The 276,431-nt window shown below is 49.7% G+C and overlaps 17 protein-coding genes and 1 long non-coding RNA gene across 47 annotated transcripts; 9 read left to right on the top strand and 9 right to left on the bottom strand.

Annotated features, from left to right (window-relative positions):
- The first annotated feature begins 8,984 nt into the window (after positions 1-8,984).
- Positions 8,985-18,257, top strand: PRSS36 (serine protease 36). The gene is made up of 14 exons (XM_053213823.1): positions 8,985-9,021; positions 9,316-9,351; positions 10,114-10,276; positions 10,719-10,999; positions 12,347-12,513; positions 13,950-14,199; positions 14,308-14,437; positions 14,763-15,016; positions 15,099-15,262; positions 15,656-15,893; positions 16,010-16,151; positions 16,440-16,705; positions 16,785-16,906; positions 17,175-18,257. The coding sequence occupies exons 1-14, from the start codon at positions 8,985-8,987 to the stop codon at positions 17,454-17,456; spliced, it is 2,532 nt and encodes an 843-aa protein (XP_053069798.1). The 3' UTR covers positions 17,457-18,257.
- Positions 18,258-19,464: 1,207 nt separating this feature from the next.
- On the top strand, positions 19,465-23,926 carry PRSS8 (serine protease 8). Its single transcript, XM_015076885.3, has 5 exons — positions 19,465-20,149; positions 21,886-22,048; positions 22,310-22,581; positions 22,668-22,834; positions 22,958-23,926. The coding sequence occupies exons 1-5, from the start codon at positions 20,065-20,067 to the stop codon at positions 23,264-23,266; spliced, it is 996 nt and encodes a 331-aa protein (XP_014932371.1). The 5' UTR covers positions 19,465-20,064; the 3' UTR covers positions 23,267-23,926.
- Positions 23,927-23,999: 73 nt separating this feature from the next.
- Positions 24,000-34,814, bottom strand: KAT8 (lysine acetyltransferase 8). 3 transcript variants are annotated; one of them, XR_008294701.1, is made up of 11 exons: positions 34,574-34,814; positions 33,170-33,244; positions 32,916-33,091; positions 28,457-28,510; positions 28,192-28,356; positions 27,249-27,338; positions 25,163-25,303; positions 24,972-25,065; positions 24,726-24,876; positions 24,424-24,627; positions 24,000-24,170 (listed from the first exon to the last, which is right to left on the bottom strand). XR_008294701.1 is itself a non-coding variant. In XM_015076884.3 (11 exons), exons 1-11 carry the CDS (start codon positions 34,782-34,784, stop codon positions 24,106-24,108), a joined length of 1,377 nt encoding a protein of 458 aa, XP_014932370.1. In that variant the 5' UTR covers positions 34,785-34,814; the 3' UTR covers positions 24,000-24,105. The 3 variants fall into 3 exon arrangements, 2 of the variants coding, with proteins under 2 accessions (XP_014932370.1, XP_053069557.1); XM_015076884.3 differs by having other exon boundaries at positions 24,424-24,578; XM_053213582.1 differs by lacking the exon at positions 24,424-24,627.
- Positions 34,815-37,524: 2,710 nt separating this feature from the next.
- BCKDK (branched chain keto acid dehydrogenase kinase) lies at positions 37,525-41,690 on the bottom strand. 2 transcript variants are annotated; one of them, XM_027051550.2, is made up of 12 exons: positions 41,660-41,690; positions 40,721-41,104; positions 40,536-40,604; positions 40,334-40,444; positions 39,971-40,018; positions 39,771-39,890; positions 39,590-39,688; positions 39,324-39,397; positions 38,877-39,005; positions 38,696-38,785; positions 38,072-38,230; positions 37,525-37,981 (listed from the first exon to the last, which is right to left on the bottom strand). In XM_027051550.2, exons 2-12 carry the CDS (start codon positions 40,913-40,915, stop codon positions 37,837-37,839), a joined length of 1,239 nt encoding a protein of 412 aa, XP_026907351.1. In that variant the 5' UTR covers positions 40,916-41,104; positions 41,660-41,690; the 3' UTR covers positions 37,525-37,836. The 2 variants fall into 2 exon arrangements, with proteins under 2 accessions (XP_026907351.1, XP_026907352.1); XM_027051551.2 differs by lacking the exon at positions 38,072-38,230.
- Positions 41,691-48,915: 7,225 nt separating this feature from the next.
- Positions 48,916-51,090, top strand: VKORC1 (vitamin K epoxide reductase complex subunit 1). 2 transcript variants are annotated; one of them, XM_015076913.3, is made up of 3 exons: positions 48,988-49,242; positions 50,016-50,125; positions 50,627-51,090. In XM_015076913.3, exons 1-3 carry the CDS (start codon positions 49,070-49,072, stop codon positions 50,833-50,835), a joined length of 492 nt encoding a protein of 163 aa, XP_014932399.1. In that variant the 5' UTR covers positions 48,988-49,069; the 3' UTR covers positions 50,836-51,090. The 2 variants fall into 2 exon arrangements, with proteins under 2 accessions (XP_026907366.1, XP_014932399.1); XM_027051565.2 differs by lacking the exon at positions 50,016-50,125 and having other exon boundaries at positions 48,916-49,242.
- Positions 51,091-51,234: 144 nt separating this feature from the next.
- Positions 51,235-58,331, top strand: PRSS53 (serine protease 53). Of its 8 annotated transcripts, XM_015076880.3 has the most exons (11): positions 51,235-53,015; positions 53,939-53,959; positions 54,065-54,227; positions 54,554-54,819; positions 54,957-55,111; positions 55,269-55,488; positions 56,469-56,619; positions 56,706-56,950; positions 57,033-57,178; positions 57,427-57,643; positions 57,931-58,331. In XM_015076880.3, the coding sequence occupies exons 1-11, from the start codon at positions 52,958-52,960 to the stop codon at positions 57,948-57,950; spliced, it is 1,662 nt and encodes a 553-aa protein (XP_014932366.3). In that variant the 5' UTR covers positions 51,235-52,957; the 3' UTR covers positions 57,951-58,331. The 8 variants fall into 8 exon arrangements, with proteins under 8 accessions (XP_014932366.3, XP_053069553.1, XP_053069552.1 ...); XM_053213578.1 differs by having other exon boundaries at positions 51,235-52,502; positions 57,427-58,331; XM_053213577.1 differs by having other exon boundaries at positions 57,427-58,331.
- Positions 58,241-65,484, bottom strand: ZNF646 (zinc finger protein 646). The gene is made up of 2 exons (XM_027051632.2): positions 60,144-65,484; positions 58,241-58,843 (listed from the first exon to the last, which is right to left on the bottom strand). The coding sequence occupies exons 1-2, from the start codon at positions 65,482-65,484 to the stop codon at positions 58,722-58,724; spliced, it is 5,463 nt and encodes a 1,820-aa protein (XP_026907433.1). The 3' UTR covers positions 58,241-58,721.
- Positions 65,485-67,462: 1,978 nt separating this feature from the next.
- Positions 67,463-78,763, top strand: ZNF668 (zinc finger protein 668). Of its 5 annotated transcripts, XM_027051634.2 has the most exons (4): positions 67,748-67,789; positions 69,637-69,687; positions 73,754-74,425; positions 74,948-78,763. In XM_027051634.2, exons 3-4 carry the CDS (start codon positions 73,776-73,778, stop codon positions 76,158-76,160), a joined length of 1,863 nt encoding a protein of 620 aa, XP_026907435.1. In that variant the 5' UTR covers positions 67,748-67,789; positions 69,637-69,687; positions 73,754-73,775; the 3' UTR covers positions 76,161-78,763. The 5 variants fall into 5 exon arrangements, with proteins under 5 accessions (XP_026907436.1, XP_026907437.1, XP_026907434.1 ...); XM_027051635.2 differs by lacking the exons at positions 67,748-67,789; positions 69,637-69,687 and adding an exon at positions 67,463-67,600; XM_027051636.2 differs by lacking the exon at positions 69,637-69,687 and having other exon boundaries at positions 67,648-67,789.
- An 11,353-nt stretch (positions 78,764-90,116) lies between these two features.
- STX4 (syntaxin 4) lies at positions 90,117-97,134 on the bottom strand. 3 transcript variants are annotated; one of them, XM_015076877.3, is made up of 11 exons: positions 96,712-96,963; positions 96,421-96,522; positions 96,209-96,308; positions 95,999-96,073; positions 95,416-95,486; positions 93,795-93,903; positions 93,646-93,722; positions 93,273-93,410; positions 91,708-91,818; positions 91,523-91,621; positions 90,117-90,301 (listed from the first exon to the last, which is right to left on the bottom strand). In XM_015076877.3, exons 1-10 carry the CDS (start codon positions 96,739-96,741, stop codon positions 91,541-91,543), a joined length of 894 nt encoding a protein of 297 aa, XP_014932363.1. In that variant the 5' UTR covers positions 96,742-96,963; the 3' UTR covers positions 90,117-90,301; positions 91,523-91,540. The 3 variants fall into 3 exon arrangements, with proteins under 3 accessions (XP_014932363.1, XP_026907439.1, XP_014932362.1); XM_027051638.2 differs by lacking the exon at positions 90,117-90,301 and adding an exon at positions 90,315-91,427 and having other exon boundaries at positions 96,905-97,027; XM_015076876.3 differs by lacking the exon at positions 90,117-90,301 and adding an exon at positions 90,317-91,427 and having other exon boundaries at positions 96,712-97,134.
- LOC128313683 (uncharacterized) lies at positions 97,127-104,927 on the top strand. Its single transcript, XR_008294700.1, has 2 exons — positions 97,127-97,473; positions 98,445-104,927. It is a non-coding gene; the product is annotated as an uncharacterized LOC128313683 (long non-coding RNA).
- A 4,733-nt stretch (positions 104,928-109,660) lies between these two features.
- Positions 109,661-128,108, top strand: STX1B (syntaxin 1B). Its single transcript, XM_027051649.2, has 10 exons — positions 109,661-109,940; positions 117,919-117,993; positions 118,195-118,294; positions 118,409-118,483; positions 121,003-121,076; positions 121,441-121,549; positions 121,731-121,804; positions 124,003-124,140; positions 124,241-124,351; positions 124,608-128,108. Exons 1-10 carry the CDS (start codon positions 109,911-109,913, stop codon positions 124,686-124,688), a joined length of 867 nt encoding a protein of 288 aa, XP_026907450.1. The 5' UTR covers positions 109,661-109,910; the 3' UTR covers positions 124,689-128,108.
- An 83-nt stretch (positions 128,109-128,191) lies between these two features.
- HSD3B7 (hydroxy-delta-5-steroid dehydrogenase, 3 beta- and steroid delta-isomerase 7) lies at positions 128,192-131,847 on the bottom strand. Of its 3 annotated transcripts, none has more exons than XM_015076873.3 (7): positions 131,702-131,847; positions 131,181-131,348; positions 130,815-130,970; positions 130,460-130,568; positions 130,055-130,154; positions 129,732-129,894; positions 128,192-129,237 (listed from the first exon to the last, which is right to left on the bottom strand). In XM_015076873.3, the coding sequence occupies exons 1-7, from the start codon at positions 131,820-131,822 to the stop codon at positions 128,822-128,824; spliced, it is 1,233 nt and encodes a 410-aa protein (XP_014932359.2). In that variant the 5' UTR covers positions 131,823-131,847; the 3' UTR covers positions 128,192-128,821. The 3 variants fall into 3 exon arrangements, with proteins under 3 accessions (XP_014932359.2, XP_026907444.1, XP_053069676.1); XM_027051643.2 differs by having other exon boundaries at positions 131,181-131,352; positions 131,702-131,846; XM_053213701.1 differs by lacking the exon at positions 129,732-129,894 and having other exon boundaries at positions 129,071-129,237; positions 131,692-131,710.
- Positions 131,848-132,316: 469 nt separating this feature from the next.
- SETD1A (SET domain containing 1A, histone lysine methyltransferase) lies at positions 132,317-155,322 on the bottom strand. Of its 5 annotated transcripts, none has more exons than XM_027051640.2 (19): positions 155,183-155,322; positions 154,228-154,392; positions 153,919-154,014; positions 151,887-152,157; positions 150,621-150,742; positions 150,167-150,396; positions 149,026-149,884; positions 148,083-148,868; positions 147,208-147,384; positions 146,991-147,078; positions 146,091-146,248; positions 145,854-145,941; positions 143,487-143,828; positions 136,000-137,052; positions 135,413-135,585; positions 135,213-135,323; positions 134,909-135,028; positions 133,233-133,370; positions 132,317-133,151 (listed from the first exon to the last, which is right to left on the bottom strand). In XM_027051640.2, the coding sequence occupies exons 2-19, from the start codon at positions 154,375-154,377 to the stop codon at positions 132,978-132,980; spliced, it is 5,136 nt and encodes a 1,711-aa protein (XP_026907441.1). In that variant the 5' UTR covers positions 154,378-154,392; positions 155,183-155,322; the 3' UTR covers positions 132,317-132,977. The 5 variants fall into 5 exon arrangements, with proteins under 5 accessions (XP_026907441.1, XP_026907440.1, XP_026907443.1 ...); XM_027051639.2 differs by having other exon boundaries at positions 155,144-155,283; XM_027051642.2 differs by having other exon boundaries at positions 143,487-143,774; positions 155,144-155,283.
- Positions 155,323-157,532: 2,210 nt separating this feature from the next.
- Positions 157,533-163,021, bottom strand: ORAI3 (ORAI calcium release-activated calcium modulator 3). Its single transcript, XM_027051655.2, has 2 exons — positions 162,377-163,021; positions 157,533-159,019 (listed from the first exon to the last, which is right to left on the bottom strand). The coding sequence occupies exons 1-2, from the start codon at positions 162,602-162,604 to the stop codon at positions 158,360-158,362; spliced, it is 888 nt and encodes a 295-aa protein (XP_026907456.1). The 5' UTR covers positions 162,605-163,021; the 3' UTR covers positions 157,533-158,359.
- A 1,776-nt stretch (positions 163,022-164,797) lies between these two features.
- FBXL19 (F-box and leucine rich repeat protein 19) lies at positions 164,798-185,163 on the bottom strand. Of its 3 annotated transcripts, none has more exons than XM_053213700.1 (11): positions 184,912-185,163; positions 182,101-182,301; positions 180,556-180,699; positions 180,366-180,452; positions 180,054-180,272; positions 179,515-179,547; positions 177,764-178,275; positions 170,967-171,130; positions 170,714-170,875; positions 165,112-165,330; positions 164,798-165,008 (listed from the first exon to the last, which is right to left on the bottom strand). In XM_053213700.1, the coding sequence occupies exons 1-11, from the start codon at positions 184,951-184,953 to the stop codon at positions 164,830-164,832; spliced, it is 1,962 nt and encodes a 653-aa protein (XP_053069675.1). In that variant the 5' UTR covers positions 184,954-185,163; the 3' UTR covers positions 164,798-164,829. The 3 variants fall into 3 exon arrangements, with proteins under 3 accessions (XP_053069675.1, XP_053069673.1, XP_026907452.1); XM_053213698.1 differs by having other exon boundaries at positions 179,386-179,547; positions 184,912-185,162; XM_027051651.2 differs by lacking the exon at positions 184,912-185,163 and adding an exon at positions 183,621-183,973 and having other exon boundaries at positions 179,386-179,547.
- LOC106979108 (cardiotrophin-2) lies at positions 184,512-206,551 on the top strand. Its single transcript, XM_027051611.2, has 4 exons — positions 184,512-185,053; positions 200,217-200,305; positions 203,930-204,066; positions 205,534-206,551. Exons 3-4 carry the CDS (start codon positions 204,031-204,033, stop codon positions 205,990-205,992), a joined length of 495 nt encoding a protein of 164 aa, XP_026907412.2. The 5' UTR covers positions 184,512-185,053; positions 200,217-200,305; positions 203,930-204,030; the 3' UTR covers positions 205,993-206,551.
- Positions 206,552-206,700: 149 nt separating this feature from the next.
- CTF1 (cardiotrophin 1) lies at positions 206,701-210,771 on the bottom strand. The gene is made up of 3 exons (XM_027051656.2): positions 210,649-210,771; positions 209,354-209,472; positions 206,701-207,839 (listed from the first exon to the last, which is right to left on the bottom strand). Exons 1-3 carry the CDS (start codon positions 210,671-210,673, stop codon positions 207,366-207,368), a joined length of 618 nt encoding a protein of 205 aa, XP_026907457.2. The 5' UTR covers positions 210,674-210,771; the 3' UTR covers positions 206,701-207,365.
- Positions 210,772-213,021: 2,250 nt separating this feature from the next.
- Positions 213,022-260,174, top strand: BCL7C (BAF chromatin remodeling complex subunit BCL7C). Of its 5 annotated transcripts, none has more exons than XM_053213067.1 (7): positions 213,026-213,375; positions 213,890-213,968; positions 214,294-214,402; positions 214,503-214,664; positions 216,068-216,153; positions 251,441-251,637; positions 252,165-260,174. In XM_053213067.1, the coding sequence occupies exons 1-7, from the start codon at positions 213,284-213,286 to the stop codon at positions 252,412-252,414; spliced, it is 975 nt and encodes a 324-aa protein (XP_053069042.1). In that variant the 5' UTR covers positions 213,026-213,283; the 3' UTR covers positions 252,415-260,174. The 5 variants fall into 5 exon arrangements, with proteins under 5 accessions (XP_053069044.1, XP_053069042.1, XP_053069043.1 ...); XM_053213068.1 differs by having other exon boundaries at positions 213,028-213,375; positions 258,480-260,174; XM_053213069.1 differs by lacking the exon at positions 213,890-213,968 and having other exon boundaries at positions 213,022-213,375.
- The last annotated feature ends 16,257 nt before the right edge of the window (positions 260,175-276,431 follow it).

Below are 276,431 nucleotides of genomic sequence, written 5' to 3'. Positions count from 1 at the left end.
TTCCGATTCTGTGTCTCCCTCTCTCTCTGCCCCTCCCCCGTTCATGCTCTGTCTCTCTCTGTCCCAAAAAAATAAATAAACGTTGAAAAAAAAAAGTTCAGCTTAGTGAAATTTTGCATTTGTGTTCACCTGTGTAGCCACTACCCAGATTAAGATATAGAACTTTCCCGCACTCCAGCAAGTTTCTCTGTGTCCCTTCCTAGTCAAAACTTCCACCAGAGGTAACCATTGTTCTGACTTCCATCAATGGCAATTAGTTGTTATTTTTTTTAATGTTAATTTATTTTTTGAGAGAGCGAGAGTGAGAGCATGCATGGGCGGGGGAGGGGCAGAGAGCGAGGGAGACAGAAGACCTGAAGCAGGCTCTGCACTGAGCAGAGAGCCTGATTCAGGGCTCAAACCCATGAACCATGAGATCAGCATAGAGCCTGACATGGGGCTTGAACTCATGACCCTGGGAACAGGGGTCCAAGCTAAAATCAAGAGTTGGCAAGCTCAGTCGACTAAGCTACCCAGGCACCACCTTAGTGCTTCTTGATTAAGGATTCTTTAAAATGAGAATCTTCCCATTGCAAATAAATAAGGTTAACTGTGCTTTTAATCATAAAAACAATACAGCTTCCCACATATGAGCCTTAGCTATTCCATAAACCACTCTCCTGACCCTCACAATGCCTAAATTGAACCAATATGTATTCACAGCCAGCATGGCCAAGAAATACCAGTGCAGGGGCATCCAGATAGTTCAGTAAGTTAGGAGTCCTACCCAGGGCACCAGAGTGGCTCAGTCAGTTAAGCATCCAACTTCACCTCAGGTCATGATCTCACTGTTCATAGGTTCGAGCCCCGCATGGGGCTCTGTGCTGACAGCTCAGAGCCTGGAGCCTGCTTCGGATTCTGTGTCTCCCTCTCTCTCTGTCCCTCCCTTGCTCATGCTCTGTCTCTCTCTCTCTCTCTTAAAATTAAAAAAAAAAAGGTAAAAAGAAAAAAAAGAGTCTGACTCTTGATATCGACTTGGGTCATAATCTCACGGTTCATGAGATTGAGCCCCACAATGTGCTCTGTGCTGACAGCAGAGGGAGCCTGCTTTCTCTCTCCCTCTCTCTCTCTCTCTCTCTCTCTCTCTCTCTCTCTCTCTCTCAAAATAAATTAAATAAACATTAAAAAATTAAAAAGAAAATATGCAGTAATATTACTGCAGTGCAGTAATATGCCAACATTGGCACCATTTGAACCCCAATTTCCTCATCTGAATTTTTTTTTTGAAAGATAGAGAGAGAGAGGGCACAAGTGAGCAAGGGCAGAGAGACAGAGAGAGAGAGAGACAGAGAGAGAGAAAATCCCACAAGGGAGAGAGAGAAGCAGGCTCACCCAAAGCAGGGCTGGAACTCACAAACTGTGAGATCATGACATGAGACAAAGTCAGATGCTTAACCAACTGAGCCACCCAGGGGCCCGCTCCTCATCTGAATTTAAAGGACTTCCAGGGGTGCCTGGGTGGCTCAGTCAGTTAAGGGCCCAACTTCAACTCAGGTCACGATTTCATGGCTCGTGAGTTCAAGCCCCACATTGGGCTCTGTGCTGACAGCTCGGAGCCTGGAGCCTGCTTCAGATTCTGTGTCTCCCTTTCTCTCTGTCCCTCCACCCCTCATGCTCTGTCTCTTTCTTCTTAAAAAATAAATAAACATTAAAAAATACTAAAAATAAAAAATAAAGGCCTTTCGAAAATTTGATCTCAGAACACACTGGGAAGACAGGGGACAGTAGTCAGTACTTTCTGGCTGTGGCAGGCCGATAAACCCCAAAGATGTCCACAGCTAATCCCCAGAAACTGTGAATATTTTACCTTACATGGCAAAAAGAACTTTGCAGATGTGATTGAAAGTATGGAATTTTGGATAGAGAGAGTATCACGGATCACCCAGGTGGGCCCATTAATCGCGTGAATCCTTAAACTCAGAGAACTTTTCCTGGTTTGGTCAGAGAGAAAGATGTGAAAACAGAAGGTCAGAGAGATGTAACCTTGCTGGCTCTGAAGATGGAGGAAGGGAGCCATGAGCCAACAAATGAAAGCAGCCTCTAGAAGCTGAAAAGGCAAGGAAATGGATTCTTCCTTAGTGCCTCCAGGAAGGAACTCAGCCCCTTGATACCCAGGGCGATATTAGCCCAGCAAGACCCACATCAGACCTTTTCTTTTATGTTTATTTATTTATTTTAAGAGAACAAGCACGTGCAGAGGGGAGGATCAGAAAAAGAGGGAGAGAGAGAATCCCAAGTAAACTCCACATTGTCAGCACAGAGCCTGACGTGGGGTTTGATCTCATGACTCTGATATCATGACCCTGAGATCATGACCTGAGCTGAAATCAAGAGTTGGATGCTTAGCCAACTGAGCCACCGAGGAGCCCTGACCCATGTCAGACTTTAAATCCTCAGAATTAGGAGATAACAAGTTTCAGGGCACCTAGGTGGCTCAGTTAAGCATCTGACTCTTGGTTTCTGCTCTGGTCATGATCTCATGGTTTCGTGAGTTCAAGCCCCACATTGGGCTCTGCACTGACAGTGTGGAGTCTGCTTGGATTCTCTCTCTCCCCCTCTCTCTGCCCCTCCCCCACTGGCACTATCTCTGTCACTCTCAAAACAAATAAGTAAAAACTTTAAAAAAGAAAAAAAAATAGAAGAAGGTAACAAGTTTGTGTAGTTTTAAGCCACTAAGTGTATGGTAATTTGTTACATCAACCATAGAAAACGAATACATTAGCTGATCTGTAATTTCCCCTTCCATGAATCAGACCAGCAGAGAACTGTGTGTCTATGTACTGCCTCTCTTACCCAGAGGCAACCATCATATAATTATTTTATTGACTTGTGGTTTGATTATGGGGTTATTGGCTGACATTAAGCAGCACTATAAACATCAACCTTATGAAACTCTTTGTTGCTTTTACCATAATGGTGTGGTTGAGGAAGATTTCATTACACCAAAGTTTCCTCTCCATCAGAACCTGCAGAAAATTATTTTCTGTCCTAGTACTTGGAAGAGAGACTCCTGGTTGGGTTTCCCTCTTTGTTGGCTGCTAGGAAGCTTAGAGCAGTGATTCTCATGCAAGCACACCTTGGGCTGGAAGAACTACCAGAATCACCAGGGCAGTTTTTGCAAACTGTATTTGCATCCCCCAGGAATTTCAATCTGTCTCCTTAGAGGAAACTGTTCCCCCTTCCTCCCACAAGATCCATCGCTTTGCCAAGCCACTGTGCTATTTGATGACAGACAAAATTTTCTAAAGGCCTGATACATAAGGGAAGCCATTTTAGATTTCTAAGTCAGCATGACTACATAAACTTTGTTTAAACCAAAAGCCAGGGTGAGGGGGTGGCCCTTGGCTAGCTCAGTCCATGGAGCATGCAACACTTAATCTCAGGGTTGTGAGTTCAAGCCCTGTGTTGGGTAGGGAGATTATTTAAAAAACAAAATCTTAAAAAAAAAAATCCTTAAAAAACAAAACAAGGGACGCCTGGGTGGCTCAGTCAGTTAAGCATCCAACTTCAGCTCGGGTCATGATCTCAAGGTTTGTGAGTTTGAGCCCTGCGTTGGGCTCTATGCTGACAACTCAGAGCCTAGAGCCTGCTTTGGATTTTGTCTCCCTCTCTCACTGCCCCTCTCTCCCCTGCTTGAGCTCTGTCTCTGTCTCTCAAAAATAAATAAACATTTTAAAAAATTAGAAAACAAAACAAAAGCCTGATTTATGGCACACCCAGCATACATTGTACCCTTGCTTTGTAAATGAGGAGCCTAAAAGAAAGTCATCATATCCATAAGATATGGTCAGTGCACCTACTCACTGAATTCCTTGACATTAAAACTTGTGATTCCTGCCTATATGTTAATCTATAATCTCTTGACTTTTATAACAGGTAAAAAAAAGTATATAACCCTTGGGGTGCCAGAGTGGCTCAGTCAGTTAAGCCTCCAACTCTTGATTTTGGCTCAGGTCATGATCTCTCAGTTCATGGGATTGAGCCCCACATTGGGCTCTGTGCTGTCAGCGTGGAGCCTGCTTGGGATTCTCTCTCTCCTTCTCTCTCTGCCCTTCCCCTGCTTGTGCTGTCTCTCTCTCTCAAAAATAAGTAAGTAAACATTTTTAAAAAGTGTATAACCCTGTAAAAACTCTTTATCCTCTGGAGCACCTTCTTCCTGTGAAGACCATGTCTCCCAAGCAACTGTCCTAACTTGGGCTCAAACAAAACTCCCTTCCTCACTTTTAGGGATTCTGAAAGGTTTGTTCCTTTTGCATCGACATATCTAAAGGAGCAAGTCCTATTTCTCAGGTCTGTTGATTTGGAGAAAGTGTTGAGAATTACTGTCTTAGGGACACTTGACTGGCTCAGTCGCTAGAGCATGCAACTCTTGATCTCACAGTCATGAGTTTGAGCCCCACATTGGATGTAGTTTACTTTAAAATTTTGTTTAACGCTTATTCATTTCTGAGAGACAGAGAGAGACAGAGTGTGAGGGGGGAGGAGCAGAGAGAGAGACAGACAGACAGACAGACAGGATCCGAAGCAGGCTCCAGGCTCTGAGCTGTCAACACAGAGCCCGATGCAGGGCTCGAACCCACGAATTGTTGAGACCATGACCTGAGCCGAAGTTGGACGCCCAACCGACTGAGCCACCAATGCGCCCCTGGATGTCGTTTACTTTAAAAAAAAGAGAGAGAGAGACAGAGAGACAGAGAGGGAAGGAGGGAGAGAGAGAGAGAATTATTTTAGAACAGCGGTTCTCATATATGATCCTGGAAGTCCTGGAGGGGTTCACAGACCCTTTCAAGGGGTGCCCAAGGCCAAAACTATTTTCATGATATCAAGTGTACAATACAGGTTTCCAACAGCTACTTGACCAGTGATATTCCAAAAGGCTGGATGCAAAAGCAGATATGAGAATCCAGCTGTAGCCTATTAATCCAGATACTAGCGAGGTTTGCAAAAATGTCACTCTTTTCACTTTTAAAACATCACTCTCTTCACTATTTTCTATTACATTTAAAAAAATTTTTAAGTTTAGTTATTTACCTTGAGAGATAGAGACAGTGCGAGTGAGAGAGCTGGTGTGCAGAGGAGGGGCAAAGAGAGAAAATCCCAAGCAGGCTCCGTGCTGTCAGTGCAGAGCCCTACATGGGGTTCGAACTCACGAACAATAAGATCGTGACCTGAGCTGAAACGAAGAGTCATAGGCCCAACCGACTGAGCCATCCAGGCGCCCCTTCACTATGATTTTTGAAAATATAGTTAATTTTCATTAAAAAATATGTTACTTACATGAACATGTAATGCAGTAATTCTTTAGTGAATTAATAAATAATTTTAAGTATTTCTGAGTTTTAATTTCAAAGGCAGTAAATATTGATAGATATAACCCACATAAGCAAAAATTATTTGGATTCCTCAATAATTTTTAAAAGTGTAAGGAGGTTGGGGCACCTGGGTGGCTCAGCTGGTTGAGTGTCAGATTTCGACTCAGGTCATGATCTCGCATTAATGGGTTCAAGCCCTGCATCGGGCTCTGTGCTGACAGCTCAGAGCCTGGAGCCTGCTTTGGATTCTGTGTCTCCCTCTCTCTCTGCCCCTCCCCTGCTCATGATCTGTCTCTGTCTCTCAAAAAATAAAATAAAACATTGAAAAAAAATTTTTAATAAAAAAATAAAAATAAAGGTGTAAGGAGGTCCTGAAACCAAAATGTTTGAGAACTACTGAATTGCAGCAAATACTTTGTAGGCGAGAGTGCTCCTGGTATGCATGTTTTGCTTTAACCATCCCATACACTCTCTTTTTTCTACTTTTATTTGCCAATTGCCTGTTTTTTCTGTTTGTTGTCTGAATAACTAGTTCTTTATCCTTGGAGGGGCAAATGCCCGAAAATGAGCGCCCCAGGAGACTTAGAAACTCCAGGAATGTGATTCTTGATGTTGGAGTCCTGAGTTCAAGCCTGAGGTTGGACACAGAGCTTACTTAAAAAGTAAATAAATAGGGGAACCTGGGTGGCTCAGTCGGTTGACAGCTCAGAGCCTGGAGCCTGCTTTGGATTCTGTGTCTCCCTCTCTTTCTGCCCCTCCCCCACTCACACTCTGTCTATGTCTCTCTTTATTTCTCTCTCTCTCTCTCAAAAATACATAAACGTTAAAAAAAAATTGGGAGGGGGGTGCACCTGGGTGGCTCAGTTGGTTAAGCGGCCAACTTCAGCTCAGGTCATGATCTCATGGTTTGTGGACTGGAGCTCCATCCACATCGGGCTCTGTGCTGACAGCTTGGAGCCTAGAGCCTGCTTTCAGATTCTGTGTCTCCCTCTCTCTCTGTGCCCCTCCCCAACTCGTTCTCTGTCTCTCTCTGTGTGTGTCTCTCTCTCTCAAAAATAAATAAACGTTAAAAAAAATTTTTTTTTAGGGTACCTGGGTGGCTCAGTTGGTTAAGAGGCCAACTCTTCATTTTGGCTCAGGTCATAATCTCTCTGTTTCATGAGTCCAAGCTCCAGGCTGGCAGTGAGGAGCCTGCTTGGGATTCTCTCTCTTCCCCTCTCTCTGCCCCTCCCCCACTTGCACTATCTCTGTCCCTCTCAAAATAAATAAACTTAAAAAATGTTTTTAATAATAAACAAATAAACTTATTATGAAGCTATTGCCACCAAGTTTACCTTCATTGTGTCCGCAGACTAGCTAAGGTTAGCAAGGTTATCAATTAACTCCACTCAATTGTTGGGTCCCGATATTTGCATTTTCTCTCTCCCTGGTCACCTGATCTTATTTTCCCCTGCTCTTGTTGCGCTGGGATTGTACCTCCCAATAAAGCACAAGCATGTAGGGTTTGCCCAGACCTCTATTTACTAGGGAAACTGGACTAATAGAGTCATCATTAGCTTATATTCTTGGTAACAAAATAGATATACAGGTATCCCCTGCTTTTCAAAAGTTTACGTTATGACACTTTGCTTTTTTTCCTAATGTTTATTAAATTTATTTGAGAGAGAGAGAGAGCACGCACGCACAAGAGAGAGAGAAAGTGCAAGCCGGGGAGGGGCAGAGAGAGAGAGGGGTCAGAGGATCCCAAGTGGGCTTTGTGCTGACGCAGCAAGCCCAATGCAGGGCTCCAACTCATGACCCGTGAGATCATGAACGCTCAAACGACTGAGCCACCCAGGCGCCCCACCACTTTGCTTTTAGGAAAGACCTACGTTAGTACCTGTTTTCACTAACAAAAAAAAAATCCAGAAGGGATTTTCACTTTTTCAAAAAAAAGGCGAAAAGTGACAATGGTGCTCAGAGTTTGTTTGTTTTGCAGTCAACTGTCATGGAGATCTCCTTCCCTGGGAACTAGACTCAGCATCCCAGCATCAAGCCATCATAGCTTTGGACTATGTGAGCGTCTGTGCTTGATCTCAATTTATATTGTGCATTTGTTAGCAAGATATGACCTAAGGTATGAGAAAAGCCTAAAAGATGAGTCCCCAGCCAGGGGAGCATGTGACTCTTGGTCTCAGGGCTGTGGGTTCAAGCCCCACATTTGGGTGTAGAGATTACCTAAAAATAAATTTTTCAAAAAAAGGAAGAAAGGAAGGAAGGGAGGGAGGGAGGAAGGAAAAGAGGTTGATTTTTGGATCTGGGAATGCTAAAAAATTTTTTTTCATATAAATTAATAGTAACTGCTTCTTTGCTTTATGCCTTTTCTGCTTCCAAAAGTTTTCATAGAAATGCTCTACTTCCGGATAGCAGGGAAAACCTGTGTGTGGCTATTCAACTCTTCATTTCCATTCTCCTCCACCCTTCTCCATTCTGATCTGTTCCCCCAGAGTGACCTTTATGGGCCACATCATGGCCTCCCTGTCACTCTGGCTTCTGGGAGGTTTCAGAGATGGGAGGAGCTGGCAGGTGATGGGAGGGTAGGAGGAAAGCGAGATGGTGACTTTTATCTCCCAGCTCCCTCCCTGCATGAGCCACAGGTTGATAAAGGTCACATTTCTCCATTGAAGGAGCTCCCACTGAGCTCTCTCCTCCAGGCTCTCCATTTCCAGCTCCAGTATGTGTTCCTTCTCTTGGCCTCTCCAGGAAGGGCTCTCCACTCTTGCTAGCCCCAGCATGCTTCACCCATCCCTTGCTGGTTTCCCTTATCCCTGCCTAGACCTCTGTAAATAGTTCTTTAATTAAACTCTCCTTGATTCCTTTGAGGCACCATATGTTTCTTAGGCAGATTGCCATCGAAATACACTGAAGAGTTGAGTGACTTTCCTAAAGTCACACAAAGAGTAAGTGACAACACTTGAGAGCACTCTAACACAGAAAAGGGTGACGTCCTTTTGGCTGTGCCAGCCTGCCCAGGCCCCTCCCAGAATCCTTGGCCCTGCGCAACTTGACGGAATCTGTGATCCTTTTGTTGGGATGGGATTGAATTCCCTAGGGCTCCCTTCCCAGACCTGGCCAGCAACTCCAGTAACCAGAGCTGTGTGAGAAGAAAAGGCCAACCCACTGGGGTAAGCCGCACCCCGAATAGAGGTGAGGTCTCTGGTGAGTCACGCCACTGAGGGGCCACCTGCTCCATCCCAAGGGCTTGGGCTAACCTACAGCCCGCCTCACCAAGGACCCAGAACATCAGCCTCACAGCACCTAGCTGTCCTCATCTTCCACCTTTGCCCACAGGGTTCTCCACTTCTCCACCCCCCCACCCAACAGTGTCCTGGAGCTAGGACATCTGCTTCCCACCCCCACCTTGGGCCTCCAGAGATATGAGATGCTCACAGGGCTCTGGGTGGGGCCTCTAGGCTCCCTGCTTCCCCTTTCCAGCCCTAGATCCTCTCAGATTGCCGGAGATGGGCTCCAGCCAGGGAGGGTGGGGCGGCTCCTGGGACCATCAGGAGTCACAGGCTGCCTAGGCAGTGACAGAGCTGTGGCTGGGAGCAGAACTTCGCCCATCTCCGTGCCTCCAGCTGACTCAAATGTGCCATGTCCCAGCACCTGCTCCTTCCATTTGTGATCCTTGGTAACTCAGGGGATAAGAGATGGCTGCAAGGGACCTGGGCCTTAGTATCTGGGAAGCTGGAAAGCAGAACGCCTGGGTTCTGTGTGGGTAGTGGGGTGTCAGAGGAGGAAAGAGAGGAAGACATCAGGAAGAATGAGGGAGTGAGGTGTCAGAAGGGAGAAGAATAGCCTACCAGAGGGGAAAGGGGCCTGGATGCCAGGGGAGATGGCGTAGCTCTAAAGCTTGGGGGCAGGGAGGCAGGGAGGGCTCATCAAATTATAGGTCTCCAGCCTCTTCCTGCTTCCCTCTTTCCAGCCATCAGCCCCATCCCAGGAGCTCTCCAGGACTCAGGTAAGGCAGTTGGACTGGGGGGTGGGGGTGGGGGGTGTATCACATGGGAGGCAGAAAAGATGGGAGGGGTAGCATGGGTGCTCCAAGGGGATGCTGAAAGAACAGAGAACTGGGAAAAGGGAGAGAGGTAGGGGAGGGAGAACAGGAAGATGGGGACTGGGAAGTGTCAGGGACTGGAAGTCACCAGTACCTTCCTCTCTTTACCCTCCAACTCCCAGCTCTCAGTCCTACCCAAGAAGAACCTGAAGATCTAGGTAAGGAAGAGTGGGGGTTCCTCAGATCTTAAAGAAGGTTAAGCCTGGCTAGGCAGTGAGGAAGGTGGAAGTCCTGGGGCACGTGGGTGGCTCAGTCGGTTGAGGGTCCCACTTTGGCTCAGGTCATGATCTCTGGTTGGTGACTTAGAGCCCCTGAGTTAGAGCCCTGTGTCAGGCTCTGGGCTAACAGCTCAGAGCCTGGAGCCTGCTTCAGATTCTCTCTCTCTCTCTCTCTCTCTCTCTCTCTCTCTCTCTCTCTCTGCCTCTGCCCCACTCATGCTCTGTCTCTCTCTCTCTCTCTCTCTCTCTCTCTCTCTCTCTCTCTCTCCTCTCTCCCTCTCTCTGTCAAAAATAAATAAACATAAAAAAAAAAGTGCCTAACTCCTCTTTGTTCTTTGTTCAGAGGTGCAAACTGAAGCGGCGCGGGAGACAGGGCTTTGTCTTGAGTTACCTGGGCCTCGTGCCTAGGGACCAGTCAGGCTATGACCTCCATGGTACCCCATTGCAGACTGCGGCCGCCCTGAGCCCTCTACCCGAATCATGGGGGGCTCAGAAGCGCAGCCAGGCAGCTGGCCGTGGCAGGTGAGCCTGCATCAGAGGGGTGGCCACATCTGCGGGGGCTCCCTCATCGCCCCTTCCTGGGTGCTCTCCGCTGCTCACTGCTTCGTGACGTGAGTATTCGCCCACGTCCAAACCCTCTTCAAAAGTCAAGCCAGCCCCGCAGCTTGATCCCATGCACTCACCGCCAACTTGGAACCGAGCTGCGCCAGTCTCCCTGCCCAACCTCGAAGTTCTCTTCGAGGGTATCCTTGTTCTGAATACGGTGGACGCCACCTGCAGACTCGACCCACCGCTCCACCAAATATCCGGGTCTGAATTCCGTCTTTCCAATGCCCCCCAATCAATCATCCCCAAATCGCATCCACTCCTCCCCTTTTTGGGAATCTATCTCAACCTGGATCGCCCTAGCCCCTAATCTGGATCCCACTCTGCCCCTCCTGGGTTGCTCCTGATCCCACCTTCTCCCTTGCTCTGAGCGAGATCCCACCCCCACGAGAGTCTGTCCCCACCTTGGGGTCAACCTAACCTCCTCCTGCCTGGGCCTCCGCGCAGGAACGGGACCTTGGAGCCCGCGACCGAGTGGTCGGTACTGCTGGGCGTGCACTCCCAGGACGGGCCTCTGGACAGCGCGCACGCCCGCGCGGTGGCCGCCATCCTCGTGCCGGACAACTACAGCAGCGTGGAACTGGGCGCAGACCTGGCCCTCCTGCGCCTGGCCTCGCCCGCCCGGCTGGGCCCCGCCGTGCGGCCGATCTGCCTGCCGCGGGCCTCGCACCGCTTCGCTCATGGCACGGCCTGCTGGGCCACTGGCTGGGGGGACATCCAGGAAGCGGGTGAGTGAGGTGAAGGGGTCCCGGGAAGCAGGTAACCGGAGAGGTGGAGCCTACTGAGCGGTCCTTGGGGGAAGACCTCGGGGAGAGTCCTAAAAGCTGGGCCCTGGGTGGGTGGGCCCTCAGGGCGGGGGCTCAGGAGGCGGGGCCCACCGAGTGGGGCCTTGGGTGGGGTCTTGGAGCGCAGATTTCTGCCACGCCGCAGGTAAATGCTGTGCAATTGTCCATCTATCCTTCTCCCCAAGGGCTCTCAAACTAAGCCTACTGACTCATCCACCCCGATTCCCTCCTCACCTTTCCTTCCAGGTTTTTGTTGTTGTTGTTGTTGTTGTTGTTGTTTCCTTTCCTGGATATGGGATCTGAATAGGGTTCCCATCCTAGCTCGGCTATTTCAGACAAACCACTTCATCCAACCCATTTCCTCCTCTGAAAATTAAGGAAAAAATAGTGCCCAGTTCGTGGGGTTGTTGGGTTAAGGATTAAATGAGAAAATCCATGTAAAGTTTATAGCACAATGCCTAACAGCAGTTATTAATGTACTTCAGATATTTTTGCCCTAGGTGATGGTGCACTAAAGCACAGCACCTGGCATATCCTAAGCGTTCAGCAATGTCAGCTTCTGCCCTCCATTCCCCTGCCCCTCTTCCTCCCGTCCTCCCCTCCCCTCCCTTCACTCATCTCTCTACTTTCCCACCTCCTGTCTTCTCCCTACTTGCACTCATTCATTTGTTCAGTTCATCTATCCTTCATTCAACAGGTATTTCTTGAACACCTCCTTGTGGCAGGCACCAGTGAGGAGCCTGGGCCAATCATCCACGCCCAAAGTTGTACCTTCTGAACTAGGGCAGTTGCAGTGACAATTCCAAGAAGTCACAAATGAGAGGTTTTCAGGACTTGGGAACTGATTGGGGAGAGGAAGCTGGGACAGGGGTCACAGCTGACAACCCAGCTTCCATGCTTGGCAGCTTGGTACAGGACCACACCTTAGTCTACATGGCACCTTTGTTGAAAAGTGTGCCCTCTCAAGATTGACACAGCCCATGTCAGGGCTCAGATCTTAGTGATTTTAGCCCGCACATGCCTCGTTTATTGTCTGGATACTGCTCTCACTGCACAACCATCCGTGGAGGCTCTCACTAGGTGCTTGATAGGGCCATTCCTGAGATGAGGATATAGGAAGAACAGAGAGGAGCAGGAGGTGACAATAACTAGTTTTGAGTGTAGCAGGCCAGGGTGCCATGGGGTATCTAAGTAGATGTCCAGGAGGCCGCTGAAGGGCATTAAGCCGAGCTGGGGCACAGGGGACTTCCTATCTGCCTCACAGCATTTGCTCTCTGGTTGGACCTGCAGACCCCCTGCCTCTCCCGTGGGCGCTACAAGAAGTGGAGCTCAGGTTGCTGGGAGAGGCCGCCTGTCAGTGTCTCTATAGCCGGCCTGGCCCGTTCAACCTCACTTTCCAGCTATTGCCAGGGATGCTGTGTGCTGGCTACCCGGAGGGCCGCAGAGACACTTGCCAGGTGAGGGGAGGCCCCTGCATCTGCCTCACAAGGCCAGGCAGAGCCCTAACCAATAGGAAGCATGAGGAATAGACAAATATCTCTCTCAATGTCTCTGAGCCTCATCTGCAAAAAGAGGGCAAGATTGCCAACGGATAGGATTGATGAGAAGATTATAAATGGACAGAACTTGGGGCTCAACAAGAGGGCACTGTTACTTATGGTAGCACAGTGTGGAGGTTACCTGCCAAGACTCCAGAGTGAGTCAGCCCGGTTGGAAGTCCAGCACCACCACTTACTAGCTGTGTACCCTTGGCTAAGTCATTTACCTCCATATGTTCAGACTTTCTCATCTGGAAGATGGAGTTGATACTTTATAGGTGGCTTCACCCTACTTCATAGGGTGGCTATGATGATTATAGGAATTTGTATATATAAAAGCACTTAGGACAGTGCCTGGTCTTTAATAAGAGTTCAAATAAGCATTAGCTATTATTATTATCCCCCATCCCAGTCCATAGCACAGCACCTATTACTTAGTAGGTTCATTTTAAAAAATGAATTAATTCCTCACAGATGAGAATTTTCCAGATATCTTGCTGAAAACAAAACATAGTATATTTTAACCATTTCCCCCAGGAACTTTCCTCCAATGGCACACATTTTTGAGGGCACTCAAGCGTGAATGGTGGTGATGGGAATTCAAGCTAGATAGTCTTCAGCGTCCCTCCCAATTACGAGGTTCCAAGACCTAGGGACATAATCCCCTGCCTTCTTGGACAGGATTGCAAACAATTCAAATTCCTCTAAACCAAGCACTGTCCATTAGAACCTCCTACAATGTTCTATACCTGTGATGTCCAGTATGATAGCCACTAGCCACATTGGCTATTGAACATTTGAGATGTGGCTAGTGTAACTGAAAAATTGAATATTTAATTTAATTATTTTTTAATTTTTAAAAGTTTATTCTGAGAGACAGAGTGGGGGGGCGGGCAGAGAGAGAGAGGGAGAGAGAGAATCTCAAGCAGGCAGGCTCCACACTGCCAACACAGAGCCAGATGCAGGGCTCAAACTCACGAACCATGAGATCATGACCTGAGCCAAAACCAAGAGTTGGTCCCTTAACCGACTGAGTCACCCAGGCCCCTATTTGAGCCATTTATTGAACAAGAATCAGTTGGCTCTGAATGAGACCTGAAGGCCTCTCTAACGTGGCCTTTAATGCATTAGCTTGCTGCCTTTGGCTTTGGCTGCTCATCAGCCTTTCTGCCTTAGAAAGCTTTCTTCTGTTTAGAGTTGCAGGGAATGCAGAGGACAAGTACAGCCAGGGCCAGTTTCCAGAAGGTGGCTCTATGTTTGGCAACAAGAAGAGGTTTAGAATCTTTGTGAGGTGGCCTAGTATAAGCTGGTGGGTCCCTCGGCTGATCCCCTGACACTGAATTATCTACCATCAGGGAGACTCTGGGGGCCCCCTGGTCTGTGAGGAAGGCGGCCAATGGTTCCAGGCAGGAATCACCAGCTTTGGCTTTGGCTGTGGACGGAGGAACCGCCCTGGAGTCTTCACTGCTGTGGCCCCCTATGAGGCATGGATACGGGAACAGGTGATGGGCTCAGAACCTGGGCCTGCCTTTCCCACCCAGTCCTGGGAGCCCCAGCCAGGTCCCTGGGAGCCCACGGATGAGAACTGCACCATTGCCCTGCCAGGTAAGGGAGAAGGACCCCTAGATGTCACCTGGACATGGAAGATTTGAGTTGGGGTGGAAACTGCTGGTGGCCTGGGAGGCCCCCTGACCCAAGTCTCTCACCCCTCAGAGTGCGGGAAGGCACCAAGGCCAGGGACCTGGCCCTGGGAGGCGCGGGTGATGGTGCCAGGATCCAGACCCTGCCATGGGGCGCTGGTGTCTGAAAGCTGGGTCTTGGCACCTGCCAGCTGCTTTCTGGAGTGAGTGAAAACGCAGTCTTAGATTTTTTCCCCTCCCCCCCCACCACCGGCCTGAGACACTATCGACCTGTCCCCAGCCCTTCCCCTGGGTAGGGTAGGAGTAGGGGTGGAAGGGCACATCGGTCTGGAGTGCGGGGTTTCACAGGCAGGTGTAGGATCCAGCTTGCAAAGCGGGATCCTAGTCTACTGGGGGCGAGTACGGGGTAGTATAAATTCTATCAAGGATGCCGGGTTCTCTGGAAATCCAGAGTCCAAGCCAGACATGTGTGGGTTTGAGCCGAGTGCGCAGGATGTGGCCCACGTCCCAGTTTCCCCCAACCCGCAGCCCCATCAACTCAGACCTGCCCCGAGACCTAGACAACTGGCGCGTGCTACTGCCCTCGCGTCCGCGCGCAGAGCTGGTGGCACGCTTCATGCCGCACGAGAATGCCTCATGGGACGACACCTCGGATCTGGCGCTGCTGCAGCTGCAAACGCCGGTGAACCTGAGCACCGCCTCGCGGCCAGTGTGCCTACCTCACCCAGAACACTATTTCCTGCCCAGGAGCCGCTGCCGCCTGGCGCGCTGGGGCCGCGGGGGTGAGCAGGGGCCCCACGCAGGGCTGGGCGGAGCCGGGCCGGACTCCTCTGCAGCGCAGGCTCCCTTTCTTTTCTCTTCCAGAACCTGAGCCTGGACCCAGCACACTGCTTGAGGCGGAGCTGTTGGGCGGCTGGTGGTGTCACTGCCTGTATGGCCGCCAGGGGGAGTCAGTGCCGCCTCCAGGAGACCCTCCACACGCGCTCTGCCCCGCCTACCAGGAAGAGGAGGAGGCGGGCCGCTGCTGGGTGAGCGACGGGGGCGGGGCCCGCGGGTCTTAATGCGAGTGGTTGCCAGGGCAGGGTCTGAGAAGAACTAGGAATGAGGCCGAGCACTCTGCGGGCAGGGACGGGATTAAGGCGGGGCCTCTCGCTGGGGGCGGAGCCTAGCCCTGGAGGACTTTGGGGAGGGGCCTGAGACGGGCCCTGGGCGATGTCTGACCTTCTTGCTACCCCTAGATTTAAAGAGAATCTTAAAGTGAGGGCTGACTTCTTACACAGATTACTATTGGAGCCTGGCTTGGAGGAGGTGGGACTTGTTTTGTCTGAGTGAGAGAGAGAGAGAGAGAGAGAGAGAGGAGTACAGGAAAGCCCCAGGACCTTTGATAGCCTCTCATCAACTTGCACATGCTCTTGCTGCAGAACTACTCTCATTGGAGCCTTCTGTGCCAGGAAGAGGGGACCTGGTTCCTGGCTGGAATCAGCGACTTCTCCAGTGGCTGCCTACGTCCCAGAGCCTTCTACCCCCTGCAGACCCATGGCCCATGGATCAGCCATGTGACTCGGGGAGCCTACCTGGAAGACCAGCTGACTTGGGACTGGGGCCCTGAGGGGGAGGAGACTGAGACACAGGCTTGTCCCCCTCACACAGAACATGGTGGTGAGGGCTTAGGGCTTAGAGGGCTTTGGGGCTCCTGCGTGTGCTAAGATCCATGGCAGACCCTTCAGGGGTCAGCTGTGGAGCCCTCACTTAGGTGGTCACCTCCTCTTCCCTAGCCTGTGGCCTGCGGCCAGAGCCAGCTGTGATGGGTATCCTGTGGCCCTGGCTGGCAGAAGTGCATGTGGCTGGAAATCAAGTCTGCACTGGGATCCTAGTGGCCCCAGGCTGGGTCGTGGCAGCCACTCACTGTGTCCTCAGGTGGGTCTCACCCATCTCTTGGGCAAGAGGGAAGAAATGGAAAGATGGGCAAAGGAGCTTTTTTTTTTTCAAAAGCACTTTTAAAATAGTGGGATATAATCCCTTTAGGGCTCTTACAGTAAAGAGAACCACTACAAGTGTTTTGAGATAGAAGAGAAATTTGGAAAGAGGAATAATGAAGGAGCTAGTGGAATGACCTTGGAGTTCATTCTGCCCTGTCCTCTGGATTGGGCAGGACTTTATAGCAATTCGGGGAGCAGGAGGTCACATTGGGCTTTGTTCCAACAGGCCGGGCTTTACAACAGTGCCTTATATTGAAGTGTACCTGGGCCGGGCAGGGGCTAGCCCCCTCCCACAGGGCCACCAGGTATCCCGGTTGGTCATCAGCATCCGTCTGCCCCGACACCTGGGACTTAGGCCCCCCCTTGCCCTCCTGGAGCTGAGCTCCCGGGTGGAAACTTCGCCATCAGCCTTGCCCATCTGCCTTCACCCAGGGGGTATCCCCCTGGGGGCCAGCTGTTGGGTGCTGGGCTGGAAGGACCCCCGAGACCGAGGTGAGAGAGCCCAGGGTCCTGGGTGTGAGAGGTGACTGAAGGCCAGAATCCCTGTGACAACCCTCTCTCCTCTCTCTAGTTCCTGTGGCTGCAGCTGTCTCCATCTTGACGCCACGACTCTGTCACTGTCTCTATCAAGGCATTCTGCCTCCTGGGACTCTCTGTGTTCTGTATGCAGAGGGTCAAGAGGATAGGTGTGAGGTAAAGGGGCCTGGGCATCCTGGTCCAGGGAGGGGAGAGGCAGTGCTGGGCAGCTGGACCCTAGAGAGAGAGCAGGGTTGGAATTCTTGAGTGCTGGGCCCCAAATGGGAAGAAGTGTGCTTCCTAGCTGGACCTCGGAGAGAGACCAGGGGCCTGGATGCCTAAGGATGTAGAGAAGTAGTGCTTTGTGGTTGGACTCTAAGGAGAAGGTGCGGTGAATCAGAAGGAAGGGTAAGAGACCCTTTTGGGCTTGGCCCTGACACTGCAGGTGACCTCAGCACCTCCGCTCCTGTGCCAGACCGAGGGAGGCTCCTGGGTCCTCATGGGCATGGCTGTTCGAGGGAGCCGGGAGCTATTTGCTGCCATTGGCCCTGAAGAAGCCTGGATCGCCCAGACAGTAGGGGAGGCCCATTTCCTGCCTCCCAATGGCTACCCCCACTGGCCCCCTGAAGGCAGCGACCTCTGCCCCCCCGACCTGGCCAGGGCCTCAGGCTCCCCTCAGGCTGCTCTGCTCCTGCTGCTACTATTGCTCCCCCTGATCCAGGGCTGAGGGGGCCTGGGTCCCTTGGCCGCCTCTCCTTCTCCTCCTCCACCCCCTCCAGCCCTCCACTTCCCGCCCTGTAGGGCTGGAATGTGGCCTAACCGGCTTTGTTCCCTAGCCGGAACCTCCAGAGGGCCCCACCCACCCGGACTGCAGCGGCTTCGAATTATTGGGCCTCTGTGCCTGGCTATTTTGGGCATGGGAATCCTTGGGGGCAGTGGGAAGCGGCCAATAAAGGTGTAAACACAGACACGTGGCCTTGTGGCATTGCTGGGGGAAGGCTGAGGGGCTGGGGGAAGCCCAAGGGATAGGGCCCATCCCTTCTGGGTCTCTGTGAGTCAGGCCTTGGGCTCCCAGGAAATGTGTCCCTGATAACGTGGCAGCTGTCCTTCATTCCTGCCCCAGGGCGGGGGAGGTTGGGTGGCAGCTGGGTGTGTGTCACCTCCCCAGTGGAATCAGCATCCCTAGCACCGGATAGACACTTCAGCCCTAGCTCAGACCCTACTTCCCTTCTCTCTCTGCCCCCTGCCATCCTCCACCCCTCCCAGACCGAGGGTGAGCGTTAGAGGAAGAGTCCAGGAGTCTGGGAGTGCAGAGGGTCTGTCTGCCTTATCCTATGTCTACAGACAGCTACCCCTCCTAAACACACCCTGATGAATGCCCCAGAGTGTACACCTCCAGTGCCCCCGGTACACACACATGACACTTATGTGGGACCCTTCAAGAGTCCACTTTCATATCCTGCCCAGTGCCTCCAGAGTTTGGGCACCAGCATGTGTCCTTGTATGTACATCCCACTACCTCACCCACCGTTTACTAGTGCACCTCCCTGCATGAATTCAACCACATTCCCTGCTAACTACTAAGTCTGGGGTCTGATAGATAAGTCCATGAAGTCCATGAAGTGCTCCCAGTGTAGTGGGGAACACACCTGGCTGGGCATCAGGAAAAAGGTTGATGTTTGAGTACAGAAAAAGGGCAAATGGAGACCCGGGGAAGGGGAAGTGCTAGGGTGGAAGCCAGCTGATAAGGGTGGCAGAGGGGTCACCTCAGGGGCTGGAGTCACCATCTATAGGTAGAGTGGGCAGAGGATGGGGGAGGGGAAGCAGGGAGTTCCTGGGAGATTGTGGAGAGGGGCAGAGGTTCTTAAAGGGACAGGCTTATCATTAGCTGCCAGATCCCAAAGAGAATGTTCCCATGAATCTCCACAAGGACATACATCCCCACCTGTGTCCCATACTCAGTCACCCATATGCCATTCCCCATAAACATTTAATACACCCATCCTCTCCCCAAACCCACCACAGCGTCCAATGTTGCTCCCTCTTCCCTGGCTTAGACTCCCTCCGAGTTAGCCAGTTAGCTTCTAGCCCCTCACCCACTCCAGGAATTCCTTGCCCTCCAGGAGGGGCCCCAAAGTTTTGGCTGGGAGGTCCCCAGTCTTATGGAAATTAGGTGGGGAAGTGGGGTCTGTTTTTATGAGGCTTGAAGCCAACACACATGCCCAGTCCACAGACTTATACACTGATTTAGGATGAACCTGACCCCAACCCGGTCACATGCGCTTTCTTCTCCTGGACCTGTGCCACCTGCACCCTCCACCTGAGACTTTCCCTGGACCACTCTCCTCCCATATTTGCCTTAACACTCTTTCATAGCTCCTCTGGCCTCAGTTGTAACAGCACCTTCTTGAGGAACCCTTCTTTATGCCAGCCTACGTCAGGCTCCTGCGAACAGGCCCCCAGAGCACCCGTTCTTCTTTATCAGAGGGCCTAGCTTGAAATTATTCTATAATTGCTATGTGATTATTTGATTCAAAGCTGTCACCTCTAACTTCACTGTGAGCTCAGCAAAGGCAGAGATGGTGTCTGTTTTGTCTCCTGTGCCTGGAACATAGTAGGCACTCAGGAAATATTTATGAGATGATTGGCACTGCCAGTCGCGCTCACCACACCTCACCACACACAGAGGAGGCCGCAGGCTCTATAGAAGGGCCTGAAACGGCAGGTCCAGGGCAGACCCAGGTGTCCTGAGCTCAGATACCAGGCTGAAGGAGGGAAGAAAGGAGGAGCACAGTGGCCCCAGGACAACAAAGGCTGGGCCAGGCCCTGGGGGACATAACTGGTCTGGGAGACCTGAAAGACCTGGGGCAAACGGCAGTTGGGTCACACTCTAAGGAGTGCAGCTGTCAGGGGTTTCCAGTCCCTCCTGGCGCGCGCGCGCACACACACACACACACACACACACACACACACACAGGGCCTAGGGGTCTGGGAGGACTTAGGACTGTGTTGGCAACAAAAGCTGTCGGAGCTAAGTGAGGAGGGCGGGGCTAGGGGAGGGACAGGCAGGTAGTGCCTTTCTCCACGGATCCACCACTCTGGAAGGTCTCTACGTAGCCAGACCGAGCGGGAGACGTGTCCTCACTGGCAGCTGCGGAAACCCCAACGTCTCCCTTTGTGCCTTATTCTTGCCTTGGACATCTCTTCCCCCTTCCCAGCGCGTATTCTAGGATCCCTTCCCACTGGGCCCGACACCTGGATCTTGCCTTCGAAACCAACCCCAGGTCCCTTCCCTTGGGTGCCTGGTGTCTCCCCAGGGGCCCTGGTTCTGGGCCATGGCCCACAGGGCGGGCCTGGGACTTAGACAGCTGGAGGCTGTGGCCATTCTGCTTTTACTTGGATTATTCCGGTCCGGTCTTGGTGAGTATGTGTGGGTCAGAGAGTGTGGGGCTCAGGGAAGGGGTGGTGCACGTAAACTGAGGCTATAATCTTTTTCTGGGCACATCCCTTATCCTGGGCTCAAGAATCCCCCAGCTTCAGCCTCCCTAGATCTTGGCCTCTGTCTCTCCCTTCAGCTTCGGCCTCCGGGGAGTCAAGGGGGTGGGGAGGACCGTCCTCTGGAGAAGTGGTAGGTGCTAAGGGGCCTGGGAACTCTGGTCTTTCCTGTTTACCCTTTCCTCTTGCTCTCTCCCTCCAGGAGCTGATGGGGAGGAAGGTGAGCCTTGCATGGGGGAGGGGAAAGGAAGGGAACCGGGATTCAGATTCCAATGGAGTGTTTCATGAGTGCCTGACCCTCTCTGTAGGGCCATCTCACCCACTCTTATTACCTTATGTAAATCCCCCCATTAGTTCTGAAAGATGGGGATTAGAGCCCTAATTCTTCGGAGAAAGAAACTGAGGTAGAGAGTGAAGTGACTTAGCCAAGAGGACACAGCCAATAAGAGGTGTCGCTGAGATTTTACACCCAGATCTGATTCCAAAGGTGGGTCCTTTGAGGAAAATGAACCAGAGGTTTCCTTTCTTCTAAGGCTCACCACTTGACTCTGAGTCTGGTTTTCAATTCCCACTTCACCAGATACTACTGGCTATGTATCCTTGGCCAGTCCCCTCACCTCAAAAATGGAAGTTGGTTATGTTTGTCTCCTGGGGCCCAGTGAGGCGTCATGGAGATAGAAGTGAAAGCCCTCTCCCAGCCTGGCATTGCTTGAACAGTCACTAAATAGTAGCTATTGTAGTTATTATGAGGAGAGAAGGAGGAGCTTGGCTGGGCAGTTTTCCCTGCTCCGGGGAAGGTGACTTTGTGAAAGGCTGTTGGGTCCTGCTCCAAACGGCAGCCTCGGTGGGGGTGAGGCAGTCCTGGAAACCAGATGTTCAGTGTGGGAATCCTGTTGTTTGTTCAACACACATCCACCACTCTGTGTGTCCAGCCCTGTGCTTGGCACTGGGGACAAGGAGATCTGCTCCAGTCCCTGTCACTAGGGAATGCCCAGATTGCTGCAGTTGAAACAGTCATAGACCATCATGACTGTGTGATGGGGCAGTGCTGGGGAAAGTAAGGGCCCTGGGAGCTTCCAGCATTGTCTAACTCAGCCAGCAGGCTCAGGGCAGGTTAAGGAGTGCCTGACATTTGAATGGTCTCCGTAGGCAAACAGGTCTGCATAGCAGAGTAGGGATGAAGAAAGGTATTCTAGGCAGAGGGACCTGGATAAGCAAAGGTCTAGAGGCAAACAAGTGTGTGGCCCAGTGTAAATGTCCAGAGGGATGGCTGGAGTAAATGGTAGTGCCATGGAAGGTAGAGAATGTATCTTAAGGGCAATGTGGAGCCTGGGGAGGATTTAAGCTGAGGTATGACCTGATCAGATTTGTGGTTTATAAAGATCTTCTGACTTGTAAGGAGTGGACTGAATGGAAGGTAGGAGGATCTGAGAGAAAGGAAGGCGCATGAAACTTGGGTTAGGTAATGAGGGTGGTTAAGGGGGCAGAACTAACCATGCCCAGTGAGCAGTGGGGCAAGGACAAAGGGGTGGCTAGCTCCTGCGAACTCACTTCCCAAGCTCCAAACCAGATTGTCTGGGCTATATGGGGAACGGCAGGGCTGAGGACTTGGTATGGGGGCCCCAGGAGGACCTGACCCCCTCCCCTTCCTCCCTGGGCAGCCTTCTGCGGTGTGGCCTCCCAAGCACGCATCACAGGTGGTAGCAGTGCAGCCGCTGGCCAGTGGCCCTGGCAGGTCAGCATCACCTACGATGGCACCCACGCGTGTGGTGGTTCTCTCGTGTCTGAGCAGTGGGTGCTCTCAGCTGCTCACTGCTTCCCAAGGTACCAGCTGGGTGGTGGGCATGGCGGGGAAGTCAAAGGTGGATCAGTCTAGGCCAGAGGTTGGGATTCTTGGGTTGGGTCGAGGGGTATCAATAAAGTCTGAAAGGATCAGTCAGCAGTGAAGGTCAGAGGTGACAGGTCACAGGGTAAAACTAGCATGCAGTTTGGGATCAGAATCTGGGGTTGGATATAACAAGCCCACAGGGATCAGGGAACTAGGAGAGGTCTCCTGGGTCCCAGCCTTGGCCCCTCTGCCTGCAGGGAGCACATCAAGGAAGACTATGAGGTAAAGCTTGGGGCCCACCAGCTGGACTCCTACACGCCTGAGGCCGAGGTCCGCACCGTGGCACAGGTCATTTCCCACTCCAGCTACCACCAGGAGGGCTCCCAGGGTGACATTGCACTCCTCCGTCTCAGTAGCCCTGTCACCTTCTCCCGCTACATCCGGCCCATCTGCCTCCCTGCAGCCAACGCCTCCTTCCCCAATGGCCTCCAATGTACTGTCACTGGATGGGGCCACGTGGCGCCCTCAGGTGAGGTGGGCGCTGATGCCTAGAAGCATGGAGGGGTGCCTGACTTAGGGTAGGAGGCCCCAGGTAAGCATCTTTTGCTCCTACAGTGAGCCTCCTGGCCCCCCGGCAGCTTCAGCAACTTGAGGTGCCACTGATCAGCCGAGAGACATGTAACTGTCTGTACAACATTGACGCCAAACCTGAGGAGCCCCACTTTATCCAGCAGGACATGCTGTGTGCTGGCTATGTGAAGGGGGGCAAGGATGCCTGCCAGGTAAATGCAGGGGTTCCAGTGAGACGAGCGCATCTTGGGAGATGAGGGCCGGATGGGGCTGGCGTGGATGACTGGAGGCCTGGGGCCTAGTCTTGACAGTTACTGTATGACTTTTCTCTTCAGGGTGACTCTGGGGGCCCACTCTCCTGCCTTGTGGGGGGCCTCTGGTACCTGGCAGGCATTGTGAGCTGGGGCGATGCCTGTGGGGCCCCCAACAGGCCTGGCGTGTACACTCTGACCTCCAGCTATGCCTCCTGGATTCACTATCATGTGACAGAGCTCCAGCCTCGTGTGGTGCCCCAAATCCAGGAGTCTCAGCCCGATGGCCATCTTTGTGTCAACCACCAGGCCTTCAACTCTGCCCCAGCCCAGGCTGTATTGGGGCTCATCCTTCTGCTGCCACTAGGCCTGACCCTGGGCCTCCTCTGCTGAGCTAGTCATCCTGAGAGCTGACCCCGCTTCCAGGACTTCCACACTGCTCCCAAGGACAGATGCCTGGCCCAGGAATGGACCTGGCCCTTCCCTGACATCTTTTGGGTCTTGGGACTGGCTTAAGCCACTCCTTCCTCCCAGAACCCTGTGGGAGTCCAGGGCACTATCCTGACCTTTGAGCCCACTCTTCTGGGTTTGTTCTTTGCAACTATGGTCCACAGTCAGGTGTTTTACTACCTGTGGTATTGGCTAGGACCTCTAGCCACCCCCACCTACTGTTCACAACCCTACTCACTGGGCTCCTATGGAGCCCCCAAGGACCCTTAGCTGTGAAAATGAGCCACGGCTCCCTACCCTGTTTCTAGAAAACTGGGTACCTGCCCAGCTAATTGCTGCTAAAGAACTGGCTCTAGCACCCTACCAGTTCTGCCTGATGAGCCCCATCACTTCACCTTCTTCCTGTATTCTGAGCGGGGACTGCCTCTGGGCAGCATGTTTTCAAGAACAGAAAAGGCCCCAATCTTGCCCCATCGGCTGCCATGCCCTCCTCGAACCTCAACTCCTGGACTCCGGAGGACTGAGCCCCCACCGGAACTGGGCTTGGGCTTGGATCTGGGGTGAGGGGTAGAAAGAACAAGGAGTAAAATGTTTTGAGCACAATTGGCTCTGTGTGTGGCGTGCAACAAAGAACACCAGCTCTTAGCCTCTCCCTCCCACCTCCAAAGTCCAGAACCACTGGCAGAACTTACTTTATTTTAAAAAATGACGAAACAGGTCTGTACATATTTACAGGCTAGGGGACAAGGAGATAAAGGTCCAGCAGCAGGGGCACAGGCCATTCACTTCTTGGAGAGTTTCACTTGCTTGTGCTTGGGGGGGGCCCACTTGAGACAGACAGAGTCCACTGTGGGGAGACAGACATGAGAGGCAGGGCTGGGCCTCTGGGCCCAGGCCAGGTATCACCTCTAGGTGAGAACAAGGGCAGACTGAGTCCTGGGAAGGGGGCAGGGAAGCCTGGGAATGACTAGCCTGCCCCAGGCTTCAGTCCTGGGAGCTGGTCAGACTAGTTTGGGATCACGTGACAGCAAAAAGGTAGCTCTGGCTCCTCACCACCTACCCCCTACCACACACAACCTGGGCAGCCCCCGCCCCCCTACCTGTTATGGGTGGTTTCTTATACTGAGCACTTTTGAGGTGTTCTTCTACCAGCTTGGGTGTGACACAGATCACATGCTGGCCCTTCCAGTACTTGACCATATTGAGGGACTGTAGGGTGCTGATGATGTCATTCTGGGTGATGCTGGTCATCTGACTGCAGAAAGGGATTGGAGTAGTTGCTGGGGAGAGTTCCCTTGTGGGGTCTGACTGGGACAGCAAAAGGGGACAAGGAGACAGACAAGATCATGGCCAACCTTAGATTCTTCTAAGGGTTCCTCTTTAAGGGTTCCAGGGCCCTCACCTAAGATCCTTGATGGACAGTGTGCCCCGGAAGTCTCGCAGGATCTCCAGCAGGACCCAAGACCAGTAGCTGCGGTAGCTGAGCTTGCCCAGGTCAGACAGTGGCTTCTCAGGGGAGCCTACTGTGCTCTCTAGCTTGGAGAGCTCATAACCTGGCAGTGGTGGAAAGAAGGATTCTGAGGACCCAGCCCTGAGGTGGCACCCCCACCGTAGTTGCCCCTTCCTTGACAGGCCAGGAACCACTCACTGAAAGCAATGAGGAATTTTCCATAGCCACGCCGCTGGTAGGGGGGCAGAGTCAGGATGCAGGCCACATTGTTCCCATCTGGAGACTCCTTCTCCTACAGGGGTGTGTGGTCAGGACCTCTGGGGAGGCTCAGTCCTTTCTCTGGTTCATAGTCCCCACCCTCCCTCAACCCGGGCTCCCCACCCCAGCACCTTAGAGAAGTAGCCAACAATGTGGGCCCCCTGCCTGTCCACTTCAGTCAAGATGTAAAAGACGAAGGGCTCCACGTCGAAGTACAACGTCTTGTGGTCCAGGAAAAGCTTGGCCAGCAGACACAGGTTCTGACAGTAAATCTGAGGAGTGGGGAGGTGGAAGCAGGCTCAGGGAGCAGGTATAACGCTCCCACCTCGGCCTGGGCTGTGGCTGCCACCCTGCTATGCAAGTGCCAGGCATTAGAGAGCAGCCAGTGCCAGGCCAGTGAGAAGCAGGCTCCTCACAATATTTAGAATTGGATGGAGTCTTACTGTCATTTTCTGATGGACAGGAAAACTGAAAACCAGAGAGCTAGATTAATCTGTTACCACTTCTTTTTTTGTTTTTTTCTTTCCTTTTTTTTTCTTCCAAAGATTTTATTTTTAAGTAATCTCTACACCCAACATAAGGCTCAAACTCACAACCCTGAGATCAAGAGTCACGTGCTCCACCAAGAGCCAGCCAAGTGCCCCATTCAGCTACCATTTTTTTTTTTTTTTTAAATAGGTTCCATGCCCAGCTTTGGAGCCCAAAGCAGGGCTTGAACTCATAATCCTGAAATCAGAGCTGAAAGTTTAGCCGATTGAGCCACCCAGGCACCCCTCAGTTACCACTTCTAAGTGCTAAATAGGAGTTCAATCTTCAGGGACATTAAATCTTATGTTTCAGATTGGGAAACTGAGGCTCAGAGGAGCTATGGCTGGCATGAGGTCCCACAGCTGCTGAGTGCTACAGCAGGATTCAAACTGGTATATGAGTTCTGTCTTGTTCAGAGCAAGCACCAAGCTTCATGCTTAGCCTCGTGCTTGGTAAATGTTTGCTGAATGGGTGAGCTTTGAGCCTGACTCCAAAGCCTGAGCTGTCTGCCCACTTGGCCACACTCTGCTGAGGCCCAGATACCCACTCAGGCTAAGACCGACATCGGAAGGGACAATGAGACCGTGAGGGTGGCTTCATGGCACAGATCAAGAGGCCCACTGATTTAGGACACCTTTTACACCCACTCTTATTTGACCCAACAATTGTGAAGCCCAGCATTGCTACTGCACTTTGCTTAGGAAGAAACTGAGGCTCTGGGAAGGGGCAGTGCTTGCCTGAGGCTTCAAAGTTAACCAAGGGTAGAGCTAGAAAGAACATCCACACCTCCTGCTGGAGCCCTTTGTGCCACTCCCCCTGTTCATGCTCAGGCAAAGCAGGGGACTCCGGCCAGGTTAAGGGCTAATATTCCCCAAGCTATTTATCACAAGGCTGACTGAGCCCAAGAGGTCACCAATAGTAACAAAGGCCCATGTTTACTAAGCACCTACTTGATGCCAGGCACAGTGTTAACTACTTGCCATTGCTGTCTCATTTGTTCCACCAACAACCCTATTAGGTAAACATTATCATGACTCTTATCTTATAGATGAGGAAACAGGAACAAACAACGTTAAGTAACTTGTCCAAGGTCAGCTACTAAATGACAGGACAATTTGAAGCAGGAGCCACTCAGAAGCCTGCCCTCTCTTCCTCACACTCTACTGCCCTTCCATGGGAACAGGGACACTTAGTGAGACCTTCCCAGACTGACCAGGTAAAGGCCAGGTTCTCAATTGCAGCAAAGCAGACCCTAAAGGCCCCACCCTCCCCCACTGAAGTCTTTCTGCCAGAAACCAGGAACTCAGCTGTCAGAGCCACACTGGTCTCAGGCAGAAAGTCTCACACCAAGCAGTCTCTTCCCAGGAAAGAAACCTTTCCTTGAGGCAGAAAGAGAAAGCGCTTCTAAAAGCACCCTCCGACATGACAGTCTATTCTGGGTGTCAAAACTGCCCAATACTAAGCTACCCATCAGGAGAAAAGTCTTCAGGGACAGAACAGAAACTCAGTCCCCAAAACTGACACCACAGGGCCATGTGTCTACCAAGGCTAAGCATGATCCCACAGGCCTTTTCCCGGTGGGGGCTTGTCCCAAGACTGGCTTCTACCCTTTTGGTGACAACGAGGATCATCCAAGAGGTGCCAGTGCTTCTCCCCACCTCCCCACAGCACTTCGGCCATCTAACTCACCTTGTGGTCTTTGCCATCCACCTCGTACACAGAGATGTTGCTCTTGCGATAGATCTCCTTCCCTGGGGGTTGCCGCCACTGACACTGCCCCTGGGGGTGGGGATGGGGAGACAAAAGCTTGAGACCCTGAGGTTCTCTGCTAGGTACACCCATACAACCCTGTGTGGCTTCCAACAGGTCTCTGCTTCTGTTTCCCCATCTACAGACTCTGGGCTCCATACCTCACCTATGTCAAGGAATCCTCCCAACTCCCTGAGGAGACAGAGCCTATTTTATAGGCTATTTTATAGATTTTATAGATGAAGAAGCACAGAGAGGCTAAATAACTGGCTTGAATATTATACAGCTAGATGGTTTCAAGTTTAGAGCAGCCTGGCTTGGGAGGACTCTCTAGCGCTCTTATCCATGACAATGGCGATTGCTAAAATGCATACATCTGCCTCAGGTTACACCCTTTGGGAAATATCCTAGTGTTCCCTGCTGCACTAGTGATGCGAGCCCCTGGCAACACCCACCCCCACACCAACCCCACCCCCGCCACAGCTCCCCCCTCTTCCCCGCCAATGCTTCCCATCTGTCCACACCTTACAGTCCCATTGCTCAGGGGCTATGCTCGCTTCCTCTTTTGCACTGAGGAACCTGGCACTGCGCTGGCCTTGATTAACATGTGGTGTTTGGGTTGACCTGAAGAAGTGGTAAGGGCAGGGATTACTGTCCCCATTCCACAGAAGAGGAAACTGAGGTCTGGGGAAAGGCAGCAAGTTGGCCAAGGTCACTCGAGCAAAGGTAAGGCCAGGCCTAGAACCCAGGTCTCTTGACCCACGGGCAGCTCTTCCTTGTACTCAACTCCTCTGGACCCGTCTCTCTTCCCTATCGCTGCAGCCTCAGCAGCCCTCGCCTCCACGCCTGCCTCTCTCACCAGACCCAGCTGGCCCAGTCTCACCAAGTGGAAGCGGTAGCTCTTCTCGAATTTCATGTACTTAAGGCAGTACTCGCAGAGCCACAGCTTGGGCTGTTTCCCATAGTCCTCGGGGAACGGTGAGAAGTACCAGGCATCGATTTCGTAGTTCCCGATGTGGATCTTGTCCACATACTTCACCTTGGTGATCTGTGGGTAACGTGGGAGTGGAGGGCAGTGGATGGCTCAGTCAGAGCAAGGAAAGCTGGGAGAGGGGGTACCCGCAGGCAGGAGCCCTGCCCCTGCTTACCGCCTCATGTTCCTTCTCCAAGGCTGCTGTTGTGGGGTCCATCTCTGCATAGGTCTGGGCAAGGACAGAGCAGTGGACAGAGGTGAACAGAAGTGGAGGTCAAGCCGTCCCTCCCCTGAACCAGAACCCAGTGCTTCCTTCCCGTCTTCCAGACCTCATCCTCCGAATGACAACAACCACATGAACAGCTGACTTGTTTTATCTGGTTTTGAAGCTGGGTGGGCCAAGCTTCTCTCTCACTTTCCCCACCCACCCACACATCCCTGATGCCCGAGTTTAGACCTTTTGCCAGATGAACATGGCTAGGATCAGGCCTGGTTCCAGTCTCCTTGGGCTAAAACCTTCAGCTATACAATGGGATCAACCAGCTCTGCCAAAATTGTCGTGAGGCAGATGAGTAATGGATCTTGTCTTCTGTGCAAACAGGAGGAACTGGCACTAGACTCCCTGGTGTGGCTGGACCTCTTTCCTGAGCACCAGATCCAGGGAGCTGCCTGCCCCATGGGTCACTCCCATAGGTGCCTAGGTGTCTAGAAAGGAACTAAACCTGTGCTCCCTACAAACCTATTCGTCCTCCTGGGGTCCCCATCTCACTGGGCACATCCCCTCAGTCCAATTGTCCAAGACCAATAGAAGGTCTGCTCTTTTTTTTAAGTGCTTTTATTTATTTGAGAGAGAGAGAGAGAGAGAGGCAATCGGGGGAGGGGCAGAGAGAATCCCAAGCAGGTTCCACACTGCCAGTTCAGAGTCTGATGCGGGGCTCGAACTCACAAACCGTGAGATCATGACCTGAGCTGAAATGAAGAGTCGGATGCTTAACCAACTGAGCCACCCAGGTGCCCCTGGTCTGCTTTTAAGACTCCTTCTCTCAGGAAGCTGGCATTCAATTTAGGGCCGAGTCCTGTGAATTTTACCTCCTTGACATCTGTGGAATTGATCCCTCTCTGGAATTCTCTGCCCAACTCCAAATAGCCATTGCCACCATCTCAAGTCTGGACATTTACCTAAGCCCCTGCAGATTCCCAGCCTCCAGTCTTAGCCCCTTCAAATCTACATTATCAATAACTCTCTTTTTGAGGCCTCCGTGCCTTTGCACATGCAGTTTCCTCTCCTCTTTCTGCCAAAAAATGCTTACTCAACCTCAAACAGAGCGTAAGCCAGGTGAGTGTGAGATGAGGCAGTTTTATGAGCCATCATGGGTAATTGTTTTTACTGTGCTCTTTCCTGTCCTTCAAGGCCTCGCACCCTTCCTGCCCCCTCCAGGAGACCGGACTGGATTCTTCTGACACAGAATATGCCCTTTCCTTCTCAAGTTGGGAATGCAGTGGTTAACAACAATCCCCTCTAACTGCCCCCAATTGGTTTCTCCTATTTTCCAAGTCCTTAGAAAGCAGGGACTAAAAGTCATGTCACACTCACAACACATCCTATTCCTAAGCCAGACTCTGTAGAAGCAAAGCAAGCACAGCCTAACAATGAAGGGGGGATCCAAGAAGGCCCATGACCTACACTAGAGGAGACAGCAGCCTTGCCCTATAGTTGAGAAGGGAGAAAGGAGCCAGCATTTTACCCAGACCCCCTTCCACAAAGCACTATGCCTGTATGGCCCCATTTAACCTTTTCAGCCACCCTAAAACAGAGCATTCTTATTTCTAGTTTACAGGGAAGTAAACAGGCAGGGAGAGGTGAGGTCACTTGCCCTTGGGGATAGCCAGCTGCCATTTATTCCAAGTGCCAAGCACTCCATAGGCATTACTTCATTTAGTCCTCACAAAGAACCAGGGACAAGAGTGCTCATTATCCATACTGCACAAAAAGGAAACTAAGGCACAGGGAGGTGAGGCTACAGAACCGGTACTCAGCACTGTCAAGCACAGGCCCCTCGTTTGTCCAACCCTGAGCCTAACCCCTGCAAAGATGAGGGAAGAAAGATTTTCCTTATATGCCTCTTTAAAAACCCACTTCCCAGCTCTCACAAAATACAATCCTCTCCTGCAAATGCATTAAAGAACTACAAAAACACTACTTTTTCAAATGCTGCAGTTTATTTAGAATTAAATGTTAATTAAGCTGTGAAGAATCTGACTCATTAACTCGCTGATTATCCATCCTCTGAATTTATCACCACTGGCCTACTGTCATCCACCCTGCTGACTATCAGCTTTGAGGTACATTTTTGAGATTTAATTTGCTAGTGCAACCTGGTCGAGGAACTAAGAGATACTCAGACCTATGTTCTCCAACGGAAGAGCCACTGGCCACAAGTGGCTATTTAAACTCATTGTTTACATTTTTTTTTTAATGTTTATTTATTTTTGAGAGAGAGAGAGAGACAGAGTGTGAGCAGGGGAGGGGCAGAGAGAGACGGAGACATAGAACCTGAAGCAGGCTACAAGCTCTAAGCTGGCAGCACAGAGGCTGACACAGGACTCGAACTCACAAACCATGAGATCATGACCTGAGCCAAAGTCAGATGCTTAACCGACGGAGCTACCCAGGTGCCCCTAAATTCATTACATTTAAATAAAATTTAATTCTTAGCCACACCAAACACATTTCAAGTGCTCAATTGCCACATGTGGCCAGTGGCTACTCTATCAGACAACAGATATTAAACATTCCCACTTGTCACAGGAAGATCAATTGGGCAGTGCTGCCTTAGACCTTGAAGGTCTTCCTGGTTCAGGGATTTCAAAATTTTTTTTCACAACCCCCAACAGGAAGAGCCGTTAGCACTGTAAACCAGTTGACCTGCTTGTGTATACATATATGTGTATCTCTATGTGCTTCTCATAAATAATACTTACCTTTGATAAAGCACAACGTACTCTGACATTTTCTATCTTATCCTATTTCTTCCTTTCATTTTTTTATTATCTTTATTTTTTAAGCAATTTCTCCACTCAATGCGGGGCATAAACTCATGACCCTGAGATTAAGAGTTGCATGCCCTACCGACTACACCAGCCAGGCACCCCTCTTTCTCTCATTTTCAAATTTAAACGCTGGTCACAACCTACTGAACTAATTTGGCAATCTACTAAAAGCTGCACCCCACAGTTGGGAAAACATTGCCCCAAAGCACACAACAAACATGCAGAAGGATGAAATATCACTGGCTGAAAGTAATGAATGTCTAAGTGCCTTGAAATCTCAATAAGCCCTGGACTCATCTGCACTCCCCATTTTACAAAAAGAAACTGAGACTCGGAGTGGGGAAAAAGTATCCCCCAGGGGCAGGGGTGAAAAGAACCCAGACTTTGGAACAAGTGGCCCAAGTTTCTAGGACATGTCAAAGTCATGATTAAGGGCTGGTGCCCTGAAGTAGGACAATCTAGTTGGCAAATCTAATTCCTGACTGGGTTCTTTTTTTTTTTTTAATGTTCATTTTTGAGAGAGAGAGATACAGAGTGTGAGTGGGGGAGGGGGAGAGAGAGGGAGACACAGAAGCCGAAAAGGGCTCCAGGCTTTGAGTTGTCAGCACAAAGCCCGACGCGGGGCTCGAACTCACAAATGGTGAGATCATGACCTGAGCTGAAGTCAGACACTCAACTGACTGAGCCACCCAGGCGCCCCCCGACTGGGTTCTTAAACCCATCTATTCCTCCCCGGTAAACTGGAGATAATAACAATGCTTACCTCACAGGACTGCTGTGAAACTTCAGTGAGATCACGTATTAAAACACTTAGCCTATAACTTTGGCTCACAAGCCAATAAATGTTTACCATTATTATTCTAATTCCAGTCCGCCCTTTTACTAGCTGTGTAACCTTGGGCATGTTACCTAACCTCTCAGATCCTGCTTCCTCATCTACAAAAAGAAACCATTATTCCTGTGGCATTGAACTGTTAGGAAGGATGCATTAACCTTATATACATGCAGGACTCAGCACGGTGCTTGGCAACAGCAAGCACCCAATATCATATGTTCTCTTCCTTCTCTTCGGACTTCAATTCTTTGTCTACGGTGGCACAGCAAATAGGAGACAAAGGAGGCTATTGGTGCAGGAGGCCTGAGTTCCAGTCCCAGGTGTGCCATTTCCTTGCTGTGAGACTGCAGCCAAGTGCTTGCCCTCTCTGAGCCTCAGTTTTCTTATCTGTGAAGAGTATCTCACAAAACATAAGTAAAGTCCCTTACACATTATAAGAGCTTAAGAAGTGGGAGCTGATGGAACATCTGGGTGGCTCAGTCGGTTAAGCAGCTGACTTCAGCTCAGGTCATGATCTCATGGCTCAGGGGTTTGAGCCCCACATCAGGCTCGCTGCTGTCAAAGCAGAGCCTGCTTTGGATCCTCTGTCTCCCTCTCTCTCTCCCGCCAAAATACATAAACATTAAAAAAAAGGAAGAAAGAAAAAAAAAGAAACAGGAGCTGCTATGGTTTTGGCACTGGGACCCAAGGAAGTTGGCAGAGGCAGCTGAGCCTCCTGGGGCCTTGGGGAAAGGGAGGGGGTCCAGACCTTCTGCACGTGGTTGATCTCATCATGCTTGCGCTTTTGGTTGCGAGTGATCTTGCGCTCAGGCTGCTCAGCCAGCTCGCTCAGGTACTTCTCTGAGTTCTTCTGCACGGCATCTTTTACTGTTTTGGTCAGTGCCAGCCGGTTCTTGTCTACCCATTCGTCTAGTCGCCGGTTAACTGTGAGGATAGGCCATGAGGGTGCTGTACTTCCACCCCTCTCCCCCACCCAAGCCCAGAAAGCCCCAAGTCACTCACAGCCCACGTAGTGTACATAGAATTCCTCTCGGCCCTCCTGATCATTCACTCGAGACTGAATCACTTCAGCAGAATCTGTGAAAGAAAAAGGATAGGATCATCAGAAAGGCAGGGCTGGAACAAGAAGAATCCTTCACACTGAGGAGCAGTTTCCAGATTCCAGGGACATACACAAGCTAACATCACCCATCTACATCTGTCATTCCATCAATCGCTGCCTGTGAAGTGGGCCAGGTTGGAGCTGTTACTCTTACTTTACAGATGAAAAACTGAAGCTTACCCAGGCTCACATATTTGAAAAACAATAAGAAGTTAACATTTAACTGAGTTTAAGTCTGGCTCCAAATACAATGCTTGTTTTACTATACTTAGCTGCTCATTTGTTCAGCAGTCATGAAGGCTGGCTCTGGGTTTATATACAATTCTAGCTCCTCACTTCCTATATTTAAGTGCAAATTATTTTGGTTGAGCCTCAGTTTCTTCATCTACAAAACAGAACTAATAGTGCCCACCTCAGAGGGTGAGCTAATGCCTCTAAAGCATGTAGCATAGCGCCTGACAACTAGCCAACCATTCAACAAATGAGTAAGGCAACCACTGCGTGTCTGGTCCTATGCTGTGTTATTGCTGGGTAGAGAGGACACAGCAGTGAATCACAAGAGGTCCTGCCCTCCAGAAGTTCCCACTTTGATATGGGAAGACGCACACGATGACTACATAATGTCACATATACTATGGCTAACTGAGGTATGAAGAAAATGTTGTAGGCACATTCATAAGGGAAGGACTCACTTTGCCTGAAGGGAGTCAGTAATGGCATCACAAGGGATATGGTGTGTTAAAGGATGAGTAGGAGCTAGCTAGGTGAACAAGAAAGGCAAGGGCATTCAAGCATTTGGCACAGGTGGTAAAAGGCATGTGGTCTTCAGAGAGTACAGTGTGGTCTAGTCTGGCAATGGCCTTTGCTAGGGGTGTCTAAAAACCACAGGTCACAAAGATGTACGTCCTTCTAAGGAATTGGGGGTTTATTCTGAAGATGAAGTAAGACAAGAAAAGGAAAAAGGAAGTTCATTTTTGTGTTTTGGTAGGTCCCCTCTGCTGGCGGTTGTAGAAGAGGGATGGAAAAGTAAGTCGCAGAGACCAGAGAGACCAGCAAGGAACGATGGTTTTGTTTAAAAAGGGAATGAAGTCTAAGATTGGATAAGCAAGTGGAATGGGAGTTCTACATACAATTAAACGGGAGTTGCTTGTGTTCCAGGAGAGCCAGACTGGTGGGATTTGTAGGCGGTGCCCGGGAGGGGCGGAAACTCCGCGCTCTTCCCTCAAGCCCCGCCCCTACAACGTCAGCCCCCTCAGAGAACCCGCCCTCATGCCCCGCCCCCTGTCCCTGGGCCCCGCCCTCACGCCAGGTGCTATCCGGTCGTCGGCACAGGTACGTTTCTCCGATCTCCACGGTGACTTCCGGCTCGCCGCGCGCTGGAGTCGGGGGAGAGACGCGGCCCGGGGACGGGGCGGTCCCCTCGACCGCCGCATTCTCCCCGGGCCCGGGATCGCTCTCCCCCGCGACCCCTGAAGTAGCCGCCGCAACGGCCGCAGCTGCTCCCTGTGCCGCCATCGTCGTAGTGGAAATGACGCTGGAATCCGGCGCCACGCAGCGCTTTTAGTTCCGGGTCAGCGACGCGTGGCGGAGGCAGCTACCGCCCTGAAGGCGGGGCCTGTGGCGTAGCAAGAGCTCACTGGTTAGTGCGGCGTTTTAGCGGTCCCTGACAAGTTTGACCTTTCGTGTGCCAATCGCGCTGGAATTTTTTTTTTTTTCCGTATAGAAATATGGCTGAACCCTGAGTTGAAAGAGGAGACCTTCGTGATGTGTGATGACTCAGCCCGATCTTTTTAAAGGGCCTGGTGCCTGAGGAAGCCAGGAGGTGCCAATTACCAGAGGCACTGCCCCCACTTTACCCGGTACCGGGACGGAGCCAGAGCTGCCTCCCTGGCTGCAGTAGGGCTTTGAGCTTGGAATTAACACCCACTTCTGCGTTGCCCACTTCCGCCAACCTAAAGCCCCGTCACCCCTTTTGTAAAGATTGAAGAAACTGCCGTCCTTGTTCACGGTGAAGGAAACAGGACAGCTGTGTCCAGGGATAGCTAGTAAATTGCTCTCATAGAATTAAGCCTTTTTAAAGGCTTAATTTGTCCCCTAGACAAATTAGACGCAGTGGACATATTAGAGAGCGTCTTGGGCTTAGTGAGGAATCCGGGTTCTGATCCTACTCTGGGTAAATTGTACAAAGGTGTCCATTCTCAGAGGGTCGGTTATGGTTAAACTATACATAACTGTATAACCCATGTAACTATATAAAGGGTATCCCTTATGTATATAAGTGTATCGCACAGTACCAAGCAAGGTAGGTGTTCAATAAATGTTTTTTTTTTTTTTTTTTTTTTTTTGCCATTCTCTTAATTTTCTTTGACTTATAAATTAGTTATTGGGCTTAGAAGCTCAAATTGGTTATTGGGGTGGAATGCTCAAAGCCTGCGTATGGGGCCTCAGGTTGCAGATCAGTAGGAGTTCTTGGGGTGCCTGTGTGGCTCAATTGGTTAAGCCTTGAACTTCTGCTCAGGTCATGATTTCATGGCTGTTGAGTTCGAGCCCCAAATCGGGCTCTCTGCTGTGGTGTGGAGCCCACTTCAGACCTCTGCCCCCCTCTCTTTGCCGCTTCCCCTCGCTCTCTCTCAAAATAAACTTTAAAAAGAAAAGAAAAATAGGAGTTCCATATGGGAGGTGGGGAGGTTGATGGCAATGGGAAGTGCTGGTAACTCGGCTTTGGGGAAATTAAAGAATTGGAGGTGGGCAATGAATGCCAAGTGTCTGGCTGCATAAGAATCTGAAAAAACAAGTTAGGCAAGACAAGATTAAAATTGTAATGCCTTCTCCCACTCCCCATCTTCAAGATTGTCACTCTATCCACCTAAGGTTCTGGTGCCTCACTTTTGACTTCACCCAACATCTTGCAGGGATGCTCTCCTCTCTAGTTCAGGATTAACCTAGGGTTTATAAATCCCTGATCCAGGTTACTACGCCAACCTCCTCACTATTCTCCTTCTAATCCTCCTTCTACTGTGCAAATCTGTTATTTCTAGAACTATGTAGATGCTTCACCCAGATCCTCTGGAATCTCTTTGTTGCTTCTTCAGATCCAGATTACCTTTGATTGATGTGCTTTCAAAAGCCAGAGGCTCTTTGTCAAATTATCCCTTGGACTAATAGAGCTGTGTTGCCTTAAGAAGCTGAAAAGGAAAGTTTTAAGTTTGGATGTTTAAGTACCTACCCACCCCTACTTCCCAACATAGACATTAACCAATGATTGTCAAGTAAAGGAATCCATCAATGACTGTGGAACTTAGCTCTCTTGCCTCAATTCTAAGGCAAAACTTACTAGCTCTGGACTTTTGCCTGAGATGACATCCTTGTTTGGTTTCCTGCCCTTCCCTTTCCTGCTTCCCCTACTCCCTAACCAGAGCACTTTCTCAACAAATCACATGGACACAAACCCTCCTTTCAGCATCTGCTTCTACGAAATCCAAGTGGAAACATCCCTTCCTAGCTTAAAATCTGTCCATGGATCACTGCTGCCTGCAGTAAAAAGCCCATGCTTCTTGGCTGTACTCCAGCCTGACCCCCTGCACTGCAGTCAGCAGGATTTTCAGTCTGATAAGTCACTGTGGTTTCCACCACCTGGCATTTGACCTCCAGATACAATTCCTGTCTCCCCTCAATCCCCCACCTCCATCACCAGTCCCACCAAAGCAGGCTTTCAGGCCTGTCTTCCCCTCCCCTGGGTCCCACCTGCTCTCTAGAGCCCTTTCCTTTAGCCCTCCCTACCAATGCCCCACTGTCCCTTGGCACCTGCCAGGGTATAATCTTGTGTGTTCCTTTTCCTTGGCAGAAGCAGGCACAGCTGGCAGGCAGTATTTTTAACCTTACTCAGGCTCAGGAATCAGGTGGCTCAGGTTGCCCAGTCTGGTGACCTTCACTTCCAGAACCTGTGACTGCCAGGAAGGGAAGAGTCAGAACTGAGGCCTGAAGCTGGGCCAAGCTGGGCCTTCAAAACTATCTGGGACCCAGAAACATTTGTTAAGTGAAATGAATGAAAGGTCTTTGCACAAACTGCCAGAGCCATCCCAACTCCCGCCAAACCAAATGTGCAAGAGATTTGGGGGCAATTCTATACATAGCCTGCCAGGCTGTCAGGACAGTTAGAGACTAAGACATGAGCTAATTAAACCCAAGGGCCCAGGGAACCAGAATAGGGTGGAAACCAAAGCTCACCTGCGCTCCCCACACACGGGGCCCAAGAGGGCATTCAAAATGTGAACTTTAATAACAAACAGCAGTCAAGGTAGGGGTTCCCCAGGAACAAGAATAACGGAGCTGGTGCTGGAGGCCTCAAGGGTCCCCACTTCCTCTCCTCCAAGGCCTGGAGGCAGGGAGGCAACGGACCTCTGTAGAGGAGGGGCAGCACTGGGCTCCATGTAATTCCATATATTTGGGGCCCTAAGACCCCAGATGCAGCAGCATGTGGAGCAGGGTGGTACCCTGCCTCACCCAGAAGGTCCTGGCAGGGTGTGCAGCCCGGGCCAGGCAGGCAAGCAGGCCAAGGGCTGTGGGGTCAGATGCGGAAGCTTTCCTCTCGGCCATCGATGTGACGGAGCCGCAAGTAGACATCTGTGCCAATGCCCTGCAGGGACTGCAGCCGAAGGGAACCACCGAGGTACTCTGCGTAGGCCCGTGAGGTTGGCAGCCCAAAGCCGAAGCTAGAATGGATGGGGGACAGGACAGAGGCTTCAGAGGCTTGAGTCTCCCGGGGACCCCCACCCTCCCATTGTGGCCAGGTGGGGCCTCACCCGTGCATGGGCCCTGACTGGCCACCACTGTGCATGTCCAGGTGGCCAAAAAGGGGGCTGATCCGGGGGTCCTGGGTGCTGGCCTCAGCTGTAGTGAAGTGGTAGTCCATAACCCGATCCAGGTCTTTGTGAGCGATTCCCCCGCCCCGGTCTGAAATCCTGGCAGGATGTTGATAACATGGGCTTGGCTCAGCTTTGGTGGGGGCTCACTACCTCCCAAGCAAATAGTGCTAAGTCAGCCTTCCTGCCCCCTCCACCCAAAGATGGAATGTAGTCCACCTGGACCCTCGGGCATTATTTTTTATAAGTGATATCCTTCCATCCTCACTTCTGCTGAGCCACTGGTTGCTTATACCTTCTCACAGGATTTTACATTTATTCTCAAGCCAGCATCATGGACTGGTTACTCCTGACTCCTCAGTCCAGGCCTTTTAGTTGCTGACAAGCACAGAGCCCTGTAAACCAGCTGACCCCAGATCCATTCATATCCAGCTCATGGCATTCTCAGAAACAAAGTGTATCTTGTCTCAGGGCAGGGCAGGTATGGCTCAAGGTCATGAAGCAAGTCAGAAACAGTGCCTGGAACCCCCATATATCCCAGCTCAACTCCCACTCAGGGCAAACCTGATGACGAGATCGATATCATTGTTGGCGATGGTAATGACCACATCTGGGACATTGTAGGGAGTATCTAGGTGACTCTCCATCGTAGCTCTATGCAGGGAAGAAAGATCAGCAGGTAGTGGTACCCCAGCTTCACCCCTGTTCCTGTCTTGCCCCCTTCCAACATATCCAGCCAGCCCACCTCATGGCATTCTTGAGGAGCTCAGGCAGGATGTAGTCCAGTGGCATAGGGATGAAGGGGAAACGGGCAGCCACATGTCCATTGATGCGGACGCGGGGGGCATTGCCATACTTGTGCTCACACAGGCGTCTGTAGATAGGAGCAAGGGTTCAAACCTAGACCAGTGATTCTCAGATGGAGGAATTTCTGCCCCCACCACCCCTAGAGAAATTTTACAATTTCTAGAGACATTTTTGCTTGCCACAGCTAGGAGTTGTATTAAGTAAAAGCCAGGCACCCTTCTAAAGATCCTAACAAGCATGAGACACCTCCTAAGAATTATCTGACCCAAAATGTTAATTGTGCCACATTTGAGAAAGCCTGCCCTAGACCATGCCCTAGGCAAGGGCTCAGACCCAAGCCTTCTGGGCTGGAAGATATCCACCCCCTTAGCTGTTCTAGCCTCACCTGGCAAAGTCCACCCACTTTTCAATAATCTTCTTTGGCGACAGGCGAGTGCAGATGATGCCAACAAAGTCGGGCTGGCAGGAGAAAGAAGTCAAGACTAAGCAGCACCTTGACCCACACCTTGGCCACCAAATGCTTGCAATCTTTGGACCTCTGAGGCAGCCCCAAACCTCTCCCCAGGCCCTTGGCCCAGTCCCCAGCCCAAGGGGGCCCCTGGCTCAGTCCCCTCTGCCCCACCTGATAGGTCTCAAATCCCAGCACCCCACCTTGTCCTCATGCAGCGCCAGATGATGTGTGGCCAACATACGGATCCCAAGCCTTGAAGTCAGTGTCTTGTCCAAGAAGTAGCGGACAAGCTTCTCATCCTGTAAAGAGTGGAGTCTCAGAAACTCTGTACTTTTCCCAGGCCCCCCAGTAGTCTTGGGTGCCCACTGTGCTGCCCCTAACCTCTATGTGCTTCCGGCTCTCACGCAGGCCCTCAGCCAAGAGGGTCACCACATCCTTGTGGTCGTCCAGCAGCTGTCGCACCAGCTGGCAGTACCGGGCCTCATCCGCCTGGTCCTTGATCTATAGGCCACAGAGTCATAAGCATGGATGTTCCAGCCCTGACCTCTCAGCCCCTCACCTTACCCTGGCCCAGCCCTCACCGGAGGGAAGTCTGTCAGCTTCTGGAAGGCACGGATGTACAACTCGTGCTGCAAGGAAGAGGTGTGGGAATTCACAGGGATGTTGTGGGCACTGGGTAGAGAGCAGCCACCCATGCTTACCCATGGGGATTGCCATCCACCTCAATTCACTTGGTTTAAACTCCCATCATGGCCTTTTAAGCCTCCATGAATATTCAACTTTGGCCTCTGAAGGCTTGGATCTGAGTCTTCTATGGCCCTGAAACCTTTTGGCAGACAAGTCTCTGCCACTCTAGTCCCATCTCCCAATATGCCCCTTGGGCAGTGGGCACAATGATCTAAGGTCCCCTCTAGAGAAACCCATGCCCCCTGAGACCACCTTACCACGTGTAATATGGTGGGGTTGCAGCCAATGATAAAAGGAAGGCTACGAAAACCTTTGATGCGGTGAGCGATCCTCACTGGCAACTCTTGCTGCAAATACCGGGCACTTTTCTAGAAAAGAAGAGGGAAGTCAGGGCCAGGACATGAGTGGCTGGGCCAGAGCTCCAGGGACCAAGAGGGAAATAGGGTGCAGAAATCTTACCAGGAGGTGGCTGCCGTCCTGAGAGCGGCCTGAATAGAGCATCATGGTTGGAGTGAGGCGGACTGAGGGCTGGAGGGGGCAGATGGGCTTTGAGCACTGGATCTGCAACACCCCACCCCCACCACATTAGCTCCACCCCTTCCCTGGACACCCGTTCCAGCTCCGGCCTCTTGCCAGCTGCGCACCTTCTCCGCTGCCACATCGATGGCCGACTGATTGTAAAAGGAGGTGACAGTCTTGGAGCGCTCCCGTGCCATCTCCACGTGGTGCGTATCGGTGGCTGATGTGGAGCGGGCCCGGAGCGACAGTGCAGGCCCCAGTAAGGGCCGGAGTGGAGGCCCGCTCCGGGGACCACTCCCCAGCACGGACGCCAATATCATCGTTCTGCTCTGCTCCTTTGTTTCTTTGTCGGACTAGGCGGCTGCTAGGGGCAGAAGACCAGATACAAGGACACGACCCCGAAACAGGGCAGGGGGTGTGTGTGGGTCCGCAGGGTCTCTTCTCTGACTTCAGGGGCGACAGCAGGTCAAGGATGCTGACAAGCTCAGTCCCCAGGGAACAGTTCCCATCTGTCAGGGAAAGGGAAGGGGTAGTTGTAAAGATCCGAATCCAGACAATCCATCTCTCCACGTGGGCACTGGTATCATCAGACCTGGGCAATCTCTGCCCACTCATTCAACCACCTCCCAAACACAGACCGAGCCTGTAAACCTTGTTTTCCGAGGCAATTCTTCAACTTGAGGCTCTATCTGGTGTTTGGAGGGTTGGGGACCCTCAGACTCGCCCAGCTGGAAAACAACGCCCCGCTCCCTATGGTCCTGGGGACCCCCGTTCAGGGGGCGGGGTTGACCCCTACTCAGCGTCCTTTAGACCTGGGCCCCTCGAGTGTGGTCTGCGTATGTGTGGCACACAGTATGGTCCCCCCAACTGCCCCAAAGTAGCGGCCTGGGAGTCGCCGTCTGGGTTTCCCCTCCGCAGGGTCACTTGGTTCGGCCCGTATCCCCCCTATATGGTAGATGCCATCCCGGTCCACGCGCACTCCACAGCCCAGCTCAATGGCGGAGGCTACGAGCGCGCGCCGCCAAGCCCCTGCAGGCAGGGTTGGCGCGGGTTGCTCCACTTACCGCGGTGCCAGGGCCAGGGCCAGGGCCGAGGTCCGAGCGAAACGGCCCAACAGTCCACCGGCCGGGCTAGCCGAGCCGCCTGCGCCCTCTGCCGCTGTGACGTCGCGTGGGCTTTGGGGGCCCGGTGCCTCCTGGGAGTTGTAGTTTGGAGCCAGCCCATACCGGCTACACCCGTGCTCCTGGACCCCCAAATAAATTCCACGGCTCCCTCCACAGGTCTCTCGGAGTTATTTGTGGTCGCCCTGGGTCTCTCTTTCCTGCTTCATAAAATGGGGTTTCTGGGAGCGAAATGAGAGAGGGCGGGAAGATCCTTAGATGCAAAGCACACAGACCAAATTCTACCTGGGTTCTTTCCCTGCTGTCCCAACCTTCTCCTTCCATCTCTTGACTCATTTATGGAAAATCAAACTGCTGGTTCAAACCCCAGCCCAGCACTTACTAGCTGGGACAACTTACTTAAACTGCTCAATGGTCTAGTTTCCATGTTGGTATAACGAGGATGTATCAACCTTGGGGTTGTCGTGTGGATATATGAGTTTATATATGTAAATTGCCTAGAACAGTGCCAGGTGTGGGATTAGCACTATGTGGTGGGTATGTTACTATTATTCATTCACACCTGCCACACTGATTGGGTAACTTTTCTGTGCCAGCAGAGGGGCTTGGGTATTGAATCAAATAAGTAGACCCTTCCTTGCCCCAAAGAGAAAGACAGTTTCAGTGTCATTAATCCTGATTAGGGCTGCACAGGATGGAAGCGTTAAATAGGGTCTGGGACATTGGTACAGGTACAACATGAGTAGGACTCAGGAGCCTAAGCTGGAGTGGGAAGGGTATGGCAGGACAGAGAATAGCCTGGACAATCTGCGGATATACCTGCAGCCATGTGGAGGCTAGGAAGGAGAAGGGTCCAAGGGGGTGACCAGAACAAGATCATGAAGGGCAAGGAGTCTGCATTTGTCCTGAGGTACTAAGAAGTCACTGAGGGTTTTAATTCAATCTGCTCATTAGACAGAACCCTCTGGCAGGAGTGGGAGTCAGTGAAACCAAATGCAGAAAGACAGTGAAAAAATAATTACTTTTTTCAAGCAGGAGATGATTGGGGAGAGATTTTTCAGCATGTGTGTGTTTGTGTGTACTTGGATTTGTACTGATTGGATTTTTCTTTACCGTGGTTATGTATTTTCTAAATATTAAAAAAAACAATGTTTATTTTTGAGAGAGAGTGGGAGAGGGGCAGAGAGCAAGACAGAGGATCTGAAGCAGGCTCTGTGCTGACAACAGAAAGCTCAATGAGGGGTTGGAACTCATGAACCGTGAGATCATGACCTGAGCCAAAGTCGGATGCTCAATCGACTGAGCCACCCAGGAGCCCCTTTTTTTAATTTTTAAATTAATATGGTTTTAAATTAATTAACTGAAGCAGGCAACATCTTTGGAGCCCAAAGTCTGTTTTTAAACTTCAGCAGAGGTGGGACCCTTCACTGTGGCTGACCTGCCTGAGGAATTGGGGGAAGGTGGGCATAACCATGAGGATAAGGTTCCCTGAGTCTCTGGATTTCATCTGTTCCACCTCATCCCCACACCATTCCCATCCTTTCTTTCCAGCATCGTGGCAATATCCCGGAGTGGGGCCAGAAGGCCACTCAGCTCTGGAGGCAGGCACGGCTTGGGCTGGTGGAAGAAGGAAGAAGGAAGGGTGGTTCGGTCGGGGGTGGGGTGGAGCGGAGGGTTTGTGGGGGGGGGGGGGGGGGGACAGCACGCGCAGAGAAGCAGAGGACTCAGAGTGCTTGCAGTGTGCCAGAACTCGGCGCTCAACGCGGCCGCGGCGTGCACCGAAGCACAGATGCCGGTGGCGTCTTGGCAGGGCTTCACCCCTTTTAACCCTGAGCGCTAGACCAGCCCTCGGCCTTAACTCGTTGCTGCCACCCGGCGGCGGAAGCTGGAAATACACTCTAGAGTTTCATAATACAGAGCTCACCGTTCCCCAGGCACTCTTCTATGAGCCTTATGTGTATTAATTTCATCTTCGTAACAGCCCTCTGAGGCAGGTACTATTGTTATCCTCATTTTACAGAAAGATTAAAATACATGTTCCCCTCTTTCCTCTCTGTCCTTTCCTCCCACATGCACTGGCTTCAGCCACTCTGGCCTCCCTGTTGCTCCCTAAACATACCAGTAACATTCCACCTCAGAACCTCTCACTGGCTTTCTCTCCTCCTGGGACACCCTTCCCCAAGATATCCACATAGCTTACTCCCTCACCTTCTTCAAGCTTCTGCCCGAATGTTAACTGAATGAAGCCCACCCTGACCATCCTGTTCAAAACTGCAGTCACCTCCATTCCCCTCACTCTGCTCTACCTTTTATTTGTAGTACTTATCACTAACAACATACTATATATTTTATGTATGGATGATATTAACTGCTCACTTTTTTCCTCCTCTTCTACAATGTAAGACCAGAGCATGACTATTTGTCTGGTTTCCTAATTTATCCCAAGCTCCTAACACAATCCCCTGGCACATAACATGTGCTCAATAAACATTTGTTAAATAAATGAAGGAGATTTGGGGCTTTATCTTCTGAGCTATTGAAATGGGACACTACTTAAAGGCAGAAAGTGACAGAACTACATCATCTTTTTTTTTTTTTTTTTTTTAAATAAACTCCAGGCCAAATGCTGGGCTTGAACTCACAACCCTGAGATCAAGAGTCACATGTTCTACCAACTGAGCCAGCCAGGTGCCCTACCTCATTATTTTTTAAATGGATCACTTTGATTGCAGTATGGAGAATCAATCTGTGGATGCTGGACAAGTATTCCTGGGAAACCAGTGAGGAGACTACTGTATTTATCTAGGTGGGAGGTGATGGTAGCTTGGACCAGGGTAGTGGTCTGCATAGATTACAGGGATTGAGAAAATAGTCCAAGAGGAGTGGCTTAGGTGGATGGAGGGGCCATATTTAAAATGGGAAACTCCAGAGAAGGAACAGGTTTGGGGAAATGTAAGGGGTTCACTTTTGGGTGCATTGCATTGCATCTCATTGGCCTATGAGGCATCCAGATGGTGACATCTAAGAGGTGTTTCTCTGGGGTTTGGAGCCCAGGAGACAGATCTGGTCAGAGGTTGGAAGTTGTGACCTGCAGGAAGTAAGAGAAGACAGGGGAGAAAATAATGTTGGCCCATGTAGCAGTTTGTATTTCTGAAAATGGTCCGCCCCACATGACCTTCTTAGAATATGACTTTGACACTTCTCAGATCAAGAGATGGAGTTCTGGGGTGCCTGGGTGACTCAGTCAGTTGAGCGTCCGACTCTTGATTCTGGTTCAGGTAGTGATCCCAGGGTTGTGGGATCAAGCCCCGTGTTGGGCTCTGTGCTGAGCGTGGAGCCTGCTTGGGATTCTCTCTCTCTCTCTCTCTCTCTCTCTCTCTCTCTCTCTCTCTCTCTCAGAGAGAGACTCTCTCTCTCTTTTCAAAAAAAAAAAGAGAGAGAGAGACTCTCTATCTCTCTCTCTCAGAGAGAGAGAGAGAGAGAGTTCCATGTTCCTCCCTTTGGAACTGAGGAGGCTTCTGTATAGTGAAAGGGATACTATGTGACTTTAAATGCACCGGGTGGCTCAGTCGGTTAAGCTTCTGACTTCAGCTCAGGTCATGATCTCTCGGTCCGTGAGTTCCAGCCCCATGTCAGGCTCTGTGCTGACAGCTCAGAGCCTGAGCCTACTTCACATTCTGTGTCTCCCTCTCTTTGCCCCTCCCCCACTCATGCTCTGTCTGTCTCTGAAAAATGAATAAACCTTTAAAAAGTTTTAAATAAAAGCTAAATCATAAAAAATGATGCAGCTTCCACTTGGCTCCCTGGAGCACTTGTACTAAAATCCTGAGCTCCCATGTAAGCAGTCTGACTGCCCTATATTAATCAACTATCACTGTGTAACAAATTATTACCACAACATAGCAGCTCAAAGTAACAAACATTTATCATGTCACACAGTTTCTTTGGGGCAGGAACCTGGAAGCAGCTAAGCTGCATGGTTCTGGCTCATGGTCTCTCATGAAGTTGCAATCAATATGTTGGTTGAAAGTACAGCCATCTGAAGGCTTGACTGGTGCTGGAGAATCCAATTCCAGGGTGGCTGTCTCACATGTTTGGCAAGTTAATGCTGGTTGTTGGCAAAAGGCTTTAGTTCTTTATTAGGTGGACTGTTTCCTTGGGCTGCTTAAGTGTCCTCATAACATGCCAACTGGCTTCACCCAGAGCCAGTGATCTAAGAGGAAGCAAGGTGGAAGCTGCCATATCTTTATGACTTAGCTGTGAAAGTGACACACTATAATTTCTGTATTATCCTACAGGCTCAGGTCAACCCTGCCTAGCATGGGAAGAGACTACACAATGGTGTGAATACTAGAAAATGGAAATCATTCAGAGCAATTTTGAAAGCTGACTCTTGTAGCCTGGGGGCTGCTATGCTGGGAGGAAGCCCAAACTAGTCCTTATAGAGAGACTACATGGATCTTGAGACGAGAGAGAGAGAGAGAGAGAGAGAGAGAGAGAGAGAGAGAGAGTCTGGGTGACTCAGTCAGTTAAGCATCTGACTTCAGCTCAGATCATGATCTCATGGTTTGTGGGTTTGAGCCCCGCATTGAGCTCTGTGTGGACAGCTCAGAGCCTGGAGCCTGCCCTCCCCCACTCCCATTCTGTCTGTCTTTCTTTCTCTCTCTCAAAAATAAATAAACATCAAAAAAATTTTTAAAAAGAGAGAAAGAACTGTTAGGTTCTCCCTCAGCTACTTCAATCTCTCATTGTTCCAGCATTAACCATCATCTGACTGCAAATATGGGAGCCAGACTCCTCAGCCAAAATTCTCTTTCCAAATTCCTAACCTATAAAATATGTAAGAGCAAATAAAATGACTGTTATCATTTTAAGCCATTCTTTTTTGTGTGGTGATTTGTTGAACAGCAGTGTGTCCTCAATGATTCCCACCTTCTGGTATTCATACCACTCAGCAGTCTCTTCCCACACTGAACAGGGCCGACCTGACCCCACAGGATAATAGAAAGAGAGGCCTAAGTCCTAGCCCTCTGTATTGGTTTCCTATCACTGCTGTAACAAATTACCACAAATTTAGTGGCTTAAAACAACATGAATTTCTTGTCTTATAGTCCTGCAGTTCGGAAGTCCAACATGGGTCTCACTGGGCTAAAATTAAGATGTCAGCAGTTCCTTTATGGACACTCTAGGCAGCATCCATTTCTTTGCCTCTTCCTGCTTTGCCACTCATACTCCTTACTTCATGACCTCCTTCCTCCATCTTCAAAGCCAGCAACATTGCATCTCTCTGTGCCTTTCTGCCATAGTCCCACCTCCCTCTGACACCCTTCTTCACTTTTTTATGTTAAATGTTTATTTTCAAGGCAGGGGAGGGGAAGAGAGAGAAGGGGACACAGAATTTGAAGCAGGCTCCAGGCTCTTCGCTGTCAGCACAGAGCCCGACATGGGGCTCAAACCCATGAACTGTGAGATCATGACCTGAGCCTAAGTCCGATGCTCAACAGACTGAGCCAGCCAGGTGCCCCTGCCCTTTTTCACTTTTGAAAAAAAAGTTTATTTTTTTTGTAATCTCTACACTCAAGGTGGGGCTCAAACTCACAACCCTGAGATCAAGAGTCTCGTGCTTTTCTGACTGAGCCAGTCATATGCCCCCCACCCCAGCCCATTTTCACTTTAAGGACCCCTGTGATTATATTGGACCCATAGGATAATATTTTAAAACCAGATTAGGGGCGCCTGGAAGGCTCAGTCAGTTCAGCATCTGACTCTTAATTTCAGCTCAGGTTATGATCTCACGGTTCGTGAGATCGAACCCCACATTGGGCTCTAAGCTGAAAGCATGGAGGCTGCTTGGGGTTCTCTCTGTCTCCTTCTCTTTGCCCCTCCTCTGCTCACTTTCTGTCTCTATCTCTCAAAATAAATAAACTTTTTAAAAAGTTTATTAAAACCAGCAGATTAATAACCTTAATTCCATCTGCAACCTTAATTCCTGTTTGCCATGGAATCTGACATATCCACCGGTCCCAGGGATTTGAACATGGGCATCTTTGGGAGCTGTTATTCTACCACCATGCTGCCTGGAAGAAGAAGAGTGCCTCTGAGAAGGAACTGCCACAGAGAGAGGAGAGCCATCAGGAAAGTGAAATATCACAGAATCCAGAGAAAGTTTCTGGGAAGGAGTGCTTAACAGTGACTAATACTGTTGAGAGGTCAAGAATGATAAGAACTCAAAAATATCTATTGGAGGGGCACCTGGCTCAGAAGGAAGAGCATGTGACTCTTGATCTCGCAGTGCGAGTTCGAGCCCCCAACTTTGGGTGCAGAGATTACTAGAAAATATATCCATATATAGATATATACAGATATATCCATTGGATTTAACATCCTGGTGACATCAGCCATCAGTTGTCAAGGGAGTGTTTGGGAGCAGGAGCTAGTTTATGTTGTGCTGGGCTGCAAGGAAGAAGTGAGGAAGTACACACTGGAAGTGTAAAATCTTCCCAAAAACTTGATTGTGAAGGGAGATTTGTCACTGTTTCTAAAATGGGGAAAGAGAACCGAGTTTCAATGCAGATGAAAAGTTAGAAGAGGTATAGGAGAAATGGGTCATCAATAGATGCCATTATTGCGATGGAAACAGCACAGCTAGCCTACTGAACAAAGGCTTGTAAAATAGGGACAAGTCTTGGGTTGATCCAGACTCAGGTTTTGCCACAATAAAACAGAGGTTAGGATAATGTCAAGGGTGTGGCGGTGGTGATGGCGCTGGGAATTTGAGGAAGAGAGAGACTGGTCGGCAGGAGCGGCTGATGAGGCAGGAGGGAATGGTTGAGCAAGCACTGAGGATTGTAGATTATAGTGCTAATAGTATCTGAAATAATAATTTCAGGGAAAATGCTGGTTCTTGATCGGACCGCAGTATTCGCTGGATTCCCTGATCCGCTGGTCTCTAGGTCCTGGACGTTCCAGTGCTTCGAACAGAGTCTGGCATAGCCTAAGCGCTATACTGTTAGCCACATTAATATAATTTTTTTTTTTTAACTCGGAGACTCCATTTCCCTTGAGGCGCTGCGGCCGCTCGGACTACTACTCCCATCATGCCTGACAGGCCTTGTGCTCTGTAATTACCTCTAATCCCTAATCTAGTTTTTCAGTCCCAGCATTCCTCCCTGTTTTCCTACCTTGCCAGCACGCCCATCAAGTACTAGGAACAACCAGTGGATCAGGGAGTGCGAGACCAGTCAGGCCAATCGCCCAGTCAGAGGGGCGGGAGAGGGCGTGGCCACATCCTGCCCCGCCCCTGCTCCGTGGCTTGTTCCCTCCGGGCTGGCGCCTCGGGAGGTACCGTAAATCATGGGCGCTACCTGGAAGAACCCTGGATGGGTGCGGCTCGCGCTCTGCCTCGCGGGCTTAGTGCTCTCGCTCTACGCACTGCACGTGAAGGCGGCGCGCGCCCGGGACCAGGATTACCGCGCGCTCTGCGACGTGGGCACCGCCATCAGCTGTTCGCGCGTCTTTTCCTCCAGGTGCGAGCGGGAGTGGGAGGCTTGAGGGACTGGGCTGCTTGTCCTAGTGGCCACGTTGCCAAAAGATTCTGGAGCCTGGGATCGGGATCCTGGGAGCGGACGCATGGGGGCGGGGCTGCTCGAGGGGGCGTTGCCTGGCGAAACTTTGTGTCTGACTTAGGAGTGTGGGGCCTGGGGCTGGGGCTACAGATAGTGCCGGGCGCTGGGGTTATTATAGGGAGTAGCACGTAGATCCTAATGCCAACGAATAACGGTAACCGGGCAGGAGGGGTAATGGGATAGTGTATAGGGACTGATGATGGTCTTGAGGTCTTGGGGATGGCCGTAACAGGATAAGGTGGTTAGGTCTGGCTATGCTTGAGGGCCTGGCTATGCTCGAGGAGGGGAGTGTGTAGCCAGGGAGCTGGAGATTTAGAGGTCCAGGGCAGTGAGATTCTGCAGTGGATTCCCAGTCTCTGGTAGCACTATAAAGCCAAGTCAACCCTTCTACCTACCTTGCCATCTTAAGAATTACTGAAGGTCTAGGATGAAAAGAGGGGTGTATGGTGGAGCCATGGCCATGCCTGACCTGGCCTGGGGATAGGATAGGATAGGATAGGGGCAGTGACGTGGAATCCTGAGCTAGCCAAGAGGCCTTCGAACCTTGGACTCAGGAGGGCATTGGGCAGGGTGGGGTGGGGGGAGGGAAAGTACAGCCTGGGTGGCTTTTTGGAAATCACCCCTCCAGGACGCACTGGGTTGGCACTCCTAACCTGAGCCCTCCCCTCCATCAGGTGGGGCCGGGGGTTCGGACTGGTGGAACATGTGCTTGGCCCGGACAGCATCCTCAATCAATCCAATAGCATATTCGGTTGCATCTTCTACACATTACAGCTGTTGTTAGGTGAGTGGCCCCGCCCATTCCCTGCAGGCCCCACCTCCTCTTCCTAACCGGCCCCTTCCCCCTTGGCCAGTCCATCCCCATTCCTTATAATCATGGTGACCCAGACACTTGACAGCAAGCTACTCATCACTGAACACCCTGTGGGCAGGAACTAACAAGTGTTTCACTTGGTTTACTTACTATCAGAGCCAAAAGCGCCCTTAAAGACTTCCTAGGACCCCAGTTTTATGGAAAAGACTCAGAAGTTACTCTCCGGGAGGAATCCAAGGGCTGCTTCTCTTTCATTTCATGTAGAGCTCAGCAGGAAAATTCACTATTTGGGTTCCATGGATCAATGAACAGATAGGAGAACCAAGGCCTTGGTGAGGCTCATCAGAGCCTCTCAGTTTGGAGATTCTTCCCCAGCAGCCCCTGATATCTGGGTGGTACCATGAAGTCAAGGCAGTATTCTAGAGGTGGCCAGTCCCTGAAGCCCATGCCTGAGCCTTGTCTGCCTTGCAGGTTGCCTCCGGGCCCGCTGGGCATCTATCCTGCTGGTGCTGAGTTCCCTGGTGTCTCTTGCTGGTTCTGTCTACCTGGCCTGGATCCTATTCTTCGTACTCTATGATTTGTGCATCGTTTGCATCACCACCTATGCCATCAATGTGGGCCTGGTGGTACTCAGCTTCCGGAAGGTCCAGGAACCCCAGGGCAAGGTCAAGGGGCACTGAGCCTTCACCCAAGCCAGGCTGACCTCATGCTCTGCTTTGGCATGTGAGCCTTGCCCAAGGGGGCCCTGTCTCTGTCCTTATAAAAGTCTGCAACCTGACCCCACCATACTCCCACACAGGACAATGGACCAAATGTGCCACACTCTTTCCTCAACCCTAGTGCCTCTGTCTCTCTCCCCAAGGACTGGTTTCCAAAGCTCCTGCCATTGCCCAAGGAGAGAAGGTTCTGAGCAATAAAATTTCTTAAATAAATTAGCTAAGTCTGAGCCATCTGTCTATGAGGAACCCTAGTGTTGAGCCTCCCCCAGTCTTGCCTCCTCTGGAGTGGAAGGATGAGTCAGAGGGAGAGTGGAGGGCCTGCCTGAGAAGGGTGGTTAGTCCCTTCTCCAGCGTGTGGAGTCAGCAAGACCTGGGGCGCCATCGGCCCCTACCCCCAGGAAGCAAGCTGGTGGCTTATCCTTGCTGCCCAACGAGAGCCAAACTTTCTTTCCTGGGAAAGCCAAGCACACACTTGCAAGGGCAAAGTTCTGTCCATGCTTGCTGGGAAGTTCTTCTATGGTCTGACCTTAACCTCGCCAGCTGCCTTATCTACCACCCCAAGCCAGTCCTGGCAGCTCTGGAGGACCAGGGACATGTTTCAAATATTTTTTATTTTTCATGATATATACTAAGCATTTACATGCCAAGCACTGCTTAAGAATATGACGTGTTAACTCATAATCTTTATATATCCAGCTGTATGAGGTAGGTACTCTTATCCCTATCTTGATGAGGAAACTGAGGTAGAGAGCGTAAGTAGTTTGCCTAAGATCACACAGCTAGTGCTGGGGAGGGGGTTAGGGAGTCCTCAGGATTTGACTCCACCAGGGCCATCTGGCTCCAGTGTCTATGCTCTTTTTTTTTTTTAATTAAAAAGAAAAAAAATTTTTAATGTGTATTTATTTTTGAAGGAGAAGGAGACAGAGAATGAGCTGGGGAGGGGCAGAGAGAGAGGGAGACACAGAATCTGAAGCAGGCTCCAGGCTCTGAGCTGTCAGCACAGAGCCCAACGTGGGGCTTGAACTCACAAACTGAGATCATGACCTGAGTCGAAGTTGGACGCTTAACCAACTGATCCACCCAGGCACCCCTCTTTTTTTTTAATGTTTTTAAATGTTTTATGTATTTTTGAGAGAGAGAGAGAGAGAGACAGAGTGCAAGTGGGGTGGGGGGTGATGAGCAGAGAAAGAGGCAGACACAGAATCCGAAGCAGGCACCAAGCTCTGATCTGTCAGTACAGAGCCCAGCATGGGGCTTGAACCCACAAACTGTGAGATCATGACCTGAGCCAAAGTCGGATGCCTAACCGACTGAGCCACCCAGGTGCCCCACCAGTGTCTATGCTCTTAACACAGCTTCCTCTGTGTTGGGGTCAGGTTTCCTGAACAGTTGGGGCTGGCCTGAGTTAGAAGTCAGAAAGAGAAAAAGAATGCACACTGAGTGTTCTTCCCTCCTGATTGAGTCTTCCACCACCTGTAAGAAACATAGGCACCACTGTAACCCTGTTTCCTGGGGAGGCAGCAGAGATGTGTTGAGATTTTCCAGTCTCATTGCCAGGAAGTAGCAGAGAGCCCCAGCCCTCAATACTCAGCCCTGCACACACTGCCACTGAAGCAAGATGGGAGAAGGTATGTGAAACCCACCTGCACGTGGGTCTGGGGGAGAGGTGGGGAAGCTAAAATAGAGGGACTAGGAGGGTCTGCCCACAGTGCCCTTCCCAGTTCCCAGAGGACAACTTCCGTGCTGGGAGCAAGTTTGCTCTATGTTGGACTCTAAGGTTTTTACATTCAACAATTCTGAGTTTTTCAGACAAGGCACGTAGGGGCTAATTGTCCAAGGTCACTCACATAGTACATGGGGAAACTGGGATTTGAACCAAGGCAGTCTGGCCATGGCTGAGGCGCAGAGAGGGGTGGTGAATGGCCCAGGGTAACACAGTCACAACCCCAGAGCTAGGAGCTGCTGGCTCCCTTCTGGCACTTGACTCCTAGCCAACTGGGGGGCGGAGCAGAGGTGGAGCTAGGGAGACCCAGGTGGCCTCTCTGAAAACCAGACTACAGGCGGCAGAGTGGCCTGGAGCAGCATGAAGCAGAGCTGGGGACCAGAGCTGCTCATCCTGGGAGCAGTGGTTCTCATGGAGGGTGAGCCACCCATGTTTGGGTAGGGGAGTGGTATGGTAGGTGTTCAGGGGCCACCCTCTGCCCCAGCAGCCTTGCAGCCTGGTGTGTATGTGAGGGGGCATGCCTAGGGGAGCGATGGTCTGCCTGTGGCGATGTAACCATGTCTGGCTGTGTATCAGAGGAGGTGTACGTGGCCACCTTTGTCAAAATGGGTGTGATTTTCTTGGGCTAGATTACAATCTATGTCTGCAGTCATGCCTGTGTGTGTACCCTGTGCCCGTCTGCCTATCTACTTCCAGAATGACCTTAGGCAAGTTCTGGGGGCCCTTTGGCCTCAGTCTCCCCGTCTCTACATATATCCCATCTTTCCTGGCCCAGATGTTTCTGTGCCTGTGATGGGGAAGAGGCAGGGTAGGGGATCCTTTGGTAAAGTCTCTGGTGGTTTGTGGAAAGGTGGGGGAGTCTGAGTTGTCAGAACAAGGGTGGAGACTCTCAATCTCTTGGAGCCCTCCCCCACTCAGACATGACATCGGCCTCTAATCCTTCCTCTTAGGCCTTCACGACTGAGGGCACAATTAAGCTAATGCTCTCCACATATACAGGCCGCCTCCCTGACTCAGTGGCGGGGGCTGGAGTTAGGGGATCTGAAGCCTGGAGGAAGTTTGGACTAGTCCCAAGATGAACCCTGGCCCTGCTTCTCAGACTCAGGAGTGCTGAGCACAGCTGAGGGAGGAGAATTAATTACTGAGTGTACGCTCTGAATAGGTTCCAATAAAAGCTGTTTCTTGGCCTCATATATTTTCATTCTGGGAGGGGCTGGTAAGGTAGCCACACAGTCACAGGCAAGGACCCAGGGCCCATCCCCCCAAACCTATCCCTTCCACCAAGGCTGGGCCATGCAGGTAAGGCTCCCCTAAGTCTCATCTGTGTCTCTCTCTTCCCAGGTCTTCAAGCAGCTCAACACGGTAAGCTTTGGGGATATGCGGCCAGGCCTTCCTTAGGTCTGGCTTGGGCCTGTGATGAGGGAAGGACAGAGACCTTCTGTCATTCTGATCCACCCCTCTCCACAGTATGTGGGCAGCGTGGCCCTGGCCCCCCCGAGCCTCAGGAGGGCATCACAGCACCTGGTGAGTGGCCCTGGCAATCAAGTGTGAGGAGGCGGGGGGTCCACATCTGCAGCGGATCCCTAGTGGCAGATACCTGGGTCCTCACTGCTGCCCACTGCTTTGAAAAGTGAGTCATGGCTGGGGTCAGAGTTTCCGACTTTTGGGGGTGGGGTGGGTGATATGTCCTCCAAACTCTGTAAAACTGACTCCTGCCCCTAGAATCACAATGTATCATTTACTGAAAGTGTGCCATGTGCCAGGTACACATTATCAAGTTAAGTTAAGCCTTGGTAGAAGATTTACAAATGAGAAAGCTGAGGTTGGGAGAGGGAAGGACCTTGCTTAAAGCTCTGGGCTGATTTTTGTCCATCTTCCACCTACCTGGTAGTGTCCCGGTTGGTGTCACTGTCCCCCTTTGCATTCAATGCCTTGGCCTCATCCCTCCCCTTCCAGGGCAGCAGTGACAGAACTGAACTCCTGGTCAGTTGTCCTGGGTTCTCTGCAACGTGAGGGGCTGAGCCCAGGGGCCGAGGAGGTGGGGGTGACTGCCCTGCAGCTGCCGAGGGCCTATAACCACTACAGCCAAGGCTCAGACCTGGCCCTGCTCCGACTCGCCCACCCCATGGCCCGCACACCCCTCTGCTTGCCTCAGTCTACCCATCGCTTTCCTTTTGGGACCTCCTGCTGGGCTACTGGCTGGGATCAGGACACCAATGATGGTAAGTGCTGTCCCAGACTGAATCCCAGAGAGGCACTATGCTTGCCCAAGGTCACGCAGCCTCAGCTGCCAACCATCCCTGTGCTCAGTCAGATTTGTAGCTCCCCACCCCCCCGCCAACTCCCTTTCTTTTGCCAGCTCCCAGGACTCTACGGAATCTGCGCCTGCGTCTAATCAGCCGCCCCACGTGTAACTGTCTCTACAACCGGCTGCACCAGCGGTTGCTGGCCAGCCCAGCTCGGCCTGGGATGCTGTGTGGGGGCGCCCAGCCTGGGGTGCAGGGGCCCTGTCAGGTCTGATGGGGAAGATGAGAAGGGAGCAGAAGGGGAGGAGGCCTAGCCCTGAGCTGGGTGCTTGATCCACAGGGAGGGTGGACCTGCTGCTGTTAAAGGGTGTCTGTCCATGGCTGGGGCTGAAGTGTCTATACTTGACTCCTTTTCCCGGCTCCAGGGAGATTCTGGAGGCCCCGTGCTGTGCCGTGAGCCTGATGGACATTGGGTTCAGGCTGGGATCATCAGCTTTGCATCAAGCTGTGCCCAAGAAGACACTCCTGTGCTGCTGACCAACATGGCTGCTCACAGCTCCTGGCTGCAGGCTCGAGCTCAGGGGGCAGCCTTCCTGTCCCAGAACCCAGAGACCCCAGAGATCAGTGATGAGGACAGCTGTGTAGGTATGAGCAGGGGATGTTAGGAGTGGGACGTGTTCTGGGCAGCAGACAGAAGCACAGTGAAGCAAGTTTCAGCTCAGAACAGAGAATTGGTACAGGGCAGTCACACATTGCTGGGGGCTAACTAGGGGGGCATTTAAGGCCCCTTTCAGCCTCTAAGATGGGAACCATTCCATTTAAGGGCTGAAGGGGCACAGATACTTCAGAACTTCGTGCATTTAAAAAAAATTTTTTAATGTTTATTTATTTTTGAGTGAGACACAAGAGTGTGAGTGGGAGAGAGTCAGAGAGAGAGGGAGACACAGAATCCGAAACAGGCTCCAGGCTCCAAGCTATCAACACAGAGCCTGATGCGGGGCTTGAACTCACGAACGGTGAGATCATACCTGAGCTGAAGTCAGATGCTTAACCAACCGAACCACCCCGGCACCCCTAGAACTTTGTGTATTTAGAGTTTAGGTATGAAGAGGGATCTCTGAGATCTGATTGAAGGTTGTGGGGGTAAGCTGCAAGTTTCCAAGCAGGGACCCAGTGAGAATGGATAGGGCAGGCTCCCGCTCAGGATTCTGGCATTAAGTAACTAACATGTAAATTGCATGCAAAATTATTCCTGGAACGAAGTTGTATCTTGATGGTTAAGAGAAGTACTAGTGAGCCAGGAATTCTGGGGCCAGTCCAAGCCCGGAGGGGCACAGACAGAGAATAATAAGCAGGGCCACTCCCATGAGGCTAGACCATCAGGGTTTAAAAGCTTAGGCCCTCCCTGGTTTTTGAGACTTAAGTCGGCTACCTGCCTGTGGTTACTGAGCTAGAAAGTCACTTAACCTTTTTGGAACTTTGGTTACTTTGGTAATGAGGGTAACAAAATCCAACTTAAGAGGATATTGTGAGGATTTGATAGTACGTGGGAAGCGCTTAGCACAGGGTCAGGCATGCGGTGAGCACTTAGCAAGAAGGCAGATGATGTAATCTGTCTGTTCCAGCCTGTGGATCCTTGAGAAGCGGAGGTCCCCAGGCAGGAGCCCCCTCCCCATGGCCCTGGGATGCCAGGCTGAAGCACCAGGGGAAGCTGGCCTGTGGTGGAGCCCTGGTGTCAGAGGAGGTAGTGCTGACTGCTGCCCACTGCTTCATTGGGTGAGCCATGTCTCTCTTGCCTTCATGCTCATGCCTTCGCTGGCAGGCCTGCCACTCGATGCTGTCAATGATGCCTCTCTGCACAGGCGCCAGACCCCAGAGGAATGGAGCATAGGGCTGGGGACCGGACCAGAGGAACGGGGCCTGAAGCAGCTCATCCTACATGGGGCTTATACCCACCCAGAGGGGGGCTATGATGTGGCACTCCTGCTGCTGGCCCAACCTGTGACACTGGGCCCCAGCCTTCGGCCCCTCTGCCTGCCATATGCCGACCACCACCTGCCTGATGGGGAACATGGCTGGGTCCTGGGGCTGCCCCGCCAAGAAGCAGGTATGTAGGACAGGCCCATCAGCAGCTGTCCATCCATCCTAGAGGCTGTTGGGGCAGCTGGGTCTTTTCCCTTGCCCTATAGGTGCCAGCTCCCCTCAGACAGTGCCTGTGACCCTCTTGGGACCCAGGGCCTGCAGCCGGCTGCATACAGCTCTTGGGAGCGACAGTATCCCCATTCTGCCAGGAATGGTGTGTACCAGTGTTGTGGGTGAGCCGCCCCACTGTGAGGTGAGCCCCCCCACTGTGAGGTGAGCCCCAGTCCTCCAAACCTTACTCCACAGACCCCTGGCATCTTTATCCTGTAACTCACAGACCTGCCAGGCTTGGCCTCCATACCCGCCTCGCACTTGAAATTGGGCCTTTCTGCCAACTGGCTCCCAAAGAGCCAGAGCCTCATCCCAGCCCCAAGCCCCTTCTGCCCCCACAGCTGCCTAGGGAAAAGAGGAAGTCACCCAGTGTCACCTGACTCCTGACAGGGCCTGTCCGGGGCACCACTGGTGCACGAGGTGAGGGGCACATGGTTCCTGGCTGGGCTACACAGCTTTGGAGATGCCTGCCAAGGCCCTGCAAGGCCTGCAGTCTTCGCGGCACTTCCCACCTATGAGAACTGGGTCAGCAGTTTGGACTGGCAGGTCTATTTTGCTGAGGAGCCAGAGCCCGAGGCAGAGACTGGAAGCTGCTTGGCTAATATGAGTACGTGGCCCTGGGGCCTCCCTGCTAACACTTCCCTCTCCAGACCCATTCTCTCTCAATCCAGGGAAAGATCTGTTCTGACCCAACCTCTTGCTGCCCTGGGTGGGGTAGTGGACATAATTCTGGTTCCTCATCATTGTGACTTGGAGCAGGCCTCAACTTCTTCAAACCTCAGTTTTCTCATCTGTCATAGGGGTTAAAGTAGCACCTTCTTCCTCTTCCTTCCAGGGAGGGAAGAAAAGTTTTGAGGATGAGGCCAACCCCACCCTCCTTCCTCTTCCTGACAGGCAAACCAGCTGGCTGTTGACAGGTGGCTCTGGGATGCTGCAGACGCAGTGAGACAATTCCTGCATCACTGCCCCTGTACCTCCCCCATTCCCTCCACCCACGCATGATTCCAGGCACTGGGGCAGGCCCAGCAGCCCCGTGGGCTCTGGGAAGGAGCACGCCTGGACCAGCAACTGCCCTTACTCCCCACCCTGCAGGCCAGGGAGATGTCGCCTGTGGATGCTTCCCTACACCCAGCTCCGCCGTCCGATGCAGGCGTCCCCAGCCTTCCCTAGTCTTCCTCCCCTCAGATATGATCACACCAGCCGCTTACTTTGAAATTTTCTTTTTTGGGGGGGGGAGCAATTTTCCTTTTTTTAAAACTTAAATAAATTGTTACAAAATAGACTTTAGAAAATAAGTTACAAATTGTAGCAAAAGGCTCCCCTTCCATAGGCAACATTCCCACCCGTGGCTCTCTGAATCCACCTCTCCCTCTTGTTGGAATCTGGCTGGTGACAGCGGCCCCACATTGTGGCAGAGCCTGGCACCGGGTTTCTTGCAGGGCTGGTCATAGGGAAGAGCATAATGACAAAGGCTGGGGAAAGGAGAGCCTTCAAGGACAGGGATATGAGGAACACCTTACCCCTTCCATGGGCAAGAGGCCAGATCTGGGTCCTCTTCACAGCAGGAGGGGGAAATAAGAGATGGGGATGCCTAACTACTCCTGAGCAAAACATGGAGATCAAGCCTTTCCCTACAACCCGCCCACCCCACCCCGCCCGTATTCTGATCTTTGGAGACTTGAAGTTCAGAGGGAGAAGCTGAGGTCTGCAGGCCACTGGGGTGAAGGATCCAGAAGTGGGGTTGTGGGGGTAGGTGGAGGGGGCAATGACAGGTCCCGTCTGCCCGCTGCTGGTGCCTTTGGGGCTCCTGGGGAGAAAGAGAGGAGGTCACTGACTGAGGCCGGCAAACCCCACACAGCTTGCACCCCCTCCCTAGCCTGCAGGCCATTCTGCTGCTACCCCCAACCCCAGAGGCCTGCATGTAAACTAATGATTTTTCCAGGCCTAACTGGTTCCTCACTCATTCCCTTGAGGTCACAAGAAATCTTTTATCCTGAAAGCCATCTTGTCAGCTCTCTCACGATACTCTTACCCACCATCCCCTCCTTCCCTGATCATTTCTGGTCAAGGGCCCGCCATCTTGGGGATACCCACCCTTGGTTGCCACTAAATGGAATAGATCCTGGGAGAAGGCCTACAGATCTCTAGAGGAGGCAGAGGACATGAGCCCAGGGCTCAAGAATAGACTGAGGAAACAGGCTGCCCCACTCCCACACAGCCTCATCCTTCAGTCGGGCTGGGTGGAGTGACTTTCCATGGAAATTCCCCCTGATAGAGGATGGGAGATAGGGGCTAATGACTGTTATTGCCTCAGCTGGGCCTGGCTTCAAAGAAACAATTATCTGTGACTCAATCCTCCAGTTAAAGGTGTGCTGGAGGGAATGGGGGTATGCAGGTGGAAAAAGTGGTTTGGTTGGCTCCTAAAAAGAAGATGCACAGCAGAGAGAAGAAAGGGTAAAGGGTTCAATATAGGGAAGAGACATGAGGCAGTATCAGTACCTAAGGACCAAAGGTCTAGTTTCCAAGAAGAGAGGAGGGGGACCAGAGACGAAATTCAGAGAAAGAGGGACAGGGAGCTGGGGGCCAACCAGTGACCAGTTTCCCTGACCAGGTCAGCACAAAACACAAAGCAGTCCAATCTGGGGGTGCCTCCCAACCCCATTCTTCACCCTCTTGCTCCCTGCCTACTTAGGGAAAGAGCACCACCTAGGCCATTTTTGTCTGGAAATCATTCCTTTACTGGCTGGATCAGGAGTTTCCAGACATAGTAGACACATGGCTGCCTCCCCTCCCCAAACAAAAAGCCCATTCTTCTTTGGTTCCTGCACGGCAGCTGCCTCTGCCCCTGCCCACAACCACCCCCTCCCCCCAGCCCACTGTCCAACCCACCATGCTGTTTACCTGACTCAGGAGTTCTGATCTCTGCCCTCACCAGGCAGCATCCTCAGACCAGTTTCCTCCATATCCAATTCCCCGCCCTCCACTCCTGCACAACCTCTTGGAAGCCATGTGATCCTCTCCTCTCACTCCTTGTCCCCCCACCCCCACTCTGCCCACCTACTCTGGAGCCCTTCCGTCCTCTGCCCAAGCCATTCATGTCCCCGTACCAGAGCTGGCCACTGTCCATTCCTCCTGGTGCTGCTGCTGGTGCTGCTGGAAGCTGATTCGGCGGCGGAAGTGGCGGGGACAATGAGGGCAGGTGAAGGGCCCCTCCCGGGGTGCATGGACTCGTCCATGACCCTCCAGCCGGGCAGCTGTCCGGAAGGCCTTGCCACAGATGCTACAGCGGTGGCGCTTGGGGTCTGTGTGGGTCCTGCCATGGTTCTTAAGGGACAGCAGGTTGGGTAAAAGTTTGGGGCAGAGGGAACAGGGATAGAGTCCAGTGGTGTGGGCCTTCTGATGGTTCAGCAGGCTACCGGCATGGCGGTAGGAACGCCCACACTGGGCACAACGGAAGGGCCGTTCCTCGTCTTCAGCCACTGTGGACTTTACACCTTGCCCCCCATTAGCACTCCCAGTATTCTCTCCTGGGGTCCTGGGGGGTTCTGATGGGGCCTTTTGGATTTCCCCTTGGCCAGGGAGATCCACCTCATCCTTCACAGCCCCACCTTCAGGACCTCTGGCCTCCTCTCTCAGGGGTGGCATCTGACTGAGGCCGCTGGCATGTGTGTGTAGGTGGCTGGCTAGTTCATGATGGGACTGAAAGGCCATACTACACTCAGGGCAGGCAAAGGTCTGGGCATCTATGTGGTTGTGGCTGTGGGTCTTAGTGACCACAGGATTCAAGAACTCCTTGGAGCAGAGCAGGCAATAGTGGCGGTCTGTCTTGGAAGTGCTATGGCAGTTCAAAGGGTCTTCCGAGTGGCAGTATGTCTTGCCACAGTGGCTGCAGGAAAAGGTGTGACTGTCTTGACGGAGCTCAGGTCGGCTGTCTCCATCGTCCCAGCTATCCACTGGACTCAGACTAGGTCCATTGGACTGGCTGTTGCCAAGGTGGCAAGGACTCTTGGGGATGCTGTTCCCTGACTCATCTTCTGGCTTGGTCAGTATATGACCCTGAGGAACCCAATCTCCATGATCCACTGGTCCCCCATCTCCTTGCCTCCCTTCTGCATTCCCCATGTCCCAGGATACCAGTTCTGTGGCTTCTGAACCTGTTGCCCTGATGGGGCTCAGACTCTGCCCCCCCAGCCTCCTGGCTCCATCCTCCAGCTGGAGAACTGAGTCAGTACCACCTGATGTGTCCTCTAGTCCCTGGTCATTTGCCAGGTTCCCCTCACTGCCCTCTGTGCCAGTTGGACCTCTCAGACCACTTTTGGTATCCTCCTCATGCTCTCGCAAGTGCTGCTCCAAAGATCCCCGGCCAGGGAAGCCTCGGCCACAGAGGGCACAGCGCACAGCTGCTCGCCGAGATAGCCCTGCTCGCCGCCGCCGGCTCTCTGAGTGCAGCCTCTGGTGGTCCTTTAGGGCCATGCTGTTGGAGTAGGTCTTGGGGCAGGTGGGACAGCTGTACTGGCCCGTGTCGTGGCTGCGCCGGTGGTTTAGGAGGCTGCCAGCATGGCGGTAGGTCCGTCCACACTGCCCACACCGGAAGGGCCGATCTTCCCGAATCAGCTTCCGAGTGCCCCCGCTCCCACCCCGCTCAATATGCACCCGCTGGTGGCTGGCCAGCTGTTTCCGCAGGCGGAAGGCCTTCCCACATTCGCTGCAGCGGAAACGCCGGGGATCTGCATGGATGCGCCGGTGGTTTTTGAGAGACATGAGGTTTGAGAAGCCTTTGGAGCAGGCCTGGCAGCCAAAGTGTCCAGTCTGGTGGCTCTGCCGGTGATTGATGAGGCTGCCAGCATGCTTGTACGACCGGCCGCACACCTCACAGCTGAAGGGCCGCTCAGAGCTGGCCTCAGTCTGGCAGCTCTTCTCTGCGGTCTCCAACCTTGGCTCCACCTCCTCCCCCTTCACAGCGGCCTCCTCCCACTCCTCCTCTTTCACCCTTGCCACCTCCTCCAAGGGTTCCACTTTAAGTCCCTCCTGAAACTTTCCCACATCTGCCTGCCCCAGCCCTTCTTCTGCCATGTTCTGGGGCTCGCTGCTGCCTCCTGCCTCTGGCACGGGCCCCACTTGGGGCTCAGAGCCTTTGCAGCGGGGGTGGTTTCGCAGATGATTACGGTAGGCAGCCAGGTTGGGGTAGCAGCGGGAGCAGACAGGGCAGATGAAGTCTCCAGTCTGATGGATCTTGCGGTGGTTCACCAGGCTGCCCCCATGGCGGTAGGTCTTGCCACACTGGTTGCAGCGGAAGGGGCGGGGCTGGGCCTCCAGCGAACTTTCCCCACCTTGCATGCAAAGGTTGTCTACAACCATGGCACCTACTCCCTCTCCAGACTTTGTGTCCCCACCCTCCCCAGAGAGGCAGGCCACTGCGTCCTCAAAGACATGGTCATGGTCTGCAACCCTTCCCATAGCATCACCTGACTCTAAGTGGCTGGGAGACTTGTCTATGGTGTTCCCAGAACTCTGACTTTGGTGGTGACGCTCCAAGCTCCCTAGGTCATCATAGGTCTGACCACAGCAGCCACAGATGTGCCCATAGCCAGCTCCATCCAGTGCCTCCACCTCCCGCTGCAGCTGATTCAACAGCTCTGCTTCTGAGAGCTGCAGTGGAGGGCTACGAGTGGAGGCTGCCCCTGATGCTCCTTCCTCTTCCCCCTCCTCCTCTGAACCCTCAGTCATGCCAGAGGAGTCATGAGCTTGGCGCCGGTGAAGCCTGTAACCAGCCCGTCCTGGGAAGATCATGCCACAAAGGCAGCAGAGGAAAGGCTGTGCAGGGGCTGCCTCCCCGGGCCCATGGTTCTGGAAGTGGCTGCGCAGGGCAGGCAGTGAGTCAAACTCCTTTGGGCAGAGAGAGCACTGATAGATGCCTGGGGGGTGGCAGGGCCTATGGCTCAGCAGGCCAGTGACATGAGGGAAAGAATGCCCACAGTCAGAACACGTGTGGGAGACCTCAGCCGGCCAGCTAGTGACAGCTTCAGGAGAGTGGCAAGAGGAGCTGGGCTGGTCAGTGGCTAGTTTCTGGCCTTCACCCACCCCGAGATCATCACAGAAGTGAGTCCCATTGTTTTCCTCATCATCTGGGATGTCCAAGTTGTCAAGGAAACAAGCCTCCTTCTTTTCCAGTCCTTCCTCAGTACCTCTGCTCTCTTTATCACCCTGGAAACAGGCCTCATCCCTCTCAAGCCCACATCTATCCCTTTCAGTGTCAGCCTGCAAACAGCCCCCATCACTTTCCAAGTTGCCTTGGGCTACATTAGGACTTCCCCCTGAAGGGTCTTGCGGACAGTCCAGGCCCTCACTGTTTTCCACCAACTCCTGGGCCCAGCTCCCGCCGGATGGGATTTTGGCTTCTCCCCCACTGCCAGCACTGCTAGCTCGCCTCCGGTGCTGCTTGCTCCACCGCCCACTGTGGCGTCGCAAATGGTTCTTCATGGCAGCCATAGTGTGGAAGTGCTTGGCACAGGCCCCACAACTGAAGTCCCCCGTCTGGTGGGTCTGCCTGTGGTTGATAAGGCTGCCTGAGTGACGATAGCTCTTTCCACAATCTTGGCATGCGAAAGCCCGAGGAGGGGACACCCTAGTCTCTGTCTTGCTGTCTTCCCTTTCCCCATGGGTCCGGCCATGATGTTCAAGGCTCTCAGCGTCTTCAAAGAGCATCCCACACATGCTACATATCTGTGGTGCTGTCCTATCAGCTGCTGGGGGGACATCAGTGGTATCCTCTTTGTGTTTGCACCCATGCCCCTGATCAGTGGGTGGGGCTGCCTCTGCTTCCATGGGGTCAGGCGGGAGGTCTACATTGAGGTGGCTGGGGGGACCCTCAGCCCCTGGGCCTGCACTGCGGCGAGCAGCTTTGCAATGTACCCGCACATGGTTCCGCAGGGCCATAAGGTTAGGATACTTGCGGGGACAGAGTGAGCACTGGTACTCTCCTGTCCGATGGCTGTGGCGGTGGTTCACCAGGCTCCCCCGGTGGCGGTAAGCCCGACCACACTCATCACACTTATAGGGGCGGTGGTCCAGGGTGGTGGTGGGGACCTCTTCATCTTTGTGGGTGGTATCAGCCAGAGGCAGGGGAGCTGGTGGCACTGATGGCTGCCCGTCCTCCCCAGCTCCTTGCCGGGGTCTGTGATGAGCCCGCACATGGTTTTTGAGGGCAGCTGCATTGAACAGCTGCTTGGAACAGATGGAGCAGGGGTAGACACCAGTCTGGTGGCTCTTGCGATGGTTGATGAGGCTCCCAGCATGGCGGTAAGTACGGCCACAGTCTCCACAACGGAAAGGCCGATACTCCTCTAGGCCACTGTCCTCTAGCTCCCCAGAGGTGCTGAGCTCCCCAGAGCAGTTCAGCGTCTGTGTACTAGGGAGCTGATCCTGGCTGCTCTCATCTGTGTGCCCGTTGGTTGTGGGCATCTCTTTCTCTTCCCATAGCCGCTCTTGCCTTTCACCCTCATGGGACTGCTGGTGTTCCAGCAGCTCTCGGGGGATCCTAAAGGCACGGGGACAGTGGGGACACTGGTAAGGCTGATACTGGGCATGGAGTCGGGAGTGGTTCTTCAGAGCCATGAGGTTAGAGAACTCTTTGAAGCAGATGGCACAAGGGTAGGTGCCCAAGGTGTGGCTCTGGCGGTGGTTCGTGAGGCTCCCAGCATGCTTGTATGTCTTGCCACATTGACTGCACTTGTACCGCCGTTCTTCCTCAGCAGGAGGGGACTGAGTTGGCTCCTGGCCCCCTGTGAAATTCACTACCGATTCAGCCAAATACTGTTCCAAATTGCTAAGGAGGGTGCTGGCTGGGGTGGGGAGCGGGGTGGCTCTGGTAGAATTGGTAGTGGGCCCCCAGCGCTCTGCACCCTCCTCTGAATCTGGCTGGCTTTCCCAGCCTTCTCTTTGTCGGGTGGGTGGATCTTCCCAAGTGTTCAAAGCTGCCCTGGGGTCAGGCCCAGACTCACAGCCAAAGGTCTCTTCCTCATGTTTTTTCTGGCTTGTCCAGCTTTCCCCAGGGCTGAGCCTGTGGTCCCTGGAGTCAGAGGATGCTGTCTCCCCTTGAAGATGTGGAATGACTTCCTTGGAGCGGGGAGGCCGGTGCCTACGGCGGCCCTCCGGAGCATGAGTCCTCATGTGGCTCTTGAGGGCCACAGGATTGGTAAAGTCCTTGCCACAGGTGGTACAGGGGAAAAGTCCAGTCTCGTGGGTCCGGCGGTGGTTGACCAAGCTCCCTGGGTGACGGTAGCCCCGCCCACACTGCTGACAGCGGTAGGGCCGAGGGATGCTGTCTGCCTCCTCACTGTCCTGCTTGGAAGATGGATGGAGCAGCTCGCGGTGCCGGGACAGTTCCGGAAGACTAGGAAAGTGGCGCTGACAGTCAGAGCAGCTGAGTGAGGTGGGCACGTCCTCCATGGGGCAGTGTGGCAGAAACCTGGAGGTTCAGGAAGAGCAGGCAGGTGGCAGCAGCATCTTCCTCTGGTGGAGGGGCCAAGGCCTAGGAAGAGGGGGTGGTGGTCAGAAGGAAGACCTGAATTAACTTTGCCTCTTGGCTCTATAAGCAGCAAGATCATCAGAGGTCACAGAAATGTTCCCCAAGCAGTAATGCCCAGGGACTTGCTTTCTCTTGGATTTAAGGCCTCCTGCACATAAGCTCCCCAAATATGAGAGCTCCCCTAGGCCTAACTCATCCTAGAGGTATAGATAAGAAAACTAAAGTCTAGAGGGATGCAACCTACCACAGACCTACCAACCTACCTCTGTTCATCAGACCAAATCCACAAAATCTAACCTTCTCCTCTCTATAATTCTGGAGCAACCAACCAACCTACCTCCTGTGACATATTCAAAGGAAACCTGAAACTTTTCTAGGACCTTCAATGTGAGAAGTCTAATTCTCTCTCCTTGATCCCTCAGCTAAACAGAGTAGCCTAGAGACATTGAAAAGCAGCCTTTTTCTCCAGTTGACAGCTGAGGATGTGAGAGGTGGGGGCTTAAAGCCCTCTTCAGAGAATGGGCTGGCCTGTTCCCTCACCTCCCCTATTCCTTTCAGGGTCACAAAGTCTCTTTTCTAAAAGAGTCTCTTGGCCACTTCCTTCACCTACTTCCCCTGAGTCCAAATCATCTTCTACCTTGGAAATTCCAACCCATTTCTGGTTGCTCTTCACCCCTACCTTTTTTCTTTCCTACACCTCCTCACTATACCCTCACCATCCCTTCTTATTTTTTCTATCTTCTCTCAAAATACTTACGACAACAACGCATGCTGAGCATTACCATGTGCGGAGCACTGTGCTAAGTAAAGAACGTTCGTTTTGTCACTTAATCCTCACAACACCCTGCAGTGCCTCCTTAGTCCAGTTTACACAGAGGCAAACCCACTGACTCAAGCAATTTTCTTTCCAAAGCCCTTACTCTTTCCATAACAGGCCCCCATGTCTCCTATATCACATTGGCCTTCGCTGACTCTTGATTCTTCACTCCCATGGGATCCCTATATGTACAACTCATATCTCCGGATCTAAAGCCCCTCCAAACCTGCTCCTCGACTTCTCAACTCACAAAGCCCCTTCGCTTGAGCCCCTTCTCCTGATCAACCACCAACCAGGTCTTCTCGCCTCACTCATCTCCTTGGCCAATTTCTTCTCAAGACCCCTACCTCACTCGGGTGGCCCCTTTTCGTTCCCGCCGCGGATGAGTCCGTTGGGGACCGCGAACGGGAGCGCGCCTGCGCACTGGGACCCTCACCCTAACTGCAGCCGCGCGCCCCAAGGGGTGGCTGTGGGGGGCTCTCGCGCTCCCACAGACGCACACTCCGCCAGGGCTCCTGGGAGGTGGGAAGGGAGGGGAAAAGGGAAAGGGGAAAACGGAGAAGGAAGGAGGTAGAGGAAAGAAGGCGCAGCTGGCTCGAGCCAGGAGTCTACCCCCAGCTCCGCGGACACTTCCTATTGTTACTAGGAAACAGGAAGTGTCCTAGCCGCAAAAGGTTCCCCCCGAAACCTCTGCCTGGAGAACACTTCCTGTGCCGCCTGCAAGCAGCAGTTGTACACAGCCACACTTCCGGGGCTAAGGGAGAGGTCGCTGAAACGCGACTCTGACTCCGCCCACGAGGGTCAAAATTCTGCGTTGCTTTGCATTAGTCTAAGCCACACTTCCGGCAAGAGCTGCGAAAATCGTTCCGGTGCATATTGGCTGAAAGCAGAAGAGGGAAAAAAGGGTTCTGCTGTTCTGGCCTCAGTACTTTGGCGACACTTTTCGTGGGGCTCCCTGAAAACAACTTCCCAAGACAGATGGAGGGAGCTTCATTCACTTCTCGCTACTGAGGGAGATGTGGTGGAATATAAGTGGATTTCGGTGCTACAAAGCTTGCGAATGGCCCTTCTGTATTCCCGCCTTCCAGTTCTTGGTGATCTGGCCACAAGATAGCAATAATCCCGTATATGCCGTAAACCTGTCTGGCGTCCTCTGTCGTTAGCACCCACATAGACCCCTTTCAAGACGTTGCTCCGCCACTTTCACCTGCAGTGCTCGGGTAAACTTTGCCTTCCTCCCTAGCTGGGAAAGCTCCCTCCCACTTCCGCTTTCCGGCCCCGCCTCTCCCTCCCCCTCCTCCCCCCCCCCCCCGCTGGGTCCTAGCGCCTGCCCCTCCCTGGCAGTGTCCCGGCTCCGTCGGTCAGAGCAGCTGCCGCAGACGCCACGGAGCCAGCCCAAATTCGTTGAGGTAGGAAACGTCGGCGGGAAGCCGCAGCGAAGCCCCGGGCCGCCCCAGCGCAGACGCAGTCCGAGAGGCCTCAGTTTCCCTGTGGGTGCAGAGGGCGGATGGGGTTGGCCTGGCGCGAGAAGCGCGGGCGGGGCGGGAGGAGTGCGGCCCCGGGAGGGCGCAGTCGGGCTCCGGCCCAGCGGGTCCTAGAACCCGCCGGCTGTCCCCGCGGGCCGGCTGCTGTGGACTTCTGGGCTCGGCTGGCACAGCTGCCCGCCTTGCGCGGTGCGGGCCTTGGGGGTCCTAGAGCCCGCCATGTTGCGGGCTTTTGTCCCAGGCGCGCGGCCCGCCTAACAAGGTCCCCAGCGCCTGCGGCACCCCTCCCCGGCCGAGGTCCTGGCCGCCCCTCCCGCGGTCCTAGAGAACGCCATCTTGCAGGCCTTTGTCCAGCGTCCAGTCCTTGGCCCATTCATTTGTTCATTCTCTCATTCTTCGTTCGCTCCTTCTTGCCTCGTTCTCCGAGGCCCCGTTTTCCCAGCCTTCGGAGACGAGTCAGCCTAGGGTCCTGCCCTGCGGGGTTGTCTGTCTGGTGGGAGCGCCGACAGATAGACTGTTGCAAAGAGCGAGAAGCGCCGGGTTTCTGCCGCTCTCGGCCCCTTCTCACCACGTCTCCTAGGCCCTAACGCCCTTCGAACTTGGACGAACCTCAGAGACCCCATTTAACTAATGAGAAAACTGAGGCCCAGAGCACCGTGGCGCCCTTACCTCTACTGCCTTTTAAGTATTTTTGAGGGCACTGAGAAAGCAGGTATTTGAAGGATGCAAAAGAATTTTCCCATGGGAGAAGGCGAGCAAGGGCTGCTGAGGCAAAGAGAACTGCAAGTGGAGATGCATTTAGGTGAAAAAGTTTGAGAATTGAGGCTGGAGCTTAGTTCGCTGTTGGGAGGGGGACACACTGCGGCTGGAGCTGAGGCTGAAAAAGTAGGTTAGGATTAGGTTGTGAACTGACCAGTTTGGAGGCCTAGGAGATGATTAGCTTTCACTTCTGCCCAGTTCTCAGTTCCCCATCCATCATCTCACCAGATCTCAATGGCTCAAAGGCCTTACTGGCATCTACTTGTTTACACAGGGGGGAGACCAAAATGCAGAGAAGAGAAAAAGCAGCTCCTTTTTTTTTTTTTTTTTTTTTAACCTCATCCTTGCTCACAGCGTCATAGCCTAAGCTGTCTGGGAATTAAATCCCTGCATCTCTGGCATTTTACAGCCTGGTCAGGCAGCAGGCCCGCATTCCCCTCCTAAGCCAGTAGTGAAGCAAAGAGAAACCTCCCTCACCAGAGCAATGAACCCACTATGGGATAATGGGGCAATTTTTGGAACTTGTGAAATTGGAAAGGCAGAGAAATTCAGTTAATAAATAGCTGCTGGCAGACATTCTCACAAACACCTACTATAGGGGAGGCAGAAGCAATAGGCCTGGGTTTGAATTCTGTCTCAGAGGTTGATTCATTCACTTTGTTTTGGGGCACCAATCACAGTTTTAGGTGTAGAGGATATAAAATAATAAAGGTTCCTGGCTCTTTGCCAGCCTAGACTCTGGTGTTGGAGACAGAAAGTTAACAATCAAGCTATAAAATGTGTAAGTGCTACCAAAGCAACAGTCAGGACAGAGAGCAGAAATTTGGGAGGCAGACCACTTGACTTTGAATACTGGCTGTAACCATGACCGGTTACTTCATTTCTGTGTGCCTCAGTATCCTTGTCTGTAAAATGGGGAAAATAATACTGTTTAACTTAATCCGTTCAGGCTAACCATGACAAAAACCCCACAAGACTGAAGGGCTTAAACAACAGAAATTTATTTCTCACAGTTCTGGAGTCTGGGAAGTCCAAGATCAAGATGCTGGCCAATTCAGTTCCTGGTGAGGACTCTTTTCCTGACTTGTAGATGTCCACCTTCTTGTTATGTCCTCACATGGCTTTCTCCATATATGTGCGCATTCAGTCCATAGGAAACTTCTAGGCAGTTGTGAGGCTTAACTTGAGTAGTACACACAAAATGCATAGAATGATACCTGGCCCATGGTAACCTTGCAAGGAATGTTATCCAGATGAGCATCGTAAGGGGAACTAAAGAGGAGGAGCAAGAATGCAGATAGCATTAAGAAAGGCGGTCAGGAGGAGCACCTGGGTGGCTCAGTCGGTTGAGCGTCAGACTCTTGGTTTTAGCTCAGGTCATGATCTCAGAGTTTCATGAGTTCAAGCCCCAAGTTGGGCTCTGCACTGGCAGTATGGAATCTGCTTGGGATTCTGTCTCTCCTTCTCTCTCCGCCCACCTCCCCCTGCACTCACATGGTCTCTGTCTCTCTCAGAATACATAAACTTAAAAAGAAAAAGAAAGGTAGTCAGGAAAAGCCTTCTTTGAGGAGGTGACAGGGAGCTGAGGCCCAAATGAAATCAAAGAGATAGCTACACAATGATCCTTGGGGAATAGTGGTTCTGGCAGAGGGGACTACTAGTACAAAGGCCCTGAGGTGGGAAGGAATTTAGCTATTTTTGGAAAAGAAAGACAGCCTGTGTGAATGGAGCCTAGTGACACCATGAAATGGAGGGGAAGGTGAGGTAGGCAGGAGTTAGATCATTCGGGGCCTTGCTAGCCATGGAAAAGATACTGGTCTTTGTCTTAGGAGCAGTGGAAAGTCCCCTGATTTGTCTCATAAACCTGAAGTAAATGAAGACTGGTAGAGAAAGAACCCAGGGGCCTGAAGACTTGGATTTGAGTCTGTGCCTCTTGACTAGTTAGGTGTGCTTGTAAAGTGTTTTTCCTTACTGGGGCCTTAACCTCCGTATGTGAAAAAGAGGCGTCGTAGTGCCTCTCCTAGAAGCTTTGTGAAGACCCAAGGATGCGTCTTTGCTTCTTAAGTGTTGGTTGGCATGGCCCTGAGAGGATGTTTAAAGTACAGCTTTCTGGGGCGCCTGGGTGGCTCAGTCGGTTAAGCGGCCGACTTCGGCTCAGGTCATGATCTCACGGTCAGTGAGTTCAAGCCCCGCGTCGGGCTCTGTGCTGACCGCTCAGAGCCTGGAGCCTGTTTCAGATTCTGTGTCTCCCTCTCTCTGACCCTCCCCCGTTCATGCTCTGTCTCTCTCTGTCTCAAAAATAAACAAACGTTAAAAAATAAATAAATAAAGTACAGCTTTCTGAGTCCATCCTCATGCTCCCTGGATGATTATTCTCATGCAGGGGACGGGGTTCACAGACCTGACTTGGAGAAACATAACTCTAGGGAGTGATGAGTGGAAGAGTCCTCAGTGAACAATGAAGTGAGGAGTTAATGGTGGGATTTAGACAGGGGCCTAGCCCACATGGCCCTCTGCTCTTTATGGAGCTGGGCACCTGTTGGGACCAGCCTACTTCCCTACCTTTTCCCCAGGAAAGTGCTTCCCTACCTTTTCCCCAGGGAAGTGCTTCAGGAGGAGAGATGTGTACCTCCAGCTCTCTGATTTCTGGTTCACAGGTGGGAACACTGAGGCCCAGAGCTCAGAACGCAGGGGTCAAGCCCTCTGAGAGGGAAACAGACATAAAGGGTGCTGGTTCTGGTCTCAAGGCAGTTCTACAGGAATGAGAGAAGATGAAGATGTGGCCTGAATTCAGGGTTCTGGTCACTGTAAGGTTGGCCCAGCAGCAGACAAGTCTGGGAGGGCCCAGACGACTGATCAAGGGCCCAGCAACTCAAGGCAAGTTAAACATCTGATTCAAGTCCCAGCTGTTGAGTCTAGCTTTGTGACCATGGGCTAGTCACTAAATCCCTTGGAACCTCAGTTCATTTGTTTGTAAAACGAGGATAAGATCTCTGTCTCAGGAAGCTGTAAGAGAACTAAATAAGGTAGCGTGCTCAGCAAAGTGTCTGGCTCTCAGAAGACTCTCAGTAATTGAGGGCATTTATTCATATCATATCACTTCCATTCAGTCTTCATCCAACCCTGTGAGGTAAGTACTATTACCTCCATTTTTCAGATGAGAAAATTGAGGTCCTGTGGTATAAAGTAAATGTCACAAGGTCACTGCTAGGAAGTGAGTGAGGCAAGATTCAAAGCCAGGCAGTCTGGTTTCAGAGACGGGACACTTAACCACAATGTTACATTGTTTCTCTGGGCCTCCGTTCCCATATCTGTAAAAAAGGAATCTATATAATAGAACTTTTATTGCGATGTTGATGTGAAGTTTGAATTAATATATGTAAAGAGCTTAGGAAACTGCCTTTTATTTAGCAAGTGCTCAGTAAATGTGAGCTATCTTTTTTATTAAAGAGAAACTTTATCAGGCAGTCTGTGCAGAGATGGTCTGGAAAGGAGGTAGTGACTGCCTCATCCAGAGACAGGGAAGGATCCCCTGGGAACTGTAGGGGGAAATTCAAACCACGGGGAAGGTTGGTCCTCAAGCCCTTTAACTCACCTTCCAGCGCCAGCACTTAGTGGGAAAAGTGAAAAGAACCAAGCTGAGGGTGGAACAGAGTTGTGTGGGATTGGGGCCAAAAACCAGAGGGGAAATGCAGGAAGAGCTTCCTGGGGGGAGTGGGGCTCAAAGGAAGGATTGGTGGGATTTGTAACAGCCAGGAAGGACCTGAGAGTTGGCGTGGTATGATGGAAGTCATGGAAAGTTATTGAGCAGGGGACAAAGTGTCACATGATACTTTATGAAGAAGCTGTCTGTGCACATAGCAGATGATGTGTGTAGGGGTGGGGACTGAGGCAGGGCCACTAGGCAGAAGGGTGCTGACTATAAAGATGCAGCCCTGGCTGGGTCAGAACTTCCTCCCTGGGTCAGAACTTCAAAGCCACCAAACCCTGAGGTATACAGATGAGGAAACAGGCCTAGAAAGGAGCAGTAGAACTCAGGCTTCTTACCTCCCAGACTGGATTCTGCACACACCTGGCTCCCTGCCCTGTCTATAGCAGCATCCTCCCTCCCCCTGGCCACCCCCAGCAGCTGCTGCTGAGCCTTTCCTAAGTGGATCTGCCCATAATCCTCTTCTTTTCATCCCCTAGGGAGGATGAGCTGGTGTTAAGACTAATGCAGCCATTAATCCTATTTCCTCCCAGCCTTGATCCCCAGGAGCAGCTGGATGGAGGGTGTCTGGGCTATGAATGAGAAAGAAGGGGGCTTATCCAGAGCAGGTGTCCCAGGAGGCCAGGCTAAATCAGATATATTGATTATACTGAGACACATGTAATTGCTAGCAATGGCTCAAGCCACCTTGAGAGTAACTGAGCTCCCCATTACCAGAGATATGGGAGCAGGAGCTCAACAGCAATTCCAGAGCAGAGGGTGGACCAGGATTCCTGTCTAGGGTGGAGTACCTTACAGCTGTGCAAGGCCAGAATTCTGTGTGAACAGTTGCTGCCTCTGAAAGCTAACTAACCAGAAGGGAAAGACAAAATACATACACTGGGGACCTACTTCTTCCAGACAGACGGTGCCAATCACCAGTTAGCCCACTAGTTCTGCCTTCTGCTGAACCTACCTCTGTCTTCTCTGGGCACTTGGCAACCTTCAGGTCTGACCCACACCTACGTAGCCTCTGTGTCTGCAGGCATGCATAGGACTCTGTGTCCTGGCACAGGCCTTAGATGCTGAGCTGGAAAAGGAAGATGGTGAGATGGACGGAACTTGGGCCTTCTGGGAATATGCAGGGTTTGGAAAAGCCCAGAGGCTGGGGAGAGAAGTGCAGGTGCACATTTTGATAACTCCAGACTCCTCTCTTAGACCCTCAGAGGTTACCTGGTCCAACTTCCTTCCTCAATGAACAGACCAGACAGGAAACTTGAGTGCAGAGTGTTAGACCCAGGGGTGTTTGGAAAGAAGGATGTGGCCATCCCCCATGGGAAATGCTGGTAAGACAGAACTCCTCTCTGAGGCCTTGTTAAGGATAGAGGCCTTAGAGAATGGCAGAAGGATGTGGCTTGTGTCTAACTTTGCTTCTTTCCTAGAGAAGCTCCGCCCTCTGAGGCCATGGAGGTGGAGTCTACAGAGGCCCGGTCATCCTCCACCCTCGGCTACAAGCGATCCGGCCGTCGCTACAAGTGCCTGTCCTGTACTAAGACATTTCCAAATGCGCCCAGGGCAGCGCGTCATGCTGCCACCCATGGTCCTGTAGACTACACAGAGGAGGTGGCGGAAACGAAGCTGAAGCCGGAGACAGAACCCAAAGCAGAGGATGCCAGTGGGGACAAGGTGTCAAGTGCATCGGCAAAGCCTCGGCCTTATGCATGCCCGCTGTGCCCCAAGGCCTATAAAACGGCACCTGAGCTGCGCAGTCACGGTCGCAGCCACACTGGTGAAAAGCCCTTCCCTTGCCCCGAGTGTGGCCGCCGCTTTATGCAGCCAGTGTGCCTGCGTGTGCACCTGGCCTCACATGCTGGCGAGCTGCCCTTCCGCTGTGCTCACTGCCCCAAGGCCTATGGCGCGCTCTCCAAGCTCAAGATTCACCAGCGTGGTCACACGGGCGAGCGGCCCTATGCTTGCTCCGATTGCGGCAAGAGCTTCGCCGACCCTTCCGTGTTCCGCAAGCACCGGCGCACCCACGCGGGCCTACGGCCCTACGGCTGCGAGCGCTGCGGCAAGGCCTACGCTGAGCTCAAGGACCTACGCAACCATGAGCGGTGAGGGTGCGGTGCTGTGGTGAGGGAGCCGGGGTTGGGAAGAACCGACCAGGGGTGGAGGAGGGAGGGATATGGCACAACAGCGGTGGCCCTGTGACCAACCGGGCGTGGGGTTGAGGCTCAAAGAGGGAAAAGAGCCAATGGGAAGGTGAGTGGGGCTGGGCCGTGGGGAGAAGCTGGTGCCCCTGGTTGGGCAGGGGCGGGGCAGACTGTGTTGGGAGGGAGCCCTGGAGGATTCCGTTGGGATCTGATTGGCCTGGTTCCGACTGGAAAGGGGACCCGCTGGAAGTTGGGCCACCGGGAGGGTCTCTGGTGGAGGTTAGTAGGTGGGAGTGGGGTCTGGCTCTTGGTGGGGTCTTATCTGGGATCTAGACACCTAGCCTGAAGATTCCCTACTCTGGGGTGCAGCCCTATGTACCCCCTACCCCCGGGATGTTAGGAGCCCCTAACTCACAGCAGACAGGCAGCAGTGGTCAGGTGAGGGACCTGCCACCTTCATGACCCATCCTCCACACTCCACAGGTCCCACACCGGTGAGCGCCCCTTCCTCTGCTCGGAGTGTGGGAAGAGCTTCTCCCGCTCGTCCTCTCTCACGTGCCACCAGCGGATCCATGCGGCACAGAAGCCCTATCGCTGCCCAGCCTGTGGCAAGGGCTTCACGCAGCTCAGCTCCTACCAGAGCCATGAGCGCACTCACTCGGGCGAGAAGCCCTTCCTGTGCCCGCGTTGTGGCCGCATGTTCTCCGACCCCTCAAGCTTCCGGCGCCACCAGCGGGCCCACGAGGGGGTTAAGCCTTATCGCTGCGAGAAGTGCGGCAAAGACTTTCGGCAGCCCGCAGACCTGGCCATGCACAGGCGGGTGCACACAGGCGACCGGCCGTTCAAGTGCCTGCAGTGTGACAAGACGTTCGTGGCGTCTTGGGACCTCAAGCGCCATGCGTTGGTCCACTCAGGCCAACGGCCTTTTCGCTGTGAGGAGTGTGGGCGAGCCTTCGCCGAGCGAGCCAGCCTTACTAAGCACAGCCGGGTGCACTCAGGTGAGCGCCCCTTCCACTGTAACGCCTGTGGAAAATCCTTCGTGGTATCGTCCAGCCTGAGGAAGCATGAGCGGACCCATCGGAGTAGTGAGGCCGCAGGGGCTCCCCCTCAACAGGAGCTGGTAGTAGGGCTGGCACTGCCTGTCAGTGTGGCAGGCGAGGGCTCAACGGCCCCGGCAGCAGGTGCAGGGCTAGGGGACCCTCCAGCAGGGCTGCTAGGGCTGCCCCCCGAATCAGGTGGTGTGATGGCCACCCAGTGGCAAGTGGTAGGCATGACGGTGGAACATGTGGAGTGCCAAGATGCTGGGGTTGGGGAGGCTCCTGGTCCCTTGGCAGGGGCGGGTGAGGTGGGAGGTGAGGAAGTTGACGAGAAGCCACCGCAGTTTGTGTGCCGGGAGTGTAAGGAGACGTTCTCCACGCTGACGCTGCTGCGACGGCATGAGCGCTCACACCCTGAGCTCCGGCCCTTTCCCTGCACCCAGTGTGGCAAGAGCTTCTCTGACCGGGCTGGGCTGCGCAAACACAGCCGCACCCACAGCTCTGTGCGCCCCTACACCTGCCCCCACTGCCCCAAGGCCTTCTTGAGTGCGAGCGACCTGCGCAAGCATGAGCGTACCCACCCCGTTCCCATCGGGACCCCCACGCCCCTCGAGCCCCTTGTGGCTTTGCTAGGAATGCCTGAAGAGGGACCAGCGTGAAGCCCATGCCCCGCCACCTCATTCCTAGGAGCCCAGGCCTCACGGGGTGCGTCCTGAACCTCTCTTCGCCCCGGCTCACTCTTTAGACTCCAGATCCCTGCCCCACCCCCGGGCAGCTAGCTCTCCTTGCCAACAAAGAGCTGGGGACGATGGAGGTGGGCAGCAGCTATTGAGAGATGTGTGTCTCTCTCTGAGTAACACTCATTAAAGCATTCACTTTGACACTGAGTTGTCTTCTGTGTTTTGGTTGGGTGGAAAGGGAGTGGGAGTTTGGACATCAGATAAGGTTCAGTGGAGACCCCTGGATTGACAGATAAGAAACTAGAAGGGTCTTTGGATGTATTGTTTCCCAACATATGTTTTCAGAATGTCTTTTGAAAAAGGGTTCCCTGGTCAAGGAAGTACCAGGAATTTCCTGTGCCCTTCTTGGGGATTGTTGGTGATCAAGAGTGTACTAAAGTCATTGATAAATCCTACAATGAACATTTAGCTCTGCCCATAGTTATTTCATCCTGGAAACCTTTTACTGACTAGTTCTGTCCTTTTACAGATAATACACAGAGGTCCTAAATTAGTACATTTCCTGTATACTACAGTAATAAATTAGAAAAACTACTTGGGGGACAAAGAGGGACAAACAAAACCCATAAACTACAAAAGAATAAACCTCACAAGAAATATGCAAAACCTATATGAAGAAAATGGTATCACTGTCCTGAAGGTTTTAAGACCTAACTAAATGGAGACATACCATGTACCTGCATGGAAAGACATTCTCCCTAGTCTAATCCTTAGATTCACTGTCACCCAAAAAGATTTATTAACACAACTTGAAACCCCAAAACTCCTGTAATACATTTTTAAGAACCAATGGAGGTGATGTATTTGACATACTAGATAAACACCAAAGCACTGAAGTTAAAATAGGTTATTATTGGCACAAGAATAAATCAGCCAATGGAGTTGGGGGTGGGAGGGTTTAGAAACAGCCCTATTTCTGAGAATTTAGTTTATGGTAAATATGATTATTCAAATCAGTGGGGAAAGGATGGCTGTTAAATTACAGTCCTATCCATAATCTGGAAGACTACACAACTTTTTAAAGACCAAAAAAAAAAAAAAAAAAAAAGAAACCTCACATTTAGTATAAATTGATATAATTTTGGGGAGAGATGATTTGGGCATGTTTATTAAAAAATTCAAATGCATATACCCTTTGACTTGGCAAGCACATGTCAAAAAATTTACACCACAGAGTTCTTTTTCCACTTCCATGGCAAAGTTGAAGACAAGAATGCTCGGTGCAGCAAAATTTGTGATAACCGGGAATACCCTAAATGTCCATTAGCAAAGGACTAATTACATAAAGCTAGCCACTATAAAATATATTATGCAGCTGTTTTTAAAAAATGAGGCTTATTAACTTATTTTGTTGAAAGATATCTTGAAAATATGTCAAGTGAAAAAAATAAGGTACAAAGCAGCGTGGTTAGCATGTTCCCATTAAGTTTATTTATTTATTTTTGAGACAGAGAGAGCACAAGCAAGGGAGGGGCAGAGAGAGAGGGAGACACAGAATCCAAAGAAGGCTCCAGGCTGTGAGCTGTCAGCACAGAATCTGATGCGAGGCTCAAATCCACGAGCCGTTAGATCCTGACCTGAGCCAAAGTCAGACACTTAACTGACTGAGCCACCCTGGCGCCCCTTGAATATTTTTAGAAGGACACTCAAGAACAGACTTTGGATTATAAAGTCCAGCCACTAGGGCCTTCCCAATTTATAAGCCAAAATGAAACCAAAGGTCAGAGTGAACCAGTTCCTCCTTACCATGCTCTTATCATCTCTAGACTTGCTCTTATCAACACTAGACCAAGTTGGCAGCCTCAGGAAGTGACCCATGTGCACCCCCTCTCCAGGCCCACATGCCAGTCATAGGGGACTTTGCAGTAGCTGGTAAAGTCAGGATTGTTAACACCAGGTAGCTCCAGGAACAGAAATAGCAAGTATCCCCTTGATGTCAGGGACTTCACTCAAGAGTTGTCATGCCCAGGTTCTCAGACAGTAGCTTTAGAAGAGGTTCTTATCCCTGTTCTCCATAGCAGCACAAGGGGGCCACATGGTAGCAGCAGGGACCAGGATGTCATAGCTGCGGGAAGAGACACCAGTTTGGCCAAGGACACTCACTGCCTGTTGCCATTCGCAAAGTAAGACAAGCACTGACTCCAGGCCTTCTGCCTGTACAGGCTGGCATCAAAGTCTGACAGAATCCAAGGAAGAAACAAACTGGACTAGGGTATTGGAAATGGAAATTTGTGTTACTACTGACTTGTGAACTTGAGCAAGATGATTTATCTTGGAGATGACGAGGCACCTTTTAAAAATTGGTACAAAGATACCATAGACCCCAATCAACAGACACCCACGGGTATCAATCTACAATGAAGGATGAAGTGGGTCCTGTGGAGGTTTAGAAGAAATCCACAACTTCTGCTCCCTTTCTGGGACCAGATAGCACACCCATACCTTGGTCCCCCTCTCTGACACCCCAGGCATCCCACATCCCAGTTCCTGCTCCCTGAGGACTCAGATGGTCTGACTTTTTTTTTAAAATTATTTTAACAGCTTTATTAAGAAATAATTTACATGCCATACAACTAACACATTTGAAGTATCCAATTCAGTGGTTTTTAGTATATTCACAGGGTTATGCAACCATCTCAATCTAATTTTAGAATAGTTTCATCCCCTTAAAAGAAACTCCATACCCATAGCTGTCACTCCCTATTGCCCCCAACCCCAATTCCCAACTCCTTTCCCTTAGCCCTAGTCAATCACCAATCTACTTTCTGTCCGAGTTGCCTCCTGTGGATGTTTCATGTAAATGGAATCATACAATATGTAACTGGCCTCTTTCACTTAGCACACTGTTCTCAAGGTTCATCCATGCTGTAGCATTTGTCAGTACTGCATTCCTTTTTATTGTCGAATAATATTCCATTGTATGGAGATACTTTTTTAAATCCATTCACAATTGATGGACATTTGGGTTTCCTTTGTCTATTGTGAATAATGCAGCTAGGAACATTCATATGAACATTCTATGAACAAGTTTTTATGTGGACATGTTTTTTAATTCTCTTGTTTGCGTATCTACCACTTGAGGAACTGTCAGAATGTTTCCCAAATGGCTGCACCATTTTACATTCCCACCAACAGGATATGAATGTTCCAATTTCTCCACACCTTTACCAACAGCTGTTATTATCTGCCTTTTTATTATAGCCATCCTTGTGGGTGTGAATTTGTGGTTATGATTTGCATTTCCCTGATGGCAAATGATGTTGGGCATTTTTGTGTGTGTATTTATTGGCCATTTGTATGTCATCTTTGGATAAATGTCTGTTCAAGTTCTTTGCTCATTTTTTAATTGGGCTGTTTGACTTTTTGCTGTTGAGTGGTAATAAAAGCTTTTTATGTATTCTAGATAGAAGTTTCCTATGATTTGCAAAATTTCTCTCATTGTGTGGGTTGTCCTTTTATTTTCTTGGTGCCCTTTGAAGCACGAAAGTTTTTAATTTTGATGATATCTCATTTATCTATTTTTTTCTTTTGTTGCTTGTGCTTTGCAGAGCCATATGTAAGAAACCATTCCCTAATTCAAGGTCATGAAGATTTATGCCTATGTTTTTATCTAAGAGTGTTACACATGTTTATAAAGTTTACAACCTAGTTATAAACTTACAAGCTTAAACTTTATAAAAGTTTATTTTTGGTAAACTATAAAAGTTTTATAGCTCAAAGCTCTCACATTTAGGTCTTTGATCCATATTGGGTTAATTTTTGTGTATGTTTGAGATAGGGGTTCGATTTCATTCGTTTGCACATGGATATCCAATTGTCCCAGAACTAGGGTGCCTGGGTGGCTCAGTTGGTTAAGCATCTGACTTCAGCTCAGGTCATGATCTTGTGGTTTGTAAGTTCAAGCCCCATGTCGGGTTTCATGCTGACAGCTCAGAGCCCGGAGCCTGCTTTGGATTCTATGTCTCCCTCTTTCTCTGCCTCTCCCCCGCTTGCACTCTTTCACTCTCCCTCAAAAATAAACATTAAAAATAATAATAAAATAAAATAATAAAAAGACTTATTTTTCCATTGAAGTGGCTTGATATCCTTGTTGAAAATTAACTGTACACAGGTTTATTTCTGGAATGTCAATTGTATTCCATGAAGATATACGTATCTATCTATCTATCTACTATCTTTACTTTCTTTATGCTAGTATCACACTATTTTGCTTACTGTAGCTTTGTAATAAGTTTTATCAAGACCTGTGATTCCTCCAACTTATATTTCAAGATTAATTTTTCTGGATTCCTTGCATTTCTATATGAATTTTAGGATCAGCTTGCCAATTTTTGCAAAAAAAAAAGCTGGGATTTTGATAGGGACTGCACTGAATCTGTAGATCAATTTGAAGAGTATTGCCATCTTAACAATATTAAATCTTCTGCCCCATGAATTTAGGATTTTAAAAATCCATTTGGATTTTAAATTTCTTTCCACAGTATATTGTAGTTTTCAGTATATAAATCTTACTCACCTTTTGTTAAATTTATATGTAAGTATTTTACTTCCTTTGTTTCTATTATAAATGGAATTGTTTTTATTTCATTTTTGGATTGTTTCTTTGCTAGTGATGAGAAATATAATAGATTTTTGTACATTATTCTTATATTCTGCAACCTGGCTAAACTAGTTTATTAACTCTAATAGTTTTTATGTGTGTATTCTTTAGGATTTTTCCGTATACAAGATCATCTCACCTGGAAAATAGAGATAGTTTACTTCTTCTTTTCCAATCTGGATGCCTTTTATTTCTTTTTCTTGCCTAATTGCCCCTGCTAGAACTTTCAGTACAGTGTTAAAGGGAGCAGTCATCCTGATCTCAGGGGGGAAAACATGCAGTCTTTCACCATTTAAGTATGATGTTAACTGTGAATTTTTTTATAGATGCCCTTTGATACTTAGCAAGTTAAGGAAGTTTCCTTTTATTCCTAGTTTCTTAAGCTTTTTTATTATTGTAATTAATGGGTGTTGGATTTTGTCAAATGTATTTTCTATTGAGATGATTATATGGTTTTTGTTCTTTATTAATATTCAGAATTACATTAATTGATTTTTGGATGTTAAACCAACCTTGCATTCGTGCAATAAATCCCACTTGGTCATGCTGCATGATAATTTTTATACATTGCTAGATTCAGTTTGTTAGTATTTTGTTGCAGATTCTTATAAGAAATATTGATCTGTAGTTTTCTTGTGATGTCTTTGTCCAGTTTTATTATCTGGATAATGCCCAGTCTGACTTCTGGCCTTCAGTTTTCTTCTGCCCTAACTTCCTTTACCTCCCTGGCTCTCTACCAGGACTGTCCCAGGTAATGGGTCCATCTTGGGAGTGCAAAATCATATGCCCTGCTGCTGATGCCATATGCCATATGCAGCAGCTGGTATCACTCCTCACTCTGTACTACAGACTACAGTCATCATTCCCTTCCCAGCCAAATGGCTGGAGAAATTAGGGGCTCCTCACAGGAGTATGCTCCAGGAACAGGGTGAGGAGATAGGGGAAGGCAGCAAGCTTTGTAGCTGGGGCAATCATTCTGGATTCAACAAAGGAGATTTGCAGACCACAGTCCACTCTCAACATAAATCCCTCCAGCTGGAGCCTACCTTCCTTTCAGTCCCTATCCCTGCTCTGACCTCATGTACCTACTCCTAGTCAACAGGCTTCAACCGAGAGGACCTTCTATTGATTTGTTTCCTCCTTTTCCCAGTCTTTGGGCTTTTGCACTTGCTCTTCCCTGGTGACGGAACACACTTCCCCAGATTTGCCCATCTGTGATACTTTCTCTTTATCCAAGTCTCAGCTCCAGCCATACAGTTATTAGGTTTCTGTTCCTGCATATTAAATAACCATCAACTTAGCATCTTAAAATAACACTTACTTCTTATTTCATAGTTCTGTGAGCCAGAAGTCCAGGTGGACCCATCTGGGTCCTCTACTAAGGGTCTCACAAAGCTGAAGTCAAGGTTTTGGCCAGTCTGGGCTCTTATCTGGAGGCTCTGCCATAGAGTCCACTTCCAGACTCATCCAGGTTATTAACAGAATTCAGTTCCATTTGGCTGTAGGACTGAGGTCTCTGTTTCTTTGCTGGCTGTCAGTCAGAGGTGGTTCTCAGCGTCTCAAGGCTATTATATTCCTTGGCTGGGGGCCCTTCAGAACTGGCAATGGCACATCGAGTCCTCCTATTTCAAATTTTCTGACTTTTCCTCTTCTATTGCTAGCTGGAAAATCTTCTCTGCTTTTAAGAGTTAATGTTATTACATTGGGTCTACCTGAATAACTCAGTATACTCTCCCTATCTTAAAGTCAACCAATTAGTAAACATGGGATACCTGGATGGTGCAGTTGGTTAAGCATCTGACTCTTGATTTTGGCTCAGGTCATGATCTCAAGGTTCGTGGGTTCAAGCCCCGCATTGGGTTCTGTGCTGATGGTGCAGAGCCTGCTTGGGATTCTGTCTCTCCTCTCTGCCCCTTCCCCACTGGTGCATGTGTGTGCACGCACACACACACACCCTCTCTCTCATTCTCTCAAAATAAATAAATAAACTTAAAAAAAAACTCAACCAATTACTAAACTTAATTACACCCGCAAAGCCCTTTTTGCCATGTAAGGTAACATATTCATAGAGATTAGGGCGTGGAATCTTTGGAGGCCATTATTCAGTTCACCCTCTAGCCCTCAAAGATTTATGTCTGGTCCACATGCAAAATACATTCACTTCCTCCCAAGGTTCTTAAAAGTCTCACCACTGTCCAAAAAGTCTCATCCCATTATAGCATCAATTCAGAATAAAAAAAAAAAAATCTCATACAAATCTTATCAAACCCAAAGTCCTAAATCCCATTATCTAAAAGCCGATGCAGATGAAGCTATGGGTATAATCCTTCCTGGAGCACAATTCCTGCCATCTGTGGACCTATGAAACTAAAGCAACAAAGGGCACCTGGAGGGCTCAGTTAGTTGGGTGTCAGAGTCTTGATTTCACCTCATGTCATGATCTTAAGGTCATGGGATCTAGCCCCATGTCGGACTCTGCCAGGCATGAAGACTGCTTGAGATTCTCACTCTATCCCTCTTCCTCTGCCCCTCCCCTGCTTATGTGCGCTCTCTCTCTCTCAAAAAAAAAAAAAAAAAAAGAGAGAGAGAGAGAAAGAAAGAAAGAAACAAGTCATGTACTCCCAACGTGCAATGGTGGGACGTGCATAGGATAATAAACATTCTGGCTCAAAATGGGAGTCACTGGAATTCCAAAATCCAGTTAAGCGAATTCCCTTAGGTTTCTAGGCCAAGAAAGAATCCTTCATGGCTCTGTTCTGCCCTAAGCTCTCAGGTTGCCCTTTGGATTAGTCACCTTCCCTAAGAAGCCATTCTTGACTACTTATTAGCACAGCCATCTCCAACCCCTTGTCATTTTTTGTCATAGCATGCTGCTTAATTTTTAATAATATATGTCATGGTTTTGGAATACCTTAGCTATTTCTTTTCTTGTCCTCTCCACTAAAGTATAAACCCCATGAAAGGCAGAGATCTTGTCTGTATTTTCACCTCTATTTCTCCACCACCTTCCACAGTATCAGGTACATAACTCTTGCTCAATAAATATTTTATGACTAAATGAATGAATGATTTAAATGTGGAACAAGGTGGTATGGTAGGCTAAACAGTGTCCCCCTAACCAGGTCCACATCCTAATCCCTGGAACCTGAGAATGTCACTTTATATGCCAAAGGGACTTTGCAGATGTAATTAAAAATTGTAAAATGGAAGATTATCTTGGGGTATCTGGGTGGGCTCAAAATAATCGTAAGTATCCTTATAAGAGGGAGACAGGGTGGTCAGAATCAGAGGAAAAGGTGATGTAACAATGGAAGGTAAGAAGGGAATAATATTCTTTGAAATGGAGTATGAGGCCACAAGTCAAGGAATACAGGCATCCAATAGAAGCTGAAAAAGGCAAGTAAAAGGTTCCTCCAGAAGGAGCCAGCCCTGCCAACTCCTTGACTTTAGCCCAGTGAAACTGATTTTGGATTTCTGATCTCTGGAACCATAAAACAATAAATGTGTGTTGCTTTAAGCCACTATGTTTGTGGTAATTTGTAACAGGAGTAATAGGAAACTAATATAGTTGGGATGGGTTAACTCTCATAGTGTGTGGCTGTAACTGCTGACAGCGCCCCCCAATATTCATCCTTCTAAAGTTAGCTTGTTTCCTGGCAATAGTTTCCCAGTTCCCCTAGAACTTTAATCTGGACAAAAAGCTTGCCCAGGATGAAGATTATATTTCTTGGCCATGTGACTACATTCTGGCCAATAGGATTAGAGCAGAAATTATTGGTACGACTTCTGCAATTAAGGGTGAAGGGCAAGCTGCCCCCTCCACTTTCCTCCTTCACAAGGGCTAAACTGTGAAAGTGGTGGTGGACCATCTTAGATCGTGTGGGTGAGGGCAATATCCCAGAGAAGGAACAAAAAGATAAATAAAATAATTTACTATTTTGTTGTTGTTGTTCATGGGTACTGATGACGTCATGCCATGGTTAGTTTGCGTCTCTGTTTCATGCAGCTGTACCCATTCACAAACACAGAATTTCCACTTACTATCCATTATGTTGGGGCTTCTTGGGAGGGCAGACATCCATACACTTAAGGGAAGTTTGGGTTTTACTTTCTCTTTTTTCCTTTTGAACAAGTCCTTTGTAATAGTGCCATTTGTGGGGCAAAGCCTCAGACCTTGTAGCACCACCACAGCTCATTTTGGTATTCCAGTTGTCTTGGAGATAGGAAAGGAGAACTGAATAGAGAGTCTCTGCAAAATTGAGGGAGCTTCTATCAATCATCTAGGATCAAATTATGCTGCAGTAACAACTATCCCAAAATTTCAGTGGCGCACAACAAATGTGTTTTCGCACTCATATTCCATGTCCTCTGTTGGGGGAGGTCATCAAGAGGATGTGACTGTCAGTTGACTGATGAGTTGCGCCTTCACAATCAAAGGCTCCCCTTCCTTGGAGTGTACATTCAGCTTGCCTTCCCTGCCCCTAGAGGCTGCCCCAAGGACACAGCCTTGAGAAAGCACTGTGTTGTTGAGACCATGTGGATGGTACACATAACTGAATCCACTTAAGGCCTCTATATAAATATATTTTTTAAGTAGGCTCTACACCCAATGTGGGGCTTGAACCCATGACCCTGAGATCAAGGGTCATATGCTCTACCAACTGAGCCAGCCAGGTGCCCCAATGCCTCTATATAAATTTTTAAGATTTGGGGACACCTAGGTGGCTCAATCAGTGAAGCATCCAACTTCACCTCAGGTCATGATCTCACGGTCCATGAGTGCTGTCAGCACAGAGCCTGCCTCAGATCCTCTGCCTACCTCTCTCTCTCCCCCTTCCCTTCTCCTTCACTCTTTCTCAAAAATAAATAAAAACATTAAAAAAAAGTTTAAGATTCGGTGGGAGGTACAAAAAAATATATTTGGTGGGAGGTGCAGAGATCTACTCATTTGGTGGCTGCCCAAGACCAACTTGCATGTAACTTCCCTTGCTTATTTTAATAATATTATTATTATTTGAAGATTTTAAGTAATCTCCACACCCAACATGGGGCTCAAACCCACAACCCCAAGATCAAGATCAACCCCACAACCCCAAGATCAAGTGGAGTCATGCTCCACTGACTGAGCCAGCCAGGTGCCCCTAAGTCCCCTTCCTTATTAAACCTCCCACTTACCAATCTGCAGTGGCCCTGTATTTTTGTTTGATTTCCCCTGCCCTCTGTGTACAGGGGCCAATTTCCAACTTCACTTGGGAAGCGCCAGAGGATGTTGTACATCTTCCATGGGACAGCTGTGGCTCTGTTCTATATCATCTTCCTTCCAGAATCCAGTCTGGAGGAACAGCCTCAATCTGGAATTTTAAGACAAAGAAGAGGAGAAAGGTGGCAGATGTCTTGATGGCTCTTAAAGCTTCTTCTTGGAAGTGGTACATGTTGCTCCTACTCAAGTTCCGTTGCCAAAAGCAAGCCCCACATACCCAAAGCTGATGTCAGCAGAGTAGGTATATATAATCTCTTCATATGGTGGGACCCCATAAAGAGGGTTAATGAATGTTTTTGAACAATTGTGGAATCTTCTTAGTCTGCCTTCTTTGTCACAAATATGACCTTTGTGTTTCTTCCACATGCAAAATAAATATGCATCCTTCCCAGGGGAGACCACCCAAATGACCCATCTAATCATGGCATCAGAATCAAGAGCAGGACCTCTAATAGTCTCTATATCATGTCCAGAGGTGGCTTCTCTTGATCCAGAGACCTATAAACCAAAAATCCTCACCCCCTTCCTCCTTCTCCCCCTCCTCACAAGTTATCTCTGCCCCCACCCCCTCACACACATTTAACATATGAAGTGGAACAGAGACAGGATAGTGGCAGTAAACACTCCCATTTAGAAAGAAGAATGAGAGGGGCACCTGGATAGCTCAGTTGGATAGCATCTAACTCTTGATTTTGGCTCAGATCATGATTCCAGAGTCATGGTATTGAGCCTCATGTTGGGCTCCATGCTGGTGTGGAGCATGCTTGAGATTCGCTCAGTCTCCTCTGACTCTCCCTCCACCCCCTGCATGCAGGCACTCTTTTTCTCTCAAATTAAAAAAAAAAAAAAATTAGAAGGACAAAGACACACAGCACTTACTGGCCCAGAGTAATTCTAATACCTTGCTGAGCAGATGTTGCAAAGGCCCCCCCACTTTTCCTGAGAGTGGGACTGCTCTCTGGGATTAATTCCCTAGTTCCCATTAAGTAGCTCATCCATTCCCATTTATTCTCCTTGGCCACATTTGAGAAAACACTGGAAGTTATGCCCTTCTGAGGCAAAGCAGCTTTCTGCCTCCTTCATGCCCATAGAAATTTGGGAGCCCTCAAGGTCTTAAACACTCATGGTCTTTTAAAAATCCATGATAGTGCCTTTTTGTGAGGAGGGAAAGAGGCTTCTTATCTATTGGATTCCAGCCACTTGTGGGCCAACTGCCAAACCCACCAATTCTTTTCAAACATGCCTCTCTCTTTAGACTTAATTGTAAGCAAATGGAGCCTACTCACTCCTTTGGGAGAATTACACTCTTAAACTCTCTTCTCTGAATCATCTTGACTAACTGAAAGGCTTTATTGGGAACCACTTTGACCAAGTCAGAGGTTTTTACAAAAGGCACGAGAGCCATACACTTGATATCACCCTTGCCACAAAGATGAGTTTTAATCACTTTGTGGTTTAAGGGCCTTATCAGTCGTATCTTTCACTGGCTAAAAATGTAGACCACCTGCCCAGAAGTTTCTATATTCTCTTCCATTTCTGCTTAAAAACTGGCCAATTATTTTCGAGGTCATCTCTTTCTTACAATAACTTGTCAAATGCATCCAAAGGCAATCAAAGTATGCTACTAATATTCTTTCTCAAATTTTCCCCCCAAAGCCCCAAGCTCATTTGGACATCATTTACATTCTTAGTTATTTCCAGCTTAGAGTTTAACCAAATGCTTCACCACTGCCTAACACATGTCACCATCTTTCCAACTTTCACTGATGGTTTCCTCATCAGCCACTGCCCAGCTCCAAAGCCAATGCCATATAATTCAGGTTCATTTTTAATGTGGTAATACCCTACCTCTGGGTACTAGTTCTGTGACAGTTGGTTTAGACTTGTTCTTTTTTTTTTTTTTTTTAGACTTATTCTGACATAACAACAACTAGCCTCCAAATATCAGTGGTTCACAAGTGGGAAAAGAAAAGGCAAGATGCCAGACTACTTCCTGGTACTTAAAGCTTCTACTGGAAGTGATACTTTACATTTCTACTCATATCCCATTGGCCAAAGCAAGTGCTACACCTAAGCCTATTGTAAGTGGGATATGAATGTCTACAGTCCTACAGTGAGTAGTCTACAGGAAGGACAGTATATATTCAGAACAATAATACAATCTATCACAGGGCTGCAGAAATGTCAATCATTGAGTTCATCCACTCCTTCATACACACTCTGCTGCACAGTTTTGTACCAAGTAAGACTTCACATACATCTTGGTCAAAGACAAAGTCTTGATTCGAGGTAGACAATTTATTTTTTTTTTAACATTTTTAAGTTTATTTATTTTTGACAGAGACAGAGTGTGAGTATGAGCTGGGGAGGGGCAGAAAGAGAGACACAGAATCCGAAGCAGGCTCCAGGCTCTGAGCTGTCAGCACAGAGCCTGACATGGGACTCGAACCCACAAACCATGAGACCATGACCTGGGCCAAAGTCAGAAGCTCAACCGACTGAACCACCCAGGCACCCCTCGAGGTAGATAATTTATATAGGCTGGTCAAAGTAGCCTGACCCAGACCAGTCAGGTTTCTTTTCCTAGTAATTTGAACCATGAAATATTGAGTGATGAGTGAATGAGGCAATAAGTGGGGAGAGCTATAGATGAAAAGCTATGCTGCAAGATGGATTTGGAAAAGCCGCACTCAACCAAGACCCTGTTCCCTGAACAGCAGCCAAGACAGGACTTCAGCGCAAAATCTGCCCCTACCTCCTCACTGAGCTCAGTTTTCCCCAGGAGAGGGTATCGACAAGAGAGCCACCTTGTGGATTTTCACTGGAGTGAAATCTCCAGTGCATGGGTCCACCTGACTGCGAGATTTGCCCCAAACTTGCCACTCACCTGTTCAAAACCCTTCCATGTGTCCCCTAGCCCACAGGAAAAGTTCAAACTACCGGGCCAGCATCCGAGACCTCACTGGGCCATCTAGCTACCTCTTTCAGGAGGTTCTGCACAGCTTCCTGGGTGAGACAGAGAGGTAAACAGGCTTTCAGGGGTGACGCAAACCCCTTTCAGAGGTAAACAGGCTTTCAGGGGTCTAGCAAAACCGATCAGAAGTCACATACCCCACACGGATACCCAGCTGCATTACCCAGCTGCGTAGATGTGACACAGTCTGATAGTCTCCTATCAGATCCCAGTAGGTGCCACAGGTCGTGCAGTTTTCCTCTGAAGGCAGAAAGGTGAGTGCGTGGGCAAAGGCGAACAACAGGACAGAGTTCCGCTGAAGATGCAGGCCGCAGGGGAAGAGAGGGAGAATTAGGGAAACCCACAGGCCCCGTATTCAAATCAGTCTTCTACTGGGGCAGGATCCGTCCTACCTCGCAGTTTTCCCATTGAGCCGACATCCAGATTGTGTTTGCACACCTTTCCTGTAGATGTCTAGGGCTTCATCTGTACACGGGATACACGATCTCAGGCAGGACGGAGGCATGGGTACCCTCCAAGACTTGCACAGCTGCCCAGTTCAGCGAAGAGGGAGAGGGACCCAGCCACGCCTTCTTGGGTGAAGTCCCAGACTCACTACCCCAGCCAGACTCACAAGTTCGTGCCCCTCGGCCTGTTAGAGTTTTGATCATGCCCCCTACGCCCTGTGATCCAATCACTTTTGGGTGCAACTGAGGACTCGCTGAGGCCCCTCCCATATCAGCATTTGGTTAATTGTGGTTTAATACCCAGTGTTCACTTCCCCAGGACGTCTAACAGGCCAATCCCGATGCGCTTTAGGAACAACATTTAGTTCCGCTGGCCAATCATTTTCCAATTCCCACAAGGCCACGCCCCCTAGACTCAGAGCCAAGCTTACGCTTGGACCTGGACCTGGCGCAGGCGCCTTGCAACAGCCGCGCCAGGGTCACTTGAGGGCCACCGGGAGGCGCTGCAGGCGGGAGCCCAGATGGATGGAGGCAGAGCAGGCAGGGATCATCGGGGCCTAACCCCCCCCACTCCCCCCCACCCCCCCCACCCCCCCGGCTCCTTCCCCCAGGCCAGGCCCAGAGGCGGAGAATGAGACTGCACCGAGGGACACACGTCCAGCCCTTCCATGACTCGTGTCACCCCAGCAACTATATGTGTGTAGCCGAAGCAAGCGGTACTGTGGCCAGATGGGCTGGGCAAGGGCGGCTTGGAGCAGCAGCGTCATCAGCAGCAGGGACCTGTGGGATCGAAAATGGGATAGGACAGGGCAGCTGGAACCCACCCCCCAGACCTTGGTTGGGGACAGGCACCGCCCCATTCCAACCAGGCTTCAGAGCCAGAAGCCAGCTTACCCACGAAACTAGGTGTCTGAGGACCGGTGCCATGCCCAGCTTCGGAAACTAGGCTTGGGATTCGGAACTCTTAGAAATTTAGAGTTGGGGTCTGGAGTTTAGGTGCCTCATAGAAACCAGGTGTCAGGCTCTTCTGTCTCTTCTACTGCTTTAGCCACATAACCACACAGAAACCAAGTGTGCTGATCTAGAGCCACTGGCTCTCTAAGCTGAACTCCTATGTCAAAGCCTATGCTTTTTTCTGGGCACAGGGCTGCTCCTTCTGCCTGGCAACCTTTCCCCTGCTTCTTCCTGTAACTGGCTCCTCATTTAATGTTCCACTCAAATGTCGCTCCTTCTGAGACAAGCCTTTCCCTGTTCACTGTATGTGAAGCAACAGCTAAGATACACGGTGCTTACTCACAGTGCTTCTTCTTAGCCTCAGGAATGCCCACCGATGCCCCACAATCTCACCTGTATCCCAGCGTGGCCTGGCCCAGCTTCACTGCTTTGGCATTAGGTACTCACAGCAGTCTTTCCCCAGGAACAATACTGAGCCAGATGTGGGTGTTACCCCCTCCCTGCCCCACCTGTTCCTATGGGATAGTAGGAGGGCAGTACCAGCTTGCTGTGGTCATAGCACCTGGAACAGTCTGATCTGAGCCTGCCTGGGCTGGGTCTAGCCCCAAGCATGGCCAGGAAAAGGGGAGGCTGGATACCTGGAGGTCCTGGGACAGCCCTTCCAGGAACACACATGCACAGGGGAGTCTCCAAGCTCTTTTTTTTTTCTTTTTTTTAATTTCTTACAAAACCATGTGTTCCAGCCAAAGAGGACACTGCAGGCCCTCTCCCACGCATTGCAGTTTGAGTGGGGAAGCCCCCATGAATGAGTGGCTGCCAACCCCAGAAGAACTGTCTGCCCCTCTGCACAGGGCCAATGTGAGGAAGGGGATCCAGCTGGAGGCTCTGTCCTGCCCTCCCCCCTCAGCTGCTGGGAGAGAAGGAAGACCTGGGTCCCTGGTGCTCTTAGTGCCTGCAAGGGAAGGAGGGAGAACAGGGTCTGAGGGGAGGAGGAAAGGCTGGGGCCCAGGATGAGGCAGGCCAGGGGGCAGGCCCACAATAGCTCACCAAGAACGTGCGATGTTCTCAAACCAATATGGAGACACCAATGATCACTGCCACAATGAGGACAGTGACAGACAGACAGATGGCGATCAAAACTTTTTTCTGTGGGAGAGGAGTTCAGAGAAACTCAGGAAGGAAGGGAAGGCCACCCAGGGCCTGGGATGGGACGAGGGGACAGGGAAGCTCACCTTCCGTGCCTTCTTCTGGTTCTCCAGGGCCATCTTGACATGTTCCTGCCCCCGTTCCACATAGTCTGCTGAGCTCAGGATGTTTTTCTCAATCCGGTTGATCATCTCCCCCTGCTCAGAAGAGAGGATGGTTCAGGCAGGTGGGGATAACTGGGGGTAGAGGGCCCAGTGGCTCCTGTTTGCTCACCCTAGTTCAGGTGCCTGAAGGACATTTTCTGGCAGAAAACACTGCACTGACAAAGATGCGGGGGCAGGACCACATCTGACAAAAGTTCACACTCTTGAGGGTGGCTTCCAGGCCCCCTTTTATCTGCTCCCTTACCCTGTAAAACCTTCATTTGCAGTGGTGGCTTGGAGCCAAGTGCCTTAAGAGGCTCACACCTTTTCACAGAGGGTGAACTTTTGTCCCCTGTAAATCTGTAAATTTGTAAATCTGTCTGAATTTGCCCATTCTTCTAAGGCCTGCCTCTCAACAGCTGTGAAGCCCTCCCCATCCCTGCCTCCTCATCCCGGCCAGCCTTCAGGTCCTGGTGCTCCTACTGAGTGAAATCCCTTCCCCATGACTCCCAGCTACACAAGGGCATTGGCTGCAGCACTAGTGAGTCAGCTCCTCCACGACAGCGCTGGAAGCTTACCTCACCCCATACAACCAGGGCCAGGAGAAGAACACTACCTCCCACCCCGACCTCATACAGATTTGAGGACAAAGGCCCACTGTGAGACAACTTTGACTAAAGCTGTTAGAGGTATAAGGGTGGATTGTATTGGTGAAGGAGGAGCCAGGGTTGGGGCTATACCTGGGGTGGGCTAAACTGGTGGATAGGGTGAGATGCTGCATATAGAGGAGTGGCCACCTGGGTAACTGTGGAGGTAGAAGGAATTCTGGGGCATGGCTAAGGATGGAAGTAAGGGCCAGCCTGGGGGCATGGCCCAGCCTGGAGGAAGATAAAAACCTCAGGGAGAAAGGCTTAAGGGTGGAGATGGGCTGACAGTCACAGCTGGGGTTCTTTTCTTTATTTTTTTTTTTAATGTTTATCTATTTATTTTTTTTTTAACGTTTATTTATTTTTGAGACAGAGAGAGACAGAGCATGAATGGGGGAGGGTCAGAGAGAGAGAGAGGGAGACACAGAATCCGAAACAGGCTCCAGGCTCTGAGCTGTCAGCACAGAGCCCGACGCGGGGCTCGAACTCATGGACCGCACGGACCGCAAGATCATGACCTGAGCCGAAGTCGGACGCTTAACCGACTGAGCCACCCAGGGGCCCCTATCCATTTATTTTTCAGACAGAGAGAGAAAGAACACAAGTGGGGGAGGGGCGCGCGCACACACGCGCACACACACACACACACACACACACAGCATCTGAAGCACAGGCTCTGAGCTGTCAGCACAGAGCCTGATGCAGGACTTGAACTCCCGAACTATGAGATCATAACCCAAGGTGAAGTCAGATGCTTAACTGACTGAGCCACCCAGGCACCCCCACAGCTGGGGTTCTGACTGAACATGGTCTCACGTCCCGGGGCTAGGTCAAGCCCAGCCAGCTATCCTGGGTGCCCACCTGCACCTCTACTTCAGTAGCCAGAAAAGTGAAGATCTCATGAAGTTCACGGATACTGCGTTCAAGCTGCTGGATCTCACTGTGCCGGGCTGAGATCTCATTTAGGGCCTGTCGAGTCACTTGTGTGTCCTTCAGTATCTGGGGAGTGGACAGGAATGGACAGATGGGTCACAGGGAAATCAGCAGCAAGTGAGAAGTTCCTGTTGAGCTTTCGGGCAGCCCTTGGGATTAGAAGTGGGGCTAGGGCCCTGATGAGTGACTCTAGGCATGCTAATTCACTCCCCTCTGGGCCTCAGTATTCCCTCAATCAAAAAGGGCCAGGCCTCAGAGAAGATGGGAATCCCAGAAGTGGGAGCGGGCTGTGGCCACTCACATTGGATACAAACACCTCACTCTGCCCACTGTCCAGCATCTGCTCCAGCTCTTCGTCAGACACCATTCCAGCATTTGCTGCGAAGGAAAAGGCCAGGCTCAGAGCTGGGTCAGGTTACCTGACCCTGTGGGCCAGACACCACAACTCACTGATCTTCAGCTGCCTCCGAATCCGCTCCACATTCTTCTCCCGATATTCCGACTGCATCAAGTTGCACTTGTTGATGAGCTCCACGAATTGCTGGGACAGGACCCCATGCTAAGGATGGAGAATATAGGCTGGGCACCCCAGGAGGATTTGGCCTCAGCATCCCCACGGGTAGAGCGAGCAAACAGCATAAGTACAAGTGCTTGCCCCCTTAACCACCCTTCTCTCAAATTAAAAGCCAAAACCCTTACCAGGGCTTATAAGGCCCTATATGACCTTCCCTTCCCCCATTTCCCCTCTGACCTTATCTTCCCAGCTGTTCCCTCACTCACTCCCTCCAACCACAGTGGCTCTTTACCCTCTCCCACCAAAGCCACTTCTACCTCAGGCCTTTGCACTCACTGCTCCTTGGTCCTAGAATGTTTGTGCCCCACAGGAGCCTTTAAATCTTTGTTCCAGTATCACCTTCTGAACAAAGTTTTCTTACCTTATTAAAACCAACCTGCTTTCTGCCGGCACTCTCAATCCCTTTTCTCCTCAATTTTTCCCTTAACTATATTCTAAAATAGTGTGCTGCTTTATTATGATGTTTGTCTCTCCCCACCAGAATGTGAGCTCCAGGAGGATAGGGATCTTTAGCTCACTGCTACATCTCAAACAGCTAGAAAAGAGTCTAGCACACAGTAGACACTCAATACATACCTGTGAATGCTTGCTGAACACCAGCCTGACTGCTTAGACGAAAGGTGTGCTAGTATACCTGGAAGTCAGCCTATGGCCCAGACTTTACAGATCCAGCTGGGCCCTCAGCCTCTCACACTAATGACCACCACAGGCTCCTCCTGAAATGTCCTCTCACCTTGTCCATTCCCCTGCTGTCTTCCATGTGCTCATTCCTTGGAGCTCCTTCCTCAGAAACATATCTGCTCTCCAACCTTCAGCTGCACCCTTGCAAGATGCCCAAACCACTCTATCTTCAGTCTGGGGTCCGTGCTGAGCTCTGGGCCCACCTACTCCAACTCTGACCTCCAGGAACTCCAAACCACTCCTCATTGGGTACCCAGAGGGAGGCAGCTAGATCGCCTCAAATCTTAGGAGTTAATAAGATATTGATTCAGTGACTTTCCCCTTCCAGGGAAGTTCCTCTTCCTGACTTCTTGAATTCTGTCTATGGGGCAGAGGATGTCCCATGTGACAGGGATATCCTCTGCCCCATGGGCAGGAAACCTCCCACTCATTTATGACTATATCCTCTTCTTCCCTGAGCAGGGATATTAGCTACCAAACCCTACCTGAATAATGTCTTTGCCACCTATTCAAGTTTGACTCCCCATCTTGGTCTCTAGAAAGCATGGCTTCTGCAGCCAACATGTCCTTGGGCATGATCTGGGGACCCTGAAACTTGAATGGAGAAGCCAGAGCAGGATATTAGATAGATTGGGAGTCAGGAGACCTTGGGTCTGACCTTGGGTGAGTTTTTTCTTTCTCTCAGTCTCAGTTTCCCCATTTGAAAGTCATCAGGTTGAACTTGATGATCTCTAAGGGTCCTTCCTTCTTATTTCTGCCACCTAATGATCTAGGAACACTTGCAAAATGTCTGAGCTCTGGGAATAACAAACCTACCTGGGTTTTTTTCATCCTTGTGTTGACTGAGTTATAATTCTCATCAGCTTCCTCCTTCTGGGGCTCTATGGCTGTGGGAAGACACAGGGTATTGGTGGGGAAGGGGTTTTGACCTGTAGCTTCGGAAAATCATGTGGGGACCAGGACACAGGGCCAGGACCATACCCCATCCATACAATAGAAAGGTGCTTATCTCTACAAGATTCTTTTGGGAATTATAATTTATCATAAATGACTAATTCTGAGCCTCTGATGGGAGAAAGCATATTTTTCTTCACAATACATCAGAGAATTCCCACAGGTATGCAGAGGCCTCTTGACAAACTTCCATCTGCCTGTCCAAAGAGTGCACATTGGGCAGCAAGAATTGTAGGAGTAAGTGGTTTCCTTATAAATAAAGGAGCTCAAGAGGCAGGCATGTGCTGCGAAAGGTACTATGGACTGGAAGCCAAGAGACAAAGATTCTAGGCCTAGGCCTGCTGTGTGACCTGGATACATCACTGGCCTCTCTGGGCCACATACTCCCCAGATATACCAGGAGCTGGGCAGGACCACAGGGAAGGATGAGGTCTTCGGAGCTCACCCTTCAGCTGCGCTCGGATCTCCCTCCCCAGCTGTTTGATCTCATCACGCAGGTTCTGCAGGTCCTGCTTCATACCTGAACAAGAGACAGCCATGACTCCCAAACAGTAGCCCCCATCTCAACAAACCTCCCTAGCCACCACCTGCATCGTACTACAATCCCCACAATCCCTCTGGCTGAACATGCGTTGACGCTTCGGGTTTCACTCACTCTCCTCGGGAAGGGGCGTGGCCAGGATGGTGACCTGCTGCTTCTCCAACTCTCGGACTTTATTCTCCAGCTTGACAATAGTCTGTCGAATTGTCCGGACCTGGGGAAGGTGACCAAGAGGGCTGAAGGAGATACGGGGGTACTCCAGACTGCGCTGCTCCTCGGGTCATCCAGCCCCCTCGTGAAGACAGGCCGAGACCCCAGTCTCTTACCTTTTGGAAGAACTCATCGTCCGGGCTCCCCAGCCGTGCGGTGCCCGGGTGTACCACCAACGCGACCCGCTCCTTGTCCTCATCGTCCGAACTGTCATCCCCCTGCCAGGGCCGGGGTTGCTGGCATCACTTCCCTGCTGTTGCTCTCTCCCCGCAGGACTCACGGACTTCCGGGTCTTTCCTTTCCTAGCCCTCAGCCACCCCTCCCTACCCCTAAGACCAGGAGTCCTGTATTCCAGCCAGACCCCATCCCGTCCGCCCGTCCCCAACTCTGCAGCCCCTACTTCTCACCTGCCTCAGTTCGTGGGTCCTGTCGCGCATGGCGGCCCGAGCTCCCTTCCCCGGCACGGGAGACCCGAGGGCCTCAAGACTAAGTTTAGAACTCCCGTACCCCACTCACACTCTGACACTGACACTCCCCTCCGCCCTCACCCTGCGGACCCCCAAGCTCCCTACGAGCCACCAGAGGCTCTGTGCCAGGTACCATCCACAGTCAATGCGAAGAAGCCGACCTTGGGTACCCCCAAGATTCCACAGGTTGGAATTCCCTTTTCTTTTCCCCCCTCCCTCTCCCTTAGCCTCGGCCCCGCCCCTCTGGGATGATCGGGGCATGCGCGTGGGGTCGCGTCTCTTCCTCGCCAGAGGGAGAGGCGGAGGTCGGAAGCTGTAGCGCCCCGAACGGAAGCAAAGCTGCCCGGACGTGAGAACCCGCCCCCTTTGCCGGAACCGTCGCATCTTCCAACGGAAATCTAGTTGCCAAACCGGGTGGGAATGCGTCATTGGTACGTAATCTGAGAGGCCCTGCATCTCATATCACGCCATGGTGCCCCTCCCCCCCCCGCGTCACATGACCGGCTCGGTCCCACCCTCGAAGACCACAGAACGTGACGCTTTGGTTGTCACGTGTCTCGGCGCTGTAGACTCCATCTCTGGAATACCCTTCCTCCCTACGAAGTCCTCGGCACCCCGGCGCCCAAACTACGCCCCTCCAGCCCCCACGAGGCGGGGAGGGGTCTGCTGACTATCCTCAGAGACCCTTTGAGGCAGTGGGTGGTAGGACCCTTGATGAATTCTTTCTTTTCCGCCCAGGGGCGTGGGCAGAGAACTTAAAATTCGGAGCTGTTAGCATCATGGGACCTTGAAATTCAGGAAATAATAAGATCCAGCGTCAGAGAATTGCAGGGTTTTGTAGACAGAGAATCTGGGGGTGGAAAGTGACCTCACCCAAGACAGAAATCTTCCGCATGCTCCTGGCTCAGCCTCACAGGTGGGCGGCTGGCGCCCTGCTTGAACACTGCAGTTCCGCTGCACTCACCACCTTCCGAGCATGAGACCATTTCAGGGCAACTAAAGCTGAGAAAAGTGTCTGTATTATATTGAGCAGTCTGCCACTTACATCTCTCTCATCAGGGTCTACCCTCTGAAGCCCACAAAAAAATCTGCACTCATTCCACATTATAGTGGACTGTGAGCTCTTGAGGTCAGGGCATGACAGTCTTGTTCGTACGTGAATCTCCAGTGCCTAGTTCAGTATGGGCCCTCAGTAAATATCTGTGGACAGGTGGTTCTTGTGTTTCAGACTTTAGCCTCTCATGATGACACTTACCTAACCCTTTAGACGGTATTCATGCAATGCATATTTATTGGGCACTTATGGGCCAGAGACTGTTCTAGGGGCTGGAGATAAATCAGGGCCTAACAGACAAAAATCCTTTCACTTGTGGACCTTACATTATGTAGGAGTCGTCCCCAGGGCTATTCAGTGAGTCTCAGCATAGCCAGAATAAAAGTCAGGTCTCCTGGATTCCAGGGAATTTAATCTTTTTAACGTTTATTTTTGAGAGAGAGTGTGAGGGGGAGAGGGACAGAGAGAGAGGGAGGCACAGGATCGGAAGCAGGCTCCAGGCTCTGAGCTGTCAGCACAGAGCCCGACACGGGGCTCGAACTCGTGAACCGTGAGATCATGACCTGAGCTGAAGTCAGACACTCAACAGACTGAGCCACCCAGGGGCCCCTCTTTACAGGCAATTGACATGAAGTTTCAAGCAAAGGAAGAATGACCTCTCTCTAGTATGCCCTGGTAAGGAAATCTAGAGTCCTGTGACCGAGTTGCGCGGAGTTCTGGAAAGTCACTTCTTGTCTCTGGGCTTCAGTCTCCCATCTGTACAATGGGTGGCATAGAGGGATGGGGAGATAATCTCTATGGATATTCCCTGCTCTAAAGTTCATTGATTATGAGGTTGGAAACTGTAAAATATGCTCTGATTCTACTGGAAGGGCTTTGATCCTTCTCTTCCCTTCAGAACCCAGCCCACCTGGGGCTGGGAATGAAGGAGTGAAGATGGTGCTGCACTAATCAACTGACAGGAGGAATGAAGCATTGGAGAATTTTTCAGGAGGCCAAGCCTTGTCCCATGGGGTCCCCTGGAGATCATGAGGAAGGATTTCTCCACTCTTAGGTCTTCTGTGTCATCCTCTGCCTCCCTTCCCTCCCCTTCCCTCTCTCTCTCTCTTTCTCTCTCTCTCTCTCTCTCTCTCTCTCTCAGTGCGACAGTGGAAGGGCTTTTGGACACCTGACTCCTAGTCCTGCATGTGATCTGGGATAACTCATTGCTCCTCTCTGGGACTTAATTTCTCCATTTGACAAATTGGTCTGGTAATTTTTGTCTTGCCTAAGGTAAGAATTGAACAGTTAGAAAGACTGTTAGGTTAGAAAGACTATGGAGGGGTCTTGTGAACTGTTGAGAGTTGCCCCTTTGTGGGGTTTTATTTTTTTAAGTTTATTTATGTATTTTGAGAGAGAGAGAGCAGGGGATGAGCAGAGAGAGAAAGAATCCCAAGCAGGTTCCACACTGTCAGCATGGAGCCTGATGTAGGGCTCAAACTCATGAACTGTGAGATCATGACCTAAGCTGAAATCCAGAATCAGACGCTTAGGCTGCCTGGGTGGCTCAGTCGGTTAAGCATCCGACTTCGGCGCAGGTCATGATCTCACTGTCCGTGAGTTTGAGCCCCACGTTGGGTTCTGTGCTGACAGCTCAGAGCCTAGAGCCTGTTTCAGATTCTGTGTCTCCCTCTCTCTCTGCCCCTCCCCACTCATGTTCTGTCTCTCTCTCTCTCTCAATAATAAATAAACACTAAAAAATTGAAAAAAAAAAAAAAGAACCAGACGCTTAACCAACTGAGCCACCCAGGTGCCCCTCCTCTGTGGGCTTTTATGACCACAGGTTCCAGCTCTTTCTAGGACCACCAGTCCCACCTGTCTGTTTGTTAGCCTCTTGATGGTTTGCCTTCTTGGTTCCTGCTGTGATCTGTAGTTGTTGGTGCCTTTGTTAAACTTCCCAGGATTGTGATACTCATTATTTTATTTGTGGTCTCTGGGTGGGATCACAGGGCTTTGGAATGGTGACTTAAGGTCACAGGAGGCTGGGCTCAGAGCCTCATGGAGTGGAATGTGGAGGGGGTGGGGAGCAGGGGCCATATAGGGAAAATAGCTCTGGGGTTGGAACTCTCTAAAGCTGAGCCTTTATCTCTATTTCATGGTTTTTGGGTTATTCCTTCTGGGCCCTCTGAACAGTCTTTTTGTTTTGTTTATTTTTGAGAGACAAGAGAGAGAGCATGAGCAGATGAGGGGCAGAGAAAGAGGGAGACACAGAATCTGACGCAGGCTCCAGGCTCTGAGCTGTCAGCACAGAGCCCGACATGGGGCTCGAACTCACGGACCACGAGATCATGACCTGAGCTGAAGTCAGATGCTTAACCGACTGAACCACCCAGGGGCCCCTGAACAGTCTTGAAGTGTGTGTTAAGTATATGGGGTCTTGGCTGTGTAGGTATTAGGGATGTGTGTGTTCCTTCCAGTCTGTGTGAAGGTCAGTCCCTGCCCGGTCCTGAGGCGTGGCAGACTGTCTTGTCCCCTCCACCTGCAGGTCCATCCTACCAACATCCTACCTACACTGAAGCCAGATGACCTGGGCTGGAATCCCAGCTCATTCACCTACTATACAACGCTCTAAGCCAAGTTACATAACCCTGCTATGCCTCAGTTCCCTCACTTGAAAAATGGAAATGATAACAGTACCAACCTCATAGGACTGCCAAAAGGATTAAATGAGATGATATATGAAAAGTGAATAGAACAGGGCCTGGTATGGAATAAGTGCTATATAAATGCTTGCTGCTATTATATGACAGTGATGATGATGATTGTTACCCTGAGGGGGTCAGCAGCCCTAGTGTCTCTGCCGGGGATTCCATTCTGCTGCTCTTCCAGGGTATCCTCCTGCTTTCCATCTCCTGCGCCCACTCTGCATCAGGTACTAGGCTAGCAGCCTTACCAGCTTCTGCACATCTCTCATGTCTCCACTTGGCTCTGACATACCATATATTTCATTTGATATTATTTACATTGTTTCCATTTATTCTGTATATTGTCTGTCTTCACCCCTCCTCTCCATCTACCAGAATGTAAGCTCCATGAGGGCAAGGATTTTCACCTGCTGTATTCACTGCTGTGTCCCCAGCACCTACAACAGTGCCTGGCATGTGGTAGCTGGTCAAGGAATATTCATGAATGAATGAAATTAGTATTTTTAATGTAATATTTATATAGCATTTACTATGTGCCAGGCACCAATATAAGCACTTTGTAAATATTAACTCAATCTTCATAGCAGTTCTATGAGATAGGTAACTGTTATTGTCCTCATTTTACAGAGGAGGAAACTGAGACAAAGGTATTAGGTGCCCAGGTTTGCGCACTAGTGCATGAGAGAGTCAAGATTTGAAGCCAGAGAGTGGAGGTCTAGGTTCTGTGCTCTTATCCACTCCACTATGATCCAAGGAAGATGCGGGCCAGGGGAGGTTCCTTGGGTTCCATCTACCTTTGGGAACTTGCTGCCACCTACAGATGCCCTGTTTTAGATCATCTGTAGGGAGAGGGGGGCTGACTTTGCCTGCAAGACTGAGCCTTCTCCACTCCTCTGTCACAAGGTCTCTCTTCCACACCTGCTGGGTGGGGCTGACTGCTGGGGAGGTTGTTTGTCCTCTTCCATCTCCCTGTTTGCTGTGTCCCCAGGAGCCAAAGATATCCATGCCTGTTTCACATAAAGGGCTTCTGTTTATCCTACCAATGTCTCTGAGGCTGTTTTTGTGCCAAGGCCCCCAGAGATGAAGCCCCCACAGCTCTCTCTTCATGAGTGTGTTTGTGGTCTGACCTTGACCACTCCCTAGAGTTCCATCTGAGAACCTCTCTTCAGATGCTACACACACTCTTGTGGCTTTAACTGGCATGGATATGCTGGCTCCCCGATCCATGTCTCCAGCCCCAAATTTTCTCCTGAGTGCCAGATCTCTGAATCCACTTCTAGAGGTCCCCTCCAGAACATCCCCTCCTGGATTTAAGGAACATAGATACCTTAAATTCAATGTGTTCCAAACAGGATGCATTGTCTCCCCTTGGAAATCTCCTAAACTAGCTTCTATTCCTCCTGTTTCCTCTCCTTGTGGGTTACACATGGTCACGTGTGCCATAACCCTCGTCTTGAACTTCATTCTAAAAGTGATGGATCACACAATTTGTCAGGATAAGCTCCCTAAAAATACTAGAAGAAAATATGGGCAAAAATCCTTTATAACTCTAGGAGTGAGGAAGGCCTTTCCAACTCCAACTCAAAATTTAGAAGCTATAAAAGATTAATACATTTGTTTACATGGAAAAAATTCTGCATGGCAAAAAAAAAAAAACCACATCAAAGCAAAATCAAAAGACAATAAACTAGGAAAAGTATTTGTAATTCTTATCATATACAACAGGTAACATATTTTTCTCTCTACTGTTTAAAGAGCTTCCACATGTTGATAAGAAAGCCCAACAGTTCAATAAAAAAATGGTCGAAGAACATGACAGATCACAAAAAAGAAAATACATAAGGCCTTAAACACATGCAGATGTTCAACTTCACACGTAATGAGGGAAATGAAAAGACAATGAAAAACCATTTTGTTCTTTTATTGCATTAGCAATAACCCATATGTCTGACCAAAAAAACCAAAAAAAAAAAAAAAAACCCACAAAAACAAACAAAAACACTTTTTTGGCAAGACCGTGAGGAAACAGGGACTTTCACCCATTGTGGGTAGGAATGAAAAATGATACAACCCAGACAATATTTATCAAAATTCTAAATGTACATACACTTTGAACCAGCATTCTCACTTTTGAAAATCTATCTGAAAATCTACCTGTATCGGTTAGCTATTGCTTCTGAAGAAATCACCTTAATATTTACTGGTATCAAACAACAACGATTTATTGTTTCTCCAGATTCTAAGGATGGTCAGGTGGTTTTTCTGCTGATCTTACCTTAGATTACTCAAGTGGTGGCAGTCAGCTGACACCGCAGCTGGGGCTGGATGGCCTGTGATGGCTATCACACTAGTCTGAGACCTTAGCTCTGATGACTCGGTCAGCTGGGATGGCTGAGCCACTCTCTCCTTGTGGTACTTCACCCTGAGTGTGTGTGTGTGTGTGTGTGTGTGTGTGTGTGTGTGTGTGTGTGTGTGTGTTCTAAGTAAGTTCTACACCCAACATACAGCCTAAACTCACAACCCCGAGATCAAGAGTTGCATGTTCTACTGACTGAGCCAACCAGGTGCCCCCATCTTGAGCTTCTTCATAGCATAGTGTCCTCATGGTTCCAAAAGGGTGGGAATAGAAGCTTCAGAGTCTCTTGAGGCCCAGTTCAGAAGTTGTGCAACATTGTGGCATATCCAGTAAGTCCAAGCAAGTCACAAGTCCATGCCAGCTGCAAAGGGGGGAGAAATGGAATTTTATTTCACTATATCTACCATGTATGAAATGACATATACGTCAGTGTTATTCATTGGATATTGTTTGCAGGTTTGTCCATCAGTGGGTAAGCAGCTGTCAAAAAGGATGAGGATGCTCATTATGTTAGTCAGATATCAAGGTGTAGAATGAGAATATCATGCTAACGTGGTATAAGAAAAAAATGTGTGTGTGCATGTATGTGTGTGTATGTGTGTGTATACTTATATCCTCAGAGAAATCCTGGAAAGCTACATAAGAAACTAATAAAAGTTGTTCCCTACGGATGTTTCTTGAGAACAAGGTGGTAAGCACTAATGTCAAGAGTAAGAATTTTCACTGTAAACCTTTTATATTATTTAGATTTTTTGAACCATATGGAAGTATTACCTATTTTAAATAATTGTATCAAAGAAAGAAGGTACCTTTGAATAATTTCAAATGAAGGAATATATCTGTCTTAGCTTGGGCTGATCTAACAAAACACCATAGACTGGCCAGCTTAAACAATAGACATTTATTTCTCACATTTCTGGAGGCTGGAAGTGCAAGATCAAGGTGCCAGCAGATTTGGTTCTTGGTGAGGGGTCTCTTCCTGCCTCTCTCCATCTTCAGCATGGAAGAAAGAAGAAGCTCTGGTGTCTCTTCCTTTTCTTAAAAGGGCGCTAATCCGATCAGGGTCTCTACCCTTGTGACCTTATCTGAACCTGATTACCTCCCAAAGGCCCCACCTCCTGATACCATTACAGTGGAGGTTATGGCTTCAACAAATGAACGCGGTGGGGGGGGGGGGGAATGCAGACATTCAGCCCATAACAGAATACTCTGATCAAACTTTCATTTTACAAGGGTCCTGCTGGTGGCCACCACAGATGGCTGTGCCTGTGGGCACTATGGGAGCTATCACATGAGAGAGGCACCAACCACATCGTAGATATCAATGTTTATTACAGTTGTCTGACAGATGGAAGTAGAGTGTCATGAGGAAGGCAAACCTGTTTCTATTTGCACACAGGTGCAGTAAGGGTTGGCAATAGTCCTGGTTACGTGAAGGTTGATTGGGAAATCAGGAATCACCTCAGGCCAAAAATAACGAGGCCTGGAAGTGGGGATGGAACCTCCGTTAACAGAGTCTATCAGACATGGTTGCAGATTGGGAAAATTGGTGAGGGAGTAGGAGGGTCCTAGATCACTTCTGGATATCTGGCTCTTGCTGTATGTGGAGACAAGTTTTCTGGAATAAGAGAAAGTATTTCAAATAAATTACCTTTATAAATCACAGCAATAGACTATTAGAAAATGTAAAAGCACCATTTATAGAAATATATAGTGCCTAAGTAAACCTTTTTAAAATATGTTAATATCTTTTGTGACAGAACATTTAAAATTTTATCAGATTTTAAAGAAATCCAAAACCGATGGATAGATATACCATGTAAATGAATAGGAAGACTCAATACTGTAATGACATCAGTTCTTCCAAAATATATCTACAAAGTCAGCACCATGATCCAGTGTCTCTGCTGCATGACGTTGACTCTGGTTTTGAAGGACAGAAGGGCTGGTGTGACTCAGTGGGGAGCCAGATACCAATTGGCTAAGAGAATGTTTCGATAGTCAAAAATTTCTTCCTGGATTGGATCCCAGCTCTTGCCTTGAATAAATTACTTAAACTCTTTGTGCTTGTGTTTCCTTGTCTGTAAATAGAGATAATAGCAGTAGCCTCAGATGGTTGTTGTGAAGATTGAATAATACAAATAAAACACTTAAAACAGAGCTTGACACATGATAAGCACTATGTAAGAATTAGCTATTACTATCACTACTATTATCAAGGTTATTAACATTATATTCACTTTACAGGTTCATGATGGTTTGAATGGGCAGTGGAAATAGTGAGGGAGAGGGATGTGCAACTAAATTCCAGGGGCCTAATGCATAAGACCTGAAAGTTGGATGTGAGGGATGGAAGAACAGGATAACAATGCTCTTTCGCATCTGCCTGAACTGAGATTTTCTTTCTTTTTTTTTTTAAGCTTATTATTGTGAAAGAGACCGAGAGTGCAAGGGGGGAGGGGCAGAGAGAGAGGGACAGAGATCCAAAGCAAGCTCTGTGCTGACAGTAGAGAGTCTGATGCCGGGCTCAAGCTCACGAACCACTAGATCATGACCTGAGCTGAAGTCAGACACTTAACCGGCTGAGCCAATCAGGTGCCCCTGGAATTGAGATTTTTTCGTTACAAATGGCTCCTATGCTTGTTTTCTCAGTAAATCCTCATTGTGCCTGGGGGGGGGGGGTGGTGAGTATTACAGTCCATTTTACAGAGTTTTGTACCTAGGGTTTAGAGAAATTACCTCCAGGGAAATGGGCAGGTTGATGTTTATTTTGCTTGCCACGGTACATCTAGCACCACAGCATAGTCCTGGCACAGAGTAGGGCCTCAAAAAATACCTACTGGTTAATAGATGAATAAGTCAAATGGATATTCATTCTTTTGATGCTAAGCACAGCAGGTGTGATAGGCCCTGTGCCAGTTACCATGGGGAGGCAGAGATTAATCAGATGGGGTCTTTAAACATGCACTCAGAGTCCAGTGGGTTGATAAGCTATGAATAAATTTCTCCACCTGAAGTACTGAGCCTTGAAGGACAGGAAGTAACCCAAGCCCACTGCAAAAATAAGCCTTTGTTGTATTAAATCACTGAGATTTGGGGGAAGTTTGTTACATAGCCTAACCTAGCCTTGGCATTGCCTAGATATACTATTGTTCCCAAACTTGACTAAAAATAAGCATTTCTAGAGGTAGTGGCTAAAAACCCAGATTCCTGGGCCGCCACACAGATCTACTGAATCAGAATTTCCAGGGACGCATCCTGGTAATCTGCATATTTAACAGGCTTTCCCTTCATCTTCAGAAGGGTCAAGAAAGACTGAGCAGCTAAAGTCCAAGGAAGGATAGGAGTGGGGCTTGGGCATATGAAAGGGAAGGGTGTTCCAGAGGTTAGGAGGAACATGAGGAAAAGCATGAGGTGGGAAAAATGCAGGGGATGGCTTGGGACTGGAATCAGGTACATGAGCCACGATGGTATGTGCTGAAGTGGGAAGTCAGGTGAGGAAGTCTGAGCTTTATCTCACCAACAGTGGGGAAGCAGGGGATGGCCGGCTTATACTGATACTTTAGAAAGGCCAGTCAGGCAGGGAGTCTGCATAGGAGGCTGGGGCATGGTGCACGTGACCCACCTCACCTGGGATATGGGGATGACTTTAAGAATCACTGAACAATAAGAAGAACTACAACTGTTACCACATCACATATTCCTGTGCCCATCTTTAGTGCCACAGCCAGATTTGAGATGAACGCCTTTCACCCCTTCATTTACTTAAATACTTGGGCACCTTTTTATGTGCTGGGTGACATAGTGCCACTGGAGAACCAGCAATGAACAAAACAAACAAAAGTCCCTGCCTTCATGGAACTTACTTTCTTTGTCTTTATGCCCAGGTAAGGGAGTGAAGGCATATACCATTCATTTATTCATTCATTCATTCATTCATTCATTCAAATTTTTAGTGAACATCTGCTTTGTGCCTGACCTTGGTTGCCGGGGAGAAGCAAACATGAGTCAGGCCCAGTCTGGTCTAGTGGGGAAGCTGACTCAGCCCACACCTCATGAGGTTGTTTGCCTAGACTTCTGGGAGAGGCTTGGAAGGATGGGAAGTCTGACTATTCAGGAAGGGACAAAACAGAGTACTGGGCAGAGGAAGTGGCACAGTGAAAGACTCCAGGGTGCCTGGGGTCCCTGATCCCTTTGTGTGATTAGGCTTGGGGTCTGTGGCCCAGGGAGGGAAGTGGTACGAGAGATGAGGTGATGGTGGTGGGATTCAAATGCCAGGGTAGCTACTAAGTGAAATCTGGGAGGCCATGATGGGTGGTGGAGTTGTTGGTGCAGGAGACTGATATTATCACATTTGTTTAGGGGACTATCGCACTAACACCTGGGGAGAAAATTGGATATGCAGGGAAGGGGCTACAGGTGGGAAGACCAGAGAGGGGGTGTTAGGATGGTCCAGGTGAAAGCCAATGAGGGCCTAGACTGACCTGAGGAGGTGGAAGGAGTGAGGAGGGAAAGGACCCAGGAGACAGCTCTGGGTTTGGCAGTTGAGGGAGGAGCTGTAACATTGTGGTTTTACAAGAATAGGCTTTGTAATCCAAAGCCCCAGCATGCAAGAGCCCCAGCTCTGTCCTTTACAAACCTTGTGAACTTAGATCCATTATTTAACATCTGAGCCTCAGTTTCCTGATCTGTACACTTGGAATAATGACAGTAGCAGCTACCTGGTTGGGAAGATTCTAGGAGCTACTAAGCGTGGCACCTAGGACATAGTGCATGCTCAGAACACAGCAGCATTATAAGGACAGGGGAGGGAACCAAGGTCAGCTTTTAGTCTGCTTTGAGTAACTGGCTGATGGAGATGCCATCTCTGATGGAGAATACAGGAAGGGGCACTTTGGGAGGAGAAGGCAAGGCCACCACAGCGTTGGAAGTTCCATCAAAGCCCTGGCCTCACTCACTATAGTTATGGATCTACTCATGTTTCTGATGACATCTTTCACCTCTGTGTTCTTGGTGCCCAGCTCAGTGCTCAGCCTTGTAGTAGGTGCCGCCTTTGAGGAGGAGGACCTGGCTTGCAGGTATAGATGTGGGTACTGTAGGCAAGTAGGTGCCGCTGACCCTGGGAAGTGAGAGAGTAAAGAAGAGAAGAGAACCCAGAGCAGGGCCCAGGAAACCCTGATGTAGAGGGGTTGTGGGAGAAAGGAAGGATCTGGAAGGAGGCTGGGAAACAATATTCAGAGTTGGGGGGCGGGGGGACTGGGCATGAGAGGCAGGAGGCAGGCTGGGAGCCAGGGAGGAGAGGGTTTCAGGAAGAGAGAGGTCTAGGCAAATTATGGAAAGAGCCCAAATGTCCATTGACTGATGAATGGATAGAGAAGATGTGGTATGTATATATGATGGGCTATTACTCGGTGATCAAAAAGAATGAAATCTTGCCATTTGCAACAATGTGGATGGAACTCAAATGTACTATGCTAAGCGAAATAAGTCAGTCAGAGAAACATAAATATCATATGATTTCACTCACATGTGGAATTTAAGAAACAAAACAGATGAACATAGGGGAAGGGAAGGAAAAATAAGATAAAACCAGAGAGGGAGGGAAACCATAAGAGACTCTTAAAACAGAGAACAAACTAAGGGTTGCTGGAGGGGAGGTGGGTGGGGGGATGGGCTAAAAGGGTGATGGGCATTAAGGAGGGCGTCTGTTGGGATGAGCACTGGCTGTTATGTGTAAGTGATGAATCAACAAATTCTACTCCTGTTAACTAACTTGGATTTAAGTTTAAAAAAGAGAGAGAGAGAGAGAGGTCATAAGGGTCCTATGTCACTGAAAGATCATGAAGGGTAAGGCCCCTGATCCATCTTACCCAGTGGTCGATGGATTTGGCATCAAGGAGGTGATCAGGTAACTTGGCAAAAGCAGGTTTAAGGCCTGTCAGGGGCCAAAGCTCCACTGCAGGCGTGGAACAATTGGTGTGATGTTAAAATATGGAGAAGGGGAGAAGAGAGGTGGGCATCAAGGAGAAGGACACAGGGTACTTGGACCTTCAGGTGTACCTTCATTCCCCTCCCAATGAGGACAAATTTCGTTTTCAACATTCAGAGCCATGTAAAGATAGGCCAAGAGTTCTGGTAAGGTAGTGAGCCCCCTGTCCTTGGAGGTAGACAAGCAGAGCTCTGAGACCCATCGCTGTCACAGAGCAGGCAAGGCTGTGCAAAATAAATCCCAAAACAAACAAGTCCCTGTCCTTCCAGGCTTGGCTGATTCCTTGCATCACAAAAGCCACCTAGAGGGTCGGTTTTGCTATTTCTAGTGTCCAAAGAACCTCCTGCAGGGACACATACACAGAGGTGGTCGTGCACACGCTCGCACAGATACTCACAGATACCAAACATAAAATCTATCTAATATCTCCTGGTGTAAAGGGATGCACAGCAACCCTTCCCTGGGTTATTCCCTTAATTCATTCCTTTACCCTCTTTCTGCCATCACCACCGCACCCCCCCCCCCCCCCCCCCCCGACCCAGCAGCTCGCTGCCTCCCGCCGCATCTCCTCTGCCTCTCTCCGAATCTCTCCCTGCTTCTCTGGTTCTGCCCTTCCCCACCCCCCTCTAGGCCTCTCCACTCCCCCTCTCCCTGGGTCCCTCTCCCCCGGACTACAACCCCCAGGCGCCCCCAGCCCCGGGCGCTGCGCATGCCCCCTGCTCCCCGCCCCCTCCCGGTTCCCCCCTCCCTCCCTTCCTCCTTACCTCCCTCCGCCCCCCTCCCCCGCGCTTCGGCTCCCGCATCCCTCCATCCGAGCCTGTGCCGCAGCCGCATCGCCACCGCAGCCCCGGCAGAGCCGAGCCCGGCCCAGGCCCCTGCCCCTGCCCGGCCCTCGGCTCGCCACCCCCGGCCCCGCCCCCGTCCGCGGGCCCCCCCCCAGCGGCTCCGGTGCCCCCCGGCGCCCCCAGACTCCGGCCTCCAGCACCGAGGCAGGAGGCAGGGAGCAGCAGCAGAGGCAGGAGGACGAGGAGGAGGAGGAGGAGGAGCCGTCGCAGGATGAAGGATCGGACTCAGGAGCTGCGGAGTGTGAGCTTGGGGGTGGGGAAATGGGGGGGCGGGACCCCAATATTGGGGGAGCGCGTGGGGGTGGAGTGGGGGAGGTGCTGGGACATGGGGGCAAATGATGGGACTGGAGGTTGGTAGTAGGGGCACCCCAGTATCTGGAGGCACCTGATGTCTCCAATGAACCTGCATTTTGGGGACAGCGGCTGGAAGAGGTTGGAGGCCATTAAGACTCAAGGGGGCAGGAGAGATTTCAGGGGCCTTAGATACCCACATTCCCAGGAGAGCCCTGGGGTCAAATCTGGGGATGCGAGAGAGTGAACATCAGGAGAGAATTGGAGGGTACTGTCTGTCATCCCCTGGGCAGATTTGGGGAATGAGAAAGATGGGGGCGGTTACTGGGCCAGGCTGAGTCTAGCGGGACCCAGATTTGGGGGGTGCTCTGGGGAAGGACACAGGTTGGGCCAGAGATGCTAACACCTGGCAGTGAATGAAGTGGATGTTTGTGTGTGCACGCGTGTGTTGCTCCTCCCTGTGGGGAGGGGGCACCTCTCAGAGGCAGGGAGGGAAGTAAGTGGTGGCCTCAGGAGACAGCCAGAGGGCCAAGGCCTGAGATTGGGTGACCCCAGAGGTGGGAGCTGGGGCTGCAGAAGAGAGGGGGAGGAGGTTCCATGCACAGGGCCACGGAACTGGGTTTTGTGACATGGACTGCTTTGCTGGGGGGAATTGGGGCATTCTGAACAGTCAGGGGCAGGTTGATGTGGACCCCTGGTCTGCAGGCCTGAAGAGGCCTAGCTCCAGGAGTCTGGCCAGGCAGTATGTGTTTGGGTGACAGGGGGAGGAGGGCGGCACTGATGTCCGCAGTGAAGGCTGCTATTTGGAGGGGCTGGGGAGTGGGGGCTTGATGAGAATGGTTTCTAGGGTAGGGAGAATGCTGGGGGATTTGTAGAAATGACCTGGGGGCCCAGAAGGCAAAGCTGACAGCTTGCTCTGTGCTCCAGGCCTGTGGTGTGATGTTACTAAAGTACTAGCCCCGGCCATGATGTATCCTGATGCACTGGGTCTTTCTCAGGGGGAGCCTGTTGGTGGTTCCCTGCTCCCAGGGTTGTTACCCCATTTGACAGATGAGGAGACTGAGATTTGGAGGTAGCAGGAACTTGTCCAAGGTCACCAAGCAAGTGGGTGGGAGGATCAGACTGGAATCTGGGTTTCCAGTCTGGCAAGTTGACATGTGTCTCTGCTTTTTTGGTCTTTGAAACAGAAGTCTGAACACTGGGGGTAAAAAGCTCTGTCTTTGGAGAGCCCCTGGATATGGGGGTGGGAAACCAGATTACAGAAAACAAGAGGAAGGGGCTTGAAGATAAGTGACTGTCATCTCTGGGGAAAGACGGTTTGGCAGATGAGAAGGAAGAAGAAACTGGTGGTTGAATAGGGAATTTTGAAGTTTTCTTTATTAAACTTCCACTGAATGTAAGGGTCAGGCATCTAGAAAATGGCAATAATAAAAACAACTAACCCCCTAGTGCCAGATATTGTTTTGAGTGTTTTATTCATATTTACTCATTTTGATCCTCACCTCAACCCTGGTACTAGTCTGATTCCATTTTACAGATAAGGAAATTGAAGCCCAGAGACATTAAGTATCAGGGATCAGCGTTCTGGATCAGAGTCACATAGCTAGTAAAAGGCAGGCAAGCAGCTGGCTCCATCACTGGTGCTCTAAACTCCCTTTCTCTCGCCATGCACTTTTCAAAGCAGGTTGCTGTTTGTAATCTCATTGGACCCTCACTGACCTCCTGGTAAGGTATGTGGACTAAGAGACTACCTCATTTTAAAGCTGAGGAAACTGATGCCCAGAGTGGGTAAATAACTTGCCCAAGGTCACACAGCCATCAAGTGAGGAATGTGAATTTGAACCCAGATCCCCTGCTGCCAGGACAATTCTATCACTCTAAAACCCAGAGAAATGGAAAGCCGTTGAGGTGAGGTAGTGGTGAAATCATGGTATAATTAGGGGGTGGGGGGTGGGAAGCTCCAAGACAAGGATGGAAGGGGAGGCAGGGCATGGAGTCCTCTTCCACATAGGTGAGGGAGGCAAGGAGGCCTGTCTGCTGGGGCTGCAGGGGGTAGGCAGTGTTGGGGGGGGGTGTGGCATGGAGGGGTAAAAGGAGTTGGGTAAGTGCTGGTGGCTCTGGTGTTAGTCACAGCTCAGAGAGACTAGAGATTTGGGAGGGGGTGGGTGGGGTGGGGAGAAGCTGCCAGATGTAAGGAGTGCAAGGGTCTCCCCATCAGAGTTGAGAGCGAGGAGACTGGGAAGCAGGAGAGACCGGGCAGGGTGTTGGAGGCCTGGTTAAGAGGTCTCTGAGATGCTGAGAGTAGTGGGGGGCAGTAGTGGGAGGGGATGTCAGCTCAGGGGACCTGATCATCTTCCCAACAATACTTTCGAGTTCCCCTGGGAACTCAGATCTGTTTATCAAATACCCTGTGAGGGCACAGATTTGGGAGTCAGACTGTCTGGGTTCAAATCCTAGCTTTGCTACTTCCTGTGTCACCTTGGGTTAAGTTTCTTAACCTCTCTGGCCCTCAGTTTCTTCATGTTTGAATTGGGAGTAATAATAGTACCCGTTTGCAGGATTGTCCCAAGGATTGAAATTAGGTAATATCAAAAAGTACCAAGAAGGGGCCTGGGCACAGCAGGGCCCTGTGAGTGTTTATTATTCCACATTTGACTTGCTTGTTTCCCTTGAACCTCATATCAGCCCCCTGGGATGGGCAGGATGTGACCCCTAATTTATTTTGGAGTAGACTGAGGGCCAGAGAGGCAACCGGACCAAGGTCAAACAGCTGTTAATGGCAGAGCTAGTGTTGAACCAGGGTTTTCTGTTTTCCAGTTCACCAAGCACCTTTGGGCATGAGTTGGGAGGTGCCGGACTGGAGTGGAGGCTATGATGGGGAGTTAATCCGCTGGATTGTTGTCCCAGGGTCCAAGGAGAAGGGCCAGGGTCAGGGCCAGGGCTCAAGAGGAGAGAATGGGAGCAAGTGAGTTGGAGAGGAAGATTGGGGAGGGAGAGAAGCCTGTGGGGTTGCATGGTGGACTGTGGAGTGGGAAGGCAGGAGGCCTGGGGGGTGGGGAAGATGAGGCCTGTAGGGAAGGAGGCTCAAATTTGAGGCCGGGTGGGAATGGGGGCCGTTAAAGGACAAGTCACACACTCTAAGGACAGGAACTGAGTCATCTATGTAGTACTTAGGTATGGGATAGGCACAGGGAGGACTTTCAGTGGTAGACCTGAAATAGTGAAAGAGCAGCCCAGTGTGAGAGGGCAGGGATCAGGAGAACCCTGGGGATGGACCACTGCCCCCCGGCTGCACAGGGCGCATTTCTGCTGTGCAAGCACAGCAAGTTCACCCCTGCCTCAGGGCTTTTGCACTTGCTGTTCCTTCTGTTGGTCCCTCTGTTTTGAATGCTCTTCCCTCTGCCTGGACCACTATTCCCTCTGACTTGAATTCTGTGTCATCAAATGTCACCCACCCTCAGAAAGGCCCTCCCTGACCATCCTGGGCCACCCCTGATAGCCGTTTCTCCCTCTCACTGGGTTCATCTCCCTGCTTGCCAGTTAGCATAGTCTGAAATCGTCTTGTTCATTCTTCGTCTCCCTCCAATAGAACGTCAGCTCCTTGGAGCTAGGACCTTCTTCCTGTCTTGTCCACCTCTGTGTTCTCAGCAGCAGCTAGAGAACTTGGCTCTGCTCATACATAGCTGCCAGGTGAATGAATGATTCAGTGGGGCACAGGGAGGATGAGGAAGGGAGTAGGGGGGTAAGGAGGGAGGGCAGAGCGGCAAGGTTGGGGGAGGGAGGGCGATGCTGGGTGCTGGGAGGGCAGAGAGGCCCAGTCAGGGAGACAGATGGACAGGAGTGGGGGTGCGGTGGAGAGAGGCTGCTGCCTCTAGATCAAATGATGTTTGCACCCCTGAGGAGCACCTGTGAGCATGTGTGTGCGGTGCGTGTTGGCACACGTGTGTTTACATACACACACGCGCACTCTGACTTTTCTGTCACCCAACACCAGGCTCTTTCTGCCTCTGTGTTAGTCACCTTCTTACCATCTGTCTCTGATCTCTGATCTCTGACCTGCTAGCTCACTCTGTCCCCCTCCTTCCATCCATGCATCTGTCTATGTGGTCTCCCCACACCAACGTACACGAGGGCCCTTGTATCTCTGATGGGGAAAGACTGAAGCTAGAGACTTGGATCTGATGCCCCCTATTCCCAAGGCGGTTCCAGAAGGTGCCCAGGACCTCTGCACTCTGTCACTTCATCCTTTCAAGCACTTGAGGAATTGGTGAGTAGGAAGAGCAGCGACTGTGAGTTTAAACCCAGGTGCCGCCCTGTCAGCACCCCATACAGCACCCACTGGATAATCTTGAGCAAGTCACTTAATCTCTCCGTGCCTCAGTTTCCTCATCTGTCAAATGGGTATAAGAATCGTATCTACTTCATGGAGTGGTTATAAGAGACACTCAAGACACTTTGGACAGGGCCCAGCTCACTGCAATCTGTAAACATGTGTTAGATTTCTTATCTTCTTCATTTTGCATATGAGGAAACTGAAGCTTGAGTTGTCCGTAAAGCAGATCGAGCGAGCGCATACAATCGTCTTTTTCTGGGTAATCTCATCTGCCCATAGCCTGCATTCTTTTAGGCTGGCCAACTTCTTCCAGAAATGGAGGCCATGCTCATTAGTGAACATGCACACTGCAGAGCAGGGAGGGCCCTTGGTGCACCAGGCTGCCCTTTTTGCAAATGAACTAGGGCTCAGAGAAGGGCTGAGATTTGCCTAGGATCACAGAATAGGGCAAGGGAAGGTAGAACTCCTGGCTTCCTGTCTGGGCTCTTCCTGCAGCCTGGCCCCTTACTGGTTATCTCCCCTGGCCACAGCAGTACTGGGGACACAGCAGAGCAGGACTGCGGGGACAGATCCTGGGATTAGCACCAGGCAGGTCAAGTGTCACCTCTGGCCTTGTTTGCTGTGAAGCCTTAGGCAGGTCAGGCAACCTCTCTGAGCCTGTTTCTTCATGTGTAACATGGGAGGGGCAGCAGGTAATAGCCAACCCTCACTAAACACTGCTTCTCTCTGGCAGCATTAGGCATTTTTCCTGCCTGGTTTCATTGCCTCCACCTGCCCAGCATTTGGAGTAGACGTTATCGCCATTCAGTGAATGCAGAGGCTGAAGCTCAGAAGGCAGAAATCATGTGGCTTTGCAGCTGCTAACCTGGGCAAGTTCTTCAGCCTCTCTGTGCCTCAGTTTCCCCATCTATAAAAGGGGGCTATAACAATATCTACCTCAGGAGGCTATTGTGAGAATTAAAGGGACAAATGTACACACAGGGCATAGAATGGTGCCCAGCTCGTTCTAACACGCTTTGTAAATGTTTGCCATAATTATAATTATGCTAGCCAGTGATCTTTATAGACTTTACATAAAGATTAAATGAGATAACAAGAATATAAGACCTATGTGGAAGGTGTTATTATAAAATAATATTTTCCTAGGATTTCGGGGCACAGAGCCTCACCCAGATTGGGCCTTAGCAGGAGCTGACCCGAGCGAGAAAACATGTGGTGGCAGAGTTGGTGGAAGGAGGTGGCCTGGTCTCAAGCCTTAGAAGGGGCTGTGGGGGAGGTCTGTCTTAGATGCCTATGATTTCCAGCCCATTCAGCCCAGGTGCCCTTGGACAAGTCACTTCCCTTCTCCCCCTCTGACCTCCTGTTCCCTCATCTGTGAAATGGGGACACTGATATTTGCTCAGCCTCTCTCTCAGGGCTGTGTGGTGAGGATCAAAAGGGATTATAGATGGAAAAGTGTTTGTACCCTGTAGAGGATTATTAGCTCTCGGGCCTCTACCTTTCTTCCTCTCTCAAGGACAAGTAAACAGGCAGCCAGGGATGTCCCAGGGCAAAACCTAAGGGAACTGGCTCTGGGAACAACAGTAGAGAGGGAGATTAGACTTTAGAAAATCAAAAGTCAGTGTGGGAAAGGGACAGAACAGGAAAGTTCCCAGGCACCTGAGCCAGAGACACGCCTCATGACCGGTGGGCAGCTGGACAGAGGGCCGAAGTCAGAGAAGTGGCAGAGGAATGGCTTTGGCTGTAGGGGAGGGAGACCTTGTGGGGCAGCTGGCTTGAGGACACAGTATCAGGGGAAGCCAGTGGGTCCTCAGAGATGAGATGAGCATCCCAAAGCCCCTCCGGGCCAAAGTTTATCAGGATAGCCCTGGTCTGGTGGAGACTTGAGAAGCCTGACGTCCTATCAGAGTCCCCGAGCCCGGCCTGGTATTACCTCTCCTTCTGAGGGCAGCTGTGGGCAGACGGAGGAGCCTCCCTTTCCCAGGGGATGTTTGGGATGGTCTGGAAATTAAATGTAAGTGCTGAACACATTTTCTGACATGGGGTGGGGCCCAGCGTCTGTGGGGAGAATCCCTTGAGTTCCATTTGGGCAGGAAGCTGGGGTGGCATTGAGAGTGTGCAGCTGGAGGGCTCCTCCCGGTGCTGCTGGGTCTCTGCTGATTCCGAGTTCACTTGGCTGCCTAGATTGCATCTAGGTCCCATCTGGCTCTGTCTAGGTTCGATCTGAGCTTGTCTGGGATCTGTCTGCCCCGAGTCTAGTTCGGTCGAAGCCTGTCTGGTTTCTGTCAGATCCTGTCTGTGATCTGCTCGGACCCTGTTGAGGTTCCGTGTGAGTGCTTGTCTTTAGATCCCAACAGGCTCTACCCCAAGTGGACACTTTTGGATCCTGTCTTGATTTCATTCAGGCTTTGGTGGTCAGATTCTTTTGGCTAGGTTCTTTCTGGAGGTCCGGGTGAACTCTGTTTCAATTTCTACTGGGGCCGATTAGAGCTCCTCATGTAATTAAGCTTGACAGGCTCAGCTTTTGTCCTCAGACTTCTGTCCCAAGCAGAGAAGAGTCTCAAGCCCAGAGTGTGTAGCACCGGGGAGCCCACCCTGTCCCCTCTCTTCTTCCCCAGCTCTGAATGAGTGTGCCGACCTGAGGGTCAGAGAGGCACAGAGGGCCCTCCCGAATGTCCCTGGGGTTGCCACACGTGTCAGAGGGCAGCTTTGCCGTGTGTGGGTGAACGTCAGCATGCCAGCGTCTCTCCATGTGGGTGTCAGTGGGCCTATTTCTGTGTGTCTTGTGTGTCAGCCCTTCTGTCCGTGTCACTGGTCTGTCTGACGGTGGCGGTGGCAGTGGTGGTGTGGGTGGGTAAATCCCTTTGTGTCTCTGAGCCCTGGGGGTGGAGGGCTGAGCAGCTGCAGGTTGCAACTGGGAAATCCAAGCAAGTGAGAGTAGGTGGGTGTGAAGTTGGGAGAGGCTGGATGAAAGAAGTGAATACGAGGGGCAGAGCAGCTGAGGGGGTGAGCGCAGGCAGCGGGAGGAAGACGCAGGGAGCCGGGGAGGTGGGGGTGCTGCCTGTGGCTCTCCTCCAGCCCTCCCTGGACTTGACTGCTTGCTCAACTTGGCGCCCGCAGCTGGCAGTGAAGTGACCTTGCACAGGGGACGTGGCTGGCCGGGTGGAAGCTGGAGGGGAGCAAAGTAAGGCCTGGGCAGGAGCAGCCGGGAGGGATGGTGGACAGGGTCAGGATCCTGGGCCTCCATTCCAGACCCCAGATGTTGCAAGGCTGACGTTTAGCCAGTTCATATGATACCAGTTCACAGCAGCTGTCCTGAGTGTCACCCACCTCCAGGGTGACTGGGCCAATTCCACCCTTGAGAGGGTGCCTTTTTCTGATTCCCTCCACCCTGTCCTTTGGGCTGTTGGCCACCTGGCTTCCGGGACCCCGTTCCACAAGAGAGCCAGTGTTCATTCTGACTGCTTGGTGCCCTTGCGTATGACCTGCCCCCCCACGTATGACCTCTCCCAAGACCTCTGCTCTGAGCCTAGAGCTGGGAGCATCAGACTCGGGGTAGGGACTGTTCATGGATTCTGCCTCTCTTGCCTCCCAGGCGAAAGACAGTGATGATGAAGAGGAGGTGGTCCATGTGGATCGGGACCACTTCATGGATGAGTTCTTTGAACAGGTAACTGAGCTTCCGATGCTCTCAGACCCAGAAGCTGGCCCCCAGCCAACAACTTCCTTTGCCCTGTTCCTGCCCCTGCTCTCCACTTCTACACCCCCTTGGCCCTTAGATCTTGCCCATTTACCTGAACCCTGACTGAGCCCCCGGGGCCCCTTGCCTGGCTCAGCGACTTGGCTGGGTATAGCTGATTTGCTGCTCCAGGTGGAAGAGATCCGGGGCTGCATTGAGAAGCTGTCAGAGGATGTGGAGCAAGTGAAAAAACAGCACAGTGCCATCCTGGCCGCCCCCAACCCAGATGAGAGTGAGTGCTGCTTCTGGGTGGCTATAAGGGGGATGGGGTTAGACAAGTAGGGGAGTGGTGTAGGGGGTCTGGGCTCCCGTCCATACGTGTCATCCTCTCTGGCTCTGTCCCCAGAGACCAAACAGGAGCTGGAGGACCTCACCGCAGACATCAAGAAGACTGCCAACAAGGTTCGGTCCAAGTTGAAAGGTGAGGAATGCAATCCCCAGACTAAGGAGGAAAACAACTGTGCCCTCGTTGGACCAAACATGCCTTTCTATAAGGAACGTCTACAAATTTCCAGGACCCAGATTCCTAAACAGTGAGAAAGCGCAAAACCCCCAGATTCCCCTCCTTGCTCCAGATTCTTTGGAGAAAGATACACGACAAGGAAGGGGGGGGGGGGTGGGGTTGTCCAAGTTGCGTCTGCACTCTGCTGGATCCATCAGCATGAAGGTCCACCAGAAAATACAGTCTACCAAGTGGCTTTAGTTTCATTAAATCCTTATTTCTCCAGAACAGGTGCCGGGCCTAGCACTAAGCACCCAGTAGGTGGGCTCAGCAAATGCTTCTGAATTGGTATCGTCGGTTCAGGACAGATTGGACTGTGTGGCTGACATCAGGAGCTGGCAAGCTTTCAGGAGGGACCTGCCAAATGCTTATGTATTTGCTCTAATTTAAGGACTTGGGTGCTGGTAATAACCACCTTCCCTCAAAGCATTGTGGGTTGGGAACCTCCTTGTCTGCTGGTGCCAGGGGAATAGCAGTGTTACCGTGAGGTGGTAATTCAGTATCAGAAAACATTTGCCAGGCACCTACTTTGTCTGAGGCACATTGCTGGGCTTTGGGGAAGAGGTGTCATGTCAGATGCCTGGCCTTGAGCATACTAACCTTTGTCCAGAGAGAGGAGAACAGGGACTCCATGCCTTCCCCGAGTCAGTGGGAGGTCATGTGTGAGCCTCCAGTGCTGATCTGTAAAAATAAGCCCTTTACACTTGTGTGCTGGAAAGGAAAATGGCCCAAACTGGGAGTGCATTAAGTACAAATCCAGACAGACAGAGTTCAACTTCCATCATCAACTCAGTTCTGGACAGCTTCCATCATCAACACATTCCTCACCTCAACTTTCTCATTGGTACAGTAAGAAAAACAGAAGCAATTTCAAAGCAGGTTTTTGGTTTTGTGTGTGTGGTTTTTTTTGTAGCAATTTTTTTTTTTCCTCTAAATGAAATCTTACAGAGAACTCCAGTATATACAACACGTGAAAGTCATGCTATTCTGGCTGTACTGGGGTTGGGAGACCCAGGGCCCTACCCGCCTCGCCTCCCCTTTACTCCTGGCAACAGTCCTTGAAGTTCTTTCTCAGAAGCAGGGTTCCATGGAACACCATTTAAAAATTCCTGGGCTCAAAGATTTCTTTGGGCCCATTGAGCTCTGACCTTAACACTCTCTATAAGACCAAGAGGTGGCTCCATGGATCATGAGTCCAGGAACAGACCAAGAAAGAACCCAGAGAAAGTAGGAGTGATGTAGAGAAGCTGACCTTCCAGGCCTCCAGAAAAAGAGAGGAAATTTTCTTCTTCTCCATCTTTCTCCAGCTATTTTGGTGGCATGAGCTTGGGCTTTGTGTGTGACCTTGGGTCAGTTGTTTTACCCATTTGAACCTCAGCTTCTAGTGTAAAACATGGACTGAATTCCTAGGATTGTTGTAGGAAGTCAGTGAGGTCCTGTAAAGGCCCCCTCACTCCATGGCTTGGCTCCAGTCCCAAGCCTGACAATAGGGTCCCAGTATGGGCCGGAGGCTCTGACTTCCCTGGGTGTGTGTTCCTGTGCTTTTCCAGCAGCAGGTGGGCCAGAGGTGTCACTTAGTTACTGTGCCCACCATTGCAGGTAAGGAAGCATCGGGGGTGCTATTCAGCCCCATATCTCCCCTGCTGCCAGCAGAAGAGAAGTGATGTTCTCAAGAATGGCCTGGAGGCCCTTCCAGGTCTGGAGGGCCTGGTTGATTCATCCCTGCTGCATATTCAGAGCACTGTAGATCTTATCACACACAAGCTCTTTTTTAGAAAATTTGAATGATAGATGTTAGGAGTGCATGATCCAGAAGCAGGAATCCCAGTTCATCTGTGCAGCTTTTCCAGAACATCTTGTAGAAGTGGGAATTCCCAAATTAGGGGTCACCTTGCAGGGCTGGGGGAGAGCTATTTTCTATTGGAACATCCCTCCCTCACCCTAGGATTTTGGAAGAAAAGGGCAGCCACTAGAACCTGACCCACCTGGAAGTGCCTGCCTTCTGCCAGAAAAACCTCAGGATGGGTTCCTGCCCTCTTTCCAGAGGCCTTAGGAAATGGAGAGTTCTCCACATACTGGAGACCCTCCAGTGGACTGGGCCCACACCCCCCTCAGTGGGGTTAAGCACGAGTTACAGCTGTGGGACTTTCCAAGACCCAGCACTTCCTCCTGAACAAGTAGCCCCTTTCTGTCTGGTGACCCGCGAACCCTCAACCTCCCCTCCTACCTGCCTTCCAGACGCCCTGAAACGTCTGTCCCTCTATTCACCCGCCTCCTGCCCCTGCCCCTTGGATCCTCTACTGTCTGCCCTCGCCATGGGTGTGACATCTCTTCACAGGCCTGGGGCCTGCCTCGGGGTGTCGACCTTTCCTACGTCCCGGACCCCTGCCCCACATGCCCCGGGTCTCCCGCCGGTCACTGCACCCTCTCTCCCGTAGCGATCGAGCAAAGCATTGAACAAGAGGAGGGGCTGAACCGTTCCTCCGCGGACCTGCGCATCCGCAAGACCCAGGTAGGAGGTGGCAGCCTGGCGGGTTTGGGGGGGAGCCGGATCCGACGGGGGAGGACTCCTGGCGGGAGCCAGGCGAAAAGATAGTGGGCGGGCCAGAGCCGAGCAAAGCGCTGGGCGGGCCAGTGAGGAGCCTGGGCGGGGTTATGGCGGGAGGGCGGGGCTGGGCCCTGTCTTCCAGCTCTGGTTGGGACCCCGCTGGTTAGCGAGTTGAATGGGGGACCTGGCGCGGGGGCGTCCAGGGACTGAGCAATTGTCTAGGGTTGGGATCGCAGCGCGAGTTAAAGAAGGGCCATAGGCCATCTCGGCTCCTCCCCCCTCCACTGCCTCCTTGACCCCTCCTGATGTGTCTGTACCCCTACCCTAGCACTCCACACTCTCCCGGAAGTTCGTGGAAGTAATGACCGAATATAATGCGACCCAGTCCAAGTACCGGGACCGCTGCAAGGACCGGATCCAGCGGCAGCTGGAGATCAGTGCGTGTACCCCCTTTCAAAATCCCCAGGCTTGCCCCAGCCCTCTTCCAGGCCCTTCCTCTCCCTGGAGACCTTAAGGCCAGGTGGGGGGAGGGTGGGCTCCTGGGCCTCTGCCCCATCCCACTACTTCAGGCCCCCAGACTGGCCCAGTCCCTGAGCAGGGAGGGCTTTCTCTCCACAGCTGGAAGGACCACGACGAACGAAGAACTGGAAGACATGCTGGAGAGCGGGAAGTTGGCCATCTTCACCGATGATGTGAGCCCCGGGTGGGGGTGGGTCAGGTTTTGGAAAACATTGACTCTCTTCCCTCCCCAAGCAGAGGCCGAGCTAAGGTCCTAAGTCCACCGTGGAATAACAAAGAGTGGGAAGCCAGGACCAAGAGTGGGAAGCCAGGACCTGGAACCGGGGAATTCCATGGGAGCAGAGCAGGAAGGCACCCCCATAAAAAAGGCCAAACTTTTAAGTAACCAGATAATGTTCTAAGCCCTTTACATATTGACAGTTACCTGCTACCTCATTCAGCCCTCACCACCACCCTCCGAGGCAGCCAGATTTCAGTGATGGGGTTAAATAACTCGTCCAAGGCCCCAGAGCCAGGATCTGGACCTGCGGTCTCCTGTCAGGGCTGGGGCTCTTCAGTGCTAAGATACACTACTCCCTCCTGAAGCGGGTCATTTCACCAAATGACTAATTTGCCTACATGTTGAAAAAATTTTTTAAAGTACCAGTTTTACTTTTGCTGACATTTTGCCCCCTGCCCTTGTCATCTTCAGTGTGACTGGATGGGCTTCCCCACTGTAGTTCTTTCTCTTTGTAGATTTTGCCTTGGCCTGCCCAGTTCTGTCTCCCTGCTTCTGCTGGCAGAATGGCTCTGGTTTAGATTTCTAGACCAGAATTCAAGTATGTTCAGTGACTATCTAGCAGTTTTCAGTAAATTGTTATTTAGAGAACTGATCTTTGTTAAATTAGCTTTGAGCAATTGATTAGGGCCCGTTAACCTGGAGCCCTCCCAAACAGCTCTGCCCAGTCTCTCTGTCTGAGAATGGAGAGGAGCTTGGTGGGTTCCAAGAGGACAGAACTGATCCCCGCCAGCAAAGCCACCATCACTGCAATGGAAACGCATCATTACAATGCAGGGTGGTTGGGATCTTGCCTGAGGGATGCCCTGCCTGCAGACAGGCCCTAAGGTAGTGGTTAACTACTGGAGTCAGGGAAAGATTCCTGGGGGGAGTAGCATTGAGCTGTGCTTTAAGAAACAAGGAACATTTGGACATGGTGAGATGGGCAAAGGGCCCACTAGACAAAGGGCACAGATTGAACAAAGACAGGGAGAGGGAACCACTTGCCAAACAGCCATTGAATGATTTGGGCTCATAGGATATGTAGGAGATGAGGGCAGAAAGGGAGACTGAACCCTGGCTAGAGTAAAGGTGTGTAACCTGTGGTGGTGGGGCGTGGGGAGGAATAGAGGAGAGCCCTGGAGGGTTTTAGAGCAGAGGAGTGGCTCCTCATGGAGCCTCAACAGTGAGGAGTTTGGGAAGAGAGTGGCCTGGCTCAGGCCAGGTTGTCTGCGGGGAGGAGGTATATCTGATTGTGGGTTGGAATCTCTCTCTCCCCCTGACTCTTGAGGGCTACAGTGCATTTCTTTTTTTCTTTTTTAATGTTTATTTATTCTTGAGACAGAGAGAGAGAGAGAGAGAGAGAGAGAGAGAGAGAATGAGCAGGAGAGGGGCAGACAGAGAGGGAGACCCAGAATCCGAAGCAGGCTCCAGGCTCTAGGCCCTGGGCTGTCAGCACAGAGCCTGATGCGGGGCTCGAACTCATGGACCACGAGATCATGACCTGAGCCAAAGTCGGACGCTCAACTGACTGAGCCACCCAGGTGCTCCAGTGCATTTCTTTATTAGTTCTCCCCCATCTAATGTCACAGGGGCTCCAGAATGGGCACTCTGCCTTCTCCTCTGGTCCTCCTCTCCTACTTGCTTTCTCTGTTGTGTCCTCTTTCTTTACCCTGTCTGCCTTTGACCAGACGGGCGCCCCCGATGCTAGTGGTGGCTCTGCACCCCTATCTCTCTCCTCCCTGGGCTTTCCAGGTGTGTGTGTGTGTTAGAGGAAGCCCTGGGTGAGGTGGTGGGCTCAGGTTGGTTTTTATTTCTTGTATCTTAACAGGCCTCTTTTAGTGCCTTACTGTGTGCCAGGGGCTGTTGTAATCAGCGTATACATATTAACTCACTTAATGTGCACAACAACTGTGGGAGGTGGGCACTGCTATTATCCACCTTTTCTAGGTGTGGAAACTGAGGCCTAGAAAGGTTAAACGGTTTGCCCACAGTTAGAGCTGGTAAATGACAGTTGGATTTGAACCCAGATGCTCTAGCTGCAGAATCCAAACTCATGGGAGTGAAGGGTGGTCTGCAGCTCCTCCCCCCTGTCCCCCACCCCCATTGCCCTAGATCAAAATGGACTCGCAGATGACAAAGCAGGCACTGAATGAGATCGAGACGAGGCACAACGAGATCATCAAACTGGAAACCAGCATCCGAGAGCTGCATGACATGTTTGTGGACATGGCCATGCTCGTGGAAAGCCAGGTACTGCCTTTCCCGCACATTCTAGGAGTCTGCCCTACGTCCCTGGGGTTCTTTCCTTTAGCCCAACCCCTACCCTGTCCTGTGCACATCTCCTCTGCAGGGTGAGATGATTGACCGCATTGAGTACAACGTGGAACATTCCGTGGACTATGTGGAGCGAGCTGTGTCTGACACCAAGAAAGCTGTGAAATATCAGAGCAAGGCCCGGAGGGTGAGCTGGGGCGGGTGGACCTGTGGGACAGGTGGGCTGGGCTGAGCGGTCGGGGCAGGGCTCAGGCCAGGGCTGAGGTGAGTGATGAAATCCAAAGGGAGGCCTTATCTCTGGCTCTGACCTCTTCCTTTTTCTGTTTTCTCTCCCCTCCTCTTTTTCCTTACACCTGCTTCCCCATCTTTCCCTGCATCTGTCTGTCTCCCTTTATCTCTCTGTCTCTCTCCTCCTTCTTCCCTGTCACCCTTTCTGCCTGCAGAAGAAAATCATGATCATCATTTGCTGTGTGGTGCTGGGGGTGGTCTTGGCGTCATCCATTGGGGGGACGCTGGGCTTGTAGGCCCCCCCATCTCTCCCAGACCCTTCCCCCACCACATTGGGAGCAATACCCCCACCATCCCCTTCCATCCCCTGCTCCAGGCTCACCCCCAAGACAGACCCAGGCAGCCCCCCCTTCCCACCCCCCGTCAGACCCTGGAGTCCCTGGACCTCACCCTGCCATGGACCACCCCTGCCCCCGCACGTAGATAGCAGCGGGCGTGATTACACATGCACACCAACATGCATGCCGCCAGCACATGCTCGAGACGTGTGGACACCCCAGCGTGTGTGTGTACGTGTGTAGATGTGTGTAGAAGCACCGAATCACCCTTCTGCCCCGCCCCCCCCCCCCCCCCCCCCCCCCGCCTCAGGTCTGTGTGTCTTCTGAGCTTCCCCCTTTCACTTGGGTTGTTGTGTGTAGACTGTGGCCGGGTATAACACAGCAGCCCACCAAGCCCCGCTCTGTCTTCTGTGAATAGATGTGTGTGTGTGTGTGTGTGTGTGGCCACAGATCCACAGACACACAATTCGCGTACATGGAATTTTGTGTTTGAGTGTTTGAATCCAGCACAACAGCACTTCTTCCACGGATCCCCACCTCCCCCATGTCTGCTATAGGTAGGGCCGGTCGTGAGTGTACAGACGCTCACACTCACATTCCCAGAGGATCCAGGTGGGCCCAGACACACATAGGCCATGGCAGACACCCCAGTGTGATGTTAAGCAAACCTTCCTGGCTTAGGCACCCCAGGGGCTGGCATGTGTCCCAGGGAGCGTGTGTGTGCATGTGTGTGTATTGTGAGCCTGTGGAGTTTAGCCAAGGTGAGTGGAAGCGTGTAAATAAGCTAGCTCGGCCTGTGTATACGTGTGCATTTCCCCCAGGAGGTAATGTGAGGAATACGTGTGTGTGTGTGCGCGCGCGCGTGTGTCTCAAGGACATGCCTGAAATTTGATGGGTCTTCTCCTTGGACAGAGCTCTCCGTATTGTGCGCTGGACACCCATTTTGGGTAGGCCCAAAAATACACATTTCTGTGCTATGTGGAATACATCTGTGTGAGAGTGTGTGCACGTGCGCCCACGTGTGTGTCTAGAGGCTTTCTACATGGTGTGTTTCTGCCCGCCTGTGTGTTATATGCACACACGTTTGTCTTTAAAGACACGTGCCCGTCCAGGTTTGTTTATCTGGACGTATCTGCCCTCTCCCTCTCTCCCCAGAGCTGCTGACCAACATCTGGTGTGGTCACACACCATCCCATCAACATTGTGCAACTGCAGCTTCCTGCCCTGCCAGGTTTCAGAGCCCCTGTGCACACGTGCCCACACGCCTGTGTTTCTCTGTGTCTCTGCCAGAGGGTAGACCTTTGTTGAGAGCGGGTGCACCTCGGTGTGCTCACGCATGCCCGGGCTGAGGGGGCCTCGTGCGGGGGGCCCACTGAGGCACATACATACACACAGGAACATGCACGCTCCCACGGGCGTGGTGCCCTTTCAGGCTGCACCCACTTGCATGTAGATGCCACCCAAAAGGGCTATTTGTGGGAAATGTTACTGACGAGGTGAATGTCAGGGGCCACCCCAGACAGACCGAAAATTAGGGCATTCCTGCCTTCCACACATTTACCTCCGAACTGGCCAGGGCTTGTCCTCACCACCACATCTGACACTCTGGACTCTGCCTCAGGGACTGGAACTGTTATTTCAGGAATACTGGAATGGCCGGTTGGCAGCAGCCACTCAGGGTGAGCCGAGTGCCAGGACCCATCCCCTGCCAAAATGTTGGCAATAGCTGTCCGCCGCCCCCCCCCCCCCCCCGCCCGTCCCCTGGGTTGAGATTGAAGGTGAGGGCACAGGCCCAAGCTTCTGAGGGTGAAGAAAGGGCCCACTCCTCCCTCACTGTGTAGACAGCACATGCACTATGCATGGAGGGTTGGGGGGTAAGGTTGGTGGCGGGGCTGCAGGAGATGCATGAGTAAAGGACCCACATATACAGGATTGAACACACAAGAAGTACGCCCTGCCCCAGGGTTGGGTGTGTGTGTGCAGATTGTCTCCCGGGGTCCCACTTCATGTGAAGTGGTGTGTGTGTGTGTGTGTGTGTGAGAGAGAGAGAGAGAGAGAGAGAGAGAGAGACAGGGAGACAAAGACACAGGGAGACAATGCGGATGTGACCTTCTGGAACACAATACCCCTCCCACCCTCACCCAGCTCAAGTAGCTTGACCCTACTTGAGCTGTGTGAGCCCTGCCTGTGTGACGCCAATATATGTAACCCCCAAGGTGGGCTCTGTTGAGGAGGGGAGCCTGTCTGTCCCTTCCAAGAATGTCCTTCTTCAGGACAGGCAGTTTGCCCCAGTGTCTGATTACAGCCCTCCTGCTCCCATCTCAGGCTTCTTTGGGGACATCAGAGCAGGCCCCAGCATCCCCACCCTTTTTCCTTCCTGCTGCCTAGCCAGGACACCCTTGTGGCCCCGGTGTTTCCGGAATTCCTACAGCCTTGGGGCCACAAGAACAAGGGTGGAGCCACGGCTGGAATGATGCTGTTGCCTCCTTGAGTGGTATTAGGCCCATAGCTGTCCATTCCTGGGTCTCCATTGGACGAGAGGATCCCCGAGGGTCTGCTGTGCCCCACCTTCTGCAAGTCCCACAGGTCATATGATGTGTTTGCTTGTTGGCTGCCGTGTCTGTACGTGTCCTGGAATGTCGTCTGGGGGCTGGTGGCTTTTGCATGTTCTTGGACGAGTGTGCTGCTCACCCTCCGTGCACCTACAACCTCCAAGCCCATGTGTGCCCTGTGGGTGGTCCTGGGCCTGGCCAGGGCTCGCTGCTTCCCCGTCCCCTTTCTCCCTAGCCCCGCCTCTCATGAAGCACACTGCGTGTCCATCCCATGTGCCTGTGGGTCGATGCACGCTCTTGCCACGCCTTGAGCGTGTGTACATGATGTGTTCTATGCATTCACCCTGTCCCCCCAGCCTGCCCCGCAGAGGACAAGATGGGTGGCGCCCGGCTCCCTTCTTCCCCCCACCGCCCCCTTCCCGCTGTGCAGCCGTGTGCGTTGGCGTGTGTTTCCGTGTCGCTGGCGTGTCACGTGATGTAGCCGTGTTTGCTGACATGAGCCCTTGCCCCTCCTGTTTCTCCGTTGGTTTCTAGAGCTCTTTCCCTTTCCTCCCCAGAGGGGACAGGACTCCTGGGGCCTGGCTGGGGGCCCAGAGCCAGGCCACCCTCTCCTGTTAGCCCTCAGAGTCCCATTTCTCTCTATTGGTGACCAAGTTGCAAATGGATAAAACACAGGAAAATTCTGCCCCGCCCCCTGCCCTGCATGTCCTGTCCCCAGAGGCCCCCCCACCCCCACCCCCACCCCGGGCCGGGTCGGGCCCCGTGGGACGGGAGAAATAGCAACCAATCCAACAGCGGGCGTGCTGTGTGCTCACTTCCTTCTGTCCCCACACGGGACGGGCGCCGTGGGGAAGGGGGAGACATGGTGGGAGGCGGGAGGGAGAGCTGGACAGGCAGATGGGCACAGGCTTGGATAAAGAACTTTAATCTAGGGCTTGGCCAGGTACAGCATTACCAGGGCATCCTCAGGCAGAGATCGAACATTACTGCAGGAACTAATTTGGGTGGAGGGGTGGGAAGAAGGAAAAATACACAGATTTGCGTAGGCTTCATTGAAAAGAGCTGTCCAAAGGTGATCAATGTTTGAAAATAATGGGACTGTGGTCCCTGAGGGAGGGCCAAAGTGGTGACAGGAGCCAGAAAGTATCTTCACTCTGAATCCAGGCCTGAGGGTCACACCTGGACACAAGAAAGCCAGCATGAAGCCCATGGAACTCCTACTCACTTCCCGCTCGAAAAGCCAGAAATGGGATGGGCAGTTGAGAACATCAGGGGAATCAGACATCCGCCAACCAGCCATCAGGCCTGGGTTGAGAGTGAAGACATGCCCGCCCCAAAACCCTGCCCTAGAACTTGGACGCATCAGGACATGGACTGAAGGCTCATGGGATTAAAACTGTGGAGAGCTGTAGGATAACCAGTGTGGCACCAGACCCCTCTTCCAGCTCTAGAATGCAGCCTTCCCTCCCCACCCAGGGTTTGAGGGCTCTGGACCTGGATGGATGTGCCATGCTGGGCTCCAGGGCCCCAGCTCCACTGTTAAGGGGCTGAACCCTCCACGGCCTGTACCCAGCGGATGGTGCGGGTCCGGCTGTCCTCCCATGAGAATAGGGGCTTGTAGCCGAAATGGCGCTGGGCTTTGTTGGTGCTCACGGTGAAGGTGGTGTTGGCCACGGCCAGCGTGTAGGGGTTGAGCAGGGGGGCGTAGAGCAGCAGTGGCCGCAGCAGCCACTGCAGCAGGGCATTGAGAGTAGCCAGGAGCATCAGCAGCCAGTAGGGCACCAGCAGGCGGGTGTCCACCAGCCGCAGCCCACAGGGGCCCAGGAACTCCATGTTGAAGTCCTCGTAGCTCTTATAGGGTGATTCGTCATAGCAGAAGTACACCTGGCCGCCCATCAGCGCAGCTCGCTGCTCCAGCTCTTGGGCTACCAGCACGTGCATCCAGGCCACATTGCCTGCCAGTGGAGGAGGGGAGGCGAATGTGCCCCTGAGTGCCCTGGAGACGACGCAGACGCTGCTCTCCCCTGGGCAGGCCCGTGTCCAAGCCACACCCCCTCCGTGGGCTCACGTAGGCACGCCCACATAACCACAGCGCTGGTGAAGGGTGCTTTCTCCTCTGCCCTGTAGCCACTTGCCCTCCCGGGCCGGCCTGCATGGATGCTACTTCTTCTGTTGGCCCTGTGGAGATGCTGCCCCTGTCCTCTCCTGGGGAGAGGCCGCTCCCGTAATTGCAGTCCTGTCCTCAGCCTGTGGCATGTTTTCTACGTTAGCCTTCCCAACTCACACAACTGCAGTTTCCTCTGCGGCCTGCGCAGACAACGCCTGCATCTCCGTCTACTCTGGTCCACATATGGCTCACCCTTTTCTAGCCAGGGCACACACCGCCCACCCGGGACCACATGGGTCCTGCCCTGTTCTTAGCCTGCCTGCTGTGTAGGCTGGGCCTTACCCACATAGACCCGGCTGTGCTCCACAGAGGCTGGGATGGCCCGGAAGAGCCGACCCCCCAGACGAAGGCCCTGGTGGTAGAAGTCTCTCATGATCTGGTGGCCTTCACCGTAGATGCCAGTGGGACGCAGGGCACATGTCACCAAGGACAGTCCCCCATGGACCTGGGGGCAAAAGGCAGGCAGGGCTAAGACGTAGGACCCAGAGGCCTGAACTGGCCTCCTCAACCTGGAGATTGGATACAAAAAAGTCCTGCTGGCCCTGGCTCTGCCTCTGACCAGGAGCCCTCCACACCCCCACTTTGTGTCTCTTCTCCTGTCTCACCTTCCTTCCATTGGCTTCCAGGACCAGCCGTTCAGCTTGGGCCTTGCTGCAAGGGTAAGGGTGTCTGTGTATTGCTTCATATGGGGTGTCCTCATTGCCCCTAGTTGGGGGAGAGGGAGAATTCTTTTTTTTTTAATGTTTTACTTATTTTGAGAGAGAGAGAGAGAGAGAGAGAGAGATCAGGGAGGGGCAGAGAGAGAAAGAGAATCCCAAGCAGGCTCCATGCTGCCAGCGCGGAGCCCGATGTGGTGCTCGACCTCAGGGTTCGTGAAATCACGACCTAAGCCCAGATCAAGAGTGGGACACTCAGCCGACTGAGCCACCCAGGTGCCCTGGGGAGAGGGAATGGTCTTAATGCGGAGGGGAGATGGGGCTCTTACAGTATCAAGGGGAACCTCAGCTTACCTGTAGAAGGGGTGGCCTTTGATATTGGGCCCCACAACTTCCATGCTGCTCGTGTAGACCAGGAACCGTGTTCCAGTCTGCACACAAGCCTCAATCACGTTCTTTGTGCCTGGGAGAGGTGGTGGGGAGAGGGTGTACCCGAGCTAAAACTTCCTCCCTCTCTGCATCTTTCCCACCCACCCCCATCCCCAATTTGGGTGAGGGCCCGTGGCTTCCTTCCCCAGGTCCCACAGCAGGTCAGTGAGGGCTGCTGACCTGCTATTACAGGGGCAGGAGTACCCAGAGGACAGGTTTCCACAGGAGGATCACAGAAGTCAAGGTCAAAGAGGGGGTGGGGAACAAACAGCCACCTCACCCTGGACGTTGACCTCATAGATGGTCTCAGGACTGGCCCTCCCAAACACATCCACCAGCCCAGCTGTGTGGATGACCACGTGGGCTCCAGCTACAGCCGCTGCCACCTCATGGGCCTGGGTCACATCCCCCTGGATGGCAGTCACCTGCACGGGCCCTGGTAGGGATAGGAGCAGGCGGAGGCAGTGTCAGAGCTGGGGCCACCAGCCAGCTGCTGGGTTCAGCCTACACCCTCGGGAGCCACATGTTCCCAGCGTGACTCATTCATCCCATCCATGTGCACCGGAAGACATAAACAGGCATCATCTTTTCCACCACGGCAAAGGGAGTCCACCCACCACCCCCGTTCCCTCTGCTCCACGATCACCTGTCTTCAGCTCCTCCAGCCAGGGACCCAGGTGCAGGTCAAAGACCCGCAGCTCATAGAGCCGGGGTTCCCGCTGCAGTAGCATCCGCACCACATGCTCCCCTAGGAAGCCGCAGCCACCTGTGACCAGGTACACCAGCTTCCGGGTCTCTGCAGAGTCTGCCATGCCTGGCTGGGGAGGAGAACTGGAGTTGCCTGCCATCACCTACCCCAGTGCCAGCAGCTCACCTGTTACTCCTAGACAGGGCCTCTGGCCCAGTGGACTGGATCAGCAATCCAGGGGCCGGAGCTGCTCCTGGAGGCTGCAGCAGCCAGGCTAACCCACCCTCTGACTGCAGTTACTGAGATAAGAAGGGGGAGGGCTTGGCATTTGGGAAGGGCTCAGGGTTTGAGCTGGAGGGGGAGGTTCTGGGACAAAAATGGAAGGTAGGAGTTAAGGGCTGGGAAGGAAGCGAGAGGGAGATGGGGAAGACTGTAACTAGGGAAAGGGACCCGTGGGCCCTGGCATCACCTCTGCCTACCTGCAGCCACAGTCCCAGGGTGCCCAAACTGGCCACCAGAGGAGGGACCCTCTTCTCTCGGCGCCTGGGCCAGCCGGCCAACACACCGTCCCCTTCCGCTTGCTCCTCCCTCCTGGCCCATTCCAGGAACAGACACCAGCCCAGCCTCCACCCGTCTGTCCCCCACACTCTTGCCATAGGGCGCCCCCTGGTGGCCACTCTGCACTCCACTGCCATCTGGTTCCAGCAAAGACCTTGGGGAAGGGGCTAGGGAAGCCAGAACCAGCCGGGTGGCTACTGAGGATGGAGCAGGTGGGGTGACCTCATTCCCACTGCATGATGTCAGTCCTTCCCTTTTGCTGGATTTCCCAGGATGCCAGAAGCCCAGCAGTAACTGTGGTTCTGGGAAGGGAAGAGAGGCCTGACCTTGGCCCAGCTCTGGCTGACCTTGGTGGGGGATTTCTGGATGACTATTCCAGCCTATTAGGTGACCCAGAACAATGGTGGTTGAGTCTGTAGGTCTACCCACCCCACACTTCAGGCCATCCACTTCCCCCTCTCTTCACTTGCCCCATCCTTTGTCCTCAACCCCCATCCCCCCACCCTGCTCTTTCCCAAAGATATTCATTCACCAAGCACTTTTGTACAATAAAGTTTAATCACAATTATAAAAATGTGGCGTTGGGTTTGCGCTATTAACATATGTACAATCCAGCCCAACAGGAAGGGCCCGCCCCCCCCACCATCCTGGCCTGGCAGAGCAGGAGCTTCCAGACACCAGGGTGGGAGGGTGACCCACAGGGTCTGGCAGGAACAGAAGATGAGGCAGGGTTCCAGGCACGGAGTCCCTAGGACTGGGGGCACAGAGCCCCCCCCCCAGGGGGAGAACATGGCCACTGCCCCTAGAGACCCCCTAAACTGGGGAGGGGTGCACGCAGGGCACAAAGGGGAAGTCCCCATTAACACAAAGCAAGGGGGCTATGCAGCACCCCAAGAACAGGATCTGTACAGGCCGGCACCCCAGGTTTCCACAGGAAACAGCTGCTGGCAGCTACAAAACATTTACAGCTTCTTCTCCGCAAAGAAAAAAAAGTTAGGGGGTGGGTGGGCAGGGGCGACAGGGGAGGCAGAAGTTGCCTCAAGGGACTGAGGCTCCCTTGCTGGGCTCAGGGCCTCCCAACCCCGTATCTGGAGATGGGGGCATGTGGGCCCTGCTGAGCCCACTAAGGCTGGGGGGCTGGGAGCTCAGGGCACCAAGGGGAATAAATAGGGGCGTGGGCACCAGTCCTGCCCCACCTCAGTTGAGGGAGCCACGGCAGCTCTCGGTGCCACACAGACATGGGATCTTGTTGTCCTCCAGCGGGAACTTGTAGTCATAGGTGATCTCCTCATCCACACCAATGGGCTGCTTGGAGTAAATCACAATCTTCTTCTGGGACTCGATGGTGATCACCTTGGCATAGCAGTTGGGCTACAGGAGGGGAGGGCAGTGTGAGCCGTGGCCGCCCTCCACCCCCATGCCCATCCCACCCTGGCCTGGCCCCCCGCGCACCGTGCAGCAGTGGTTGATGAACCTCGCCAGGTTGCCGCACTTGGTGGCATCGATGATGGTGTCATGGTCCACCCGGAACAGGTAGCTGCTGCCGATGCCTTCCTGCACGTAGCGCTTCTCCCGCATGTCGGCCACCATCTGGTAGGATGGGGTGCCGCCACAGTCAGGGTGCTGTCCCTCAGCTCCCTGCCAGACCAGGCCTGACCCCACCAGCCCCCGTGAAGGGGATCGGGACAGTCACCCACCTACCACCCTGGGGGCCACATCAACCTGTCCTGGACCTATGTAGCTCTTCTCTGGCTGTCAACCTAAGGCGATGATACTCTCACTGCTTCCAGGAGCCCTCCCTCATAGGGCCTCTCCAACCCCGACACCTTTGGCTGCCACTGTGGTGGTCACTGGGCAGAAGCAGTGGCCACTGGCTCCTCCTGGAGCCTCTGCCTGGCCCCTAGTGAAGCCCCCAGTGTATGGTGGGGCTGGGCCACTTCCCGAGATGACAGTGGCCATTTCATGGACTGACTCCTGTTCATCTCTTCTCCCAGGACCCTCTCTCTCCAAAACAAGCACCCATTGGCTGCCACCTGTCGCCATTAGTGCCCACATTCTGTGCAAGGAGGAGTAACTACTTCCCAGGAAATGCACAATAAGGTCCCCTGTATTCTCTTCTTGGGTGATCTCACTCTCTTCCAGGGCTTCAACTGCCAGAAAAGTGGTAGGGACTCCTCCCAAACTTCCATCTCTAGCCAAAATCCACCTCCGTGGAGCTGCTGGGCGTCATCCTCTAGATGTCCGGGGCCCTGCAACTCCACATGTGCCAATTGGAACTCATCTCAACCACAGAGCCGCTCCTCCTCCTCACTCCCCACCTCACTGGCAGGCGACCTACCCTAGCTGCTCAGAGCAGCACTGAGAGGTGGCCTCACCTCGCCCTTGCCCTGACTCTCCAGAGCTAACTTGTCGTCCGGTCCCGCCAGCTACCTTGGACCCACAGGCTCCTCTGTTACCCCAGCTGCCACTACTTGAGGCCACCAGGGCCTACTGGGATCTCCGCAACAGCGCCCCACTGGTCTTCGTCTCTAGCTGTCCCCTTTGTCCCACAGCAGCCAGTGCCTGGTGCTTCACGGCAGCTTCCCTCTCCTTACCCCTGGCCCCAGCTCACCAACATGGCTCCCAAGCTCTGTGGAGACTGGCTCCGCCTGCCTCTCTAGGGTTATGTCACGGTGACCTCCTTGCCCTCCTTAGACTACCCTGCCTTTTCATGTGCTGCTGGGCAACTGGGAGCATCCTTCCCCTCATCTGAGTCTGGTATTTTCTCATCATCCTTCAGCTCCTGCCTTAAACATCACCGTGCGCCCATCGCTGCTGCCTCCCTGAGCCCCTTTCTGATTAACCGAAGGCCATCCTTTCCTGCAGTTGTTTGTGCAGCGCCTGTCTTCCTCCACTAAACTGTGCGAGGTGCTTAAAGGGAGAGAGAATACTGGTCTTGTTTCTTGCTGGATCATCACCATCTAGTTTACTAGTATCCGTTACTAACTGCTGAAGGAAGGAAAAACAGAAAGAGGCAGGCTTCACCGACTATGTCCTGGAGCTGGGAGGTTATATGGGGCTTTATGCAGAGAATGGATGGCATTCATGCCAGCATCCCCTCTGACTGGGGGCTGGGTTCGGGGCCTCACCTGGCGGATGTTCTGACCCACGTATTCGATGACCATCTCGTCAGCTGCGATGGGTTCCATGGCAAACAGTCCCCACTCATGGATCCGGCTCCGGCCGAATCGGAGCTTCTTCTTCCGGAACTAGAGGGCAGAAGGCAGACCGTGCTGCTGGGTGCCTCCCTCAACCTAACTCCTTGCTTTTCCTGCAGACCTCTAGGGCAGGAGGGTTCTTTGGCCACTCACCTCCCTCCATGCCCACCCCTAGGGGACTTTATGATGCTGCCCTCCCACCAAGCCTCTCTTCCCCTAAGTCCCTGCTCTTCACCTTGAGCTGGTTTAGCTTTAGCAGATCACTGTCCATGATGGCAGAGGTGCCAATGGCACTCAGCAGCCGCCGCTGCTCAGACCGGCGCTCCGAAAGCACACGGTTAGTCCCCTGGGAGAAATAGGACAGAGGTGAGGTAAACGACAGGAGAAACCATGGGAAGAGATCCCAGTGGGCCAGATACGAGGGCAGAGCCTTACCTGAGTGTCCGCTCCTTCTAGCTGCCGGGCAGAAACAGGACACACATCCAGGTACCTGTCTTTTTCCTTCTTGCTGATGGGGTAATAGCCTTCACTTCGGGCTGAGCCTGTCTGGTGCTCACGGGGCCCATCCTGGGGCCGCCGCTTGCGTTTTGGAGTGCTCAGGTTGGTGAGTGCAGGATGTTAAGGAAGAAAATGGGTTCCTGACTGGCCAGACCCCTGGGGCCCCTCCCCTGTCTCCCCAGTCCCAGCCCAAGGAAAGGGTGACTGAACTTAGCTGGAGGTCCTCAGCATATTTAGTGAGGATAGAAAAAGAGAGAGAAGGAAGTCTCAGATCCCACATTTTCTGCCAGAAAAACTTGGGGAGCCAGAGAAGGGGCAGGAGACAGAGAAAAGGCTGGCCCGGAAGCTAGAGGAGAAATACCCAAGCTGAATGCGGCAGACAGAACAGGATAGGGAGAGAGATAAAGGTGCTAGCTGCAATCTGAGGGGGACGTTACCCAGCCGTGCAACCCCAGGGAAGCCTGCCCCCACCCCTGGGGCCTGCCTTCCTGTCCAGAGCAGGCCGGCCTTAGGGCCCAGGATATTGGTGTGATGGACCCAGTGGGTGTCGTTAAGCCAGTCAGCCCCGCTTGTCTGCTGCAGTAGCCGCTCGTATGTGAGCCGCAGGTAGCCCATGTCCTCCAAGTCCAGGCCTGAGTTCCAAATGTCATACAGGATGGTCATCTGCTCAAACTCACTGCGGGGCTCGAAGGAGGGGGGTGGAGGGGGTGGGGGGGGCGGGGGAGGCCGCCTGCGCCGAGCATGGGAGCGGAGGCTGCGACGCCGAACGGCACCCTCCCCGTCACTGCTGCTGCTGCTGCTGCTCTCGGATGACTCTGACTCCTCTTCCTCCTCCTCCTCCTCCTCGCCTTCCTCTTGCTGCTGCTGCTGCTGCTGCTGCTGCTGCTTTGGCTCCTCTGCCTCAGCCACCACCACCTCAGGGGCCTCTAGGACCTCATCTGCTGGGGAGCTGAAGAGGGCTGCAGGGGCAGGAACTGGCTCCACAGGCCGAGGGGCCGGTGTGGAGGGCTGTGGCTTGACGGCCAAGGCGTAGTTGTGCTCCAGGAGGATGTGACTGAGGAGGGGGCCCGGGCGGTCCGCCTCATCTGATGTCTCTGTGGCCTCCGAGTCATCACCAGGAGGCAGGGCGGCTGGCCCACGACGGGCTGGGGTCAGGGCCAGGTCGGCTAGCACTGCCAGGTCCACTTCTGTCCCTGGCTCAGCTTCTTCCTCCTCAGTAGAGCGGCCTCGGCCTCCAGCCCTGCTCCGACCTCCTCGGGACACCTCCTCGGGCCAACTCTTGACCAGGGACGCATGGTCCAGGGGCAGGTTTCGAATGGTCCGCTCCACGGCCCGGGGAACTTTGCGGGAGACGGGTCCAGGAGACTTGATCTGTGGTGGGGCAGCTGGGGGAGGCTCTGGTGCCGGCACCTCCTCCACAGCAGAGAAGGAGACGGTTTTCCGGCGTTTCTTGGGTGGGGGCAGGAGAGGGATAGGAGAGGAGGGGCGCTCGTCAGGGCGGTGGGCGGGGGCTGGGGGACCTGCTGGCGGCTCAGGGGGAGGCTGGGGCACACTGGGAGGTGGTTCCTCGGTGGAACCTGGGGAAGGAAGAACACAGGGAAAAGGAGAGGGTCAGCAACTTGGGCCAACGTCATCAGACAAGAGGTTCCTCGTGGGCAGGGCACCGGCCGCCTCGCTGAGGAGGCCATGTCCAGGCTGCCTTTTGACAGGCTGCACGCTCGCCCCCACTGCCAGCAGACACTTGGGCTCACTCAGCAAACACACTGCTGCCTCCCGGCTGCAATGTCCTCAGCACTGTGGGCTCCCGCGGCGGGAGGAGATTCGACAAACAGCCACTGAGCACCAACTCTGGCAGGCGTGGGAAAAACACATCAAGCAGACACTTTCAAAACCCTCACAGAGCTTATAATCCAATGGGGACAATGACGGGAAACAAAGGCACAGCCCAAACTGTGAAGAGTCGGGATAGGAGCTCCAGGGAAACAAATACTTAGACTGTAGCCTGTTTACCAAGACTGGTGGTGACTGACTGAACTACGTCCAAGGACTAGGCACACAGGCCAAAACGAGTTCTGCCAGGCAGTGTATAATGAGGATGCAATTAACCAGTCTCTGAATTAAAGTATCCGTTATTTCAACTACAAACAATGTTCTTTCTCTGTTTAGTGAGGTGAGAAAGATACAATGTAAAAAGCCGAATCTTTGTATTAAAACACTGCATAAAATTTGTTTCCTCCCCACCACATGCCAAACAGTACTAGAGATTTGCCAAAGTGCACAGGGGTCAAGACTCCCCTAAAGAAGGTGAGAGTGAAGCTGAGATCCTAAGGATGGGGGGGTGGCCTGGGGAGGGGACACATGGTCTTGGGCAGGCGGTGTTCTCTCCCCAGTCCCCCAGAGACACAGCTTTCCTCTGTTGGGCGTCCCAACAGAGGGTCTGAATACAGCTCAAGCCAGACACATTTCCCTGAGGCAGACCCTGTCTTGCAGACTGACCCTCTCTCTTCCTAGGTTTCACCCACCAGAACAGGCATGGCCTTTCAGACCCCTGGCCCTTCATTTACGTGGCTCCCTTTGTTTGGAATGCCTCTCTCCTCTTGCACGTTGGGAAAGCTCACATGCAACTTTCAGCCCCAGCTCAACGCCATCTTTGTGAAGGCTTCCCCAGCTTCTTCAGACACTGGTAGTGACTTCCTCTCAGAACCAGAAGGCCAGTGCTTCCTAAGTGCCAGTCTTTTTAGTCTGGCAGATTATTAGCTAATATTTTGTGTCAAGTACCAATATAAGACTTTAACATATATTGACTACTCATTTCATTCCTGACAACTAGCCCGTGAAATGGGTACTATTAATAAAACCCAGTTTACAGATAAGGAAACTGAGGCAGAGAGAGGTTAATAACTGGCCCAAGGTCACACAGCTCACCCCAGACAGCCTGGGTTGAATTCTGTGCTCTTATCCACCTCCCCATGCTGCTCTGGACATCCTGTAGTGGGGCTCTGTGGTTTCACGTCTTGCTCTAACACTCCCAGAACTAAAGGGCAGCCAGCTCCAGGCCTGACCCAAGCAGGCAGTGATCAACATGTGTCTACTGCCTTAACAGACGTTCCCCAACCAGGCACCCCCAGCAACGTCCTCAGCCTGCTATCTCTTGAGACTCTGGACAGCATCTGGTGTCTCAGCCAGCAGTGAGCCACAGGGTGGTCCTGGGTGTTCGTCCCAGGTCCTCCAGTCTTCTCGCCTCTTCTCCTCTCTGCTGTTTTGGGGCAGCCCTGCCTCTGACCCATCATTCCAACCTAGCTCACTGTGCCCTCTGGAAGTCTGGCTCTTGAGGGAAAAAATTCCCCTCCTGGCTCAGCTTCTTCACATAGATTTTTCTTTTGCTTCCTATCCTGAAAGAAACCTGGCCATACCTTTCATTTAGGGAGACAACTTTTGGGGTACCTTTCTGGTCTACAACTCCCAGAAGCCAATGTTTCTGCTACATGACCTGCCCCACTCCCTGCGCCCATCCATCAGTAACTGATGACTACCTGACCCAAGGCAGCCCAACCAGAAACTTCCCTGAGAATAAGGATCTCAGATAGGAATGGGTTTCTCTGCAGCGTGGACATCTGCTGGAATAAAGAAGCAGGGGAAGCCCATTTGCAGGAGAAAGGAATGAACCACACCAGAAGATAGAATAAAGGCAAATCGGGGTGCCTCAGTGTCTCAGTTAAGTATCTGACTTCAGCTCGGGTGATGATTTCACGGTTCATGGGTTCGAGCCCCGCGTCGGGCTCTGTGCTGACAGCTCAGAGCCTGGAGCCTGCTTCAGATTCTGTGTCTCCTTCTCTCTCTCTGTTCCTCCCACACTTGTCCTCTCTCTCTCAAAAATAAACAAACATTTTTTAAAAAAAGAAGAAAAAGAGGAGGAGGAGGCGGAGGCGGCAGAGGGGGAGGGGGAGAGGCAAATCCTAAAGGGTGTCCAGGTCCCATCTTTGGGTTCCACTAAACAAGCCCTCTCTTGCCATCAGGCCACATATCCTCTATCAAGGTGCATCCTGGGAACTCAAATATCCCTATCATTCGGTAAAAGCCAAGAGACCTGCCTTAACTTTCCTCTCCTCTCCCATTTCTGCCATCTACCTAAGGGGCTTTTTTTTTTCTTTTTTTGAGAGCGTGAGAGCAGGGGAGGTGCAGGGAGAGTGAGAGAATCCTAAGCAGGCTCCACACTGCCAGCACAGAGCCTGACACGGGGCTCGAGCCCACAAACCATGAGATCATGACCTGAACTAAAATCAAGACTCAGATGCCTAACTGACTCAGCCTCCCAGGCACCCTACCTAAGAGACTCTGATATCTCACCCATTCACCCCATTCTCCCCTCTCCAGTGCCTGCCTTCATTCATCCTCAGCCAGCCTCCACCAGTCCCATACCTGACCTTGTTATCCCTGGAATGGTGCCACCTCAGACCCCTACACTCTGACGCCCTGCCCTCTGATCACATTTCCCCAGGTCTCTTCAGTTCACCACATGGCACCACACCTATTCAATTCCCCACCTTCTAGCTCCCTCTAGCCTGTCCTCCTAAATGAGCTGCCTTCCTTCTTGTGCCTGCCTGCAGGGCCCTCACTCTGTCTTCTCCTTTCACGGCACTTTCCACATCCTTCAGCTGCCACAGCCACCCTGTATGGAGACCTCCAACCCTGACTCTGCCCAACCACTTGTGCTCCCTCCTCTTTCACCCCTGAGCCCCAGTCTCAGCGGGGCATCTGAACCAAGCCCGGGTCCCTTTTCAACCTTACTCCCTTCTCTACTTCCTTCCCCAAGGCTCCTCCTCCAGCCATTCCATGGAGCTCAGAAAATGCCCTCTAGGTCTGATGCACAGAAGGCCCTCAGGCATGAAATCCCACATCTCCCTGCCTCCCCAATTAAGGATGTGCATCAGACCTAGAGTCCACCCCTCTACCCCCAGATACTGCTCTCTCTCTCCTGGCCTATCTATCTGCCTCCTCCTCTCTGCCCTATATCTACATGCTTCAATCTCACTTATTTTAGAAAACTAAGCCTCCATCAATCCTGTATTCTCTTGCTGTCTCTCCAATCCCAGCTGGGTGACTTTGAGCATCTCACTAAGCTTCAGATTCCTCATCTGTAAAGTGGGAGTAACAGGGATGGAATGAGGACTAAATAAGAAGACAAATCTGTAATGTCCTAGGCCTATAGCCTGGCACACAGGAAGCACTCAAGAAATGTTAGTATTACTCATTACAGCCGATCAACTCTCTCTCTTTTCACAAGAGTAGTCTACCCTTCCAAAAGGCTGGTTATCTCTGTCACCTGCCTTTACTCCTGAACACCCCATAACTTGGCTCCAGTCTGATCTGCTCTATTGAAATTGATAAGGTCACTAGTGACCCCCTAACTGCCAAATCCAGCAGAAGCTTTTCCTATCTTACAACCTTTCTTTCAGCCTGTTGGTACACACCACTCCTTCCCTTTGAAAACTGAGCGTCCTAGTTTCCTTCCTATCTTGCTGATAGCTCCTATTTGGCCTCCTCTGGCTCCCCTTTGCCCACCTGTCTCTTACACAATGGTAAGGCACGAGCCCTTCTCTTGTTCTAGGGTTTATCACATCATTCTAGGGTATACAACGAGCATGTTCACACCCACACTTGCCCTGTTCCCAAGTATTTACATTTCCAGCCCACTGGTTCTTTACACAGCTTCAGATCTACTTTTTTTTTAATTCTTTTTTTTCTGATTTTTTAGTTTTGAGAGAGAAAGAAAGACAGAGCATGAGCAGGGAAGGGGCAGAGAGAGAGGGAGACACAGAATCCGAAGCAGGCTCCAGGCTCTGAGCTGTCGGCACAGAGCCCAGCATGGGGCTCAAATCCACAAAACCATGAGATCATGACCTGAGCTGAAGTCGGACGCTCAACTGACTGAGCCACCTAGGTGCCCCAGATCTACTGATCCAACTGCCTGTTGGATGTTTCTTACCTGGAGGTCCCAGAGGCATGTCAAAGTCAACCCTAAAGCATAACATCAGCTTTCTTCCTAATTCTGGTTCTCCTCCTTGACTTCCCCTGCCCAAAAAGTAGTTCGACCAAGTGGTTCTATCTCCTAAATTTCTCAAATCCTTATCCCCACTTCTACTCCTTACACCTCACTCATAACCACCTTTGCTTTGGTTCACGCCCTTCACTTACCCGCATCCCTTCAAACTCTTACACGGGTCACCCTACCTCCTTCCTCACCTCTCCGAATCCTTCCCTTTCCTGCCTGAATGATCTTTCTGGCAAAATGCAAAACTGACCACATCCCACCCTACTGAGATTGATGCCCTCTGACCACCACCAGCTCTTCTGCTACCGACAGACTCAGGAGAGGCTGGGAGAGGTGTTTTAGGATTAATGAGAGCTTTGACTCGTGAGGTCTGCACCAGAACAGAGTGCACCAGTGCTGGGAGGTCTTCATGTGGTCACTGTCCATCTCAGACCAGATTCTCAGTAATATCTGAGAGATGTCTGGAAGGCCACATGCATTTACAAAGCCTATCTTGAAAACTGACTTACAAATTCCATGCTAAGAACACCCTACTCCAAGTTACCACCATTGGTTCCCTTACTTACTAACTGCAATAGCCTCTTATTCTTCCTCCACAAACTCTGGCCCCTCTCCAAATTTTCTAGGCACTGCTTCTTTTCAGAACACAAATATGATCATGTCATTGCTCTGATGGCATTCCACTGCCCTCAAGATAAAGACCAAATTCCTCGTATGATCTACCCATTTTGTACGACCCAGCCCTTGCTCACCTCTCCAGAAGTCACCCGAGCTTCTCCTCACTCTCCACCATCCAGAAGGTTTCTTTTATGTCTTCCAATATGCTGTTTGCTCTGCCCTCAGGGCCTTTGCACATGCTAGTCATTAATGCCGGCTGCCTGCTTTACCTTGATTTCAGCTCAATGATGCTTCAGCACAGAAGACAGCAAAGATGTCTCCACAGATGTAGTCAGGTTCTCAGAGTCCTCTATTGTGGTGTTTATCAGTTTGTAACCACAGATTTTCTTAGGTATTTATTACTCAACTAAACTGTCTCTCCCTACAGACCATAAGCTTCAGGATAGTGAGAACAGGACTTATTGTGCCTACCACTGTATCCCTTGCACTTACTGTAAAGTACAGATGACTCTTCAACAACATGGGTTTGAACTGTACGGGGCCACTTACACACACACTTCTTTTGATAAATACAGTAAGGTATCATAAATGTATTTTCTCTTCCTTAAGATTTCGATGACGTTTTTTTCTCTACCTTGCTTATTTCTTGTAAAAATACAGCACGTAGTACATATAATATGCAAAATATGTGATAACCTACTACTTACACTATCAGTAAGACTTCCAGTTAATTGTATGCTACTAACAGCTAAGTTTGAAGGGAGTTAAAAGTTATGGATAGATTTTCGACTGTGCAGGGGGGTTGGTGCCCTTAACCCCTGCATTGTTCAAGGGTCAACTGTACTCAGTAAATAAATACCTACTGCCTGAATGAACAGTTCACTCAGAAGGACAAATTATGTGTATGTGCTATAAAATAACTGAATGTACAAATCCACAAAAGAAAGCAAAGATAAAATTAAGTTCCAAGCCAATGCTGTTACTAGTTGCTTTCCACCTATTTGTCCATTTAATCACCTGCAAGTATCCACTACACATTTAAGACACAGACTCAAGAAAAATAGGAGGAATTTGTTAAATTGGGATTTTCCTTAATTAACTTGGAGACCATTCTGTTGTCCTTGTTAGCCAAACACCCTGCCCTGGCTCTGTAAACCGCTCATGACAGCAGTTTGAATGTGGCCATAAATGTCTCCAAGGAAGGACTGACAGGAGATGGTGACTTTCGTTTTCAAAGTCACATACTTGTACATAATTAAAAACTGCTAACCCTGTCACTGTTCTCACAAAGACAGACAGACACATAAACAGAGACCAAATGAACAGCTCAGCATCACCTACCTACAGGTCTTGCCGGAGACTTCTCCTGTTCAGGGACAGGTGTGACTGGGGAGCCTGCAACCCGCTCTGGCTCAGGCTCTTCCACAGGCGCTGGCAGGGGCGCAGGGACATCTCTGGGAGGAGGGGACGTTGAGGGTATGGTTGCTGGCTGCTCCTCTTCCTCTTCTTCTTCAGAGGAGGACTCAGATGATGAGGAGGATGAGGAGGATGAGGAGGAGGAAGATGAGGACGATGACGAGCTGGATGAGCTGCTGCTCTCGGAGTCTGACGTGCTATCATTTTCACCATCTGAGTCGGCATACAGAGAACATTTGGAGGACGAATCGCTTTCCCCGTCCTCGCCTGGAAATCCAGAAGGGGCAATCAGGCGAGGTGGGAACACCCCTCCCTTGGTCAAGCCATGGGTTCATTCACTGACTCCCTATCATGGACAGGTTAGGCATTGTGCTAGGTGCTGGGAAGTCCACCCCTCAAGGAGTTGAATAAACACACTATTTGTTCACGGTGAGATAAACCTCAACATGAAAGGCTAGGGGACCATGGCAAAGGGAAGTCCTGGATTCTACCTGGAAGATCCGGTCAGGGAAGGGATCCCTGGGAGGGAGATGCTGAAGTCAAGAAGGACAAGTAGAAATACATTAAGCAGGGGCACCCGGGTGGCTCAGTCGGTTAAGTGTCCGACTTCAGCTCAGGTCATGATCTTACAGTTCATGAGTTTGAGCCCTGTGTTGGGTCTCTGTGCTGACAACTCAGAGCCTGGAGCCTGCTTTAGATTCTGTGTCTCCCTCTCTCTCTCTGCCCCTCCCCCACTCGCATTCAGTCTCTCTTTGAAAAATAAATAAACATTAAAAAAAAAAAGTACACTAAGCAGACACGAGGGCTGAACAGGGATGTCAAAGGTGAGGGAAGGTGAGACACCTGGAGACCAGTAAGCGGTCTGCTTTAAGCTTTTCCCAAAGTGGGTCTTATAAATGCTGCCTAGACGACAGACTCATAAAAAGAACTGTAGGATAAAAGAAGCTTTAAAAATATATGTTTTATGCCTCTGGGAAAGGGCAATACACTGGAAGAATTCTGTAAGAAGTTAAGAAATTTGAAGTGTCTGAGGAACACAAATGGATAAATTAGAATAGACAGTGCTGGTGGCCAAGGACGGGTCTGGAGAATGGCAAGATAGAGCTGAACAGATAAATGGGAGCTAGGTTATAAATGGTCTAACGTATCAAGAGGAGGAGTCATCTTATAGAAAATAGGGCGCTAGGAATCGACTTTATGGAGGAAGTCACAGGGTCAGGTGTTCGCTGAAGAAAAGAAAATGCCATTGGCAGACTGGAAAATGGATTGGAATGGAGGAAGAAGGATGGAAACAAAGACGAGGTAATCAATCAAAACCGATGAAGACTCTAACTGAGAAAAGACAGAACAGCAGGAACAATGAAGGCAACAAATCCAAGAAACACTGAGGTGGTGAAACTGACAGAAAGCAGTGACAAAATGGATATACAACAGTCTGCCCCCTTAGAGGAGGTGACCCTGCCCTCTTCTTTCCTGAAAAGATAGGCTCTCAGATCATCATTCTCCCATCTGGCCTCTGCTGAAATGGCACCTCTCAGAGGCACTCCTTCTCCAAGAGATCTAGAACAGCCCATCTTTCCCCAGCTCCCCCACCCGTTACTCTCTACCCCAGTAACCTAGTTTCTCTTCTGCAACTAATGTATCTCTGAGGTGCTATTATCTGTTCACTCGTCAAGTCTCCTCCTCCCCTCCAACTGATCACAAGTTGCATGAAAGATGTGTCCCCAATACCCAGAACAGCGCCTGGTACACAGTAGAGGCTCAACAGCGATTTCTGAACAAATGAATGAGAAGAAAGACTAACCGTATATCCAAGACTCAACGGATGTGGAGGGAGGAGGTGTTCAACTGAAGAGCAGAGCAGTATCTGGTGATGGCAGCTAAGGGGAGAGGGGAGGAAGGGGAAGCATGGTTCGGTGGCTGGACCTTAAAGGAAGAGCAGTGCTCAAAGGCAGAAAGGCATGGTCTGGTAGTTATCAAGGGCTGGCAGGAGAACATGGACCACTTATCTTGAGGGGTTGGGCAAATTAAGTACATTCTGCTAGGCTGTCTTCAGAAAGGAGCAAAGTTTCACTATAGGAGGTAAACAGAAGGGAGTGTTCTGGGTATTGGACTTACTGTTTACAATGGGCCAAGCGTTCCAAAGGATAGGACTAAAGGACAGCTGCTTTTGGGAAAGGCAAAGGTGGCCAATAAATCTAGCATGAAATTTCTGTGGACTCAGGGAAGCGATAGGCAGCTGAATTCCTTCTTCCCTGAGCCAGAATTCTACTGTGTTCTGTCTGTACCTACCATCTGATGCCTCTGTCTCCTTCTTTGTAGTATCCATGGCTTCCTCACGTTCTTCATCATCTTCATCTTCCTCATCATCCTCCTCATCCTTAAAGAAAAGGACAAACAGGGACTAACAGGAGAAGAACAACTGTCCTCCCGGAGGCACAGCTACCTGGGCTCCAGCCCAGAGAGAAGGTGGCTGTGGTGACAGGAACTCAGCAAGTAGGCTTTTGGCAAGAACCGGGCACCCCTCACCTTCTCTGAGGAGGACTCCTGGGATGCTTCCTCCCCCTCACTGTCCAGAGCAAAGGATTTGCGGTGCTTGCCCTGGGTCTTGCTTCGCTCTTCATCTCGTTTTGGGGGCTTGGTTCCCGGACGTCCCGGCTCTCCAGCCTCCTTCTCTCGCTCAGGGTCTAGGTGCATGTGAGTGGCTGTTAGAGCAATTTACCATCAGCAGTTAACAGTCCCCGTTCCCCTGGCCCAAAGGAGCTTTTGCACACACCACTGCTGATCTTCCTGACAGTCCAACATTTTACAGACCTCATTTTACAGACAAGAAGCTGAAGCTCAACAGAGAAAAACCCAAAACCCCAGAGCTACCTATAACATTTTATAGAGTTTAAACATACTGCACCCGTTTTACCTTTCATCCTTTTCTGGGTTGGGTGGAAGAGGGAGAGGACTTGTTATGCCTGACCAAGAAAACAGTACTAAGATAAATGGGTCTCCAGGGTAGCAAATCGGACTCAATAAAGAAGTTTCCTAGCCACGTAAGCTATCAACCAATACCTCAGACTTAGGGAAACTGGGAGGGAGGTTGCAGAAGAGCTTTAGATGGGGAACTTGGGCCAATGACCTGTTAAACCCTGAAATCCTACGACTCTAAATGTTGAAAGTATTTCCATTTTACAGGGGAAAACTGAAATACAGAAAACTTCAATCAGCACGCCAGAGTAAGAACCACAACTAGAACCCAGGAATGACCCCATCTTAAGCTTCTCACACATCTCAGAACTGCTTTCATTTAACCTTGCACCAAAACCTCTACTTGGCTACTTGCCCTCTGACATCTTCACCCTTTACCTCTGCTTATTACTTTCCTATCAGAAGCTAGCACCCTTTCCCTTTTCTCCTTCCATCTGACTTCCCACTCACCATCTTCATCCTCCTCAGCTGGAGTGGAGGGCCGGGGCCTCTTTTCCTCACTGGCCTCTGAAATTTCCGAAGGCTCTTTTCGCTTTACCTGGGGCGCCGAAAGAGACAGAGCCTGTTTAGAACTCAAACTCTCATGGTTCCCGACCACCCCTACCACAAGGAAGGGAACTCCCACCCTGCTGTCTCCTCCCTACTAGGCAAGACCAGTTCTGGGTACCTTGAAAGAAGGCAGCCGCAGGGCCCCTCGCAGCCCTGACCCAAAAGCGAAGGCCTCGATGCCCGTGGTACCCCCACTCTTGGCCCAGTCTACGAGGGACAGCAGGCCTGGCTCTTTGAGTTTTGTCTTCTCTTTATCCTCCTCCTTGGCTTGCTGTTTGGCTGCGTTCTGGAATGGCTGCAGGCAGTAGGGGGACTGAGCCCCAGAACCCAGGCGTTCCCTCCTGCCTCCTGCCTGAGAACTACTCCCAGGTCCCAGGAATACAGAAATGCATCTACTCACTCCTCTATTTGACACAGATCTACGCCACACCACCCTTGCACCAGCCCCCATACAGACATTTCTTCAAAGTCTGCTCATTGAGTCCATCCCCCTTTATTATTCCTAGTCTACAGATGGACACATTGAAGACTGAAGCCCAGAGAGACTTAAGGGCCTCGTCTGCCAGAAGCATGCAAACAGTAGAGCTAGAACAAAGCTCCTCTGACTCTAAAGCTTATGTTTGTTTTGTTTTTCTGCAAGCAAGCGAGCGAGAGAGAGAAAGAATATCTTAAGCAGGCTCCACGCCCAGTGTAGAGCCCAATGCGGGGCTCCATCTCACAACCCTGAGCTCATGACCTGAGCCAAAATCAAGAGTTGGACACTTAACTGACTGAACCACCCAGAGGCCCCTCAAACTTATGCTTTCCTACTGTTCCATTTGCCCCAGTTCTCCTGCTCAACCACTGTGCCCCATCAAGTGGTTACACAGTCTCTCTCCACTTGCCTTGATCGTCTCTATTTTTTACTTTGAGCTGTGTAGCCTGGAAAAGCCAGAAGTCTACTTCCTCCAATGGAGCCCCAGGTTTTCCCTAGTCCCAAGCACTGGCCCTCACCTTGGCCTTCTCTTCCTTGCTCTCCCACCACTGGTCAAAGGCTCCAAAGGCCACATTCTCCACCATCTTGCGGTTGAGGTCTCGCTGCATGATGCTCTTCATCTCTTGGACTAGGGTGGCCAGCACACGCCCCACGGTGCCTGCTGACGGTAGGGCCTTGCCCTCTGCCAGCTCTGCTTCCTCCCTGGGAGGTAGCCGGGCCTCTTCTCCAGAGACCGAGGAGGAGGGCAGGGGCTCAGCTGCCACGGGCAAAGGCAGGTGGTATGCCTCCCGGGAGTATGCCCCTCGGCCTTCTTGCCCTTGTGTGTACAGAGCGTAGGGTAAGCCGTAGGCTGCCTCTTGGGGGGGTGGGAATGGGAGGAAGGCCTCCCCAAAAGCCCCACCAGGGGGGCCAGCTGAGGCAGCAGTCAATCCCTTGCCCTGCCGCAGCTGATGGAGCCGAGTTAACATCTGGGTCTGCATCTGGAAGGACATGGGCATCCCTCCCCACTGAGCCCCAAGTCGATCCATGAGCTCTAGGGAATTCACAAAGTCATAAATGTGGGGAGGTGGCGGAGGAGGTGGGGGGTACTCAGGGGGTGGTGGCCCATCAGGGCGTGGTGGGAGGAGGTAGGCAGGCTGGTGGGGAGGATAACCAAGGGGTAGGGAAGCCAGGTAGGGAGGAGGAGGAGGGGGTGGTGGAGGAGGGGGTGGAGGCTGCTGGGGAGGTGTTGGGGCCGGAGGGGGTGAACCGCCCCTGTCATCATCAGAGATCTCCATATCCTCTCCCGAAGAGCACGGAGAAGCCTGTAGGAGTGCAGAGGAGGATCACATGAAACTTCTGCCTTTTCCATGGGCTTTTCCTCAAATCCCTGTTCTCTTATCTAATTCCCTCCCCCACCCCACCAGACCCAACCCTGCCTCCCAGATCCCAGTCATCTCTGCTGGCTAACCCCAACCTCACCTGGTTCTGTCCGTTGGCCTTGGGAGACTCCCGGGTAACCCCTGGTTCCCCACTCCCTGTAGGTGCCACATCCTCAAAATTAGCTGGGGCTGGAGGGGGCGTGCAGGGCCCATGACCTGACCCAGAAGGCACCTCACTCCCTATGTCTCTAGACCCAGGGCCTGTGGTACTGTTCTCTTCCTCTTCCTCTGTGTCAGAGGCCAGGAACGAAAACTTGGAGCGCTGCTCCTTCAGCAACATCTCAATGCGGGAATCCAAGCTGCTATGCTGAGCGAAGGGCACACTCTCATTGGTGGTCTCTGGGGCTGGGGAGCCGGAGCGGGCAGGTGAGGCTGGGCGGGGGGAGGTCCGAGCTTCTTCTCTCTCAGGGCTGGGCCCTCCCCCACCCCCGCCTCCACCAGGTTCTGGAGGCTCCGGGGGTGGAGCTTCTGAGGCAGGAGGCCGGTAGTCCTGGTCAGCAGGCCGGCTGGGCTCAGGGGGCAAGTAGGAGGTGTAGGAAGGTGGGAAGCGCTCAGCTGCATTTTCAGCAAAAGATGCCCCAGGGGGCTCCTCCCGAGTTGCGCGGCGGGGAGGGTAGGAAGCATGGCGTTGGTAGCGATTCCAGCTTTCATAATACGCTGGGTAGTTTGAGTCAGTACCACGAAAATGAGAGGATGAGGACGAAGAGGAGGATGAAGAGGACGAGGACAACGAAGAAGAGGAGGAAGATGAGCAGGAGGACGAGGCAGTGGCTGCAGTAGTGGCGGAGGCAGCTGTAGAGGTGGTCGTGGGGGCTGAAGATGCAGAGAAATGGCGGCGGGAAAAAGAATCTTGGTAGCTGTTCTCTGACCGCCGAGGCTTGAAGGAGGTTGAAGTGGTGCTGGAGAAAGAGTGCAGGAGTTAGCTAGGTTCAGTTCTGTAGGACCAAACCCTAGTGTCCTGGTTCTCAGTACCCAGGCGCCCTTGACACTGCCCCCAAAGGAAGATCTGTTGGGTTTCTAGCTAGACAGGGGGTTCCCTGTGGACAGGGATTCCGTTGGCTGAATCCATAAGAGAAACCAGGACAAATTACTCCCGACTCCCTTTTAGGGAGACTCCAGGTTTCTTCTTTCTAGTGTCAACTCCCAGAATCTGGGGGTCCCAGAGGGTGTTTACTCTGCACCTGCTGGAGTAGGCAGAGTCCTGAGAGTAGGGGGTGCTGCCCCGAGATGTGTAAGGGGTTCCTTGGGAGGACTGAGGGGTGAATTGGCCAAAGGAAGATGGGGTGTCTTGTCGGCTGCTGGAGAAGCTTGTGTCCTGGGAGCAGGGGGTGCCATTGCCAGGAGTGCCCACCCCAGCAGAGCCTGCCGGGTAAGCAGCCGTGTCAGAGGAGGAGCGGCGGCGGGATTCAGTCTAGAGGACAAAAGTAGAGCACGGAGAAAAGAAGACATCAAGTACCATACAACAACTTGCCCTTCCCCAAAACAAGAACCTCAGTTCCCTGTCTTTTGAAAGCATCTCTGCATCTTTTCTTGGCTCCTGCCATCCTTAATGGAAGTCCAGAACCTCCCAAATACTGTTCCTGGCACCCAAGCACTGTGCCCACGTGGCTAGGGCTGTGGCAACAAGCTTCTTACCGTCTCAGTGGCTGCACCAGAGCCCTGGAACTTCTCGCTCAGCGCCTTGCCCCCAGTGGGCACCGTCTGAGGGGTGTAGGAGCCATTGACTATCAGTTCATAGTATTTCATTCGTTGTTGTCCTGGAGGGAGGAAAATGGGAGCCATCAAGAGTCAGATGGAAGAAACAACTCCTTCCTTCTTTGGCTTTCCCATTTCTTTCTCAGGCCTCAAGTTTCCTATAATTTCTTGGAGTCCTGAGTTCAGGGATTTCAGATCTTCTACCTTGTCTCTACCTTTGGGACCTCCTACCTCATCTCTACCTAATGATACAACAACATACTGAATGGCACTTTACAATCTATAATCAAACATCTTCACTCATAAATTAGTAATCTAAGTTGGATAATCATCAGGAGAGAAAGGCATCAGTACCCCTATTTTATAGGCTCAAAGAAAATTGACCTGCACAAAGTCACAAAGTTGGTCAGTGGCAGACTGGAATTCAAACCCAGGTCGTCTGATGCTAGATCCCACCATGCTCTTCATCCTACAAACTAAAGGTTGCAAAATGGCAGCCTGAGGGCTAAATCCAGGCCACAGTTGTGTTTTATTTGCCCTACACAATCACTTAAAAATTTGGCGGGGGGGGGGGGGGGGGGGGGAGGGATTTTCAGCACTTAAAAACAATGAGATTTCACACAAAAACCTAGATTCCTGGCTTACTATAAAAACATTATTTGGCAACAGTAGTTTTCATTCCCAAGTGCAAACTGGCTAATACCAACTAATAGCCGTCTCCTTCAGATGACTGTGTACTCTACAGTCCCCGACTCCTCCCTACTGTTTCTCAACACAGAAACCCAGACTGCTTCACTTATCTGTACAGGTCCCTATTCTCGATCCAAAATTTCAAAACCCCCCAAAACTTAAAACCAAACATTTTTTTGAATTTGGTCTCAAAACTTGATCTGAACTGAGGCTATTTACTAGGTTTTATTGATGCTACCTAGTATAACCCTTCATATGTTTTCTTACAAACATGTTACATGCTAGACTGTAAGATGCTACCCAACCTTGCCAAGGACCCCCCCCCCCCCCGACACACACACGAAACACATAAAAACCACAATCCCTCTGTAAAATTCTGATTTCACAAACACATCTGGCTCCAAGAATTGCAGATGAGGAATCATGAACCTGATCATTCACCTGGCCCCAACAGGCATTTGCATATAAAGTCTCTGCTGGAACCCAACCTTAGGCAGTAGGCAAGAGAGCCCTCACCTTTGATGTCGAGCTGGGCGTGGATGATGTTGCCCATGACGGAGGTAAGGTGGAGGTTTTTGACTGTTTCCTTGGCTCCCCGAGTGCTAGTGAAGAGCACGCGGGCCAGGCCCAGGTGCTTGCGAGTACGGGGGTGAAGAAGGATCTCTACCTCTTCCACCTCACCATACTTTCGGCACATATCCTTTAAGAAGGTCTCCCGCACATTGTCATTCAGCCTCGCGAAAGTCACTTCCTTCAGAGGGATCTGTCCGATATAGAACTCATCCAGCTGTGGAGAAGACAGGAGTCTTGAGTCTGGGGTCTCAATACTGACTACTGTTCCTTTGCCTTTTGGGAACTTGGTTCAGAGAGAGACAACTGGGAAACACGGGCAAAGGAATGGGGAAGAGGGGCTCCAACAGGTGATAGATACGTCAGTCTGACCTCTCTCTGCTCTGAGTTCTTCTCATCACAGAATAATACAAGAAATCAGGAAAAGAAACGTACAAATGAGAAATAAGTATACGTCAAAGAAATTAATTGTAGAAAATAATTTAGCAATTCAGCTTTTACCATGGACTGGGCAACAGAAATACAAAGATGAAAAAAAAAAAAGATGCTTGTTCAGGAAAGCAGACAAGACATATATACGTAGTCACTGTTGTGACACAAATGTTCGCAAAAGTGTAGACAGGGTGTTTAGGAACCCAGAGAAGAAAAGTGTTGTTCCGAGTGGAGGCAAGGAAGAATTCACAAAGATGGTGTCACTCCTATTTGACTTTTTGGGTAACAAGAGTTCAAGAGGTGACAAGCACTTAAAACATGAAACTATAAAGTAACTTGGCATTTTCAAGAAACTGCAAAACGTATAGTAGAGTAGAACACAGATATACAGCATCAAGGCAGGAGATGAGGCTTAGTCAAATCTATAATCATATGTGCCAATGCACAAAAACATGGACAACAAAAATAATGTAAAAGCCAAATAAAAAATACAAATGGTAGGAGCCATCTGTGGTGGAGCATGAAATGGGAAAAGAGAATGGAGGCAAGAAACCCCATAAAATGAATACAGAAATTGTGTTAGAAAATCAGCAATGGAAACAAAAGAATTAAAATAAAAAGGAAATGTGTTTAGAAAAGAATCAGCAAGACTTGGTGATAGATTATGTAATAAAAAAGAGGACAATCATAGGATGACTCCCAGGTTCCTAGTTTGTGCAGCTAAGTACATGGTATTACCATTCATCAGTAAAAGGGAAATGGAAAGGAAAGCAGGATCAAGGAGTAAAGAGAACTTCTTTTCAACCTCTTGAGTTTGAGATGTCTGTGGGGCCTCCAGGTGGAGCTGTCCCTCTACCAGGCATAAAAGGCTGGAGTTCAAGAGACTGATCTTGGCTGGAAACAGAAATTTAGAAATCACCATGTCTCAGTAACAATCCAAATCGTGTATGTGAAAGAGACTGTCCAGGGAGAATACACAAAGTGAAAAAAATGGAGTGGCAACCTTACAAATATTTATTTAATAAAGAAGAATAAAGGATTAGTGAAGAAAACCAAGACCCATCAGTTTTCAAGAGCCAGTCCAAGGCCTGATGAGTATCCTGCCTACACAGGGAAAGAGGAATACTTTGAGGAAACAAGATGGATCAAGGCACCAAACGAGGGGTGAAGAGCAGAGAACTCCAAGGACGGCCTTCCTGGCCTTGTCGCTACCCTTAATTGTTGAGAAACTGGCATATCACACCAGGGCACTGTCATGCTGTGACACGGACTACACAGTGATAGGTACAGCAAAGAAATGTGCCTTTACTTCATCCTTCAAGAAGTCAGCACTCCTGCTTGAGACACCTAACCTATAACTTTCTAGAAGATAAACACAACTCCTCTCCAGAACAACTCAGTCTCACAGCCTCCGAGCTTTTAAGACTTGGTTGTGATCCTTTCATAGGAAAACCACTTTTATCAGGTTATATTGAGACAAAAACTGCCAGGATGGATCCTCCACACCTCCCAAGGGCCACCACACCAGGGTCTAGCAGATACATACCTTAAACTTAGGGACTGGGAGGGAAAAGTCTCTGTTTTTGGACCTGACGTGGCATCGGGGGTCTTGGAGGTCTTCGACTGGTATGTATTTTGAGTCCTAGGAATGAAAGCAGGAACAGAAAGACAGCTCAAGGTGAAACTGTTGCGTTCTAGGACGCCCATTTGGAGACTCACATGCAAAAGAGCTGAGTTCTGGTTGCACACTTTTAAGAAAGGCAGTCTGTGGTATGGGAGTTCAGGATGCTGAACAGAGGTAACAGAGGAGAATGGGGCCTGGAGTTCCCTAGATGACAAGGCCTGGGGCACTCACGTTGACACTGAAGTGGACTCCATCATAGCGGTACACCTTTTGAGAAGGCCTGCGCAAGGCAGGGTCCAAGGCAGGATCCACGATGAGCTTGTAGTTCCGCCACTGGAAGCTCGGGGCTTTCTGCCCATCTCCCCCACCTTCCTGATCCATCTTTGCTCATTTACACTGTCAGGAAAGAGGAATAGGCAAGGGGGTTCAGGGCTTAGGCCTGACCCCCTTGCTGCCCCTCACCGACCAGCCCAGACTTCAGGTCCGCTCATCACCCCAGTTTCCACACCTCACCATGACCCGTAGCTCCCCCAGATTTTCCCCCAAGTACCCTCTCTCACAACACCCCATTCTCTCTCCACCTCCCAACTCTCCCCTCAGGCCCCCAGGCCCATCTCGCGCCCCCTTACCTTCCCGCTCTGCTTAGCGCGCGCCCCACTTGGCCTCAGAGCAAGACCCCTCCCCCGCCCCCTGGCAGGCCCCGCCCCCTCCCGCCTCCTCACCGGCCAGCGGCCCGGGCCAAGCCCGGCTCTCGCTCCCACACACCCGCTAGCGTCCCCGCGCCCCGATCCTCTGGCCAAGAGGTGGCACCTCTTCGGGGCGTTGGAAACACCGCGAGACCGAGCTCGAGACCCGGCTTCGGCCCCGAATCCGGGCGGGGGGGTGGTGGGGGGGGGAACGCGCGCCGCTGCCCTCTCCTCCCGCCCCGGCGCGTTCTGCCCCCCCATCTCCGCGCACGCGCGGCGAGGCCTCACTCACCCGCTCGTGGCGAGCGGCTCCCCCTCCCCCCACCCCGCGCGGCACCTCAGCGGCGCGAGGCGGCGGCGGCGGCGGCGGCGGCAGCGCGAGACCCGGCCCCGCAGCGGTGGCGGCGGCGGCGCCCCCCCACCACCACCTCCCCGGCGCGCGCACCAAACACCACCGCCACCTGCGCGAGGCCCAGCGGGCACAGCGTCTACATTCGCACTTTCGCCACGGGTGCCGCCGGGAGACCCACGGGGCCGAGGAAAGCGGCTTCGCCTCGGCCGGCGCCCTTTAAGGCTCCAGAGTTGCGGCCCAGGGAGCCTGGAGATTGGCCGCATTCCCCGGAGAGTGGGCTTCACCACGACTACCCAGCTGCTCTGGCCTGGGGTCCTTGACGAATCGGCGGCGACGAAAGCAGCGACTACTCCCTGAGGAAAAGGGGGCGGGGCGGAGGGGAGGAGGCCAGCCAGAGCTGGGGAGATTTGAGTGGCGCGTTGAACAGGCGCAGATTCGTCAGGCGGGCGGGGCGAATCGGTGGATGGGATGCGCGCTCCTTTGCTCTTCTTTCCTGCCCCTTCCTTGTGCGGCCAAAGGCCTGAAAGGCTGCAGATTCGCCACAGGTCCTTGTGGTCCTGGCCTCAGCTGTCGCCTCCCTTCACCCGCCTTGGTGGAGTCAAGAAAATAATGCCTGGTTAGCCAAGCCCCGTTGGCAGAGTTGGCCACTTTTCCCGGATCTTTCTTACTAGCAGAGCTTGGGGAATGCCCAATTTCGACCCCGGAGAAATGGCTACAGCCCAAAGCTGCTCTCGGAGGCCGATGAGAATTTCCAGCCTGGTATAGAGAGGCCCAAGTAATTCTGAAGAGCTGGCCTAGCGAATCTGCGGATACTCCTGTGGGCGGAGCCAACGCGCGGCGCGCAGAGGGCGTGGCCAGGTCGTGTAAAGCCCGGCGTCGCGGGGGCGCTTCCTGTAGGACCCACCGAAACCGTGCGGGCTGGGAGGGGCGCCTAGGAGATGGAAAAATACAACTAACAGCGGTGACTCAGGCCGTTTGCCTGGTGTCGCACACAATGCCGGGAACGTTTTCCTTTCGCTGTCCCCTTGGGCCCCAGCTGTTTCAGATGCCCATTTGACAGATTGGGAGACTGAGGCCTGCAGAAGATGCCGCATTTTACCTATAATCGAGCCGCCATTCGTAATTAAATTCGAGGCTGCCTCAAAGTTCTGTGAAAAGTCTTGGGGGGCATAAAGGTCTTAGAACAGGTCTCGTGAAAAATAAACTAGTACCTACTGGAGCTAGGCTGGGCTGGTCGATTCTCCAAGCACCATGCTCCCAGTGCCCTCAGCTTGGAGCCGGGGCGGGGGGCTATGCTTACGTGGTCCCACCGCTGGAGGGCAGCACCAGCCCAGGCGCTAACGTCGCCGAGGCTGGGTACCCTTTTATTTCGCTTGGACGCAGGGCATCCTGGTTTCTGGGTAACCGCACTCTCAGAAGGACCCCCTGCTTGAGCTGAGGATGCTCTAGGTTTCAGACATCTCTGCCTACATTCGTTCCTCCCTGTGTGACCTTGGGCAAGCCATTGACCTCTCAAAATTTAAGATTCTTCCTCTGAAAAATGGATGTTCATTCCTGTCTCACAGGAATGTTATAGCAGTCAGAACAGTAAAGGAGGGGTGCCTGGGTGGCTCAGTCAGTTAAGCTTCTGACTTCCGCTCGGGTCATATCTTGCGTTTCATGAGTTCGAGTCCTGCATAGGGCTCTCTGCTGTCAGCGTGGAGCCCCCTTTCGGTCCTCTGTCCCTCTCCCTCTCTGCCGCTTCCCTGCTCAAGCTATCTCTCAAAAATAAATAAACATTAAAAAAACAAAAAAACAGTGCGGGAAAGGACCCTGAGGCCTGGTTCATACAAATTCACAATTTTAAGTTACAGGAAAAGAGAAAAGAGGGACTGGACCAAGGTCTCATGCTAAGAATAGAGGAGCGAGGATTAGAGCCCCTTAAATTTTTGAGGAAAATTAGACTTACATGAAAGCCTAATTTTTATATGAAAGCACTGGTGATAAGAGCAGATTCCTTTCTCTTGTCCCAGTTGAAAGGTATTGATTGGCTTCTTATATCAGACAGAAGGAGATTTCCCATGTTATGGTAAAGGTAGTCCAAGTTTTCATTGCTTTGGGCAAGATCCTCCACTTTGTCGGGCCTGTTTCCTTATCTCTGAAATGGAAATGGTGAAGACTTGTCTCTTGAGGTCGCTGTGAGGGTCAAATAAGATATCCTTGCTCCTAGTATGTAGTAGTCACTCAAAGAAACTTACACTTTAGAAAGAAATTCTAAATTATCAATGGAAGAGATGGAGACCCAAGAACAAGAGTGCAAAAATTTTAGCCTTGGAATAACTCAGTCTCCAAATCCGAAGATACTGGTCCCTGCCAGCACCAGAAGGGAATCATATCTGGAACCATTCTTCTGCGCGCCCCCCCCCCGCCAGGTACACCTGCTTCCCCCTGGCTCTTAGGAGTAAGTCACCTGATCTCAAGGAGGCCCCCTCTTCACCCCATTCACAGCTACAGGGACATCTGTGAAACACATTTTATTATACAAAACAAGGTGCATCAAAAATTCAGTGTGAGAATAGCTCTATATTCCAAGGGCTAGTGACTGGATCCTCTCCCTTAAAACCTCCCCACCCCAAACCCTTACTAGAGAGTCAGGTTGGGCACACAGGCCCTCAGTCTCCAAAGATCTCCAGCCCTGGCCCAGGAGAGTGAGAACCAGACGCAGAAGCTTAAGTGTGGGTCTAGGGCAGTGGGGCAGGCACTTGAACCTCCATAAATAGCGAGGCTCCTCCTAGGAAAGAGTGGACCTGTGTCTGGGTTAGAAACACCCAAATCCTTCTCTTCAGCAACTAAAGCAAAAATGTGGAACCCATCAAAATTTGGAGATGGGGAAAAGCTTTCCCAAAATGCCAACCATAAAGTAGATTCTACAAAAATAAAGCAAGGGTTAGCTACCTTCTGAGGCAGCTGGGTGGGTGTGTAACCTCTGACTTCCACATCCTGTACAGGGTTAAGGTGTTAAGGGTCAGCACCAAAGGTCTGACCAGGGTCTCCCTGCCTCCCCTCTAGCTACATGAGACTTGGACTGAAGACCTTCTACTTCCTCCTCTGTTCCTCCCAGCCCAGATATAGACAGACTGGGATAGACTGACAGCGAGGAGAATCCCTGGGAATGTAAAAGCTGCCCCCGGGGCCCACCCCAAAGGACTCAGAAAGCAGGAGTCTGGTCTCTACCTGGGAGTGGCCACAGGAGTGGCTCCAGGCAGGGGCAAGGAATGGGGTCTGTGGACCTGGGTCCTCCTGCAGAACGGAGGGAGGCAGTTTATAGTAGTGGTTAACATCAGCCTCACACAGCCTGCAGCTCCCCCTGCAGGCGACTCAGCTCCTCTAACTCTTGCTTGTGGCGGTCTGTCTTATGTGCCACCAAGGAGCGATAGAAATGCAGGGCAAAGGCTACGAATACAAGCCCCACAGGTACCATGATTGCTGTGGAGGCCATAGCTGCTTGCCAGCCTGGTCCATGGGCTCCTCCACCAACACATGCTTGCCGGGGTGGGCAGGCCTCAGATGGCTCAGCCTGTGATGGGGCTACAGAAGTAAAGGATGGCTTGGAAGCTGGACTAAGGGAGGTGGTCACTGGTGACAGAGTCCCAGGCACCTGGGAGGCAGGTACCAAAGGGGCTGGTGTGCCCGAGGGTGCCCCAATGGGCACAAACTTGACCCAGCCAACCAGAACAACTTCAGCGAGGAAAAGGAAGGTGCCCAAGGCAGTGGAGAAGCCCCAGGCCAGCTCCACATAGCGGTGGAGTCGCTGGTGTGGAGACTGGTGGACAGAGTTGAGGTTGTGGATGTTGCTAACGGCTTCTATGTGGGGCAGCAGACAGGTGGAGACCATGAGTGCAAAGAGGTGCACAGCCACTAGCACGGTGGTGCAGGCACTAAAGGCCACCAGCAGGCCTGGCGGGTATTCGTGGTTGCTCTCCAGCTGTACCTCCACCATGGCCACCTGTGGGGACAGAGATGGATTGAGTGCCTATAACCTCTTTGGCAGTAGAGGGTTGTTTTACCTGTTGGTATACATTACCAAGGTATCCCTAGGACCTTCCTGCCTGGCAGGAAGAAGGTGCTTAGTCTCTGTTGAGTGAATGAATTGGTAGCCTTGGTAAGGCTCTGTCCTTTACTGGCTTTGGTTTCTGCACCTGGCTATTGAGAGAGCTGGATGACACATTTCTGGAAATCTTACCTTGTTATCACCTAGGGGTTAAAAAACAGATTCTGGAGCTGGGCCACCTGGGTTCACTCTCAGCTCTACAAGCTGACAAGTGACATATAGCTCTATGCCTTAATTTCCTCATCTGGAAAGTGGGGATTGATAATAATATCTACCTGTCTTACAGGGTTGTTGTGAAAATTAAATGAGATAATGTACACCAAGTAATAAGAATGGTATAAGGCACAGAGTAAGTGCTAGTTAATTGTGTTGTTATTATTAATTATTAACTGTTATTAACACTAGTGTTCTTAACACTGTCAATAGTGTTATTAACACTGAAGTCTGGGGTGCCTGGGTGGCTCAGTTGGTTAACTGGGTCATGATCTCATGGCTCATGGATTCGAGCTTCGCGTCGGGTTCTGTGCTGACAGCTCAGAGCCTGGAGCCTGCTTCAGATTCTGTGTCTCCCTCTCTCTCTGCATCTCCACCACTTGCACTCTCTCTCTTCCTCTCAAAAAATAAACATTAAAAAAATTAAAAACAAAACAAAAAAACACCGAAGTCTAAGGCCAGTGCCTGCAAACTGGTATACCATGAATCCAAGCCAGCTTTGCACATGTTTTGCTTGGCTCATACACTGTGTTTTTTAAGGAATTAGTTGAACTTTTAAAACTCTAGAGATTTCAGGGCACCTGGATGGCTCAGTCAGTTAGGCGTCCAGCTTTGGCTCAGGTCATGACCTCATGGCTTGAGTTTGAGCCCTGCACTGTGCTCTGTGCTGACAGCTCAGAGCCTGGAGCCTGCTTCAGATTCTGTGTCTCCCTCTCTCTCTGCCCCTCCCCTGATCATGCTGCCTCTCAAAAATAAATAAACATTAAAAAAAAATTTTTTTTTTAACTCTAGAGATTTCATATAAATATCTCTATTTCTGGATCCTCTTGAAAATTTGGAAGGTCTGGTTACACTAGGCCCACATTCCTGCATGGCAACTACCAGCTAGAATTGAGTCATGACTGCTCCCCTGCTCCCTTTGGACAGGTCATGGGGTCTCCTGATAGCCACAGTCCCCACCCAGCCAACTTGGAGTCTATATTAAACTGCCTGTCCTTTGCAAACATTTGCGCTGGTGATCCTGTTCTAGGCTTGTGTAAATTTGGATTCTAGAGCCAGACTACCTAAGTTCAAATTCTGCCACTTACTTGCTGTGGGATCCTGGGCAGGTGTCTTAACATCTCTGATCCTGTTTTCACATCTGTAAAATGGCCATAGTAGTGGTACCTACTTCATAGAATAATAAACGTGATACACGTAAAAGCTCTAAGCACATTGCCTGGTACTGCATGACAGTGTAATACAATTTGTATGTTATTCTAACCCAGGCTACCCAGATACCAGAATCTGGATCTTTCCCCATGCCTAGTTCTTACAGGATCCATTATATTGCTCTGGGGCTGAGAGAAAGAAGATACAGAACCTGGAAGGTGGTGGTAGGAAGACAAGGCTAAGTATTTTGGGAAATTGGGCCATGGTGAGTGTTAGCAGGTGTTTTCCACTGACAGTGATCTGGGCCAGGCCTAGTCCTGGTTTCTCCCAGAGCCTGACCCAGTCTTGCTCTCCCCTGGCCAGAGTGGGGCCAGTCTGCCCCCAGAACCTACTCATCTGGTCTTTTGATCCTGCAGAGAAGGTCCTGGTGCTTAAGCTGTCACCTCAGCAACATGCAAGTCCAGCAGCAGGCCAGATTGTCCCCTTGGGAACAGGCTGGACCATGGGATGGATGGGGGTGGGGGACCTCTCTCAGCTAGGTCCAGGAAGTTGCTTCCTTCCCTCTACAGTCTGTACAGGAGAAAAAGAGCCACTTCACTGTCTCTAGCTGACCCCACATCAGGAAAACTGGACTGGCCTATGGATACTGGGTCCCTATACAGAAAATGATAGAACTCGGATGACCCTTAAGGGTAGACTTTTCCTCTCATCATTCAAATACATAGGCTATGGTAAAGAGAAAGAGGCAGAGACTAACCCAAATCACCTAGTGTTGTGACTCCTCTATCCCCATGTCCGTATGTTCCTATGAAGACTCCCCACCAGCTTGCTTGCTTTTTCCTGTCGTGTTGGTGGGGAAACTCTGGACTAACTGAGTCCAGTGATCCTGGGCCCTAGTTCATTCTGTATCCTTCATCTGCTGAGTGCTCTTGGCAGAGGCACTGCCCCATTCTGGGCCTCGGCTTCCATGCCTCTCCAATTAACAGACAGGCTGAGCCATCTCTGATGCGTGTCTTGTTCTGACATGCTGGGATCTAGAGTTTGATGACAAGAATCAGCTCATCCTGGGGCGGGTACTTGCAAGCTACAGAGAGCGCACCCTCCATGATCTCAGTTTCCCACTGGACTGCGAGGGGGAGGATGCCTGTCCAGGGTCACACAGCTGGCCACAGGCTGGGAGGAGCCAGGGTTTGTGTCTGCTGACTCCTCCTGACCCTGAGATTCCCTCAGTCCCATTTCCTCCGCTGGGCCTGTTGGCTGATAGCATCCTCCCACACCTGCAGTTTATCAGTTCCGAAATCACATATCAGCTTCCTAATCAGCTTCTTTCCCCAGCAGCTTCCTCACAGGCATCCTCTCTGCTCAGAGCTGTCCTGCGTTACACCAAGCACTCTTTGTGATTGCTAGGAACTGGCCACCCTCTTTGGGATGGGGCCACCTTCAGCTGGGTGACTACGTTTATTCATTTTTTTGTCTTTGACTCTCCCAGCCCTGTTTTTATAGCTCCCACCAAACTCTGATTTGCCTTTGAATCTCTCATGGTAACCTAGTAAGGACTTCTGCCTGGGACGTGCTCCTTTGGGACCTCTTCGCCCCACCCTTGCATATATATCCCCGTTGGTGATTTGTCTCCCCTCAGGACACCTTTCGGGCTTGTTTATCCTCCTCTGGCCCGGTTTATGCTAGGGGTCTTCTTACACACTTACACACACACACACTCTCAGAAAAAGGGACTGGAGTAGTCCCTTGGGACCTTGTTTGTACTCCTTTACCTCTTAAAAACCCCTTCCTCTGTCCCGTCTCCCGTGGGTACCCGTTTACTTCGTCCACGACCCCATGCCCCCATGTGCCTCACCCCCACCCTGTACGCCCCTTCCCTCCCCTCACCATGGCGAAGCCCGAGAGCAGGGCAGACGTGCGGCTGGAGGCTTTGAGCTTGGCCCGGCTGAGGTAGAGGCGGCGCCAGCTGAGCGCCCGCAGCGAGTGCTGACTGGCCCCCATGAGGTCCAAATAGCCCCGGTGCACGAACTCTCGGTACGTGGCCGAGCCCGCGGGGCTCTCGGCCTCCGGGTTCAGCGGGGCCTGTTCGCCCGCGTCCCCCTCGCCGCCCTTCATCCTGGGGGCTGCAGCACTGGGCGGGCTGGGCGGTCACGGGGGCCCCGAGTCGCCCTGGGGGCCCCAGGAGGGCAGGCCCCGGCCGGCAGAAGGCCCCATCCCACGGCGGGGCTAGCGCGGATGCGGGCGGCGGGCTCCCACGAAGAGGCGCCCAGGCGAAGCCGAAAGAGCAGGCGTCTGCAGGGAGACCTAGGGGCCGAAGCGGGACAGCAGAGGCCGAAACCGGAACTAGGACGGAGGCGGAGTCGGAGCGGCCACATGATGGGGTGGAGCCGGGGGACTGTGGGCCGAGATCCCGAGGGACCCCGCGACCCAAGGCCACTTCACTATCGCCCAGGTGCCGGAACCCCGAGGAGGCAAACGCCTAGCCCCAGTGTGTGGCTTGGGGGTCCCCGAGCCCTGGACCATTGAGGCACACCTGGACACCCCCTAGATGTCCACAACTCCAATACCCTCCCCCCTAAATGATGAGCTGGCAAAAGGTAAACCTATCCACCTTTAGGAATCACAGGACGTCCGGCATCCTCAGTTCCGGGAAGCCTAGGGGACGCGAAGAACTCCCAGATCCATCCAAACAGCCCCCTTCGGGAGGCCCAAAGCATGAGCATTCCAGTCAGGCCAGCTCTACCGCCCCCCACCCTAACGCCGAAGAGACACACACGAACGCGGCAGCACTGGTTGGAAGATTTTGAGTTTTATAGCAAACCGTATTGTACAGACCCGGGGCCCAGGGGCCCAGCCCGGCTGGGACCCCCATTTGCCCCCGCCGGGCTGCCTCCTCCCCCTCCCCAAGCGGTCCCATTATCAAGCCTTTCGCCATACCCAGAACCCCCTCCCCTCCGGCCTTTGGTCCGCCCAGTCCCTCCCCCCACCCTCGCACCTCCCTGTTACCTGAGGTATGTGGATAGATCCCCCCTCCCCTACATGGTACAACCCGGCTGCCCCGGGAGGCCGGGGCTGAGGGGCGGGACCTGGCCCCAACTCCTCCCCCTGCCTCCTCAAACCCCGCCCCCATCCTGGAGGGGGGCAGGGGAGGGCCAAGAATCTGTTACTAAGTTCCCATGGCAACTAAGAGGGGCCATTTCCAGCCTTAGCACTGGCTTTGGGAGGTGTCCATTGGCTGCTATTTCCATGGCAACCAGGAGTGGCAGTTCCCTGGGCAAATGGGATACAAGTCTCCATGACGATGAAAGAGAGGGAAGAGCCAAGCTGGAGGAGTCCCATCTTTCCCACCATTGGGCTGGCACCCCACCCCCTCCCCCACCCCCGGTCAGGAGGGTGGAGCTGCTCAATACAGTAAAGCATGAGAGAGCCTGGGGGTGGCGCAGTCCAAGCAGGGTGCCCACTGGTCCAGTCTCAGTCTCAGTCCAAGCGGATCAGTCCCCTCACTCTGGCTCCCCCAGGTCCGAGGTTCCCCCGGTTCAAGTAACACTTCAGTACAGATGAATGTTCAAGTATTGTGTGGGGAGGCAGGCAGGGGGCTGGGGTACCCCTCACCACTCCCCTGGGCCGCGCTGAACCCCGCGGGCCCCCACTCCTCGCAATAGCTGCCATTGTCAGTGACGTTCAAGGAGTCAGGGCTTGTGGGGGAAGGAACTGAAATCTGGGGAGGGAGTTAGGAGAGGGGTGTGACCCCCTGAGGGGGTACTACTTGCCCCCACACCTGCTCTTTGCCCCCACCCCTCGCTCAGCCCTGGCTTTCCCCTGTTTCCCCGATTTCCCCCCACCTCTGACATGTGGATCCCCAATTACTCCTCTGGTTTCCCTTTTTGGCCCCCCCCACCCCCCAACTCCAAGTATCTGGTCTTTGTTCCCTGAACCCTTGGTGGTCTGCTTTCTGTCCCCCCTCCCCCAGCCCATCCTCCACCTCCCCCAGCCCCCTGGCTCCCAGTATCCTGTGTGCAGATACCCTTTCCCCGATTTCCCTCCCTCAAACTTGCACCTTACCCCCCTCCCACCATCCCTTTGGCTCAGCAACCCCCAGTACCTCTGACCCACTCCCCCCAGGGGATGGACAATGAAGCAGGTGGAAGGGAGAGGGGATGGGAAGGAGAGACCCCCAGAGATATCAGTGCAGGGGGCAGAAAGGGGGGGAGGCTGGCTCGAGTCCCTGGGCAGGAATCCCAAGTTATGAGGTGGGTAACCTGGCCTCCTGGCAGGGATAAAATGAAGGCCCGAGGTCCAGGCTCCTGATGAGTCCTGGGGGAGGGTGGGGGGGCACCCAACTAGCTGTCCTTGAGAAGTAGCTTCTCCTCTGGGCAGCGGAAGGGGCCAGGGGGCCCAGCGGCTGCCAGCCGGGCACAAGCTTCAGGTGAGAGCTGGCGGCAGGAGCGCAGGTCTAGGCGGCGGAGGCGCGGGCAGCGGCGGAACAGCGGGAGGCAGTGGTCCGTGAGGCGGTGGCAACCTAGGGGTGGGGTAGAGGTAACTGAGACTAGGAAGGTGAGTAGAGGGTGGCCACCGGTCTCGGGGACAAACACACTAGCAGGATGGACAGACAGATTGCTTACCAGCAAGATTGAGGTGCACCAGGGTCTCCCGGAGTGGGGAAGTGGGGGCTGTGAGTAGGTGGACACTGGGATCTCCGACGTGGGCGCAGTGGCTCAGGTCCAGGGCGCTCAGCTGGGGTGCGTGGCGCAGGAGGAGCCGCAGGGAGGCATCTGTCAGCTCCAGGCCCGCCAGGCGCAGCTCTGCTACCCCCTGCAGCCGCCCACGGCTCTCTGTTTGCCCTGGGCAGGCAGGTGAGAGATCAGCACTCTTGGCCGCTCCTGTGCCCAAACCTAGGCATCTAGCCTACCTGTGTCTCCACACCTATTCCTCACCCATCCATAAACTGCTTCCGAGATAAGACAGCCTCCACCTGCACCACCTGCTCTTCTCCCAAACACCCACACAACCTGACCTCATCTAATCTGTTCACTGCTCACATCACCTCCCTAGTGAGACCCTCCATGATTACTCCATTTGACTCGGTAACATTCCACATACTCCTCCCCTTTCCCTGCATTATTTTTTCCCCTTTTCTAACATGCCACATCTTTTTTTCTCTCCTCCCACTAGAATGTAAGTTCCACCAGGGCAAGAGTTTGTGTCTTGTTCTTGCTCTATCCCTAACAATTGGGACATAGGTGCTCAATATATATTCACTCATCCAACAAATGCCATCCCCAATGGAACTGCCATCCCAGGCTCCCCTCCTACTTCCCTCTCCTTCCATTAGTAACATCATCAGCTGAATCCCTTTTTCTCCATTCCCCAGACACCCCTCTGGGGTAACACCACTCCTGCCTGAACTCCTGCCACAGCCTCCTCACCCAGTCCAGTCTCTCCTCTCCTTCCTCGCATCCAAAGAGAGCGGTTCTCAAATACAGGCTCCTCTACCAAAAACCCTGAAGGCACCTCCTTGGTTACAACATTCCAGTTCCTATTAGGTCTCATCCCTGTCTCAGTTCCTAACTCCACGCCTGTGCTCCCAAACACCTGGGCCAAATTCCATAGGTGACCCTGCTCTGAGACTCTGCCTGTGGACACCGAAGTTCAATCCTATGCCTGGCTGGTGTCCCAGGCTTTTAGGTCTGAGCTTAGAGGCCTCTTCTTCATCTCCAGGGTAGAAGAACTCATGCCCCTCATCTCTACACCCAAAGCATGCGGCCTGCTTTTCTTTTATTGTATCTACCACATTCCTGCATTACTTTTTTTTGCTTTTTAAACTAAGTGCCTAGGGTACACTAGCCATCATTAATTGAGCACTCAGTGTGGGCCAGGCACCAGCTAAGGTGGGCTAAGTGGCAGCCTGCCCCAAGGCCAGTGACTCTTCTGCGTTCCCTGGAGGGCTGCCTAGAATGGTTGCTGGCCCTGCCACCAGAATTTAGATAGTAGGGCCTCAGAGTTTCTATTTTATTATTATTATTAAATGTTTTTATTTTTGAGAGAGAGAGCGTGAGTGGAGGAGGGGCAGAGAGAGAAGGGGACAGAGGATCTGAAGTGGGCTCTGTGCTGACAGCAGAGAGCCCGATGCAGGGCTGAAACTCATGAACAGTGAGATCACCGCCTGAGCCAAAGTCAGACACTTAACCGACTGAGCCACCCAGGCACCCCTAGAGTTTATTTTTCTAACAAGTTTTCTAGTAGTGTTGATGCTGCTGGTCTGGACTGCACTGTAAGAACCACAGCTGTGGGAGACTGTGACTATCACTCCTGCTTACAGATGAGAACTTTGAGGTTAAAATCATTAAGCAATCTGTCGGAAGTCACATGACTCTGAAGTAACAGAGTAGGACAACAGACCACATACCACAACACTATCTGCCTCCCAGGCACCGGCCTAGCCCACAGATAAACTAAATCAGATGTCGCAAACTTATGAAACTAGCCTTCACAAGTGTTTTATGGAGTCTGCACAGTGCTAAAAATTTTCTTCTTTCTTTTTCTTTTAAGTTTATTTATTTTGAGAGAGCAAGAGCAGGGGAGGGGCAAAGAGAGGGGGAGAGAGAATCCCAAGCAGGCTCTGCATGGTCAGCACAGAGCCCAATGCAGGGTTTGAACCCACAAACTGCGAGATCATGACCTAAGCTGAAATCAAGAGTAGATTGCTTAAACGACTGAGCCACCCAGGTGCCCCAGTGCTAAAAATTTTCTTACATTAATGACTAATGCTACAAAAAGGACATTTCCATAAAGAAATTTAGACAGAGCTTTTCCTTCAAAAATTATAAGATCTGGCACCACTGGGCTATCTTTTTCACCTGAAAATGATTAGCTGGGAGCTGGGTTGCAAGATGCTATTCCCTAAAGTCATTCACCAAGCCCAACCCTTCTGTTATCTGCCAGGCCACCTTTGTGGACACTTGACTTGGCAAACTGGATTCTACCTCGTTTTTTCCTTTAAGGAGTAGAGAGCCTAGAAAGGGGATACACCTACGGATGCCTTCAATCTCGGGCCACAGCTAAAAGCCATCAGGAGGAAGCAGAGGAAAGAGAGGTCACTCCTGGCTTGGGCAGGGGAAGTAGGCATCTACAAGGATTTCACTGAGGTGGCAGCATTTCAGCTGGGCTTTCAAGGATTTAAACATGCAGAGAAGTGAGAGAAGAACACGCCAGGCAGAGAACATCGGGATGAAAGCAAGGAAATAGAAGAACTTGAAATTTTGCTTCAGGAATGCTGCACAGAGCCAGAGAGCCAAGATAAGAAAGGTGGGTGTAGAGGCGCCTGGGTGGCTTAGTCGGTTAAGCGTCCGACTTCAGCTCAGGTCATGATCTCGCAGTTTGTGAGTTTGAGCCCTGCGTCGGGCTCTGTGCTGACAGCTCAGAGCCTGGAGCCTGCTTTGGATTCTGTGTCTCCCCCTCTCTCTGCCCCTTCCCTGCTCATGCTCTGTGTCTCTGTCTCTCAATAATAAATAAATGTCAAAAAGAAAAAATTTATAAAAAAAAAAAAAGAAAGAAAGAAAGGGGGGTGTAACAGGTCTTAAGGACCTGGAAGGTTCATCCTTGGAAGCTCCTCAGGTAGTTCAGGCAGGAGGAGCTGGGGTCAGTGTGCCAGCCAAATAGCACTTTCTCACTTCATGGACTGACTAAACAGTTCCCAATGCCCACCCTCACCCCCACTTTCCTGATTCAGTCTATTGCCGGTAAGAGTGGGCAACAGGGAAGTTCTCTGGGCTAGCTCTGCCTGTGTGCCTTGCAGTAGTCACTCAGTCCCTCTGGGCCTCTGGTGGCTTGTCCAGATAGTAAGAGACTTCTAGATGTTTGTCTACCCCCTTCCAAGACTGCTGTGAAGGGGAATGGGGTGGGGAGAAAGGTGCTGAAAAGTGAGCTGTGAAAGCAAAGGGCTAGAGTGAGCACAGCCCCTGCCCTCCTGGAGCTTAAGAGAAGAAATGGGTTTTCATCAAATCACTTCACAACTATGTAGTGATAGCTGGGAGTGGATGCTCTCAAAGCTCTAAATTTTTTTTTTAATGTTTATTTATTTTTGAGAGAGAGAGAGCGAGAGAGAGCGCGCGCGTGGGGGAAGGGAGGGAGACACAGAATCCAAAGCAGGCTCAGGCTCTGAGTTGTCAGCAAGAGCCTGATGCGGGGCTCAAACTCACAAGCCATGAAAACATGACCAGAGCCAAAGTCAGATGCCCAACCAACTGAGCCACCCAGGCCCCCCCTGCTCTCAAAGCTCTAAAGGAACTCTGATCTTAGTGCACAGTGTGGGGCGGGGTGGGGGGTGGCGCAGATCTTGGAGGGCTTCCAGGAGGAAGTGGCACTTATGCTGAAGCCTGAAGGATGACTAGGTGTTAATTAGACAAAGGAAGGTACAGCATTCTAGACAAAGAAGACTGGGCAAAGGTCCTGGGGCTGGAGGGGCTGAAATGCAGGGATAGTATTGTGTCAGTGGGAGCCAGACCATGCCATGCCTTAGTGACAAAGTATTAGTCTTTATCCAGAGAGCACCAAGGGGCTATGAGAAATAATTTAGAGCACAGGGCAGACATGGACAGATTTGCCCTTCTGGATGGTTCCCCTGGCATCAGTGTGGAGAACAGACTAGCGGGGGCCAGAGAAGCTGTTGTTAGCATCACATCTCCTGGCTAGACAAGGAGGCTCCGGGCCTCAGTGCTCCTAACCCACACCTCTGTTGTGACCAGCCTCTGTTCATCTGACCAGCCTCAGCTCCCAGCACCCCCCTCTGTCAGTATGGGCCTCATGCCCTAAGAAACTGTTTATTCCTGCTTCACACTCCCTGGGACAACCCTGTCCCTTTCAGGACCCAGTTCAAATAGCACCAACTCAGGGAGGAATTCTCTCACTGCTCCCCACCCCTGCCCTGACCATAGCCACTACCATTATCACACCATAACTTTCCATTTCTGATTCTCTCTCTTCTGCATTACTAGGGTTCCACCAGCGTAGGGAATGGGACCAACTCAGTTTGAGATCTCCAGGGCCCTACACAGGGCCAGGGCCAGGGCCAGAGTAAGGGCCAGAGTATGTGTTCAATAACAAAAGCTGACTTTACCTGGCAGGTACCTGGCCTGACTCAGGAGATGATACCACCAGCCCTATGCAACCTTCCAAGTCATTTGGCTCCCTCTTTCTGCTCCATCCTCTCAGGAAAACCCTTATCCTTTTATTACAGGGCAAGGGGGCATAAGAGCCAAATCTACTGCTCAGCCATATATTTACTGGTCCACACATGAATTTTAAAAGAATGTTAGGGACATTCTTTTAGGTGGCTCAGTTGACTGAGCATCGGACTTCACCTCAGCTCATGATCTCAGAGTTTGTGAGTTTGAGCCCTGCATTGGGCCGACGGCTGTCAGCACACAACCCGCTTCAGATCCTCTGTTCCCCTCTGCCCCTCCCCTGCTCACACACACACTCTCTCTCTCTCTCAAAAATAAACATTTAAAAATATATAAAATAAGCAAAAGAATGTTAAATTAACTGCCATCATTTAAAATCAAGGATATTTCAGGGCACCTGGATGGCTCAATCAGTTAAGTGCCCAACTCTTGATTTCAGTTCAGGTCATCATGACATCATCATGATATCAGGTCATGATATCACGGTTTGTGGGTTCAAGCCCCAAGTCAGGCTCCCTGCTAACAGCCTGCTTGGGATTCTCCCTCTCTCTCTGTCCTCCCCCCCAAATAAACAGACATTTAAAAAATAAAATAAAATCATGGATATCTCATAGAAAAATCCATTTCTGGCTCTTTGGGCCTGTATTCTTCCCTGGCAATTGCCACTGCTCCCTTTGGAGGCTCTCCAATAGTGCCCACCACACCCAGTGACTTCACTCATATCTGCCATCAGCCATGCCCCTGGCTTCTTCCAGAATTCTTACATCATCCTCCTGTTTTATACCGTGTTTCATCACATAACCATCTCCCCTCTAGAGGGCAGGGGCTACTTCCTCTTCATCCCTGTTCCCTTACGGCTATCACACGGTGGAACGCACAGCAGATGAACAATGGCCAAGTAAGGCCTTCTAATCAAACTTGTGCTTGTCCTTTCTTCAAATCTTTTAACATCCAGCATGAGTTGGAAGAGACCTTGGAGGCCTCATACCCACTCCCTCCCCTTGCCCAACCCATTCTGCAAATGAGCCAACAGGGGCCACACCTGGTTTGGTGTCTGGTGGAGGCAGCAGCAGCTCACGCAGCTGGGAGTCTTTAACATCCTCAATCCAGCGAAGGTCCAGAAGCCGCAGGGCCGGCAGTGGGGCTGAGCCCAGGGCAGAGACGGAGAGCCAGGAGCAGCCAGAGAGCACCAGCTCCTGCAGGCCTGGGGGGTTGGAGGGAAGGTCAGGAAGCTGATGCTCCATCCCAGGACCGTCTCCCTCTTCACTCTGTCCTACCTTGCCATCCAACCCTACCTTGCAGTCGGTTCAGAAGCCACATGAGCTGCTTCTTGGAGACACCTGTCCAGCTGAGGTCCAGGGCTCGGGGCTGGCGACGAACCACACCACTGAGCATGGGCGGGGTCAGTGACTTTCGCCGGCTCAGGTCCATTCGAGGCCACAGACGCTTGTCATAGCACCTATCAGCCACAAGAGGGAGACAGAGCTCTCAGCTCTCAGGGAGCCCACAAAACTCCCTACTTAAGGGTCCACCACAGACAGCTCTGTCCTGGCTGGCCCACAAAGACAGCAGGGGGTGGCAGGAAGCTCCCCTCCTCAGGACAAGAGCACTGGGTTTGGGGTTCTATTTCATCTGGATGTGAGACCCCAAGCAAGTCCATTCCTCTCCCTGAGCCTCAGATGCTCCCTTTATAAAATGAGGATAATGATCCAGATTCAGTCAGCCCCACAGGGCTTCTGTATGTTTTTAGGCATTACAGCTTATAAAGCATTTTAGCAAAGACACAAACACCCTACATGGTGTATTTAATGTAACACCATAGGGATCTGTCAGCAGCCCCTACCCGCCCCCACCCCCACCCCACCTTGGACTTCTGGAGTTCTCCCTGGCTAAGTTATGACTCATGGGAATTTCCCATATCCTTTATTAATCTCTGCCTTTGAGCCACATCTGCCCCATTCTGATGGCCAACTGCCTGAGGCTTGACCTACAACCCTGTTCTCTTTGATCATTGTGTCTCTTCAACTAGAATGGAGGCTCTACAAGGGCAGGTCTGGCTTTTCTCCTTTGGTAGGGCCAGTACCCAGCACTGTGCCAGGTGCACCCAGGTGATCTGTTGCACATTTGTTGAATGAAGGAATGGTGCAAAGCCAGTGTGAATTCCCTGAAGCTTCCACCGGGCCCTCCCCCACAACACATTTCATCTCAGCTTTTCATTTATTCACTTAATCAGTGTTTATGGAAGGCCTGGTAGGGCCCAGGATTCAGTTTCAAATCCTGATTTGAATTTGAATTCCTGATCCCAGCATTTCTGAGAGCCTTGACTAGTCCAATATGCAGCAAAACCAGAGAAGGGCTTCCCAAACTTATTTTACCAGGAACCCTTCCGGTGTTCTCCCCAGGTCACCTATAAACACTTTGTGGCACACTAAAGTTCCTTGAGACTTAGTTAGAAAACTCTCTTCCAGTTTTCAGAGGCATGTCAGGAAATTCTCACTGGGCTAGATGGACTGTGTCAGAAGCAGCAGGCGTGGGAAGGGCCCAGGAGGCTGTGTCTTCCCTGCCTCCCACCCCTCATACTGAAGGGCTTTCCCTGCAAGAAGCCCTGAGCTGGGGCAGTGGTTCCCAACTCCGGTTATTTGCTATCCCCTTCTGTGCAGAACATGGATTTATCTTTAAATTGATCCCCACTTCACACTTAAAGGCAGTATTATTTCATATACATATGTTAACCTTAGAAACATGTACAATAAAAACAGACCAGGGCTATTAAGTTCTAGGCAGGTGTTGCTGTGGCTTTAGGCTACCACCTGAAGACTATTTTTGTTAAACAGGGAGATAAGTATTGAGAAATGTTAAAGACACAATAGCACCCAATGGAGAGACTTCCTTTTCAAAACTAACAGAAGGATTAAGCCATGCTTTTGTGCCACTTGAAACTGCCAGCGCCCTGTATGACATTTTAGGGAATACTGGGGGCACAGACACTGAAGGCTTCAATCCAAACAACTCCACTCCCGCCTGCTGCTTCCTACCACTTCCCCCCCTCTTCTGGCATTCTAGCCTCTACTTCTCCTGGTTCCTTCCACTCAACCAATAAACATTTGCAAATCTCTCCGATTATAAAACAGAAAAGGAAAAAACCCAACCTATCCTCAACGCAGCTTCTGCCCCTAGGTCCTGCCCTTTTTCTTTTTCTACTCAGTGAAATCCTGCCCACTCCAACCCAGTCTTGAATCTCAGCTCAACTGCCACTATCATCTTGAAGCCCTCCTGGATCTTCTACAGCTAGAAGGGAACCCTTCTCCCTGGAGGCACACATGGGCCCCCCAGTTGTTTCTGTATCCCACTTCACGATAGCCAGGCCAAACGACCTGCCTGCCTATTGACATACAATGCTGCCTGGAGCCAACATAGATTGGTACATGTTGTGCTTCTGCCAGAAATGCCAACCAACCCAGAGCTTTCAATACACAGCTCCAGTGCCTCCTCTCCCAGGAAGTCTCCCAGGACTTTTCTGAGATTGAACTAATTGGTTCCTTTACTCTTGAATGACCAGGACACTGGGTTTAAACCTAAGAACGGCAGCCAACAATCACCAATTGCCCTACTGATCCTAAGCGCCCAGCCTCCACTGGGCTATCAGAAAATGGGGGAAACACGGCCAGTCCATGGTAACTGAAGCAGCAAAGGATATAATAAGGGTCGATGAGAGGACTGGACAAGGAGCCTCCCAGGGAGACAACCTGATTTGAGACTTTAAGAAGACAGCAGTTATTCTAGTGAGGGGAGGAAAGTGGGTGTTATGTTCCAGATGGGGAAGAACCAGTGTCCAGGCCTAGGACACAGAGAGAAAACAGAGCACTCTGAGAAACTCAGGCAGCAGGAACAAAGGGCAATTCATCAGCTCACCATAATGAGGAAGGTGAGGATGATGCCTATGGTACTAACAACTAGTGTTTACTGAGAGTTTACTATGTGCCAGGTACTTGTCTATAGATAAGGCATTTAACCTCACAACAACAGCCCTAGGAGGTAAATATTGTTATTATCATCTCCTTTTTAAGAGTTAAGGCAAAGGGATTAAGAAACTTGTTCAAGATCCCAGAGTTACCAAGTGGTAGCAAAGCCAGGCTTTAAACCAAGCTGGTCTGGATTGAGAGCCTGAGCTGTGACTGGTTTAGAGGCCGGGGGAAGACCTCAGAGGAGGCCCAGGGGAGGCCCACCGTGTCAAGGCGGGCTGGAATGCCAGGCTGGACTGTCATGCCCACGAGAGCCTAGAGGTAAAGTGTGTGAGCTCAATAGGAATTTGAATCCCAGCTCTGCCAGCTCCATGCTTTGAGTCACCCTCTCTGGGCCTCCATTCTCCAAACCATAAGAGAGTAAAGGCGGTACTTCAAAGGTTTGCTGCAAAGATGAAGGCAGACCGTACGGGGGAAGTGTGGGAAATACTTCGTGCCGTCGGTGAGGTACTGTACATGTCCAAACGTCCAACAGAATTGTGGGAGTCTGTTGTGAGGGCAGCAGGGAGCCATGGATATGTTCTTTCTAAGCTGGGGAAGGACGCCTAAGGTGAGAGGCAAGAAGAACTCTTAAGAGGCACCACATGCGCTCATCTAGGGGCGTCAGGGCTTGATGTGTGAGTTCCCTAACCCGTTCACTTCTTCCTAGACCCCAGCCACCCTGACTGAGTCAGCACCCCATTAAGCCCACCTCCCAAATCTGAAATTCTAGTTCTAAACCTCTGTCTTGCAGAGGCCCTTGGGGGATGCAGATTTACCAGCCCAAACTGGTTCTTCCCTCTCAGCAATCTGGACTCCCTGATGCCACCACTGTCCTCCTACCCACCCATCTCCAGGCCTTTATTCCCAGCCCCCAACTGGTCCTGACCCTGTGTTCTAGTCCCTTCCTTGCCACCCTCTCTGCCCATGTCCTCCAAAGTTCCAACCCTCTTCCCTGTGACTCAACAACTCCACCATACTTCCTCTGGCTGCCCCCTCCCCTCGCTCTTGGTACACTGACTTCGCCTCCCAGTGCCAAAAGATAAAAGCCACCAGACAGGAAAGCCTACAACTTCCTGCTCTCCCACCTACAAATTCCTCTCTAGCTCCACCCTCACTACCTCTTTCCACACACCATCCTGATTTCCTCACTTCCATTCATTCACCCATTCAACAAGTACTATCTTAGGGGCGCCTGGGTAGCTGAGTCGTTTAAGCATGCTACTCTTGATTTCAGCTCAGGTCATGATCTTGTGGTTCACGGGTTTGAGCCCCGCATCGGGCTCTCAGCTCAGAGCCTGGAGCCTGCTTTGGATTCTGTGTCTCCCTCTCTCTCTGTCCCTCCCCCACTCACGCTCTGTCTCTCTCAAAAATAAACATTAAAAAAAAAAAAAACAAAAAACAAAAAACAAGTACTGTCTTAGAACCTACTGTATGCCAGATACCATCTTAGAAACTAGGGACACAGAAGCAAACAGATTAAGTCCTTCCCTTGGAGCTGACATCTTTGATTCCACGCGACCTGGCTTTGGTCCCCCTAACTCTTTGTAGCACAGCCAAGGATACCAAGGCCTCTCATAGCAAATCCAATTGCCATTTCTGGTCCTTGGTCTCTTACCACCTCTCACCAACATCCTACACTTTATCATTTACTCCTTCCTCAATCTCTCTTCTTCAGGATACCACCACCATCTCCTCCATGTCTCTGGCTGCTCTTTGCCTAATTCACAAATACTAACATTCCGTCTTCTGTCCTCTTTCTGGAAGCTGCCACCTATAGGATGAAAACTTCCAAACTTGGATCTTTCTCTCAAACATCAGACCTGTACATCCATCTGCTGTCTTGCTAGCTCCTGACTGGACCACAGAAGTTTTGGGCCAAATTATGTCAGAGCTGAGCACTTTGCTTTCCCTGGAACCTGCTCCTCCTCTGGTATTCCTGAGCTTAGGGAACAGCACTGTTGCCCACCCAGAAACTTGTGGGCCAGAAACTCAGCTAAGAGTCACCCTGCTGCTCTCATAGCCATTTAGTCACTGAGTGCAAGCCATTCTGCTTCTTAAAAAGTTCTCAGCACAAGTGCCTCCTCTCTTGCCAGCATTGGTGGTATAGTGGTGAGCACAGCCGTCTTCCAAGTCCCTCCTCTCTACCCCTCCTGCCCCTACTTCTGTGCCCGGGCCCGACCGAGCCTCCTGACTGGTCCCACTGAACCTCTGCTCCGCCCTACCTTCGACCTTATCAAAAGCCACCATTTTATATAGTGTTTAGTGCCTTTCAGGTAGTGTGCTAAGTGCTTTGCAAGGACCACTTCATTTAATCCCCACAAGGTAAGAGTATGAACCCTAGACTAAAGATGAGAAAACAGGCCATGAAAGGTATCGCTATCCACCCCTGGCCATACATCCAGGAAGTGCGGAAGTCCCAGTGGATGACACCCACGAAGGCCAGACTCCAGGACCCCAGCTAGAAATCACTGTGCAGTCCAGCCTCTCTGCTTCGTCCACTTCCGGTCGCAAGTCTCTCCTTGAGGCAGAAATCAAGTCCTCTTCAATTCTGGATCCCACGTGCCCAGCACAGAGTTGGCTTTGAGGAGGCCTCAGCAAACATTTCCTCAATCACTACACAAGCTGGGGTGATGATCCCCAGTAACTGCTCTATTTGCTTCTATGTTGCGGGTTGACTGGGAACTCTTCAAGGGCACAGACCTGTGTTCTGAGGATATAAAGTCTGTGCTTCCAGCAATATTTGCAACTGAGTGAATAATAACGATTACAGTTAAGGCATGGAGTAGTTTCTATTTCCTAGGTAGCATCCTCAATTCTTTAAGTATATTAGCTTACAAAGACACTACGAAGTAAATGCTTTGGTTCTCCTGGCTTCACAGATGGAAGAAAAAACTGTGGCACAGAGAAGTTAAGAAACTTAACTTCTAAATTAAGCCCAGCAGCATCAGCTTATCAGAGAAAGAATACGATGCAACCATAGGCAATTTGCTTCCAGAGCCTGTACTCCCATCTTCTTAGCTCTACAGCCTCCACAGGGACCAGAGGCATGAACTAATGCCGCAGAGTCTAAAGGAAAAGGACTGAAGTTTGAGTTCAGCCACGAACTTGCGCTGTGACTTCAGGTGTCCCTCATTCCTTCACAGGGCTGCTATTACGAGGAACAAGTCAGCCAACAATTTGCCAAGTGCCCAAAACAATGCCTGGTCTACAGTAAGTGCCTGGGAAAGAGCCTGAATGTTCTCATTTAATGAATTATTTCTCGGGCACCTACACTGCCCTTGTCCCATGGTGGGGACATACAAATAAAACAGACAAAGTACCATGCCAACAAGGGACATGAACATGAAAATGAATCATTGAGTGAAAACTGATCAGCAGGCAAAAGACCTCTATGTGCTCTGTAGAGGGAACAGAGTACGGTGGGAGTTTGATGGGGTTGGGGGAGGATTTTGTCAGGGGCAGGATCAAAGAGGAAGACCAGGGGCTTGGGAGGATGACCGACATTTCTGAACAAACAAGGTTGAGAAAGCAGTGAGGAGATGAGGGGAGGATAGGCAAAGGGAGCTGGTGGTGGCTACGGGGCAGAAAGAAATTACCAAGGGAGCCAGGGGCCTCAAGAATGGCTGCCTCTGAGAGGGCAGGGGCCACCTCAGCAAAGACCTTTCTTCTTTGTAAATAGGACCTATAATGAGACTGTCCTCAGAAAAAAGACTGCGTGAAAAACAAGTCAGGTGACGCATGTCCAGCAGTCAGCACTATGCTTGGCACATACTGAACATTCGTAAATGATAGTTATTAAAAGAAAAGATTCTGGAGCCACAGGGCCTGGGTTCAAATTCCTAGCTCTACTACGTCCCCTCCATGACCTTGACCTCAGCTTCATCTATAAAAGGGAATAATAGTACCCACCTCACAAAGTTGTTATGAGAGTTCAACGAGCTCACAAATGGAAAGCAGCCTGCATACAGCAAATACAAAAGTATCAGACTAAAATGTGCACAGATTACAGACCAGGAGCCAAAGAGATCACAACCTGCTGTTGCAGGTCACACAGCAAGTGAGAACCCAGGCCTGTCCAGGTCACTCACCAGCGGCTCCAAGTCCGGCAGACTCGCATGCAAATGCACAGCTCTCGGGGCCCGAGGTGCTGGAAGACACGAAGCCAGGCGGCACGGGGCAGGGGGTGGTCGGATCCAGCAGCCAAAGGCAGAGTGTCGGGCTCAGGGCTTCGAGGTGGGGGCCGTACCACGTGCCTCTCCAGCTGTGGGGGCCGGGGCGGTGGGGCGGGGCCCAGGGGCCAGCTGAGGAGGGGCCCCCCACTGCCAGGGCGCACAGCCCGCCGCCCCCCGCGGTTCTCCTTCTCGCCCGAGCTGCCCCGGGCTGGCCGTCGCCCATTCCGGGCCTCGCCAGGGGCCTCATCCTCACTCAGCGATGTGCCTGAAGAGTCGGAGTCAGAATCCGAGTCTGAGGAGGACGAGGAGGTGTCAGGCACCCGCTCCAGCAGCTGGCACATGCGCTTGAAACGTTCTAGCTTCTCCCTCTGTGGCGATGGGGACGGCACTGCCGGGCCCTCAGCAGAGGCCAAAGGCGGCTTTGGTTTCTGCAAGGAGATAGGGGGAGGCTGCTCTAGGGCCTGGGGTGCACTGTCCCACCTCCCTGCCCCTGAGGAGTCAGCAGGGGATGAGCAGCCCAAGAGACAGTCCCGAGTTCCAGTCGTGGCTATGCCCCCGAACGATGTGAAGCCTCAGCCACACCATGTCCCTCTGGACCTTGGTCTCCTTATCTGTCACATGAAGGCATTGATTCAAAGAATTAAAAGCCCTATGGGTTTCAACAGCGTATGAGTTTCCAAACGCAGTGAAATATGGAGAACAATTAGAGATGTAGTTTTGTGTATCGGCCTGGCTATCGAACTCTCTGTGGCCTTTGGAAACCCCTGGCTCATCACCTGCAACACAGAATGTTGGACTAGATGATTCCAAGTATCTATTCAAGGATGTGAGAGTGACAGAGCATCTCACGCTAACTCAACATACTCTCACAGTGCTTGCATGGAATGGCAACCTGGGCCACTCTTCTTAGACATGAGGAGACGGACGCTCTGAGAGACTAAGTGACTAGCCCAGATTATAAAATGACAAATGGCAAAAGCAGGATTTGAACACAATCAGGCAGACCCTTGCATTTGTGTGTCAGGGCAAAGTGACACCTGAAGTTCAGCCTTGCTGTGTGACCCTGGGCAAGTCTTTTAACCTTTCTGGGCTTCCTTTTCCACAACCCTAGGTACATTTCACAGTTCACAAAACTCATTTACTTTCATTAGATGTAAACAGTTCTGTGAGATAGGTGGGTAGGGTAGGCAGTATCATCTCCTTCACACATGAGGAAACCAAGGTTCAGAACAGCTGACAAGTTGCCAAGACCACACAGGGAATCAGTGGGCAGGGATCTGAACTCAGTTCTTTTTCCCTTTAAGATGTGGAAAGATGATGCAAATGGATCAGATGACACCCCAAGGGTTCTTGGAAAGTTCTGAAGCCTGGCCCCAACCCACCTCTCCCCCTCCACTCTTCCCAGGGGTCCAGATGCCCATTGTGGCCAAATGGGGCAGGGGCAGACAAGGTGAGCAGGAAGGGACAGATCTCTGTCTCCAGGGTGGAGGGTGGGGCAAGGAAAGGTGGGAGGGGGAGGGAGGAGGTCCCCGGCACACCTCCCAGTTCTCGGGAGGGAGCCCAGGGTGGCAGGACGAGAAAGCCTGGCTTGGATTCAGAACCCTGGGGGGCAGAAGGCCGGGGCCGCCTGGGTCCGATCCTCGGAGGAGGCAGGCATCTCCACCCACCTTCTTCAGGTGCCTCTCTCGGCCTCCTTTCACCTACCAGAGTAAGAGGGAAATATGGGGAAAGGGAAAGACCCCATTAGCCCCTCATTGTCCACAAAGCTAAGATCCATGCTCTCTTCTTAAACTACAAATCCCAGAAGCCCCCATCTCAGGAAGAACTCTGAGCATGCTCACCTCCCCAACAGTGTCTTGGCTCACTGAGCATGCTCTCATCTTCTCTTTCTTCCCCCTCAGGCCCTTCCCAGCCCCTCCTTCTTCCTCTGTAGCACCTAAATTGAGCAGGCTCTCTCTCTCCTACCTGAAGCACCCTGAGCTCCCAAAGCTTCCCTGCCCAGTACCAGTTGCACCTCACCTGTACCTCTCTTCCCCACTGAGCATGCTCCATCCTCCTCCCAATACCTCCTGAACTACATCTCCCAAAAACCCCTTGGGGAACCCACAGAGCACAGCGTCCCAGGCCCACCCTCCCCAACAAGGAACAAGACTACTGCTCCCAGAATCCTTTGTGCTAGACCTAGTGAGCATGCTCCCTGGCTCACCTTTTTCCTTGGGGTGGGGGGCTCATTCCCTGCCTCCCTCTCCTTTCTTTTGGGGGGCCCAGGCACGTCCTCTGGGGGGGGCCCAGCAGGTAGGGGGCCCTTGCGCCTGGGTGGGGGTGGTGGAAGCGGCGGCTCCTCCGTCAGCTTCCATCCACTCCCCAGGCTGGCGCCCTCCTCGCCGTTGTCAGCCCTGCGGCGGCCTGGTCCCTCACCTGAATCCTGGGGAGATGGAAGCTGAGGGTGAGGTGCTATCCAGCTCTCCGACCCACTGCCTACCCAGAGTCCAGCACCCAGCCCAGCCCCTATCCTTACCTTGCTGGTCCGGCCTTCCTGGGTGCATCGAGGGCACTCCCAGCAGTTAGGGATCTCCGCATTGATGACACCCTCAGCCTTCCCCATCTGTAGGCAGAGGGCAGGGAGTGGATGTAGAGTGCCAGTAAACCCAGAGGCAGCATTCCCCAGGGCCATCACCTTCAGACTCCAGGGCCCCCAGGGCCATCACCTTCAGGCAGCCAGGGTGGACGATCTCATTGCAGATTGTACACTCCATGAGGCTCAAACCAAATTTCTCTTCCTCTCCCTCCACTGTGTCCTCCTTCCCAGCCTCCCCACATAAGAGGCACACAGCTGTGTGTGGGAGCACGGGCTGTTGGGGAAGAGAGGGTGTTAGGGACCCTGAAAGCAAGCAACAGGGGAGAGACCCTTCCGTCTGGGGAGCCTGGCCAATGCTGGATGAAATTCAGAACCCACGGGCCAAGAGATCAAATCCTGAATTTGTTCCTTTTTGGCAGTGTAACCTTGAACAAGTGACTTAACCTCCCTATGTCTTTGTTTCTCCATCTCTAAAATGGTGCTAAGCATTTTTCTTCTGTGGGACTATTGGAAGAATGAGATAATGCATGAGAGGCACCGGATACATAGTTGTTATCGCTGTTGGAAATGTTGCAGCTGGAGTCAGGGTCTGTGTGTGTGACCCTGAAAATTGTAGCTGGCTTTGCCGAAGAAGAGAAACCATGGGAAATATGACAATACTACCGAGAGAGAGCTGCAGAGGACGTGGCAACAGCTTGGGATGATTCTGAGTTTGCTCAATGGGCAGCCCAAGGGTTGCTCTGGAGCCTACAATGAACCAGGTTTTGGCAAGACTCCTGGGAACACTAAAAAGTCCCATGAGAAAGAGAGCAGCCCTGAGACAACTTGACTTTGGGAAGGGCAGTGGTAACACGTAGTCATCTGAGGGACGCTGAAGGTCGGGAGACAGGCCCAAGGAAAAAGTAGGTCGGGAAAGGAGAAACAGGAAAGCGAGGCAAGGGTTTGGGTACAAAGGGAGAGAAGGGAGTGCTGTGGGGTTAAAGAAGCAGCAAAAAGTGGCTGGAAGGAAAAGGAGGTGGTGGTCCTCCAGGAGGGGGCGCAGGATGCAGCTGGCTCCTTAAGGCTGCTGGAGAAGGGCCACATTCTGGAGCCCCAGGAAGCTTAAAGGAAAAAACTCACATTCTCCAGATACCTACTGTGTGCTGGGCCCAGTAGCAGGAACACTCACAACCATGCCACTGTTTAATCTTTACACTTGGCAAAGAAAACGTTTCACAGAAAAGACACCTTGAGGTTCAAAGTGTTTGTTCAAGGTCAAGCAAAGGGTAAGCCTGCCTCAACTTCAAGACCACTCTGGCAGGTGAGGAAGAGGCCAAAGAAGGCTAAGACCTATTCACCGGGGCTGGCTCTGGAAGTGGGCCTCTGTACACAAATCCCTCCAGGGAGGGGTACAAGACCAAGACAGGGTGAGCTCTCTATGGGTCTGTGCTTCTGAAGCTGGGAAAAGCATGAAAGCAGGCACTAGGTTAGATTCTCCTAGGTTCCCTAACATTGCCCCCAGCTTGGAGCGAAAATGGGCCTGGTGGACATTTAAACAAAATAGTGAAAAAATTCATGAATAAACAGCAACTCTACAGTACACGCCAGGAAGCCACCCCGAGAAAGGCCCTTGGGCCAGCTGGGGAAGGGTACCCAAAGCCCCAAGGGTGTTTGATGAGGTGGGGTCAGAACTCACGGCAGTGCACTGCCGGAGCAGGCACGACTGCTTCATGCGCCCGGGCCCCCCAAACTTCTTCATGTCTCGGCAGAAGTGGCAGTCCCCGCACTCAGTTCGCACACAGGCCCGGCAGCGGCGGCAGCGGGTTCGGCGTCGGCGCGCTCCGGCCCCCGGCCCCCGGCTGCTCGACGACATTGGGGGCGTCAGCAACGCCGAGGGCTATGGGTAAATGGTGGCAGGTCAGGTGAGCCCACTGAGGCCCTGGCCTGAGAAACTCCCGCAGATCCCCTCTTTCCTAGGCAACCAGAGCTTGCCCTCTTATCCAGGGAGAGACAAGGAGGTCATCCCTCCTGCAGGGGAGGTGGGTGGGGGGTGGGGGGGGGAACAACACTCCCTCCACTCAAGGCCTCTCTCTCCAAAGCAGCTCACCTGGCTCCTCTGGGAGTCTGAGAATTGGCTTCCTGACCTCACTCCTCTTTCCTCTAACACTTCCTCAGTGTCCTCTTGCCTAACCCAGAGATGAGGAAGGGACTAGGGCCTCTGCACTGACATCCCCACACCAAAGCTCCCTGGAAAGCCAGGGGCTCCTTTTCTGTGGAGTTACCTTAGAGAGGCCCCAACTCTTCCTCTTTTACCCAAATGTAATACACCCCATGCATTCTCCAACCTAAAATTTCCCAGACTTACCTCCAAAATACCCACAGATTCCTGGGTAGAAGCTCCAGACCTTTCTTCCTCCCTCCTTTCTCTCTCTCACACACACAACTACCACCCAATCTCTCTTCCTCCAAAACCTATACATTGTCAACACATCCAATGGGATGCTTCCCTCCCCCATCCCTAAAGATTCACTCTGCTGCCCAGGGCTCTGAGACACCCCTCCCCCCAATGCTGCTTCAGAGCTCTTCTTCACTCCAACATCTCAACTCCTCTGCTCCCCACAGAGCTCCCTCTGCCCCAAGACACCCTCCTCTTGGATCTCTCATGTCAATCTGGGCAATTTCCCAGATTCCCTGGCATTCTAGAATCCACCCTGACATCTCCACAGAACTCAGGATGGGCTCAGTCCTACATGTCTTCCCCCCCAACCCCCAAGCTTCCCAGGCTGCTTTCCATTCCTAATTGTCTAGAATCCCTTGGGCTCCCCTTCCCATGGAAACCAGATCCTCCAAGATCCCATACAGACTCAGCAGGCCTGGAGGGTCTCTTCGTGGCCAGAGTCTTACCCCAGCTTCCCCCTTTCCAGGGACTTCCAGACCCATCCATGGGGGGAAGGGGCCCTCCAGTGCTCCAGGGGAGGGGCCTGGAAGGCGGCGACTGCAGGCAGGGATGGGGGTCTGCAAGGGGAAGCAGGGTCTAGGAAGGAAGGCCAGTTCCCCAGGGTTGAGAGGTAACAGGAAGGAGGGCTGGAGATGAGGAGTTTGGAGCAAAGAGAGGGCGAGGCTGGGGGCGGGGAAGGCAGAGAGAGGCCGGGCTGAGGATGAATGGGAGTGGGAGCTGCCCAGGTCTGGGGGTGAGGAGGAGCCGCATGAACCCACCTCACACGTGTCCCGGGAGCCATCTCTCCCTTCTCGGCAGCTCCCGGCGGGTCGGCGGCCATCGGCGGCGGGGGGGCCGGGCGGCGCGGGGCGCGGAACGCTCAGAACGCCGGGGTCCACGGCCCCCCGAGGGCGCTCGGCCCCTCCCTCCGGCGGAGGCCGGGACGGCGGCGAGTGGAGATGGGGGGCGCCAGGGGCGAGGCCCTCCCACGGGCTGCGGCGCGGCCCTTCCAGGGGGAGGTCCTGCTCTGGGGGGCTCAGTCCCTCAGCCCCCCCAGGCCAACGGGGGCTCCTCGGGCGCAGGGTGCTCAGCTTCTGCCCGGGCCCCACTCAGTCCGGGGTCTGAGTCACAGCTCCCCTCCCCCCACCCCACCTCTCCACAGTGCCCCCGGCCCTTTAACTGGCCCCTTCCCGGCTCCCACTGCCCAGGGGTCCAGGACCAGGCCTGGGCCCCCCCACCGTTTCCGGGGTTCAAGCCCCGCCCACCGCCGGTTCCCGGGGAGGGGGGGGTCCCTGTAACCTGCCCCCCTCCCCTGGGCCCGCCCCTAGACTGCGGCCCCCTGCCCTAGGGCTACGGGGCGAGCGGAGGGGGGTGAAGGAAGCTGCTTCGGCCCCGCCCCCCCAGCCTGCGCGCGCCCCCGCCCTCGCCCCCTCCCCCCAGCGCGCGACCCTCCCGAGATAGGGGTTTAAATAAAATTTGAATAAATCCCCTTCCTTAAGCTGGAAGGTGGAAGGAAAGGATGGAAGGGGGCAGGGAAAGGGGGAGGGGGCAATTGGGGTGCCTCAGCCCCCCTGGTCCCCCAGCCCCGCGCTGCTTCGGCCCGGGGCCCTGGCCGCCTCTCTCATCCCTCCAGAGCTCCTTCCTCCTTCCTCCTCTCTTCCCCCACCCCTCCCTCCTCCTTCCCTCCTCCTCCTCCTCCTCCTTCTTACTCCCTCCTTCTCCCAGAGGAACCCCGCCCCCTGCCCCCTCCTTTCCCCACGACCTCCACTTTCCAGGGCGAACACGCGCAGGGCACGACGGAAATCGTAGTCCTGCGGACGCCGGTGATACCGTGGGAACAATGGGACGCTGGGGCCAGCGGGGACTACAAACAAGATGGCGGAGGGCGTGCCAAGCCTGGAGCCGAGGATGCCGGGAGTTATAGTCCGGTTGCCCCGAGGCTCCCCGTTGCAGAGGATAGAGAAGGAGCGGGAACGATGACTACAAACAAGATGGCCTTCTCCCCCGACCCGACCTCCTTCCCAGGCACTCACACGCCCTCCGGTCCACAACCCTCCGCGTGTGTGGTACCTGACGGGAGTCGCAGTCCATCTGCTGCCTTCCCGCTGCCATTTCTACTCGTCAGGAACAATGGAAAGGTGAAAAGGAATGAGGACTACAAACAAGATGGCGGAAGAGGGGCGTACACCTGACTAGCAATCGGTCTTATGAGGTGCGATGGGAGTAGTAGTTTTTTAGTCCTCTAGTGTGCCTTAAGAATGGCGGAACCGCGAGAATAAGGAGACTACCATAAAGATGGCAGGCTACCTGGCCTCTCCCCGTCGCCTCATTCTGCCACCTTGGGCTCCACGCCTGCCTGTAATATCGAAATCCCCCCCTCCCTGTGGCGCAGAGCCTGACGGGAGTTGCAGTCTTCCCAGCTCCGCTCCATTATCTTTGGTCGAGACAATGGAAGGGGAAAGGGGCGGGGACAATCGAGAAAGATGCGGGCCGGAGGGAAGGGGAGACGGCGACCTGGGTTTTGTAGTCCGCGCACTAAGGCTGTTCCCTGTGGAAACGGGAAAAATTGACTACAGTAATGATGGCTGCCTATCACTCGCTCTCTGCGGCAGTGCCTGCTGGGGGACGTAGTCCCTTCCTTAGCTCTCCAGAGAAAGGACGTGGGCTGTTGAAATGTGCATCACGGCGGACACGCCAAATTGCGAGCCTACGGAAAGCGAGAGTCTCCGTCTGCCTTTCCCCACCACCTCTTTCTGAACGACCTGCCGGGAAATGTAGTCCCACGCCTTGTCTTGCTAGTGGAGGGGGAGAATTTATGTCACCAGTGGGGATCAATGTAGGTGAGGGAGAAACACGTCGGGCGATCTAAGTAATATATAATGTCCGTCTTCGCGTATGGCAAGGACTTCATATTTGATGGTAAGGCTTGTAAAGGAAAGCAACAGTAATCAGTATTGTCGCGACAAGGGAGGCGTGGTTCTCGCCGAAAGTACCATCATGCTGTTGTCTCTTGGAGAGCTTGGATGCCTCACACCCGATGCTTGTTCCCCCAAACCTCCTGGTATAGGTATCTTCCAAGTCTTGAGGACTCCAGGGAAAAGGCTCTGGAGTCATACAAAATCCCCGCCCTTCCTTGGGAAATCACCAAACCTCGGTTTTCTTATCTGAAAAATGGGGATAAGGAGACCTATCTCCAAGTAGAGTTAGGTATACTAGGACAATGTTCACGAAAGTGCCCAGCTCAGGGCCTGACACGGGGCACGTGTTGGTAGTTCCTTTTTCGAGGTCCCTTCCTGCCCAGCTTTTCTGGGATCCCAGGAATCCATCAGGCCGAAAGGGGTCAGTTCCTGTGAGAAGAAAACTGTGGCACGCAGTCTCCCCCTATCTTGAGCCGCACCCCCTCCTCTCCCCGCCCACTTCATCTTGGTTCTCCAGCGTCCACTACCGAACACTGCTCCCAGGGGGCGCCCATTCTCCATTTGACTGAGGTCCTGCAGCCGGCCAGATTGCTCAGCCTGAAACTAGGTTCTGCATCCCGCCCAGCCAGCCTTGGAGGCATCCCTCTAGACATCTCAGCCGCCAGAGCAAATAGGGTTGCTTCCCACCTTTGTGCCTTCCTACCTACCCTCTTGATCTCCCTTCTCTGCCGGAAAACTACTCACTTCTGACCCCAAGGCCAAACCCTACCCCCGCCCGCCCTCTTCTCCGTTTGAGAGAAGAGGGTTAGAGGGCTCTGCAGAAGACCTGGTGTGTGTGGTTTTTCTGTCCGGGAAGTTAACAGTGGCCAGAGTAGAATGAAGTCTTAAGTTTGCAGGGACTCCCTCAGGCTGAACTGAAGCTCCTTCCAGTTACCACTTTGTCAGGAAATCCTTGGCTTCCAGACGGCTGTTTCCTCTATGTCCTCACTGCTTTAGCGTTGGCTTACATGATTGTTCAGGGCTTTCTCACGGGTTTTTCCCACTGCCTGTTATTTCCTTCCCCTTCTTTCCCACTTTTCTACCCAATTAACTATTCATTCTTCAGGTTTCTGTTTAAATGCCACTGTCCCAATGAAGTCTTCCTGCAATTCCCACATGAAGTTCATTTATTGACTCTTTCCCTACATTGTAAGCTTTATGAGGTGTCCACCTCACATGTTATTAAGTGCTTTCAGCATCTTACTTGATTCTCAGAAGAATCCAATGAGGTAGAATCCCCTTTTATAGATGAGGAAACTAGGGCCCAGATAGATGAGTTGTAGAACCAGGATTCAAACCCAGACTCCAGAGCCCATCCTTAGGACTACTGCAACATCTGCAAACTGATCAAATCCAGCCAAACATGTGTGCTTAGTTTGGCATAGCAACAAGTATCTCCTGCAAAAATGGATTTCCATTTTCACTTGAAATCCTGAAATCTAGTAACACTGAGTCTCTGTTCCTTGAACAAGAAACAACTGGACCTGAGCAAAAGGCTGTCGCTTTGGATAAGACATGTACTCACCAGTGCAACACAGTCCCCTCCCAGCTTGCTTCAGTTCGAATGTAAGCATTCTTGGCCCCATTCCATTAACTGAGACAACCAGAATGAGCCTATTGAGGGTCAAGACCATTTCTTACACTATATGTATAACACCCCAGTGCCAGGCTCTGTGCCTGTGCCCCCAGCTGGGTGGGTGGGGGTGGGGGGTGGCAGAGTGAGATTGCATATATAAGATATAGGAGGACTTTTACTTTTCACTTTACACCCTACTCTGCAGTTTGACATTTTTACCATGAGCAGATATTGTTAACATTTACAGGAGTTGAAAAGACTACAATTCGACCATGTTGACATTAAAATGTAAAGATGACAGACCTCAAGGGGTGCCTGGGTGGCTCAGTCGGTTAAGCGTCACTCAGGTCATGGTCTCACGGTCCAGGGGTTCGAGCCCTGCATCGGGCTCTGTACTGACAGCTCAGAGTCTGGAGCCTGCTTCTGAGTCTGTGTCTCCCTCTCTCTCTGCCTCTCCCCCACTCATACTCTATCTCTCTCACTCTCAAAAATGAATAAATGTTTTAAAAGAATTTAAAAAAAAAGATGACAGACCTCAAAGATCAGTAAACTCAAGGAATACAGCACTCATGAGCCCCTTTTCATTTGTACAAAAATGATGGCTGTTTTCTGTCAACCTTATTTATGCATTTTGTATAAGACACTTTGCAAGGATGACTTAAGACCACTCAGTGGTGGTGTTTTTCATTCCGAGGTCCTAAGCTATAGGACTACAGACCGCTTTTAGAAACAGGTCGGACCACTCAGTCTCTAGTGAGGAACTGCTAAAAAGGAATGGAGGGCACCCATCTGCCTTCAGAACTATCTGCAACCTTGGAATGAGCGCACTGAATTCAGGAGCTGGAGCAGCCCATTTATCCCGAAGTTCCTTTTTAGCAGCGGCTGGTCTTCCTTCTGGATCTCTTCTGGATCTCTGTAGACATTCATAGCTTCTGTATCGGCCAGGATAGGCTAGGTTATGTTGTAGTAACAAATAACACCCAAGTTTGGTGGCTTATAACAAAAATGGTCTGTTTCTTGCTCATTCTGCATGTCTAGTGGGGTCTGCTCATTCTAGTCACTCAGGAAACAAGCTCCATCTTGATATGTGTATGTGACTCCATGTGACACTTCTGCTCACGTTGTATTGACCAGTCCATAACTTTACCTAACTTCAAAGGGGGCAGAGAAGAGATCTCTTCACATGCCTAAGAGAAGAACTGGCATACTTGTGAGCAACCTTAATGACAAATACAGCTTCTTAAGGGTCCTAGGGAAAGTTAGTGTCACCATATAGGGGATTTTCTGGGCAAGCACCCAGCACAAGACACCTGCTGAGTAAACTCTTATTGTCTTATGGTTTGGCATCGTCCATATGAAGTAGGAAGGAGTCTGATATATACTGAACTATAGTGGACAAGTGAACAGAAAATGCCTCTGTGAGAGGATGATAGTCAGCCCTGGGATCAATCATCACAGAAAGCAAGGCTCCCCCAAGGCTGCCTGGATCTAATTAGTGAAGATCCCAGAAGTGAAATGCTCGGCAATGGGTGTGGCTTCACGTGGCCACAGAAACCTTCAGTAGAGCTCTTGCTAGTGTTCCCAGAGAATCTGATGTCCATAGTAAGCTGAGTTTCTACTGGTAGCATGGACTACCACGTAGCATGGACTACCAGTAGAAATTTCTCCCTGAACCTCTTCAAATTTATCATGTAGATATATGACATTTCTTTTTGCAGATGTCCACTTCTGTTCAGGAGCTGGGATCTATGCACTAAGTGGGTTCCTGCAGCAATCATATACATATACATATACATATACATATACATATACATATACATATGTGTGTGTATATATGTGTGTGTGTATATATATACACAATTTTATATATATATATATATATATATATATATATATACACACAATGAGATACTTTTCAAACTTAAAAAGGAATAAAATTCTGACACACTAAAACATGGATGAACCTTGAAAACAGGATGCTAAGTGAAACAATCCAGAAAAAAAGAACAAATACAGTATCATTCCACTGATATGAGGTACCTGGAGTGATCAAATTCATAGAGACAAAGTGGAATGGTGGTTACCCAGGGCCTGGGGGAAATGGAATGGAAAGTTAGTGTTTACTGGGTACAGAGTTTCAGTCAGAATATTAAAAAGTTCTGGAGATAGATGGTGGTGATAGTCCACAAGAATGTGGATATAATTAATGCCACTGAACTGTACACTTAAAAATGAATAAAATGGTGGAGGACTTGGGTGTCTCAGTCGGTTAAGTGGCTGACTTTTGGTTTTAGCTTAGGTCATGATCTCATGGTTCACGAGTTCAAGCCCCACATTGGACTCTGCACTGACAGTGTGGAGCCTGCTTGGGATTTTCTCCCTCTCTCTCTCTTTGTCTCTCTCTGCCCCTCCTATGTCTCTCTCTCAAAATAAATAAAGTTTTTAAAATGATAAATTGTATTATATATATATACACATATAATAAATACATACATAAGTACATATATGTATTTATGTATATATGTATTATACATATATGTATAATAAATATATATAATAAATAAATATATACGTATATATGTATTTGACCACAATAAACAACAACAAACCACTATACTATAATGGGGGAGGGGGGGAAAGAAGAACACAATTGTGACAAGTCTTCTAGCTTAGAATGGATATAGAAGTTAGGGGTTTAAATTATGCAATGAACTCAGAATATTACTTGGAACCTTTTCAGACATATTTCAGTTTCTTCCACTTTCTTGTAAAAGTAGAACAAACAGATAAAATTGTGGTTTAAAACAAAGAACTAGTATGAGATGATTTTTGAGCAACATTGTTTTTTAGTTTTAAGTTTTTTAATTCCAGTCAGTTAATATACAGTGTTATATAAGTTTCCGATATACAATATAGTGATTCAACACTTCCATACATCACCCAATGCTCATCAGGACAGGTGCCCTCCTTAATCTCCATCACCTATTTCACCCATTCCCTCCTGCACCTCCCCTCTGGTAACCATCAGTTTGTTCTCTATAGTTAAGAGTCTGTTTCTTGGTTTGCCTCTCTCTCTCTCTCTCTCTTATTTTTTCCCCTTTGTCTTGTTTCTCAAATTCCACATATTAGTGAAATAATACGGTATTTGTCTTTCTCTGACTTATTTCCTTTAGCATTATACTCTCCAGCTCTATCCATGTCACTGCAAATAGTTGAGAAATATTGAGTGAAAAAAGCAAGGAGCAGAATAACGTGTGTGGTTTGCTACTGTTTGTTTTACAAAGGCAAAATCCAAACATACAAATTTGATTACAGATACATAAAATGTCCTTGAAAATATTCAGAAGAAACAAGTAGCCTTGGTTGCCTCCAGGGAGGGGAACTGGGTGGCTGGGGAGCACAGGTAGGAGAAAACCTTTGCACTGAACAGATGCCTTTTCGGCCCTTTTGCGTGTTGAACCAAATGAGTTATCTGTCCCCAAATGACTACATTACCTTTGTAAAGAACTACAATTGTAAAGAATCAAATGACATTTTCTAGAAAATTCTGAAGTACACATCTCATTGGTTGAGGATCACTACCACTGCCACTAGATTGAATAAATGGGTAGTAAATACTTCTTGTATGCCAAGCCCCATGCTAGGCAGCTTTGATGCAAATTTCCTGGCCTAATCCAGAATGTCTAGAGATGAGGGTTTGGGATTTATTCTCCCCACCCTCTAGGATCTGTAAGACAAGACTGTGGCCTCCTGCACAGTACTGCATCCTTGTAATGAACTGTGGAGAACTTTGAACCCCAATGTAATACCTCCCCACCAGCTGATACTGGGCCTCCTGCTTCTATGCCCTTTGTGAAATGGGCCCAGCTTCCCCATCCCTCTAGGCCCAAGGCAAACTCTAAACTCCAGCTAGTCCTTCACAGATACTAAAAGCCCTGAGGGCTTGGATTTGCTGCTGCCCCAAGCTCTCAGTTCCACTAGAATGACCCGAATCCCTGTTACTTTGGTTAAGCAGAGGTCAGGGATCAGCCACCTCCTGTAGCCAGCCGGCTGCCAAGCTTAATTCTATCATTCCTCCTCCACCCTCCCCCCACTCCTTCCTTCCTTTTTTCCCCCTCTTTTTCATATTTATGGTCATCTTTCCCCATCTGAAATGTTACTCTTGTTGTTGTCTTTTCCACCAATTAAAATACACTCAGTATGCAACAGCTTTAGACTTTGTATGTTTTTTCAACTTGCGGTGTACCATTTTTAGCTTCAATTCAGTTTGATTTTTAACTCTCTATTGTGGAAAATTTCAAACACATGTAAGAGTAGGAGCATTATAATAACCCCCCCATATCCGTGTAACCATTATCCACATATAACTAATCCAGTTTCAACTATAACCCCACTCCTCCCCTCCTCCAACCCCTGTTGTATTATTTTAAAGCAAATCCCAGACATCATAACATTTCATTTATGATATTCTTCAGGGTATGTCTCTAAGACCTAAGGAATTTTTTTTAGCATGACCACAGACATTTGTCACTTCTAAATAAGTAATGGTAATTCCTTAATTAATATCATCTAATACATAGTCCATGTTCAGATTTCCTGGATTATCTCATAAATGTGTCTGTACAGTGGGCTTAGTGAAATCAGAACCCAAACCAACTTCATACATTTGGTTGTTGAAATAGGGAGCTTCTGACATGGCTGCAAATGATCTTTGCCTTCTGGCCTTCCCCTCCCCTTAACAAAGGCTGGACCTAGTGACTTGCCTGTACAATGAATAGAATCAGCAAAAGTGATTGGGACCATACTTTCAAGATAAGGCTACAAAAGACTGTGATTTCCATCTTGGCACTCTTCTCTGCTTCTCTGATAAAACAAGATGTCTTGTTGTGAACTGCCGCAAGGAGAGGTCCACATGGCAAGAACTGAGAACAACCTCCCGCTACAAGCGGGGGAAGGACTGAAGCCTTCAGACCAACAACCCTTGAGAAACTGAATCCTGCCAACACCGCATAAGTGGACTTGGAAGCAGATACCTGTGCCCCTCGAGATGACTGCACCCTGACAGTGTTTGCAGGCTGCTGAGAGTCTCAGCTTCTGGCCCACAGAAATGGAAATGGAAATAATGAATGTTATTTTAAACTACAAGTTTCCGGGGAAACTTGTTACACGGCAAAAGATAACTAATCCTGTTGTTATGTCTCCTGAATCTCTTTAATCTACAACAGTTCACCTACCTCTTGTGGTTTTTTCCTTGCCAGGCCTGGTCCTGTTTGGAAGACAAGAGTTGTATGTAATATTCAGTATCCCTCAAAGTGGGACCCAGAATCCCCCAGGAGATGGGGTGGCAATAGCTCCCATACTAAAAATGCAGACGCCTGGGCTCCTTGGAACCTACTGAATCTCTGAGTGGGGACCAAAAATATGTACTTCTACGAGCATCCCAGGGGATTCATTTGTCTACTGAAGTCTGGAATCAGAGTTGGTTTAGAGGCTTGGTTGTTTTTTGTTTTTGTTTTTGTTTTTTTCCAACGTTTATTTATTTTTGGGACAGAGAGAGACAGAGCATGAACGGGGGAGGGGCAGAGAGAGAGGGAGACACAGAATCGGAAACAGGCTCCAGGCTCCAAGCCATCAGCCCAGAGCCCGACGCGGGGCTCGAACTCACGGACCGCGAGATCGTGACCTGGCTGAAGTCGGACGCTTAACTGACTGCGCCACCCAGGCGCCCAGAGGCTTGGTTTTAACACTATCTGTGGAGCATTGTGTGCCCTCACCTCTCTAAGTTTCCTCATCTGCAGGATATGATCCTTACAGTATTTACTCTGTAAAATGCTGTACCTAGATGTTTCCTTTCCTACTCTCTTGATTCATGGATTTGCCCTATTTCACGAGAAAGGGATTAGGTTGTAGGTAGAATGGTGGAAATGGGCCTTGGGATATTTTCACACACTCAATGTTACTGATAAGCACATACACACTCAAATCCTTGCACAGGAGAACCAACTTGGTTTTTCAGTTTGCCATACAAAAGTCCGTTCTGCATGCTAAGGCAACTTGAACTATTTGCAGGAAAGGGGCACCTGGGTGGCTCAGTCAGTTGAGTGTTCGACTCTTGATTTTGGCTCAGGTCATGATCTCAGGGTCATGGGATTGAGCCCCACATCAGGCTCCACACTGAGCCTGGAGCCTGCTTAGGATTCTCTCTCTCTCTCTCTCTCTCTCTCTCTCAAATTAAAAATTGAAAAAAAAAAACTATTTATGGGAAAACCAGCTCAATTGCATACGAAATGTTGAAGATTTAAGAAATTAACAGTCTTACAGTCTGATAGTGTGGAGCCTGCTTAGAATTCTCTCTCCCTCTCTGTGTGTCCCTACTCCACTTGTGCTCTCTTTCTCTCTCAAAATAAATAAATAAACCTAAAAAATACTTTTAAAAAGAAAGCTTTCTCTTAGCCCAAGGTTTTCTTTTATTTTTCCCTTCCAGTTTTAATATGTAATTGACATAGAACACCGTACAAGTTTAAAGTGTATAGCATAATGACTTGACATATATATGTCATATATCTACATATTTTTAAATGATTACCACAATAAGTTTAGTTAACATCCATCACCTCATGCAGTAACACAAAAATGTTCCCCTGGCACCGTGATGAGAACTTTTAGAATTTACTTTCTTAGCAACTTTCAGATATATCACACAGCACTGGGAACTATAGTCATCATGTTGTACATTACATCTTCAGTACTTATTTATTTTATAACTGGAAGTTTATACCTTTTGACCATCTTCACGTAATTCTCCACCCTCAACCCCACCTCACAACACAAATCTGATCTCTTTTTCTGAGTTTGGTTTTTTGAGATTTCACAAATAAATTAGATCATACAGTGTTTATCTTTCTTGGTCTGACTTATTTCACTTAGCATAATGCCCTTAAAGTCCATCCTGAAATATCAGGATTTCCTTCCTGTTTATGGCTAAATAGTATTCCGTTGTACACACACACCACACTTTCTTTTTTTAAGTTTATATATTTATTTTGAGAGAGGAGAGTGGAGGGGGGAGGGGCAGAGAGAGAGAATCCCAAGCAGGCTCCACACTGTCAGACTATCAGCACAGAGCCCGACATAGGGGAACCATGAGATCAGGACCCGAGCTGAAATCAAGAGTTGGAGGCTCAACCAACTGAGCCACCCAGCTCCCCTCAAACCATATTTTCTTTCTCCATTCATCTGTCGTGGATACTTAGGTTGTTGCCTTGTCTTGGCTCTTGTAAATATAATGCTCAAACTGAAGACTTAAAAATATTCTTCTATATTTTTGCTTCATAATTTCAGAGATCTCTTTCACATGTAAGTCTTTATCATTTATTTATTCTTAATGGTGTTAGAAGGGGAAATGCTGTAGGGTCCCCAGAAACAGCCTGAGATGGGGATTCTTGACCAAGTGACATAGGCAACGTTCTCAGAAGAAAAATTAGGTCATCAGGATTAGGGCAGTGAGGAAAACTGAGCAAGAATGTGGTCTTGGCTGTTGACTAGCTTTGGTTTGATGCTAGAAAAAGCTCTGGAGCCCACATTGTACTAATAGGTTAGTGCCACCTGGAGGTAAGGCCTTTCACACATCTGTGCCAGTCTGCCATTGGCTAAGGAGGAGGAGTGCTGGGCAGTTCTCCAGAGATGGGGGCAGCTGGGCGATGGGTGTACTATTGATAAAGGGATCTGGTGGGGCAGCAGCAGCACGCACGACACTTCACCTTTGCACTGCTCAGATCTACTTGCTTTTCCCCTGAAGTTCACTCCATCCAGGTACAGCTTCTCTAGCATTCTGATTGGTCACAATTTCTGGGTAAACTTAAAAGAGGAGAATTAGTTCCTCCCCTGATAGTCATCATCTCCTTCCTCTGCCACGCACTTATTCTAGCTCTCCCCTTCCCTTCTACCCTGGGCTTCAACTAGTCTTTCTGCTAGTCTCAATAGCTTGCTGGTAAGTTGACCTTGGCCATCATCCCAGAAGGGTTGAGTCCCTAGTTATCATTCCCTGTCAGGCCATGGCTATTGTACTTGCCCATTTACAAATAAAACTCAGGACAGGTATCTGGAGATGTCCCAATGGATTGATTGCCTGCGTGCTAAACATGTTCCTCCTGCCCCTATTCCATAGCAGCTGTCCTACTTTCTGGTGATGACCTTTGGCAAGTCCTTTCTTTGCCTCTTGGTCTGTTGGCACAAGGAGACAGAAGTGACCAGGTGGCAGGTGTCGCTCAAAATTCACCGGGACTCTTGCCATGTCCCCTTGCAGAAATGTCCCTCCGCACTCTGGGAATTGGGATCTCTAGACCCATAGGACCTAAAGTTAGGGGGCTGGAAGCACAAATTCCCCAAGGAGGTTACTGGAACTAATGGTAAACAGGACCACTCCTGCTTCTAATCCTAGGTTTCCAGACTCATATACCTATGTTCTTGGGCACAGCACCATAAAACAGCCATTGGTTTAAGGCATATGTTGCATTCTAAAACATAATAATACTGTATGGTCTCCACGCCAGCATCTCAGCTGCACCTTCCAGAGACCATTCCGTTACCTTAACAGGCCAGCAGCTTCTTGATGGTACGGCAAATGGCAGTGTGTCCACCACAGCACTTCCTTTGCTGTAAATGGGTCCCTGGATCAGGGGGAGAAGGAAGCAGCTGTGAGTCACTAGTAGCAGGAGTCACATCAGCCACGAGATAGGTGCACTGCTAGTAAAAGGGATGCACCAGCTGCATGCATTATAGGATCTCATCCAAACGTTCACGTATAATTTTCCACCTGTCCTTTTTTTTTAATATATGAAATTTATTGTCAAATTGGTTTCCATACAACACCCAGTGCTCATCCCAAAAGATGCCCTCTTCAATGCCCATCACCTACCCTCCCCTCCCTCCCACCCCCCATCAACCCTCAGTTTGTTCTCAGTTTTCAAGAGTCTCTTATGCTTTGGCTGTCTCCCACTCTAACCTCTTTTTTTTTTTTCTTTCCCCTCCCCCCTGGGTTTCTGTTAAGTTTCTCAGGATCCACATAAGAGTGAAAACGTATGGTATCTGTCTTTCTCTGTATGGCTTATTTCACTTAACATAACACTCTCCAGTTCCATCCACGTTGCTACAAAGGGCCATATTTCATTCTTTCTCATTGCCATGTAGTACTCCATTGTGTATATAAACCACAATGTCTTTATCCATTCATCAGTTGATGGACATTTAGGCTCTTTCCACAATTTGGCTATTGTTGAGAGTGCTGCTATAAACATTGGGGTACAAGTGTCCCTGTGCATCAGTACTCCTGTATCCCTTGGGTAAATTCCTAGCAGTGCTACTGCTGGGTCATAGGGTAGGTCTATTTTTAATTTTTTTGAGGAACCTCCACACTGTTTTCCAGAGTGACTGTACCAGTTTGCATTCCTCCAGCTATCCTAATGCCTTTTAATAGTTTATTCTTATCCTCCCTCAATTGGTTAATTAGTTTATTTATTTACTTGTTTGTTTGTTTTTAATGTGTTATTTATTTGAGAGAGAGAGCGCGTGCGAATGGGGGCCGGGCAGAGAGAGAAAAGGGCAGAGGATCCGAAGAGGGCTCTGTGCTGACAGCAGTGAGCCTGACGCCGAGCTTGAACTCATGCATCATGAGATCGTGACCTGAGCTGAAGTTGGACCCTCAACCGACTGAGCCACCCAGATGCCCCCTCCCTTATTTTTTTATCATAGCCTGTATTCCTAGGTATACATGGGTCTATCCCTGGTCTTTCTATTCTGTTCCATTGACCTACTTGTCCAGTTCCACATCTCTGTCACATAGTGTTTAATATAATAGAGTTTGGGGAAGTTTTTTTTATTTGGGAGAGTCTGCTCATTTGACCAGACCCTGTTTATGTGTCACTTTGGGAAATTCAGTTCACACAGAGAGGATTCAATATGCAACTGCTGAACAGAGGACAGCCCTTTTGGCTCTCCACTTTCTCCCAGTTTTTAAATCAATACCCTAATCCTAATCCCCAGTCAGACTCTGCTAAGACACCGCATGTTACATGTCTTCCTCTGGCCCTCCTCCTCAAGCATAGGGCTGTCCAGGAAGCAAAGGCAAAGTTTGGCTGGATTGCAGATGTTGCCAACGACTGGGGTGGGACTGGGTTAGGACATACAGTTAGGTCACTGATGGATCTGTGTCTCTCACTTGGCCATCGTGGTGTCCCACCAGCATGGGGACGGTTGGTGGTGCAGATATGGTGCAGACAGTAAAGGAGATTCATCTGGGGATGGCAGGCAGTAGCCCAGACACTGGAGCCAGTCCTTGACCTGAGTTCAGGGTCAGACCTTGACCTGAGTTCAAGGTCTCTACAGTTCATTCTCTGTCTGATCCTGGCAAGTCACTGAACCTCTCTAAACCTCATTAGTAACCATAAAACCTATTTCCCAGGGTTGTTACAAGATTAAGTGAGATAATGTCTAGGTATAGAGTGACTGTAAAAAAAAAAAAAAAAAAAAGGGATTCTTTTCTTTCTCACCTTCTCGTGTCATTCCTTCCTGGATCTCATCTGCAAAATGGGGATGCCAGCCTTGTCAGATAACCCTGAAGGGAACCCAGGGCAACAGGGGCTGTGGGAAGGGCTCATGAACTGGAAAGTGTCAAACCCCAGAGATTATAGGTGATGATAACAATAAAGAGCCCTGGCTCTGGAGCCTGGGTTCAAATCCTAGCACTGCTCCCTGCTAGCCATGTGACCCTGGGGTGATCACTTAACCTGGCAGTGCCTCAATCTCCTCATTTGTGAAAGAGGAAGACAGTTCTATAAAGGAAGCATGAGGTAGTGTATACAAGGGCTTCAAACAACACCAGACCCCTAGGAAGCACTGGAGAAATGCTGGAGGCGATGAGGCTGAGCTGCCGGGCTGAGCTGCTCCGGGAGGACAGGTGCCCAGCCTCAATGGCTACCAGCTGGGGCTCTGGAACAGTGCAGCAGAGGACCATGGGGTTTGAATGGAATGGGCTGTGCTCTTCACCCTGATGATTCCTGTGCTGGGGACCTGTCTTCCAAGAGCCCTCAACACCCCTCCATCCTGCCACTCCATTAGGATGAGGCACTGACGTGGGGGCTCCGAGAGATCAGGTGCTCCTCTCAGTAGACCAGCCTTCTTGGAACTGGAACCATTATGTTTGTCTTCCTTCACCTGACACTCACTGAAGTGTCTCCTTTGTACATGGCCTGGTGCTGGGGCTGCAGAGATGACAAGTCCCTGCCTCCTGTTACATTGGGGAGAGACACTGGGAGACCGAGAATCACAACATATGGTGATCAGTAAATGGACAGGGGAAACTCGGGGACTGTGGAAACCCAGAGGGAGCAGAGGAGACAGGGAAAGCTTCCCAGAGGAGGTAAAACCCAAGTCAAAGTTTAAAATATGAGACTGTATTGGTGAAGAGGGAGCAGGAGAGCTCTCTATGTAGGGAGAATTACATGAGGAAGGCCTGGTGTTAAGCAGGCCTATAAATAGCTTGCAGAGCCGAGGGAGAAGGTAGGAAAAAGCAAGAAGTGAGTTGCAAGGCTGCGCAGGGACTAGGGGATTGCAGGCCTCAAAGGGCAGGCTGCAGAGTTTGGACTGTGTCCTGAGGGCACTGAGGAGTCAAGGGAGATGTGGAGATGGCAGGAGAGGGCAAGGTGACTCTTGCTCCTCCCCAAGCTGTCATACCTCACCAACCACCAGTCTCTTTGCTCTCTTCTGCTGGCCTTGATTGTTCCTGAAAACGGTCATGCCTGCTCCCACATGAGGGCCTTTGTACTTACTGTTCTCTTTGCCTGGAGAGGTAGGGGTACAAATGGGGTTGGGCTTAATACTGGGGTCAGGGTGAGGATCTGGTTTGAAGTTCACATTTATCTGTTCTGAATAGGTCTCATTATGTGACCTGCTGGGTGACACTAGGGTCATGCTTCAGTGTCCTGGGAAAAGGACAGGACAGATATCTTGGGAGCATATGTATGGCCTGTGGGGACTGGCCTCCAAACATGGGGTTGTGCGGCATCAAGGCTTTTGCCATTGGTTGGAGGCTTTATGTGCCATTGGGGTAACCCTTGGAGGCCTGGGAGGAGCAGGGGTCAAGGCACTTGGTGGGTGGGGTCAGTGAGAGCCCAGGTGGTGGGAATTATTACCCCGTTTGCAGATGAGGAAACAAACTGAGGCTCAGAGAGGTTGGGGGTTTGGCCGCAACTAGCAATGGACAAAGGCAGGACTCGCATCCATGTCTGCTGGCTCCTAAGTTGGGGGGGATCCCTGGGCAGCAGCTTTTGGTGAGACCAAAACAGAGATGGAAACAGATGGCCTGTGAGGTGGGGCCGGGCAGGGTGGCAGAGCTGATGACCTTTGCCAAGACAGACGCCTTGGGACAAAGCCAGGCTTGGGCTGGGGGCCAGTTCCTCCAGCTGCAAAGGGAAACTAGGGGTCCAGAGAGAGAAATCCCCAAGAGAAGCAGGACGTGATAAGGTCGGGTGAGGGTGAGCCTGCCTTCTCGAGTGAGGCCCAGCCCCACGTCCACTGTCCACCTGTGAATAGCACCAGATCGAGTATCTGCCTCCCTCTTCCCCTCCTCCCCTCCTGCCCTCCTCCTCTGTCACCTCCCCCTTCATTACCTGGCCTGGCCTACGCCTCAGTGCACCCACTCAAAGGGCCTAGGCTAATCCCCTGACATCACTGTCTGCCTAGCACAGGCCCCTTCTGGCAGCCCTGGCAGCTCCTGGCCTCAGAGATCCAATTTAGGATCCCCCACCCCAAAGCCCATCTTTCCTTCAACTTCCTCCTTCTTTCAGTTCACAGTTCTGAGGGGACAACCCAGATCTGGTCCCAAGTTGGGGGGCAGGAGTCTAGGATCTGTTCTGGCCTTGCTGTGTGACTCCAGGTAAGTAGCTGTCTCTCTCTGGGCCTCAGGCTCCTTATCTAAATCTCCTCAACCCCACCCACCCCCACCCCCCCACTCCCCAAGCTAATCACATCAACCTATTTTGGCTTCTTCTTAGCACTTTGTCGCTTCAGGAAATTTTGTTTTTTATCAGTTCACATGTTTGTTGTTGTGAACTCTGGGCTGTGCACCCTGTGAGGTGGGTGTGCGGCCCATCTTACGATTCGCCCTGGTACCAGCACACAGTAGAGGCTCCATCGATATCTGCTGATTGAATGTATACATGAGTGAATGAGTAAACAGATGTATCTCCTGCCTTTGTAAGAAGGGTATGGGCCTTCTTCCTCCACATGAGGGAAGAAGGTAGAGTAATATTCCATCCCCCAACAGGATAGAAGCAGGGTAGGGGCCTGCCTGAACACTCTGACCCAGAGGGTGGGCAGGTGCTTAGAACTGAACAGTGCTTCCTTATGGAGAGACTGGGAAAGCTCTGAAGAAGGCCCAGAACCCAGCACCTGTCTGCCCATAGTCCTCTCTGCCACAAGGCTTCCCTAGCTGGAAAAGGCCTTAGGTATATGTCTATGTGTCTGGCATGCGCTGTGTCTGGGCAGAAGGCAGCCACTGGCCCAAGATCTTCCAGGACAGCAGAGACTAAAACGTGGCTAGATCTCAGGACTCCTGACCTCCCGCCGCATGTGTGTCTGTGTGCACACACGTGACCATGGTGTGTGTACACCCCATATATGTACATGTCTGCTCCACGCACGTGCCTCTGGTGGGGCCCCTGGGTGTGGCTATGTGTTCACCTGTCTGCATGCATTCGTGAGGACACGTCCGCACTTGTGTGTCTGATTCTCCCTGTGTAACGTGTAGGCCTGGCAGGATGTGTGTGATTCAGTATACGTGTAGCCATGTCCACTAGAGTGTCAGCTCTCTGAGGGCAGGGGTTTTGTTGGACTTGTTCTGGTCCTATCCTAGCACCTGGAACAGGGAGCAGCACAGTCGGTGTGAACACGTACTTAAATGAATGAATGTATGCAAGTGTGCTCACACGTCTGGTGTGCACCCGTGTGCCAGCCTGTGTGTAGACGTGCACATGTTCCTATGTCTAAGGGTGTACCTGGGTGTTGGCAATGCTGCTCACATGCCACCACTCCCATCCCTTTTCCAAACTCCTGGGGAGAGGGAGCCAGAGCGGGCAGCGCCTGGTCCCCATGGGGCGGGGCAGGAGGCCGCCTCCTCAGGAGAAACTGGATCCCAGGACGTGAGGAGCAGCAGGGAGCAGGGCGGCCCCTTTGTCCCCCGATAATCCCCTCCCCGCCTTTGACCCCTCCCTCCCAGCAACCAGGGTTTAAGGTCGAGTTTGGGGGCTGTAGGGGACTAGGGTGTCACCTTAGTGTCCCCTTCCCTGCTGTCCCTTGCTTCTGGGGCTTCTGCACCTGTGCCCCCAACACACACCCACCCCAGGGTGTGACTCCTTCCCTCCCTCTCGGGCGGTCTCAGGGCTCAGCCCAGGTATAAAGCCACCTGAGGGGCAGGAGGATAGGTGCCCCAGAAGAACCCAGAGACTGGAGAGAGGAAGGAACCAAGGAGGGAGCATGAGCTATCTGCTAGGTGAGTGAGGGGGACAGAGTGCCAGGGCCTAGAGACCAGGAGGGAAGGGGTACTCACTGGCCCTCGGCCCATATGACTCATGCACCTGGCTGTCTGCATGCTAGGAGCCGCCAGATCCTTACATGCAGAAGGCTTCATTCAAGAAATATTTATTGAGCGCCTATTATGTGCTAGGTAGTTTTCTTAGCACTTGGGGATACAGCAGTGAACAAACAGACAAAAATCTATGATCTCATGGAGATTTCATTCTGCAGACAGACAATAATGTCCTAAGTAAGGAAATTATAATGCCTGTGTGATCGAAGGTGAGTGCTAAGATCCAAGCTTGTTGAATGAATGGGCCTTCACTATCAGTCTTCCCTTAAGTTCTGAATTTAGGGGACTCGGGAATGTAGAAAGGGGAACAAAGGAGGCCATCCTGATTTGCCTCTCCTCTCCATTGCTTCCTGCTGGTGACCTTAGGTAATTCTCCTCCTCTCCGAGCCTCACACTGGGAACAACTGGGCCTGCCCTTTAAGGGGACAATTGGCGGCATTTACTCAAATTTAAAATGAGCACATCCTCCAATCCAGACATTCCCTCTTTGAAAAAGTGCCCAAAGAGCCTGGGATAAGGATGTTCATGGCAGCATTCATTCAACAAATATTTATTAAGCTCTGTGCTAGATGCTGGGGAACCAGCAGCTAATGAACCAGGGGGAGTTTCTCCTTTCCTGGAGCCAACATTCTAGGGGGAGAGACAGTAACAAACAAGGAGACAAATAAATAAAGAGAAATAGCAAATCTCTGAAGACTATAAATCGGGGAGAGGGAAGGGGCTTTTGATATGCAGTCAGGACAGCTCATCTGAATTGAGGCCTGAAGAACAAGAAGGAGCCAGCCTTGGAAAGGTTTGGGGGTGGTCCTGCAGGGCCCAGCAAGGGCAAAGGCCTGAGGAGGAATGCTTAGAGAAGATAGGAGGCCAATACAGAGGGGCTAGCCCTTGTAGACCACTGGGGGCTTTGGCTTACACACTTTCACAGTGTGAGGTGGGAGCAGAGGGAGTATTCAGGCAGAGGAGGGATTTAGCTGGACTGAGGAGTTGGAAGGGGTGGGGGGGGGGGGAACAAGGGTGAAAGCAGAGACCAGGGGTGAGGCTGCGGTAACAGTCCAGGTGAGAAGTGCTGGTGGCCGGGACTCAGGTGGTAGCAATAGGAGGGGGGAAGTAGGTAGATGCTGGATCCATCTTTTCAAGTTTTAAAACTTTTTATTGAAAATAACAAATATAAAAGTGTACAACTCATTAAGCGTACAGCTCAATGAATTTTCACAAAGTGATCATATCCTTGTCATGAGCACTCAGATCAAGAAACACAGACCTGCACTGGCTACCTTTTAAGGACAGAGCCGATAGGATTTACTGTGGGGGTGAATGTGGAGAGCAAGAGAGAATGACGCATCAAAGAGAGGACCCCACATTCTGACCTGAGCAACTGGAAGAACGGAAGCAGCTTTGCCTGAGAGGGGGAAGACTGGGGGAGGAGGGTAGAAGGGGAATCGAGAGTTGAGTATTAGACATTTTGAGTTGAGAATCTTATTGATATCCAAGGGAAAATGTCAAGCAGGAAGTTGAATACACAGGTCTGGAGTTCAGGGGAATGTTCTGGGCTGGAAATAATCTACTTACAGGGTGATTCTGTCCTGACTTGGATACACAAGATTGTTGCAGGCCACAAAGTCTGTGGCCACTTGAAGAGTTGTTACAAAGAGTGAATGAACTGGGGCGCCAGGGTGCCTCAGTTGGTTAAGTGTGTGACTCCTGGTTTCAGCTCAGGTCATGATCTCATGGTTTGTGAGTTCAAGCCCCACGTCAGGCTCTGCACTGACAGGGTGGAGCCTGCTTGGGTTCTCACTCCCTCTCTCTCTCTCAAAATAAATAAATAAATAAACAAACAAACAAACATTTTTAAAAAATGAATGAACCAGCAGGCAGGCTCAGGAATTTGATCTGACCTCCGATTTTCTCTGACAGCCCCCCTCTGCCTGCTGACCCTACTGCTGCTACCCCTCAGTCTTGGGGCTCCCATCTCGCCAGCTGAGCCCATCAGTCAAGCCTACAGCCTGGCCCTCTACATGCAGAAGAATACATCAACACTGCTGCAGACTTACGTGAGTGACACTGGGCATAAGCAGGGAATGAGGGGAGAGGGAAAGTGCCCTCCTTGCCCAACTCTAAGTAGGAGAAGCAGAGCAAGGCCAGGAGAAGGCTCCCCCATGAGTCTGAGGGCACAGGGGCTCTGTCAACTAGAGACTCACTCAAACACTGTCACTGATAGCTGGTGACCTTGGGCTGTCATTCCTTCTCTTTCTCTCTCTCTCTCTCTCTTTGTGGGTCTCAGCTTCCTCATCTGCAAAATGGAATTTGTGATCCTGCTTTTGCTGACCTTTCAGGACTGTTACAAGAGTCAAAGACAGCACATACAGAGAAAGACTTTACAGGGTCATAATTATTTCTACAATCACCTCGCACTATGTGCTTACTTGAGCCATGTGCCCGGGCTGGGCACTCTGCCCATTATCTTGCTGACTCTTCAAACAGTTCTGAGAGATAGAATCATAATCCACTTTACACATAAGGAAACTGAGTTTTAGAGAGGGTGAATAATTTGCCTAAGGTCACACAGCTAATCACTGGCAATGCCAATCCTCCCGCAACACCCCCACACTGTCTAGAAGTTCAAACTAGCAGCGGCCTGCTAGCTGAATCTGACCTACAGATGTTTTCTGTTTGGGCCATGAAATCCTTGTTCAAATTTTGAACATGACTGCCTGTCTAAAACAGGCACAGGGACCCTCCTGGCCCCTCCTCACCCCATCTTGGTTCTGCCTTCTTCCTCCAGTTACACAATCCATCTGGTTCCTGGAGGCCCTAGGATTTGTGACTCCTCCCCTGTGCTATATTCCAGGCCCATGTCAAGTTTACTAAATCTAGTTTCTCGTGCCATAGCTGCCATCATTCCCTGGGTGGCTTTGGGCACCGTGAGCCTCAGTTTCTTCACCTAAAATAGTGATGGAGGACTAGGTGGGCTACCAATTTGGGGATTTATCAGTGCGCACTAAGATTTTGTGGGTCTAGGTTTATGGAGGCAAGAACTTTAATGGAGAAGGCACTCAACTAAATTTAATAATGTTAACAATTATTTATTAATGATTATAATAAAATTAATAAGCATAAACAACTAAATGCTATAAATAAAGATACATATAGACTATAACTACGTGGTCAATAATATATTTAGACTGAAAATAGTATAATAAATAACACAATCATAGTGTCATGATGTCATGATATTAATGTAATATAGTGGCCTATCATGCCCTTATTGTATGCCAAGTGCTGTGCTAAGTGCTTTATATATACTACTTCTTATCATTTTTACGCATGGGAATTACTGAAGCTGTGATTCAAAGTTGTACAATTTATACATGAACCTGGAACCTAACAGAGCCCAGGCTCTGTGCTAGGACATCCCACTAACTCCTCCCTCTGGGAAAACGTCAGTCTTATGGAAGGCAGATGTGAAGTCAGCACCACTTCCGTCCCCGCATTCCTATCTGTCTCTGTTTCTCATGCAGCTCCAGTACCAGGGCAGCCCCTTTAGCGACCCTGGTTTCTCAGCCCCTGAGCTTCAGCTCAGCAGCCTGCCTCCTGCCGCTGTCTCCTTCAAGACCTGGCATGCCCTGGATGATGGGGAGCGGCTGGGCCATGCCCAGGGGGCCTTCCTGGCCTTGACCCAGCACCTCCAGCTCGTAGGGGATGACCAGAGAGACCTGAACCCTGGCAGTCCTATCCTGCTGGCTCAGCTCGGCGCCGCAAGACTCAGGGCCCAAGGCCTGTTGGGCAACATGGCTGCAATCATGACTGCTCTGGGACTGCCCATCCACCCGGAAGAGGACACTCTCGGTGTTGTTGCGTTTGGGGCTTCAGCCTTTGAGAGGAAATGTCGAGGCTATGTAGTGACCCGGGAATATGGCCACTGGACAGACCGAGCTGTGAGGGACTTGGCTCTGCTCAAGGCCAAATACCCTGGATAGACGAGGCAGGACTTCCTGCCAGAAGCTGCAACACTTCTTTCCCAATGGACTCTTTCCTGCCTTGCTTCTTCGCTAAAGGAGACACATCTTGTCTAGCAGACAGGGCTTGTTTATTTGGGAATATTTCCTAGGAACCAGGCCTCAAGTCCCTGTTGCCTGGGTCTTTCCTGCCTAGGTCCTATGACCTCCCTTCCAGATCTGGGTGGGACTCTATGGGTATCATTTTGTGGATTCTTTCAATCCAGTGGTCCTGGTTGCCCCCATCATGGGTAGAAAGAATGCCAGGGCTCTCCCTGAGACCTTCCTTTTCCTGTAATTTTGAGGAGGTCCAGGGGCTGCCTTTTTGTTTCTACCTCATTTTCTGTATGAAGCTATGGGCTTTCTGAGCAGATAGGTCTCCCCTTCTTGCTGGAGTTCATTGCCTCCCCTAGTCTACTTTCCTGACTATAGCCACTGTTCCAACTTTCCATCTTGAGGGACTTCACTTCCCAATCAATGGAAGTCCAAATGAAAAAGTACTCATATAGATGTTTCCAGCTCAGGACACATCTACTTCCTGTTCTAGAGTGATGGACAATATCCCTGGCCTGGGGGCATTTGTTAATCTCCTATTTATACTGTAGCTTTTGGGTATGTCTGGGGGACCAGATTGTGCCCCAAGGATCCTCTTCTCCCCAAAGGTGTCTCCCCATTTTCGACAACTGTATATACTGGTAACTTTAGTGTTCTTTTTTATTTTTAAACATTTTATTTACAAAAAATTAATTTATTCTCAGGAATAAAACTGTTTTAAGGTGTTGATTTTTTTTCTCTCCATAGATTTGGCTTGGTGGGGGGATGTATGGGGATAGGGCAGAGGAGGTGAAGGAGGGAAAGGACATCAAACAGAGAAGCAAGCAGGGGGAGTGATGCACTGTGGGAAGGTGGCTGAAATTTGTCTGGAGTAGCCCTCCCACCAGGGCTGGCAGCCAGGTCCCTGGCCAGGAAAGGACAGAGACAGGCAGTGAAAGAAACAGAGTTGATGAGGTGTCCCCTCCTTGAGATGAGGTGGAGAGGTACACCTGCTCACATGGGGCCAAAGGGAGACAAGAGATGGAGAAAAGGGAAAACAAAGAGACCCCCCCCAGAGACAGGTGAAGGGGGAGACCAAGAGAGACGGAGGCAGGCCCAAAAAATGGAAAAGAGGGGGGAAAGCAAGAAAATGATGGACATGGGACGTCACAGACACAAGGAGGTCCGATAGAGAAAGAGACACGGAGCGCTTACAAAGCACAGAGAGATGGCAGAGACAAGAGAGACGCAGACAGTCCGCCCTCATTAGGCACCGACAGAGACGGACTAGGAGGGGGTGACAGCAAGCTGCAGCCCCGCGCTCAGGCCGGGCCACTGGGCACCAGCTGGCCCAGGTCGCCCTCGGTTCGGCTCACCCACTCGCGGTAGAGGCCACATACGCGGAGCCCCAGAACCTTGGCAGGGAAGACGCCTGCGCCGGTGGCGGCGGCGGCGGCGGCGGCGGCGGCGGCGGCGGCGGGCTCGGGCCGGGGCCCGCGAGTCTCGGTGCCCAGCGCGGCCAGCACGGCCTCCACCGCGGCGCCCAGGGCCCGGGCCTGGCGCGCCGCGTCCTCCAGGCGCCGCAGCAAGCGCGGCGCGCGCGGGTTCAGCTCCGCCTGGTGGCGCCGCACCACTTCGAGCAGCGGTGGCAGCGCGATCAGCGCCGCCGCGTCCAGCCGCAGCCGCTCGGGCGCGGGCAGGCCCGCGTGGCCCGGTGCCGGGGCGCTCAGGCCGGCTACTGGCAGCCGCGGAGGCGAGAAGCCGGGCAGCCCGAAGGGGTCTCCCTGGTGCTGCACCTGCGGAGACACGGCAGTCAGGGGGGCCCCGCCCTTCCCCGAGAGGCGCCGCGACAGAATTCCTCCACTCTCCACTCCTCCCGCTCTCTGGGGCCTTAGTTTCCCCACCTCGCAAATGACACATTCCTCCCAACACAACTGTTGTGTTTGATACGACAACACGGTCCCCCCCCCCCCCAAAAAAAAGTGGGCTTTACACCAGTGCCTTTGTTTCCTCATCTCTAAAATGGAGATAACAGTATCCACTTCACAGGGTATTTCCGAGCATGGAAAAATGATCCTGGCCCACTGGAAGGGCACAATAAATGTTAGTTCTTTTATTAATGCCATCTTTCAGACCGGGGCGCAAATCCTGTCTCTGCCACTTGCTAGCAATGCAGTTTCATGCAATACCATTTCCCTTCTCTGAGTCTTACTCTTCTCATCTGTAAAATGCGGGATCAGCTCCCTGTCCTGTCTTTCTACTAGGGATTTCCTGAGAATCACACAGACTGCTGAAAACCGTCTGTTTCTCTCTCTCCCCCCATCCTCCACTATCTCTGCACCTGCAGGGGGCTCACTGAATAACTGTCATACAAATGAACAAATGAAAGATAAAAAAGATTTGTAATTTGTAAACATGCTACAACTGTACCATTTATCCTTTGCTGACACTTGTCTCTGGTTCAGGCACTGTTTGCTGCTTTAAACACACTATTTCCTAATCTTTCCAATAATGGATGTGATGATTATGATGATGCTGATTTTATAAATGAGGATATTGAGGCTGCTGAGGTAAATTGACTTGCCCCAGGTCATCTATCTAGGAAAGGACAGAGCTGGATTTTGAACCAATGTTCACAGAATTACAAAGCTAGTTCTCTCTCTGATTCCACTTTCATAATTGTTACATCATTCTTTTTTCATGTTACCATTACTGTCCAAGGTCACAGCAAGTTAGCAGACCTACAGTCTTTCTGATTCAAAGCTATACCCTCCTTCCACTACACCAGAGTAATTGGTGGAAATACCCTCCTTCCTTGGGTAGCGCCCTATGCCTAACCAAAGATGGTGGCAGATCCCCCTCCTCTGTAAAAGTCCCTTCTTGGACTGGAATTTTTGCCCCATGTTGAAACCCCTTCTTGACCTCTCTGTATAGCACAGGTAGATGAGTTTACAACTCATCTTGTTAAATTGCCTCCTTTAATAGCTGGGGAGACCAAGGCCCATGGTGGTAAGGTGACAAGATCACAGAGAGCCTAGAACCTAGGTTTCCTGACTCACTCACTCAATTCTCTTTACTCTCTCTGCCTCTGTCTTAATGCAGTGTGGTAGGGGAGCCTCCAAGCTGGGGGACACAGGGGCATTTGGGGCACAGAGAGGGGCCAGTTCCCCAATTTGCCAGCATGGCAAATTGTGTCCCATTTATCTGCAGCTGGGAAATGAGGGTGGAAAAATGGGTGGTCAGGAACCTCTGTGATCTGTACTTCCCCACTCCTCAGGCCTCTGGCACCCCCATCCCCATTCCCACTCACATATTCCTGGAACAGCTGCTCAGCATATTTGGTGAGGAGGCGGGCAAGGCTGTGTGTCTGACGGATCTTGGCCTCCAAGTGGGGAAGGAGTGAGATTGTGGAGTCAGCCTGTGGGTCTTCTGGTGGGAAAAAGGGGGAGGGATGAGGGCAGCCCAAACGCCTACGCCTTGACCACTTCTTGCAGGCTGGCTCTTCCTTCCTGAATTGAGAAGCTCTGCTCTGAATTCTCCAACTTTTAAGCCGGGCAGGCTATGTCCCATTGCCACCGATGGTAAATGAGGCACCAGACATTCGCCAAACAGTTGTCCTACCTGAAATGTATTCTCTGATGCCAAATCATTGTTGAAATCCTATTAAAGCCAAATTCAAATATTGCCTCCTCAGTGCAGCCTCTGGATTCACCCCTCTCTTAAATTAACTTTTTCCTTTTATTTTAGGCCATTTACTCATACTTCCAAGGTAGTTTTTTTAATGGCTCCTTTATTTGTGTGAATCTCCCTCAGTCTGGGAGCCCTTTTGAGGATAGGTTTCACATATCTCGGTACCTCAGTGATGGTGAAGTTTAACATCATTGAAGCACAGAATTTCAAGTCGGAATGCTCCTTTAAGCCCATTCTACAGACTGGGAGACTGAAGTCCCATTTCCTCCCCAAAGGACCTTCTGTGCAAAAAGCTGGAAACCCGCATCATCCACGACTAGCCTTTCCTAGCGTAAGCTAGAGGGTGGAGCCCCGGAAGCATGACTACATTTCCCGAGCTGCACAGCGCGCCTACCAAGGCATGCTGGGGAATGTAGTCCTGGCCCGGCAACTCCCGCCCCGCCCCCCCACCCCAAGTCTGAATTTCCCACCGCCTGTCCCTATCCTTAACAACCTCGACTTTCATCTCCTGTTGTCACTCACTGGTTCCTGTGGTCCAAAGAAACTTCCTTCCCTAACTCTATCTTTCCCTCTGGCCCCCAACTCTGATTCTTTCCCAATACTCAGAGGATCCAGGCGTCCAAACCCAGCTCCCAGTCCTCTCTCCCAGGGTGTACTCGAACCCGTGATCTAGAAACCCTGAGCCCAAGTCCCTGTGAAGGCACAGCCCAGGCCTCCGCTAAACTCTGGCTCTTGTCCCTTCCCACAGCTCACCCACAGCTCACCCCCTCGTTACCTGACACCGGGGCCCTGCTTTCCCCAGTTCAGGCCGCTCCCATCCCGGACCCGGGGTGGCTGGGACCCTGACCCCAGCTTCCAGCCCTTCAGACCCCTGCTCCCCACGGACACTCGACATCCGGCCCTTCAGCCCCTTACCCAGACTTCCCTCCCTCCGGCTCATGCTGGCCCCTGGCTGATCCCGGTTGCCTCCACGCCCCCCTTCCGAAGGGGGGAGAAGGGGAAGGGGTAGGGGCGTGGCCCGGGCTCAGCCAATCAGGGCTCAGACCCCAAACAATCTCCCCCCCCCCCCCCCGCCCCAGGCAGGATTCCTTGGCTCTGAGCTCAGCTCCCTACTTGCGCAGCCCAGTCAGGAAAGGGGCCTGAGAAGGGTTAGCAGGTTGTCTGCGTGGTGGGTTTAAGACCTTGAGGCTGGGTGTGCCGGGGCCCGGAGGCAGCCCTGGTCCCGCGGGGAGGAGGAGGCTCAGGCTCTGACCTGGTGCAAGACTTAGAGCCGGAGCTTTTTCCGAGAAAGCTGATGGGGGATGGGGGTGGGGGGTGGGGAGGGATAGGAAAAGGTGGAGCTGGCAGGACAGGAATGTGCTGGTCCTACCTCCTGTTTGGGGGAAGGGGGGGAAACCGCGATGAGGGCCCTCAGGCTTGGGCCACACCTGCCCAGACAAATACCTTCTGGTCTTAGATATTTTCTCTGTCTCTCTCATTATCTCTCTCTCTCTCTCTCTCTCTCTCTCTCTCCCCCTCTCTCTCATTATCACACCTACCAGGAGTGTAACAGATACACCGTCTCACTTCACCTTACCAGGCCCAGTAAGAGAATCCCTCCCACTTACACACATCTACTGCATGTAGACCTTCATTCTCACCCAGGAACAAGGTACGGGGGGTCGTACCGACATGTCCACCCCACTCACCTGATGCAGATAAACGATGAAAGGTCTGTACACACTTACACCCATAAATTGTTCCCAAGTACCTACTTGCCCTGGGCTCCGGGACCCAGGAATGATCCATACTTGGTCTCTGGCCCCCTGAGGAGCTTGGTCTGATGTGGGAGACCAGAGCAGGTGATGGGGTTTGTGAGTGAAGGGACTGGGAAGGAGGCCTGTGTGTCTGTGAGGGTATTGCCAGAAGCAGATAATTGCCAGAATAAAAGAAGGCATTAACGGGCAGAGGCCATAGCAGGTACAATTGAAGCCAACTGTTGGTAGGGGCCACAATCACACACTTAACAGCGAATATTTATTGGGCATTTCCTATGTGCAGGCATTGTTCCAGGAGCTACATTACATATTAACTTACTCTCATGTTATAGCTGAGGGAATAGAGAGATAAGTGAGTTGTCTAAGGTCACTGGACAAGCAGAGCTGGGATTTTCCCCAAGGCAGTTTGGCTCCAGAAATTTGGTTATAATCACTCTCTTATACCTTTAAACCCTCTGGCCAGAGTCCCACCCTTGCAACACACACACATAGCAACCCATGTCATATCTGCTGGCAAACACAGCTTCAAATAAAATCAACCTAAACACACTCATTTGAAGTAAACTTTTAATTGAAGTATAATATGCATAGGGAAAAGTACTTTCATCCTAAAGTGTACAGTTCAGTGAATATTCAGAGTAAATATGTTGGGGGGAGGGGACCAACATCAGATTAAGAAACTGAACATGACCAGTCCAAGAGCTCCCTTTTAGCCCCTCTCAGCCCTAAGGGTGACCACTATCCTGACTTCTCACACCACAAATCAGTTTTGTCTGTTTTGAACTTCATATAAAAGGAATCATACAGTGTGTGTTGTTGTATTTGATTTCTTTCATGAGACTTGTCCCTATTGTTGGATGTGTAGCAAGACATCACTCTGTGCTGTGTCCACTGTGTGAACAGGCTACAATTCATTTTCCACTTTCCTCTCGATGGGCCGTTTCCAGTTTGAGGACATTATCGACAGTACTATGAACATTCCAGTACACACCTCTTCGTGCTCATACCTGTGTATTTCTGTTGAGTGTTGATGACCTAGGAGTAGAATTGCTGGAACGTGTAAGTTCAGCTTCTCTAGAAAACTGCCAGTTTTTCAAAGCGTCTCTACCAGTTTCCACTCCCCCAGAAATGAGAGCTCTGCTTGCTTTACTTCTTTGTCTACACTTGATATGGTCTGTTGTTCTCATTTTAGCCATTCTGGTAGGTGGAGACCTACTCATATTTGCAGCGTCTGGCCGGTAATGGGCAGTCAGTGAAGAGACAGCTGAATGAATGGCTGGAGAAAAACAGTCTGGGAGCGAGAGCCAAGAGAGGCTGGACACATACTCTGCGCACAGCATTCGGGGCCGCCCCCGCGCAGCTCGCCGGGACCGTGACCCCCTCGCGCCCTCTGGCGCCCACGTGGTCTGAACGCACCGCCTCAGCCCAGCTGCGCTTGTCTTGGCGCCGAGCTGTCCCCAACCCTCCCTCTTGGTGGCGGGTAGGGGGCGCTGCGCGTCCGGGCGCCCCGAGGGGGCGGGCCCGGTCGGGGCGGGGCCGGCCGGCTTCCAGGCCTGGGCTCTGGCCGCCCGCGCCGCCCGGCCGCTCCGGGGACGGGCCGGGGCGGGGCGCGGCGCGGCGGCAGGAAGCGGGGCGGGGACTCGCGGAGGCGTTGGGGAGCGAGGGAGGGCGCGGCCAACTCCCGGAGGGACGGCAGGCGGAGAGAGCGGCGCCCGGGTCTGGCGCCGAGCCTGAGCCCGCCGGACGGGAGGCGGCCCAGCCGCGGGCTCGGCCTCGGCCCCAGCCCCGCCAGCATGGCCGGCCGGACCGTGCGGGCCGAGACCCGGAGCCGGGCCAAGGATGACATCAAGAAGGTGATGGCGACCATCGAGAAGGTCCGGAGATGGTGAGCGCTGCCCCGGGGCCAGGGACGGGACCTGGCGAGGCTACTCCTCTCCCAAATGCGTCTACCCTCCCTTCGCCTGCCGTGGCCCCCAGGTGTTAGGTGTACCCCCCCAGCTGCGCCCTGGAGCTATAGGGCTCTGTCCCCCTTCTGGCTACACCCTAGGGTCTACAAAGCGTGTTCCCAAGCCTTACCCTCATTTATGCCCCGCCCCCTAAAGCTTTGCCACTCCTCCCTCAAGTATGCCCAGGATCTTCATTGGTATGGTCCCCGGCTAGGTCATTAGTCTTGCTCTCTTGTATACCCCAGGGGTCTGCAGAGCTATGGCCCCAAGCCACACTCTCTTTCTAGAGGCACCCCCACGTAAGGCCTGGGGTCTGCAGGACTTTCTCCTTCTAACTATGCCCCATTAGCAAAACTGCACCACCCCTACTTCTGCAGGTCTCCCCAGATGTGTTCAGCTCCTGGGGGGGCTCTCTCCTCAGGACTCTGACCCAGTCCCCCCACCCTCCCACAGGGAGAAGCGCTGGGTGACTGTGGGCGACACTTCCCTTCGTATCTTCAAGTGGGTGCCAGTGGTGGACCCCCAGGAGGAGGTGAGCAAGCTCTCCCACACCAGGCCCTTCATCTGTGCAACCTCAGGCGAGCCCCTCCCCACCCTGGCCTCCACCTCCAGTCCCGCTCTGAGACCTCAAATGCAGCAGCCAAGACAGATGTTAACAATTATTAGCAACTCCACCCCCTTCTCCTTTTTTCCTGCTTCCGACCCCTGAGTTCAAGACCTAACTCACTGTGCCACACTCTGTCACCTCATGCAGGGTCTTTTGCTTCTCTGTGCCTCAGTTTACTAATTTGTGCAGTGGGGGCTTTGCAAGCACTAACTGGAAAGCTGCCACTGACCCTCACCCCTTTAACCCCCAGGAGCGGCGGAGGGCAGGTGGTGGGGCAGAGAGATCTCGAGGCCGGGAGCGACGGGGCAGGGGCGCCAGTCCCCGAGGGGGTGGCCCTCTTATCCTGCTGGATCTCAATGGTATGTAGGGATCCTGGAATTTCAGGGGGAGGTGTGGGCTGTAGATGAGGGAGAGAACTGGGGCCCTCAGGCCCAACCCTCTCGGCTTTTGCTCCCACAGATGAGAACAGTAACCAGAGTTTCCATTCGGAAGGCTCCCTGCAAAAGGGCACTGAGCCCAGCCCTGGGGGCACCCCTCAGCCCAGCCGCCCTGTGTCACCTGCTGGACCACCAGAAGGGGTCCCAGAGGATGCTCAGCCCCCACGTCTGGGCCAAGAAAGAGGTAGGACCAGGTGCCTCCCTAGAGCCCTCTCCTCTGACTCTTGTCCTCTGCAAAGTTGAAGCCACCAGCTTACATCTACCAACACCTACTGCTCTCCTGTGTTACCCGCTCCTGGAAGTCTTCCCTGATTCTCACAGAAAGTCACCATCCTACCTCCAGCGACTGTCTGTCTCATTCCTCTGGCTTCTTTGGGTCTTTAGATAACTAATCATCATCTGAGATTTTCATGTAAATTTTTTTTTTACTATTTCTCCCCCCAACCCCCACCTCATGTCAGCTTCCTGAACCTTGGGTCCACGTTGATCTTGTTCATTACTGAATTCTCAGAACAATGTGGGACACATAGAAGGTGCTCAATAAATATTTGTTGAGGACTAAATAATAGCGATATTCCTGAAGGTGGTTAATAAGTGATAATAACAGCCCATACCTATCGAGCTCTGACTGTGTGCCAGATGCCCTTCTGAATGTGTTGTAGGTCACGTAATCCTCATAACCCTATGGGGGCTATCACCTCCTCATGTAGATGAGAAGCTGAAACTCAGAGAAGTACCCCAAGCTCACACAGCCAGTGAGCCCATATCTTGGGCATAATTCCTCCTCACCTCCTCTCTCTTCTGTACAATCCCCTGTCTGGTCTGAACCATGTCCCAAATGTGTCTGCCTTCCTAGAAGAGCTGTCTCTTACCCCCACCTGGCTCCAGCCTCCTTATGGGTCTCCTCTCCCCCAGTCACCTCTGCACAGCTGCCAGAGCAACTTTTTCTAAAGTACAAGTTTGCCAGGCTCATTTTCCTGCCTCAAAGCCTTCAATGGCTCCCTATACCTTTGACTCCTCCACTTGGCACTCTGGGCCCTTCTTGAACTACCCCTGCTGGTCTCATTATTCCTTTCCAAGAATACCATGACTTAGGCTTATGGGCTATGTTTAGGTTGTGCCATGCACTTGTGCACCTTTACTAACATAAAAATAATAACAGGCATTTATTGAGCACCTACTATGTGCCAGATGCTTTACTAAGGGCTTTACCTGTATTATCTCACTTAATCCTCACAACTGTCCATGTGGTGATTACTATCATTCTCCCCACTTTACAGATGGGGAAACTGAGGCCCAGAGGAATTAAGTCACTTGCCCAAGGTCAGGATTTGAACCCAGCAGTCCAACCTCAGAATCTGTATTCACTAAATATATGTCCTGTTTGCCTAAAATGTGCTCCACTCCCCGTTTGTCTACCTGATGAAATCTTACTCACCTGTCAAGATCCCACTTAAATGTCCTTCCTGTGTTCTCTTCCTGGCTTGCAGCCAGGTCCCCAGCTCCCTCCCCGGTGTCCCTCAGCCCTGGTCTGTGCTGTGGCATGGAGCAGCTGCTCAGGGAATATCTGTTAACTTGATGTTCCAGATCCTGGGGGCATAACTGCAGGCAGCACGGATGAACCCCCAATGCTGACCAAGGAGGAGCCTGTTCCAGAATTGCTGGAGGCTGAGGTGAGAGAAGCCAAAGGGCTGGACTCCTGGGTCTCTAAGGCAATGGGGGCTCTGGGGCAGCCAAAGGCTTGGGGGCTGCACTGCTGAGGTCCAGGCAGGAAATGTAGACCTCAGACACAGCTCAAGTCTCAGAGGCTGGGTTCTTAGGGCTGAAAAGGAAAGGGTGTTTTAAGACAAAGTCCTGTGGGCTGGATCGGGGCTGATTTAAGACCATTAAAAGCCTGAAAAGATCGTGGTGCTCCTCCAAGTATTTTATTTTATCTTAATCTTAAACTATAAAATTAGCTTAAGAGATCCCCGACAGACTTCTGACTTTTTCCACAAGGACTACCTTGATGCATTTTCCAGAAATATCAAGTATCAGCTTCTTTCCCCCCAAACGATGTTGTTGTTGTTTCCGGTGCCCACTTAATCTACTTCCTGGGTCCCTGGCCCTGGGCTAGACTCCTAGGTCCGGGAGGGGAGTGGAGTGGAGGCACTGGAGAAGGCAGAGGCTAGGAGGCTGTACTCCTGGGTTTGGGTGGAGCTCACGCCTGTCCGCCCTTCCTCTCCAGGCCCCCGAAGCTTACCCCGTCTTTGAGCCAGTGCCACCTGTCCCCGAGGCAGCCCAGGGTGACACAGAGGACTCGGAGGGCGCCCCCCCACTCAAGCGCATCTGCCCAAATGCCCCTGACCCCTGAGAAGCCGGCCTGCCTGTCCTGTCGCCCCAGGGGCCCCTTTGGCTTTTTACAAATAAAGACCCTTTTGTAATTTTGTGTCATGTCATTTCCCCGTCAGGGCTGGGGAGGGTCTTTGGAGACAGTTTTGTCTCATGCTCTGTTTCTCAGATGGAGTCACTGAGGCTCAAAGAGGATCTTCCTATAGTCATACCATGAGTCAGACATGGAATGGGAGCTTGAGCCAGGACCCTTCCTCCCCAAAACTCCCTCCACCCTGCCCTGCCCTCCTTACCTTGGACCCTTCCTGACCTTCAGCCCTCCTCTGGGAATCCCAGGACCCCACTTCTTGTTCAGCTGTCCCTTGGGCCCAGCAATTACCAAAGCCCTGGCCCATGATTCCCATTCATACATAGGAACACAGAAGCCCAGAGGGACTTTGGGGTCTGAAATGACCCAACACATTCCTTGCCCTCAAGAAGCTACAACTTGTATCTCCGGCCTCTGCTTAGCCATTTCTCCACCGGAACCCCTACCTACACTTCTCATTGAGTCTTGCTTGTCCTCAGCCCAATCACTACCTCCTCCAGGAAGTCTTCCCTGACCCCTGGCTCGGTTTCCCTTCTTTAGGGCTTCCATCACCCACTGTGCCTCCTCCTTTCTGTCTCAGCAGACATTTATCAGGCTGTTTAGGATGGCTGTTTTGTTTGTCTGTTTTGTCCACTAGGTTGTGGGTTCCTGAGTGCAGAACTTGGTCCCCAGTCTTATCTAGCACCACGTTGGGCATAGAGCAGTTATAGCAACTGTTTGATGAGTGACCAAATAAATGAATGTGCCGTGGTATCTGGGAAGGCTTCTCTGACAGGGTGGTGGCATGTGAGACATGAACCTCAGTGTGGTAGATCTGAAGTCAGAGGTCCTGGTTCAAACCCCGGCTCTGTTACTCACTAGGTGTGTGGCTGTATGCAAGCCATTTCCCCTCTCTGAGCCTTAGCTTGTCTATCTGAGCAATGGGGACAACAATGAGGCCTCATCTGCCCTAGTGATTTGTGGGAACCTTCAAATGACATACAGCACCTTCAGTCTGTGCCTGCAAAAGAGGTAGAGTCAGGTGTATTAGCCCTACTTTTATTTTTAACAAAGGAAGAGACTGAGGTTCAGAGGGACCACACTGGAACTTTTAAAGAAGTATTTAAAAACAGAGGGATGCTTCCTGATAGCAGCTGAACTTGTGACAGTTGAGCCAAGGCTGGCCGGGGGAGCCAGGTGTTTCGTGATGTGGAATATTTGCTGCTTCTTGCTGCTGCGACAAATTACCACAGATTTACTTCGTGATTTAAAGAAACACACATTTATTACCTTACCGTTCTGGAGGCCAGAGGTCCAAAATTAGTCCCACTGGGCTAAGGCCAAGGTACCAGCAGGGCTGGTTCCTTCCAGAGGCTGCAGGGGAGTATCTGTTTCCCAGCCTTTTCCAGCTCCTCCATGCCACCCGTCCTATGATTTGGGGTTCCTCCCTCCGTCCTCAGCATGGCATCTCCTGGTCTCCCTGTCTCTTTCATCTTCACATCTCGGGTCCTGCCTCCCTCTCCTAAGGCCCCTGTGACTACATTGGGCCCACCTGGATGATGCAGGTGACTCTTCCCATCTCAAGACCCTTAAACTTAAATCACACCTGCGAAATCTCGTCGGCCACATAAAGTAACATCCACAGGTTCTGGGGATTAGGTTGTGGGCATCTGCGGAGGGCCATTATTCAGCCTGCTACCTGTGGTAATCTCAGCATTTTCTTGGGCATAGAGGTCATCTCATGATTCCCTTTGACCACCCCATGAGGTGATGGGAGTGCTCTGTAAACTGTGAAGTGCCTTGTTTGGGTTAGTCGTACAGTGTTAAAGCCCAGAAAATAGGTTCTGGGCTTGAATATCAGCATCTCCATTCGTTTGCTTGTGGCCTTGAGCCAAGTGACTTAACCTGTCTGGGCCTCGGTTTTTTCATCTGTAAACTGGCGATAATACTAATGTCAGCCTGGTGAGAGTGTTGTGAGGATTAGATGAGGAAGTAATGGAGAGAGTGTCCTTGGCTTGACACATAATAAGTGCTCAATAAATGACAGCTGTTTTTCCTATTACTCCATTTTGCAGATGAGGATACAAGGGTGTAGGGATAGAGGCCAGAGACTTGCCCGTCTGCGAGACTGGGGAGGAGGAGTCCATATCTGAGCAGCCTTGAAAGGCTAAAGTTTGAGTCTCCCCCATTCTTGTTCCTCACTTGGCCCCAGACCCCAGGCATCTGTCCCCTATTCCAGGCCTGCACCCACCCTCTCTGTGGTCCACTCTGTGACCTGGTTTAAAGTCCACTTCTTCCACAGCCACACCCCCACTCATCACCTTATAATGCTCTCCCTGCCTCCCTGCTTCCCACCCCCTCGGGATGTCTACACTCTCTTTTTGGAAATTCTTCCACCCCTGACTCTTGGGTTCTGGCCTCTAGTGCTCCCCCATTCTCTTCTGCTCTGTCACTCTCTCCTGATCCCTTAAATATCTCTTGCCTTGGCCTAGCTCTTCTCTTCATGCACACTCCCTGCTGGGTCCACCTACCCTTTGAATCAAGGGCTCCCAAATCTCTGCATCCAGGTTCCGCACCTACCTCTAGACTCAGCCAGATGCCTGCATGACATCTCCACTGGGATGTCCAGACCCTCAGCATCCTTCTCCTCCCACCCTGTTCCTACCATCACCTGTACCCAGAAATGGCCCCTCAATCCCAGACTGGAGCACCCAGAAGTCAGAGTCCCATCAACTATCATGTTTCATTGAGTCTCTGTCCTGAATAACTCTCCCATCTACCCCTTTCTTTAGGGCCCTTCCGTTTGCTAGGTTCCTCCTGGTGGGTTTCCTGCTTCACTCTTGCCCACCGCAATCCATTCTCCACCCAGCAGCTGGGCAGTCTCAGAAACTCACATCTGCCCATGATACTGCCTTTGGCGAGAACCCTGCAGTTCCCCTTCCTGGCAGGATGGGGCTACCTCCTGCCGCTTCACCCCACCCCTGCACCGCTTCCCTGAGAACTGCTTATAATCACTCTGCTGTTTCTGAGTCTAGGGTTTTGCTCATGCTGTTTACGCTGCTAGCAGATCTCTTCTTATCCTCTCTTCATCTGGGAGATGCACTCTTTTTTTTTCTAACCTTGGCTTCCTGGTGACTTCTTTTGTCATGCCCCCTGCCTCCTCCTCTGCCATTTCATGGGACATCAGGTGTTGCCTCGTGATGATCTGTGTTGACTTGGGTCTTTGGCACCAGACTGAGCTCAAGGAGGGAGGAGAATTCCTTTATTCCTAGAAACATGTATTTATTCCACCCTTACTGTTTGATGGGCACCATTCTAGGCCCTGGGGATAAAGCATAAACAAAATGGAAAAAAGTCTTTGCCTTCACAGAGCTTACCTTCAATAAATTGTATCATCTGTAGGAAGTTATAAGCACTCTCTAAAAAAAATAAAGCAAGGGAAATGGGAAAAGGGCAGATTGCAATTTTAAATAGGGAGATCAGAGGAGGCCCTACTGAGGAGACATTTGAAGAAAAGCTTGAAGTAGTGAGGGAGAGAGCCATGCAGATATCCCGGGGGAAAGCATTCCCGGCAGAAGGAATAGCCAGTGCAAAGGCCCTGAGGTGGAGTGTCCCTGGAAATGAGATCAGTGTGACTGGGGCACAGGGAAGTAGGGAAAGAGCAGTGGGAAGTGAGGTCAGCTCTTGTAGGGCCTCATAGGCAGGTCACAATCATAAAATGGCAATCAAAATCAATCCTGCTTGGAGGCCATTGTCAGGACTTTGGCTTTTATTCTGGGCGAGATGAAGAGCTATTGAAGGGGTCTGAGCAGAGAAGTGACATGATCAGACTTAGGGTTTTTTTCTCCTAATATTTTATTATAAAAAGTTTCTGGGTGCCTGGCTGGCTCAGTCGGAAGAGCAAGCAACTCTTGATCTCTGGGTCATGAATTCAAGTCCGCATGGGGAGTAAAGATTACTTAAGCAAAACAAAAAAACCTTTAAAAGTTTCAAACATGCAGCAAGTTGGAAGAATTGTATATATATGTATATATACCCGCCACCTAGATTCTGTACCATCTTACTGTATTTGTTTATCACGTATCCATATCCATTCATCCATCTATCAATCTATCTTATTTTCTTGATACATTTCAAAATAAGTTGGAGACACTGGTATATTTCCCTCTAAGTCCTTAAGCATGCAGGTCATTGACTAGAGTCCAGTATTTCTTTACAGGTTTGTCTTTCTTTGCCCTTGAAACAAAATATCTATATAGTGAAATGCGCAGGTATTAATTGTATGATTCGGGGAGTTTCAATAAATGCACACATCTGCATAATGCAAACTCTTATCAAATACATCATTATCCTCCTGGAAAATTTCCTGTGCCCCTCTCCCACCCTTCCCAAGCCCCCAGAGGCAATCACTGTTCTGGTTTTGTTTTAAGTTAACCTGTTCTAAAACTTCATATGCATGGAATTATACAGTATGTACTTCTTCACATCTACTTTCTTTCACTCAGCATAATGTTTTTGAGAGTCATCTGTATTGCTGCTTAGATCAATAGTGTGTTCCTTTCTATTGCTAGGTTATAGTCCGTAGACTTGGCTTTGACTAAGCACGCTCTACTGGGTGGAGAACAGTCCTCTCCCTGTTTCTAGCTCCCTGCACAAGTCTGTCAAGCCTTGTGGGCTCAGAGCACTGGATGAGTGCATCCTAGGGAGACAGACAGCTTGTTCCCTAGGACCTTTCTAGGATGTAGTCTATGACATCAGTCCCCCAGAAATCTGGGGAAACATAACTATATCAGGGACAGGATGTAGGGTGACCAAGCAAGCATCCTGGTTTGTCCAGGACTTCCCAGTTTTACCACTTCAAGTCCTGTTCCTGGGAAACCCTGGGAAAACTGGGATGGTTGATGGCCCTGGCAGGATCCCAACACTGCCCCTAGGGCCCCAGGCCCTTTCTGACCCCTTCCTCCTAAGGATTGATTTTCCGTAAACTAAACTGATCTATTCCTTCCCTGGTCTAAAACTTCCCAGGGCTCCCCATGGCTTTACCTGGCAACCCAAGAGATGTACTCAACCTATGTCACTGGTTCTCAATCTTTGCTGCACAATGGAATCGCTCGGGAAATTCTGATGCCTGGCTTCTACCTCGGACATTTTAATTGGTATAGGATGTGACTTGGGCATTAGGAGTTTTAAAAGCTCCACAGGTGACACTGATATGCTTCCAAGTTTGGGAACCACTGGCCTATGGATATATGATTTGCTTCCCTTATGTGGTGTTGAATATGTTGCCAACATTTAAAATCAAATGATTTCATATAAAAATCTAGACTCCCGGCTACCTTTGACAAAGCAGAAGATCTGAGACACTGAGTGCCTCCAAGTATGGTAATCACCAGGGGGTGTGTAGCACCAGCTGCACCTGGAGACAAAACGTGTGCTCTCTGGTTACAACTCTTCACAACTCCATAGTTTCTTTCTCTGCTCATTTATGTTCATTTGCACAGCTTACAGGCTAACCTCCCAGCTTTGTAGCGAGGCATTTGAGGCCTTCCAGGTGCTGGCTTCTTCTCACGTCCTCAGCCTCTTCCGTAACTGTTCCAGTACATTCATCTCACTTCCCGCCCTCCAGCCACATGGGCCTCAGGGTACCTTTCATACCCACCTTTGCCTGCACAGTCCTCCCACCAAACTCCTTATCAAAACAGACAAGGCCTTGCTCCCTTTGGCCACTTCAGCCTCTGTCTGCCCTCTTTCCCAAGTTCATCTACCACACCAAACTTCTAACACACTGAGGCTTGCCAGGCTAGTTCCTATCCTAGCACTTGCTGCCTCTCCCTGGGAAACTCTTCCCTTCCTCTCTTCTTTCTTTCTTCCTGGTCAATGCCTACTTATGTTTCAGGCCTTGCCTTAGATCTCATCTCCTTCTTCAGGAAGCTTCCCTGACCCTCAAACTAGGTCAGGTCATTGGTTAGTCACTGCACTTCCTCTTTTGCCTGACATCTCGCTTCCCTTGCTAGAATAAGGCCATGTTGTTCATCTCTGTCCCCCTGGGGTCTAGGCAAATTGTGAAGTGCCTGGGAAAGAGTAGGTGTTCATTAATGACAAAAGGAAGCACACGTCCCTTTCTCCACTGGCAAAACTTCTACTCTTCTGGTTGCATTTCTACTGTAATATTCAACTCGGTTCTCCTGGAGATCCCAAATCTCACTGAGCTCGGGTCTATCTCACAATCCAGTGGGTCCCCAAACCCATTTTCCGGTTGTTTCCCCAAGGTCATAATGCGTAATTGGAATAGGTATACTCAGCAATGGACAGAATCCCCACATCAGTTGACTGGGTCTCTGCATGCCTGTGAAGGCAGGGCTGTGCATGGTTGGCGACCCAGGGCCCCATACAGAGCAGGCACAAGGGTAGAGTATAATAACTAACTTTCTATTCCATTTATCTGTTGATTTTCAGCTGGCAATGGCCTTTCTGCCAATCCCTTCCTTTGTTTCTTCTGTCAGCTCTGAGAGGCAGCTGTGTAGCAATGGTCAGGATGCAGTCTAGGAATGGAGGTTTTTCAGATTCAACTGATTTGTCTTAACTGTGTAATCTTGGGCAAGTCAGTTCCCCACCTAGACTTCAGTTGCCTCATCTGAAACATGGAGCCAATAATCGTTTCCTCGTCTTTGGGGTCTAACATCTTTAAACATGTCAGGAACAGTGTGAACCAAGTGCAGAGTGAGCACCTGAGAAGCTGTATGTAAACCAAATTTTTGTGAAGTGAACAGTTATTTCCAACCTTTAATTTTTAGAATCACCGGTAGGATTGCAGGCTCTCTAGGATTTAGGAAATGCAGTGCCAAAGAAAAGTAAAAGCCCGTGGTAATCTGGAACAACCCGAGTTGAGGTTTTAACGTATGTATTTTTAAGATACAGTGAGGGAAGTGGAGAGAGGCGGTTGGGGTAAATGAGAACCGCTCCAAAAGGGATGCCTGGGCTCTGGTTCAGCTGCTGTGTGACTTAAGTGGCCTCGTCTGTAGAATGGGATCCCCAGGCCCTCTCCCCACAGAGCCTTTTGTGACGCTCCGAGGAAACAAAGGAGGGACGCGTGCCTCCGAAACGGCCCGAGCGCGGGCGAGCACGCCGCAGGACCGCAGGGGTTAAGGGCACCGAGCGCCGCGCTGCCGTCCTAGAGCGGGCGCGGGCGGACTTCCGGCGCGGGGCGCTCGCGGTTAGGGGGCTGGCACGCCGGCGCTTCGGGAAGGGAGCCGGGCGGGTGTACGGCGCGCGGGGTCGCGGTTTGTTCCTGGGCAGCGGGCACCTGGGTGGAGGACTGCCACTCTGAGGCTCGGCCCGCGCTGCGGCGGCGTCCTGGGGTCACCTAGGCCGGGCCCCTGGCCGACGTGACCCCTCCCCCAAATTCCGGACTAGCAGTGTTCCACAGTGGGCGCGTTTGAGCTCCTCTGGCCTTGGGTTCCCCTGCTGTAGTGCGGGTGTGGGGATCCCGGGACCGGCCGAGGACAATCGGTTTCTTTAAATTACTTGCACCCTGGAATGCACTGTATCCCCATTGTTCAGTCCAGGAAACTGAGACTCAGGAAGGCCAAGTTACTTTGGAATAGCAAAGGCATGCTTTCCCACTCGCTGGTCTAGTCAGGGCAGAGGCCTACTTCCAGGCCATATCCCTTGATTCTTGCGCTGCCGGTGCTGCAGGGGGAGGGGGAGGACATCCGTGTGTGTCAGGAGCAGTACCCAGGTATCTCCTCTCATCCTTATTACAACCTGCAGAGGCAGGTGCTGTTATCCACATTTAAAAGTAAGAAAAGAGAGGCTCAGAGCGATTTTCTTCAGGTGTGATGCAGTTCAGTGCTGAGTAGCGAGACGTATAAACTCAGGTTTGTCTCACTTGCCAGGCAGATCTGTTTTCGAGAATATTAGCTAATATTGAGCGCTTACGACTGAATCCTTTCACAAAGGAGCAAAAGCTGAGAGATGATGGGGGCAATGTCACAGACCTGGCTAAGTTAAATAATAGGGGTCTTGGGTCAAGTGTCTTTGTGTCCTTTCATTTTCCTCAAAGTGAAAGAATCAGATTTAGCACCTCTCTCTAGTAACAGTTTTATTAAGATAAGATTCAGGGGCAACTGGGTGGCACAGTGGGTTAAGCAGCTCTTGATCTCAGCTCAGGTCTTGATCTCATGGTCCTGACTCCAAGCTCCACATTGGGCTCTGTGCTGGGTGTGAGGCCTACTTAAAAAAGAAGAATAAGGTTCAGATATTGTGCAATTTACCCATTTAAAATGCACAGTTCAGTGGTTCTTAGTATATTCATAGAGTTGTACAACTATCACTATAGTGAACTCTAGAACATTTTTATCACCCTCCTGCTGCCCCCTAGCTCTAAACTACCACTAATCTACTTTCTGTCTCTGTCGGTTTGCCTATTATGGGCATTTCCTATAAGGCCATACATGGCCTTTTGTGACTGAGATAATCTTTTTATTTTTTAACTTTTTAAAAAATGTTTATTTTGAGAGAGAGCAAGCGTGTGTAGGCTTGAGTGGGGGAGGGGCAGAGAGAGAGGGAAAGAGAGAATCCCAAGCAGGCTCCACACTGTCAGTGCAGAGCCTGACGTGGGGCTCGAACCTACTAACTGTGAAATCATAACCTGAGCCTAAGTCAGAAGCTTAACTGATTGAGCCACCCAGGCTCCCCAAGATAATCTCCTTTTTAAAACAAAAGTCCAGGCTTTGACCTCAGAGCTTTGGCCTGAAGCCATAGCCAGCTAGAATTGAACAGCATTGTTTTGATTTTGTTGTATTTATTTTTACCACTCTAGAGCAAATGATAGGTATTTCCTGTTTGTGGTAGTGACATAAAGTTCTTTTTTGAATACATTTGTTTCCATAAAAAAACTGAGTTGATACTTCTAAAGGACAAGATTAAGTAAATAGTAGTAGAGATGACACATAAGTATGTCTCAAAGTGGGAAGATAGGACATGAATGAAGTTTGGAAACCACTAGACTGTCTGATTTGAGGTTCTCCAGAATGTGGCTTGAAAACCACCCTCCTATTCCATTTCACTCTCTTCACAACTACTGTGAGGAAGCACATCATCTTACTGATGAAGAAACAGGTGCAAAAAAGTTAAGTATGGTAACCTGTCCAAGGTCACACAGCTCGAGACAGAACCTAGACTTAACCTATGTCTGTCCAATTCCAAAGACCACCTACTTACCAAGTCTGGACATAAAATTGAAGGTGAGGAATGGGCTAGCAGGCTTGAGGGAGGATTCTAGCCACTATAGCAAAACATGTCGGGACCAGGCTGGGTACATTGCTTTCGGTACCCCTTTAAACAAATATGCAGATATTTTTATAAATAATTTGTGACTTTAAATAGAGATCTCATTTCAGTCATCATGGGGCTTTCTTCCTGTCTTAAGGGCACACCGGAATCCAGGAGGTGTTGCCTGGACAGCCAGGATGTATGTGTGCGTGTGTGTGTGCAAGCACATGTGTGTGTTGGTGCTGGGGAGACTAATCTCTGGTTCATCTTGACTGATGTTGGTATACCTGTCTACACCCACAGTGTTCCCTTCAAGTTCGTGACTTCTGCGCTATATCACAGGTGGGGCACCAGAATCTCTGGGTTGGCCAAGACTCCTCGTAGGTAGGGTCCCGTGTTTCCTGAAACATCAGGCAGCCACCTGCTCTCAAGATTGGCTACTTTCGGGAGCATGGCTATGGGGCATGTACCAGGACTCTCTCTCCCCTTTTCCAGGCCAGGGACCTTCCCTAAGAGCCTCTGCCTCCCTTACAAAACCTTCTTACTCCACTTCTTATTTTTTCACTCTGGGCTTCAATAGCACGTTAAACTCAGAGCCCATTTCCAATAAAACTAGTTTCCTTTTCCTCAAAGGCAGAGAGACAGCTTAAGTTTTAAACCTTAAGCAAAAAGTAGCAAGGGGAAGACAGAACAACTAAATCCTGCCACACTGTTGTCATAACCTTTGTAACTCAGTCCTCTCATCTCATAGATGTGCAATTCAACTTGGACCCAAACTTGAAGTTAACTATACCCGTCCTCCTTCAAAGGCAATTGGGGTCCATCTGTTGTTACTCAGCTTGAGTGAGTCTCAGCCCTAACTCCAAACAACTTAGATCTGAGAGTAATTTTGACCATATAAAACAAAATAACTAACGTTGATCCACGTAATATTCTAAGAGCTCTACATGCCATAATCTCACAAAAATCATTTCAACTCTGTGAGGTAAGTGCTATTATTGTGTCCATTTTACAGATGGGAAAACCGAGGCATAGAGAAGTTGAGTTTCTTGTCCAAGGCCACACAGTTAGTAAATAACAAAGGCAGATTTCATTTTTTTAATACGAAATTTATTGTCAAATTGGTTTCCATACAACACCCAGTGCTCATCCCAACAGATGTAAAGGCAGATTTCAATCCACATAGTCTGCCTTCAGAGTATGTGCTCTCAAACACAGAGCACACACTCTGAAGTCAGACTATTTCCTCCATTTACAGTAAGATTTCTGTGTTCCATATATATTGGAAAGTAGTCTGTAGCTACCTGGGAAGCAGGATTGAGGATTCTCCTTCCCAAAGAGGAGTCTGAGCACTCTCAGACCTGGATCTCTCAGAACACATTTCTCCCTCCCCAGCTCCTGCTTCTCTGGACATGAGTTAACTAATAGCTGTTCCCCTTGCCCCAAAACTGCCACCCCAAGTTACTGTTAACGTGTCCGGTGTCCATGCGGGGCTAGGTACATGTATAATTTCTCTGTTTTTTGCTACAGCCCATCAAGGAATCATCCCCATTTTACAGACAAGCAAATAGGTTTAGCAAGGCCAAGTGACTTGCCCAGGATCACACAGCTAGTGAATGGAGCAACAGGATTGCAACCTGGATGCCCATCTCTGAGTCTCATGCTCTGTTAACGCTTTAGTGACCTTACAGACCTGAGGGCCACATCAGTGAGTTCCTGGGAGGCGATGACTGGCTGTGGTGCCCTAGCGAGTGTCTCACACTCTGGCTCCGTTTCCGTATTTGCAAAATCTCTCTTTTTACCCTCCTCCTATTCCCAACTTCCTAATGAAATTTTGGGAAAAGTTTTCATTTTTGTTTTCAGTTTCAAAATTAGACTCAAAGACCACTGTAAAGAGGGTGTTCTCGGGGCGCCTGGGTGGCTTGGTCGGTTAAGCGTCCGACTTCGGCTCAGGTAATGATCTCACAGTCCATGAGTTCGAGCCCCCCATCGGGCTCTGTGCTGACAGTTCAGAGCCTGGAGCCTGCTTTGGATTCTGTGTCTCCCTCTCTCTCTGCCCCTCCCCTGCTCATGCTCTGTCTCTCTCTGTCTCAAAAATAAATAAAAACATTAAAAAAAAAAGGTTTTTTTTAATAAAAAAAGAGGGTGTTCTCATAAAGAAAGGAGTTTCACTTCTTTGGGTGGGGGGGGGTCATACTGTCTGCTCTAAGGAGACATTTTCTGCCTAGGGTTACAGAACAGCAACTGGGCTGGGGGGCTTGGAGTTTGGGGAAAAGATGGGGACACTTGAGCCTGTGTGGGGAGCAAGGACATGATGGTAACAATGGCTCCTATTTACTGGGTCTTCATAATGTGCCAGACCCTGGGCTAAGCACTCCTTTGCTCGCTGTCTCTCTCTCTGTCTCTCCACGCACACACACACATACATATGCTAGAGGTCACGTTTTTATTCTATCCACCACCTGACTTCTCTGGATTTTTGGATGGGAGTTTTGTTGAGATCACCTCATCCTACCTCCTACTTTGGAGGTGAAGAATCATTTCACTCCTTTAACAGTCACGGAGCTTCTATTCTCTGCTAGGCCCCAGGTCAAGCTCTAAGAATAGATAGAAAAGACCAATTCCAGGTGTCAGCAATAAGGATGGTATGAATACAGTGTTACTCTTATTTTTGCTTATACGCATTTGCAATGCTTATATACTGCTTTTATAATACAAGATCAATTTTCTTCCCTCATAGAATGCCTCTACTTGTTATAGTATTTTTTCTTCAATTTAAATGATTACATACCTGGGTGGCTCAGTCCGTTAAGCGACCAACTCTTGATTTCGGCCCAGGTCATGATTTCAAGGTTCGTGAGTTAGAGCCCTGCATCGGGCTCTCTGCTGTCAGGTTGGAACTTGCTTCAGATTCCCCTGTCTCCCTCTCTCTCTGCCCCTCCCCTGCTCGTTCTCTCTGTCCCCCCTCTCTCTGAAAAATGATTACATGCCTCTGAAAGTTCTGAAGTTCCAGTTAAAGAAGTCAAGCAAGAACTTGTATTAGAGAGGTGTCCCCTTTAATTTCAGTGACAGCCACATATGCATTTCCTTCTTGAGTAAAGGAACTAAATGTCATGACACCCCACCTTTGTCTCAAATCCACGCTAGGCCCAGGGATGGGCATCGGAACCCAACTTTCCATAGCAGGGATTCTTAACGGGGTGGTCCCTGGGCATGAGCATCAGGAGAGTTACGAGGGCAGACTCGATTGTCATAATTTCTCAGGACACTACAGGCATGCAGGGAGCCAGGCCAAGGGATGCTGATCGATCATCTTGTAACTCACTAGGCAGCCCACACAATAAACATCCTGTCCAGAATGACACTGCACTCCTATGGGTGGCCTGGTGACCTGGTGAAGTGTTTGAGCCTGGAAATACTGCTTAATTGCATTGTACCTACCCAGCTGATTGGCTGATCTCTTGGGAACTTTGAAAAGCAGACCCAGAAAAAGTGGACTGAAACAGGGAACCATGAGAGTCCATATCAGAAGTCTGGTGGGGTCACCGTTCTGTCAAAGAATGTGTCACTTCTAATTTGGTTCTAGGGACCCCATAACTTCCGTGTGCCTCAGAGGGCATGGTCAATGTCCCAGGTGTCTGTAAGACTCTACCATGAGCATTCAGCAGCTAGATGGTTTTTAGATCTATGAAAAATCCTGTAAATGTTTTTTTCTTTTATTGAAAGTCAGTGAAGAGGCAATAAGTGACATTTTAAATAATGTAAAACTACTTTGTCTATTAATGCGTATTCTGCATACCCTTCCTTATTTTCTTGAAATATTTTAGGATTCATTCTTTCCACAGGTTATTTTGGGACAGGTAACATGCCCTCTTTTTTTATTTTTATTTTATTTTTTTAATGTTTATTTATTTTTGAGACAGAGACAGAGCATGGATGGGGGAGGGGCAGAGAGCGAGGGAGACAGAATCCGAAGCAGGCTCCAGGCTCTGAGCTGACAGCACAGAGCCTGACGTGGGGCTCAAACCCACAAACCATGAGATCACAACCTGAGCCGAAGTCGGACACTTAACCGACTGAGCCACCCAGGCGCCCCTATTTTGTATACATTAAAAACATTTTTTTTAATCTTATTTATTTTTGAGAGAGAGACAGCGTGTGAGCAGGGGAGGAGCAGAGAGGGAGGGAGACACAGAATCAGAATCAGAAGCAGGCTTCAGGCTCCAAGCTGTCAGCACAGAGCCCATCGTGGGGCTCGAACCCATGGACTGTGAGATCACGACCTGAGCTGAAGTCAGACGCTCAACCGACTGAGCCACCCAGGCACCCCTTTACGTTTATTTATTTATTTTGGTAATCTCTACACCTAACATGGGGCTCAAACTCACAATCCTGAGATCAAGAGTTGTATACTCTTTTGACTGAGCCATCCAGGCACCTCTTTTCCTGTCTTTTTAATTTTACTGCTTCAAGTCCCCAGGTCATAACAAAGAATGACTTGAGATTTGTATATACTGGGTCTGAAATTCTCACAGTTGCCTAAAAGTAAACCCACATATTTAAGAAATTTGTGTAAGTAGACTTTGTGAATGGGGAAGGATTATACTCCTGAGCAATGCCTAGCTAAATATATATAGGAGCTAAATATTTTATTAAATATATAATTATAATCACAAATTCAATTAAAATAATTAAAGTTATAGGCTCAGAGAGGGAAAGCAGTAGGTTGAGTCACACAGCAAGTTAGTGCAAAGCCAGAGCTACAACTCTGGTCCCTTAATCTTCATTCAGCTCAATGCCTTTCCACTTGTTCTCTCCCCATGACTGCTGCCCCCCAAAGCTATGGCCATGAAAAAACTATAGATTAATTTAAAAGTGATACTGAGAAGAAAAGGAAGGTGAAACAGAAGTCACAACAGGAAGGAAAATTCTTAAAATCTTTTTTTTTGTGGTATTAGTATTTTATTATGGTAACAAATTACCACAACTTTGTGCCTTAAAACAACACAGACTTATTATCTCACTATAGGTCACAAGTCCAACATGGGTTTCATCGGGCTAAAATCAAGATGTGGGCAGGACTGTGTTCCTTCTGAAGATCTAGGGGAGAATCCACTCTCTTGCCTTTTCCAGCTTCCAAAAGCCACCCACAGTCTTTGGCTCATGATCCTCTACCCCCATCTTCAGAGCAGCAATGTCACTTCCCTGTGACCCTTCTTCCACTGTCACACCTCCCCCTGTCCACGGCCAGAAAAGGTTCTCTGATTTTAAGGACCCATGCGATTACACTGGACCACCTGGATAATCCAGGATAATCTCCCCATCTCAAGGTCTTTAACGTAATCACCTCTGCAAAGTCCCTTCTGCCATGTAAAGTAACACATTCACCGGTTCTGGGGGTTGGGGCATGGGCATTTTAGGAATTAGAGCAAGGGCCATTATTCTGCCTATCCCAGTAATGAAATATCATGCAAATGCATAAACATTCATAGAAAAATAGTTTAACATAATATTATTAAAATACCCTAACCACCATCGCCCAAAGCAAGAAATAAACATTGCCAGAATCTCAGCAAACCCCCCACTTAATCATATTTTTTGTTTGCATTTGCCTGAAATTTTTTTGTCCATTTATTTATTTGAAACATTTTGTCATTTTATGTGTGTTTCTTATAAATTGCTTATAGCAGATTAAAAGGTGGTTGTTTGTTGTTGTTGTTGTTGTTGTTGTTGTTGTTGTTGTTAATTTTTCTCTTGCTGGGTGCCTGGGTGGCTCAGTCATTAAGCATCTAGACTTCAGCTCAGGTCATGGTCTCACAATTCATGAGTTCAAGTCCCACATTGGGTAAGCACAAGCCCCACTTAGAGTGAATACAAGCCCCGCTTTGGGTAAAAAAACACAAGCCCTGCTTCTCTTTCTCTCTCTCTCTCCCTCTCTGTCTCTCTTTCTCTCTCTCTCTCTCTGACCCTCCTGGGATTCTCTCTATCTCTGCCCTTTGCTCACGTGTGCCCTCTATAAAAATGAATACATAAGTAAAATTTCTTTTGCTTATAGCAGATCTTAAAAGTAGCTTAGTCTGACAGGTTCTGTCTTATAATGTTTATTCAATCCGTTCATATTTATTGTGTTAATCCATACACTTTTTTTCTTTCCACCTTATTTTACATGTAGTATTTATTTTTTCATTAATATTCTCCTGTTTGCTTTTTTTTTTTTTTAACTTTTGTGGGTTTGGTCTGGTTTCTATTTATTACCTTACCCCTCTTTGTAAACTTGCTAGTGTTTATCTTCTTTTTCCTAACAATCACAATTTTTCTTAAATTGTTGCATTTGTGCATGGTCATAATCCTACTCCTTCATCAAATATTTTACTTGCCCACTTCTTCACAAACCCCCAAAAGATGATAGCTCTAGAATGCTCCTTCCTCACTCTCCCTACTTCTAGAGTTTTACTATGATAGCTTAGTTTTTTTTAATTTAATCTATTACTAGGTTTTTCATTAAAGTTAATCACTTATGCAAAGGAATCCTTATTTAACACTTAAATCCCAAGTTCCCAGTTTACTGCTATCATTTAAACTGAACTCTCTCTCTATAAATACGGATTGCAAGAGTCATTGTTCACTTTGCTACGTCACGTCTTCATCTGTCATTATCTTGGCTCTCTGTCACTACTGAATTTCTTGAGCACTTCCCTCAGAAAGGGCACGTGATATATGCACTGGATCTTGTATGCCAGATGTCCTCCTTTTGCCCTGGCTGGAAAGTGACACGATTGCTGCTTTTGACTTTCGGGTTACATTCTTTTCTCCTGGAGTCTGTATTCTACTGTCTCCTAAATTATAGTATTGCAGATACATGGCTTGAAACTGGTCTGATTCTCATTCCTTTATAAATAACCTAGTCCAGAAGCTTTTTTTGTGGGTTTTTAGGGTTTTTTTGTGTTGTTGTTGTTGTTGTTGTTTCTATTTCATAAGTTCAGGAATTTCATCAGGCTATGTCTAGATATTTATCTTTCTTCATGTCAGTCCTTTTAATCTTCAGGCTCAGATTTCCCTTTCCATCTGTCACTTTTCTCTTCTTTTGGGACTCCTATTATTTGCATGTTAGGTCTTCTGGATCTGTCCTTAAAATTTACATTTAATGGCATGATTTCCTCTCGCTTATATGTTTGATGTCTTGTAAGGTTTCTTCCAGTATTTTTGAGTCTCTCATTAGTGTCTGTGCCAATTACCAAGTGTATTTATTCTAACTATAAATTCAGGCATTGAAGAAATAACCACAGGATGGGTCCAAGAGCCATCTGGGCCCATTGAATTGGCCTGGACTAAAGACTCCATCTATCACCTGATTGTTGTAAGCCCCTACTTGGAATGGTGGACCACAGTGGCATTTTAGGTCCACAGGAATAAATCCATTTACAGCCAATGTCTAATAATCCCAGAAAGGTCTGGGTATGTCCTTTTATCCAGTGCACAGATACCCTACTAAATGGCTATAGGTCCCTTTGGAGAAGGCTTGCAGGAAGATTTATGATGAGTATTTGCAGCAATGATGGAGGTCCTTCCTCTAGAAGACTCAGCATCACCTTCAATCAAGGGACTCAGGGTCTACGGGTCTATATTGTGTATGGGAAGTGATAAGAATCTGTGACTGTCCACTTTTTTTGGCTTCCAGACCTAGGATTTGTACTATTGTGTAGATCAAGCAGGAGAGAAACACTTCCAGAATAGTAAAGACTTCCAAAAATCCACTCCGCCATAAAAGCGACAAGAACTTCTGGCAAAACATTGTCCAAATAAGTTTTTTCAGAACTCTGGAAACTAACTAAAGGTTAGTTACAATCCAAGGAATGTTTATTTTAAGAAAAAATAGCTGTATCCTACTGAGAGCAGTAAATTTTGTGGAATTTTAACTTGCTACAGTCCCATTCTCCTCTCCCCAGGTCTGCAGAAACCTTGAAAACTAAAAGCCTCATAACTAAGGAAGCTGTGAAAACCAGTGCCCTCCTAGTAGCCACCAGAGGGGGCAGAACAGGTTTGAAGTTCTACAACTTCTCCATCCCCAAAGAAGTGTCACTATTTGACCCACTAGCTCTCTGAAAAGCCTATTCTCAGAGTTTGTCTTTATTTGACCTAAGTCAGAACTGTCACTGTGCTAAAAGCCAAAACCCTAGGGCATGTGTTGAAAACAATCAGTGGCAATTGTTTAACACTGCAGCTACCGGAGGTGACAATATCAGTTGGTGGTAACAAGAGGCTGATAAAAAAACTTAAAAGGAAAAACTAGGGACTGAGATATTCTTAGGCCTTTGAAAACTTTTGACATATTTTGGGAATTCCTAGATGTTCACAAGCATATTTAGGGTTGTGTGCATACCCAGGAAAAATCTGAGGAGATCCTAAGTTCTCACCTCTAGCTGACCTTGAGGTTCTGTACAAGCAAGAAGTAAAGATCAAAGCAGTATTGCACACACAGATAGGGCCCACAGGAGACTTATTGTTTGAAGGCATTTAAGGAAATCTCTCCAACCATTAGCTGATCACTAAGCTAATTGAGTAGAGACTTCAATGGCCACACAGTAAAGAATATAATTTTTACAGAATCAGTCTAGGAGAGTCACTAAACAAACAGTAACAACAACGGAGTCTGGGGAGAGGTGGAATCTGATCTGCATAGTTGCCACATTACACTATTTAAGATGTCACTTTCAAAAAAATTATGACATACAAAAAAACAGGAAAGTATGGCCCATGCAAAGGGAGAAAGCGGTAAAAAGAAACTGTCCCTGAGAAAGTCTAGACATTGAAATTACTAGAAAAAGTCCTTAAGTCAGCTATTATAAATATATTCAAATAATTAAACGAAAATGTGTGAAAATCATGAGTATAAGAATGTCTTGGGCGGGGGGGGGAGGGGGAGCGCCTGCGTGGCTCAGCTGGTTAAGCATCTGACTTCAGCTCAGGTCATGATCTCACAGTTCGTGGGTTCGAGCCCCATGTCGGGCTCTGCAGCTGACAGGGTGCAGCCTACTTGGGATTCTCTATCTCTCTCTGTCCTTGTCCCCCTCTCAAAATAAATAAACTTAAAAAGAATAAAAATAAAATAAAAAATAAAAATTATGGACTTAAAAAGTACAATAACTGAAATGAAAGATTCATTAAAGAGGCTCCATATCAGATTTAACCTAGAAGAGGACAGAATCAGCAAACTTGAAGACAAATCAGTTGAGATTATTCAGTCTGAGAAACAGAAAGAAAAAAGAATGAATAAAAATGAATAGCACCCCACAGACTGGTGGGACAACATCAAGTGTACTAATATACATATAATGAGAGTCCTAGAGGAAAGGAGAGAATGAGATAGAAAGAATACTGAAAGAAATAATAGACAAAAAACCTTCCAACTTTGATTTTTTATTAGAGAGAGGGCACAAGTGAATAAGGGTGGAGAGAGACTGGGATAGAGAATCCTACAAGGGGCAGGGAGAGATAGAGAGAGAGAGAGAAATGAGGCTCACTGGAAGCGGGGCTTGTGTTCACCCAAAGTGGGGCATGAGCTCAAGCAAAGCAGGGCATGAGCTTACCTGAAGTGGGGCTCAAGCTCACCTGATGCAGGACTCAAACTCAGGAACCGTGAGATCATGACCTGAGCCTAAGTCAGATCCTCAACCAACTGAGCCACCCAGGCACCCCCAACTTTGATTTAAAAAAAATTAATCTACATATCCAAGAAGCTCAAAATAGGATAAACTGAAAGAGATTCACATCTACACACATCATAGTCAAACTCTGAAAGACAAAGAATATTGAAATCAGAATACTGGAATCAGCAAGAGGAAAAAGTAATTCATCACGCACAAGGGAGCCTCAATAAGATTAGCATCTGACTTCTTATCAGAAACTATGGAGGCCAGAAGTGGGATCACATATTCAAATTGCTAAAAGAATAAACCCATCAACCAAGAAATGTATATCCAGCAAAACCATCCTTCAAAATTAAAGAATTAGGGGCACTTGGGTGGCTCAGTAAGTTGAGTGTCTGACTTTTGATTTTGGCTCAGGTCATGATCTTATGGTCATAAGATCAGGCCCTGTGTTGGGCTCCACACTGGGCATGGAGCCTGCTTAGGATTCTCTCTCTCCCTCTCCTTCTGCCCCTCCCCTGCTCTCACATGTGAGCTCTCTCCCTCTCTCAAGAAAAAAAAAACAAAAAGAATCAATTAAGACATTCTAAGATAAACAAAAACAGAGAATTTGTTCCTAGCAGACCTATCCTACAAGAAATATAGAGTCCTTCAGGCTGAAATAAAAGGACTAGGAAGTAATTCAAATCCACATGAAGAGGGGCACCTGAATGGCTCAGTAGGTTAAGCCTCCAACTTTGGCTAAGATCATGATCTCATGGTTTGTGAGTTGGAGCTCCACTTTGGGCTCTGTGCTGACAGCTCAGAGCCTGGAGCCTGCTTCAGATTCTGTGTCTCCCTCTCTGTCTACCCGTTCCCCACTCGTGCTATGTCTCTCTCTCTCTCTCTCCCTCTCTCTCTCTCTCTCTCAAAAATAAATAAACATTGGGGCGCCTGGATGGCTCAGATGGTTAAGCATCTGACTTCAGCTCAGGTCATGATCTCACGGTTTGTGGGTTCAAGCCCCACATCAGGCTCTGTGCTGACAGCTCTGCGCTGACGGCTCTGCCTCTTCCCTGCTCATGCTCTGGCTTTCTCTCTCTCTCAAAAATAAATAAACATTAAAAAAAAATTTTTTTTAAAGAAAATAAACATTAACAAAATAATAAACATTTTTAAAAATCCACATTAAGAAATAAAGAACATTAAGAAACTATATATATATTAGAAAAGACAGTATAAATATTTTGCTTATATTTTTTTTCTTTTGCATGTTCAAAGACAACTGCAAAATGCAATAATTGTAAAACTGTGTATGGAGTTATATAATGTTAACTTATATGGCAATAATAGCATAAAGGAGTGAAGGAACAGAGATATATAGGAGCAAAATTGTTATATACTATTGAAATTAAGTTGGCATTAACATAAACTAGATTGTTTTAAGACATTAATTGTAATACCCAGGGAAACCACTGAGAAGGTAATTCAAAAGAACAAAGTAAAAGAAACAGGGAATTAAAATGGAATATTAGAAAATATTTCATACCAAAGAAAGCAAGAATGGAGGAATATAGGGGAAAAAGTGATGACACTTAGATAAATAGCAAAATGATAGGCATGAATCCTAGCCTATTAGTAATTACATTAAATGTAAATGGACTAAAAATTTGACTAAGTCAGAAATTAGCATAATGGATTTTTTAAAAACCAATATATCCAACTATATGCTCTTTATAATTGCAGACACAAATAGGTTGAAAGTAAAAGGATAGAACAAGAACCATAAGAGATGCAGAGTAGCTATACTAAAATCAGACAAGACAATCTAAGATAAAAGTCGTTACTAGAGACAAAAGAAATTTTATAATGATAAAAATGTCCGTCCATTAAGAAGACATAATAATTCTAAACCTATATGTACCCAACAAAAGAGCCCCCAAATACATGAAACAAAAGCTGACAGAACTGAAAAGATAAATAGATAATTCAACAATAACAGTAGGAGACTTCAGTACCTGACTTTAAATAGTGGATAAACTAACCAGACAGAAGATCAACAAGGAAATAGATCAAGCAATACTAGAGTAGGTTGCCTAATTATTTCATTCCTAGGGACACTGTGATCAGTTTCCCATTACCTGGGCACCTGGCTGGCTCAACTGGCAGAATGTGTGACTCTTGATCTCAGGGTTTTGACTTCAAGCCTCCCATTAGGTGTAGAGATTACTAAAATAAAAATATTAAAAATTACCCATTATTGGGGTGCCTGGGTGGCTCAGTCAGTTGAGTGTCCAACTTTGGCTCGGGTTGTGATCTCACAGTTAGTGAGTTCAGCCCCGCATTCGGCTCTGTGTTCGCAGCTCAGAGCCTGGAGCCTGCTTTGGGTTCTGTGTCTCCCTCTCTCTCTGCCCCTCCCCTGTGTGTGCTCACTCTCGCTCTCTCTCTCTCAAAAGTAAAATCAACATTAAAAAAAAATTTTTTTAATTACCCATTATCAAAGACCTCTGCAAGCCAAGAAATCAGATTGCCTGATAGTCCTTGCTGCCCTTTACAGTTGATGTGTTCACCTTGTCAGATCTCATCATATCCACTGAGATCAGGGAGCCTATCTCAATGTGGGTATTCATTAGTTATTAATGAATGTCTACAGCCATTCCTGGCCTACAAAGGAGAATAACCATAGAACTTTTCAAGGATGGAGATCCTCCCTTCAATGCCTTAGCAAAGGAAGTGTCTTCTGGGTCCTCTCACAGAATACAGTTGACAGATTGTACATGATAAACCAAGTCTATTACCCTAAGCCTTCAGATTCCTTCTTCCATGCAATGCCAGGAAAACTCTGGGGTCTCAACTTTGCTTACAGTAGGCCACCCTCAAATCCAAATTTCTTTCTTCTTCTTCTTCTGTTTTGTTTTTTTTTTTAAGATTTTTGTTTTTAAGTGATCTCTGCACCCAGCATGGGACTCAAACTCATGACCCCAAGATCAAGAGTTGCATGCTCTACCAAATGAGCCAGCCAGATACCCCAGACCCAAATTTCAGTCAATGAATCACGTAACTTTTTAGAACCAACTTCAGGTACATGAGCTAGCCCGTTAAGTCTGGATTCCTAGTAAATGCACCCATTTCTATGAATTTAGCCCTTTAGTGTCATAGTCTACTCTCATTGATTTAGCACCCTTAGAGTCCATTCTCACACACTCCCTAGGTTTCTGCCAACATATTAGCAACATATTGCAATTCTTTTTGATATATAAACTGTTTCCTCCTGGCCCATAGTGTGTACCTGTACACACTGTACCTGGAACATGCTGAGATTTAATCCTAGTTGAAGGCCTAATGGCAGGGCACCTGGTGGTTCAGTGGGTTGAGTGTACAACTCTCAATTTCGACTAAGGTCATGATCCCAAGGTTGTGGGATTGGGCTGCACACCAGGCTCCATGCTGAGCTTAATATTCTCCCTCTCTCTCTCTCTCTCTCTCTCTCTCTCTCCCCCCTACTTGCACATGTGCGCTCTCTCTCTCTCTCTCAAAAAAAAAAAAAAAAAAAAAGGTCTACTGGCAACAGGGAACTTGTGCTGTATTTTAAGGGGAATGAACACCCTTTTTCAAGGCATTTGCCCTAAGTGAGGTTATCACAGTTTTCAAACAGGAAAGCTAGTCTCTTCAGACAGGAGGGTAAGCTACTTCCACTGGCAAGGGATAATGCAAAATAGCAGGGAAGTTCAATACTGTCCACTTCAAATGGGTCCAACCAGATGCATCATTCCCGATTTCTAGATCCTATTCCTTCCTAATCAATGCCCTAGTTATCTCATGACAAATTTGATAATACTGAATCAACTGCTATTATAATTTAGCAACCTACACAATCATATTTTGTGTTTGACTTTTAGCAGTATTAGCTCTGGGTCTAGGTAAGTAAGATATGGTTTTAGGTCTGTCATGTAAACACCCTGGCTCTTAGACTGACTTGTGTTGGGCATTAGTAGACCTGAGCTTGTCATTTTCTCTGTAATCACTCAAATGCACTGAAAAGAATCCATGCTACACCACAGTCATTAGTCATTACTATTGCCAAAAGCAGTCAAGGGCAGCCGTCATTTGGGTTCCCAAGGCATGTGCTGCATCACAATGAACCACAGGTGACAGCTTTAACTGTGATGCTATTGCATACTGTGGGTTACTAGCATACCATTTCCCATTGGCAAAGAACTCAGCACTGCTGAAGTATGATCAAATCCATTGCAAAACCCCATCTTTGTGCGTTTGTTCCTAGGTCCACTCCCAGTACCAATTATTAGATCAGTTAAGCTCCAGTCAGGAGACAGAAGCCACAATGGGAAAGTTTAACATAAAGAATTATTAACAGAGGCTTGGAATATTAGGGAATAGGCTAATGAGAGCTAAAGAGAATTCTAAAGAATATCGAAGTAGCAGACATAAACAACAGCTACTATCCCTAGGGCTGAGAAAAAACACCCAAGGAAAAGTCCTTTTCTACCAGGTCTAAGATCCAGGCTCCATCTGAAAGGGTATGGTAGAGGGGCACCTGGCTGGCTCAGTTGGAAGAGCCTTGGACTCTTGATCTAGGGGTTGTAAGTCTGAGCCCCACGTTGGGTGTAGAGATTACTTAAGGGGAAAAAAAAACTTAGAAAGGAAGGAAAGAAGGAAGGAAGAAAGGGCATGGCAGAAAATTCAGCCGTGTGCCTCAACAATGCAGCTTCCTGGAAAGCTGCCCTGGGAGTGTCAGGTGAAGTTGCTAATTACTGAGCATGGCTGGAACTAAGACTATAGGAAGTATATACTCTGCAGGAGCCCAGTGCTGGAGAGAGCTTCGCCAGTGCAGGAATCAAGTACTGTAGAGAGTCAAACAAAAAGTGCACTTGGTAAAGCACAGTGCTGGAGAAAACCAGACCACTGTAGAAATCAAGTGCTAGAGGAAGCTTGCTTTGCAGAAGTCCAGTGCTAGAGAAAGCTGCATGAGGGTGAAGACTGGTGGGTGAGTGTGCAAAAGGAGTCCAAGTGTAAGGGATCCACTTACCACAAAGGCAGCATGTGGTCTGTGGTTTGTGGTGTTGGAGTCCAGGTACAGGAGGTGCAGCAAGGTGGTTGCAAGCTGGGATCTAATGAGCTCCCACCAGAGAACTCCTCACCCTGGTCACACACCTAAGGCAGAAGCCCACTGGATGTGCCCACATACAGTAGCCTTACAAAACTGCGGCAAGAGCAAGAAAAATGAAACCTCAACTGGACTAGAACCAGGAAGGGCATCTCCTTGCTCTTTAAATGGCCCTCCAGCGCCCTCTGTTGACAAAGCTTAACATCATGCTCTGTACACTGAGAAACCCGTAAGTAGCCCAGCCCGTTATCTCAGAGCAGATACTGGAGGGTGAATTTGAAGCTAAGAGACAGTACCTTGAAAACTGATGTAGTAGCAGAATCCCCACATAGGCTCTCTCACCCATAGCCTGGAGGCCAATGTGGTAGGAAGGACGAAGCGAAAGCCTCTGGAAAGTCCTCTCCCTAGAAAGACAACAACCCAGTAAAAATACATCCCTGGGAAAAGCAGAGATTCATGCCATGGTCAAAGAGTTGAAAGAAGCAGTTGCAGTGAGACCTATCACATACCTACTTAACTCACAGTCTGGCCTGTGCAGAAGTCAGATGGATCTTGGAGAATGGCTGTGGATGGTTATGAACTTAAATCAGGTGATGATTCCAATTGTAGCTGCCGTCCCAAATTTGGTATCTTTCCCAGAGCAAGTCAGTACAGTACAAATGCCATGGAATTTGGCATACAGCTATTGACCTGGCTTTCTCTCTGGGACAGTGTGCAGCGTCCACTAGAGCAGTCTCCTTTTAGCCGGCAAGGCCATCATATATCTTCAGGTTGCTTCAGTGCTGTATCAGTTCTGCTCTGACATAATATAATCTGCAGAGATCTTGGTCATCTTAACATTCCACAAAACATCACTCTGGTCCATTATATTGACAGTATTATTAGATCTAACGAGCAGGAAGTAACAAATACTTTGCTTGCCTTAGTAAGACATACACAATTAGAAAGTGGAAGATAAACCCCACAAAAAATTCAGGGGCCTGCCACCTCAGTGAAGTTTCTGGAAATTCCATGATCTGAAGTATATAAGGATGTCTCTTTCAAGGTGAAAGACAGATTGCACCGCATACAACCTACTCACCCCCAAGGAGGCACATTGGTTGTAGGTCCATGGATTTTGGAGGTAACATAACTCCTCAGTAGAGTCACGTGTGGGGGCCAGTTTTGAGTAGGGACCAGAGCAAGAATAGACTCTGCTGCCAGTTCAGGCTGCAGTGCCCTACCACTTGGTGCTGATGATCTAGCAGAGCCAGTGATACCCAAAGTGTCCATGGCAAACAGGGATGCCATATGGATCCTCTAGCGGGAACGAGTATTCACTAATAGCAGAATTAAAGCACAGATTCATGGGATATTTGATAAACATAGGCCATTTTCTACAGACAACTATACTACTTTTGATAAACAGTTTCTGGTTTGCTGTTGGGACTTGGCAGGGACTGAACAGCTACCTAGGTGACCTCAGGTGACCATGCCACTTGAGATTCTCATCATGAATGGGGTGTTGTCTGACCAACCTAACCATAAGGTTGGGCGTGAACAGCAGTAGTGTATTATCAAGTGAAAATGGCATATAAGAGACCAGGCTTGGAAATATCCAGAAGGTATGACCCATGTACATGAGCAGATGGTTCCTGTTGCATTGTCTTCTCTCCCTCAATCAACCAATGCCTATGACATCCTGAGGTGTCCCTTATTCCCAGCCGACTGAGGAAGAAAAAACTCAAGCCTGTATAGATGCGTCTGTCTGATATGTAGTTATGGCCTGACAGGGACAGCTGTTAGCCCCACGACCCCACTAGGGTGAACCTGAAGGATGAGGGTGAAGAAAAGTCCTTGCAGTGGACAGATCTTCAAGCAGTACAGTTGTTCACTCTGTCTGACATCAGAAAGGGCCAGAAGTACACAACTATACTAATTCATGGGCAGTTGCTAATGGTTTGGCTGGATGGTGTGGGACTTGGAAGCAACAGGATTAGAAGACTGGTAACAAGGAAGTTTGAGCTCTTCAACCTTTTTTTTAAAACAGCCCTTTTCAGGGGTGCCTGGGTGGCTCAGTTGGTTAAGTGTCTGACTCAGGTTATGATCTTGTGGTTCGCAAGTTCCAGCCCCACATCAGGCTCTGAGCTGTCAGCTGTCAGCTGGAGACTTCTTTGGATTCTGTGTGTCCCTCTCTCTCTCTCTCTCTCTCTGCCCCTCCCCTGCTCATGCTCTCTCTCTCTCTCAAACATAAATAAACTTTAAAAAAAAATAGTCTTCTTCAATCAATTTTACTTCAGTTAGAGCCATTTCATTCAGGGGCCCAGCTTGGTTTCTGAGTCCCCTTAGATGGGCTGTTAGCTTTTCTTTAACTGTCCATGATTTTATTTACTCTTAGCAGTAAGAACAGGATACTAGGCCCTTGCAAACAGGCAAATGATATAGGGAAACATTTTCCTCTTAGTGGGCCAGTGTATTAATTTGCAAGGGCCGCCATAACAAAGTGCCACAGACTGGTGGCTGTGGGAAATTTATTTTCTCACAGTTCTAAAGGCTGGAAGTCCAAAATCAAGGTGTCGGCAGGGTTGGTTTCTTCTGAGACCTCACTTCTTGGCTTGTAGATGGCTGTCTTCTACCTGTGTCTGCATATTATCTTCCCTCTGTGTGTCTGTGTCTTAATCTCACCTTATTAAGGACACCAGTCATATTGGCTTAGGGCCCACCCTAATGACTTTATTTTTAACTTAATTTCATCTTTAAACACCTGATCTCCAAATACAGTCACATTTGGAGGTACTAGGGATTAGGACTTTAGCATATAACTTTTTTGGTGGGGGGAGAACACAATTTGGCCCATAAGAACTGATACTGAACAAATTTGAAGGCCATTATCTGCTAAGACACTAAGAGGAAGCTTCACCTAATACAAGCACAGGCAGTAATCAAGCAGTCAAGTGTAAGCAGTTTATGTATATAACTCCCTCCCAGGTCTGCAAAAGTGAGCAGATTAGATAGGTTCTTCCAGGGTTGCACATCAGGGGAGGGGGAGGGATGGCATATTTTTACCTTAGTTCTTGCATTCTGAGCCATGTTATTAAATCCCAGAATTAATTATTTATCTATTCATGGTCACTGGCAGCAATGGACAATGACCACCTTCCCCTTGTAAAACGTGGAACATGGAGGAGTAGAGCAGAACCCAAGTTTTAGCCAACAAATCACTCTCAAGGGGAAAGCAGAGGAAGGAACTGGTATGTGGATACATTTCTCCTTCCTAAGTAAGTCAGGAGATGGAGAAAGGCAGGAGTATAGACCCGTAGTCCTCCCTTTACATAAAAGGAAATCTTAGGGGGGGGAAATGTGACCTCCCCACCAATGTTATGCAAGAGGGATGCTATAGCCTTTTCCTGAAGGGGTTCCCAGGTTCTTACCAGCTGAGCTCTTTCATGACACCAAGCATATTACAGTGGTTTTATCTTGCTCCACACCAAATGACCACAAATTTAGCAGCTTAAAACAACACCCCTTCAATATCTCATAGCTCTGTAGGTCAGGTCCTATGGACTTTGCCGGGTTCTCAGCTCAGGGTCTTGGCTTGGCTAGGTTCTCAGCTTAGAGTCTCTTAAGGTCAAAGTCAAGGTGTTGGCTGGGCTGGGGTCTTACCTAGAATCTGGGGGAAGATTCTACTTCCAAACAAATTCAGGTTGTTGGCCATATTCAGTTCCTTGCTGTGTAGGGTTGTGTTCGAAGTTTCCTTGCTGGCTGTCAGCTCTTTAGAGGCCACCATGTTCCTCATCACGTGGCTCCCTTCATCTTCAAGCCACCAATAGCTCAGAATCCTCCTCTTGCTTCAAGTCTCTGACTTCTTTTTCTGCTACCAGCTGGAGAAAACTCTGCTTTTATTTTTTATTTTTTAAAGTTTATTTATTTTGTGTGTGAGGGAGAGAGAACAGGGGGGGAGGAGAGAGAGATAATCCCAAGCAGGCTCCTCACTGTCAGCACGGAGACTGACACAGGGCTGGAACTCACGAACCATGAGATCATGACCTGAGCTGAAAACAAGAGTCAGAGGTTTAACCGACTGCACCACCCAGGCACCCCAAAAACTCTGTTTTTAAGTGGCTACCGGATTGAGTGATAATCTCTGTATCTTAACATCAACTGACGTGGAACTTTAATTACATCTTTAGTTATATCTGCAGAATCCCTTAGTGTTTGAAAAACCACGGGGCAGGAGTTTTAGGGGGTTATCTTTCAAATTCTGTCTACCACACAAGAAATCCTCATCTTTGCCCCAGACCTTGAGAGAAGGCAGTTCCAGCCTGCTCCAGGTTTCTTAGATCCTTGCCTGGCACAAAAAACAAGAAAGTGTGTTACATGCTGTCTCCTCTGGAGAGACCACAATCAACTCTTCAAATGGTTCGCAAATTCCTAGCAAGATCGTGTGAATTTTAAAAAGGTGCCCCTTTCTTAAAACAACTTACCGCCATCTGTTGGAAATTTGTTGTAATAACTCTACGGATCGCTGTTTCCCAGGAAGGGGAAGGGCACAGCTGTGAGCGATGGCCCCAATCCCCGTGGGATCAGATACACCCTCTGCATTCCAACCCCTTGCCTGCACTGTTGTCTCTGGAGACATGTTTTCCCAGAACCTTCTTTCTGACATTCTTCATCTATTTTTATCTGCTGATGATTTGGGGGAAAATGTGAACTGGAATAGCCATCAATTGGCCTGAACAGGGTGATAAACTAATACTCAGAAAAAATAAACATTTCTTTGCCAGTGAAATCTAACCTGTTGGGTTATAACCATAAACAAATACCCAAGATCTTCCAAGGAGCAAATCCTGAAGTAACAACAATATTAAGGTAATAGTAGCAGCCACTAATGTTCCTCAGTGGCTATGTCTCTATCCACGTGTAGACATAGATGAGCTGTATATGTAATACACACACTCATACGCTCACATATATATGCAATCTCATTTAATCCTCAGAGGAACCCTGTCTAGTAGGGATTATTATTCCGACTAGGTAGACAAAAAAACAAACAAACAAACAAACAAACAGGCCTAGTGGTGTTATATCACTTGCCCAGGGTCAAGGATAAAAGAGGCTGAGCCACCTAGCCAAAAAACAAAACTAAAACAAAAAACCCAGCTGAGTCAGGACTCAAAGCTATATCCAAAGCCCAGGCTTCTAACCAGTTAGGTGGAAATTAGCTAAGTGCCTGTGCCCTGAATGGAGACCTTTACTCTTTGCCTCTTGAACAGAAGCCAGGGCTGCGCCTCAGTGGTCCGGAATGTCTTAGCTGTATTCACGGGAATGGCCTGAAGGGAGAAGTGTGGCAGGACTTGTTTGTTTCCTCAAGATAAGAATGGCCAGTGGGACTTGGAAGGAGGAAAAATGGTAGGGCCTGTCCTTTTGACCATAATATCTCCAGCGCTTGGCACCTTCTTGGTGCACAGTTAGCAGTTGCTGAATGACCGAATAGCTACCCGATGAACCAGACACACGACATGCCTGTGTGAGCCCCTCTCTGCGGCTCTGCCTGTCTGATGTCTGCTCTTGCCACCACCCCTTCCCTTTCCAGTGAATTAGCTCATCTGCACTGGCTTTGAGATCGTCCTATGCTGCAGGCCCTGTGCCAAATGCTGTACCTGTATCTGCTTGTTTAAGGTGAAGTAAGAACCCAGAGTAGGTGATTTCATATTTAAGAGGCTTCTGGGCTGGAGAAAAATATTGAATACCTTCTGTGTTCTGTTTAATGCTCAAATTATTAGACTCTATATAACAAAAAAGAAAAAATTGAAAACCATTTTTTTTTTTAATTTAACGTTTATTTATTTTTGAGACAGAGAGAGACAGAGCATGAACGGGGGAGGGTCAGAGAGAGGGAGACACAGAATCCGAAGCAGGCTCCAGGCTCTGAGCTGTCAGCACAGAGCCTGACGCGGGGCTCGAACTCACAAACTGCGAGATCATGACCTGAGCCGAAGTCGGCCACTTAACCGACTGAGCCACCCAGGCGCTCCCGTAAACCATTTTTTTCAAAAGGGCCTTAGGCTTTGGTTACAAATTTGATCAATTAAATTATGTTCAATAATTTAACTGTAAATACAAAGTCAATATGGAGGATCCTTTTGACTACTCATATGCTTTAAGCATATACAATTAGAGTACTTACAGAATTTACTAAAATCCCACCATCAAAACTGGTTATAAAAGTGCTAAAACCATGGGTTTAACCTTCTCTTGTCCTTATTCCAACACCTTGTCCTTATTCCAACCTTCCTGAGGTTCTAATTTTTCTACTTTTCTAGGGTTTCAGTAATTCTACCAGTTATTATTTTTATACCTTCTTAGAGTTTTTGTAATCCTACTAGACCCAGAAGAAAAAGGAAACTGTCTCAGAATAAGCTTAGGTTACAGGTCTGGCCAGAGACATGGGATCAGGTTGCACAGTTCTGAGGAATGAAAACTGAGCTGCTGATCATTAGCCCCTGGGCCTGTTTGTATAAAGTTTTCTTGTTACCTTGTGTGGCTTTTAAGTTTCTTTCTTTCTGTTTCTTTTCCTTCCTTCCTTCCTTCCTTCCTTCCTTCCTTCCTTCTCTATTTCTTTTTCATGCTTTATAGAAAAACATATTATGGAAAATTACAAACAAATACAAAAGTAAATATAGTATATGTAATCTCCACGAACCCCCTACTCAACTTTAACAATATCAACTCATGGCTACTGACTCTCCTCCCTTGTCATTTTGAAGCAAATCTCATACATAATAGAATGTCATCTGAATTATTTCTGTATGATTCTCTAAAAGACTAAGGCTTTTATTATTTTTTTTTTAAGATTTTAGTTTCAAGTAATCTCTACACCCAACATGGGGCTCAAACTTAACAACCCCAATATCAAGAATCACATGCTTTACTGAGTCAGCCAGGCACCCCAAGATTAAGGATTTTAAGCCACAGTATCATTATTATAATTAATTTTTAAAAATTGTTTAAATGTTTATTTACTTTTGAGAGAGAGAGTGTGTGTGCAAGAGAGAGCAGGAGAGGGGCAGAGAGAGAGGGAGACACAGAATCCACAGAGCCCAACGCTGGGCTTGAACTTGTGAACCACAAGATCATGACCTGAGCCGAAGTCAGACGCATAACCAACTGAGCCATCCAGGTGCCCCTACAACTAAATTTTTTAAATGTTTATTTATTTTTGAGAGGGGGTCCAGAGAGAGAGGGGGACAGAGGATCCCAAGCAGGCTCTGTGCTGACAGCAGAGCCTGATGTGGGGCTCGGACCCACAAATCATGAGATAATGACCTGAGCTGAAGTTGATGCCTAATCTACTGAGCCACCCAGGTGCCCCTACAACTAAAATTTTCTTTAAATGCTTATTTATTTATTTTTGAGAGAGAGAAAGAGAGAAGGAAGATGAGCGGGGGAAAGGCAGAGATAGGGAGATAGAGAATCCCAAGCAGACTCCTGGCTGTCAGTGCAGAGCCTGACGTGGGGCTCTAATGCACGAACCACAAGAGCTGAAATCAAGAGTTGGATGCTTAACTGACTGAGCCACCCAGGCATCCCACAACTACAATTTTTTATAATCATTCCTTAATATTGACTATCCAGTATATTCCAATTTTTCAGTTTGAAAATGTCCCATAAATGCCAACTAAAATTTTTCCAGTTTGAATCAGAATCCAAATAAGATCTGATACATGTAACTGATTTTTATACAGATACGAATTTTTGAACCTTGATGTCTTTCTCAGAAATGGTACATTCAATTTTAGTATGGCCATTAATACCTGAGCTATTGTCCTTTCATTATGATGTATTGACCTGGTCTGTTGGCACTAATAAAATCCGTTATTAACTTATAATTGGTAAGATGGCCAAAGTTTCACAAATACCCATCTGTGCCCTTCCCCTGACAGAGGATCTCAAACCTGACTGCACATTAGAATTTGGGAATCTTTTTTTTTTTTTTTTTTTTTTGGTTGTGATAAAATACACATAACATAAAGTTTACCATTTAACCATTTTTCAATGGACAGTTCTGTAGCATTAAGTACATTCACCTTGTGAAACCATCACCACCATCCATCTCCAGAACTCTTTTCATCCTGCAAAACTGAAACTCTGTATACATTAAACAATAGCTCCTCTCTCCCCTTTACCCCCAGCCCTCCTGGCCACCACCACTGCACTTTCTGACTCTGAATTTGACTACTCTAGGTACCTCTTATAAGTGGAATCATACAGAACTTATTGTTTTGTGACTGGCTTATTTCATGTAATATAATATATTCATGGTCCGTCCATGTTGTAGCATGTGTCGAATTTCCTTCCTTTTTAAGTCTGGGTACCATTGTATATAATATCCCATGTTTATTTATCCATTCATTCATCCATTGATACTGGGTTGCTTCCATCCCTTGACTATTGCAAATAATGCTACTATGAACACAGGTGTTCAAACATTTCTTTAAGACTGTGTTTTTGGGCTGCCTGGGGGGCTCAGTCAGTTAAACATCCGACTCTTGATTTCGGCTCAGGTCATGATTTCATACTTCATGAGACTGAGCTGTTAGCGAAGAGCCCAGTGAGGGGCTCCATCTCCTGCACCGTGAGATCATGACCTGAGCCAAAATCAAGAGTCGGACACTTGGCCAACTGAGCCACCTAGGTGTCCCTGCTGCATCTTTTTCGAGGGCCTGCCATACTGGTTTCCACAGTGGCACCATTTTACTTTTACACCAACGACACACGAGGGTTTCAAAATCTTCATATCTTCACCAACATTTGTCATTTTCTGTGTTGTTGTTTTTTTATAGTACCCATCCAAACAAGTGTGATTTTTGTGGTTTTGTGGCTTTCTCACTGTGGTTCTGGTTTGCATTTCTCTAATAGTGATGGTGAGCATATCCTCATGTGCTTATTAGCCATTTTTGGTATTCTTTGGAGAAATGTCTGTTCAAGTCCTTTGCCCATTTTCAATTGATTTGTTACTTTTATTGTTGTTAATTTGTGAGAGTTCTTTGTTCTGAATATTAATCCCTTATTTATTATAGAATCTGGGGATCTTTTGTGATGGGACCTATAGCTTGATATTTTTTAGAGCTCCTCAGGTTGAGAACTATTTCCTTAGGAGATGAGGTAACAAATAAATTTATTTCTCATCAACAAATGGGTACATCATCATCTCAGAACAGTGCTGACATCTCCTTCTACCTGGCTACTACATGTATTTATCAGTGCTGTTCAGTCATGGTAATCCTGCTTTTCCCAGGGTCACTGGGCTCACAGTTCCCTGGATCTATCCTTCCCTCCTTGCACAGATAGAAATGAGTTCATATTTATGCCTTATAAATAGGAGTAGAGGAATAGGGGTACCTGGGTGGCTCACTCAGTTAAGCGTCCAACTCTTGATTTCAGCTCAAGTCATGATCTCATTGTCGTGAGATCAAGCCCCACATCGGGTTCTGCACTGGGCGTGGAGCCTGCTGAAGATTCTTTCTCTCTCCTCCTCCTCCTCCCTCTACCCAATGTGCTCGCTCTCTCTAAAAAGAGAGAGAGGGAGAGAGAAAAGAAAAGAAGTAGAGGAATAATGCAAGTAACAAAATACCACATTCACACTCTCCTATGTATAACAATCATCAAAATTCTACATCTCTATTCTCACACCTTTGTAGTACAACTACCTATAGTATAGTATACTTATAGTACAACTAACTACCTTTTTGAAGATTTTGTGTTAACTTAATACTTTTGAGTAGTTTAGGGACTCACAGCCTTTCTCAGACATTTCCCTGAAGCATAATGATTGTTATATATTTTAGGTGCTCAAACACTTACAGCTTTGACAATAGTAGTCCATTCACTAAAAGCATATTTGTCTTTGTAACACTACCCCTGACATCCTTGAAAATATCCTTGTTATCTGGCATCAACAGGATGCTGGGAGCCCCATTCTGATTTTTCTTGTCTAAGAAATGGAATCAGCTACCCCCAAGGACTCCGGTTATTTTAATGGTAAATAATATAAGGCACCAATATCTGGGTGTTAGGGATATCCACGATAGTGGGCGGGGGCAGGGAGGGGTTGGTGCTGGACCTCACCCGGTAGTGACAGAGTTGGAAACATTTTTGTTTAAGGCACAAGTTTACATCTGATCAATGATTTAACATATCACTACTGTGCCCTGCCATCCTGATGGTCTGTAGACCCCCTGATCACACTGACAGTCCTTTGAGGCTGCCTTTACCACTATCCCCACCTTACAGCGGAACAAACAGACACAAGACGTTATGACACTTGCCTAAAATCACACCACAACTAATTGTAGAGCTGCCCAGCTCTGTCAGATTTCACCCGCCCAGTTCCCACAAGGCCCTGCCTCAACCTCCACCTGCCGTCAGAAACACACAACTTTGTCATTTGCAAAGAGTTTCCACCAGGTTGCCCCGTTTAAGATTCCAAGCCAGGGTTTTCCTAGTCTTGGGTAGAGGGAGGAGAAAACACTACCCAGATTCTTGTTTTCCTCCTGCAGGATTCGGGAGTGAGAATGACCAGAAGAGCCCTCCACGAGAAAGGTCTGAAGACCGAGCCCCTCAGGAGGCTCCTTCCCAGGAGAGGCCTCCGGACAAACGCCAGGCCCAGTTCCACGGTGCTGCCGGACACCAGAGCTCCCGGGGGAGGAAGCAAGGCCCCGAGGGCACCCAGGACGATCCCCCAGGGGAAGGGGAGGTGAGCCGGCTCTGCAGGCAAGGCGAGGCCTTTGGGTCTCTCTTGGCCGCCCCGTGCCCCGGGGGTGGAAAGAGCCTCCCGGCCCTACAGCCAACGCGGGACCTTCGGCGGCGAGCCGCCCTAGCCTGCCCCAAACCTAAGGTCACAGCACCCATCTTGCTCGCCAATGACCCTCGCACAGTGAGCGAGCCCACCGGCACCTCAAGTGTCAAGCGGGCTTGGGCACAACTCAGACCACACCCAGCACCTGAGGACACTTCGCCGCCAGAGGCCCAGGCCGCGCTGGGGTGCGGGGTGGGCGCCGGGGGCGCAGTGCCCACCTCCTCTGGCACCAGCGCCTCCACACTGTGTCCGCCGGCCTCCGGCCTCCCGTAACACCCGGCCAGGCCCCGCGAGGCCCACGCTGGCGCGGAGACCCTAAAACCCCCTCCGCCCGCCACCGTACCCCCATCTACCCCAAGGCCTATACCCACCCCTACCCCAAACCCCACCTCCCCCACCTTCACTCCACCTCCCCACCTCCCCAGCCCCGTCCACCGGCAGGCCCACGGATGCCAAACCTGCGGCAAGGTTACCTCAAGCGCCAGAGGACATGCCTCAAGAGCTCCTAGCCAGTGCCAACCTCGCCAGTCTCCTGGGAACCCACATGGGACAGAGGCCTTTCTGCCCTGGTGCCCTCCTTACAGCCTGCGGAAAGGCGTCCTGGGCCAGGGGGGTGGGCCCAGAGCCCTGGAAAATCCCCACCTGGAGAAGGCCCTGAGCCCATGGGCCCTGTGAGTGGTTCCAAGGGCTTTCACCAAGCTCTTCTCTCCCAACTCCACTGCTGGGCCTGTCATATTAGGGAATAATGTCTCGCGTTTATTGAGAGCTTACTCTGTGCCAGGCATTGTGATTTACAGTGATTATCACATTTAATCCTCACAATATCCCAGTGACACTGGTGTTCTCATTATCAGCATTTTACAGATGGAGAAACTAAGTCTCAGAGAGGTTAAGGGACCTGCCCAAAGTCCCACAGCCAGTATGTGGCAGGACCAGCATACAGACCCAGGTCTGCCCGCCTGCTTCCACAGGCGGCCTTGCTGCACCACTTCTGCTGGCGCAAGAGTTAAGGGTGCAGGTTTGACGGGGCATCCATTTATGGAGCATCCATTTTTTTCTCATGGTAATTAAATAAAACACTTTTTATGCTAAAATGAGCAGATACTCTCTGGAATGAAATTAACATTTATACCAATGATTGAGATGAAACTTGAGACTCCAGATTTTTCACGCTAAGGCCAATGCTTCAGGCTCTGCCCATGGATCCTGAAGTAACCTCTTCTAAGACCTCTGCCTTTAGAGGGATGTTGGCCAAGGAAGCTCTAGTCCAGGACCTGCTCCTGGGCAGAGCCTTCCTGGAAGCCAAAAGATGGCCACTCCATAGTTTGCCATCCCACTGAACTGCTTGGGAAGTTCATGCAGTTCCCCTGGGCTAAGGTTTCCGATTTCCCAACAGATATTAATCTTCAGGATTTGGAAGTGAAAAATTGGAATTCTTGGGAATTCCTGAAATCATGTTATTCTGTATTTTCATAACTTTGCGTATATTTTTAATAAGAGTAGTTACAAAGAACTGTAGGCTACAGCAAATATTCAAAAACCAGAAAATACCAACTACCCAACACAACTGGGTAGTATTTGAATAACAAAATGTTTAAATCTTCAGCAAGATAACTGTATTACACAGAAGCAGGTGTTGAAATTGCCAATTTGAGGACTTGTTTCCACAACTTGCTTCTTGGAACATCATTCCTAGGATTTGCATGAGATACATGATGCATGTAAACAGATTAATATTCTATTTGTGAGAATGACTGTTTACAGCAGACAGGGCCACAGATACACTTGTAATATGGCAACGGCTATGAAAAAGAATGATCAGAACCACTTTTCTCCTATTTAGTGCTTCTAACCCAAGTTCCCAACATGTCTCCCTTAACCTGGGACGCCGTTTATCAGCATTTCCTTCTCTTGCTTTCTGCTTCATGTCAGTGGATTCCTTCAAACCAGGAATGCCTCTGTATTTATTGTTAAGCACGAATTCTCACAAGAGAGTTTTAACACTTTTTCCTGTTTTCCCAATCTCTTGACTGATTTTTGTTGGGATTCGGAAAAACATAAATTTCCCGGAAAACACCAGGAAGGACTTCCTGCCCAGATATACTATTCTGGGCTGAACAGGATTGGCAAGGCAAGTCTGTTACAGAAATAATTACTGAGGATATCATCAGACCCAGTCACTGATACTTCCTGCTTTCAGGGGCCTCAGAGCCAGAAGATCCAATTGTGGATCTCAGCTCTCCCAGTTCCTGGCTGTGAGACTTTGGGCAAGTCACTTTAACTCTCTGAGTTTCAATTTAATGAGTAGAATGGTGCCTGGAAATAATAATGCGTGTTTTGTGAGGCGGTATTGTAGAAAGGTTAAAAGTGTGGCTTTAGAGTCAGATGGGCTGAGGTTTAAATTCATTTACTTACTACCTCTTTGATTTGAGGCAAGTGCTAACCACTCAGAACCCCATTTTTCTCCTCTGTAAAATGGAAAAACGGAGCCCACTTCACAGGATTTGGGTGAGTTTAAATGAGAGCACATACGTAAATGCTTCACACAGTGTAAATGCTGGATAAACATGGGCCAGTATAGTTATTATCTGCTGTATCTACCTCACAGGGCCATTGTGAGGATGAAAGGGAGGTCGTGTTGTGGAGTTGCTTTCCAAGCTGTGAAGTGGTGTCCACATGTTTGTCTTTCCTTCAGAGATAGGATGGTCAGAAGCTCCTTGGCAGACATTAGAGCTATCTCCAAGTAAGGGGCCTGGGAATACTTACTGATCCCCACAGAAGGTAGCGGTGTTGAGGAAGAGGTGTCACCATGGTTACCTGGAAAACAGGGTTTAGCTGCAATCAAGTAGGTGAACTCTGGCATCGTCTGACTTGGGGCACACTTGGGGGACAGTGGAAAAGATGATTTTCAAAAGATGCTTGAAGAAAGGACTGTGTTAGATGGAGCCTGCACACTATAGGTTTGTTTAATAGGGATTGAATCAGGGGCAGGGGGCGTGGTGGAATAGGGAGTGGTGAGGGGGCTCTTTGACTATTGTCTGAAGCCCTGTTATTGCCTAAACCTAGAAAACAATCCTATTAGCTGGAACCGGTGTATCCTGCTCCTGCTGTGCGTGCACCTACGATGTTCATTCCTCCCTAGACTATAGACCAAACACGATCAAAGGGCTTTCCAGAGATGAGCTCAGGTAATCCTGACAGCAGCCCCGTAAAGTAAATACTAGCAGTACTCCCATTTTGCAGACAGGGGCTTGGAGTCTGGGAAAGTTAAGACCATTGCCCAAGGTCATGCAGCCTATTTGTTGTTGAGTCAAGATTCAGACAAGAGTCCAAGCCCTTAGCACCCACCAGGCCACCTCAACTCACGAGCTGCCAGATGCTGAGCTTGAACAAGGAAAAAGGAAACACAAATGTATGGAGTTGAGCACCTAACTGGCCTCCTCTCTTGCCTTCTGTGACCTCTCTCTCTCTCTCTCTTTCTTTCTCTCCCAATAGTATTCCTATTTAACATAAGTCTCCTCCTGAGTCTCCCTTCCTCCTTACCATGGCCTCTTAGTTTCAAGTACTGGTGTAGCAATCGAGAAGCCAAGAAGCCTTCCTAGACAAAGCCTCATGAATCCATTCCTGGAGCTAGAGGCGGACCGTAGAGTGTGTTCTGTGAGAGCTGCCAACAATTTGGGAGTAAACTTGGAGGGTGGAACTTAATCAACTGGCTCCTAAGTGCCCAGCAGTGTGCCAAGTCCAGTAGCAGGGGTGGAGGATACATTCAGGGGTGAAACAGGCAGGATCCCTGGCTTTAGGGAGCTTTCGGGCTACTAGAGAAGATGGGCATTAGGAATCCTCCCAAAATATGAATTCTTGCAAACTGTGATATGTATCATGAAGGAAAAGTTCAGGGAGCTATGAAAGAATATGGTGCCTAATGGTTGGAGTGGGTGGTCAAAGGCCACTTTGAGAAATGATAATTATTATACCCCTGAGAACTGAGTTGGGGGAAGAGAATTCCATATTGAGGCAATAGTAAGTGCAGGCACGAAGACCCAAAGGTGGGCAGGAACTTGGTATGTTGGGGAAACTGAAAGGCAGCCATGTTGATGGAGCGGAGTATGCTGGCCATGATAAGAGTGGTCAAGTTAAGACTGGACAGGCTGGCTAGGGGTGATGACAGGTGCCTTGTAGGCCATGGTAAGGACACTGGGTTTTTTGGTTCAACTTTTTATTTGGAAATAATTTCAAAGTTACAGAAAAGTGAATAGTACAGTGGAGATCTGTCTGTCCTTTATCCTAATTTCATCTGTTAAAATTACTTGTTCTTTCTATATGTGGAATGTTACATGTGACTTTTATTCTGAACTATTTGAGAATAAGTTTTACACATCAAACACACACCCTTTACCCCCAGACAGGTACAATGTGTACAAGTACAATAATCCACTAAATTTAACATTAATGCAATACAGTATCTCATTTACCACCCATTTTGTCAATGATCTCAATAATGCCCTTCACATAGCATTTTCCCTCTAGTCCAGGGTCCAGTCTAGAAATGAAGTAATGCATTTGGTTGTCATTTCTCTTTAGCCTCCTTTAATCTGGAATAGTTAGCCTTTGTCTCTTATAACACTGACATTATGGAAAATTCAGTTTTCCCCTTCCTCATTTTGGGGTTTGTCTGCTGTTTCTTCATTACACATTCCTGCTAGAAGACGACATAAATGTTATTGTGTCTTTGTGGTATGACAACAAAAGGCACACACTGTCTCCTACTCCTTGGTGATTGAAATTTTTGCCTGGTTAATTTACTGTTTGTCCCTCGTAACTGATATGTGATCAGGGAGATAGTTAAAACCCTGCAGATATCCTATTCCAGAGATTATTGAATAGATAAAATGTAACATCCACTGAGGCTTTTTGCCTGAAGCACATCAGTCTGTGTCCGGAGGGTTACAAAATGACTTCAGCTCTCTCCCCTTGACATTCTTCTGCCCATTTATTTCCGTATTTATTGTTAGCAAGGACTTTGGGGTTTCTACTATTTTCCAATAATTTTAGTTATTAACCTCAATTATTTTGGTGCTCAAATTGTCCCAGATTTGGCCAGTGGGAGCCCCTTAAAACTAGAAGGCTGGGGACTTCTGGGTGGTTCAGTCTACCAAGCTTCCGACTCTTGATTTCTGCTCAGGTCATGATCTCACAGTTGGTGAGACCCAGTCCTGTGTCCAGTTCCATGCTGACAGCTAAGAGCCTGCTTGGTATTCTCTCTCTCTCCCTCTCTCTGCCACTCCCCTGCTCTCTCTCACTCTCCCTCTCTCTCAAAATAAATGAATAAACATTAAAAAAAACAAAACAAAACTAGAAGGCTAGGTTTTATCCCAGCGTCAGTGGAGTGACATTGTTCGATTTGCATATTAGGCCCTGACTGTGTGTGAGAATGCATTCTAGGGGCACAAAGGAAGAAAGGACACCTGGCAGGTGGCTCTTGTGTAGTCCAGGTAGGAGATGTGGCTTAGACCAGGGAACTAAGTTGGATGTTCAAGAAACTTTGGTGATAGAATTGGCAGGAACTAGCAGTGGATGGCATGTGCAAGGAGTCATAGAGGTAATGACCAGAGCAGCTGGGTGGATGACAGAGATATTTACTGATATGGGGAGGACAAGCAGAGTAAGGGCGTCAGTTGGGATATTTTATTTATTTATTTACTTTTTTAAGAGAGAGAGAGCTGGAGTGAGGAAGAGGGACAGAGAGAGAAAGAGAGAAAGAGTGAGAATCCCAAGTAGGTTCCACACTCAGCAGGGAGCCTGAACCAGGGCTCAGTCCCATGACCCTAGGATCATGACCTGAGCCAAAACCAAGAGTCGGGCACTCAATTGACTGAGCCACCCAGGTGGCGCGGGATGGGTATTTTAGACAGCAGCTGAGTCTGAGATGTCTTTGACATCCAGGGCAAGATGTCAAGTAGTAATTGGATATATTGCTCTGGAGAGAAATCCAGACCAGAAGAAAATTCAGGAATTGCCACATATGAATGATTTTGAAATCCATGGTCCTGGATGAAATGCTATAAGGGGAGAATATGTAGTGAGGAAAGAGAGGGGCCAGACTGGGAATCCTAAGAGAGTTCACTGTTTGGAGGCATGGGGTCATGGTGGGGGGTGGGGGCGCATCACACGGAGCCTACAATGTCAAGCCAAATCCTGAGGCTATGGGGAACCATTAAGGGTTCTGAGTATGGGAATGAGTGACAGGGTATGATCTGAGTTTTAGGAAGATGGTTCTGACAGCCAAGTAAAGATGATTTGGAGGGCCATGGCAGTGGCTAATGTTATGGTTCTTCCTAAATATTTTTTAAGGTTTATTCATTTTTCAGAGACAGAGAGAGGCAAAGCGTGACTGGGGGAGGGGCAGAGAGAGAGGGAGACACAGAATCCAAAGCAGGCTCCAGGCTCTGAGCCATCAGCACAGAGCCTGACACGGGGCTCGAACTCAGGAGCCGTGAGATCATGACCTGAGCTGAAGTCGGACGCTTAACTGACTGAGCCACCCAGGCGCCACTATGGTTCTTCCTAAAATAAATCTGCCATCCTCTGGCCACTGAAGATTGCTCAGATGGATCCCTGTGTCTGAAATGCCCTCTCCTTGTTCACCTGGGCACAAAAAAGATGATCAGACATCTGCCTCAGCTGCACTTCTCAGCTTCCAATAATATGACTGCAGCCCCCAGCTCCCTGCTTCCTTTTAGCTGGAGCTGCACAGATGGTTTCCGGGACCTTTTCTCAGCCAGCCGCATCGTAGGTGGGAGTACACAGGAGCTGGTCTCTGAGGTTTGCGGGAATCTGGCCACTGTGATCCTCTGCCCTGGCATGCTTTGAGTTCAGTGTGGTCTCTGTCAACCATGCAACCTGCCATTCAAAGTACGTTGTCCCCTCCACACCCCTACCCGTGCTGAGGAAGACGAGTTTGAGTCTGGATGAACATCCTAGCGCATCCTTCACCTCCCAGGGGTGGTGCCGTACGATCCTGTCTAGAGGATGTCAACAGCCCACTGGAGACACAAATAAGCAAGGCAGAATTTTAAGAGACAGGAGGGAGGGACAGATGTTCTGGAAGTCCAGGAAAGCAAGATTGTTTCTGGTTGGAGAAATTAGGGAAGGTTCTCTGGAGAAGGTGGCATTTGAACTGGGCCTTGAGGACAGCGAGGACTATTTTCCATTTCACGAAGGAAATATTTGATTATTCAAGCAGGAAAGAAAAAAAAATCAAAGCCCCCACTTCCTCATATTTTATTGACATTGTGCACACAATTAATGGTTATGTAAATACCCCATTAGGCAGCTACTTTATAGTTAGTCCTCTTACTGTTGGAATAATTCATTTCCGGACCTCAAGACATTGGCCTGGGGTCTGTGACTGGGCAGTGGGGACAGAAGCAACTAGGGACCAAATGCAACTCAGGAATCAGTGCTTGAGCCCATCCACTCATTGTTTCATTCAGCAAACGTTTATTAACAACTCGCTAGTCCCAGGCCCTGAAGATACAATGATGATCAGGACACAGTTCCTGTTCTAAAGACCTCAAGTCTAATAGAACAGCAGTCACAAGTGGAGAGAATTTATCGTAGAGCACGTGAAGATGCCACACTACACATTGTGTACCAGATGTGGTGCTGACATAGGGAAAGGAGCTGGGGTAACGGAAGCCTCGGCTACAGATGAGCATACCAGGCAGACCATGTGCAGTGAGAAGGGGGAAGCTTGAGGATGGGTCAGAGGACCAAGTTCACTTGGAACATGGCTGCATACTTCTCTTTCCACAGGCTGGAAGGCACGTCTCTCCTACTCTTAGGCTTCTGGGTGTTTGGTTTTTTTTTTTTGTTTTGTTTTCTATCTCAAATATTTCCTTTCCCCAATTTTTTTTTTGGGGGGGTACCTAGTTTTATGCTCTTTTCCAAAATCTCAACTTGTGTGCTGAATCCATTCATTTTATTTCTCTCCTCTTGACACTAAAAGCACTTAATGCTGTTAATTTTACCTCTGCGGATAGCTTGGACTGTATCCTGTTTTTAAAATTATTTTCTAAATAGTTTGTTTTTTACTCTTGATTTACTCCTTGTCCTAAGGGTGATTTGATATGCTATTGATGTTTTTCCATTTCTAAGTGGTGTGTTTTATATTATTGTTAGTTGTATTGCATTTTGATCAGAGACTGACTTTTAGAATTTCCACTTTTCAAAATTTACCAAAATATTCTCTGTAGCTTACTATTTATTGAATTTTGTCACTGTCCACGGAACTTGAATAGAAGGTATACTATTTGTTTTCAGGTTAAAACAATTTATATGTTCATATCCTCCATATCCTTATTTATTTTTGGATTACTTGTTCAGAAAATGTGTTAGAATATTTCCAATAAAACTGTTTCTCATGTTTCTCCTAGTATTCAATATTTTATTTCATGGATCTTTGTTGTTTAACACATGAGAAATTAAATTCTTTTATTGTTAATTGAATCTTTTAGAAAGTGAGGTTAAGAGCTCACATTCTGGAGTCAAAACATCCTGGATTTAAACCCCAGCTCCACCGTTTATTAGCTTGGATTCCTTATCCAGAAAATGGAGATAACAATGGTAACTCCCTTATATAATTGTTGGATTAAAGGAGATGAACGTAAAGGATGGCACATGGTAAGTGTTGAGTAAAGCTAGAATTCGCTATTATGATCAGTGTTATTACCTCCTGGCTGACCGTTGCTGGCATTCGAAGCCTCTGCTGTGGAAGGAGAAAAGGTCTTGGAGAACCTCTTTCTTTTTCTCTATCTAGTACACATTTGGTAAACAGAATGCCTCGTGTAGGACATTAGAAGTCATAATGAAAAACAGGAAGGGGGAAAAAGCCAACAGCTAGCTTCGCAGCATGCAAACACGAAGTGACACCCTTCAGCTTTGATGGCGGGATCCCTGGGTCAGCCGCATTAGCATGTGAGTGTTAGTGGCATGCTCCAGCTTCGCATGGGGGGAGACGAGGAAGAGAGAGAGGCCCATGCTTTCCCCAGATGTCATTTCAAACACCGTGTCCTCCACCTCAGATCCTCAGATCCCTTTCACCAGCACTGTGTGCCATGATGCTCTATGTCTCCCTGCCGATGGCTTACACCTGCAACGTTCAGAGGTTTGCCCTTGGACACTGGAGGCATATATCCCTGGGAACTTTTGTCTTCACACCCTCCCTGCTTTAGGGGGGGCTTGCAGTCAGTGATCGGTGTGTTAGTGCCAAGGCCCAGCTCCTTTGCAGCAGGACAAAGTCCACGGTGCTATTTATACTTGAGAGCTGCTCACATACTTGCTAGTCTTCGTCACATGCCTACCTTGCTGACCTGCCCACTTCACTCCCTTACTGGTTTCTCCCAGGAACGCTTCTTTAACAAATCACTTGCCCTTTAATCCTTGGCCTGGGTTAAGCTTCTGGGAGAATCTGACCTAAGACAAACTGCTTCATTCCTTCATGACAGGAGGAATTCTGATATGGGTTGAGCATAGTGGTGAACTTACGTCACTTTTTTCTTTTTCCCTTTTTTTTTTTTTTTTTTTGTTTCTGTCCCTTTGGTTGCAAGAGACATAACTCCAGAAGGTACTGGCTTAGACAAGAAGAGGGGGCAGGTTAGAAGGATGCTGAAGTACCCCAAGTCATCACAACAAGGAAAAGAGTACACCTGGGCCACAGAGGCATCTGGAACCAGGGCATTCTCTCCCTCCAAATCTCGTGATGCTTTACTCAGGTCTGTTTTATTCCCTAAGAGCTGCATTTCCAATAGCTGATAGTAAGGCTGCAAACAGTGTCCTACCTCACTTTCTTCAGCTCTGCCCTGCTTTGTTCAGCTTGGGATCAAAGGGCCGCAAACAAGGCAAAAGAGATATTTAGCACAGTTGGGGTGATTCCTGACTATAGATTCTCTTCAATTATTGGTGAAGGAGGGGCTGTGGCAGAAGGGAGGGATGCTAGACAGAAAAAAAGGCTGGTGCTCACCACATAGTTCCTTGGATGAAAAGAACAGTGGACATAAAAAGGCATGGCTTACCTGTGCACCCATGTTCACAGCAACACCATTCACAAGAGCCAAAGGTGGAAACAACTCAAATATCCATCAACAAATTGGTAAAAGGTGATATATACACACACAATGGAATGTTGTTCAGCCTTTAAAAGGAAAGAAATTGTAACATACGCTACAATGTGGATGAACATGGAGGAAGGACATTATGCTAGGTGAAATAAGCCAGTCACAAAAAAGACAAATACTGTATAATTCCATTTATGTGAGGTACCTAGAATAAGCAAATTCAGAGACAGAAAATAGACAAGGGATTATGGCAATGGGAATAGGGAATCGTTTAATGGGTACAGAATTTGTTTAAAATTTTTTAATGTTTATTTTTGAGAGAGAGAGAGAGACAGAGCATGAACGAGGGAGGGGCAGAGAGAGAGGGAGACACAGAACCTGAAGCAGGCTCTGAGCTCTCAACACAGAGCCCTGTGCGGGGCTCGAACACATGAACCATGAGATCAGGACCTGAGCCGAAATCGGATGCTTAACCAACTGAGCCACCAGTCTACCCAACGTGGTAAGTCTTCATGACCTTGAATTTGGCAACGAAATTTTATGTATGATACTAAAATCATGAACAAAAGAAAAAAATAGACAAATTGGACTTAATGTAGGCATTTACATCTGTAAATTTCCCTCTATGCACTGCTTAAGCTGCATCTTATATATTTTGGTATGTAATGTTTTTATTTTCGTTCATCTCAAAATGTTTTCTAATTTTCATTGTAAGTTCTTCTTTGATCCATTGACTAAGAGTATAGTTCTCAAATTTCCTGTTATTGATTTCTAATATCACTCTATTTTTGTCAAAGTTGTGTGACTCATTTCATAGTGTGTACAAATACAGAATCATTACATTGTACACTGAAACTAATATAATGTTATATGTCAATTGTATCTCAACAAAAGTCGTAGAATTCAATCCTTTTAAATTTACTGAGACCATCATAAATAAATAAATAAATAGGGGCGCCTGGGTGGCGCAGTCGGTTAAGCGTCCGACTTCAGCCAGGTCACGATCTTGCGATCTGTGGGTTCGAGCCCCGCGTCAGGCTCTGGGCTGATGGCTCAGAGCCTGGAGCCTGCTTCCGATTCTCTGTCTCCCTCTCTCTCTGACCCTCCCCCGTTCATGCTCTGTCTCTCCCTGTCCCAAAAATAAATAAATGTTGAAAAAAAAATTTAAAAAAATAATAAATAAATAAATAAATAAATTTACTGAGACATGTTTTATGACCCAAATTTGTTCTCTCCTTGGACAACATTCCATACACACTTGATAAAAATGTATATTCTGCCGTTGTTGTATGGGATGTTCTACAGGTTTCTGTTAAGTCTAATTGGTTTATGGTGTTGTTCAAGTTGTCTATTTCCTTGCTGATCTTCTCTCTAGTAGGTCTATCTATTATTGATTGTGGGATATTGAAGGCTCAAACTATTATTGTTGAATTGTCTACTTCTTTCTATTCTGTCAGGAAAAAAAGCCTGTAAACTCAAAAAAAAATCTTCAAAAATGAAGAAAAAATTAAGACATTTCTAGATAAACAAAAGTTGAGGGAACTCATTATTAGTAGACCTGCCCTATTAGAAGGGCTGAGGGCAGTCTTTGAGGTTGAAATGAAAGAACACTAGATATTAACTCAAAGTCAAAAGAAAAAAATTGAAGAGGAGTGCCTGGGTGGTTCAGTCAGTTAAGCGTCTGACTTTGGCTAAGGTCGTGATGTCACAGTTCGTGGGTTCAAGCCCTGCATCGGGCTGTGTGCTGACAGCTCAGAGCCTGGAGCCTGTTTCAGATTCTTTGTGTGTCTCTCTCTCTAGCCCTCCCTCACATGTGTACTCTTTCTCTCTCTCAAAAAAAAAATTTTAAAGAACACTAATAAAGGTAATTTCATAGATAAATATAAAAGCTAGCATTTTGTACTTTTGGTTTGGTTTGTAACTTATCTCTTTTCCTGTATGATTTAAAAGGAAAATGCATAAAATAATAATTATAAATCTGTGTTAATGAGCATACAATGTATAAAGATATAAATTGTGACAATAACCATATAAAAGCCAGGAACAAAGATGTATGGGAGGAGAATGTTTGTATAGTATCGAAACTAAGTTGGTATTTTTCAAACTAGATTGTTACAAGTTTAAAAGGGTAATTGTAACCCCATGGTAACCACTAAAAAAAATAATAAAATACATATGAAGGGAATAAAAATGGTGCACCATAAAAAACCAACTGAATAAAAAATTAGTAATGGAAGAACTGAGGAACAAAAAAACAGTAAGACACACATAAAACAAATAGCTATATGGCAGGAATAATTCTTTATCAGCAATCACATTAAATGTAAACAGGCTAAATCCTCCCCTTCTATAAAAATACAGAGCTGGCTATATTGAATTAAAAACAACAACAACAACAGGGGCACCTGGCTGGCTCAGTCAGTGGAGCATGTAACTCTTGGTCACAGAGTTGTAAGTTTCAGGCCCACATTGCATGTAGAGATTACTTAAAAATAAAATCTTTAAAAACAACAACAAAAACAGCAGGATCTATCTGTATGCTGTCTACAAGAGACTCACCTTAGATACAAAGACATAAAGAGGTTGAAAGTAAAAGAATGGAAAAAGATATTCCATGCAAATAGTAAACAAAACAGATCTGAGGTGGCTAAATTACTATCAAAATAGACTTTTTATTTATTAGACAAAATAGACTTTAAGTTAAAAAAGAGACAAAGAAGGACATTATGTATTGATAAAAGATTCAGTGAAAGAAGACATATTGATTATAAATATATACACACTTAATAAAGGAAACTCTAAATATATGAAGCAAACATTGACAGAATTGAAGGGAAAAATAGAGAGTTCTATAGTAATAATAGTTGGAGATTTCAGTACCCCACTTTCAGCTATGGAAAACAGTTTGGTGGTTCTTTAAAAGGGTAAACACAGAGTTACCATATGCTTCAACTATTTCTTCCTTCCAAACAAACTGAAAGCAAGAACTCAGGAGGTACTTGCATGCCAGTGTTCATTGCATCATTACTCACAATGGCCAAAAGATGGAAAACCCAAACATCCATCAACAGATGAATGGAGAAACAAAATTGTGGTGTATACACACAATGGGATATTTTTCAGCCATATAAAGGAATGAATATCTAACACATACTGCAACATGGATAAACCTTGAAAACATTATCTTAAGTGAAATAAGCCAGATGCTAAAAAGCAAATGTGTGATTCCACTTATATGAGGTATCTAGAATAGGCAAATTCACAGAAAGTAGACTAAAAGTTACCAGGGGCTGAGAGGAGGGAGAAATGAGCAGCTATTACTTAATGGTTACAGAGTTTCTGTCTGGAGTGATGAAAACATTTTGGAAATAGATACCGATGATGGTTTCATAACATTGTGAATGTAATTAACTTTTTTTTTTAAGTTTATTTACTTTGAGACAGAGAGAGAGAGAGAGGGCGCGCGCGAACAAGTGGGTGGGGGCAGGAGAGAAAGAGAGAGAGAATCCCAAAAAGGCTCCCTAGAGCTCAGAACCCACGAACTGTGAGATCATGGCCTGGGTCAAAAACGAGAGTCAGTTGCTCAACCAACTGAGCCACGCAGACGACCCTCATGAATGTAATTAATGTCACTGAATTGTACATTTAAAAATGGTTAAAGTTGTAAATTTTATGTTATAACCAAAATTTTTAAAATTAATAATATCCAAAAAGTATTGAATTGTACACTTTAAATAGGTGAAAATATATGATATCTAAATCACAACTCGATAAAGCTATTTTTTTAAGTTTTAAAATTTGATGCTCAGTTTATTGCTTTTTCTTTTCTGAATCATGCTTTTGGTGTCGAGTCTAGGAATGCTTAGTTTAACTTTAGATTCTGAAAATTTTCTCCTACACTTCTCAAAAAAAGTGTTATAGTTTTTACATTTAATATTTATGTCTATAATTCATTTTGAGCTAATTTTTGTATATGGTCCTTTGGTGGTGGTGGGGTGCTATGGATGTCTGATTGCTAGACCACCATTACATTGCTTCTGCACCTTTGTAAAAAAATCATTTGGGGATATTTGTGTGTCAAGTTCCTGCTATATAAGTCTTGAAATCTGATAAACTGATTCCTTGCATTTTATTCTTCTTTTTTTCAAAATTGTATTAGTGATTCAAGTTCCTTTGATTTTTAATATAAATTTTAGAATAATCTTGTCTCTATCTTATATGATTTTTTTGTAGAGACTGGGATTTTTTAAATATATTATTATTTTAATGTTTATTTTTGAGAGAGAGAGAGAGAGTGGCAGAGTATGAGCAGAGAAGGGGCAGAGAGAGAGGGAGACACAGAATCTGAAGCAGGCTCTAGGCTCTGAGCTGTCAGCACAGAGCCTGACATGGGGATTGAAATCACAAGCCATGATATCATGACCTGAGCCCAAGTTGGAAGCTTTACCAACTGAGCCATCCAGGTGTCAAGACTGGGATTTTGATAGGAATGTAATTATTCCTATGATTCTTGCTTGCATGAATTAGAATTCCCATTATTTTGTTACATAAGAGAGTTGAGAATGGACATTGTTTAAATTTTATTTTCCAAATGTTGCTAATGCTATACAAAAATTACAACTTAAAAAAATATGACTGATTTCTATAATTTGACCTTGTATCCTAGACAGAGCTAAATTCATTTATCAGTTCTAGCAACTGTTTTACAGATTCCTTGTAAATAGTGTCACCTGCAGATGGAGGCAATTTACTTCTTCTCTTCTCCCATCCAAGTACTAACCAGGCCCAACCCTGCTTAGCTTCCGAGATCAGACGAGATCGGGCGCGTTCAGGGTGGTATGGCCATAGACTACTTCTTCTCTTCTGATACTTATGACTTTCCTTTTTCTTGTCTTATTACACAGGCTAGGACCTCCAGTACAATGTCGAATAGATATGGTAAAAGTGGTCATCTTTGGCTTATTCACAGTCTTAGAGTGAAAGTATACAATATTTGACCTTTAAGTATCATCTTGGCTGTGGATTTTTTTTCTATATATCATTTGTGAGATGAGGAAGTTCCCTTCCACTGAGTTTTTAATTTCAGTTATTGTCTTTTTTAAAAGTTTATGTATTTATTTTGAGAGAGAGAGAGAGCGCGCGCGCGCTCGGGAGAGGGGCAGACAGACAGGGAGAGACAGAATCCCAAGCAGAGCCCAACTTGGGGCTTGGTCCTACAAACCATGAGATCATGACCTGATCTGAAGTGATATCAAGATTCAGATGCTTAACTGATTGACCCACCTAGATGCCCTATCAGTTATTGTATTTTTAATTACTAAAGGTTCTATTTGTTTGTTTGTTTTCAAATTTGCTAGGTCATTTGGTGGTTGTAGTGATATGTTTTGTTTATTTTATTTTTTTAATTTGAGAGAGAGAATGGGTGAGGGGCAGAGGGAGAGAGAAAAAGAATCTTAAGCAGGCTCCACACTCAGCATGGACCCCAATGAGGGGCTCAATCCTATGACTCTGGGATCATGACCTGAGCCGAAATCAAGAATCTGACACTCAACTGACTGAGCCCGCCAGGAGCCCCTGTTTTATTTCTTTAAACATATTAAGCAGGGGCACCTGGTTACCTCAGTCAGTAAAACACGTGGCTCCTGATCTGGGGGTTGTGAGTTCGAGCTCCATGTTGGGTGTGGAGACTACTTAAATAAATAAACTTTAAAAATAAACATAATAATCAGAGATTATAATTTTGGTGTAATAATTCCAATATATGAAATACTTACAGGTGTTAGCTTCTGCTTTTTTAAAAAATTTTTTAATGTCTATTTATTTTTGAGAGAGACAGAGCATGAGCGGGTGAAGAGCAGAGAGAGAGGCAGAAACAGAATCTGAAGCAGGCTTCAGACTCCGATCTGTCAGCCCAGAGCCCTGTGTGGGGGGTCGAACCCATGAACTGTGAGATCATGACCTGAGCCAAAGTCGTATGCCCAGCTGACTGAGCCAACCAGGCACCCGGGCTTCTGCTTTCTGTTATTTCTCTGTGTGCTGGGATATTTCTGACTGTATATTCTCTGAAAACTTACTTGAAAGAATTTGTATTTGTCCCTATCAGTTGCCTAAACACTGCCAATCTGCATTCACTTTAAATATATAGCTTGAGGAATTTTTTTTTCCCCTTGACCACACAAATGATGTGATTTGGAGCTACATATCCACTCCATGGCTGACAACTCAGAACCAAGGACTTATTTTGCAATTCCCTAGGGCAGGGGGCCTGGGTCAGGTTACTCCTGATTGACTCCTTTTCAAATCCAGCAGGAGGCATTTCTTCTAAATTACTGGGCGGGGGTTTAGATTTCTGTTCTGTGTCACCTGCTGACATTGACCTAGTTTGGCAAATGCTTTCAGAATGAAGGCAATTTCAGTGCTCAGGTTCCTCTGTGGGCTCACATTTTCACCTAGATTTTAGACTGGTAATTCCTTCTTTGTTCTTCAGGGCTTTAAAGAAGTTGTTTATTATTATTATTACTATCATCATCATCATTGTTATTGTTATATCTTTTATCCTGTATTTTCATTGTTTTTAGGAAGCAGATCGGTCTTAATAGCCTACTATATTTACCATAAAGGATTCTCTGCTTTTAAGCTTAAAAAAAAATGGAGTGCCTGGGTGGCTCAATTGGTTAAGCGTCTGACTTCGGCTTAGGTCATGATCTCACAGTTCCTGAGTTTGAACCTGTAATCAGACTCCCCGCTGAGAGGGTGGAGCCTGCTTGGGATTCCCTCTCTCTCCTTTCTCTGTTCCTCTCCAACTTGTGTGTGCATGCTCACACTCTCCCTTTCTCTCTCTCTCTCTCAAAAATAAATAGGGGCGCCTGGGTGGCTAAGTCAGTTAGGCGTCCAATTTCGGCTCAGGTCATGATCTCACGGTCAGTGAGTTGCAGTCCCGCGTCAGACTCTGTGCTGACAGCTCAGAGCCTGGAGCCTGCCAGATTCTGTGTCTCCCTCTCTCTCTCTCTGCCCCTCCCCCACTTATGCTCTGTCTCTCTCTCTCTCTCTCTCTCTCTCAAAAACAAATGAAATGTAAAAAAATGTTTTAATAAAAAATAAAATAAATAAATTTAAAAAAATCTCTTATCAGCTCTCATCTCCTCTAGAATTATGTTTTTGTGTATTTAAACCTGTTAAAAAAATGCCTTCACTCTTCTTTTAAAGGAGTTTCTGGAAAAGCTAGAGATAAGTGCCTGCAGACCACCATATTTAACCAGAAGTCTCCCGTTCATGTCTTGTTACATCATCTCTACAAATAAAAATGTGACTAAAAGGATAAGGCTGAACAGGATGCTTCTCTCTGGTCCTGTCACTTGATGGCTGATTTCCAACTTGGGGGAAATAGTTGTTCCACATGATGAGCCCTCTGCTAAAGAGCAGATACCCTTTCCTCCCTCTTCATCATCCTCAGTCTCCGCTGCCAGACTGAGGGCACACGTGGCAGCAGCCACTGCTCCCACTACCCCTTCCAGCCCCAACCAGTAAACAAGATTGTCTCCGTGGGTTGAGATTGAAAAGATTTCCCAAATGATTCTGATATGACCCCATCACTCATTAGAGACTCACTGGGGTAACTCTTGCCCCTTACAGAGGCCATTGGAAGACTTCTTGACCCTTGACTAAGTTACCAAACCCTGTTCTGTGCTCTGGTAACATCTGTGCTTCTCTGATTGAAGCATTCCCCTTGAAAATGTTATCAACAATTATTTTCCCGAGACCCAAGGCTGCTCCACCCCCAGCCTTTTCTATCTCAATTGATAGTAACTCCTCCTTCACTTGCTCCCGTCAAAAACCTTAGAGTGATTCTTAATTTGTGTCTTTATCTCATAACCCATTTCCAACCTTTTGAGAAATCCTGGGGGCTCTACCTTCAAAATCCATCCAGAGGACGCCTGGGCGGCTCATTCGGTTAAGCGTCTGACTTCAGCTCAGGCTATGGAATCACAGTTCGTGAGTTTGAGCCCCGCATCCGGCTCTCTGCTGTCAGCACAGAGCCTGCTTCAGATCCTCTGTCTTCCGCTCTCTCTGCTCCTCCCCGACTCCTGCTCTCTACTCTCTCCAAAAAAAGTCAAACTTCAAATAATAATAAAAAATAAAACAAAATAAAATGTATTTAAAAAAAAAAAAAGCTTTAAAAAATACGTCCGGAACCTATTTTTCACCACTGTCATTACCGCGCTGGGACACCCTACCATCATCTACACACTGTGGCACACATTATTGCACTAACCTTCCAGCAAGCCTGCCTGCTTCTAGCCTTGTCCCTTTGGTTAATTCTCAACCTAGCAGCCAGAATGGTTATTTTAAAATACAAGTTAGATGATGTCACTCTTCTGCTTAAAACACTGCAATGGCTCCCTATTTCAGAGCAAACTCCAAGCATACAAGACCCTACAAGACGTGCACTCCCTCTCCCCTCATTCACGATGCTCCACCAACACCCTTGTTGTTCTTCAGTAACACCAAACACCTGTCCCCTCCACCTGGCACACTCTTCCACCAGATAGCCCATTAGTTAACCATCTTTCCTCCTCCAATTCTTTGTTCGGATCTCACTTTCTCACGGGTGTCTAATCTGGCCAAACCTGCTCCCTGTACCTTGCTCTACAGTAGTGCCCCCTGTATCCGTGGTTTCACTTTCCAGTTTCAGTCACACATGGTCAACGATGGTCTGGAAGCAGATAATTCTTCTAAACGTCAAGAGTAGCCTAACACGACATTACCATGCCTACGTCCTTCCCCTTGCTTCATCTCATGATGTGGGCCCTTTATCATCTCACATCATCACAAGAAGGTGAGTACAGTACAATAAGATATTTTGACAGAGAGGCTACATTCATATAACTTTTATTACAGTATATTGTTATAATTATTCCTTTTTATTCTTATTGTTAATCTCTTACTGTGCCTAATTTATAAGTCAAACTTTATCATAGGTATGTATGTATAGGAAAAAATATAGCATATGTAAGGTTCAATACTATCTGGGGTTTCAGGCATCCACTGGGGGTCTTGGAACATATTCCTACAAATAAAGGTGGGACTACTGTACTTCACCACCACCCCTCCCCCCTCCCCCCCCCCCCCCCCCCGTCTTGTTCCATCTTCTAACACACTATAAAGTGTGATGTCTCCCTTGTTTAAGAATGGAAACTACAGGGGCGCCTAGCTGGTTTAGTCAGTTAAGCTGCCGACTTTGTCTCAGGTCAGATCTCTTGGTTTATGAGTTCGAGCCCCGCGTCGGGCTCTGTGCTGACAGCTCTGAGCCTGGAGCCTGCTTTGTATTCTGTCTCCCTCTCTCTCTACTCCTCCTCCGCTCATGCTCTCTCTCTGTCTCAAAAATAAATAAACATTAAAAAAAAAAATATATATATATATATATATATATATATACTTAAAAAAAAAAAAGAACGGAAGCTACAAGAAGGCAGAGTCTGTTTTGTTCACTGAGACCAAGAACTTAGCATAGTGTCTGTCACAGTGGCAGGTACTCAATAAATTTAAACTCAAAATATTTAAACTTTAAGTGCCTGTATTCCTCGCAATACTCCAACTAAGAAGTATGACTAACAGTATCAGGTGGTGGGACCCAGGGGTTCTCGGATTCCCACTACCTTCACCAGCACCCAGGAGGGGAGCCATTTTAATTGGAAACACTGAATTTTCAGTTCACCCAAGGCTCAGCTTCTGGAAAGTGTGCGTCCCAGGCTCACCACGTTCAACCTGGGCGATGTTCCCCCTTCCCCCAGCGCCAGGGTCACTCATCCAATCAAAATCTCTGTCCTTTCTACCCCTTAAAGGACTTCGCTGTCCGAAAGATTGTGCCAAGAGGGGCGGGACGCAGCAAATTTAGCAGGTGGGCGTTGCCCTACGGCCGTCGCCTAGGTCACTGAGGAGCTGTACGCCCTCAGAGAGGGAAAATGGGCGGAGTGTGGAAGCGGACATCCCGCCCCTATCATGGAGCGGCCTGGGATTGGCTAGCCACTGTCGAGCCGCGCCCCCGACAGGGCTCGCGCCGCGCCCCCAGCGGTTAGGGTAGGTCGATCAGTTCCTACGCTCCCGCTTGGCAAGGAGCCCTCAGAGGCCCCGACACTTGAGCCCCTCCCGGAATAATAGCCCAGGGTCGGCGCGCGGAGATGTGCCTCAGCCCCCGGAACTCTGAGATCCCAGGTTCCCTGGTTATTCTCGTTCAAGCTGCGCAGTAAGCCCAGAGATCGGGATCCAGGGCCAAGACATTCTTGAGAAACCTCGGCCCAGGGCCGGCACCTCGCCAAAGCCGCTGTTGAAAAGGGGGACTGGACTCAACAGGTGACCTCCAAGGAGCCTGCCCAGTTTCTTCACGGAAGTCCCTGGACTTCGACTTCCCCAAGTGTAAATGAATAGGCATCGGGGAAAACCAGAATTGGCCCCAGCTCTGGCACTCACTCGCTGTGTGGCCTCGGATAAGTCACATCCTATATCTAGGCTGGTTCCTTCATCCCACCCTGAAAGGGATTGGACTAGATGTCCTCTGATGTCCCTTTTTGTTCTTCCTAGTTATGAAGCAGCCTTGATAACACGTGTAAAGTTTCTTTTTAATGTTTGACGTGTATCCATATTGTGAGCGATTCACTCTGCTCTCTGTTCATCCACCTTCACTTTCTGTGCCCAGAAGTTCCAGGAATGAAGAGAAAAGCCTGGAAGAGCATCTAGAAATAAAATAAGGACTGTCAACAGATACTGAAGGGGTGATAGCTTGCAGTTCAAGAGGTGATGCTGAAGAGAGAATGAAATAATCCTCTACACTTTGACCCCCTCATTTTACAGAAGAGAAAACTATGAGTAGCTAAGTCAGCCTAATAGGAAGAACCCAGGTTTTCTAACTTGACTGCATGATCAGCCCCTTTACACATAGTGTCGGCAAACAGAAGGCATAAATATGTAAAAACAGATAAAGAAATTGTCCACAGAAATAAAAACAATTTAGTTTATAACTTTAATTCAATATTTTTCAATTAATTAAAAACTTCCCACTTTCATTTTCTTAAGATTTGTATCCTGCCTACCTTTGGGGTGACCTACTAAGCAGAAACAGAGTAATAAAAAATAAGACAGAAGCACGTTATTTCCTCCTCCTGCTTTTCTTTTCTGTCACCATTATCTCCCCAGAGGAGCTTCTCAACTTCTGATGTTCCAAAACCTCCTCTGTAATATTCTTCAGTGGTCATCCACACACACACAAAGCCAACTAAAGCCAAAAACTAAATGTGACATTTATATGAAATGTCCAGATGAGGTAAGTCTTTAGAGACGGAAAGTACATTAGTAGTTGCCTAAAGTGTGTATGTGTGTGTGGGGGGGGGGGGGGGGGAGTGGAGATTGAGGGCAAACAAGAAGTGACTCCTAATAAATATGAAGTTTATTCCAGGAATGATGAGAATGTTCTAAAATTATGGCGACAGTCGCACAACTCTGTAAACAGATTAGAAATAACTGAATTGTGCACTGCACTTTAAGTGTACACAGTATGTGAATTCTATGTTGATGAAGCTGTAACAAAAGAGACTGACCAGGACGCCTGGGTTGCTCAGTCCTTTAAGCATCTGACTTTGGCTCAGGTCGTGATCTCAGGGCTCATGAGTTTGAGCCCCACATCAGGCTCTGTGCGCCCGCTTAGGATCTCGGTCTCCCTCTGTCTCTCTGCCCCCTCGCCCGCTCTCTCGCGCGTGCTCTTTTTTCCAAAAATAAACATTAAAAAAGAGAGAAACTGACCGGAAAGCAATAGCAGGGACACCTGGATGGCTCAGTTGCTGGAGCATGCAACTCTTGATCTTGGGGTTGTGAGTTCAAGCCCACACTGGGTGTAGAGATCACTTAAAAATAAAAGCTTCAGAAAGGAAAGAAGGAAGGAAGGAAGGAAGGGAGGGAGGGAGGGAGGGAGGGAGGAAACGTGTCTTTGCTTTTTCCCTGGGTTCTATGTGTATATATTCCCACATTCTTAGGAGAGCTGAGTGGCTATTCTGGGGTATCTACTTCTGCAGACACTTCCTGAGTCTCAAAGTGTGTCACCCCCCCAGGTTGCCTACCTCCTGCTCCAACTACCACTTTATACTGTGCCCAGCTCCATGTAACTGAAGGAAGCATGCTGATTCCCCTGCTCACAGGACACCTCATTTCCTGCCTACCCTGGATGGAATTGGGATAAAGAAGGGAAGGATATGGGGCATCTGGCTGGCTCAGTCGGTGGAGCATGTGACTCTTGGTCTGAGGTTGTGAGTTCGGGCCCCACATTGGGTGTAAAGATTACTTTAAAAATCTTAAAATAAAAAAAAGGAGGGGGAAAGAATACACAAGGCAGAATAGAGGTGTCTCGGGGGAGATTGAAGAATTGAGACAAAGAGAAAATCAGAAAGAACAAAAGGGAATGTTGAGCAGGAAAAGAATGTGAATCCTTTGTGATTTTTCCCCCTCCTGGACTACTTCGAAAGATGGCAGATAGTGTTTGAGTAGCTTTCCTCATGGTTTTGGTTGCCTTCTTCCCAGAGGAGTTCTCGGAGGGAGAATCATGCAGTAGATTGTATCACATCTCCTCCCTTTAAGTCTTTACTAAAAGTTCACCTTCTCAGAGAAGTCTTCCTTGGCCTCCCTATCCAAAACTTCAACGTCTTCCTTGTCCTTGACACTTCCTGTTATACCCCTTTATTTTTTTTATTACAGTCTTTGTTACCTGTCTTCCTTAGAATTTAACCTCTATAAAGACAGAAATTTTTGGTTTTTTATTTTAGTTTTTAGCTGTTTTGCTCAGAAGTGTATCTACAGTGTCTCGAAGAGCCCAGAGTAAGCACTCAACTCTTATTTATTGAATGAATAAATTGATGACTGAACTACAGCATGCTGCTGGGCACTTTTTTTTTTTTTTTAATGTTTAGTTATTTTTTTTGAGAGAGAGACAGACAGAGTGTGAGCAGGGGAGGGGCAAAGAGAGAGAGGGAGACACAGAATCCAAAGCAGGCTCCAGGCTCTGAGCTGTCAGCAGAGCCCAACGCGGGGCTCGAACTCACAAGCTGTGAGATCATGACCTGAGCTGAAGTCAGACGTTTAACTGAGCCACCCAGGCGCCCCATGGGCACTTTTGTAATAAAAAGGGAAAGTCTTAAAAGAGTATGTTGTAAATCTGACAGATTCATAGCTCTGAGGCAAAGACAGAAAGAGGCCTTTTTTTTTTTCTTTCCCATTTGGACCCATCTTAAAAACAAAACAAAACAACAACAAAAAAAAAAAAACCACAACTCTGGAGTCAGAGGAGAGAGATGCAGAATGACATTTGGGTGGTGCGGGATTAGCATGATGAACTCAAAACTTGTAAGTTAACAGTTTCTTTGACTGGATCATCCGTGCAGAGATGATGAATGCCAGTCACTTTTCTTTTCTACTATTTTATTTTTTTAAAGTAATCTCTACACCCAACATGGGGCTCGAACCCACATCTCGCAATCAAGAGTTGCATCTCCCTCTGACTGAGCCAGCCAGATGCCCCTCCAGTCACCTTTCTGACTACCAGGACTGGTTTCTGATCCAACACCAGTTCTCAGAATCAGTTTAACGTTTGCAAAATTCCGTAACATTGTGAAGCTTCACTTCCTTCTTCTGCACAATAGGGTAATACCTTCACAGTGGTAAGGATTCGGGGAGATAAAGTGTGAAAGTGGCTGTCGGTCCCTGGCATGCAGCAGGTATCTGATTATTGTTTTCCCTCTCTGCCCTTTTTTGGGAAACTACTTTTCTCTCCTGTGATTTTTTCTTCCTGCAAACACAGGCTTGTTCCTCAAGAGTTTAAAGTTACATTGCCAATTTTTTTCTTTTTAATCTGAAGTTTTCTCTTCAGGTATGTATGTATGCATGTATGTGTATTTATAAATGTTTATTTTTGAAAGAGAGAGAGACAGAGAGCGAGTCGCCACTCGCGAGCAGAGAGAGGGAGACACAGAATCCAAAGCACGCTCCAGGCTCTGAGCTGTGAGCACAGAGCCCAATGTGGAGCTTGAACCCATGAACTGTGAGATCATGACCTGAGCCGAAGTCAGCCGCTTAACCAACTGAGCCATGCAGGTGCCCCATTCTCTTCAGGTTTTTAAAGAGTTTTGAAGATATATATTAATTCTAAAAGTATAACTTTTAATTACTTAGGGAGGCAGTTAAAGAAGGACATGAGAGAGAATTAGTGAAGGGTAGTTGGGTTTGGCATTTGCTTCAGGTACACTACTTGGCATATTACCCAAAACCCCAATAAGAGGAATGCTGAGTTCCTGGGTCCTGCCCCAAATCCCTCTTTGGCCTCAGAGATTTGTTTTTGTTTTGCTTTTTAAAATTTGAATTAAAGCATACATAACATTTACCGTCTTAGTTTTTTTAAATGTTTGTTTATTTTTAAGAGACAGAGCACAGGCAGGAGAGGAGCAGAGAGAGAGGGAGACACAGAATCCGAAGCAGGCTACAGGCTCTAGCCGTCAGCACAGAGCCCAATGTGGGGCTTGAACCCACGAGCCGTGAGATCAT

The sequence above is a fragment of the Acinonyx jubatus genome, chromosome E3 (genome assembly GCF_027475565.1).
Source record: "Acinonyx jubatus isolate Ajub_Pintada_27869175 chromosome E3, VMU_Ajub_asm_v1.0, whole genome shotgun sequence".
Classification (NCBI taxonomy): domain Eukaryota; kingdom Metazoa; phylum Chordata; class Mammalia; order Carnivora; family Felidae; genus Acinonyx; species Acinonyx jubatus.
This window is presented reverse-complemented; position numbering and strand designations above follow the sequence as displayed.

Coding starts and splice junctions, on each gene's coding strand:
- LOC106979108 (XM_027051611.2), top strand. CDS start 204,031: ATGCAGAAGAATACATCAACACTGCTGCAGACTTAC. Junction 204,067..205,533: donor CAACACTGCTGCAGACTTAC/GTGAGTGACACT, acceptor TTTCTCATGCAG/CTCCAGTACCAGGGCAGCCC.
- BCL7C (XM_053213067.1), top strand. CDS start 213,284: ATGGCCGGCCGGACCGTGCGGGCCGAGACCCGGAGCCGGGCCAAGGAT. Junction 213,376..213,889: donor ATCGAGAAGGTCCGGAGATG/GTGAGCGCTGCC, acceptor ACCCTCCCACAG/GGAGAAGCGCTGGGTGACTG. Junction 214,665..216,067: donor ACGTCTGGGCCAAGAAAGAG/GTAGGACCAGGT, acceptor TTGATGTTCCAG/ATCCTGGGGGCATAACTGCA.
- SETD1A (XM_027051640.2), bottom strand. CDS start 154,377: ATGGATCAGGAAGGTGGGGGAGATGGGCAGAAAGCCCCGAGCTTCCAG. Junction 152,158..153,918: donor TCCCAGTCCCTAAGTTTAAG/GTATGTATCTGC, acceptor TCTTCTCCACAG/CTGGATGAGTTCTATATCGG. Junction 147,079..147,207: donor TGCGGCTGCCTTCTTTCAAG/GTACCCAGAACT, acceptor TCGGCGCCCCAG/GTAAAGCGAAAAGAGCCTTC.
- CTF1 (XM_027051656.2), bottom strand. CDS start 210,673: ATGAGCCGGAGGGAGGGAAGTCTGG. Junction 209,473..210,648: donor CCGGAGGGAGGGAAGTCTGG/GTAAGGGGCTGA, acceptor TTTTCCCACCAG/AAGACCCACAGGCTGACTCC. Junction 207,840..209,353: donor AGCAGCTGTTCCAGGAATAT/GTGAGTGGGAAT, acceptor GTGTCTCCGCAG/GTGCAGCACCAGGGAGACCC.
- ZNF646 (XM_027051632.2), bottom strand. CDS start 65,484: ATGGAGGACGTGCCCACCTCACTCAGCTGCTCTGACTGTCAGCGCCAC. Junction 58,844..60,143: donor ATGGACAGTGGCCAGCTCTG/GTACGGGGACAT, acceptor CTTTCTCCCCAG/GAGCCCCAAAGGCACCAGCA.
- STX1B (XM_027051649.2), top strand. CDS start 109,911: ATGAAGGATCGGACTCAGGAGCTGCGGAGT. Junction 109,941..117,918: donor GGACTCAGGAGCTGCGGAGT/GTGAGCTTGGGG, acceptor CTTGCCTCCCAG/GCGAAAGACAGTGATGATGA. Junction 118,295..118,408: donor CGCCCCCAACCCAGATGAGA/GTGAGTGCTGCT, acceptor CTCTGTCCCCAG/AGACCAAACAGGAGCTGGAG.
- BCKDK (XM_027051550.2), bottom strand. CDS start 40,915: ATGATATTGGCGTCCGTGCTGGGGAGTGGTCCCCGGAGCGGGCCTCCA. Junction 39,689..39,770: donor AGAGCCGGAAGCACATAGAG/GTTAGGGGCAGC, acceptor CACTCTTTACAG/GATGAGAAGCTTGTCCGCTA. Junction 38,786..38,876: donor CTCCTCAAGAATGCCATGAG/GTGGGCTGGCTG, acceptor TTCCCTGCATAG/AGCTACGATGGAGAGTCACC.
- VKORC1 (XM_015076913.3), top strand. CDS start 49,070: ATGGGCGCTACCTGGAAGAACCCTGGATGGGTGCGGCTCGCGCTCTGC. Junction 49,243..50,015: donor TCGCGCGTCTTTTCCTCCAG/GTGCGAGCGGGA, acceptor CCCCTCCATCAG/GTGGGGCCGGGGGTTCGGAC. Junction 50,126..50,626: donor CACATTACAGCTGTTGTTAG/GTGAGTGGCCCC, acceptor TCTGCCTTGCAG/GTTGCCTCCGGGCCCGCTGG.
- ZNF668 (XM_027051635.2), top strand. CDS start 73,776: ATGGAGGTGGAGTCTACAGAGGCCCGGTCATCCTCCACCCTCGGCTAC. Junction 74,426..74,947: donor GACCTACGCAACCATGAGCG/GTGAGGGTGCGG, acceptor CACACTCCACAG/GTCCCACACCGGTGAGCGCC.
- KAT8 (XM_015076884.3), bottom strand. CDS start 34,784: ATGGCGGCACAGGGAGCAGCTGCGGCCGTTGCGGCGGCTACTTCAGGG. Junction 28,357..28,456: donor TGGAGAAGGAACATGAGGCG/GTAAGCAGGGGC, acceptor CGTTACCCACAG/ATCACCAAGGTGAAGTATGT. Junction 27,339..28,191: donor AGAGCTACCGCTTCCACTTG/GTGAGACTGGGC, acceptor CCCCACCCCCAG/GGGCAGTGTCAGTGGCGGCA.
- PRSS8 (XM_015076885.3), top strand. CDS start 20,065: ATGGCCCACAGGGCGGGCCTGGGACTTAGACAGCTGGAGGCTGTGGCC. Junction 22,049..22,309: donor GCTGCTCACTGCTTCCCAAG/GTACCAGCTGGG, acceptor CTCTGCCTGCAG/GGAGCACATCAAGGAAGACT. Junction 22,835..22,957: donor GGGGCAAGGATGCCTGCCAG/GTAAATGCAGGG, acceptor TTTTCTCTTCAG/GGTGACTCTGGGGGCCCACT.
- FBXL19 (XM_053213698.1), bottom strand. CDS start 184,953: ATGGCAGCGGGAAGGCAGCAGATGGACTGCGACTCCCGTCAG. Junction 179,548..180,053: donor CCCCCACCCCAAGGAAAAAG/GTGAGCCAGGGA, acceptor TTACTCTGGTAG/GTGAAAGGAGGCCGAGAGAG. Junction 170,876..170,966: donor GCTTCTGAACCGACTGCAAG/GTAGGGTTGGAT, acceptor CCAACCCCCCAG/GCCTGCAGGAGCTGGTGCTC.
- PRSS36 (XM_053213823.1), top strand. CDS start 8,985: ATGTCCCAGCACCTGCTCCTTCCATTTGTGATCCTTG. Junction 9,022..9,315: donor CCTTCCATTTGTGATCCTTG/GTAACTCAGGGG, acceptor CCCTCTTTCCAG/CCATCAGCCCCATCCCAGGA. Junction 10,277..10,718: donor GCTGCTCACTGCTTCGTGAC/GTGAGTATTCGC, acceptor GCCTCCGCGCAG/GAACGGGACCTTGGAGCCCG.
- HSD3B7 (XM_015076873.3), bottom strand. CDS start 131,822: ATGGGCCAGGAGGGAGGAGCAAGCGGAAGGGGACGGTGTGTTGGCCGG. Junction 130,971..131,180: donor GCTGGAGGAGCTGAAGACAG/GTGATCGTGGAG, acceptor TATCCCTACCAG/GGCCCGTGCAGGTGACTGCC. Junction 130,569..130,814: donor CTATGAGGTCAACGTCCAGG/GTGAGGTGGCTG, acceptor CACCTCTCCCAG/GCACAAAGAACGTGATTGAG.
- STX4 (XM_015076876.3), bottom strand. CDS start 96,741: ATGCGCGACAGGACCCACGAACTGAGGCAG. Junction 96,523..96,711: donor GGACCCACGAACTGAGGCAG/GTGAGAAGTAGG, acceptor CGGCCCTGGCAG/GGGGATGACAGTTCGGACGA. Junction 96,309..96,420: donor ACGATGAGTTCTTCCAAAAG/GTAAGAGACTGG, acceptor CACCTTCCCCAG/GTCCGGACAATTCGACAGAC.
- PRSS53 (XM_053213574.1), top strand. CDS start 52,958: ATGAAGCAGAGCTGGGGACCAGAGCTGCTCATCCTGGGAGCAGTGGTT. Junction 53,016..53,938: donor AGCAGTGGTTCTCATGGAGG/GTGAGCCACCCA, acceptor CTCTCTTCCCAG/GTCTTCAAGCAGCTCAACAC. Junction 54,820..54,956: donor GGATCAGGACACCAATGATG/GTAAGTGCTGTC, acceptor TTCTTTTGCCAG/CTCCCAGGACTCTACGGAAT.
- ORAI3 (XM_027051655.2), bottom strand. CDS start 162,604: ATGAAGGGCGGCGAGGGGGACGCGGGCGAACAGGCCCCGCTGAACCCG. Junction 159,020..162,376: donor TGCTCTCGGGCTTCGCCATG/GTGAGGGGAGGG, acceptor CTGTCCCCACAG/GTGGCCATGGTGGAGGTACA.